The 288,358-nt window shown below is 36.6% G+C and overlaps 1 protein-coding gene across 3 annotated transcripts; it reads right to left on the reverse strand.

Moving 5' to 3' along the window:
• Positions 1–5,474: 5,474 nt before the first annotated feature.
• CDH8 (cadherin 8) lies at positions 5,475–159,388 on the reverse strand. 3 transcript variants are annotated; one of them, XM_057407419.1, is made up of 13 exons: positions 158,740–159,385; positions 143,751–143,841; positions 143,395–143,657; positions 101,943–102,237; positions 86,000–86,119; positions 70,400–70,567; positions 66,388–66,575; positions 63,300–63,553; positions 58,219–58,355; positions 39,032–39,153; positions 32,190–32,307; positions 8,589–8,840; positions 5,475–7,537 (listed from the first exon to the last, which is right to left on the reverse strand). In XM_057407419.1, exons 2-13 carry the CDS (start codon positions 143,830–143,832, stop codon positions 7,044–7,046), a joined length of 2,493 nt encoding a protein of 830 aa, XP_057263402.1. In that variant the 5' UTR covers positions 143,833–143,841; positions 158,740–159,385; the 3' UTR covers positions 5,475–7,043. The 3 variants fall into 3 exon arrangements, 2 of the variants coding, with proteins under 2 accessions (XP_057263402.1, XP_057263403.1); XR_008971958.1 differs by lacking the exon at positions 5,475–7,537 and adding an exon at positions 23,878–23,998 and having other exon boundaries at positions 8,716–8,840; positions 158,740–159,388; XM_057407420.1 differs by lacking the exons at positions 39,032–39,153; positions 58,219–58,355; positions 63,300–63,553; ... (5 more) ...; positions 143,751–143,841; positions 158,740–159,385 and adding an exon at positions 23,878–23,998.
• Between the last annotated feature and the right edge of the window lie 128,970 nt (positions 159,389–288,358).

Raw genomic sequence — 288,358 nt, forward strand, 5'->3', positions numbered from 1 at the left:
TATCTGAAATAGTGGGAAAAAGGGGGAATTTTGCAAGTTATTACATATCCTCTCTGAAGGAAAAGCTCAAATTTCATTTGTTCATTTTACTGGTTAAATTTTTGCAATGTGTGGGGTAGGAGGAGGACAAAGAAAAGGATTAGTTGTGTTGCAATGCTAATGAGCACATTTGCAAGGCTCTGCCAGAAACTCTGTGCTTCAGCTTGCTTTTATTAGTCATTTTGGAAGATGTCTTAGTTGCAATTGCACAAAAAGCATTGTCAGGGCTTTTATATTTTCTCATTTAGAATGCTATGACATTATTTGGAGAGGAACTAGTTCTGCAGCACATAAGACAGTATCAGTACTGTATAATACAGCAGCTAGACTCATTTTGCAGTGTGATTACAAAACCCATCACAGTGAATTATACAGCAAGTTAAATTGGTTTCCACCTTCTGCAAATCCAGAGTATTATCTTGCACAAATAGTGTACAAATGTAGAAATAATACAAGTCCAACTTATCTGAACGATAGACTACAGAAAGCTTCAGTTGCTCATTCCAGCAGTACTATCTGCTGCTAATGACACCTGATACATTCTGAAAGAAAAAATAATAGTGAATAGTTCCACTTTTCTTTTCCTTTTAGTAAGCTTTAATTTACTAGGACATCCTGCCACTGCAAAAAACTTTCCAAATTTGAAAAATAACTTTTTGGGTAATCTCATTTCCCTCCTCTTGGTCAGAAATACTTCTGAATGTGAGTTGCTACTGAACATTCTTTCTATTAACTAAAAAGCACCACAGAATCATACAATGGTTTGGGTTGGAAAGGACCTTAAGATCATCTAGTTCTAACCCTCTGCCATGGGAAGGGATGCCTCACACCAGACCATGTTGCCCAAGGCTCTGTGCAACCTGGCCTTGAATACCACCAGGGATGGAGCATTTATCACTTCTTTGGGCAACCTGTGCCAGGGCCTCATCACCCTTACAGTAAAGAACTTCTTCCTTATAACTAACCTGAACTTCCCCTGTTTAAGTTTAAACACATTACCTGTTTTCCTATCGCTACAGTCCCTGATGAAGAGTCCCTGCCCAGCATCCTTGTAGGCACCCTTCAGATTTAAAAGGCTGCTATGAGGTCTTCATGCAGCTTCTCTGCTCCAGTCCCCTGATCATCCTCGTGGACCTCCTCTGGACTTGCTCCAAAAGCTCCAAGTTCTTGTTACGTTGAGGACACCAGAGCTGCACACAGTACTCCAAGTGAGGTCTCACGAGAGTGGAGTAGAAGGGCAGGATCACCTCTTTGGACCTGCTGGTCATGCTTCTTTTGATGCAACTCAGGATACAGTTGGTTTCTGGGCTGCGAGTGCACACTGCCGGCTCATATTCATTTTCTCATTGACCAGCACACCCGAGTCCTTCTCTGCAGAGTTGCTCTGTATCATCTGTTGGATTACCCTGACCCACATGTAGGACCTTGCACTTTGCATGCAGTTGGTATTGGCCTACCTCTCAAATGTGTCCAGGTCCCTCTGGATGGCATTCCTTCCCTCCAGCGTATCAACCAAACCACACAGCTTGGTGTCATCGGCAAACTTGATGAGGGCACACTCAATCCTACTGTCCATGTCACTGCCGAAGATGTTGAACAGGATCAATCCCAAACCCGATCCCTGAGGGACACCACTCATTACTGGTCTCTAGCTGGACATCGAGCCATTGACAAGAACTTTTTGCATGCGGCCATCCAGCCAGTTCCTTATCCACCGAGTGGTCCATCCATCAAATTGATGTCTCTCCAATTTAGAGACAAGGATGTCGTGTGGGACAGTGTCGAACGCTTTGCAGAAGCCCAGGTAGACGACATCAACTCCTTTGCCCCTATCCATCAGTTCCGTAGCCCCCTCATAAAAGGCCACCAAATTGGTCAGGCAGGATTTCCCCTTAGTGAAGCCATGCTGGCTGTCACCAAACACCTTGTTGAGTTTCGTGTGCCTTAGCATGCCTTCCAGGAGAATCTGCTCCATGATTTTGCCAGGAACAAAGGCGAGACTGACTGGTCTGTAGCTCTTTGTACTGACTGGTCTTCCATTTTCCCCTTCTTGCAAATGGGGGTTATATTTCCCTTTTCCAGTCATTGGGAACTTCACCTGACTGCCATGATTTCTCAAATATGATGGCCAGTGGCTTAGCAACTTCATTTGCCAGCTACTTCAGGACCCGCGGATGGATTTCATCAGACCCCATGGACTTGTGTACGTTCAGGTTCTTAAGATGATCTCAAACCTGATCCTCTCCTACAGTGGGCCTAAGGTTTTCATTCTCACAGTCCCTGCACCTGCCTTCCAAGGCTTGAGTGGCATGGTCAGAGCACTTGCCGGTAAAGACTGAGGCAAAGAAGCCACTGAGAACCTCAGCCTTCTCCAAATCCAAGGTAGCCAGTTCTCCCATTTCCTTCCTGAGAGGGGCCATGTTATCCCTAGTCTGTCTTTTGTTAGCGACATATCTATAGAAGCCTTTTCTGTTATCTCTGATCTCCCTGGTAAAAATTAGCTTTAGATCATCATTAGCTTTAGATTTCTCAGCATAATTTAAAATATAAAACAGACCTTTGGTATAAGTAACTCAGACTATTCACTATAGATCTTCCTATGATAGGGTTTTGTATTGCTTCTAGTCATATATTTTACTTTTTTTATGCAACACCTAAACTCATTTAAGTAATAATACAATCTTCTGAAAACTAAGCCACATGTATACAGTAGTTTGTTGGGATTTTGGGTTTTTGTTGTGTGGCATTTTTGTTTTAAAAAACAAATAGGACAATAAGAGAGAAGGAATAGAACTTGGTGAATTTAACTATCCTGGCCTACCATCTTGTTTCCAGTCACTGAATGCATTAGCTGAAACAGAGCTGTCTTACGTATCAATGAACTTACTTCCTAACATTATGCTCACAATATTATGGCTCAGGGTAGCTGAACTTGTGTATAGAGGGGTAGGGAAAAAGAGAAAAATAGTCAAATAGTTCAATTAAGGCTGAAATTATACCCCAGGAAAATGAGATACGGAAACCGACTGCTGCCAATGTTTCCTCCAGCTGGACAGACCTTGAAGAAGCTTTTTAAGCCCATTTATCCATTTCTGAATTCTATGACCATGCAAGCTATTAAAAAAAAAAATTGTCACACACATATGTAAGTATATGCAACTGCATGGATATAGTACAGTTGATGTATTTTTCTCTGTATATTAAAATCAGCCGTTCCATCTCTATTAGAGCTGTACAAATAAAGTTGATTCTATCATACTGCAGACATTCTGTCTGCTCTCCAGACTGAGAATTGTTACTGCTGTGCTGCAAGATAGTTGATGGAATTTGGAGTTGCCATAGTGTCGAATGTTTCTCCTGTGATCAGCAGCTGCTGATATAAATGAAAATCTTCAGCCATTTTCTCTCCTGTATATTTCATAGTCATCTCAAATGCATCACAGACACATGATACCAAGTAAAAAATGGATTGAGTCTAAATGAGCTTTCTATTACTTGATTTCAAGGTCATAGCACACAAGTAACATATGCTTTCAGTTACTGTAAGGGAGAGAATGTGTTGAAGACCTCTAGTTGTCTAAGTTATATTTAGTAGCCATGTATACACACTCAGTTCACAGTACTTGCATACTTAAATGCCTGAGCTGAGTTTTGTGTCTGTACAATGTACAGGCCAAAAACTTCAACTTCCATCTTTTATGTGTGGGATGATTTACCTTAGCAATTCTGACAAATGAGTGTAAGACTTAGCTAGGTGAAGGCAAGCCAGAATCAATGGGACTCTAAAGTGCTTGGCACTTGTAAAAGATTTTGAGAATTTAATTCTAAAATTTATCAGTATTAATAATTCTAATTTAATGCATTTTCCTTGTCGCTTATGAGTCAATTGCTAATTAAATGTTGTTGAAAAAGATGAATTACCATTTTACATGTTTTAAAAGAATGTCGCTAATATGTCTAAGTCTGGATGTGTAATGTAGAACAATGTGGTTCTAATCCTCCTAAATACTGTTGTTATCCAAAACAATTTTATAATGAATTAATTTCCTTGTCAAAAAAGGAAAAGTACTGGGAAACTTAATGATCAACATTTAACCCTCTAATATGTATTAGTATGAAATTTATATTCAAATCACATGGAATTAGTTTGCAGAATGAATCATTTCCCTTTGGTGGAGCAGCAATGACTTCGAGAAATAGCTCGTCACCATTCATCACAAATTCATTATTTCTTTTCTCCCCTTTGCGTTGTATATATTCATGTTTAAAGCCTGTATAAATGCACGATTTACAGCTATGCTCAGCAGTAGTAGCTACCATCTCTTTTTGACTGACAATGATGAGATTTCTGTCATGCTTTGCCTCTCCTACGGTGCCACTGATGGGATTTTTTTTCCTGGAAATCTTATTACTGAATGTGCTGTCGTGGTCTCAGATGGAACTTTCAATCAAAAAGGCAATCAGAAGGTTATCCTTTTGTGAGTTTTCCTACAAAAGAGCTTTGCAAAACTTTACAGTATATACTGTAACTCATAGTCAGAGGTGCTTGCCCTAAACACTTTGTGACTATAGACAATAATGTGATCCATATCTCACAGTGCCTTTCTTTCTTTGCTCCCAGGACTGGGACATAGGCTAGAAATTGGCTTAGTCTAAGTTTTGAATCAGACTTTTCCATTTACACTACTATTAGATTTGGCACGGCAATTCAGAGCACCCCAGCACTTTGTGCAAGTGATGAGTAAGAATCTGTTTGGTTGTTATCACAATCTGTTACATAAACATGTTTGATTTCATTGAAATCTTCATGACTCTTCTTTTCTATCTTTAGATGACTTCACTGTGTCGTTTATAGTATTACCAAAATTGCTTGATAAAGTTATTCAGAGGCTTTTTTTTTTTTTAAATGCAAAGTAACTTAAATGAATTGGATACTTCATGAATTTCAATAAAATCTTTATAATACAAATAGAAATGCTGTCAGCATATTAGTTGTCCACAAACTACAGATGTTAAAGCCAGCCATGCCACAGCTAAAGCAGAGTAAATGTTTCTATTTTGAAATACAGGCAAAATTGGGAATAATGCATTAAGACAGTTTTGCTTGCAGAACAAATATTACTGAGGAGCTTAAGGAGAAGGGATTGTTTTTCCTAGCAATACTGTAACAAAAAAAGTGTGAGGTTATTTTTCAGCTTGGCACAGTGAATTAGACACACGTTAACTCCTGTGGTCACAGGCTGCTGCATATCTAATTCTGCAAACACTGTCAAAAATTGTTTCAAATATTATCCTTTTTTATTTTGACTGTATTAAATGAATAAATAAATGATGTTGAAGGAACTATGTTCCTCAAAAAAACTATGAGGTTATTCAGGCAGATTCCTTTCTGCAGTGTCCAGGTAAAACTGGAAGAAAAGCAATAACGAGAAAAGTATTTATAAAAATATATTTCACAAAGTAGGAAACAATACAGGAGTTTCTCTGGATACAGTACATGGAGTAAATAAACAAACAATAATATAGCTTCAAAACAAAGTAGAAAATTAAAATGATTTGCATGTAATATGTAGTTTTATTATACAATTGCTACTTCTAAATGGCAAGTTTGCATTACAAATTGAGTATGCTTGCAGCTTCTAGTGTTCTTTCGCTGTGTGTAAGAGCCCTGGTGCATCACTATGAATATTATAGAAAAGAAACGCTAATAACATAAGCAGTAAAATTATGTACACACTGGTTCCTGCTCTAATACAGTGGAGAACTATAAGCATGTTTTTTACTGTACTGTGTTATGTGTGGATTTCTAAAAGTCTATAGTTTAAATATTCACATGAACCAGTTTACTTCCAGCTGTTTGTGCTTGTATTAAAAACACCAGGAACTAGATTTACGATGAAGATATAAAACTGTCAAAAGTTTTCTGTGGGAAAGTTTTATTTCTGCTAGCATTCTCTTAAAATTCAGCTACTGCAAATGGATAGGTAACTGCTTTATCTGGCAACCATTTGTCATTTTTCTTTTCAAAATGTACATGTATTAAACATTCATTATATATAGAAAAAGATCTAACAGATATAATTTAGTTTTCTTCATAATCTTACTCTATAGATTACCAGGCTTAATAAATAAAAGCAGCAATGGACATCAATAAAATATTTATTTCAAAGATTAAACAAATAAATTCAATCTTTTGCAATAAAATCAGCAATTCTTTCATATAAGTACATCCCCTTTAACAGTTGTTTGTTTTTTGTTTTTTTTTACTTTCATAAGACGAAACACAGAACTGAACCTTCTTCTATAAAAAGATCCTTTTTTACAGCAAGGTTTTGTAGCCCTGCCTTTCAATCTCTGCACATTAGTAGGATTTATTACCCATCACTGGAATGGATTAAGAACATGTGAATATTTTAAGGCTTGACACAATATTTAAAGATGTATTTAGTCTGTGGTTACATGGCCAATGATACTGTATGTACAATGTATGGCCACTGCACAGTAGAAGCCAGTAGGAATTTACAATGCTGTTTCTATTCAGCATCGCTATGAAAACCAAGATATTGCTTGTAACATTTCTGTGGTGGGATCTTTGTTGGCAATGCAGAAACAAACCATTAGCTTTACACATACTGGCAGGACCTACTGTTCAACAGCAAAATCCCTGCAAGTCAATTTTCTAAGAAAGCACCGATTGCTTTTTGTTCTTTTCAATTCACTGAAGATAATCAAAGATCAAAATCCCCATATTTAGAGTGGTCAAGTGAATATCAAATATCCAAAGACTTATAGACACTCCACATACTTTACTTCACACTCCACAAGACTTAACCTCCTAACATATACTTTTTTTTGGTTCAACATTACAATGTAGTTGATTTTATAGATGATTGGCGCTAAACTTGCCTCTAAAACAAAAAGCCACATTAGTTTTAACTAACAGCAGTGGCTCTAGAATATTACATGATCATTAAGTCAACAGTGAAGAAGTTTGCTATCCCCTGTCAAGTTTCTTTGTCACTTTCTCCAACTGAGTAAAGTTCTCCAAGTCTTTTAAAGCGAGGACCCCATTCACTGAGGTAGTCAAAATTCTGATCTGAGTCTGATGTAGAGGACTCCAATGAGCTAAGGGAACCGGCCGCTGACCCTCTTCCTTCATAGCCATAAATCTGGATAGAGTCATATGGTGGAGCTGTGGGATCATTATCGGCTTCATGAAGCCTTACATTAATAAATTCATCCACATCAACACCATTAGGAACAGGTGCAAGACCCTGCCTGGGCATAAACTGAAGGTCAGGCTTAATATCCTTACGAGGCAAAAATCCATTAATTCCATCCGGATTTTGCAAAGTCGCAATGTCAAAAGCCTCTGTATCTTCTTCTCCACCTCCTTCATCATCATAGCGAATAATATTTTCCCTCACATCTTCATCATCTTTAATGATTAGAGGCTCATTCTTATGTCTTCTTAGTGTTACAAACAGCACTACAATGACTGCAAAAAGAGCATCACAGTCTGGTTAGGGAAAAAATCCAATCAAAGCACTACATGTTAAGCGCAGTTATGGAAGGTGATAGGTTGCTTTTTGTGAAAATAAGAGTCATAAAGGTATTAAAAAGCTGAAAAACCTATAACCTTACCCCTATTTGAGTGATGAAAATTTTATCAGAAGCTCTGGGTAGTTCTCTAGTTTTATCTTACAAGCTTATATCTGAAGCTCAATTTTATGTAAGAGGTAAGATTTCATATATTTCCATTTTTGAGCCTTGAATTTAGACAACAACTTTTCCCTTTGGAAAAGTTACAAACCTAGGTGAAGTAAAGCTATCATCATTCATTGAACATAGTCTATAATGATCTGCTTTATGGATGGAGTTTTCCAAAATCAGAGGGTGTTTTTCTGAAAACATAGCCCTGATGACAGCAGGAAATCAGTGTCTTTTTTTACATGTTGCAACAGACTCACGTTATTTAACTGAAAAAAAGAGTGAGACAGTAAGGGAGAAAGAAAGAGCTTAAATACATCAGTGTCAGAATCATGGACAGGTGCATAAAAATCTCTGAACTGGTTACACTGTTGTTTTTGCAGCTTTATGCTGAAATCTCAACTATAAAGTGAAGCTGCAAAGCACAGAAACAGGTCTCTTCCTTCATTGTTCTCTCCCCCACTTGATGATGTATACAAATTTTATATGTTTTATTAAGATATACAGTGTTTCTTCTATTGTAAAACTGTAATGTCTCTTATACCACTGCAATCCAGAATAAACTCATGCATCTCTTAGAATATAAAAGAAATCTATTTTCCATCAGGTATCCAATTGGATTTTCAGACTCATATTCCATACTTGTTTATTATATAACTTGTGTGTAATACTACTTGAGATTGGTACTTTGCTTTATAGGCTTTTGTTCCATTCTTAGCACAGTAGAGATGCAGTCCTGACATTAGACTGTATGTCCTTCTATGTGCCGTCTTTGCTTACTTCCAGCCACCCAGGAATCAAAAACATTTGCAACAACACACTGTGAAATGGATACATACCTAGCAGCAGAATGATGCATGCTAATATTGCAATTAGGGCTCCCATACTTAATCCTATGGGAAGTACATATGCTTCAACATTACAGGACTGGACAATACCATCGCTGCTGCAACCACAGACTCGAATGGTGAGAGTACTAGTGCTGCTCATGGGAGGATTCCCACTATCACTGATTATGATTGGCAGTAGATACACTTCTTGCTTCTGCCGGCTGAATCCACTATGCTTTGCCATTATGCTGAGAGTATTATCTGTAAAATGGAAAGTTTGCATCGTTTCAAAACATAGAATAATTGATAAACCCATGGCTTTTTCTTGATGAATTCAGAAAACACACACAAACACAAATGCACTTTGTTATACTCATTATACCAGCAGCATGTGACATACAAATCATTCCCCTTTCTGTCTGGCTGCCCGTGCCCCAGGTGAATGAGTGCACCATATGTGTTTTCTTGTGTCCTGTGGTAACCCCTCACTTTCTTCACTGTATGCATCCTTATAGATGTCCTCCCATCATGATTCATCACTGTTTCAAATCACAAAGTCATAAAAACTCAACCAGTACAAGAAAGACAAATTAAATGTTAACATAACCAAAATTTAATAAAGCATACTGATAATTTTAAACAAATGTTCCATCAATTATAAATACAAACTGCACAATATTTTGTCCTGCTATATTCTTTTTCATAATAAGCAATATAAAGACAAACAAATGAAAAGCTGAATGAGTTAGAAGTTGTAGGCCTAATTTTTGGTGATAAACATTTATCAGGCCTCGATGAAAATACAACAAACTAAACCAGACCAAATGTGTGTTCTCTGAAGGCAGTGAGCGAAAATGAGTACAAGACATTCTTACCTCTGCACCTGCATGCAGGTACTGAATTTTACAAACATATGGAGGCATCTGACTATATGGCCTCCTACCCAGACATAAAGTTACACGGCTGAACCTCTTACACTCAGATTGCAGTTCACCATCATAATGATTACAAGATGATTTTCCTTAAGCGCAATCATATAGATTCTATTGTGTACAATTGTAAGCATTACAGATTCCAGACATCTAACAACATACTACTGTCAACTCTTAATGATCCTGTGTGTGCCACGATGCTCAGATATAAATCATGATTAGTGAGCATGTCAAATATGCAAAACATTTTAATTTATTTACATACTTAAACATTCACTTTAGCTTTTACCTGCTTTATTCTGTGGAATAAAAAAAAAAGATTAATTCAGTTTTATGATTTATATGCTAAGGGAGTGCATGTTGACTTGAACTAGTTTGTTTTTTGTGTTCTTTCATCAAAAATAACACCACAAATTAATGCAAGGATTCTAACGCATGCAGAATAGGAACCTGTGTGTGTGCTACTGAGGGATCCGATGACAGTTTAAAAATCAAGCTGCACATCATATTTTAGAAAAGGAGATTGTTGCTCTTTTCATGAATATCTCTTCTCCTGTGCTACCAAAGTTAATTCTCCAAAGGTATCATGAACAAGAGTAAGCCTCTTGGTATTTTATGCAATAAAATGGGCACATGGAATCACTAAATGCCATTCCATGGAGGAAAAGAAATTACTGAGAATTATATAGTAGGCATAAGGGAGAGGAGACTTGGAAGGCAGGCATAGTTCATATGACAGATGCAACAAAGACCCTGTTCTGGAGCTTAAAGTCAAAAAAGTCTGAAGTGCCTGATAACATGTGTATGCAGACACACAGAGTGACTCGAAGCAAGCTTTGTATCTACTTTGATCTTGGTACTGGTCACTCACTTGAAAACATGAAACAGTTCAGAAACATTTCATTTTTACTAACTGTCATCACCAGGAACATCTCTGACAGCCCATGGTATTTGTGCAGCATTTATTACTGCCCCAACATAAAAGACACATGTATGCTCTAAATAGCTAGCATTCTATGAAGTACAAAAGCCAGGGAAAGATGCAGAGCAGGAAGAATGAGAAAACATTTATGAAGCAAATACTATAAAAGCTTTTTTCACACCCCAAAATAAATCAATTTTAAATGCAGTATTTTATAAGTCTTTCTTAGTAAAAAGGCAAATTAGTAAGGAATAAAGGTAGTTATAGAAATATATTGCTTACAGAATGAAGCATTACTGAACTTTATCATGTCCTGAGTCTATGTCAAGATATCAATCAGTAGATAACTTCTACAATTAATTCATTACTGCCATAAGAAAAAGGTGAAGAAAGACTATTTGGTGTTTAGGGACAATTGTAACTACAAGGGTAATTGTCTCACACAAGAGAAAGCAAGCAAGCTTGTTTTCCCATTCAGTGACTAAGAAACTGAACTTCAGGTAGGCTCCTTCTGAAGTTCGGGGTCTTTGATTTTGCAGTCCATGGTGGAATCACCTAGCTATCATTCTTACACAGCCTAGAGAGGTTCTTACTATAATTTATATTGCAGATTTTGTAATCATTTCAGCATTTTTTTCATAGCATTTAGAGTATGTAACACATGAAGATCAACCTAAAATTAACTACTTTATAAAGCAGTATAAATATGGTAACTTTGTAATACCTTTGCAGAACAAAAAGGATCCCTAATGATTTTTTTTCCAGGAGTTTTTATCTATTCAAGTTGGAAACAGTCACATCACAACTGATGGCACCTTGGAGCTAAATAAATAGCCTAGTCCTTCCCTGTGCCCTTTTTAAAATTAAAGGAAGCAGATGTGTTTACTGAAGATAAAGTTCAGGTATAAGTTCTTAAGAATTCTGACAACTCAAATAAGACCAAACTCCCCGACAACACCCAGTGTCATATGTGCTACTGTGATGCAGTGGAAAAAGTCAAGTATGTTTTAAGTTAACAACTAGCACATATTTAGAATTAAGCAAAAACTGCACTCATTCTTGGCTGAATGTGTCAGAGATTTAAGCACACATGTGTGCAAGTTAAACCACTTCCAGTGTCACACTTGATTTCTAGCTGAGCTGCAAGGAACAAAAGGAAAGGTTATGTTAGTAAAATTATATTGTAGCTAAGTTTTCCTGAATACTGGTGTAAACTCTGGTAAAGTAAGAGTGACCACCACACCTACCGGAATGTCCAAATGTACATTTTTTGTCTGATAGCATTTTTCTTCCTCTGCACCTCCGTCCCCCCTTATTTTCAAATAAAGAAAAATAAATTTATCTTTTTGTTATCGTTTGACTTTCTCCTGCAAAATTAAAAATATCTCAGCATAAGTTGCATTTTTAATCCTTTTGCTTCAACCTTTCAAAGGAGAAAAAAACCTATGTGGGGCTCAATTTCCATCTCTTTCTTTCTGATACAAATCCTACTCAGGAGTGTCACATCTGTAGTCATTTATTCAGAACTCCAGAGACTTTTACAATTATATTACGCAGTGACTTGTGCACTAGAAATTTGAATTGATACAGCCTGTTCCTTCCTGTAAACTTGGTACAGTCCTTCTCTGTCCCAGCTGGAGGAAAGGATTGATACATTGAGCCCCAGCATCCCTGCCCTTTATAGATATGCAAGAGATAAAGCACCTGCTTTAGGAAGAAATTATTAAAAAAAAAGAAGCTGCTTGTGTTGGGAACAGCTTCATATCCTCCCACCTTTCTAACACGCTCACTGCTGCTCTGCCTACTTCAAAAAATTCTAGTAAGCCAGAATCAGAGAGTAAAACAAAGTAGAAGAGTATTATAAAGAGACAAATAGAAGAGGGCAGAAAAAACAAAAGGAAGGAGGAGAGATGGAGGAAATAAGGTGCTCATTTTTGTCAATCAGTGAAGCTAGGCTGAGTATAAGTACCTTATACCAGTAATAGTTACTAATTCAAGTTCAAAAGAAATGAGGTAAAGTAAAAGATACATAAGATATTTGGGACATTTACCTGAACTATTTAAGTGTAAACAAAGTTGTAATGGCAGAACAGTCATTACTATGTAAGAAGAGATGCAAGACAAGGAGAGAAGAGAGTAACCTTTTTTTTTTAACAGATATTTTCTTCTTTTTTTCCCCTAAAAACTGTTGTGTTAGACTAAAGCTGAATTTGTTGTACCCAGAAAGAAACTGTCCATCAGAAGCAGTCATTAGCAAAAGCAAAATGAAATGACCAAATTGTTTTGCCAATGGATGGCAAGTATTCAATTTTGCCTTGGGAATTCTTTGCTATGTCCTAAAATAAATATACCTTGGTGGAGTTGTGACTCTTGAGTGAAGAACAATGACTCTCTCATTGCTATTTTAGTTGTTTCCTAGGAAAATAAATTCTAGCAGCTGATTAGCAATAAACTCAAGTTACCTGATTTTCTTTCTTCTCTCTGTGGACTTTCCCCATAGCTGACAAAACAGCAGGAATCTTCACCAGGAACAACCTACAGCACTGCTGCATGAATTAACTTGGCAGCAGGTGCTCAGCAGGAGAGGGGACAATCACTTTTCACTCATCTTTCCAATTAACCCACTGATCCTTCATTATAGCGCTGTCCAGGTTATTTATTTTTTCATGTTTCTTTTGGCAAAACAAGGAAAATTACACACAGAAAAAAAAAGAACTCCTCTCTGCTCATAAAGCTGTGAGGAAACCTGCCACAGGCAAGTTTATATATATATATATATATATATATATATATATATATATATATAGTCAGTGAGGTATATTCTATTCAGGAGGTCCTTTAACATTCTTGGTCAAAATGAGCCTCTTTGAATTCTGGCCCCTTCTAGGTGGGGAAGGGATTGAAGAAGTCCACTGAAATGCCATGGTCCTATTAAATGCCATTTAACTGATGATTAATTAAATGCCATTTAACTACTGATGGTAGTCCAGTACTAACTGGACTAGCAGCTATATTGTGTCCTGCAGGCTTAAGGAATACTGTCAGATAAGCGATCTTAATAATTGTTTAGATCACTGGATGACTCTCAGTTTCTGACGTTTGCAAGCAGATCTGCGAAACAACCATGAAAGACTGTTATAGGAGTATCTCCTTCACTTCTGGAACAAAGTAGGACAATGCAGAAAGTCTTTACAAGTTGTCCAACGTGATTTCTAGACAGAAGTAGTTTGAATAACCACAACCAAGGACATGCTTACCACAGGGCCAGCTGCTTCCTGCAGATTGCTAACAGTTCTCAAGACCCCCTAATCTCTTTTGAGGTTCTTGGATGGAAGAGTTGGGGGAAAAAAAAAAAAGAAAAAAGGAGTAAATTTAATACTAAGCAACTTTTGGATTTAGTGGACACGAATGACTTTAATGGCTTCAACATCAATCTGGATGTGAAATTATCAGGCAGGGGTCAACTTCATCTTCCCCTTTGTACAATAATGCATTTTTAAGTCAGACAATAAAATGAAAGGATAAAAGTAAAACCCAGAAGCAGTCAGTTTACATCCAAGTGTCGTTTTCTATGCACGCTTTATTGCATTTCTTTAATTCCATCATGGTCTTTAATATTTTGAGATCAGTGGACTTCCCTGCTGTGTAACCTTAAACCTACGTAGCTCTTTTGCTGTGTTTCTTTTTCTATCCTTTTTATAATGTTCTCAGAAAGATCAAATCATTAAGGACTTTGTGGTGGAAATTGTTATCTATGCTGGATGTACTTACTTATGTGAAGAAAGAATTTTAATTGGAAAATTTGCAGCTGGAAACATCAGAATGACAGAAATATATATTTCTTCATGTTTACTAAAGATACCTTTTCATGTACAGTTCTTAGTCTAAAACAGATTCTCTGTAATACTGAGTCGTCTGGCACAAATAGAAGACCACCAAGAATGTCCTTACTGGGATACTCCCTGCTTTTTTTTGATAACAAAAGACAAGGACAGCTTATTCATTTCCTTTCTCAGTTCATAAATGGTATCTATTCTTACATGAAAACTTGAAATAACTGAGTAATTAAGATATCCTCATCAAGATTTCAATCGAAACGACCAAAGTACAGGCAGGAAAAAAAAACATATGACATTCTGGGAAATGTCAGCTATATAATATTTAGCAGTCATCTGCAAATGCATTAGAAAAGAATATTCTGGAGAATGTTAAGATAGCATTTCAGCTCTTTGCATAACTAGGAATTCATGTACGTGCCTCCTGTAATACTTACTATTAAATACTGGAGGCCTTGCAATGCTGAACACAGATTTTCAAAAGATCTGTAGTATTTTTTGTTTTCTTCAAAATCCAAACCTAACAACAGAGAAATAGTGGACTATAGGGAAGTTTGCAATCCCTATTTTAGAGACTAATAGAATTATCCAAGATATGGACAACTCTACACTCCTGAGCTATAAACAATACCTTAATCATTATTCTTTGCATATTTTCTCAATAATACATACCTTTCTATGAAAGAATTTACAAATAACACATATTTAGATTGCTAGTGTCATACTGAAAACAGACCAATCAATGCAGCACAACAATTCACTATTCAGAGTTCCACATGGGATAGGTCTCTGTCAACTCAACTGTTTTGAAATCTTATTTTTATTCTCATAATCAGAAAAGCAGTGTAAAAGGATGTTCATAACCTCCTTTCTGCTTTCTGAGCTAGTACAAAAACCAGACGTGGTAACTTAAACCATAGTCCCACCAGCGTTCACCTTGTAAAAGAACACTATTCCTAGATAGGCCCTGAGCTGAAAAATGGATTTGTAGGGTTCAGACTGTGCTTAACTCCAAGTTAGAAGCCTCACTGTCTTGCTTCCATGACAATGGCATTAAATGCTTTAAGAGATACACCTGTGTTAATGTAACACAGGTTTGTTTTTTTTTTTTGTTTCTGCCACAGACTGTAAGACATTTTGAAGGAATACATGACTAAAAGGGAACAATTTTGAGTTCACAAGTTATAAATCTGCCAATCATTAGTAAATGAAAAACAATCTATTTTTTCATCAGTATTAGTGTAATAATTTTGTTTCATGAATAAATTTAGCATGTCATTTTTATTCCCATTTGCATGGGAACTCATAAATGTGTATATGCTAATATATACACAACTATGTCATGTGCAGTATTTTACACATATACTAGTTTGTCCTTCATAACTGTCTCAAACAAAATCCTGTTAAGAGTAGTTTACAAGAAAGATGGCCCTTTGCCTAATCTGTATGGTAAAGGCATAACAGTTCTATTCAAGTAGAAGGCTTATAAAATAATCTGAAAATAAAAGAGGCCACTTTTATAGTATATTTTGCCTGATTTATGATAGTCAAACCATATGGGCACTGAAGCATTCACAGGTATTCCAAACTGACCTGCTTTTCGTGAATGTCAAAAATTTGTGATGTCTTCAAAAAAGCAGATTGATGACTGCTATCAAATTTGATAGCACACATCAAGTTGAAAAGAAAAAAGTTTCTATGCTATAAAAATTCAGCTGACTGATCAAACTGTCTCTCCTGCACCATAATAAGTCACATGCCGTACTGACACATGTAATAGTGATTCACAAAACGTTCCTATGACACATTAGCCAACACTCAAATGAATTTTTGTCTTTCTAGAGACTAGGACTTTCTGGAATCCCTTAAAATACCAATAAGAACACAGGAAAACAAGTATTTCATAGGAGAAAATGTACTTATGAGGAGAAGAATTGCAAAATGTCACATATTTTTTACCATGATTATTTTTTTCTTTGCCAATATGCCTAAATAATGATAGCTTATGCCTGAAGTGAACTGCTGAATTAACTAATCAATATCAAACTAAACACATTTCCAGGTCATGTATTCCTTTGCAGAAATAAAATGTGCTGCTGGGAATTTTGAATCATGAGCAAAGTAATATTTAATCATGCATAAGAATACATCATTCTCATATGTTAAAATTTCTTGGAAAGTGAAATAATCATGTTAATACTACTCTGATGCAGAACTTGTAGTAAATAAATTCTTGATGGAATAAAAAACTCCAGACAAATTAACTGCCAAGTATGGAATAAGAATTTCCTCCTACCTTTTTCCTTTGAAAATTGTGAACTTTAGATAATAGTCTGTATAAATTCTAGTTCTATTCCTTTGGAAAAGTCTGAACTTTAGATAATTGTCTCTTAAGTATTCTAAAACTTTCCTTTGACCTTTAGTCCAGCAGAGCTGTAATCAAACATATCTATATGGTCACTTACAATCCAGCACCAACTCTTCCATTTTGTATCTGGGTTTTTTAACCCACTCAAGGAAGGGCAGAAAAGCCCTGCTGAAAAAATGACGATGTAAAGCATGCACTGACTCTGAAACAACACTAGTTTTATTGTTAACAGGATGGAGAAATAATTAGGATATTAATTACCTCTCTCTATTTTTGATTTACAGGTGCTTCAGGCAAGTCAAACCAGGAAACTGGTCTCTGGGTCTGCTACACATTTTCCACAGTTGTTTGAACTGTACCCAACAGACCTGATTTTAATCTTACCCACTCTGCTGTTGCGTCTATCTTTTCTGAGTCCCCTGATGCCATTACGATTGACACTCCCATAATCTGAAGCAAATTCAGGCCACTGAAGATGTAAGATATGCTAAAACAGCACTGGCTTTTGCCTCACATTTTTCTCTTCTGTATTCAATAAGCCATCCACAAACTTGTTTACTAATAATCACATTGCTTTGACATGCTTTACTTTATTCGGATCACATCACTACATGGCATGTGCATTGATTGTTACATCTGTAAAGTGTAAGAATTAATGCAGGTTGCCAAGCTCTAGTTTAGAAAGAGAGATGAAATGGCTGTCAAATGTGCTTAGCATTAAAAATACATTATTAACACAGCAATTTGAATAGACTGATGGATAATTTTTGAAATCTACATATTCTAGATAATTCTATTATCTTGTTACTTTAACCAAAAAGTTTCAGAAAGTAATATTATGCTTTATAATGCTTTGATAAAATAGTGGCTATATTTTGCTTTTGAACCAAGAACTTTCCATTGCTTTGTTACCAGATTCCCACAAAATGCTGCAAAGTTAAATAAATGCCCAGCCCAGAATATTCCAAAGCTTTGACATCTGTATTTCTCTTTAGGGATAATGGATTCTTACTCTTATTCTTTCTATGAATGTGTACTTACAAGTGCACTCTAGGAGAGGAAAAAAATGAAACATAGGTAACTAAGCACCTTAGGTCACTGTGAGGTGTACAGTTTTACACATTACATTGATTTGGGGTTCTCTTATGCTAAATCTCAAGCAGATTCAATTAAATTTATAGTATGCTTGGTAGATGATGGAAAAGTTCTAAGAATCCCATGCTATATTCTTCACCTTCACTTCAAACACATCCTTCGATTCTTATTTCAGGGACTTACTGCTAGGGTCTGGAAAGCTCAGAGTCTATGAAGTCAGTCATAGATGTTTGAATTGAAGCTTTCTTTCTATCATGTAAACTATGAATACTATAGTAAGAAAAATAAAACTTAAGCAGGAACTACTGTTTTTAAATGTGATGTGTTCTTGGCACTTAAGACAGTTTTGCACTAAGCAAATTCACATCCACTTTTCCATGCTACAATAATTGTCATTTCTGTTCCCATACTCTATGGAACATACGCATTCACATGGCAAGAATTTAAAACAATTTACCAGTAGAGTATATGACGGTTCTTCAAAACTGAATCTAGAATTGGACACATTAACCACTTTTAAGTTTTGTTGTAACAGTTACAGAACCAAATTCGAGCCATAACAATGTATTTCTATTATGCTATTACGTTTTTTTATAACGTTCACCTTGAAATACAGTGGCATAAAGCAGCCACCAGGCTATAAATACAACAGTCAGCATTTATTGGAATGCTGCCTATTTGTACTGGTGTTATAAAGGTCTTGTCAGCACTTCCACTACAAAATGCCAGTTTTCAGGGGTTTATAAATCTGACATAACAACTTACTATGAGAAGAAATTTAGCATATGTACTATCTGCCAAAGAGCATTGAAAATTAAAAACAATTCACACTGGCTGAAGTATTTTAAGTCATAAAATAAATTAAACAAACAAACAAACAAAAAATTATTCAACTTTTTTTTGAGCTGGTGCCACTTAAGAAGGAAACATGGCTTTGATTTTAAAAAGTACCAGATCCTGCAGTTCTAATATACACAGAATTCCCTTTAACTTCACTGAGAATAATTTCTGTGAGAGAACTGAAAGGAGTGTCATTATGCATTTTTGTAAATGTCATTGAGAGTTATATTAGCTTTTTGTAATTTGAAAGACTGAAATGCTACGGTATAAGATTGCCCCTGGGCACACAGGCAGCATCATAATGACTTTTTGAAGACATTCAGATATGCAGATTATGTATAACAATAACAATTTGTTATCATCAAGCCATTAATAGCAGTAATTTATACCTCTGCTTACACCCAAAATATACACATAATGTCTTGTTATATTCGCACCTCTCAATGAGGACATGTCTCCTATGGTGAAGACTAAAGCTCATTTGAAATGCATGGAACAGCAAAATTCATTCACAGAAGGAATTTCAGGAAGTGGAAATAGCCCAATTACCTGTCTATAGAGTGGAATAGATAGATAGTATAACGTTTTCAAATGAAACATTCCAGATACTCTTGGGAACATTTCTGCAAACCATGTGAACGTTATGTGGCCTACCCAGATTCCTGAGAATGAAATCAGAGCCACGGGAACACATGTGCACACATTTAAATTTCAAGACTAGGACATCAAGATGCTGACTTTGCTATATATGTTGCATGAAACAACACAGAGCTTGGAAAAAAGAAAAAGCCAGGGAAGGATCTCAGCATTTGAATTCTGCCTCACTGCTGAAGTAATATTACAAAGTCAGTGATTATATTGGTAAATATCTGCAAACTATAGCATCAGTTGATAAGGGGTTCTGGAGTTTTTATAGAATCACAGAATGGTTGAGATTGGAAAGGACCTTCGGAGGTCATCTGGTCTACTCCCCTGCTCAAGCACAGCTACCTAGAGCCCACAAATGTCTCCAGGCAGTTTTTGATTATCTCCAAAGAGGGCGATTCTGCAAATAGTAAAACATTTGTTAGTCACAAATGAAATATGCTTTTGACAAAGTGAAAGACATCTTATTCATCCTCTTTGTATCAAGTGGAAAAGTCATAAGGTACAAATATATAATGCATCTCCATGCTAATAGAAAACAACTTCCTTATCAAGGTAAAATTGTTTCCTGTTGTCTTCTAATTCATGATGAAGAGTCTGACAAAGTACAAATGATGCTCATAGGCAGAAGCTGCAATAAAAATATGAAGCAGGATCAGATAAAAGTATTACAAGACACCAGGCAATTCTACTGGCAAAGAAGAATGTATCTTAACATGCCAAAAGCATGATCATGAAAAAAATACTTCAGAAGAAAAAAAAAAAGATATAGTTTCTTTACTAAGAAAAAAAAAATTAAGAATATGAATTTTAGTCTAGAAAAACCTTAGCTCTTTATACAGAGTTTTGAAGCAAGTGGTTCTGACAGATAGACTGCATTGGAACTCTAAAGTTTTTAGCAAATATTTCTTTTTTTTTCTTGCATATTAGCAGAGGACAAGCACAAAGTAAGATTAAGTTGATTTGTTACAAAAAATTATTTTTCTCATTTAAGAACAGAAAAAGGCAGTACAGAGAGGGAAGTTTTAATGTTACAGGATAGATAAAGTTGATGGAGAAGGAGATGTACAGTGTAGAATCAAGTCTGAACTACCTTCACCTTTATTTACTCTTCTATCAAAGATACAACAATGCTTTAGCTACAGCTGTCATTAGACTGGGTTCCACCATTTCCTTCCCTGAGTGGCAGAATAACTTGAACATGTTTTCTAACTAGGAGTTTCAGAAAAATATGAAGAGACGCCATAAAGCACTCTTGAAAATCAGTCTTTACCAGCCCATAGAGAGCTGCTAATAGGTGCCGTTTATGTCATATGTGAGTGTCAGATAAATGTTTTAAAAGAATGTCTGCAGCGTACAGATGCACAATGACAGGCACAGTGATTAAATGATTTGTCCAAAATCATACAGGAAACCTGTAACCAAGCTATACAAAAGTATTCTGAACTATTCTGAACTCGAACAGTTTCTTAACCAAAACTTCTGTAGACTACTCTTAGATCACAAGTTCTTAATCTCTATTAGGGTGAACATTGTATAACTTACAGAAGGGTCATATAAGAGATGAAAATGTTATAGAAAGTGACATGACAGAGTTAAGCAAGGTTAGGGATCGATAGGTTCAAAAAGGTTACATGAAACATTTTTATCTTATTTTTTATTATTACCTATAACCTAGATTTTAGCTTTAAATTTAGGTTAGACTGAACGAAAGTTTCCTAGCAAAACACAAACCAACCCCAAAAGTTCTGTTTTTCTGAAAGCAATGTGAAACTACTATGTCATTTATTACATTCTAAAAAGTAAAGAGAATAAAAAAGTCAGTGATCAGGTTCAAGACAGTCCATCGTTTTGCAGAACACAGCAGAGTACTTTCATCAACATTCAGTGATTATGATTGAAGCTTCTTTTTAGGTTTGTGACTGCAATACCTAACTCCATTCAAACCTCCACTTGATAAGACTTTATTCCTGACTTATTATAGGATCAGATGCAGTAAACAAAAATTAGTACAGTGTTAAAGTTACTGCTCAAGAATGTACATAGCCCTTAGCCTACAGCAAAAATGAAGTTTGGTTACTTGAGCCCACAGTTTAGGCCAAACTGGGGCGATCTGACTTTGCTATCTTAATATGGGCAGACAGCTATCATTGCTTTGCTGATTCACTGTAACCTCACTATGTGTCCATCCATGTTACCTTTGAGAACCCTGCAAGCTCTCCCTCGTCAACACCATCAGGCAGACATCTGGTCCTTTTCTTGAAGTTCTTCTATTTATCTCTGCCTAACAAGCTGGGTTATTATCTCACTTCAAACAGGGGCCTATCTTCAGTCCCTCTATAATCAGCACTGATTACTAAGTATGCATATCCTATAATTTTAGGATATGCAAACTCTCTCTGGACTAGACAGGTCAACTTATGCATTTCATTTACTTTCTGCACTTGGCTCAGTATGCAAGATCTTTGTATTCAGTAAAATAATGTACTTTTTCTTTTCTGCCCTCTGAATGGACTGCCTTCTAGGCATATTTATTATACAAATACTAAATACTAATAATTACATAAATATACAAGTAATTACTGGATGCTTGCCAAATAGAATAGATCCTAATTAGATAGAATTAACTAAAGAATAACAAAGTGACTCATTTTACAACACCACCACCCATGCAAATTACAAAATCAGAAGTTGATTTTGTAGGGAAAATATCCTAAGAAGTGGTACAAAACACCCCATCCAACTGAATTCAAGCTTTGTCTCCCCTGTTCTTCAAAGCTTGCTGTGCGAAGCTCTGGTCAAAATGAATATAAAAATCATATTTCCTTCAGGGTATCACTGCTGTATCTGCTCTTGCCAGAGAAATGCAGCCCATTCTTGAACAGTCATGTCCTTAGAAGTAGTAAGGAGGAAATTAAAGTGTATGGAATAAATGTGACCACAGGACAATGTATAGACATAGAATTCATATAATCATCAATGTAATGGCCACCTCTTTAATTACTTTCTTTCCTGTACGCCACTTGGGTAGCTGGTTCAAAACAAGATGCAAATTGGAACATGATCTTTGTCTTTTTAATTCACATTATAATGTCAGTTGTGTAATAGTTTATCAGATAAGCCTTGAGGCTAAGTGTGAAAAATTAATACCTTCTGTTTTAATAGAGGAACCATGTGCAAATAGGCTGTATATTTTATGTCTGTTATAATGACAAAGGGAGATTTTTACTAACCAAAGGAAAAATTAACAGCTAATATGTGATGATTCCTGCTTATATAATTTTCATTTTTAGCCTGTTGAGTTTCTTCCACTAGCAGAAGACTGTTGATGTTCTAATCTTTGCTACAACTGAAACTTTAAAATGGGACTCCTATCTAGTTTCTCATTAATTGACAAAATAAAAGTACAATAATAGCATCTAATAAATTGGTATTCCTTCTCAAAAGCCTGTATTTAGAACATGATAAGACAAAGAAACAATACATAATGAAAGCAACCAATGAATTTACAGGGTGCAAAAAAAGGGAAGAAAACCAGTCTTGGGCTGTAATTACTGAAGAGGTAATTAGAGAGAAAATCCAAATATTCAAACCAAAATCTACAATGAGGTGAAAACAGAGGGGAACTTCCTAAGACGCAGTATGTCTTTATCAGGTAATAGACTGAGATGGTAAAAAGGTAGAGGCCCTGCCAGAACCTTCAGCTCTAGGACATCATTCCTCCTACTCAGTGAATTAGATCCATTGACAAGAAATCAGATATACTGAGGGCATTGTCTGTGAACACTTCCACTATGGGAATTGTGTCTTGCAGAAAACCTGGAGGGGTTAGATCCATCCATTCCACAATTTGCTAACCAAATTGTTTTCCTGTTTTTTTTCCAAAACTTTTATCCCTTACTTATTCTTTTAAAGTCTTGGCAGTGTTACTCTTTTTTCTTTAGTTTTATTATAAAAGTAAAGAATCTGGAAAAAGAGAAGTATGTTACACTGAGCATGATGAAGCTCCTACAGCAGGAAAATTCACAGCTGTCCAATCCATCTCCTCATCGTGAATAAGCAGTGTTGTACATATGGTGCACAACACTGACCTCAGATCTTTTTCACTCAGATTGCATCTGGTTCTTAATTAGTTTGATTTATAAAATTAAACATAATTGACGCCTTGGCAACATTATGTTGCTAGCAGCAAAAATAATAAATTAAGAATGAGTGAAATAAAAGTCTCTTTTGTCATGTATGCATAATGGCATGCTGCATATATACAGTATTATCCTGGATTTCATCACTGACATTTAAAGTCATTTTGGGCTTGGTCATATTTACTTGAGTGTCTTGAAACAGCAATGTATTTGTGATTGATTCATGTGACTGAAAATAAAAGGCACTCTATGCAAGGATGTGATGCTGTGGAAATTAGTCTAATTTTCCAATGTGCATATGCAACTCTCAGACAGAAAGTCTACTTTTGTGAGGCTTGGAAAGAAGCTGTCACAGAGCTAAGCTAAAACAGGACTGAAAGGTTAAAAGCATTTGGAACAGGAGTGCTCTCAGAGAAACATTTTGTCAGCTACAAAACTATAAAAAGTACAGACGTGCTGGGGAACACAGAAGAGTTGAAGAAGAGCCTAAAGATGCCTAAAGAGGACAATCAGCTTACCAGATAGCCCCCTCCTTGCTGGTTCACTCATCAGGTTGGCCTGTCCAGTCGAATGAAGACTTGATGGATCACATCTGGCTTAGGGCGAAGGAGAGAGAGAATCTGTCTGGAGCCCTGTATCCTGAATACAGGAGAGGAGTGAGTAAGGTTTCAGATTGATAGAATAGACAGAATGGTCAGTGTGGAGGAGCTTGGTAGAGGAGCTAGCCCTTGAAGTGCTGATTCTATTTTTCTGACATTCAGTTTCAGCTAGAGCAGCTATATGCACCAAGAAGTATTCATCTCTATAGCCCATCGAAGTGGTGAAAAGCACATAACCATTGTAAAGATGTAGAACATCCACATAGGGCTTAAAAGTATGCTTGTAGAGGAACTGCACTTAGTCTTCACCTACTTTGTAGTTCTAATTAGAAGGGAGTCCAGAAAGAACAGTGATCTGCATGCAAGAAGAAAGATGAGAGAGACAGCAGAAGCAGGTGTCAGTGAAGGAAGTGGCACACAACGAACTGGAGTGTAAAAATGCTGGTCTCCCATCTACATTAATATAACCTTCCCTTCAGAAAATAACATCGTGTCCTTCTATGCCAGGGAAGCTGTTTTAAATCGCACTTGATATTCAACATCAAGTTAAAACAGGACACTGGGGAATAACAGAATGTAGTCAATAGTGATGATAGTAAAGAAAGAAGGGGGAAAGAAAGCAAAAAGCTATCAGGCATGAAAGGTGTATACTGAGAATATTTTCACTGGCATTCTCAGGCTAGATGGCACTAACCCTACTGTAACCATGGAAAAGTGCAACCTTGCTAGGACAGCAAAATGGCATAGTAGAAAGGAGTTGAATATATTACTTCAACTGTAATGTGAAATCCCACAGTGGAAATGGAAATGCATTCAGTGCCTGGAAAGACAGAACTCTGGAGCACTACTGGAGTGTATTAGAGTCCCTTGGTAATGTTATCATTAACTTTAAATTCTACCAGTGTTCTAGAATTTGAGAATAGTCTAAAGATCTCTAGACTGATTTCCACCTCTGCCACTTATCACTTTATCGCTAGCAGAAAGGGCTCATGTTTCTGAGTCTTTAGACACAGTCTGTTACTTCACAGGATGACATTACATCTTTGAATTGTCAGATATGTAAATGAGAAAACTGATTACTTTTCCTGCTACAAAGAATGATCTAACATAGTTTCCGATCCAAAGCAGTTTCAATCAGGTCAATCTTCTAAGGAGTAAGGATGAAGGAACCTTAGTGTAATAAACAAGGAACTGCATTTCCCCTGTTATAAAATCAAATTATTTCAGGGACTTGACACCAGCTAATGCACAATGGCTCACTTCAGGAAAAGTATTTGCACTGGCTGAATACCACTTTTTGCATATTAATCAAGTAAGAGCTTGAATCTGTCCTTTCCCTTTTCAGGCCATGCTATCTCTGCCTGCCTGCTCCAATAGTGAGGGAGCTGAGGTAGCAGAGTGTACTTCTATCACCACACAGACAAATCATAATTCTTACAGGCTTTCCAGCACACAGACCAAGATACACTTGAGACATTACTTGTAGAAATGGGCTCTGACCCAGCAATGTAGTATAACTTGCAGATCATAAATAGAATGTGGTAGTTCAGGCCTGTAAATCACATTTTGGTTTTAAGTGAAAAAGGTAAGTATTCATCCAAAAAACAATTAAGAGTTTTCTGAAATATGATTTCATGTCAGAATAGGCTAAATTCACAAAACTAAAATGTTTATTAGAAGCTTAAATGCCTTAACTATCAGATGATTTGTCTTGATAAAACTTAGACCTTTCTACTCAGAAAGCATCCTTATATTTTCTTGCTTAAACTTCTATAACTTACAATTTATAACACTGCTTATATTGTAAAAAGAGAACTTCATGAACAAAATCTTTCAGCCACCAAAAAAGGAATATTTCAATGATTTTTATATTAACAATTTTATTATTAACTATATTATTCATTAAAAAATCAATAATCTGAGGCTGTTCTGATATCCTCAGTTTATAAAAATGTTGAACTTTAAAGAGCTCCAGTTTTAATGCCATGCTGAGAAAAAAAGACTGATAGTATGATATTTATAATACATTTGTTCACATTATGAACCCTCCTGGAGAAACATGACGTGTACCTGTGGATGGTAGATACAGGCACAGAAGTGCCAGATCATAGGTTAGTTTGTGTTTGCTGTTTTTTAATACATTGGAACCATTTATTTTTAACTCTCTACTGCTTTCACACTGAATGCACCTCACAATGCAAATATTACCTGTGATTTCTGGTGACAAAACTATGCCTTTTAAGAGAGAAGTTGAACAACGCTCTTTCCTAGATTATGCAGCATATTCTTTTACGATTTTAGATGCAGTCTTCTAGATGTTATTCCATATGACTAATATTCAAAGACATGGTAGAAAAATATTTACTTATAGGCTGAAAGACACATTTCTGACCAAACCACTTAATTTTAATTTTACTTTTCAAGAAAACCACTCAGAAGGAAGTGATTTGGTAGGTTTTAGAGTTGTATTTTGAAAGCCTAATTATTGATCTAGAAAAGGAATGAGGATGCTAATTAAACACATTAGAAATATATAAGCTTTCCCTCAAGAACTGCCATTGTGAAACACACTCTGGCACAGATGCCAGCCATGAAGTTTCCAATGCTCTTGAAAGATTGCATGAAACTGCAAAAATGAGGATTTACTGTTCAAATCTAAGGGACCATATTGGGTGCTGTTACTCTAGGTGTTCATTGTACATCCATCAAGAAATGGTGGGTTTAATGATGTCCTTGCTAAGGCAATTTGTACCTGAGGTCAGTGGGTTAACTTTGAAATTGGGCAAAGTGGAAGGAGGGCAATGAAATAGCAGTGCCACCTCTTAGCTCTCTGAGCTGTGTATGTGGAAAGAAAAGTCAATCAAAAACACAGAAGGAGGTTTAGATGGCAGCTGAGACAATGGCAGAGAGACTTACCGAGAAATGCCAAAAGATGCTGGTTCAGGGAAAGAAACTCATTTTAACGCGAGAGTTACTCTTGTGAGAAAAAAAGACTCACCCTCCAAGTAGGCATTTGACAGATGCTGCTAAAATATTTTCAGGAAAAAGATATGAAAAAAAATCTAGGTTTTATTACATTAAAAACACAGTGAAACAGAAGTACTTTTAAAAAAGTACTGATAATTTCTTTTTATTATTTGGGATATTGAAAAGAGATGTGCATGTAATTGTCTTCTTCAGCTATTTTTGAAGTAGTTTAGAAATAGTTATTAATGGTAAAGGGGTGATAAATAGGAAATATTTTAAAATAAGATGTGCAATAGTATACAAAGGCAAACGAGTCAGTTAGTGATTGAAGCGATTATACCAGACTATTTCCTTTTAAATGCATGACACATTGCCTACACCTTCAAGGCAGCACAATGAGGATATAAGTGATAGATTAAACTTGCTAGATGGGAAGAACAAAAGAAATGGACATTTAAACCTGAACACTCTTGGAGCTGTTATAGGTATCATAGGTATAGTAGACAATGCATGGCTGAGAATAAATATTAAGTTCATTATAAAGAACCAGCAGAACAGTCCATTACTAAAGTACATATCCATTTAAAAAGAAAACCCCAATCCCACTGTTTACTATGCATTCACTAAAATCAGTTTGGCTCAAATTCAGAGCTCAGCTCACCACGCAGACATTGAGTATTTTGGGGAAAGGGGAAGCTGATTATTTATAAGGCCATTGGACTTCTGCAGGAATACACACCACAAGATGGTTTCCTTAACCCAAAGATAAGGCCTGCCCATGTTCCAAGCAACCCTGTAATTGCTCCTACTACATAAGTCCTAGTGAGAGTAGTAATATCCCACTCATACAGTGGAGGTGCACCATTTCTTCTGCCAGAAGAGATACTGCATGCAAAGGCACTCTAGAATATTTGGGTTGGGTTTTGTTCCATTAGAAAGTAGAATTTGTCATACGAAAAATGGAATAGCAGATATCCTTTGGGAAAAACTTGAATTCTCTTTATGGCAAGATGTATTTGCTAGTTTTTGAAAGTAAAAATTGCATTGGCAGCATATAAAAATGTTTACATCTGTGAAAATGCTTTTATCACAAAATTCTGTTTGCACTTGAACAACCTAAGGAAACCATGAGAACATTAGGAATTCACTGCTGAAAACAGGTATTTCTGTAAGCATATTGTTTGGGATGCAGGAGATAATCCAGATACTGGCATTAGAATTTAGGTAACGCTTTGTGAAGACAACTCACCGGAAAAAAGATTGTCAACAAATGCTAATTCCATTTCCAAAGGTCCCATTTCATTTTGCTGATGCCACGACAGTACAAAATACTTATCAGTAGTCTAAATTCCTGTCAGTTTTTTTTTCATTTCTTGTAATCCTACAGCTTTTTGGGAGGGTTAATTTGATTCAGCTAAGGAATATACAAACATATTGCTAGAGTGTACTGACACTCATCCAAACATGAGATGTTTTCTTTGGAAGTTTTAAGGGCTTTTCGGTTTGAAGTTTTCAGGCACACTGCACATAACATCTACTTTCATTTTTTTCCCGTTTTTGCTCCCATGCAGGAACCCAGCATGAAGATATGTGAAAAATAAGTGACCAGAGAGTCAGTCTATATGAGTTTATGCAGTCAAGGATTTGTTATGTCACAGGTTTAGTCACCAGGACTAACACTGAGAACATGTTTTTTACTTTGCATTAATTTCTTATATTTTTATTACATAATTTTATTATTTCTGTTGTGAAGGTGTGAAGGTGTAAAGGTTCTAAATGAGCAGCACTCCTTGCATTAACAGCTTGAGAGAGTAGGATTGCTTTACTTCAGATTATCAGTAGCTGCCCATTCAGCTAAGGCACAAATCCTAAGGAAAACTACTCAGTAACTGACAGTTTTGCTCAGAAAAGGAGATATAAGAAGTAAAGAATGCTAAGAAATGATCTACTGACTTTCAGTGAGATGTATAATGACATTCAAATACACATTTTTGCATTATTTACATCAGAAAGGCACTACAGCCTCTGCAGTTTGGGGCATCTTGTGTACAGAAGGGGTTGTAAATATGCAAATTCAACAGACCAAACAAATAAAGGATACTGATGTATCATTTCAAGGAACAGATACTACTATGATCACAGAATATATCATATATATATAGTTATATAGAAATATATATATAATTAAACTATATATTTTATGTATATATAGTTATATAGAAATTAAGTAATTTCTGTAATACATACTACAGTCCTAGGAGAAGTGGAGGTTTTTTTTGTGATTTCTGACGAAGATACACTGCTGCGTCACTCAGTTAAACATATTGGGCAATAAAAACATAGCCCATCATAGCATTTGTAGTGTATTCGGGCAGCACAGCTAATTACTGAAGTATCATATGAACTTGCTTTAGGGCAATCTGGAAAGTTTGAACAATAGGATTAGCCTGCAGGCAACAAACAAAAATAATTAATGGTTATGCTTTTGTTCCATACAGAAAGAGAAAATTCAAGAATATGTGCATCATATACTTTTTAGCATGAGGGACAGAAACAGAGCACCATAGCTTTCTTCCGATGGCATATGCCAAACTGCACTGTTTGCACAGTACACACACACACACACACACAGACAGTATGCTAGAGATTGGAAGGGACCTCAAAAGATCATCTAGTCCAATCCCCCTGCTGGAGCAGGAGCACCTAGATAATGTGACACAGGAATGTGTCCAGACGATGCCAGATAAAGTCATTACTTCATGAAGGAGGAAGTGATTGCCAAATGCCACAGTGTTACCCGAAGCACAAAAGAAGACTCCAAAAGGCTAGTATCATTTTGCCGAAGCTCTTGAGGAGGGGTACTTTTATCTCTACACTTGAGAGAATTTTGGAGAAATGCAAGATGAAAATAAAAAATTACTAATTCTAACAACAAAAAACAAAATGGGTTTTTAGATTAGGTTTCCTGAGAAAAATGCAATCCATTTATAATATCCACAGTTGGTTAGGATAGCACTTCTTCACAAGCCATCAAGTCAGTCTCTCCCACCTTGAAGAATTTGACAAGGCCAAGAATATGGGAGAAAGTTGAGCCTGAGGTCACAGTCATGAAAGTGCCAAGGATTTTGCCCACCAATATGAGGAAATATTTTTCTGTTCCAAGCCTAAGTGGGCTGTGCACTGATCTGACCCTCAGCAACAGAGTTCTCCAGAAATGAGAGTAGGGTTTGTTACAGGAATTTTCTTATATTGCCTCTATTAATCATATCAAGCTAGCATTTGGACTGCCCAGACACTCACAGTACAACTAAGAAGAAATTTGACTTCTGAGTTTTGTTTTTTAGGCATATTGGAGATTTTTCAACAAGAATAATCACTCACGCTTACCTAGCAGACATATGCCAGACAAAGTCATAGTCAAGTTCATTGTTTAAGTGCCATAACTAAATAAAGACTTACTAAAGATTTATGATGTTTAAATGACATGAAACCTCACCTCAACCAAATTATACTCTGATTTTGGCTTTGACCACGAGTATTTGCTTCCTGTGGGAGATCATGTTCTAGCACCAACCATGGGCTGCATCCCTGGCTGAGCAATCCTGACAGAAAAAGATGGCACGCATAGCTGGAATTTCATTCTTGGATACTGAAAGATTAAATCAGGAAAGTCTCTTCAAGTAGATTCTTATTTCAAGAGATTTCCATTGGTTGTTTTAGGAGGATTTACACATTTAACTGATTCAAATGCATTAAAACCTGTAAAACCAAGTGGCAATGTTGTAACAAAACTGGACTAATTTTCCAAAACCATGCTTTTATAAAGTTTCTTCACTCCCACTCATAGCAGTAATTATGCCATTAGCTGTGACTAGGAGGACGAGTGGGTCTCAAATGGGTAGCAGACTGGAAGGAGAGGACTAACTAGTGATGTAAGATAAGCATTTAAATATGAAGGAAGAGAAGTGATAATACCTCTTTTACTTCATCATTCTGTGCAACCCAAACTACCTCACATTTAGGATGCTTAATTCAGTTTGTCTTACACTACTGATGATTATCAAATGCATTTTGGAGAGGTTTGTTATATCTTCTCCTGTAAGTGCAGAAAACATGCAGAGACTTATTTCCTATGTGTAAGTACAAATGCAAGTAGAGACACACTTTGTGAATGCTGTAAGAGAAAAACATATCTAATGAAAGGAAAACTTCATTATCTATTTAAGCTGATTTAAGAATTAAGGTTTTTATGGTATAATTAAATGAAATGCTGCCATCATTCTTCTTGGTTGGAACAGCTACAATAAAAAATGAAAACGGCATTTTCTTTTTATTTGACATTTCATGCATTACTTTTACACTCATGCACATACATCTCAGATACATCTTCCTATTAGTAATAGATTAAGTAGGGATTGCCTTCAACATAATTTTAAGTAAGAGAAATAAGAGACTGAATTTGACTAAAATGCCTGACAGGGTAGTGTTACATAAAAAAGAAAAAGAAGCCAAGATGAAAAAATTTTGCTGAATATTCAAGTACAAACACATAAATAACTATTTATAGCATTCTTGTGATCATTCTCACAGGTCATCTTTCTCACATGACCTTCAAATACTTGCGTGCCAAACAAAAGGATCACTGTAAATTTATTGCTCAACAATATTAAATGTGTCCTTTTTTTCCATCACACATGTAATTCCACTTCTAAGGTACTACAGAATGACATTTTGCCCTTCCAGAAGTGCTCTAAAGCACAGTGTCACAGTGTCCTTCTGGGCTTTTCTGGTCATATTTCTCTTTCCAGTAGAAGTGCCTAACTGAAATACTTTGGAATCTTTATACACACAACAAATAGGCTTAAATGGTGTTTCCTTTGGTGGATTTAGTAGATACTTAATTTTATATTCCCATCTATATCCAGTCAACATAGGATCAACATTTTTTTATCAACATAATTTCAGATTTTCACTTAATAGCATATCTCTGGAATTTCAAGTTAATAGAAATAAAACAGGCAATAAATCTATGCTTTCATTTTATTTAAGCCAGTGAGCTGTCTTCTGGATCTAAATGCAGTATTCATTTTACTTTCTTTTTATCTACTGTAAAGATATTCGAAATAGCTTAGGAGATATAATGAAGGTACCATTAAACACATTATCTACAATTGCCCAGGGACAAACTGGTAAAGTAAATGGAAGTCAAAAAGCAATTCAAAATGAAGTTGTTCAGATACACATTATGTATGTTTTGTATTTACCTTCATTTTTCTTGATGGTGAAATTTGGATTGTTGGCCATTTCAGGAAGAAGACTGTACAGGAAATAATGCCCATTTTTAGGATCGTCTTTGTCAACAGCACTGACAATCTGAATTACCTTCAACAGAAAATGCTCTCATTAAGTATTCACATAAATGTACAATATTGAAAAAAAACCACGTTCCATTCTTTCAGACACATTCTCATTTGTCCACATGCCATATTAACAATATTAATTTATAATCTTGCCAGGCTTTTACAGACCTTCAACTGAACGTCTGGGGAAGAGGGAATGTATCTGTCCCATTTAAACAGTTTCCAGAACAAGGAGGCAGAGGTTAAGGAAAGACAGGCACGTGACAGAGGTCAGTAAAAACTGACGCTGATTTGGCAAGTACTAAATTATTATTCAGCAGTAAAGAAGAAAGAAAATCATTTCAGAAACACTTACAATGCCTATGGTAGTGTTTCATTCATGTACCCATGCTTCTCACGGAACCAAAATGTACAATCTATCTTTAATCCTTTCTCCTTTCCCCTGCCACCATTTTTTAATTTACTGAATAAAAATATACATTTTTAAAATGAACTTTCAATGTGAAGTTTTATATGCTAAACAACCTAACCTGAAAAAGAAGGGAAATATCTAAGTGTATATTTCGGACTTTTTTCCTTAATTTTAATAAAACCTGATTTCTTCCTGTACTAAAGTATCTTTTGTTCTAAAATGCCGTTATTAACGAATGATTTCCAGAATAATGCAGGATACTAAGGTTAGAAGAGCACAGAGTACTTGAATAGTCTGGATAACTTTGAATAATCAAATAACTTTCACCCCATTTAATTTACCTGACCAACTACAGTATCTGTAGGTGTTTTTACCTCCATTTATCTCTTTTACCTCCAACATTACTCAAAGAGAAACTGCAATTCACCATCTTCAAATCATACAAAGCTTCACAGGAATATGAAAAGAAGAAACATGATTTTAAAATAATCAGCAAGTTTTTGTTTGGTTTTTTTTGTTTGGTTGTTTTTTTGTTGTTTTTTTCTTTTTTATATTTGGCTCAGTTACTTTTGATTCCAAGTATTTTCCATAGAAGTAGAAACAAAACCAACTATGGATCCAGATCCAGCACTGAGCTGAATTTCAGTGGTAGTTAGCTCATTCTAGATGAGGTTTATAAGCAATTTAATGAGAATTATTGACCTTTCCCATGTCCATTGAATTCAATACCATTTTTGTCTTATGTAGTTATTTTTGTAATGCCTAAAGCAACTGACCCATAATATTTTGGACAATTAAATTCAGATTATGAATCACTGCAAGTTTAATTTTTGAAGTATAGAGTAAAAAATGGAAACAGGGGCTGATGTTGCCCAAATACTTTAAATTTTCAGTGCTTCACTAGCAAAATGCTAATAACTAGTATTTTATACTGGTTTTACTGCAAGAGAAAGGACTATCAATCTGTATGTGTTACATATACAATAATAATCAACATCCCATTCTTTCTTCTATATTCTGCAAGCGTTAAAGGAAGAATAAAATTTGTCTAGGTAACCAGGAGTAGCAACATCAAAACATAAATATTTGAAATTATGCATGTATATATGCATATGTAAAGATATTTTAGCAGGTATTGATATACACACACATAATTTGTAAAACAACTTAGGAAGAAATTTCAAGCAATTAATTCCCTGCCCAGTCAGATTCTGGATAGGTCAGATTTATTATCAGTGATCTACGGAAAAAGTTTTATATTGTTTAAATACTACATAAATAGATGCTTCAGACACATGCATTAGAAAAGATGGACAGAAAAAGACCTAGGACAGCTTCTGCTTAAAGAAGTAGGTGCCTGATTTAATAGCTCCATAATGGATCTTAGAGAGATGTGGAGTGTGAAATAATAAAAACCGCGGAAAAATATATAAGCAGATATTGCTTGTCCCACTGCAGAGATGGGCCCATGTACAGATGTGGAGCATTTTCAGCTTTCTCCTGGCAGAGGTGTAAGGTACTACACTATCCACATATGTAAGGCACAGGGCTGGACTAGGTCCTAGTAATTCTGTGTAATGGGTAAGTGCAAATTAGAATGGAAAGCGTCTTTACAGAAAGATGTATTTTGTGGTTATTCCATTTTTTGAACACTGCTAGAATCAGAAAGCAATAGGGGAAAAGGAGAATGGCACAGTAGAGTCTGGAACATCAGTTACGTGTAATAGGTGCAGTTTATCAGATAGTTATGCAATTTTATCTCTACTGGCTACATAACTTAATTCTTTCTATCATTATGTAAGAGAGTTGACTTAAAAAGTTCACTGTCTTCAGGTTTTCAATTAAAATATGTGAAAGCCAGTAGCCAAAGCATTAGTAACAGGGGTTTTCAGCTCATGGAAATTTTATAAAATAAGCATAGAATTTTGCCTAGGTTGCAAACTTTCAAGAAATAAGAGCTGGCTGTATGTTTTGTCCTTTCCTGTACCCCCTCCAGGAACTATAGATACCTTTTAATGGACTACAGAATGCTTTCTTATACTTCAGTTCTTTTCATCCGTTCCCTTCATTGTTTACTAAATCTTTCTTTGCCTTAAAATGCACAGAAAATTATATGCAAAAGATAGGCTTAGCGGAACACTATATTTGTTGTGTTACATGCACACATCAAGGAATTAAGACTTAGTGTTCCCATAGCAACCTTATTTCTTTGTGCATTTGCATTAAAATAAGCTCTTAAAAAAATAAAAATGGCATAACATACATATAGTGATACAGAGCTCCTGTATGTTTTACTCCATAGCAGTAAGAAAAGTCCAGTAATTCTCATTACCACATTTTTATTAGTATGCTGATGAGCATACTTTATTGCTCAGTGTTGTGTGATCTTGTAATGGAACACTATTGAAGTTAATTCTCCAACTCTTGATTTGTGGTTCAGAACATGGTAAAAAATCTTCCAGGGCTGTCCTGCTGTACCTATCACTAAACAATTTTTTTCTTTCCCTGTAGTAACATGTGTAACAAAGGTGTTCCACAGAACAAAATCAGTCAATACTAATCATAAAGAAATCAAAACCTGATTTTTTTCACAATGTATCCATAAGCACTACAGTGATGGTTAATAACCCTTTGGCTCTTCAGTCTTGACATTGATGAAATTATTCCTTGTAAAATTTCAACTTTGATGTTGTATTAAAAATTCATGCATATATTTGATTCTGTACATACATTTAGTAGAAACATAGTAAATCAGCATATTTTGCTTAACAGGCAGCTGTGATTGAAATGGATAGTTAAATGATCCCTGAGGACAACTCAGCATTATAGTCTGCATGTTGCCTCACATTTCTACAAAGCAGCTATGCCTGAAATAGTATTTATAGGAGATTACCAGTATAATCATAATGAATGATGCAGAGGGATAAATATAAGCCTGAAGTTTTTATCAATGTAACATAACTATCTGTCTGTGATTTTAATACATGATACTGCAATGCAACTTGTTAAGCTAACTTGGAACAGTTCCCAACTTAAAACTTTTTTACCAAATCTGAAAAACTGTTGCAGTCACATTAGTCTTTATGGTTATTTCTGAATTACTTTTCAGACTCACAATACCATAAATACTCAAAGCAGTACAATTTTAACTTTGCCTTTCAGCCATAGCCAACCCTGTGCTGCTAGAACCTGCATTTTGCCATTTGAATCAGCTTTGGCTCTTTAGAGACAAAGATCTATCTGAAGATTTCTCCCATTAGAAAAAGCCAATTCTATTAAGAGAACTGAATAAAATAGAGACAAATTGCAAGAGACTGGAGGAACACTGTACTTAGTTTTATATTGCTCTAGTTTAAACACTGGCTTGAGCACCGATACATCACTGTCTGCACTACTTAAGTGTTTGAAAGTTTTGTAGCCTTGTTTCAAGCAAAAAGCACTTTGCTGGAAAAGTCTGGGTGAGGACTGAGGAACAATGAGTGAAGCACTTTTCTTAATAGTACAGATGTTCTGTTCTAGGAGTGTAGGAAAATAATTTAGCTGGGCTGGAGAGCAACGAACTGTAGAGCTATAGCCAACAAACCCATGATTGTTCTGGCTTTAGCAAGTGGAATTATGAAAAAAAAAGGGGGGAATAGGGAAGGGCATGAGCTAGTTTATGTTTACCTTAGAGATACTGTAACAGTACAGTACTTTTTTTATTTCCTAAAACTGACAAAACCCCCCATTTCTGGCAACTTTCTGTTGTGTGTAAAAATGTAAAAGTTGCACATAAATATCTGCATGGACAAATATTTTTGCTCATCCTCTCCCTTTCCTCTCCTACTAATTGTTGTACCTCTACTGTTGGAGGTAGAGTAAAGCAAAAAAAAATGCATCAACAGTTTTTAATACATTCTGTCACATCACCAGCAGCTGCAATTGCCACTTGCAATTATATCAGAACCCAAAATAGAACACTTAAAAAGTGAACTGAGATAGATGGCTCAATATATTTAGGGGCTACAAATAAGGTTTTCTGAAGGTTCAAATGTGATCTCCCTTACAGAAATACAAATTTGATTTAAACTTAAATCTAAGTTGAGCTGCAACTGTAAATAGATTGGAATACCCCAATACAGTAGTGCCTTTCCTGCACATGTAAAATTCAAGTTTAAACTTTGGAGAAAGAGGCTTTTGCTACTATGAAAAAGAGTAGCCTCTTTCTCATATTGGCTATTTCATAGCTGAGTCATATTTAATATTTTGAATTCTACATCTTGACTTATTAATATGATTTATTCCAAAATTTGAATATAGAATAATAAGCATAAGAAAAAAACAACTAATTTAGGGTAGATATCAAAATCTTTACAGAAGCATATAATTTTTGAATGATGACTTAAATTTAGAACGTAACCTTGGCGATTATTCTCGAGTGGTTACTCAAGAGTAACTTTTTTTTTACTTGAGTGGTTCCAATAATGCTGTTTGTTTAAAACACAGAATAAATTGCAGGATCAGTCGCACCTCATTCATGCTGACAGCCAAATATTTAATAACCATCTGTAAAGTTCACACAAGGATTCACGCTCAAGAATGACATCTGTCATCAGATAAAGAGTTTAAGAGGTGATGGTAAAATGAAGAACAGAATGGTTTAATATGAATTTTACAAAAGTGCTTAAACAAAAGCCTCTTTTATCAGCTGATTATTAATAATCTCATTTATTGTTTTTTTCCAAAATGAAATGTGAATAATTTTCAGCATCTCTTAAACCAGCTGAAGTTTGATATAGATATCTAGATAAACGTATTCAGAAAACACTGTGTAACAGCTTTCTGACTTTAGGGAAGCTTACTGAATCCCGGATAAAGGTACACTCATTAGAAATTAATATAACCTGGAAACTGTAACTACTCAGTGAAATGCTGAGTAGTTACATTTCCACCCTGAGCTAAACAGATATCCACGCTGAGCTAGAAAAACTTAAATACCAACAGTAGCATAACTGTCTGCCCATAAGGGCACATTTCAATAATCTGCTTTTCAGTGGTTGAAACGAATTCTCATTTCTTAAATGACAGATTTTTGACACCTTTTTTAATATACAAAAAAGGGGTGCTAGAAGTGAAATCATCTTCTTCAACAATCCAGTCTTGGCAGAGGTGGGTTGTCATATACTGCTGTATCAGTTGTCATTTAATACTACTAAAAGAAAATAACTTCTAACTCTATTGTCAGGTAACCTTCTTTGGAGAATAGTGAATTTAATGCCTACCACCCACATGAGACACAGGAATAGTCGAAGTAACAAGTCTAGTGTCATGCTGTCAACTGCTGTTTATTTAAATAAAATGTCACAATCTAGAAATAAATTAGAAAGTCTAATAACAGTGAGTTGTTGCAACACAAAATGTTTCTCAAGCTGGACAACAGTTAAATTTCATTTACACTTTCTAAAAGTCTGTACATTTTCTTGAATCTTTATCTTGTCAGTTATGTGGCATGTGAGATTTTTTTTCTTATTTCTGTACATTTGTCCTTCGAAATAGGTGCCCTTTACGAAATCTGTTTCATTTTCTTTGAAAAAGGCTACACAGGTTAAATCTTGCTTCTGATATCTTGCTATGTTTATTTCACCTTGTTAAGAGTGCTGTGTAAACTCTTTTGCCAACCCTTTTATTTCACCAAATCAAGAAGGAAATAACCTCTTCAGTATTTTTTTTTTTTTGTTAAATACAATGAAAACTTGAACTCCATTTCTCTAAGACCCCATCCCTCTTTAGATACTTCAAACTCAGTTACAATTTACTTGACTTTCCATCAAGTTCTGGGTTGCTTTCTTGTTTTTTTTTCCTAGTTGTCATTGAAAAGTAAGAACTAACTAGAGATTACAACTGACATATGGGTAAGGAGAAATGGTTTTATTGTTTTAAGTGTTTATTCTAAATCATACCTGGGACCAGCTGCAATATAGCTCAATAACTGAACTGGAATTTATGTTGGATTTTACTTTTACCTATTAAACCCCCTGAACCTATGAAGCAATGAGCTCTATCAAGCAGAGCAGAAACAATGGGAGCTTAAAGACACTCAAGTTTTTTCTGTATATTTTCCTAGCATATCCACCTTTAATTTACCCACCTATACTTTAAAAAATAAGTAAATCCATATAGAGAGATATGTACCACAGAATATGATCATAGGTTTATCTTAAATGAACGTTAAGACGTGTTAGCATGAACACTTAGGCATGCATTTTGGGAATAAAGATGAGATAAGGTGACAGGGAGAAACTGTACTCCCTTCTCATACATTGAAGTACCAACATAAAAACATGGGGATACTTACTTGTCCAGGCTTCCCATTCTCACATAAAAAAGCTTCGTGCTCTGATGCAAACTCAGGAGCATTGTCATTTACATCAAGAACTTTGATAGCAACAGGCACCCGGGACACTTGACTGTGGTTTCCTTAGAGAACAAATCAAAGTAAAAAAAGTAAGCATATATATGTTGGGACTGATACACAAATGCCTACAGAGTAACCATAATCTTCCTGTCTTCTTCCATGCTTAATTGGATTGTCTTATCTGTAATGGATCGTGGGGTTGGAGCATGAGATAAAGAAGGATGGCCAGTATTTTACAGTTGAAAAGAATAAACAGATCCCTACTGCAAACAGCATTTGTTGGAGATTAGCTCAATGATCTTTCTTGGACTAAATTGGTGAGATTTTTCTTTGATGAAGTTTGTATTGTTTTATTGATAAAGTCCATTATACATGGAAAAGGGAAGGCTGTAAACAACATAGATTTATTTCTTTGTTTATCTTTGGCAGAGCACAGAGCATTTTACTCTATTAATTGTCCTGACTGCACATCTATTATTTCTTCATTACAAATACAATTAATGTGGAGGCCCACACTGTGAGCAAGATAGACTGTAGATTGACATAGGCAAAACTAGATAGCACTTCAGACTATTAAAGCACTTTGATTCATCTACCAGTGACCAAAAATGTGACCTGTGAACTTCTTTCTTCATTGAAATAATATGTAATCATATTTTGCTTTTTTTTTTTGCATATCTTGCTATAGAAGTGTTTTGTATAGAAGTGTTTCTCACTGTGAAGATTAGAATAAACTGTTAATCAAGAAAAACTAAACCAACAGCTGCATTCTACTTTGCATAGATTTCACAGTCAGCCCCTTGTGTCTTTTCTTCAGTTCAGTATAGATAATTTAAGAGGCTATTTCTAAATATTTAGATTATTTTTCCCCAAAGAGAAGAACTGTGAATGCAGTTTAAACCGAGGTAACCAATTGATCTGAAGGGGTTAAAAACCTTCTATAGCACATGTATACTTCTACAAGTAATTCAATACTAGTTTCAAAATCCCTCTCTTAGTGAGTATTACTTTACAACCAGAGTATTTTATCTTGCTTATATTATCAACAATTTGAAGAACTGCACACCGTGTGAATCAAACCCTGGGTCTGACTTTTGATGGAACTGTGTGCTTTTGCCTAAATTATTACTGCAGGCAAGAAAGTTACTACCATAAGTAAGAATATCAACTTACTGGTTTTGTGACAGCTTAGCAGCTGTCCAAAGCTTCCATCAATCCATGGGGATTCTGTTCTCTGGCAATGCAGAACTGGCTTAGGGGAGGGTAGGACAGAAGCTCCTATCGCCTGGGATTCAATGTACCTTTCATAATAAATGTCTATAAAGTAGAAGTAGGTGAGGCTCCACCAGTGGGCGGGGAGCAACTGGTGGCAGCCCTACAACTGGTAGAGATAATTAAAGGAAGTATTACCATATACACAGTATTGTTTGTGGCTTCCATCAAGGTTAACTTTATTGTGACCTAATCAAATCCTACCTCTTGCATCCTTTTTTAAACTTGTACCCTAAAGACATAATTTTTGAGGCTCAACCTGCAAATCTAAATGTGCACATTTCAATTGCTCTACTAACATTAATTTGAAATAGCATAAAAATAATTATTTCTAAAGACACAAAACTAAGCTATCACCAAATCTACTAGTGCTATAAAAAAAGGCTTTATGTTTGCTGCATAACCTGAAATATTAAAATCACACCTGTATAGGACATGTAAGATTACAAGACATGTGACTCCAAATGCTTCCCATTCGAAGTCAAAAGTTCTAGTTCAGAAAGAAACATGTTCCAGAAGAATAAGAAACCCCCACAACAATATTGCAAGAGTAATGTTTACGTCCATTTTTTGTCTTCTGCTCTTACTTATTAACAGGTGAGTGAACACTAATGCCATTCAATAATAATGCATTTTAAATCTATAAATATATATAGATTTGTATATATTATATATATAAATCTATAAATATATAAAAATGAATGCATTTAAAAGCTAATATGCAATTGATGGATCCCAAACATTTTAAACTTTTTTTTATCTTAATTTGATAAAAATAAAGACGATTAATCTTCAGCTTATCAGAATTCTCAGCACTAGTGTCACATTTAAACACTAAAGATTTACTTTTATCTAAATTAATGAAATGATGGCAGTTCAAATTTTAAAGACATTACAGAGAAATGTAATTAATTAGATAAGGTTCTAAAGAAATTATTCATGTCCCTTCTGACTGCCCCCAAAATGTTTGTCTTTCATCAGAAATACAAACATTAAATTTAAAGATATTATAATTAGAAACTTGATGAAAATTCATTTTAAAAAATAATTTGCTAAACACAAAAGAGACCCAACTGGTTTGGAAAGCTCCAAACAAGGGGATATCCACCTCCTTTTAGGGTTCTTGTGACTATTATGAAATTTATTGAGAGAGGGAATTTTGTCTACTGTTTGTACTGCCCACCACGTGGAATGCATAACATTATTTTGTCTCTGCAATGAAATTTCTCTTTATGCTAAGTGTTCTCCCTGTAAATAAAAACCACCCTAAGCATACCTATTCAAGCAAATATTTATTTTCACTAAACAAATCTACATTTCACTTGTGGATGAAAACACTGTCAAGGTAAAATGGTTTTGCCTGTCCATACTTCTAATGTCTGCAAACTTCTCAATGGTAAAATATGTATGCAGACAACATCCCTCTCAAGTTTAAATGCATCTCAGTTAGCAATGCCCAATATTCTTGAATTAGAAGCAGGAAGCAATTGAAGTGGATCCACCCTGTTCCACAGAGTGCGCAAACTGTTGCGTTCAGATGACTAACTGTCCTGCATACACAGTTAGCCTTCACGGTGATTAGTATTCATGTTCAGAACTTTTCCTCATTTGTATGAATGGAGAGTCAGTTCTTTCTCAGCTACTGACAAAACTGAATTTTAATTACTATCTTGGTTTTAGGGTTGTTTGGTTTTTTTGTTTGTTTTTTTTTTTTTTTGAGGGTTCCTTATTTTTCCCGTTTGTTGTTTTTTTTTTCCCAATGAACCACCCTATCAGTATGATTAAGGAAGACTGAATCATCTTGCATGAACCAGGTAGATAGTAGGATTGATTGCTTAAGCTCAAAAATTCAATTAATTTTCCCAAAATAATGGAAAGTCCAGGTGAGTTTAGAAATGCATACAGAAAGGTTTACAAGAATTACAAGCACCTAAAATGCTCTGCTTTTCTCTGCAGTTCTTAAGATTCTATTGGAATATTACATGCTTGAAATGAAATACACAACTTGCTACTATTCATCTCTGAGTAATATACCCATTGAAATTTACTGAGGATTAAAAAAGGCTACAGAGTTTGATAAAAATATGATGAGGTAGATGAGATAATCAAAGTAAAAGTAAAAAAAGAAATAATAATCCCACTATCAAGCCATTTAGGGTCTCCAAACCTGAACTTTTAGAGGCTACAGACTTGTGCTAATTCTTCTTGGAACCGACACATTTCTTCCTTTCTGGAAAAACCTTATGTAACTGAGATATTTATTTATAATGCATAGCACTAAGCATTCTTAACATTGGTACGGCATGCAGCAGTAGTAGTACTAGGAGTAACTAAAGCTTGTAAATCAAACTGGTCTTGTGCTACAACTAACAGAACAAAACGCAGATATTCAACTCCCATAAACACTTAAACACTTCATAAACATGCTCAAAACACTTCTCTGTTGCAGAATGGCTCTAAGAGCAAGGCCATGGATCCTTAGAGGCCTTGTGTGAACAAGGCAAGGGGCAGGCCTCACAGGTAACCGGATACCGGATGTGGGAGGAGAATGTGAAGGAAGCTGTGTAGAACTAACCAGTACTGTTCTGACTAGTAGGAGTGGCTAAACACCATGCGGATTTAAGCGAAGTGCGCCACAAATAAAGTAGAAGTTTGCTTATCACCCACATTAGGTTGGCCTGTCTTGCTTCTCCTCGCCGCATACAAATGGCGCCCGAACAGGGACTATGGACTACAGGGCCCCGGCTACCGGGGACCCGGAATACAGGGCCCCGGTTAGCGGGGACCCGGAATACAGGGCCCTGAGTATCAGGGACCCGGAACGGCGAGTGAGCAGTGGCGGCGGCAGCGGCCAGGGAGCGCAGGCAATGCTGCTGCGGTGGCGTGACGGACCCGGCTGCTTGGACTAACCGAAAGGAGTCCACCGCTGGGGCGAACCAGACGCTGCTGCGTCGGGAGGCCGATCTGGAGACCGAGGTTACAGGATGACCCAGAAGAAGACGATCAGGAAAAGGCTGGCCATGAAAATGGACCGAGAGGTAGCCCTGGACTTATTACGGTGCTTCTTATAAAAGCGGGGAATTGAGTCTGAGACTCTAAAGCAGCTAGCAGGTCTAGTGGCTGTAGGGGAGGCTAAGGGATTTTTTGTAGATCCTAATACAGTTTTTGAGGAGAGTGAGTGGCAAAAGTTTGGTGATGAACTATTTGACTCAATGCTTAATGATGATAAAACGGCAAAGAAACTTGGTAAACCATGGAGAGAAGTAATGAACTGTATAAAAAGATACAAGGCGGAAAAGAAAACTGCTGCGGTAGCAACGGAGAAACTAGGAACAGACGTCCCTGGTCGGTTGAAGCCGGGGGAAGATTACAACTCGTTTCCCCCAACTCGCTGGAGCACAGGGTTTCCCGCACCCCCCCCCCCCCTTACTTTTCTCTCCCTCCTTCATCAGAAGGTGCCGCGGAGGAGGTGTAACCCCCTGCTCCCCCACCACCCCAGTTCCGAAAGTAGGAACTTTGAAAAGGACAGAGAGAGTGTGTTAGAAGGCATATGCATGATAAATGTCGAGGAATCCTAAAGAAAGAGGGCGGTGTCTCAGCGCCGGATCGATTGCGGCGCCATTTTGAAGCACGCAGTAGAAAATAGAGATTATGCGCTAGCGGGAGATTTGAAGGAACTGCGAGCCTTTCCAACCCACTATGCCCTAGAGTGGAAGTTTTTAACTCAGTTATGGAGGAGCCAGGTCTGCAGATGGCTACATACCGAACGAGAGACATCTGACAAGAAAGGCATAGCTGCGAGCAATGGAGACCCTGAGTTCGGCCCAGGATCAGCCCCCGAATCCGAGCCAGATTTATATCCTCTGCTTCCAGACTGTTACTCTTCGTCTCCCGGGTTGGTCTGCTCAGACTCACTGGCCCTGGAGACGCTCAGCTGTAACAATGCTAAGGCAAAAGCTGGAAAGATTTTAATACAATGGTAGTTATAAAGCAGGTAATGGAACAAATTAAGAGGGTGGCAGAATTCCACTGGTAAGAAATTTCTTTGGCTAGTCCCTCGCTACCATCAGCATCTTCAACATGCTGCTGCACCCTGTAATAGTTACTCTGCTAATGTAAATGTGTGTGTGCCTTGCTGTAGTAGCGACTTGTTACTGGATAAAACAAAAGGGGGGAGATGTGGAGACAGTGCTCTCACGGGAGAGTGCATAATTGGTACATAAACTTTGAATAGTCCTGAAAGATACAGCAAGGCCATGAGAGGCCCGAAGAAGCTTAAGCAAGCAAGATAAGAGACTGGAATTCACCAAGTTCATGAGAAATGTGAACTGTTGGCAAGCCTTCAAGGTTGAGTTCTCACACCTGTGTTTAACCAATTATATGTTAGTCACTAAGGGTCTTCAAGACATGTATCCAATCATAATATGCCAAATCACTGTAAGTGCTTCAGCTGGGGCCTTGGATCAGCTAAGCAGGCTGAGTTGCTGAGTTACTAAGCTGACAAATACTACATTGAAGGCAATTTCTGATTTGTTGTTTAATGTTGACTATGTAAGACATGCAACACTGCAGAACCTTTTGTTGTTGGAACAGGGACATGGATGTGAAGAGTTTGATGGAATATGTTGTATGAATCTTTCTGGTCATTTTAATTCAATACATGCACAGCTGAAAACCCTGGCTCAGCTTACCCAGCAACTGCAAGTGAGCAGTGACCTAGGGATAACTAAATGGTTGTCCTCATGGGGCATTACAGGTTGACTTAAAACACTGCTATCTGAAGGACTGTGCTTATGTATCATTGTTATTTCAATCATTGTAGTTGTTAGACTTGCTTATAGTTGCGTGATGAAACAGGAGAACAGAACGACCCACAATGTCTTGCTCGCACAAAGAAAAAGGGGGGAATTGTTGCAGAATGGCTCTAAGAGCAAGGCCATGGAGCCTTAGAGGCCTTGTGTGAGCAAGGCAAGGGGTAGGCCTCACAGGTAACCGGATACCGGATGTGGGAGGAGAATGTGAAGGAAGCTGTGTAGAACTAACCAATACTGTTCTGACTAGTAGGCGTGGCTAAACGCCACGCGGATTTAAGCGAAGTGCGCCACAAATAAAGTAGAAGTTTGCTTATCACCCATATGGGGTTGGCCTGTCTTGCTTCTCCTCGCTGCTTACACTTCTCCACTGACTTTCCTTGACAGATATACATACAGGAAGTCTTAACAAGCAGTGGTCTTTAAAAAAGACAATTATTGGCTGGGCAAAATGAAGTTAATCAACTGTTTAACCCAAAGAAATCCAGTTGAATCCAGTTTTCCTTTATTTAGTTAATCAAAAATAATTTCAAGGCTGTCTTTAAAAAGTCATAAGCTGTCTTGCATTTCAACAAAAAATAAGTACCTGAATGGAAAGTAGACTCCTACAAAATAAGACATCTCTTATTATTATTATTTTTTATTATTACTCTTATTATCATCACAACATGGCTTGGAAATGGGTATTTCATGATTCTTTGATTCAATGAAATTTCTACCATAGTAATATTTTAAATTAGAAGTAGAGGAAGTCCTAGTTCTAACAGAGAGATCAAAACAAAATCTGAATCACTGACTTCATAAAAACAATAGTGCTTGCTTTTCATCCCTGATATTTCAATCTTATTAAGTTGTATTTTAACAGATCTATTCTCATGACTTCATCAAGGTTTTATCTGATGCTATTACTACAAAAAAATCTACATGCAGGACAAGTTTATTTCTCCTCTTAGGGTTTATGCTATTATTTTCTTTGTGCAATCCTTTTCCTATATAGCTCCACAGCTTATATTTTTTTTTTCATAGAAAGTTGGCAAATCTAACTTCAAGAATCTTGAGAAATAAAGATACTATTGTGAAACTGAAATTTTATTTACGTTGAAGTTTAACTATAGAAATCACATACTGCAGCACACACTGTGTTCATTTATCTGAAGTGTTGTGTAATGATTCGATTCAAGACAGACCGAGTGCCTGAAACTGATTCTGAAATTGTCAGGAAAAGACATCAGCCATTGGCAGTATTTCTGCTAAAAATAACAGAATACAAGCTATTTTTGAATTAGGATAAAATTTGAAAAAGAAAAAAAAAAATCTCTACATAAAGATTTAGATCCTGCCTGAAATCCTTGTATTTTTAAAAGATGAGAAAGTATGAAGAGGTGTGGTATATCTATAAAGTAATATAAACAGATCAGTGCATAGCAGAAAGGCTGCTGTACAAGTTGCTAAGACAAGAAACAAACACTGCTTCAAAATTAACATTTCATTTCTCTATTTCAGCATACTGGAATGTATTAGAGGAGTACAGATTGTGGCGAGTCTGTGTGAAGATGTGTGTGGGAGGGAGGAAGAAAGAAAAAGATGTGAAACATATTTCTCAGGTTTGTTCCTTAAGTCATTCTTTGGAAGAAAAATAGTAATGCAGTTGAAAAGTTTTGCCTCCTTTCAGTTGATCACTCCATTTATTTTACCATGGTCTCCAGAAGAAAGATGAACAAGTCATGAGCACAGCTATGTTACATTCTATTTTCATTTCCTCACTGATAGACTGTCACAAGTTTCACCAAGGATTTCCACCTTCTTCATTTTTGTCCACTTTTGCACCTCTCATTGCCATGAAAAAGATGTCAGACTCTTAAAAAGGCAAGCTTTCACAGGTGTGGACAAACACAGAACCATACATACCCACTAATGAGGTAGAGTGCAAGGAGCACATTTCACCTATGTATCCTGAAAGGAGGACAAGGAGGAGGGGAGGCTGAGGACAGACTACATTTTCAAGACTTGACTTCAAAGCTAAATTTATAGCTAAGATTTCCAAAGGACTAAAGGAGAGATTGTACATTCAGATTGCTAATATTACTAAAAGAGTAAAATGTCTGCGGTAGATGTACAAGCCATGCCAGAAAATGTTAACCGAATAAAGCCATATTCTTCAGGCCCTGTTTAGACAAAGTTTTCACTCACTTTAATTTTTTAAAAAATCTTGAATCAATTACCTAAAAATTGCAGAGAAATGAAACATGCCAGCAAAGGACCAAAGAGACATTGTTCTTTTTTTTGCTTTAGCAGTGACATTCCACCTAACCCTGCACTGAGTCTTTGCCTGTCATTGTAGTAGCAAAGTGATGCAAGCAGACCATGTTGGCATGCACTTTGCCCTTTCACTTCAAGGCCTGATGTGGCTTCTACTGAAGTCAGTCAGCTCTTTTCTACTCTGGAAGCCTAACCTAGTCTCTGTTCTTAATATTACATTAGGTCTCTACTACATTCTAAATAAATTAAGAATTAAAATGTAAACATAATTTAAATTAAATCAGGGACTTCAGCTGGGCACTTTGACTTCAAAGTATCAACTTGGATTTATATAATCAAACTGTATTTTAAGAAAGTACATTCCTTTTGCACAGATACAATACATATTGATGGAATCAGTTAGTCTTTGTTTTCCTTAACTGAGGGCAGGCTATAATTTGACATTCAAATGCAACCTCCTTGTTAGTTTTCATATCATTAAGCTGTGCAGATATACAGCAGTCGAACAAACCAATACTTTGTGAATTGTAAGCTACATTTGCAAAACTAGGAAATATTTGCAATTTTTTTTACAGAAGCATCATATTTTATTTGGCGTGTATGAATGATATTGTCTTATCTGAATGAACAGACAGATCCGAAGGACTTGGAAAGGAAAAACTAAATTGGAAAAGCAAAACATCCCCTCAAATGCAGTTACAGCTGTGAAGAGGGTCTCTTGTACCATAACTCCAGTTATAAGGGAATATCAAAATACACCGTTCTGTTTAAATTTTGCCATGCATAGTAAGAGAGGAAAAGTTATCTACTGCTGCAATGTGACTGAGAATGAGGTGCCATGGTCAGCAAGCTGTAATTTTATCTTTGAGGAAGCCGAGGATGTTGAAACTAATTTATATCCGCCCTAGAGCTGGAAGGGAATGGGAAGCATAGGCACCCCTTGTGCCACTCTCTCAAAACCCCATCAGCCCAGAAACTCAAGGGTTTATGGTTATTATAAACCACCTTGAATGGCAAGTTCTTTTTAATCACAATGCATATGTTTTAAAAGCCACTGTAGTGTCACCACCTCCCACTTATTTTTCATGGACTCCAAAAAGAAGGTGCTAGAAGATATAGTAGATACTAGATGTACTCAATAACACAAGTACTTGTTACATGTAACCCACATGCTGCATAAGAGAGTGATTAGACTGCATGGGATATGCACTAGGAGAGATAAAGGGGGATACTCAAGCAGAGGAACAAACGGATGGGATGAGGCTTGAAAAGAGTTCGGAGGGGCATCCTGATCAGACTCTGTAGCAGCTTTTTGATATTTGAATAGCAATTTTAGGTACTTGTTTCTTGTCAGAAGCTCCAGATGCAAACAGCATGTCCCTAGATAGTGTTCTTCTGCATATCTAATTTTGACCACAGCGAGCTTTATATTCATCGTGACACATAATCAAGATATATGTGACACATCAATATGAGTAAACAAATACATAACTCTAAATAAATTATTAGCAAAGCTGCTTGAGCGGGTTGTATTGGAAGCTGCTGTAATCATGTCAGGTTGATGACAATGAAAATAATTCTGGTTTATTCTCAGATCCTACATAAATCCTTAAGGGAAGAAAAAATAAAAAATGTACAGTGCCAACATCCTTCCACCCACATCTATCCAGAGATAAAACTTAAACAAATGCTGGCAGTAAAGAACCTGCATTTCTGACACATTATAGTGTTATTGAGCCTTATTGGTCTCTAATGAGGATGCAAGTCAGGATGTAGTTTGAAGTTATGTCACCTTCAGTAAATGAACCATGTCACATACTCCACTGGTGAATTGTTACGATTACAAAAATTAAAAATATGGTTTAAGCTTTAGCAGCTATTACCACTGGCTTTAGAAACTATAGAGAAGGCAAGCTAGAAATGGTGGAATTTATACTGTTACATTTTTTGCAAACAACAATGAAATTTAAAAAAAAAATGAAAAGGAAAAGGAAGAAAATTACACCTAACTTCAAGAATATGCAATAGCAAAACAGCATTTGTAACCTGTGGAAGCATTATTTTACAGACCCATCATTTTAACAAAACTCACACTACTATAAGCTTTTGAAGAAAGTTTTTTCCACTTCCTTGGAGAAGCAACCAATTGGAGGAAAAATAGGTCTGGCAACGGGGCCTACAGAAAATCACTGTGAACCACATCTTTCTGTGATCTTTATTATAGACACTAGCAATAACAGCAGTGTGATGAAATGCTGCTGGCTCTTGCTTTTTGTAGAGGACAGCACCACAAACCTAATTCAGATTCCAGATTTTCTGAGGCAGTGTGATGCCTGTATTGTTGTGAGGAAATAACATGTTTTATTTCTAAATATAACAATAAGAAAAAAGATTCCAGAAAATAATATGATGCCATTAAGTGACAGAAAAGGATTTGTTTCAAAAATAAACCGGTGAACAGGAAGGAAGAAAAGTGATTGAAAAAAGGTTTTAAGTTACAACAAATGTACTTGGGCATGATTTGCTGCTGTGTTGCTCAATTCCAGCTTAATCAAGAGAGTTGTGCTAGCATGAATAAGTCAGGAATCTGGCCCACACTTTAAAGCAATTATTTTGTTAATATGCTAATATATCATGCATATTAAAATGTTATAAAATATTGACTTAGATATGCAAGGTCTTATTGTCAATTATAATTAGCTATGAAATTTTATAATGACTAGCAGCAATAATAATAACAATAAACAGACTGAGGACAAGATGTCTGGAATATTTTGTTTCTTTCAAAAGATATCATGATTAAAATAAAATAATAGCTCAAATGAAATCCCTCTCTTACTGATAGATAAAACATCAAAATATTTTAATAAAAAAAATTATTTAAAAAGGATTTATTATAGAAATATTTAAAAAGGATTTATTATAGAAGTATTTAAAAGTCATTCCCTTCCTGGGACTTATTTTTGTAACAGTACCATTTAATTACTCTTCTGTTTCCTTTGCAGATAAAATATTGCTGGATATGCCAGATTTGAATCAGGAGTCTAGGATTTTGCATCAAGCCATTCTTACTAGCACACCCTCAGCAATAAGCAAAAAAGATCTCCCCAGCATGTCAGTATGTACCTTTAAAAAAATCCTCTCCTCTTTTTTTTGGCCAGAAAATACTATCATTCTTTGCTATCCAGCAACTTTGCTGGAAGTTGCTCAAAGCTTCCTACCCTGAGTAGGGTCTTCATTCTAGAAAGAAATGTGCTTGATTGTCTAAAACAACATTGTTACAAACCTCTACTCTGACCAACTCCCTTGCTTCAGCCTTACAGAAAAAACAGTGCAGATTTTAGTCACATTCCACTTAAAGTTAAATGAATTCAGCACATCAAACTAGATGAATACTACACAGTATTTTTAAGATTAACCATATTTTATTCAGAAATTCTAATTCAAATATGCAAAATGCAGATGGCCAGTTGTTAGTTGTTCAGTTAACAATGCACTCATTTTGCTAATATGATACGTATATTGTCAGTTTAACCATGTTTCCAGTTTTCTCAAAGTAACTTCACATGAATTAGTCAAGCATGTTTTCACTAATGACCCTCATATTCCTTACATGAATCCCTATCTGTTTTGTGCCCCAGAAAGCTTTATTCCCTTCTAAAACACCACCTAGTATTCTAACCTTGTTTTTTTAACTCTGAACAGTGTTCGCAATTCCAGTATGTTTTGTGAAATCAACGTTTGTAAATCTAGAACTAAGATGTCTGGCCTGGTTTATAATCCCCTGAAACCAGAAATAAAGGAAGTTAATCTGTTCATGCAAATCTCTCTCCTTTTCCTTGCCATAATTATCTTTATTACCTCCTCTGACTTTTATTTTGCACTGAATTACTCAGATGCTTTATTCACAGCTGCCTGACATACTTTCCTCTGAAATCAGAGGTTGCTAACGTCTATTCAGCATCCCATACCTGAATTTCAATGCTTGCTCCTGAGCTACTGAGACTGTTTTATATAGAGATTGTTTCATAAGTACACTCCATTTCCATTTGTATTTTCTCATAACATGGCCACTCCCATGCTATTATCCATCAGGATCACCCCTCCTGCTATTCTTGATCTGTGGAAAATGCTAATGGGAAACTTTGTGAAATGTCTGCACTTTCACAGCTGAAAACGGCAGACTAGATTTATATGATACACCCACTCTCCACTGACCAGTAGCAAATGCTCCATGACCCATTAGAATCTGTGGATTTCTAAGTTACCCTGTATTTATGCACAAACAAATAAAACTTACCTTAGTGAATTCTGTGTTTCTGTGCAAAAATGATGGTTTAGCTATTTTGAGTTCCACTAAGCCAGAAAAAAAAGGGTCAAGTAAAAAAGGTTAATATTCCTGAGCTTTTCTGGTTTAAACCTCCATAAAGGCTTATTCCTTTTCTTCTAAAACTTCCTGAAATTTACTCAGCCCTAAATTAGAGGTAATTATATGATGTATGAAAGTAACTCCCTAAAGTGTTAGAATTATTGGTAATAATGCCTATAGTAATTTTTACAATAAAAGGCTAAACAAGATTAAATAAATGACAACATGAGTAAAGGTATTGATGGCATTAAAGAGTATATTGTAGCTGAAGGCTTATTCTGAAGAGTAATTATATGTCTCTTCCTTTTTAATTAGTGTCCTTGTAAATTTTAAAGGAGTATACAATACAGATAACTGTAGTAGAGCATGTGCTGGGTGATGATTCAATTATTGTATTTATATTCTTGGTAAACCATAAAGAGTCTTTCTGGCTTTATGCCCTTTCCCATTAGATGATAGAATTGCCTCATACTTCTTCATTTCTAAAGAATGCAGTCGGTATGGGTAATTACCTTTGTCAGATAAAGCTCACAGCTTTGTCCTTGAGATTCCTATGCTCTGTGCCTGGAAAATATTTATCGTGGTCAAGTCCCCATTTACATTTCAAGATCTTGTCTAAAGTTTCATCTATTGCTTTGACTAATAATTCACAAGATTTTCTACTAGTTGTGGCAGTTCTGGTACTTTGCCAAGTACTTAGGGAGGGAGATCAGCTAGCCACTAGTATGCTTTTTGTTTGGCAAGTGAAGCTGAATACTGAGAATCTTTTGATAAAGCAGTCAATCAACATGAAAATAATAGCTCCATGACTGCAGTGCCTGGAGAATAAGAAAAACAGAAATTCCATTAAAGCACTTCATTCAGGGATTTAAAACTTGGCTAACAGCATTGCCCTAAGCTAAGAGAAATACACTCTCCCAGGCAGTCCGGCACCAGCTTTGGAATTCCCCAGTGAACTGATCTGTTGCATGTGTACACGTATGACGCACAGAGTTTTCAGGAGGGGGAGAAGTTTTAGAAAAGCCTTCTAACCAGACACAACAGAACAAATGGATGCATGCTTCCTCTCTGTATTTCCCAGTATGTTGGGGAAGGCTTGAGTCTCTACTAATTATAAAAGAACTGGTCTATGCCTAAACACACGCACGGTAGCTGCTATTCAACCTGAATGCAGTCTAAGGAATCAGACCTGCACACAGTCATAAAAAAGGCTGTGAAGAAAAAATAAATCTTGAGTAGCCCACTCAGTGTCATGTCAGGTGAAAGAAAGCTTGGGGACTTTAAAGAGATCATCATTTAGCTGTCTTTAAAGTTTATGAGCTGTGGTTTCTGTTGGTGTGTTTTTCACAAATCTCAGAGTCTGACAACTAGAATATGTTTAGAAGTTTTTTCTTGTTGAAATCTACGGTATCATTCAATGAATTTCTGCTATGTAATATACATATTCTGGAGGAAAGGCTTACCTCATTTTTTAAAAAAAGAATTCCAGATAAGCATGGCTAATAGTGAATGCATTATAGGATACTTTTTGTTTTCAAAGAATTCACTAGAATTCTGTATCACAAGCATATCTCAGCTCCAGTTTAGGGGGGATAAGTATGCAAATATAAGGATATGCATATTTAAATGGGAGAAATATTGTGCAGTTAAATTATCTTACTAGTACACTTCTTTCTTGCCTAAGTTAAAACAGGTTCTCTGAGATAAGTCTTCGCTTTGGTTTCAAAACCACATTAGTTCTCCATTTATTACTGCTTTTGTTATACCAATTAACCAGCAATGACTGAAAACCAGGGCAGTTCCTTAGCATTAATGAGGCACACTGTGAGGATGCTGGGGAAGTATCTGCTATGTGGCTGTTACAGCCACTAGAAGATAAAAATGGAAATCTATGGAGCTGGAGGCAGAAGGAAGATAGAGCTCAATTATTACATGCCTTATACATTTAAGACAATCTGATAGCTTGAATGACCAGTGATTCTGATTTCCTGTGCAAACCGCAGCAAAAATGTTTGATAAATAAACCATGGCTATTTGATTTTTGTTTAGTAGCTGAGCAGCATTGAAAACACATAACTTAGGAAGTCCTGCAAAACCTGTACAAAAAACTGAGAGAATCCCAAGGAGGTTAGCCCAGCCTGAACTCTGCTCTGCTTCACTGCCCAGGAAAATTGCTAACCAGTTAATGCAACACAAGCATGTCAATGGGAACAGTAGTTATAGCTATAATTGTAACTTATACAAACTAAAAAATGGATTCGTGTGTTCAGATGAACGGGATTAGTGTCTTGACTTTACTGAATAGCAGAAAATTCCATTTCAAAAAAGGACTAAGGAGCCAAAGATGTGATGAGCCTTTGTACACACAAAAAAGACACACCAAAAGAAATGTCTGTAAGTTAATAATTCATTCTCACTGCACTGCAATTCAAGCTCTCAGAGAATATTTGCATATGTCCCCAGATTCCTTTCCTGTTCAGGGCATAGCTCCAGAGAGCCCAAACATACGAGCAGCAGCGTCAGCCCCAACTTACAAAGCAAGCCCCAATTTACAAAGCAAGGATCTATCCACCCCTGTTCTCTCAAGCATCTAACTAAAATAAACCTCCCAGCTATTTTAAGCTCATCTAAGTCTCAACTACACCACAAAACAATAAGCGATCTCGTTATTCCACTATTTAAAGTCCAGAGTCAGTGAGGAAAAACAAAGTTCACCCTTTATATCCACAGACCAAAAGGTATATTCTCATGGAAAGTGCATTTTTGCCAGGGAGCCTCCATTACAGCCTTTAGCCTGTAATCACCTAGATATTCCGGCTCCTGACTTACTCTGCAGAGTGAAATTGGATGTATAGTAATGTGGAAAGAAAATTTAAGAATCAATTCATGGGGGCAATATCTTTCAGTATTACTCTTGTTTTGAGTGTCAACACATGTATTTCTTCTGCACATCCTAAGCCTGTATTTCAGAGTGATCTTTCAAAGATGTCAAAGTTCTTTGTAAAATTCTCTTCTCCTAAGAATCCATGTGACAGAGTTCATCAACATTCTGCTCTGCTCTCCTGAGACCTCAGTTGGAGTATTGTGTATAGTTCTGGTGTCCTCAATATAAAAAGGACATGGAACTGTTGGAACAAGTCCAGAGGAGGGCCATGAGGAATGGGTTGCCCAGGCACACTGTGAATCCCTGGCAAAGTTCAAGGCAGGTTGGACAGAGCCTTGGGTGACATGGTTTAGTGTGAGGTGTTCCTGCCCATGGCAGGGAGGTTGGAACTAGATGATCCTAAGGTCCTTTTCAACCCTAACTATTCTATGACTCTGTGATTCTATGACTTGAACATAGAGGAGTGACCACATGACCTGAGAGGAAAAAAGTTAAACAACAAATAAGCAATAATTGATCTGACAGTATAAGAAATCATACAGTAGAAAGAAATGTGCAAAGCAAATGGAACATTTAAGAGTAAACAAATTGAAGGGTATCAGTGGAGAGGATTGAAGCTGCAGCAGGAACTTATCTACTGATTTTTGACTATACTACTGCAAAATGTATAACTGTATGTGAAATAATGAAACTGTATGTGAAATACTCAATATCACCTGTACCACATTAATCACATTCAGTCCAGTCTTTTTCACTCATCCCTCTTTGCATTGTTTCAACTTTAGTTACCAAAAAAAGATTCAGATGGATATTTGAAGAATTATCTCTAGGGGGCATGCAAACAGTATGTAGCCCACCTCAGTATTTCCACCAGCAGCTAAGGGATGATACAAAAGAATAACTTTGTCATGGTGACAGCAGAAAACTGCCAAAAACTGCTGGTGTTTGAAGCACAAATTTAGCTGCAGATAACTTACCAGCACCAAGTTCTGAAAAAGAGATTTGTATTTTGGCAAAACTTGGTGTTTACCTATGAAAGCATTGATACAGCAAGGTATATTTAGGATCTCCTATGGTGGGAATCAAGAAAAAACAAACACTATCAGGACTTGTGATTAGTAAGCACGTTTAATGGCTAAGAAATGGTCTGCTCATTGCCCCACAGGAACAGAGGTGAGCTTTGAACTGAGTCCGGGTAGCAGGTAGCCTAAGAAGAGAAAATGCTCTCATACGAATGATGCTGACATATTTATCTTTATGGGAGAAATCGTCAGTCCATTAATATTATTGTTGCTGAAAGTATAATGACACACTTTCTATTTTCTTTTGCTGCTTGTGTCTGCCTCCAACAGATTTCTATTACTTTATAACAGATTTTGCTTATTACCGTGTTGGAAAAAAAAAATCTAAAAATGCCCATTACACCCTGCTTGACAGTTCTATGAACAAATTTAGTTTCTGCTTGAGGAGTTTAAAAATAATTTCTCTTAAATAAGCAAAGATAGTAGTCTACAAAATTAAGCTCTTGTTTTATGTAAATGTCAAATAATTATATTAGGAATGTGAAAATAAGCCATCAGCAGGAATGCAAATGCTCAGAACAAGATTGGCATTATTATTTTCATAGCCTGTCTAATAAGAGGCAATTTTACAGCAATGAGAGACGCTGAGGCACCCATGAAGTCTAATGACAATTTCTTGCAAAATTCTTGAGCATAATTATGTTTTAAAATTCTGAAGATGCAACAGGCAGACTTTATTCTGATGTAGCTTAGTGAAGTGTCCTTCTGTTAACTTTGGTCTGACACACACGTATAAGGGAGATTAAAAGTTGAATTGGAGGAGTTTCTTGAAAAGTCATTCTTTTTATTTTGTTCTCATTTTGACTTTTTTTGAGGAAAAAAATGTAAAATCACTTTAGATCATACTATCCCAATGTCTGGAAACTTTGGATCAAAAATGAATAATTCTGCTTTCCATGCTGCTGGTAAGTTTCATGATCTGACTTTCCTCATGTGCTGAGAAATTGGCATGGAAATTTTATATCTTTCATCTTTAAAGTCATCAAAATTATTCACAGTTTTGATATTAATCTGGGAAAAATACGCCGTATGAAACTAGAGCTTGCTTACTTTCCTTATGCAGTTCTACTCCCTGTGTCGACTTGGTTTTCCTGCAAGCACAAGATATTAATGCTAATTTATAAAAGCAGTGTTTGCCTGCAAGATTTAACAGTAATTAACAGGTCACGGTTGGCACTACTGGCAATGAAATGCACACATTGTTACAGTAGGTCATAGGAATACCATTTATAGGGGTTGTAAGCTGAGAGCCCAATTTATGCTCAGACCTGTCTTTCTCACTTCTGTATGCCATTTCAGTTACCTGTCACAGGTTCCTAACATGTTTGTGTCTGAAAACAAGTACCACAGAAAAATATTGCACAACAAAAATGGGCCCTATAAACAAATTTTATCCTCCCATTCATTATTGTCACAGCTACAGTACTATGAGCATTAAGGGTTCTGCATCATAATACTATATCCTTTGAAAAAGATACTCTGGGGGGAAAGCCAGCATTAACATCACCCTATTTTCTACATGCAAGAATTAGCAGCACTGATCATAGGACTCAGAAGACAAATATTCTTTGAACAATGTGTCAAGTGTGTATGCACATATGGGAATTATGCATATACACGGATTGCAGAATAGATACATCAGCAGAAACATCTTCATAGTTTGTGTTTCAGTTATGATGATGACATGGGATGACAGACCTACATTCTGAATCTGTTCTTCTGCTTCAATATGTCAAATGTATAGCCTAAAATAGAGTGCTAATATTAATAAGAAATTGTATTGTCATATGCGATCCTGTCAGCAGCGCCTACAATTCCAAGTTAATCAAGAATTGTTCTTGATTACAATCTTCATGATTAAAATTGAGGATGAGGGTGACACTCCTAGCTCCCAAGGACTCAGCTGTGCAGGTCAGCCACAACAGTTTTGTGGATCTGAACAATCCATGTTCTTGTTTATAGCTGTATATGAGCAAGTGCATTCATATGTATAAAACAGGACTAGTTTAATGCAACATTACCCATACTCTTAATCATTTATGGTACTGAAACATAATATCACTCAGTGTTAAGAACTTCTGGGTTGAGTATACAATTTACTTCTACAGTAGCAAAGCTTTATTTTTTTTGCTGTTTTAATATAACTAAATGTAAGGCTTTGTTTGTGGGATTTTTAAAATGTTTTTTAACATTTTACCCTATATACCATGTACATATGTGCTCATGTATCTCTTCAAAATATATACTGCTATAGGCACTGAAAAAACCCAGCAGTTTTGAAAACTAAAAGATAGAACTTCAGCAAAAAGTAACTTTTCCTTCCAAAATCCTGTAATTTAAAAATCCAGTGGGTTTTACTTTTTACTGAATTATATAGTTTCCACTGCACATGCTGTTAAAATCCATTATAAACCAAACAGAACTGGAAGTCAGTATATACAAATACTCACTAGTTTCAGTAGCTACAATAGTTATGTTGTGCCACATATTCGTTTCTCTGTCCAGTGGTGTTGCCAGAGTTATTTTCCCATCTTCTGCATTAATGTTGAACTGTCTCTCAAGGTCGGTATGCCGATCAATGGAAAACCTACAAAATAGACATCTCTGTAATCTACTTAATGAACCTGGTGTAATACATACAACCACAAGACAATCTAGGGAGCCCTCCGAGAGCAGCAGTTTTATAGCCAAATGCATTGAGAAGCTCAATAGCATGATAATTTATAAGACAAAATGAAAAACTGAGACTAAAAAAAGTTATAATTATTGCCTAAGGAGTAATTAGCTGTATGCCCAGTGTGAAGGTCATAAAATGCCCTCGGGTTCACTGGATAACATCTTTGAAAAACGGTGCTGATCAAGAGTTAATTACATAATCCATCACATTTATTAGACAGTTTCTATTGTATTTCACAGCTACTGATGATAATTTCAACAGTAATGTATTAAGCACACAAAAATGGTGGGCTTCATGGTTATTTTAAAAAGGGCTGAATAATATTATTTTACCAATAAATTTCAGATTAATGAGGCATGAACTATTCACCAAGCATATTATCTGGTTATGGGTCAAGGAGCTCCATGGGCAGAACACAGTGAATCACCATTTTCCCATAAAACACTTCAAACCCTGAAGGACTCATTGTTTTACGGATTGACATCACTGACTTTTAACAAAACAAGTGTATCTGACAGGCAGTTGGAGTCTGCAAATGTTAGTGTCCGGGTAAGTTATGCAGTCTCAACAGAGTCAGCTTGTCAACAGGAAGGAGCTGCAGTAGGTTGCTCCAACGGTGCATTAAGCAGGATGATGATTTAATGCTTAGAACAGGATCTCCAGGAAAGCTTTTATGTTTGTCCATTTTCACAGAGTTATTTTATTAATGCATTATTTGCAAAAAGAAACTAAATCACAAAATTAAGCCTTCCAATTTTTTGACAGGAAAGTTACAAAATGAGAGTGTTTAGTGATAAACTATTGATACTGTTCAACAAAAATTGACTTCAAGGGGTTTTGCTGAATCCTAATTGTGGATTTATATAAAAGTCTTTTAAGCCTTTGTGTCTATGTATTACAGAACTTAACAGCATGCATTGACAATTTTTACATCTGTTCTGCATTATATCTTGGCATAATAGGGTGAGTTAGGATACAGTATAAGACTGGATCACATTATATAGTGGTCAGAAAAGGGACTCAGACTGTCATTTCCTCATTACATTTCTACTTTTTGCAAATATGCTGCTATATTCACTGATAAAAGACCAAGAGTATATTTTGTTACAGTGACAATGGCACAGTTATCTGAAAATCAGTTATTCCATTCTGGTTTATGCTTTATCAAAAGCAATTTCCAAAAAAAACCTGCTTTCAAAGCTCCTTTATATGCTACAATAAACATATTCTGATGAACTCAAACTCATTCCAGCACAACACAATTGATTTTGATAGACACAGCATTAATATCTGATTTCAAAGCTTAGATTATGATGTTCATTTTTTTTTTTATTTCAGGGTCAGATATTTTCATATTTAGAATGAAAGATACATTTCAATTAGGTTGCTTCTGTAGTGCATCCAGTAAGATACAATACACGTTCAAAAATTAGTTCTAAATTATAAAAATTTATCAAAATTTTAATGTTTAAATGTTTACAGACTCTATTACTAAAGATCAAAGCTAGCATAATCATGCTTGTAAGGTAATTAACAACTAACAGACTTAAGAGTGAAAACCCCTGTTTAATTAGGAATTGGGATTTGTTAGACTGAAGTTTTCTGTTTTTAAATTCTGTGAAGAACTAGTTTTACTCATTTAAAAATGAGAAGTTTGGTTAAGAAGAGTACAAGGAAAAATACAAAGTAAAACTCCAAATACATGTGCCTAGAGCTGGGCCCATTCATCTCTATTTGGACACTGAAGTAAACTGAATTTCTAGTGAGCTCCACACACTCAGTTCTCACTGGTTTAATGGGAATTGTCCTGTCCTCAGCATTTCTGAAAATCAGGTCACTTGTGTGGAAGAACGAAGCTGTAGGTACCTAACTTCAGGCAATTGCATTTGAAAATATATGTTCACCTTATTTTGGTATCTCCCTAGTTCCAATTAAGGTATTAGAAGTATTCTGATACTAGTGAAGTTAGTAAAAAAATATCTTACAGACTTTCACAGGTTGAAGATTTTACTTAAGAGAATACAAGAACAACAGAATCAACTTTTTTTTTTAAGATGTCATCACTTGAAACTCTTTTAATTCTTGATGCTTTTGTAATTATGAAGAAAGAACTGGTATCAGACATTTATGAATGCTTTTGCAGTTCAAAAATGAAATAAAATATGAAATTCTTATATGATATTTAATGTTTACTTGACCTGGGAGTGACATAAATTCCATTGAGATAACACACAATTTTTCCCTAAGGATCAATCCTTTTTGAAACTTCCAATCACAGTCTTCCTGCAGTACAACATTTCAATTATAAAACTGGGAGTGTAACATCTGTGAGTTTATTATATTGCATTTCACCTCACCTCACCCCAAGAGTATTTATTCACAGTGGAAAACCAGCATTCAAAATGAAATATTTTTAACATAAGACATGAGGTTTTACAAGACTAAATAAGAGGTAAAACCCTCTCCTGATTTTAATTTGATAAATATTGCGTACAAAAATAAAAAATTAAAACCTGCAGTGACATAAAACTGGGAAAACTAATAGTACATTTGCAGTTCTGCTTTCATGATAATGGTACTGTAACTCTCTTTAGTGGGAAAGCACCATCAGACCCATAAGCTAGACATAAAACAAAAGAAAATAATATCTTGGGAAACAGTATCTTTCGGAATTGCCCTAAGCCCAGCATAGGTTATTGGGAAGTTTTGGTGTGTATGGGTCTGCTATGGCCATTATAGGAACAACTCCACAGTGGTTTAGCAGATGACCTGCTCCTGCACTATTGCCATTGCTGTTACAACTTAATTTGATCTATTCTTTATTTGCACCGATGTAAATAAGAGCAGAAATCCTTTTTTTTTGCTGCACCTGCTGAGATTTGAATCACAGTATTGACATCTCATCAGTGGTAAATCACTACTGTTTATTAATGTCAGGCAGATTGGACATGCTACTTAGTGACAGATAAACAGCTGTACCATTAGGAATGCAGAAAATATTGTATCTAGGTTTTTAAGACCTGCTGTGAATTAAGAAAATGATCAACTGCTGCCAAAGATAAAATCTCTGTCAATATGAATGGGGAAAACCTGCCACAGTGAAGCTTATCTCTCTACAGAGAAAGACACTGAAGGACAGTGATTTATAGGAGGGCAGATGCAGTGTAAAGAGAAAGATTATTATTCATGCTTTTTTTTTCTGTGCACTTGGATCATGCTTTGTCCAAGATAATTTACTGCAAGTAAATAGATCACAGTTATGAAATTACAGAAACATGAAATAAGTACTACTGGCATCAATAGATTTGCATGCTAATAATGATCTTTCAAGCCTAATTATACTGTAAGCTAGAATGCACTACTCTTACTAAATAAATGATAGTAAAGCTTTAGAAACTTGCTTAGCCAAATTCCCTGGGTCCATTTCCCAAGAGAGATGCATGTGGCCTAGGTGTGTTAAGATGTGAGTCAGTGATGCATGCTTTTGAAATGGCTAGGCTAGAATGAGACAAACTACTGACCATGTTTACAATTTTCAGCCAAATTTATAAATCCCTTTCACCAGCAGACGTAAAAACTAGCAGGCCCTTATGTAACATCCACTGCAGAGCAGCAAGTAAAGATAAGAGAAATTTTGCTGCTTATTTTAAAAATGCTGGATTATGAAAGATATGATATAGTTAGACTAACCTAATAACTGATATGAAAAGATACTTCATATTCACTGGAGAAACAGACAAGCCTGATGTAAATGACAGTGATTAGAAAATGGTGTCAGGTTATAACAATTAGTATCATCTCCACAATGCTGACTGCTTGTGTAGCTTAAATTCCTTATGGCACTAATGTACAATGATGATTGTTAGAACCTAGACTTACTCCACACATATCTTTACTATGAATTTGATGTTGTGTTTGTTTTCATAACACTTTTAGCAGCTGCACATAGCAAAATGTGTTTTGGAAACACTTGCAGCGTACCATACACAGGAGAAGCGTGCTTATCAAAATCAGATAGAAAACACTGATCTGATGAAACTGGAATAACCAAGTTAGATCATCCAGTATCTGAAGGCAGGCTATAAGGATGCTGGGGAGAGATTCTTCATTAGGGACTGTAGTGACAGGACAAGGGGTAATGGGTTAAAACTTAAACAGGGGAAGTTTAGATTGGATATAAGGAGGAAATTCTTTACTGTGAGAGTGGTGAGGCACTGGAATGGGTTGCCCAGGGAAGTTGTGAATGCTCCACCCCTGGCAGTGTTCAAGGCCAGGTTGGACAGAGCCTTCAGTGACATGGTTTAATGTGAGGTGTCCCTGCCCATGCAGGGAGATTGGAACTTGATGATCTTAAGGTCCTTTCTAATCCTAACTATTTAATGATTCTATGAAAAAAGAGAAAATATTGCAAATCAAAGATGCAAAGTCATATGGGCATAATCATCTCTGACTTTCTGTCTTCAAACCAGGAATGGGTTTAGCCAAAGAAATACAAAACATGTTTTGACAATCTTACAGCTACATGGAACAGGCTCAGCACTGTTAGTGCAGACACTAGCAGATTATTTAAAATAACTGCAAAGATACACTGATGATTCAACCCCATCTGACCTCCTACACCCTATTTTTGATTTTCATTGCTTTCCTGCTGTTTCATAAGACTACTCGTGTGTCAAGGAGCACTTTTGTGATTTTGAAAATTATCTGAACTGATAAATCTAACACTATAAACTGAATTCTACACAAGAATTCTCATAGAAATAAAATGGAATGAGACATTGTCATGTAATGTACTGGAAAGCACACAGTATTCTACCTGTATTTTTGTCAAAGCGAACATTAAAGTAGCACTACCTTATAGGACTGGAGGATACATCAGGGTCATGGGCAGTCACCTGACCAATCACAGAGTTAATAGCAGCATTTTCATGCACTTCCAGTAGGTAAGTAGGTGATGAAAAGACTGGTGGCTCATCAGCATCCTCTACTACAATTTTTACCGTTGCTGTATCCTTGAATGGTCCTCCACTGATGAAGCGAGAATCAATATGAATGTTGGTTGCTTCTACCTTCAGAGTATAGGATTTTTTGGTCTCAAAGTCCAGTGGCTGTTAAGAATGACAAAGATAAATGTTTTTTACTAATGGCCACAGAGAAAGAACAAGTGAATATAATGCTGATGGATGAAAGTTATGTGCATTTAAGCACATTCAGTGAGTTTTAATGTAATCACTTCCCACTCCCAGAAATCCAACCTGTAAATTTTCTAGGCATATATTGATGTCTGTTTATTAACCAGCCTCAGAGAAAACGAGACTGGTTTCTTGCTTTTCACAAAAAATGTACCAAATATTCTCTCTTATGAATTATGCCATTACAATTACATATCAGATAAATACTACAAATTTGTTGGTGATGACGTAACTTGCATACTAATCACGCACTCAATCAGTGCTTTATTATTTGGAGATAAGAAAAAAAAATTACACTAGCTCCACAAAGAATAAATATTTTATTACTTCCAGAACAATGTGAGAAATGCAAAGAACTAGCACTTACTATTTGATGGACATGAGAGGCATTATGTGGAAAAATGTGAATTTGATCATAGAAGAAAATACTTCAACATTACTGCATATTAGGTTTGCACATATATTGCATGTTTCTGTTTATGGGATAAATTAGGTAGACATCTCTTGGGAATTTCTTAAGACTATACCAATTCCTATATCTTTTGTTTTAGTTTGTGGGTGTTTTGGTTTGTTTGCGGTTTGTTTGTGTTTTTTTCCCCAGAAAAAGAACCATGAATCCAATTACTTTATTCTAATGATATACCTGCCATGTCACCATTGTTTTTACTATTTTGCAGTTGTGTTAAAACATAAAAGGTGAAAATGCAATGGGTTTAATGGAAGGAAATACCAAATAAAAACCAAATCTGTGATACTTTTGAATGTAGGATTTCTCATTATAGGAGATTCAAGTTTGTGTCTTGAAGCACATCAGTATATTCACTATGTAATTCTCTTGTGTCTCACAATGATTCAAAATTCAAAGATGCAAATTGCCAAGCATTGGAAAGGTATTAAGATTTGCATTACAATGTCCCAGGGATAAAAAGAAAAGGACATAGAAACTCTGAATCTGCAATGCAAATACCAGCAAGAGCATAAATAGGAAACTTTAGGAAGTCTGTCAAAGCCTTCAATATGTGTACTTTCAAATTTTGTTGATTTTTTTTCAGGTATGAATCAAGTTCTAATGGGATTTGCTCTTTCTCACAAATGCTAGTAAACACAAGAAAACCTTGCTTCTTTAGCAGCTCTTAAATTAGTAAGCTTTTGCAATAATGAACGGTGATACATAAATCAGCATATTCACAATTTGCCAATCATAGCTCCTGCATCATTTTTTTAATTACCTTTCATATGTTTTACAGAAATGACAGCACCCCAATACAATTAGTCATGCTTAATCAGAACAATATATTGAGAATTTACTCTGCATTGTCTAAAACCCATGAATTTTTGCTGGAGAAAATCTATTGGTGAACAGTACCCTCCATACATCATCTACTGTAGTAGAACCAAAATTATTATTGCTGTCAAAATGAATATATGAAACAACATTATGCTAGAGCCTCAGTTATGAAACGAAGCTGAGGGAACTGGGGCAAAAGGCTAATTGCCTTAGTTTACAAAGAGGCCACAGAATCCAATAAATAACAGTAAAGAAGATCAGGAATGTATATCATCATTTTCTCTTTAGGAAAACAGAGCTAATTTTAGATAAATATACATCACTTTATTATGCATCTACAGCACTGGCTAACTCAGTGAGAAACATAAAATGCAAACTTTAGACAGACACTCCTCCTGACCTCTTTAATAACAGGTACAAGTTGAGTATTAATTATCTGTACTCATTAATTTTTTTTTCACTGAAATGTCATGTTTTGATGTTCTGGGGTTGTGTGGTGGTTTTTTTTCATTTTTGTTGTTTTCCTTGTTGGTTTTTTGTCTCTTTTTTTTTAAGAAACGAAGATTCATTTCAAATGGTCTGTGCTACATATTTGAAACCTTCTATGCCAGTGCTATAAGTTATATTCATATCCTTTCTTGGAACAGATGAGAATCTGTTCAATCATGAGAATCAGCTCTCTTCTTCCCCAGAAAATAATGAAAATTTAAATCTGCAAATGGTTCACTGACTTTACTAGCAAAGTTTTGTTCTAGATATGGTGTCTCCCCCCATATGTCTGTATATAATTGTGTGCTCCTTCTGTTCTGTACATGCAAACACCTATCACCATGCATACATCAAAACTGTACAAACATAGAATAGGTAACAGAATTGTAGCCTTCTCTAGAGTCCAAATTTGTCACTTTTCATGTGAAACAGTATTGATTTCCTTGATAAGGTTCACTGGAATCACTATTCATCGAGAAAAGAGAATTCAACAGAAGAAAAGGTGGAAGACTAAGCTTCTCACACATAAGGCAATTCAAATAAAATGCTGACTTATTTTTGTCTCTGAAAAGTATTTGACCAAACAATTCAGCAAATCAAATCATAGAGAAAAGATATTTGATTAATACTCAGCCAAGATTTTATGGAATTTTACATCACCAACAAAGCAGATATTATTCTACTCTTCCCTTTTGGAACTAAGGTAGCAAAACCTGCATAATTTGACCACCTGGAAGCCCAGGTAAGATTAATGAATTCTGAGCACTAAAAATACTTCTATGTATGTCCCCCCACTTGTCACCTAAATGGCAATTTTGAAGGACATGGCTAATGCATCCCTTTTTTATCACTTCACTGGCTTGACACTTGACTTATAGATAAAAGAATCCTTGAAAAGCCAGCATCTTATCACACAGTAAAGTCTGGCTATTTGTACAATAAACTTTTTTTTTTATACAAAGATACCATTTACCTTTCTCACTCTAATAATGCCATCCTGAGTTTGGGCATCTGTAGTAATTTCAAATACATCCATTCCATCTCCTTCAATAATATCATAGGATGATTTAGCATTGTCTCCAATATCCAGGTCATTTGCTTTCACTCTTCCTACTGGTTCACCAACAGCAACATCTTCCATTACTGAGAAGTGATACAGACCTTAGAAATAAGATAAAAAGAATAAATATTATGTCTGATTCCAGTATCTCTTCCATGCTCTTCATTTGTTTATACATTCCTGATGCATCTTGAGATGCGCAACTGATACAAACCACATATACACAAGTTATTTACTGAAAGCAGCAAAATGTGTTCCTTATATGGGAATATTCTGTTTACTGTATGTGAATGTTCTTTTTATGACAGTACTATCCTTCTTCTTTGCATGGATACATAGTGTTAGCAAACATAAATATTAAGCTACTTTCAACATTAAAGTATGCAATGCTCTCTACTAGAGACGCTTTTTCTGTAGAAGTTACGGTTTTATGTACATAGTTAGAATACAACTATGAAACCTTGGTTTTTGCTCTGTAGAAAATCATTCTTATATTTTAAAGATGTCTTATATAATCTCAGTTCTTCAAAATTTTTTTTTCCCTTTTAATTTGATTTGGTCTGGTCTGCTTAACTCATTCCACCTCCCTTTTGTGGTAAGAAACTAGCTAAAAAACATTCAAGGAAAATCCGAATATTTGCTTTAAAGGAAACAATAACTTTTCATAGCAACCATCATTGTGTTTACTATTTGGTTGTAGGGTTAGAATAAAATCCACTAGAAAGTGCTAATCAAATTGTCAGTATATTTCTTTATATTTAGACTTGCTACAAACTTTCTGACCTAAGAAGTGTCAAAAAACTATTTAGAACTTGTAATACATTATTTTAGGTAAGCATATTATTAAAAGAAAACCCTATTTTTTTTTCCTCTTGGTATTTCACACAGTTAATATCTGATTTAATCAACTGCAGCGCTATTTAGTAGTTAAAATAGTCAAGAGCAATTCAGGGGCAGCAGATGACACCATTAAAATAGGTTTTGACAACGGGTTCTGGACTTGTTCTTTACTGTCCTCACAGTTCTAAGACAATGTGCAGTTTTTACTGTTATGTGCAGCTTGCAGCTTTCTAAAAATAAAATGTTCTGGAGTTGTTGCTTCAACTGTTTGTAGCCTGACTGCAGTAGTAACAGTTGAAAATAAGAAGTAAACTGTGAGGAATTCACAAATACATATATTAGCTGTACATACAGTTCCTCCCCAAGTGATTTTATTTTTTCTTTAATGTCTCTAGGTTATACTATTAGAGATTATTTGGAGATCATCAAAATTCCTCAAGAGCATTCATAATGGCCCACAAACAATGACCAGCCAAAGCAATCAACTGCCTCAGGAGACTACATTCTGTGTTCGTAATTTCTATTGCTGTCCACATTTTGTGGGTTGAATTTTCAGAGACAGCTGATTGCACATTTAAGTTGATATTTTTCTCTCAGATTTATTGAGATAGTTTACAAAATATTGCAAAAAAAATCTATTGTGATGCAGCCCACTCCTTTACATAAATTGCTCTCAAGAATTACAAACTGTCCTGTCAAAAAGTCATAGTGCAGAGTTGATCAAAAATCCACATTAAACATCTTTGAAAACCCCTGGTTTTCACAGCAGTGCAGAGATCTTCTCAGTACATTCCTATGGTAAACTGCCAGGTTAAAACTTCCGTGACTTATAAAATGCCTCTAAATTTATTTCAAAGAGATCACAGAAGTAGTGAAAGTTCATCTTTTTCATTTCTAAAACCCAGGAGGCTAACACTCTTTGAAATCAAACCATAAATATACATTTCTGTCCTGCCTGGAAACAATCAAGCGATAAAACACACTGCTTTCTGAGTTCATTACAATTTATTGTGAAAGCAGCATGTACTACATCTTATGAATTTCTATTTTATTCTGGTTAGGCTCTATTGTAAGTTTGATCCTTTTTTATTTTCCTTTCCAGGCAAATGCAACCCATGCTTCAACAGTGTAAAAAAATGTTCAAGACTTGATCAGCTCTTGTATAAGGCCAGAGTCATGACTAATCTGTAATGCTAGTAGCATGCTATGAATACTTAGTTCTAAATAGCACAATTTGTAATAACATCCAGCTACAATATTTACTGTGGCTCATCCTCACTAAATGCAATATATACACAATAATACAAAGTTACAGTACATAAAGTTGTGTTGTTTTTTTTTTCTAACGAAGTCTCCTAATGGTCAGTTGTCAGTAACAGACAGGGTGGTTGTTCATTGATGGTAGTATGAATTCTTCACTGGAAGGTACCAGCTATAACAACTTCAAAGACAGCAACTCACTCTGTTGAAGGAAAACTGATCTACATTTTCCATAGGGAAAATATATTTCAGGGATCTGTGATGCAGTCTTCCTCCTGTTACCCAATGTGTCGCTGTATCCAGATTACAAGAGAACAGACACGAATAAACTGCACAGGGAAAGTACAGTTTCCTCTCTGTATGCATTCACTCCTGTGCTTCCTGCTGAGACCTCCAGCAAATGTACCAATTAGTACCAGTTACGTTCCTGATTTTTGGATCAGCTTTTTTCATACAGGCAGGCAAAGGCTTTTTTTGAGACAGAAAAGTGCTGATACAAATACAAAAGACAGGTAAGCTGGAAGAAGTAGATCTATAATCACTGAGTTAGAGCTACAGTACATTGCAGGTATAAAAGAAATGTCCCTCTGCATTCTGGTGAATGGTTCAGCCAGGAGTCTCACCTATAAGTGTTTACATTATTAGGGAAATTGTCATCATATGTTGGAAAACACTACGACACAAGTGCAAGTAATGCAATGTGATCTGAAGTAAAAATTTATGCACTTATTTTATGAGAGAAAACCTTTTATTGTGCAAACATGATTATCTGCTAAAAAAACTCTCAGATGAGGTAATAGAAATATCTTTGGCAAATAAGCTTTTTCCTCTGCCTGTTTATATTTTTCTTCTCTTTTTATCTGTACGTACATTTTCAAGACTATAGGAGAGTATTTATCCCATGCTGATTACGGGAACAAACCTATTTTATTCTTTGGGTCTTCAGAAAAGGGCAATAGTGGACTTCGGGTCATACATACGCAGGAAAGAATTAATTTTACTTTTTGTGCATTTGTCCCTTCTTAGAAAAACATACTTCTAATAAAGTAAAAATGGTAAAAAGTCTGGATATGAACATTGTCCAGCCCCAAACAGACTCTTAATACCTTACATCTTCAGTTTTTCAGAAGCTGGATAAGAAGGTAAGTTTCTAAAAGTGCATTATATGGCACCTATTCCAAATAAAATTGATCCAGCCATTATGCTCTTCCCTCTTCTTTTTCCTTTTTGCCTTCATCCTTGAAATAGGCTGTAGCCTATTTCTTGTAGAGAATCTCAGCAGCATGCCAAATCATTTTAACCTAACTCAGCAAGATATACATTGGAACCACAGTAGTAAATATGGATTTTGAATTAAAGATCATAAATTATCTGCACTCAGACTTATTTACTTTGTTTTCTTCACTATTACCTAATTAGTCAAACCTTTATTTCTTTTTTTATTGGTTTTATATGTCTTTTACTGATGGTTTCACTTGTTTGCATGAAATGGAAACATATATAACAGCAACCAAAACTAGCACTTAGAAATAACTGTACTGAAAGCAAATAAATAAATGAAAAAAGACCCCCAAGTCTTTTTTGTGTGGAAGTAAGAGGGGTAACAAGGAAGACAAAGAGCTCTGTGCACTGATCCCTCTTTCCTAAGCTCTTAATAAGGCAGAGGACTATTAATCTTTCTCTAGTAGCAGCTACATGTCTTAAAATTACATTACAAAGTCAGGCAATATGATGATAAAACTAAGAGCTTGATAAAAAAAAAACAAACAAACCCAGAAACACTATTATTTTCTTATGTAGAACACATACACATAATAGCACTTACTTTGTGCAAACTTTGGCGGATTGTCATTGACATCAGTGAGTTTAATTGTCACTGTTGTAGTTCCAGACAGTCCACCCATATGTCCTCCCATGTCCTTTGCTTGGATGACTACAAAGTATTCCTCTTTGGCTTCTCTGTCCATGTTGGGTAATGCTGTTTTAATGATAGCTACAATAATGAGGGGAAAAAAATATCAGGTAGAGAACTACATTCAGTTTTGCAGATATTTTTACGGATGTGTGTAAATGTTGGTATAAAAATTGAACTATGAAAGGTCCAGTTAAGTTACCCCTTAGTAGTACCAAGGATTAAGAAAAATTTGAGATTTTCAAAAATGTATATTAGAGGTCACCTACCTTGATTTAATTAAAGTGCAATGAAATTGCGGTCCAAACCCCGAGTTAATTATCTATGTGATACATATCAATATTTGCATTTTTTTTCTTGATAAACTTTTTGGTTTCTCTCCTACCTACCATAGAAATCCATCGCTTCCCCACAGAATTTACAAACAGAAGAAAACCACACAGCAAACATACTCTGTAAACATGGTTAACCATTTCTGTCAGATTGTTTCAAATATTTTAAACCCCAAACCATTGTTTAATCAGCTTTTCAATATAATGCAGGCTACAGCTGCTCCTTTAAGTCCTAAATCAAGCACCTGAACTTCTACTGGAGAATGACAGCATGTCTTCCAGTATGTCTTTCAGCACAGTCACCAGTATTGCAAAATCCTGTAGTCACTCTACTATCCTTGCACCGGGAGTGTCACATTTTTGGACAATAATCTCAGTAAGCTGCTACCACCTATTCTATTAGGTTAGGAGTTTTTAAAACTAGAGAAGTAAAAAGATCTGTAGTGTATCAAAATACAAGATGTCAGTAGGCTAGCAGGAAGGTATCTGCAAGGGACAGCCCAATTAAATAGGAAGCCAGATCCACTGCAAACTCCTATTAGGTTTCCAAAACTATAGGTTTCACAAACATCTAACAGAAGAAATAATAAGCTTTTCTTTTTTCTTTTCAAAACTTCTTCACCTGTAACATGGTATTAGAGTCTCAATATTTGATATAGGAAGTTCAGTATTAATTGCTTAATGGTAAATTTGAAAGTGTTCATCACAGTCTAGCAATGTCCACCATAATAAAAATATAATAAGCAACTGAAGAAGTCCCACTAAGCCTAGGAGAAACATCTCTAAATGCTAAATTGAAATACAACAGTTTTTTTTAATCCTGTTTCTGAATTATACTTTTTTAAAAAAAGAAAAAAGTCATTTGCCTGTGAAAAGAGAGCACACAGTTCAAGTTACTGAATTATCTTAGTGGTTAAGTGAAGTGTAAGAGTGCCCGAGAGGAATGAAATCCACCATTGCAGTGGTTCCTTTAGACCATAGTGCTTGAGGGTTCTTATGAGGCATAAAGAAGAGTGTTCTCTTTTCATGTGCCTGAACTCACAGAGCTGAAGGACATGGTTAATGGGCAGACATTGACAGTAACTTGCTGAGTCTTTGCAAGCCATTGAAAAAAGAAGTTAGGGATTCTATACCTTACTGTATATTTGTTAAGATTTTATGTTGAACAGAGTGGCCAAGTTCACACCCTGGATCATAGATTCTTGTTACTGGGCCCGATCATACATTTCATTACCTTTCACACTGCTGTTTTGGGATTTTTTTTTAACCTATTCTTTTTTGAAGTATTGTCAGGAATTTTTAGATGTCAATCAATACTTACTGTGAATCTGCTGGGTTTGGTTTCTCTGTTGCGACTGGCATATCAGTGGAGACTTCAGATAGCACTTTTTCTTTCACATGGCATAGTTTCTGTTAAATAAGCTTCCTGGAAATGGCACTCTGGCTGAAATGCTGAGATTATCTATTCATGTATATATGGTGAATAAATAAATGCTCCTGGTCTTTATCACTAAGTAGAGATGCATTTTAGTAAATTATAGAATCTGATGATCTTTAATATTGTAATACGAAGAATCTGATTAAATCTCTTCTTGGCTGAGTACAGGACCAAGCTAAGAGCAAGGGGGGTAAGTGTAAGGCATTCAAATAAATGCAATGTACGTAACACAGTAACACAGTAACAGTCTTGTAACCTACATTTTTGTAAATTATTTCCATGTAATATTTTGTTTTGCTTTCTTACTTTTTTAATAAATACAATTCTGGATAAAAATGAAACCTTTATCTTATGCTTGGGACTGCCAAGCCAGATTGATCTCTTGTTCCCAAGGAACTTGATGTATAATCTGTGATTTTGCATTCCAACATGGGTAAGTGGTATTAGGAAAAGCAAGGCTAACTGCAAGGCAGATACAGGTGAGCTGGAAGAGGAGTGTGGAAATGTGGAAGGCAGGAGCAGTGACCAAGGAGCCACACTGCAGAGTGGCAAGTCAGGGTTTCATTCAGATCTAGGGACAATGATGGGGCTGTGGCCAAGCTGATCCACGGTCTGACAATCACCCAGTCAGAAGGCAGTCATGAGGCCAGGGCAGGAAACCCAGCCGGAGGGTCTGGATCTGGGTCAGAATCCATATATGAGCCTGGGTGCAGATGTAGCACAGCCAGGGGCCGGCAGCAGAACCTCAGCCTAAAAGCAGCTCCCAAGCAAACGGAAGGGCAGCCCCTGCATGAAGCTTTCTTCACAGCAGTTTATGAAGCAACCTTGAAACACAGCATTCACGTAATTTGACTACTCTATACCGTCTATAGGAGAGGACATAAGTTATTTTGCAGAACACTGAAAAGCATGTTTCTGATCATTTTTTTTTAATGAAAATGGGGAACACTAAAACCCAGAAGGTAATAATAAATATTTATTAGATGTGACAGGTGCAAAATACGTTCAGTGAAAGTGTAGGGCCATTCCCTCTATAGCAGGTTTGGTAAGGAGAGAAAATAGTATTTATTTCTAAAAGCATTTGACAGTTGTGACTGGTTTGGACTGACTGGTTTACTATTTAGGAATAATAATAATGCATTCTGTGAATAATTCTGTGAATAATATAGATAAGATGACTCATAAAAAGGATGCCAATGCAAACTTAAGGTATCAGAATTTGGCCCACATTATTTTTTTTCACTAATAGAGCTGATCCAACTACCAATTAAAACTGTATTTCAATGAGGTTTGTATTAAGCTTACTATAACTTTTTTTCCCATTATTATTTTTAGGCAGAGTTTCCCTTGTTTGCTTTATTTATTTTTTTTAATCTAATTTACATAGTTAAGTCTAGCCTACAGATGACTTGAATAAGATGTCACATTTTGTATTCTGCATTTTTTTCTGAGACAAATTAATTATTTCAGTGAAGTAATGATTTTTCCTAGATATGTATTTTAATTTGTTTATTAGCCCTTGTCTATGGTTTGAAAGATATCAAGAAGATTAAATACCTTTAAAAGTGCCTAAATCAGAATTACAGTTTCTTGCTTTTTAAGACATACAGAAAAGCATCCCAATTCTTTATAAAAATACTAACACAACCTGTTCTCTCAATAATTTCATATATTCCTATCTACTTTCTCAGTTCATAAACCATTTGAGAGAAGCTAAAATTTTGAGCAGCCAAGTTTCAATTTCAAACACAATAAAAAGCTAAAAAGAAGTTTTTTGTTTTAATTAATGTAAGAGGAGATGAAGGCTTTTAAAGATCAAATATTTTCAAATTACACAGGCTGATTGTTACCACTAGTATTCCATATTCAGCATCTATAGAAGGGAGGTTAGCAAAAGAGAAGCATATCTCTAATAAAGCAAATTAATGAATGAAAAAAGGCTCCATCCTTACCTAAGTAATGTGATTGAGACAAAGACAGACTGATAGTGTTAAGAATAGAGAATTTAATGGATATTTATTTGTTCTTTTGCTTTATTCATGAGTTCTCAGTCCGAGCTCACAGGGCGTCCTGAAACTTTCAATCTGTTTTTAGAAAACAGTTCAGGCTCACCAAATACTGATATGCATCCAGTACACAGAGCATTAACACATTGAACATTCAACCTGCTCTACTTCAACCCAGAAACAAATTGAGAATAAAAACATAATCACTTTCAGCATGCTATGATGGATGAAAATGATATGTGCCAAACAGGAGAGTAGTTTAAAATTGAGGGATGAGAATTACTGCAAACTAATGTAAGGCAGGTAGACGCTTGTTGGAAGACTGTACTCAGAAAAGTTATCAATGGCTTACTGTCAAAGTGGATAGATGAATGAAGTGGTTCATAGGGTTTGTTCTGCTTCTAGCATCATTCGGTATTTCTTGAATGATGGAAGAGATGAAGAACTTATCAAGTCTTTCAGATGACACAACGCTGGGAGCCATTGAAAGTACTGGAAGAACAGGATTAGAGTTCAAAGCAATTTTTGCTAACTGGATGGTCTAAAAATCCAAGATGTGACTGAATGTGGCAAATAAAAGTATTTTGTGTGGGTGAAACAATTAACTGCACAATTACAACAGAGCAGATGACTCACAAGGCAGAAACAACTGTGGAATCAAAAATGAGCTGAATATGAGTCAACAGTTTTTTGCTGAATAAAAACACTCAAACATTTCCTGGTATATTAGCTAATATGTCATATGGAAGGACTGTAGAAAAATCCTTCCAGTTCACTTATATTGGTAAAGCTGCACCTGGAATGGTGTGTCCACTTTTGAAAAACAGTGGTTTGTATAGTTAGGGAAGCATGAGGAAAGACTTTACATCCAAATACATAAAAACTACTGGAAGCTACTCTCCTTTTCCACTGGGGATAAGAGAAGAAATGATGAGCTTAAAATATAAACCACAAAATGGGTTTAAATTGCAGCAAGAGAGATTTCAGTTAAACATTAAGGGAACACTTTCTAAAACAGAAGGTAAGTACAGACAGAAGGCTGTTTGAAGAATTTGTAGTATTTCCATTACTGAGAGTTTTTAAGAACCTATCAAACAAACATCTTATGAAAATGAGAAACGCTAAACCTGATCCTTTTCTGAAGCAAGGGCACTCAACTGTATTCTCACTTGAGGTCTCTTACATCCATGTTGTGTAACATAAGGCTTTCTCTCTATTCATGAAAATACTGTCTCTATTCTAAAATATTTCACAAACCTTAGTCCTATGAAAATATTTGATGGACATGTAGTTCAACCACTGAACAGATACCTGCATCATAATTTGGCTGTAGAACCTCTGTCTAAAGCTGGAAACATCAGGAACTGTGTTGAAACGTACAGAAATCAAGAAGTGATCTATTTCTTCAAAGAATGAAAACACACCCAATATAGTAGTACTGGAAGTAACTACTTTTTTGGGTTTTTTTTCTTCTTTTTTTTTTGGCTGAGTTGCTTTTCCTAAGCAGCTATTGGTGTCACACTGCTCAATAGCAAATAAAACAGCTGTAGAATGGGATTTACTTTTACAGTGGTCCTAAATGCACACACTGAGCAATTTGCACAATCTGCCTCACAACTTGAATCGGTTAAAATGTACCCCTGTGGACTACTTTCAAAAACCTATTTGGAAGAATATACACTGTCTCACACTGAAAAAGATCAGGGGAAAAGCAGCAATGTGTCAGAGGCTATAGCTGATGAAAAGAAGCAAAAGGAACAATAGAAATAAGGATCTGTTTTTCACTTTTTGCTTTCCACTCCATTTTATGAAGGAGCTTTTTATCATAACGCCATAAACCTACACATAATAATAATTGAGAATGTGGAACAAAACCAAAGAAGCACTATGCAAAATTAGAATCTGGCCTTGAAAAGCCTTTCTTAAGCATCTCATTCATCTCACACATTTTGATGAAGACTTCCTGCTATGTCAACTTTCCTTTCTTCATTTTAGAAGACCTAAGTAATTGCTTTGATCTTCTTTCTGTGCTAAAATCCTGGTGGAGATTTTTATTAAATATAACAGTCATTTAGGGCCCAAACTCCTGAAAAATCAATCTTATAATTTCTTCAGAGAGCCCTGAAACGCATTCTTTGTATTCCCATAAAGCACACTGACTTCAGTGACGTTTTAGCAGTCAATAAAAAAAGGTTCACTTGGAGATCTGTGGAAAACCATACCGTAATTAAAAAAAAAAAAAAAATTAATAGAGCATAACTAACTTTCTTGAAAATTAAAATAAAATTGATGATGGGATACAGAAATACTGATCCACTACTTTCAATTTACCTTTCATAAAAATAATGGTTTTGAAAATAAAAATGAAAATGATAATCAAATATTTGCATTTCTTATTTAGTTCTAATGCCTTAGGATTTTTAAGTTAGCAAGACAAGAAATATATTTTCAATCTCTAGCAAAATTGGCTGCAGTTTTTTAAAAAATGTCAATTCAAGGAGCTGTCTGAACTACACTCCAATGTAGATATATTTCAGATCAAAGACATCAACCAGAGTGAAATAATAATGAAGTGAGGAATTGAATACTAAGTTACAGCATTTTATGTTGAGTGATTCTGTGCCACATTTGTGTTTGCAAGAGGGAGGCTAAAGAGGTACATATTTTAGTAACATGAGCATTTTTAAAAATTGAATGGGGAAGATGGTACTGCGTGTCTTTCTGTTAAATTGCAACATGGTCAAATATAGTTTTATTAATTCTTGTTTCTTGTGTAACCAACAATCTGTTGTATTTTCTTTTTCAGCCATACTACGTCCATATTTATGTTTTCTGATTTTGCTTCTAAGTAGACCTTGTAAGTTTGCCTTAGTGCATAAATTAACACTACCTGCCTATCTCTACCGATATTCTTCTTGAAGAATATCATATAGGATTTGTCCAGATAACATCTATTATGATGCTGCCTTTTTAATTCAGATGAGCTTGTATAGGCAAATAGCTTTCACCTCTACTTACCAGCCATTCCCTGGGACCAAGCTTCACTGACATAAGCCAGAGGATCACCCTCTCCCCAACAGAGAATGAATGTGGTGAATATTCATTCTGCACTGCATTTATGACCTTATTCTTTTAGGATTTTATTTTTAATGATCCTTTAATGCTGTCCTGGGTTCAGCAGTAGCAGTCATGTTTCTCCTTCTTGGTAGCTGGTGTAGTGCAGTGTTTTGACTTTCGGCCTGGGAACAGAGCTGATAACAAGGATGTTTTGGTTTGGCCAAGGACTTTGTGAGCCTCATGCTCTGCCAGGGAGGAGGGGAAGCCGGGAGGAAGCAGAGACAGGACACCTGACCCAAACTGACCAAAGAGGTATTCCATACCACAGCACGTCATGCCCAGGATGTAACTGGGACTTAGCCGGAAGGGCTGGGAGACTGCAGGGTTGGAGGAGGTATCGGTCGGAGCCTGGTTGGGCTTGGGGGGTGAGTTATCGGTCAGCTGGTGCTGAGGTGTTGTATTCTGTTCCCTTGTTATTTCCTTTATCATTATGATTATTGGTGGTAGCAGTAGTGATCTGTGTTATACCTTAGTCACTAAACTGTTCTTATCTCAACCCGTGGGAGTTGCATTCTTTTTGACTCTACTTTCCGTCCCTCTGGGAGCAGGGGGAGGGCAAGAAGTGGGGGGAAGTGAGTGAACAAATTACCTGACTGGGTTTAAACCACGACAAATGCATATAGTTATAGTAGACACTTTACAGAAAGTAGCCTTGGATTCATTTTCAGATGCTTTCCAACTTGAAATGTGTAGTTCAAATTCCTCTAATTCCATCTCTTGAAGCGCAACATTATTTAGATATGTAGCCTGTTTTCTGACTCAGCATGAGGAAAACGATTAAGTCCTATTTCACTAGCTTTCTACAATGACAGAGGTATTGTTCTGAAATGCAAGAAATGTGTAGTATCAGCTTTTTTGTTACTGGTATTGATAGATAAATTTTAGAAGCAGAAATCACCTTTTTTCCAAATACCAGTCTGTCTTGATCTCAAGCCACTTGTTTTTACCAAGTACAGACCATCATAACTGTTTTCGAACATCTCTGCAGTGATTTTATACTTCCTTTATTAATCTGAAAAGACCACTCTTGTTGCTACTGAAGGACCCAATCCTACATACTTTATCCATAATAGTTGCCCTTTATACTTCTAAGTGAAAAGCAAGGACTGTAGGACTGACCCTCAGGTCTGCTGTACTAATGGTTTGTCAGTACAACTGTCTCTCCTAATGGGCTGTCATCAAGACAACTCTTAAAATAACCAAGAAATCTCCATACAGACACCTTAACAAAACTCCTAAGGTTGCATAGCACACTTAGTACACAATGACAAGAAGAGATTTATAGTACTTTGAAAATATACTCTATTTTCAGCATTGTGGCTAAGTGCATCAAGTACTGTCAAACAGAGCTGAAGGTGCTGTAATGGAAACAACCAGGTATAAACTCCAGAAATCCTTGCATGTGCTTGGAATTTCACTGTGTGGGCTGCATGGACCTTCCTTCTGTATGCTCTGCACACACCTCCCTTCTGCTCTAGGAAGGGGAATTCCTACACCTTACTTTCATAAATATCTATCCATGCCAGCTCAGGCCTCTTAAAATTATTTGCTGAAAATTTAGTAAATTTAAAATATGTAGTAACTGGCAAGGATACCAACCCTAACTCTTCTGATTCTACGATATCACAGCAGCACTACCTTGTAAAATGAACTAGAAAGCAGCAGTTCTATCCAGGCTCTGACCAATGGCATAGAATTAGGGTTGGAAAGGACCTTAAGATCACCTAGCTCCAATCCCCCGCCCATGGCAGGGGTGCCTTGCACTAGACCATGTCACCCAAGTCTCTGTCCAACCCAGCCTTGAACACTGCAAGGTATGGAGCATTCACCACTTCTTTGGGCAACCTGCTCCAGTGCCTCACCACCCTCACAGTAAAGAGGGTGGTGAGGCACTGGGTTATATCTAACCCAAATTTCCCCTGTTTAGTTTGAAGCCATTAGCCCTTGTCCTATCACTACAGTCCCCAATGAAGAGCCCCTCTCCAGCATCCCTGTAGGCCCCCTTCAGATACTGGAAGGCTGCTATGAGGTCTTCATGCAGCTTCTCCAGGCTGAACAGCCCCAACTTTCTTATCCTGTCTTCGTGTGGGAGGTGCTCTGCTCCAGCCCCCTTATCCTCATGGCCCTGCTCTCTGGACTTGCTCCAACAGCTCCATCAAACAAGTTCTTTACACTGATCCCATGAGGCTTTAAATCTAAACTATTTAGGAACTGAACTATTTAGGAAGGCTTTGTTGAACATGAGTTAGTTCTGTTCCTAGCAGCTTATTACTTTCCGCTTACACTTGCAGATTACTTCCTGTATTAAAACTGTTTTCCCATCTCCCTCACCTGAAAATGCTGCCTTGTCATTTTATCACAAGTTATTACAGAAACAGTCCCCGTGCCTCTCTTTTATTAACATCTCTCAAATATTTGTGCAGTGATTTCATATCCTCCTTTAATCACCTCTTATCCAGTTTACACAAATTAAGTTCAATCAATCTTTCATTATAAGTAATATTCTTCTCACCTTAGCTACCCTGCTTTGAACTTTCTTCAGCATTTCAGTAGTTTTTTTATGATGACGGGTCTCATCAGTACTACATGCAATATTCTGAGGGCAGCTTCCGCTGTCATTGATACGTACTAATACTAATGAACAGGACATTAACAACCAGATAGGAGAAGTAGTCTGTAACATCACAAACATGTCTGAAACTCAAAAGTTGCCGTCATTTATCTTCTTGCTACCCTACTTGTTTTTATCCTGCTGGATTGTATTTCAAGGCCTAGATGAAGAAGATAATAAAGACTACAAATTAAAATAAAAGATTAAAACCTGACTTCTGCTGAATGCTGTTTTCATTCCTCCCAGGCCTACCCATTTACGTTCTGATTTCAGAACCACAGGGTTCAAAACTGTGGTCCAGAGAGGGCCATATACTAAATCATTAAAAGCTCTGTTGATTAAAACATGTGCACATTCACCTGAAAGCTAAAGCTAGCTATAGAAAAAAAAATCAATTATTCACTTTCACAAAATATCCACAATCTATTAGGAGAGTCTTTAGTTTTCTATGTCTCCTGACTCTTCTATTCATCTCAGGTTTTCTAACTTGAATTTTGGCTTTGTACCAAATGACCATATCCAAGATGGCAGCATTTAAAATCTGTTTCTTCATATATAGTAAGTGCTTACGCTTGAGTAAGACAATGTATTTGCCATTGCGACTGGGCGTTGGGCGTAGTTTGCCATTGTCAGTAACCATATTTCAGGTATGTGTAGAAGTGATGTTATTTAAGTCCATGTGAAATGTAAATAAATCAGACACAGCTGAAAACTTATTTTCTCTGCCATTCCTATATAAGAGAACACAGTGTCACTTGATATTGCATTCCATTATGATAATCTTATTTTAAAGCTGACAGTCATGATTTAATATCCTGGGAAAAGCTTGAAAGGGAGAAGTATACTTCAGCTACTTTTACCAGTATTAAGGACACCCTTCCCCACCATTTTGACTGTCATGATTTGGATTATGAGAAAATACATACAGCCTGTTACCCATATAAATAAAACACACAAGTCAGGAAACCTGACATCAGTTAGCCACATGTAACAATAATGATCTATGGATGATATATTGGTTCACCATGAGTTCTGTTACTAATCTGATGTTATCACATTGTAAGTTCAGCCTCTAATAGAAAATATGAATATGTATCTTTGTAATGTATTATTTATATTTACTCTCTATCCACAAAATTCACCTATAAAAAGTGAAAAATATTCAGAGCAAGACATCAGAAAAGCATTTACCCTATGCCATATTCAGAGTACTGAATGAAAAATAACTTCTGAATTACCTTCTTTCATGTGGCTAATAACTCATACAGAAGAACTTGCATTCCAGAACTGCAGAAGTATATGCATTTTTCATCTAAGGTAATGGAAAATTATTGTTTTATGGGTCACTTACCAGTACTTCTTTCTGTGCACCCAGCATTATAGAATTGCTTCAGCAAGGCTGAAAGTAATGTCAGTGTTTCAAGCAAGAGTGTGATTCAGGTAAGGACTACACCTATTTAATATCAAGTTAGTAGGAACAAAAAAGCAGAAGAATAAGCAACTGTTTTCCTCACACTTACCCTCAAGTATAGCAACCCTTTCCACCATAGGCATGAAGCCATATCCTATATCTTTGCTCCTCTTTTTGTTCAGGGTACTACAGAAGGGAGAGGAATCAGGAGGCATGATTGGGATTATTTCTGATGATCAGCTCTCAGCATATCATTAAAAGAAAGCAGCAAGTTCAGATAATCTTTAGTCTCAGGAAGGAAATTAAAAGAAATTATGGGTATCTATTTCTGCCCTGGTGTTGGTAGCTGCACAGATTTAAATCTAATTTTAATTTCTAATAAACAAAGCTAGTAAGAAGCCAGTCATCTAGAAAAGCACTAAGTAGATCAGCTCTAAGTAGCTACAGTTTTGATAGCATTAGACACATTCCTATGAATGACAGAAAATATTTTCATTCTGAAGTGGATTACATTAACATAGTCCATTTCTTTAAATAGAGATTCCATTTGGGGAAAGACAAGATTCTAGACACAATACCTGTGTTCAGAAACAATTGTGTTTTAAATTATTTGGAAAGACTTTCAACTTAGCTGGGACACTATTTCAATGTAACCACAGAGAAAATGTAGCTATATACACATCCACATCCCTCCAACAATAAAGCTCAAACAAACCCCAAACCCTGAGGTATCTACCATGCTTGGAGGATCACTGTCGGGTTTGAATTGTTTTGGATAAGACACTACTATACCTGTCCTGTTTTAATTTGCACACTGTCACAACAGTATCGAAACATCTTCCCACGTGAGGTTCAAAGTACTACATACAAACGTGTAATATAATGTGTTTTCGTATCCAGCTTACTAAGAGTTGTGATGGTTCACACTGCTAAGGTTTGATAAATGTAAAAATAACCCAGTCAAACATCATACATACTTTCTATTTACTTTGGACATTTTTTGTTAAAATGCACCTTCCACTCTCTCTGTGCATGGTATCAGCACTATTGCGCAAATTATATAGCTGCTAAACAAGTGTGCCTGTTTTATGCACCACTGACTTTAAAAGGTGAAATACACAGTGTCACAAGCTACTGCAAAATTGTAGCTATCTTATCATAATACTATTGGCATTTTGAGACTGCCTGTAACAACCTATAAAGCTCTCTCTGGTATGTAATAAATCTTGCTCATACCTTTCCTCCAAAATTCTGGTGCTAGAAATTAAAAATAAAGAAAAAAATTAAATAAAGAAAATAAATTATTCTGCATAGTTCTTTACATTTTCTGAACACACATTTCTTCAAAAAAAAAACCCCACAACTATAAGGCTGCTGCTTTTTACAGCAATCTTTCCCATCCTGTGCAATATAAGGCTTCAGTTTCTACATAACTACCTCCATCTGGCTGGCTTAATGACTAGACTTTTATATATGTATTGTTTACATATCCTAAACAAAGACATGCTGGAGGGCTCTACACAATTTAACGTTTAGCATGGATGGCTAAGATTTCTTTAAGTGAGTGAAGACGAATGACAGACACAAAAGGAAATTCTGCAAATTTTAAAATATTGTAAGCACTGGATAGGTCCATCTAAAGTCACGGAACAATTGCATACTCTCCCAATTTAACAAACTCTTTGGTGGGTAGCTGTAAGATTAGTATGGTAGTTACTCTACAGATGAAAGCCATTACATAGGGATGGCAAAGAAACAAAGTGTGGCCTCAGTACATAAACTCATGTAGTTATAATGGTTTAGAGAAGAACATAAGCGATGTCTTCTATAGAAGAAAAATGAAAATCTATAAAAATAAGGAATCTAGAAACCACTTATTAATTCAGAAGCAGCTCTGTAATATGAAGCCACTTACCCAGGGACTGTGGCAAAGCCACAGCTGAATTCTTTGTGACTAAATTCCCTTTAGAAACTAACATGTCATTTTCACAGTAACTGAACTGTTACTCAAAGGAATATTTGTAACTGGAAAAGAAGGTTTGGGGGAAATTTGATTCTAGTGAAACAGGAGAAGAATCATGATTTTCAGATTCACCAAAAAGCTTTGGATTTTTCGCTGGCTTTCATGATAGTAGAAATCACTTTCCTAGGTGATGAATAGTTATTTCAGTGGATTAATCATAAGGTTTTCATGCAATAGAAATAATAGATCTGAGTAAAATGAAAGATATTTTTTATATTTGGAATATTTCTTTCAGGCTACTTTTGTGAAAAAGAAGTGGAAAATCTTTCGTGTAAGTGGAGAACACATTTCTGAGCTCCTCTGTGAAAGCCATGTGTGTTCCCATACTAAAGCAGTAACTTGCCCTAGTAGAAACTGAAAAAAAAGCTTACAGCTAAATCCCTCTAATTAAGACAGCTAACTCAAGTAATAATTGCATGCAAGAATTCGTAATATTAAAGAAAACCAAATCATATATTTTGATTCCTGATGGTCAGGGGTCTGTTCAGAGTTATATTTCCAAATCACATGTGACAAATTAGCTAGCATGAACTCACTAATAACAGCCTTTTGACATACTTATTTTCAAAACAAGCTACTGTTTTTCCGTTATGCAGCATAAGATAAAATAATGAATCACATTCCAGGGATTATGTTCACATTTAGGATAGCTGTACTTCAACCAGAAGAAAATACTTTAATGGATTCATCTATTAATATTTATCAACCTATACTATTTGCCTAAAGTCCCTGCAAGTTAGGACATTTCTAGGAATGGGAAATAATTTTTTCCATGCAATCTCACCAGAAAGACTTAAAAAACCTTCCAGACTTTTAAAAGTCTATGAATACTATGTTTAATGTTGGGGAGAAGACTTAGCATACTTGATCCATCAAAAGCATCATTTAATAATTTCTCCTAGCATTTATTTCATAGTTTTGCTAATCTGCACGAGGACAAGAATTTTTACTCTTATTTAATCCTTTGTGGTCATATAAATCCAGATTTTTTTTGTGAATGTTTAAAAATGAGCTACAGTTTTCTCCTCTTTAGGAGATCACAGCTGCTTGACTCACATTGACCAAAACCAGCTTCTAGTAACAGGTGAAAGAATATAAGAAATCATACCAAATCGCTTTAAAAACCACTTACCAAATATAACAAAATGAATTTTCTGTATATATGACATATGTATAGAAAACAAGGGAATGGATTTATTGGCAGTTCTTTCAGATTACTCTCAAGTCCTTAAAGCCACAGAGAAATAAAGTCATCCTAATTGCACGCTAATAAAAACTTCATACCAACACTCAGCACCATGGTTTATTTTCCCCCAATCCATCCAAACAAGAAAGAAAACTAATTTTTAATGGAAATACACAATATATTCACTAAAATTCCCAAGCTACACTCTGTTTTCTTTAACTGGAAATACTACAGTCTTATACTGAAAATTAAATTATGCTCATTAAATTCCTCAGACCAAGTCTTTCAATCCCCAATCAGTTGTAAGACAGACAGCATTTCACTACCTTCAGTTTTGCTTTAGTAACTTCTGTTATATTAGCACCACCAGTGCTTTCATTAGAGAATGCAGACTTTTTTTGTCTTTTCACATGATCACACTCTGATGGAATAGAAGTGAGAGACATGTTCCGACTTGTTATTACTAGCAGGTCAAAGGAGGCGATCCTGCCCCTCTACTCTGCTCTCGTGAGAACTCACTTGGAGCATTGTGTGCAGTTCTGGTGTCATCAGTATGAAAAGGACATGGAACTGTTGGAACAAGTCCAGAGGAGGGCCGCGAGGATGATCAGGGGACTGGAGCACCTCCTGTATGAAGACAGGCTGAGAAAGTTGGGGCTGTTCAGCCTGGAGAAGAGAAGGCTGTGTGGAGACCTCATAGCAGCCTTCCAGTATCTGAAGGGGGCCTATAGGGATGCTGGGGAGGGACTCTTCATTAGGGACTTTAGTGATAGGACAAGAGGTAATGGGTTAAAACTTGAAGGGGGGAATTTTAGATTGGATATAAGGAAGAAATTCTTTACTGTCAGGGTGGTGAGGCCCTGGAATGGGTTGCCCAAGGAAGCTGTGAATGCTCCATCCATGGCAGTGTTCAAGGCTGGGTTAGACAGAGTCTTGGATGTAATGGTTCAGTGGGAGGTGTCCCTGCCCATGGCATGGGGGTTGGAACTAGATGACCTTAAGGTCCTTTCCAGCCCTAACTATTCTATGATTCTATGTTTACTGACAGACATCCACTTACCCTCCCAGTTTATGTATATTATATGAAACACGTGAGAGGCTGTCACTTTTGTAAATAGGATCATAGAATTTTTAGATTGGAAAAGATCTTTAGGATCATCAGGTTCTTCGCACTGTGAAGTCCACTGCTAAAAAGCACCTCCAAGTGCCACATCTACACATTTTTCAATACCTCCAGGGACTGTGAATCCACTGCTTTCCTGGGCAGCCTGTTCCAGTGTTTGACAGCCCTTGCAGTGATGATTTTTTTTTTCTAATATCCAATATAAACAATCTGGCCTAACTTGAGGCCATTTCATAACCCGGGGATTCATATTCGGAGACACCTACCTGTATGTGGCTCAATAGAAAAGTAGGGCTGTCCTTCCAGAATGCTATAAACCAGCTTGGCACTATTTCCATAAACTGGATCATCTGCATCTGTAGCTGTTACTTTAGTAACGGAGGTGCCTAAATAAAAAAGAATACACACAATTAATGTTGACACTCTTACTAGAAAGTTGCGTAACATTCAAAAAATAAATTGAAACAAAAATTAATTTCTTTGTGAGTTTCATGACAATATAAAAAAACCCCACACAAATTATCACTAACAACTTATAACATTAATTCTGGAACACAAACAAAACATTTTCCTTCAAGATGGTATATGCCAGCAGACTGAATTTCTGGGTAAATGAAAAACCCTTTTAGTAGATGTATTATTTAAGGTTTCTTTGTAGAATGCATTTAAAGCTACCTGATAGATCTGTGTAGACTTCAAGCATTTGCAAGGAAATCATATCAAAGGGATACAAAATACAAGGTTAATAATACAATATAATATGTTGCATTTAAGACTTGTGAAATCACATTTGAAAGAACCCTGCCAAGTTACAGAGACCACATAGAAAAACAATAACAAAAAGGAGTCTTATTTCTTCACTTGGCTTGCAGCCACAATAATGGTTTGATGTGGCCACAGTGACAGAGTTAGGACAACAGCTATTGTCTCTGAAATGAGTCTCTGCCACTGAGGAGGCCATTGTCTAACCAGAGTTATAAATTCCATACTCTGACCAAAAAAAAACCAAAAAAAAAAAACAGGGGAGAAAAAAAAATTAAGGAAATTGCCCTTTTTTATTTCTTAGGCAACACAGCACTTGCCATTCCTGAAAGAAACAAAATTGAATGAAAGACTTTTTTTTTTTTTTCTGATGCCTTAAAAATATAATGATGACATTCATTAGAGTAACAATAACAACAGTATCTACCGAGGGAGAGAAAGCAACCATAGAAGAGAGATTAAGGGCTGAATTATGTTCTTATGTTCAGAAAGGAAAGGAATCATAGCACCCACCAAAATACTCCCATTCTCCCTTTCTGTATATGCCAATAAAAATAGTCTCCTCTTCCTTCTAGCACTGTGTGCTCCTTAATACGAATTACAGGTCACTTCAGGGTAGGAAGAGTAAACTAAAGGGGAAGGAGATGGCATGTCCTTGCACTGAGCTTTCTTCTTTCTTTGTATGGCACATTGCTGCCATGGCTTTGGGCAGTTCTGTGTGTTACAGTACATGCAAATTATTGAGAGGAATGTTTGCGTATTAATAGATAATTTGCATATGATCCAATAGGTTCCATTTCATGCTTTCTCACCTGGCCAAATCAAACATCAGGGCAAGATACAGTGCTAGCAGGATCTGTGATGTCTAGAGGAATGGATAACACCTCACTTAAGGGGTGTTAGTTCTATAAGTGTCTGAAGTTGTAGCAGGTTTGCTGCATAGTAATAATGGGGTAATTCCCTGGGAAGATAATGTGGGTTGCAGAAATGCATCTCACTAGAGAAAAAAAAAAAAATGTGACTTGTACTGGTCATTTATTTTGGCTATTGGCATAAATCTATCCATTCTCAAAGGGGAAGAACCTCAATGAAGGGAAGCAGATCAACTGGCTGTCACGCAAGCTCTACCGTGGTCCCATCAGGCAGTGAAGTGCCTCACCAACATCTCTCCTGCTGCTCAGCAGGGTCCAGAAGAATCCACACAACGTGCAACTGATGGTTACTGTGTTGAAGAGGACTGCAATTCTGAAGAATATTATGTTGCATCTATCTTTGACAGGTGCTTGCTGAGCCTGTTCTTATTGACACATAAATTGTATGGTTTGAAGTTTAACTCTTTTTTATGTTGAAAGGTGGTCTTATACCTAACCTTTCATATAATAATCTTTAGCCTGTCACAAGGCATGGGAAATGGACTTTATCCTCAACTTGATGGTTAGTTTACAAGAAACTAAGATCAGAAATTTGTTTTCTAACCAATTACAAATTTTGCTGTGTACCCAGACACTAACAGACAATGCTTGGTGGCTTTGAGTGAAAGTGATAAGGGGGGTAGATGACACAAATAAGGAGACCAGCCTTGTAGCAAGTACAACAGCCTCAGCCTATAGATGATATCATGAGTAAACTCCTGCACATAGAATAAAAACAGTAACAGGGAAGCAAGCATGGGGCACACTCGGAGGCCATGGCATAGGCTACAGAGAATAATTGAAATAGGGAACAATGACAAGGACATATGCAGGAAGCTTGAGTTTCATTGTTGCAGGAACAGAATTACAAAAGGACCCTTTGTAGCTTGCCCACAGTAACTACAAAGCATGAAGAGATGTAGCTACTAGACTTATCTCACATACTTAAGTTCTGTTGGCTCACCTTCTGTAACTCATACACCAGTTACAAGTCCTCTATTTTGTTGTCCCTAGACGCAACAATGTCCTAGCCAAGCCATACCTCCCCTCTGGCAGAATTCAGGCTCTGGCCCCACTATCCCAGTAGGACATTTCCCGCAGTTCACAACTGCTGTCCCATGTGTGATACCAAATATTGGTGTAGAGGTGAGTGGTTTCTTCAACTAGTACACCTCAAACAACAGGTGATGTACTAGGTTTCACTTTTGTTTTGCAATATTCTTAAGACAGAAGAGGCTTGCACAGAACATCATACAACTGGACAGGGCTGGAATAAGGTAAGGCTCATCACAGATCAGTGAAAGTTTTTGTAAGACTATTTCATCTAGGCTGTTCCATTTTGTTTCCATTATATAGTTTATACACAAAGGAAAATAAAGAAGTGAAACTGTTGACTTCTTTGAGATTTTGTTTGATTTGCCTAGCTGGATCTCATTTCAAAGGACTTCAGAAATAATTACATTGCTTGTTTAGAAAGATTTGATATATAATGTCTATTCTTATTTCACTTGAGAATTACTGAAGACTTTTCTAGATACTTATTTCAAGATTTCAAAACTCAAATGGGTATGCTGTTTCTCTGATTAATGCGTCATTTAGCCCACGTGTTTATTAGACACTGAAATTGAATACACCTTAATAAAAAGAGTCAATCAGTATTTAACATTGCTTCCAATCCTGATGCTCAGCTCTCAAGACTTTCTTCTGGTGATAAAAAAATATCACTTCTTGAGGACCCAAGTTTATCTGAAATTTATACATATATTAAAAATACATATTTAATAGTCAATATTCCAATTCCCTGTTTATATAAGGGGGGGGGGGGGAAATAGCATACCCTTCTTTTTCTTTCCCTTACAGATCACTTGAAGTGTGACTGTAATCTCACCTAATAAAAGTAATGAAGGGAACGGAAAAATAAAATACTCTCCCAGCTCACATAAATCAATTTCTTACACTTCATTTCCGACCATCATAACACAGTTCTGAGAAGGTCTATCAAATTCTGTAATTTGCTCCGAACTATCTTATTGAGGCAAATTGTTTATGAAAGATGCAAGCAATCACAAAACAGAAATTACATAAATTACTTCCACTATTGAAATTAGTTAAGCTTTTACATAGTTTAAATTTTATCACCTTTAATTTTTTTTTTTTTTTTCTGGCTTTATGCCTTGAATCAAATCTTCATGGTGAAATGTGCCACAATAATATGTTCACACTGGCAATAAGAAGTATATAAAGAAGCAAGCTCTGTGCCCTCTGCACCTGCAGATGATATTGCTGCACCAGTACTGCTCTGGTTCCACTGCAGGATGCTGTGTCCAGAAGAAGTAGCAACCTATCTCACCTATACAAGTGACAGAACCCTTTTCAACTAATTAGGAATGAAAGATTTGGAGAACTGAGATATTCCTGAGGGTGAAAAAGAATGCAGAAAAAAGAAACTCACAGCCACCATGGCTGTTACTTAGGCAATCTCCCAAACACAGGAGAATTCTCTGTGCTGCGGTCTAGAGCTTTGGATTATCAATATTTAAGCAGGATTTTACTCCACTACACACACTGCAGTTATAAACTACATGCATATAAATATTTTTACATACATAATGTGCTTAAAGTTTTAAAGTTAAATTTTTGCATTGAAAAAGCAGTAAGAATGCATGGAAGAGCATTTATTAAGTAAATGCTCTTTGAAAAACAATGTTCTGGGTTCTACCCAGCAAACAAACAACTACGGCTTCTGTTTGTGTTTAATTTTGACTACATTTGGCTTGTGTTTATTTCTTTGTCAATGCTACAACAAACTCATTTAGCTAGAGACTATAAATTTGAAATGGTGCCATTTTTACAAGAAAGCCACTATTATAGTCCAAGTCACTGTTGTCCTAATTACAATAATATAGCAGGTTTATATAATCTGGCCCAACAACATAATCACAGTTTTTTTACTTTATGCACCTAATATTGCCTTATATGAAACAAACCCATTTTTTTGAGAGATGAGGCAAATTTTAAGATGTTCAATTGAAAAATTTCCTGCATTTCTTTCTGAGGTTTACTTTTGCAATGCTAATAACCCTACCATTAAATACAGAGTGCAAAGAGATTCAACAGATTTTAATTAATGAACACTTCTAATGTGATTTAGCCATTAACCATTGCTGATTGTTTTACTGTTAGTGTCAGGTTTCATAGTTTCTCTTTGCAACAGGCTAGCAATCAGAAATGCAATTAACAATAGAAGTATTTTTATATGGTTAGGTAAGAAAGCCTCTGTTTGCTGGCAAACTAAGATTAAAAGCCATCATAAAAATAAGATGTGTGTGCTCAGCTAATGCTCTTCTGTTGTTTTGCCTGTAGTTTTACGTGCAAGTCAGGGTACAGATTCTGCACATTAGTCAGAAAGAAAAATATATATGCTGTCACAGGGAGTAGGAAAGCAAATTTTTTGGTGTAGCAGTGAAATGTTTGTACAGGAAAGAAAACCCCAAACCAACTTAAATGTTCTAGAAAAGGTAACACACAGAGAAGGTAATGCACAGAAATTTACATCAATCCATATTCAATGAAGCACCCATTTTGTTGAAAGATTGTAATGGCTGGTAAAAATAAAAAATGTGGCCATAATGCAACCTAGTGGGACTATGTGTTCTCATATTCCCGGGAACATCTGGGAAGCATTTTTTGCTTCTCTGATGCCCTTTTTGGTCTCCTTCACTCAGTCTTCTACTCTTCCCAGATCCTGACAGGCTGAAATCTCTGTTTCATTCAGAAGATCTGATTACCAACGTGACAGGGCATTAAGGGTACATTTGCATAAAAAAAAGACCTACTATTATTTACCCACTGTTTTGTTTTTCTAAGAGGATCACTGTGTTTCAAAATCTCTAGCTGGATTTTGAGTTTGGTTGATAGTAGCTGTGCAGTCAGCACTGGTCAAAGCAAAGCATTGTTTGTATTCAGCAGGTCAGATAAGCATTCTTTCCAAAATGAAGTCTTTTCTTCTCTGTCCTTCTTTGCTATAATCTCACAGGTAGCATGACAGTTGTCATGGTAACAATTTTTTATTGAATAAAACTGCAATAATCTCATAAAAACCTGTATGACTTCTTGACATGTAAATTATTACTGCCTCAAAGCTGAAGAAACTTATTCTTATTTGTTTTTCATTGTTCTTTTTTTTTAATACAAAACATAGTTTTAAGTCTTATCACCCTGTATTATTCTATATGAGACCATTTCTAAAAACAAGATCTATGAATTAGAGATTTCACTAACCAAATAACGAAAATGTATGTAGAATAGAAATCTGTGTAATGCACTTCAGAACTTGTTTTCATATGCAAAATACACACATAAAATATTATCACTGGTATTGCAAATTGCATAGCTTGGTGTCTATGCAGATATACACACATATATATGTGGATATGCAGCATGAGTGTTTGAGGGTTTTTTGCAGATCATACCTTATTTCACTCCTGCCTTCTACATCAGTACTTGAATGTATTTTTATTAATAGCTAATTTATTGCCCTAAAAGACCAACAGGTGGATCAGGTCTTACAATGCAAGTCTTCAAGGACTCCAAGAGCCAAGCACCAGGGATGGCAAATGCAGATGACAATATGGGCCAGAACGGTTCACTGAAGGAAAATGGGCAACTTATGCTTGACATGCTAGAGACACAGGAAGGCCAGCATGTATTCTGTATATATAGTAGAAACCTGAGTACAGCCACTCACAGAGGGAGAAATGAGAAAAAAATGTGTGTACTTTACAGATGTAACACTGATTTGTGGGTGATGAGAGCCATACAAATACATAGATACAAGACTTCATTTAATCTTCTGCAAAGGGAAAAACAACAAAATCTTCCCTACAATGAGAAATTGTACAAGGAGGAATAGGTCCCCAAGGGAAATAACAGAATCCTCCTCCCTGAAGAGCTAACTCTTGCACAGGATGATAGATAATGCATTCTAAGGGAAAACCCAAGAAAGACAGGAAGATTAACTAATAGGGTAATTTGTCTTTCCCAGCTGTAATTTATTTGACTCTAAGTAGTGAAATACTGTGATGCTGTCATGATCTTGTTTATGATGATTAAGGTAAGGAAGAATGAAAAGCGGGTTATTTATACAACTCAGTTTTAGGCTCAACTGGCTAAGTTCGGTACCTAGTTGCACTAGCTTTGTGCTCTGAGAGGGGAAGACAGATTTGTCCTTCTCATGAGATCCTTCCTTCTTGGTTGGCCAAAGATGGATACAAATTAAATTAGCCAGCTAGCGTGAATGCCTGAACTTCAATTGTATGACTACTTCCTTGTGTGTATGTACTGAAAAACAGGTCCCACCAGTCTACAATACTTACAGTCCAGGAACTTCAAGCATGTAAGCTGACACATCAACATGCAGGACAAGCACAAATCTTGCAAGACTTTTTTTTTCATTTACATGAATTTCCATATATACATCTGTATACATACATACAGCTATGTGCACTTATATAGATAATTTTACATATTTTCTGAAATAAACTACCATTGATATATTCATATTCAGTCTTATACAACTAAAAGCTTAGAGCAACAAAGCATTACGTGTTTGTTTTATGTAAGTAGTCACATATAATGTCACTGAAATGCACAGCAAAAATAATTTCAAAATCCAGTATTCTACAGACCTACAGGAAATGGCAGATGTTGCCCCAAAGACTTGATAGTCTAAACCAAAAGTTTTAACACCAGAATAGTCTGTCTTAATAAAGGGATCTGAAAGAATTCAACAGAAGCAGCTTGGTCAACAGTAGGAAATAACCACTACAATGTATTATTTAGTACCATGCAGGAAAATGCAAGAAACTTTCCTGTTTCCACCAGGAAAGTAATCTTTTCATATACATCTGATATACTGAGTCATTAGGTCCATCAGCAGAAGAGGTATCCAGGTTGTTTCTTTCAAGTGTTACATATTTCTTAATGCAATTTTTAGAGTAGATAGTTTAGAAAGCTAATAAAATCTTTAAAAAATCTTAATAGCATGCACTATTTGTGTTAGTCAAAATCTCCGAACAGCTGAACATCCTACCAAGTGTAACATACAATGTTTTTAGATTGCTCATGCATCATTTTAAGGACTTTTTATCATGTGAGAGAAATGGGAAAAAATATATTGTATGCAAATGTGTAACTGCAGAAGTATGAAAGGTGCTTGCTATGCATAGGAGAAGAATGCCTTCTGTACAGCCCACAGACAATGGAGCAAGCTGGCAGCCTTCAGCATTTTACAGCTGTATAATGAGGACTGTAGAAAGTGTGGCTGTGAAATCTAATACGCTGCATATTTTACAATTTTTTGTGCATACATTAATTGTTTTAGAACTCTGATGCTGCTGCCTTTTTAGCATGATATTTTGGAAAAGAAAATGTTTTACATCAGAAATATATATTCACAACTAGTGATACAGATAACTCTTTGGCAATTACCCATGCTGATGTTACCTACTGCTTGGATTTAGCTAGCATGAATCTAATAAGTAAGGACACTGACTTTTCAGTTTTAAGGTTGGCAGCTCTTTCTTGCTACAACTTATAAGATGGTGCCATTAGAAAGCCTGCAGATATTCCTTTATAAATTCCCCTGGGTAACTGTTTGTTAGGATTAGAATACAATCTGCAACATTACAGGCAATAGTAGAAGGGTAAAATATATTTTACGTTTGGCTTAAAGAATGATGTTTTCTTTCAATGCTTTTGTTTTGTTTTGCTTTGGGTTTTTTCTTTATTTTCCCTTCAAATATCACCCTCACTATAGAATATTAATTGATATTTGCGAGAGATGTGGGAAATAACTGTGCCTTTGTTCAGGATTTTTTGAAAGACTGCTTGTCTCTAATCAATTGACTATTTCATCAGCATTCACTTTGCGAGATCCCCAGGCAAAGACAGTAAAATTGGATGATCACTGTAGACTACATTTCCAAGCAGGAAAAAACTCCAGTACCGTAGGGCTTGTTGATTTCAATGGAAGTTTCAGGTTATGCTCAGGTATATTGCATTAAAATATACATAAATCATAAAGTAGCCCTAGCTGTTTATTGCAGAAACTCTTTCATTATAACTTTCTGTTGTGAAAGCAGAAAACGCCCAGTATAATCTTGCAGCTTTGATCTTCCGCTTGCTTTGTTTGGTAAAGTGAAGCCTACAATGCCAGCAACTGTAAAGGTTGCAAAAACAGACTCTGAAATATTGCCCCCTCAGGCCACTGTGGAGCAAGCATATGGCAGCAGAGACCATTTGAGCCCCAGGGAAAGGATACAGTTGAATCAGCTGCCCAGCAGTACTCTACTGGCTGATTCATGTCAATACGGCTTTCACATCAGCTCCACAGGCAACTGCTTATCTGTACTCATGAAGAAACATTAAGTGCTGCAGATTCAGCAACTAAACAAAGACAGACTTACCAATTCGGGGCAGGGTGCGGAATGACCAGTGACAGAAAAAAAAATGTATTCTGAGTAGGATCTGAATCTCATTTTCCCAAATGTCAAGTGTGTCCATCAAAGAGATGTCTTACACAGGCCATATGAATTAATAGAGTTTAAGGAGTATTGGTCCCCACTGTTTTAAAGCTAAACTTTTGTGTTAGCAGAGTGATATAGGTTCTATCACCAAAAATTTCCGTGAAAATATTAACACACTGAATGAAATTTTCTGATCTAGAACTTCCCACCTTGTGGTGAGAACTTGTCTACATTTCCCAAAACTGAAAAAAGAGAGAGTATGTTCCAGTCCTGTTGCGTTTTATAGAGACTCAGTCTGTCACTGTACTGGTCTACTTCCTCTCATCTGTCTGTTTTCCATTAGGCATCACTGACTGGCCAGCAAATGGGCTCATGTCACAAGACTAGCTGTTTGGAAAAAATAAAATAGCATGCTTTCAGATCCTGCAAAATAAACACCCTACCACTGTTCGAAACACCTTTTTAATTAGAAATTTGGGAAAATTGTGAAAAATCCTGCCAAGAATAAATTTAAACTTGCAATCAGAAAATAATGTTTTGCAAACCTGAGCCAAAGACTTATTTTCATGTAGTTACAGAACAGAAATAAGATGATCTGTTTGATATGTACAAAAGAAAGCAACCACAAAGAATTTCAGAAGCAGAATACCTGCAACAAGAACAAGATGTTTGTTACTATGAGACAAGAATCATCTGGAAAAATGACAGTAGCACAGATTCTTGTAGATTACATGAGACTAGAGAAGCATGCACCTAAGACTGCCAAAATTTTCTCTGCTTTGCCCTCGTATGATCAGCATACAGCTATGTCTGTCTGTCTGTCCTCCTCCCATCATAGGAAAATGCATTCCTCTAGATGAACTCCGTAAGGAACTATGACTTCAGTTCTGACCCCAACAGCTTTTTCCTGAGGAGTTTATCTTTGCTATGTGTCATTTGCATGATTTTCCTTTGTGTGAAGGGGATGCATGTATGCAAAAATTGGAAAATTTGTGACAAATTGGTGACAATTATTGGAGAGGAAAAATGGCAGTTTGTGTCTAAGAAACAACTACACTCTAATACCTTTACACTTTGCACAGGTGATTTAGGGTTTATTTCTAAGAATCAGGCAGTGTCTTCAGAACCTGAACATTCAACCACTTGCTGCCACTGGCAGAAAGTGTTTTAAGCAATCCCACCATTTTTAACAATTTTGTGCAAAGTCAATGCACTAGCTCAGTACACATGGGACAATAAAGGTCTGTGCAATCAAAAGGTCAGATTATATACCTCTGAAGAGTAATATCATAACTTTATCTGTTGTCTAAGAGCTCATAATGGTCACTTAAGAATGATACATAAAGACATTTTCAATCAGACCTCATGAGAAATGAAAGTACAAAAATAATAGCACACGGTCAGAAATACCTTGTTTTTCAAGGCTCAATAACAAGTCAAATTAAGGAGAAGACTGTCTTGGCTTTGAATATATCCTAAGGAATTACTTAAGGTTACTTACGACTTTGCTTTTGGAACTGTGTCTCTGTCAAGCAGAGTGTACAGGAGATTTTAAATGAATGCATACTCACTAAATAAATCTCTCACGTAAAACAGTGTTCAGTACCACAGTTAGCGAACTTGATTATGCACAAGATGAACAAGTAGAGGAACAAGACAACATGAAGATACACATTTTCTAACAGCTGCTACATTGTTGCCATATTTTACAACATCTGCTAGGTTTTTCTTTAGCTTTTGCACGCTCTTTACGTTTTTCATTTGGGCTAATTTGTAGTTGACCCCAGTAATATAGTCCTTTTACTCTACAGTTTTGTGACAAACTATCATTGATTTAACAGTCATGCTCAGTGTCTTAAAAATCAATGAATACATTGGAAAAAAGACCCAGCAAGACAGTGTGGTTGATTTTGATAACATTTCAGGTCAGGTTTTTATCGCAACTTTTTGATTTATCAAGTTAGTTTATCACTACTCATATAAGACATTGCATGTTCATTTCATATTCAGCAGATTTTGTCCTTTTGCAAACAATTTGTAACTGGAAAAGAACTAATACCTTTGAGAGAACTAGAAATAAAAGCTACACTGTGTGCAGTGTGCTTCTACTATACATGGTCATACTGCATAACTCTGTCCTGCTTCTGGGAGGAAAAAATAGAAAGATTGAATGATTTCTTATTTACTGTGGTGCAATCAAGGGCAAGCTTTGGAAAACACTGTGAAGTACATGTGCTTCTGCCAAAATTGGAAATTGATATTCTGACTCAACTGAAAACCCAAATCATTTCCAATAAAGACCTTTTTCCCCTGATAAATAATTTTCATGGAAGCATTTAAGGCCAAAAATATTATTCTAAACTTTTTCACATCATTAATATTTTCAAGTGCTAAAGCCAAAAGCATTTCTAGAGCAATGGCAGACTGAATTCCACTGTATGCATTCTAAGATGAATTTTTTTATGACTCTCAGGGGAATTCTTAATATTTCAAGATTATTAAAGTTTGTCTGTTTACCTTAATTCAAGCAAACTATAAAAGAATTCTCTTCCCTTATGGCTTTTGTTCTTTTTCCATCTGTGTCCTTTTTTATTTCACCAACACATTTGTCACTCTACTTCTGTCGTCTTCTGTCTTTCAGCATGTCACTAGCTGTCTAAACATTCTTGGCTTCACTAAGAAAGGAATCAAGAAATTTCACTCCTCGTTCTCTCCTGAAAAAAAGATCCTGAAACTTAAGGGGGACAATATTCACTTTTGCTCCCATTATCACCTCTGCAGCATGCTTCCAGGGTATTCACGGATCTGTGTGTAGCTGAGAAGGCAACACAGAAACTGAACATACTCGAGGGAGGTGGCGTGGTGGTTTTGGATTTCTTTTCTTTAAATAAGCTACAGAACCAGTTCCAATTACCCTTGTGGATCTTCTAAGATTGCTCATTCATTTACATAATACACTATCTTCACTGCAGGCATGTATACAGAGCTCACAGACAAATGGGAGGAAGAAAAAAAGAAGCTTCCTCCCAGAAGCTTAGCTGAATCTCTTTTTTGAAAGGTCTTAACTGGGTTTCATTCCCAGTGTGTCCCTTTAAATCAAAAAGTAATCAAGCAAGATTTACAGGCAAATTAAATTATTTCCTATTTGTGAAATGCAACACTGTTAAAATCAAGTGATTCCACAGATTTCACTTTTCGGTCTTTAATTCCTTAAGAAAACTAGTATCAGAATTAAACGATTAGAGTGCTCAGTTTCAGCAAAGAATATATTCTCCATACACACTATTAGCTCTCACAAGCAAATTCATAATTTTGGAGTTAAGGAACAGGGCTTACTATGGTAGATTATATAGGAATTATGTAAAAAATAATAAGGGAACACAAGGATGAAATAAAGGAAAATTCAATTTGGTTCTCAAAACTTTTTCTTGAATGTGCTCCCTTCTTTCCTCAAAGAGAGAAATAAATGATTTCAAAATAACTCTGCACACAGTGACGATACACAGCACTCAGTACACGTGTGGGTGTGTGTGCTGTAAAGGCAGCTGAAAAGTGAGCATCATTCCTACAGGAGATAACACAGTGCAATACTAGTCGTCTTTGCACCAAGCGATGGGAGGAAAGTCACGCTAATCCCTTTCTTTTGTTTTATTAGGGAAGCAGGATTTTCCAGATATCACTGATATATAACATAAAACTCAAACAGGCTCAACTGTGGCCTTATATGTGTGATGATTTCATATATTGGCACACACACCCCCTCATTCATACATACCACATACAGAGGCTTGAATGTACATTCAGTTTTCACATTCCCCATAGTGTAGCATTCATGTTATAGATACGCAAAAATACCACTGATTTTCATATAATATATCTCTTCTACCAAGGAACAGAAGACCAGTATTTATTTCACCTAGTAGAAAAACTGCATTGTGTTAGAACCTCAACATTACGTTACAGAGCAATGAAAGGCTAATGTGTTCATCTGTATTTTATGCACTGCTTTCCACAGAGGTCCAAAAATAAAATGCCTTGTACTGCATCCTCATTACATAAGTACTATATATAGAACATGTGAGTTCCTCTTCTGTTTCAGGAGTCAGAATTGCATTTTGAGGAAAGGGGTTTAACAGAATTTTGCTTTATCCTGAATAAGAACTTCAAGGCTGAAATTAGCAGTGGGTAGAGCTCTCTTTAAGGGGAATTAATAGGTGGATAATAGAAGTGAAATAATTAGTGTGGCAGAAAAGCAAACAAAAAAAAAATCCTTGAACTCTGAAAGGAAACAGTTTTCTCATAAACACTGTAGAGAAGTTGAAAGTCATTTTAACAAAATTTCAAGAAAGTTAAAATAGTTAAAATGCTCTATGGACAGCCATTTAATACAGCTCTCGATGGTGCCACCTGTGGATTAAGAAAGGAAGGGCGAAGGAAATAGCAACAGCAACATTAATGAAGGAGTTACATTCTCATCTTCAACCTTCCAGCCTTGAAATCTGGTTCCATCAGGGACTAAGCTACAGATTGGAGTGTGTATGCCACTCATTCATGACCTGTGTTATGCAATGGCAAACATACTCTAAATTTTGAAGCAGTAGATGAGAATTAAGTTCTGTTTTCCACAAAAGGAGTGTATGTTTGTGCTTCTTTAGAGAAACAGCTTGAACGCATGAACCCCTAAGAATGTCACATAAAAAACCCAAACATGCAATGGTCAGGGATCATAAAGGATAAATGTGCAAAACTTGCATAGTTTCAGAAATAAAGGCAATAAATGGTAGACCTCCGTGGTAATCCGTAATAAATTTTTACCTGTATTTGTGTTGTCAGAATAAACTCATTTTGGACCAAACTCTTCCCTGCAGTTTAGGAATACACAAAAATGTGGAAATACATTATTTCAGAGGCAGTTCAGTGAACAACTATTTCACTTCACCCCTCTCCCTCACGCTAGGGAAAGCAGGTGAAACAGTATCCTCTGAAAGCCAGCCCCTTTCACTATTCCCTAAACTGACATCTATGTCCAGATGTTGGTCACTTCTTCTACAATCTTCTACTATAAAGTTTTCCCAGATAAAGTTTTACATTTTAATTAATCTCTCATGATTTTCCTTTATATTTTTACCCCTCCTCTTTCATCCTAACACTTTTCTCAATTGTTTCACTTTCCCTCTTTCATTAATGTTTTACCTTTTATTCTCCTCCTCTCATTAAAAGATCTTATGAGATCTTTTAAACCTCACCCATTCAGTAGATGTTTATTTATCTAGTCTAGTTTCCTGTCAAAGTTTTTGGTTTGGTTTTTTTTCCTCATCTTCTTTATAGTGAATCCTCCTTGGATAGGGGCCATGTTTCTACTAGGCATTATAAATGTTGTTCACATGTACAGATATAAATTATTTTTGTAATAGCATCTGTGATCAGAAACCATCTTTTCTTGTCTGCAAGTATCTTAATTTTCTTTTTTCCTAGAATACCAAACAAGTCCCATTCATAGAAGGATTAACTGCCTTCAATTTTTCTTCGTCCTTCTATTCCCATTTTTTTAAATTTATTTATTTCATTTAATTAAGCCATTTTCTTGCCTAGAGCTTGGCAGAAATATCTTCTGAAAGCAGGTCCATATTATGCTTTTGCTGCTGCATAATTAGAAGTAACTTCACAAATCAAGCCTATGTTTTGGTAAAAGAACTGACATGCAGGCTTGAAAATTCATGTATCAGTTTCGACACAAGCAATTCAATGCAACCAAGATATGAAAATTTCTTGGAGAAGTGATGATAAAAATTGTAGCCTTGATTATCACTGTGTAGCCAGCACACTGTGCCTACATTTGAAAATGACTTGGTACAACTCATTCTACTGAATGTGAGAGGACAATGGTTCTAGATCCTCCCATTCCTCCTGTTTTTAACTAAAAAGACAGAATGGTGGTTTTGAAACTTTTTAATAGGCTGCTGCTTTATTTTACAAAGTGCCCTGGCACTCCTTCAATTATCTTGCTTTGACCGACGCAGACAACTTGCTGAAAAGCACATTATCCTCAACCTAGTAGTAGAAAACATTAGAATTTACTCTGCATTTCATGGCCAGATTTTGTTGTCTTTGATTATATTGAATTCTTATATTACCCTGAAATTGAGTCTTTCAGTTTGATGGGTTTACTTCCCCTTTGCTTTAGGGACAGCTAAAGAACACCTGCACTTGATGTGTATGTGTCAGTAGGGACATAAATGTGTACCTCTCTAAGTACAAATTTATACATCTGCAATTTCAGAACAAGGGACAAACTATGTAGGAAAAAAAAATCTACTATATTAATCCATGAGGAAATAGATTCACACTAATCCAGCAAAATCAGTAAGTATAAGTAAAATGTATTAAGAAGATTATTTCCTACTCCTTTCTTTTTCTCTGCTTTCACCCACTTAATTTCCCTTTTCACCATCTTTTCCCACAGCTTTCTCTGCTTTCCCCTTCCATCCTCTATGCAGATCTTACTGCTAATTGGTTAAGTCCACTCTGGAGTCTAACCATCAATTCCCAGACACAGAATCTTTCATGTCAATGATTTTGGCTGATTACAGTTGCACTTTGAGGAAAAAAATGTCAACATACAGCAAGTGCTACAACAGTGTATGAAAATACACAAACACATAATTAAACATCAACAAAATATCAGTAGGATTAGAGTGTCATGTTGGAGCAAATCTTGATAAATCCTTCTCAATAACAATACAGCATCATAAAAGGAATATAAATTTAGTCCATTAAAGTGTTGTTGGACAAAGAAAGACACATTAATACATCTGTTAGTCATTTCTTACTACTAAGGGACTCTACTATTATGCTGGAGATGAAAGCTTTGGCCATGAAGAGATTTGAAAATATGCAAATTAATGCTAACAGCATAATAAATATCATACTATTCATCAACAACTCAATGGCATTCTGGCATAGTTTAAACTGTGAGTAAACAAAGTTAGTCAACGTTTTGACATACATACCTACAACAGACATTTCTGGAACTGTGGCATGATATGGACCATCAACAAACTCTGGGGCATTGTCATTGATGTCTTGAACCTTAATAATGAATTCTGAGGGAGGCTCGAGAGGTTGGTTTGTATCCCTGTCGACTGCTTGAGCTGTTAGAGTGTATTCAGCTTTTTCCTCACGGTCAAGCCTTTTCATTGCATGAATGTCTCCAGTTTTGTCATTGATCACAAAGATTGTTCCAGCTCCATCTCCTGACAGAATATATTTGATTTTGCTGCTGCCGGGATCCAGGTCTGTGTGTAACTAAAAGGGAAAATAAAGCATTTTAGAGACAAAAATTATACCCTGAAATATTTTTGTACTTGTCTAACCATACATTTTCTGAAGCTATTCTTTTGTACTTTTATCTTAGCATAAGTGATCCAGATCGCAGCTTGAATACACAAGGAGAGTGGGAATTTGTATGCATACTAATCAAAAGTGAATGTAATCATAGGCATAATTAGACTTTCTATTTAAAAAGCAGCTGTTATATATATTTTAAATCCCTGTTCTAAAATGTAAATGTCTCCAAAACTATTATCAGCCAAAATGAACAAGCACAAAATGTCCTTAACCTGTTAGATCAAAGGGTGAAGGATTAACAATAATATATATTTTAATCTAGTTTCTTATTTTTAGTTATTGCTTTCATCTTATTTTCAGGTGATTGAAAATGGCTGAACACTGGCAGCTATGCAAATGCTGTAACAGACAGCATTCACAGAATTTTAGAACTCAGCTGTTAGCAGAAGTTAAAAGGTTCTAAGATCATTACTATGAAAGCATTTCCCCTGAAAGAAAGTATTGCTAAAGCAAGTTTCCAGAAATCTAAGAAGAATCCTTAGACATATCTTCCTTTTCTTCTCAATGCCTCAAAAAAAAAAAAAAAAAATTTAGATTGAACTTGACTTTTCAAAAAACCAAGATAGGATTATAATGATCTGAAACAGGACAGGAAGAGTAGGTATTTCTTTTCTGATTTTTTTTTTATTTGTTACTTAAGAGCCCGAACTGAAGAACACTGGAAACAATGGACTACTACTGATTTTTTTATAGGGTCAGAGCCAAGTACTAAATACCAGATTATATCAAAAAACTTCTCATTTGCAACAACAAGCACGCCAATTGCTGGACCATATGTATTAGTGTCAACACTTTCAAAACCACTGGACAATAAATATACTGTAATAATGCTTTAAATTCTATTTACTGTTACATCAAACACATTCAATGTGAACAGTAAGAAGTGAATAATATGTCATTAAAAATATAATTTGCATTTATTACTATTTATTTCTGCCTCACAAAAGATAGGCTGAAGGAAATACGATCAACCTGCTTAAGTAAGCTGCAACATGACTTTCAGCAACTACTATTACTACTTATTCCTGTTTGCTCATTTTAGTGCAGACAACTCAACAAAAATTGTTGCTGGTTATGCATTTTGCTCTTCAATTGATAGCAGTGGTTGCTAGGGCTGGACAACATTGTCATTTGATATAAGAACTTCCATTAAGATATTAAAATAGGTGTGGAAAAAAAGTCTTGTAACACTGGCTACAGCAGAGCCACAAGTCATGCCACAAGTAGGCTTTGCCACAAGATTTTCATGTCATGCCACAAGTAGGCTTTGCAGGTTCTTCAGAAGATAATTGGTCACATACAGTTATATCTTCAAATTATCTGTTAGGAATAAAAACTTAGAAAACTCAGTAACAGCACCTTACAAAAAAGGAATCCTGAATTGTTGCAATGAGCGCAGCAGACAATTTCATTCAGGTCTGATTTTCCATTTCATCTGGTTTCTTATACATACAAAACTTGGGCCACCATTGTATTCTCTCCTCTGCAGTAACAGCAGAACTCCCACTGAGTACAAGAGGTGTAACTTCACCCCCTGTGTTTTGCTGGGCAACACATTATTACCACACCAGCTACTGCCACACCACTGTTTTAACAATTTTTTAAAAGCACTTCAACTGTCTGTGAATATGAATGACTCAATGAAGTTCACTCTCCCTACGCAACCTACACGAACGTACACATAAACTTAAAGTGACTGCAGAGCCCTTTTTCAAAACCTCTGGTTTTCTTTTTGTAGTTTCCATCAGCTTTTACTTGAGAATAATCAGTGCAATTTATGTTATGTTATTTAAAGTTAACAGCACTCTCCAGTTGGTTGGTACTGCAGTTTTGTCCAATTGATAAGACACATTAATACGTTACCACAGATTTTTTTTACCTTAAAGATTATTGTCCTTATGAACAGGATTATACCCAATGTAGGTATTAGGAACACAAAAAAATATTTTCAGGGTCCCAGAGCCTGTCAAGATCAATCTAGAACCTGTTTGTATTTTAAACAGGTTGTTTATACTTTGTCTATTTGATCCCTAAATAAAATCTATACATTATTAACATTGGCTATGAAGATTTTGTCAGTATCCACAGCTGAATTAGAGTGGTATAATATCATAACACTGTCTAGGCACACACAACTCAGCAAAGGAATTTGGAACATCTTAGTTTGCCTGAAAAAACTCTATATTATATAATAATACGTAATAATGAAAAACCCTCTATAATTACAATTAATTGTTTCCTCTAATAAATTAAAGTCCTTTGCATCAAAAGAAATAGACATTGCTATTTGAAACTCCGTAAAATGAAAAAAACATTCAACAAAAGTAGAAGAGTTAGAAGCATTTTATAATCTGGAAGTTGAAACTGAGTATGATTAGCAGATCAGTTTTTTAACCTAAAAATTAGTAGTGGGAAAAAAAAAAAAGGAAAAAAGAGTAAATTTTTTTTCATTTTTAATTAAAAATAAAAATCAAAAAAATAATAAAAAAACCTCCCAACAAAACACCCAAACCAGAATATAGCATTTACTAGAATCACATGTGCTTTCTATGGTGAGCATTCAGGCTGACCAATTATAATATCTTTCTAGGTTTTGAAATTCTTGCACTGTACTATCAAAATATTGTAATAAATGACCTATGAAAGAGCCATTTTTTCAAAATAATTTCATTGTTTGGATTTAGGATTAAATCATCATCTGCTTACAAAGTTAAATTACTGACCTGAATGGAAATTCTAAGCCAGAAAGCACAGTATTTTTTTCCAAGTAGTATTTCCTCTCTTCTAGCAAATGTGAATGATAATTTACAGCAATTGTCAAGCTTCAGCAAGCTGTGGTCATGTGAAGGTTAAAGATCATTAACCACATAATTATATAGGGTCTAGGTGAATGATAGAGAGGCATAATGAATATGATAAATGAATATCAGTTTCTGCTGAAAAATCCTCACAAATGTTGTAAATGTGAAACTGCTTTCCACACCTGTAGCTTTATTTGTTGAGCCTGTGCTTGAAGGCCAAGCTGTTATTTTTCAGAGCAGTACTGAGAAATGTAGCAAGAATTGCTATTTAAAAATGGAGACATCTATAGGTCGTTCCTATGCCCCACTACCAGACAGCATCCCCAAACAAACAGAAAAGCATGTTTACCGGAAAACCTGATCAGGTTCAGAGAGAGTCAAACTCACTTCCTTTATGTGAGATTCAGTTAATCAGACTTCAAAGGAAGTGAAATCTTCTTCCATCACTTTGCTGCCTGTGCAACTATGAATTCACACATCTCTCTCCCTTAAAGTAGCAGATGCAACACAATTTGTGCCTGAATTTATGGCAACCGGAGAGGTTTTGGATCCTCTCCTGGCTTTAATGGTGATGCAGATGCCTTATATTAATACCCAACTAAAGTCTCCCATATAGCCTCACCACAGGTCTGTTCCTAAAAATGACCTTCATTCAAAATGAACCCTCAGAAAACTGCAGTTTCTAATCATTATTAATTCTTTTGCTATTCTATGTTACAATACAGATGATAATCAATGAAGCAAGTATTAATGGTAACAGCATACACAGTACACAGTGTACTTTCACAAAACTACCATTATTTTCACTAATAATGCATGCATATCTGAAACTATTGCCAACACGCTATTCAAATAAATAACATATATTTATAGTCTCCCATGTACATACATTACAAATATGCATATTTACAATCAATGCAAGAGAAACTGCGGAGATGAAACTTATTCAAAGAGCCTCTATATTCTGTGTATGTAAAAGTGTGTCCTGGGTTCAGCAGTAGCAGTCATTTTTCTCCTTCTTGGTAGCTGGTGCAGTGCTGTGTTTTGACTTTCGGCTTGGGAACAGAGCTGATAACAATGGTGTTTTGGTTTGGCCAAGGACTTTGTGAGCCTCATGCTCTGCCAGGGAGGAGGGGAAGCCAGGAGGAAGCAGAGACAGGACACCTGACCCAAACGGACCAAAGAGGTATTCTGTACCACAGCACGTCATGCCCAGGATGTAACTGCGCATGCCCAGAAGGGCTGGGATGGCGGGGTTGGAGGAGGTATCGGTCAGTGCTTGGTTGGGCTGGGGGACGAGTTATTGGTCGGCTGGTGGTGAGGTGTTGTATTCTCTTCCCTCGCTATTTTCTCTTATCGTTGTCGGTGGTGGTAGCGGTGGTGATTTGTGTTGTGCATTAGTTACTGAACTGTTCTTATCTCAAACCCTGGGAGTTGCATTCTTTTCAATTCTCCTCTCCGTCCCTCTGGGAGCAGGGGGAGGGAAAGAAGGGGGAGAGTGAGTGAACGAGTTGCCTGACTGGGTTTAAACCACGAGAAAGTGCTACTTTGCAGTAAAAGAACAAATACATAAGCATGTTACTGATACTTAATTCTCCTGTTCCATAGATGCTTATAATATATTTAACCACATTTTCTTAAGAAGTATATGGTTCATAAGTACATGGCAGCAAAGGACTTAATTTATGGACAAAGGCCGGAAGCTCCAAGCTAGGTTGGAGATTTATGAGTCTCTTTGTGGAAACTGTCTCACCTGCCCTCAGTCAGCTACCTGGATAATCCACGTAGTAAAAACAAGTTTGCTCAGCACAATCGATTTCATGTTGAAGCCATATTTTCACCATCAGGAAAATACATAATGCACTTATTCCCTACCCCAAATTAGCAGAAAGCTTTTGACTGGCCTTTGTAGTAAGATGGGGCACTTCGAATTCTCTCCAGGTGTGGTGTTGATGCACAACTTCATACAGGGTAGGCCATATGTGATGCATCACCGAACAGAGGTTTTGTAACCCCGATTTCCTCGTATTAGTAAAAAATCACAAATATACCAATAATTCACAAGAGGGGGAAATCTGCATATTATGAAAATAATCCCGGACATTTTTAATTAAGAAAAGAGAAGGTGGTATTATGTAGTCAAGTTTTTATTTGAGTTTATTAGAAAGTAATTAATTCATCCTCATATAATTACAAGGGAATTACCCCTTACTTGTTTCGAGGGAAAAGACATAATCTGCCCTTAAACCTTCATTTTAAAATTTACATAATTCTTCTCCCTCATAACTCTGCAATCTTTTCTAAGGGATTAACTTGCGCATCACTGATTTTCACTTGATGTTACACTGATACACACAGAACACATCAACACTATTCTGATGCTTCAGGTTCTTCTATTTTTTCCCTACCTATGCCTCGCAATAAAATTCCTCATTTATGAGGCAGACCCCATTTAATGAATTTAAGAGACATAATTTTCATCTTTTATGACTCTTTTCCAAAACTGCTGGATTCTAAGAAGCTCTAGATCATTTTGTGAAAGTATGGAAGGATTCTGGTGACTTTCACAATGATTTATATATACCAGCGCTTTCAAAACTGTAATGTACCTTACTCATCATGTGCTCCTTTCTGTATGTGATATTGCAGAGATTTTTTTTCTAAAAATATCAACATCATTAGATGTTACAGAAGGTTTTTGTGTGTATTGTTGATGTGCTCTGACACATAGTAGACAATGAGGACTTTTATTGACAACCCACAGTTTTAAAATAATTCATAATTAAACTATTATAGATTCATTTGAACACAATGCAGAATTAATAAAGTGAAGGTAATTTAAATTTAATGGAATCTTTCATTTTCTCCATGGATAGGCTGATCCCATCTTTAGTAATGGAAATTATAGCTGCACAATGGGGAAGAGGAAAAACAAATATTCTGCATTATTATTCAGAATAATAATTGGGGCACAGACTTGATTTACCTGACATTATGTCAGTACTTGGAACACTTTTAGAAAGGAAACAGACATGTCCATGGATGACAAAGGTTTCATTTAAATTATGAGAATCATGTAACTTGAAGCCTTTGGAGTAACTGTCAGAAGACATTACTACTCACACTTCTCAGCTGCAGTTTCATAACCATATTCAAAGAGAATTAAAGCAATGATACCCCAAACACTTTCATTTAAGACTGTAATCTCTGCTTTTGTCTGCCTCAGTTTCCTACCATGTTATTTGAGTATCTTTGATTCCAGATGGCTTCTTTTATGTTTCTGTTTATTCTTTGCTACTGCTTTTTTATTCTATTTGATTTGCTAATTTTGTCTCTGTTTATATTCATACTGCAACTGTGCACAAACTGCTTTTCATTGCCTACCTTTTGGTATCATCTTATAATACACTACAGGGAACTGTTGTTTAAAATCCAGAGACAAGGTTTGGATCTAACAATCTGCTCTAACTCACTGATTATGACCAAGTGATGCAAAAGGAAAGCTATGGAATGTGACTAAATCTGCTCTAAGACCTTTTTGGTTAGAGCAACACTGATCCTTTGTTTAAGTGTCACGTATCACCTCCCTCACCAGGCTGAATTAATGTTTTTTAATATTTATTTTCACTCAATGCCTTGTGAGGAAAAAAACATAACTATACTTGTTTTTACAGATGGGAGGAACAGAGGGAGAGAGAAACCCACATTAAGTCTCACAAAGAGCCACATTAAGAAAAATCATCCAGAGCATAGGACTACCCATACCCTTCCAAAACAGCTGTACGCATTTATCTCCAGTTAACCATAATATTAATTTTTAATTAGAATTGTCATCTATTGCCAGTTTCCAGGAAGCTGTTCCCCCTGCCAGCAGAACTCCCTAAGAGGGAGGAAACCGTGCCCCCCAACACAAAGTTTCCCTCAGATGCAGGTCTTCCTCAAACCCACAATCCCACGTTCACCTTCAGTGATTGTGATGGCAACAAAGACAAGGTATAATGTTTCTACTGTCTGCTATCTTCATTCCAAAGCATGGTCTTAGGTTGCTTTTTCTTTATATATTTCTTATATACCTTGCTTCTTCTGAATCCTTATGTTAAGCCAGATGACAGCTAAACCTTTCTGTTTTCCTAGTTCTGGCCTTGGCCTTTTCCATTTGGGAATACCATCTGTCTTCCCTTCTGTCCTGAGAACAACCCCACCACATACAACCTGTATCCCACCGCAGCTTGGATTGCCGCCTTCAGTCACCGCTTTCTGTAGCTATTTAATGCCCAAGTGTCCTATGTCAAGTGGCCTCAGATGGCTGGCACCTTTTTGTAGTTGGCTTTGTGCCTAGCTTGGAGTTCATGTAACTATTTCTGAACCCAGACTGCTGCTCCTTTCTTGTGTTCCAGCAGACACTGCTCCTGTGAAAAGGTCTTGAAATTTTAACCTAAATGTTTCTGATACTTAGAAACATGCAATGAAATTGTGTCATACTGACAAAGAGGAATTCTTTCCCATCTCATTTGCTTCTCCATTATTTCCTTTGTACTGTACTGTGGTTCACCACAGGACATCTGAAAGCTGGGTATAGAGAGACTCAAAAATTGCATGCAGTTTTAGTCCTGCAAAACATATTCCCTCTTCTGTATCCTTTTAGGGAGAAAAAGTATCTGTCTGTCATTGCTTACTCTTTGGGGTCAAGCACTTATATTAACAATTCCAGTGCTTCATGCAGAATAATTAACAGTGCCTCCTGCACTTGTCACTGTTTCCCAACTCAGTGAAATAATTGTAAAGCCGTTTGCTCACTCCTCCATCTTGTCAGTCTTGGACACAAACTACACTGTAGTTTCTACTACCTGCAAGATTGTGTGAAGTCTCCAAACATGACTTCAGAAGAGTGTTCCCTTTTGGCTGTCAGTTTCGACTGCCAGGAGAGTCTGTCTTGCTGCTCCTTCCTCTATATAAACAGAAGATGGGTAAGTCTGTATAAAAACATAAACCATGGGAATTTCCTACTGAAAGAGCTAGACAGCAGTTCAGCAGTTTGTATGTATCAAATCCTTCTCTTCTGTTCCTTTAATCATCATCATCACCTTATTTAGAGTGTTCTGAGCTTTTTCTTCCATGTTGGTTGAGCTGGATTTTTTCTTTCCTCTTTAAAAGCTTATTATAACTTGCCAGGCTTCATTCTCAGGCACAGAGTACATTGCACTTGAGCACTAAGACCTCTTTGTGTTTTTCAAATTATTTTCTCCAGTGAATGTCAGAGTAATACCTTACAATACATACACTTAGGATTGCAGAATAGGAATAAAAAAGTTAATCACTACATACTCTCAGCAGTAATTTGATGGTTGCTTACAAAATCTATCAAAATTAAACAAGCTATAGCCTAGATCAGTGAAGGCAGAAAAAAGTACAATAGGCCAGTGTGGTCAAAGATGACAGGATATTTCTATTTATTTATTTAAGTTGTCATGATTTTACAACCCTTCAAGGCTCTGCTTTCACCACCCTGGCTTCTGATCATGCTTTGCTCATAAGGATTAGGAGGATCCTAGTGATTATAAATTTAAGCTGTCTTATTTCTTAACAAAAGAATTTCAAATCCATGCAGAATTCATTCTGTTATTGAATAATATTTCATAAAACAAACCTTAAAGCATTAAAATACCTTTTTCTTAAGGTAATTTTTCAAACTTAAGATGACTGCTTAGCATACTTCAGTGTCTGAACATAAGGAAGTAAGTACTATCTGAAACCGCATAATGTGTAAAGCTGGCAGTGCAAATAGAAAGCTCTTTTCTAGCAATTGGCTGTCAAACACATCTACAGTGCAGAAATATAAACATCAGCTATGCAGCCAGCTTTGGGCTAAAATTGAAAACTGTTAAGAAGGTAACTGAGTGAAATAGAGAACTGCAAAATTAAATTCTGAGTTACGTACATATTGATTATCTTATAAACTATGTGCTTACATGTGATAATATAATTTACTTTTAGTGTACTTACACTAACCTGTGAACTGTGCACATGGGTACAGTATAAATTTTTTCTTGCTAAAAAGTATTTTTCATGTTACTTGGAATGTGAAAACAAACGTAGCTAGGAAATGATACAAAGTAATTCCTCATGAGATGTCAAATAAAACATTAGTTCTTCAGAGTCACTATATTTGCAGTTACATAGAAACATCAGAATGTCATACATCAGAATAAACAGATATACCATGAGAATAATTTGATTATTTCCCCCCATTTTCTTGCAGTTAGATATTTATTAGGGATAACTCGTGCAGAATTGTGAGTTATTCAGAAAAACCTGGTTGAAACTAGTTATTATGATTTCATGCAGTTTCACAAGAAATTATTTGCCACATCACTTTTGTGGTTTTCAAAGCTTCCTAATGTAATTTCCCATGCATTTCCACTAAGTCATGCATTCCTGTGAATTTCTTACAAACCTACTTGCAATGGTTATGTCTCTCATAATGCGATCAATTTGCAATACCACTAGATTTGAGATATTTTTTAAACCACTAGAGATAGAACATAGCTTCTGCCTTTGATAATGCTTTTCTGGAAGAATTGACAAAGGAGAGGAGAACACAAACCATTACAGAGAGACAATATTAAATATGCAGAAATAAGCAACTGTGCTCACTTCAGCAGGGTCTGATACTTAGTAATGTATTACCTCTGATTCTCCAGCTTCTTAATGAGTCCTGCAGCCCCCCTCTCAGTACATATGGAGACTAGAATTTCAGTGAAAATCATTACCATTTTTGGCACATCAGGTAACCTGTTTCCAAAGAGGGAAAAACAGCAGTACTATGATTATAAGTGTGGGCACTGTTTGGAGTCATTTGCTGTGAACACCTAACCTACCTGTGATTTCAAACATCCAAAATATGGGGTCAATGTTTCATCAAAAGAGAAACTCTGTCTTAGCATGAATACAGACAAATTGTATACAAATGAGTATCACAAAAGCTGCAAGTGTGTAACATATGTCAATCTCCAAACAGCCAGAATCCATACAGACTTCATAATGACTTAGTCTAGACCTTTATCCAAATCATCTGAGCTCATGGTGAAGACTACTGTGGGAGGCTGCAGGAGACATCTGCACTAATTTAATGATGGTTGAATCATTGTCATTTTTTTCTACCCACACAAGCTTGGTAGTGCTCCTATCACTCTGTGAGCATGGAACAGCCAAAACCCCATATGGTCCTCTCCCCATTCAGCTGTTCTTTGCATTTCTCTAATGGGACATTCTTCTGTGACCAGCTATCCTGAATTTTATCTTTTAGGACTGTGAGTAGCAGAGAAGATGCACAATACATACTAGACTGAAGTTAAGAGGCAAAGAAACATTATGATTTGTCAGGACCTCTTTTCAAATTATATGAGTATTCTTCCTCCTTCAAAGAACTGTTTCTTAGGTTGCCCACTAGGGAACATAATGGCCATGAAAGGAAGGAGGGAGCAAAGGAGGGAAATATGCATGAGGGAGATCTTTGAAGACCCCCAAGGACTCTGATGAGGTTTCTTTAATAAAACAAGTTCAGGTACATATTTGGAAAGGCTCAGAAAAAAACAAGCAAGCAAACAAACAAACAAAACTCAACTTTAAAAATATGAGAAAGAGGTACCACATTGAGAACTGCAGTTTCTAAATGATCCAAATGTTAGCCTAGATACAAGAACAACACAAAATCGAGGTATTTATGTACATTCCTACTTTTTATCTGAAAGAAGTCTACTGAGATAGATAACTAAATAACAGCTGGTTACCTGGTCAGCTGACAACCGCAGAGCCAGTACTCATCTATAAATAATGATTACTAATTACTTGTATTACAATAACACATAGAGGTACTTGTAGACACAAGGGCTTTGTTACACTGTAGGGTGTAATGCATTGAGCTTACTTCATTGTCTTCTGCTTATGGTGAAATATCAAGTGGCTCTTTTTCCTCTTGCCTTTTTCTGAAAAAGGGACAAGGAAGAATGAACCCAGAAAACATAATTTTATAAATTAGTTTCTAAGACATTGGCTAATTTCTACAATTACCACCTATGGATTCAGTACATCTCAAACTCATGGAAAAAAATGAGGTTGAATTCTCAAAAAAATTCTAGTCCTAAAATGATTATTTTTTACATTTTTTTTAATGCAAATAGTTTTAGGATCTGATGTAAAACCCAGGAGTGTCTGTCTCAAATTTCAAGGGACACTGGATAAAACTCCTTTTTGTAACATACACAGAGCCGCAAAGAAAGCCACAGAACCAAAGACACACCCCCAAAAAGAAAAACAAAAAATCACAACTGACATCTAGTTGTTAATTTATATTATGACTCCATAATTTATAGTCCAGTTAAACTCAGAATTTACCATTAGCTTACACTTTTTTACACTTTTCTGATAACCAACAGATCAGGTGTAGCAGACTTTCATGCAAACTAAATAATGAGATTAACAATTGTCTGACTGTGAGATAATAAAGTGTTGAAAATAGCAAGACCCTGGAGTAAAATATTTGAGATTATTTATCAAGTCAGTAAAGCTGCCTTTTCACATTTACTCAGGATATAGGAGATGGAATATTTTGTTTGCCTATGGAGATGGGATCACTGGGTATGTAAATGGACATTGATGGCAAAGTTAACTGAAAAGATAATCTGCTGTATGATGTTCTTCAACAAAATATTAGCAGGATAAAAGCTGTTGCTCAGTTCTGTTATAGATATTGTGACACAAAACCTGATATGTATCTTGGCTTATCAGATGTTAACTCTTTTTGACAAATTTGGCTGTTAAAAAAACACAATCACAGCATGACTAAGCCCAGTCTTTTTTTTCCACCATACTGGAAATCAAAGCCATATTAAATATCTCAGCACTGACCACCTTCATTTTCTGAGCTTCTGGACCATAGCTCCCTATATCAGCTCTGCCAACCCCACCAATAGGCAGCTTTTCTCAAAAGCCCACAGGACAAGAATGCCTAGTTTTCTCCACTCTGGTGTATAACTGCTTCTGATCAGCATCAGTGTTAGCAAGGTGGCTAAATGGGGAAAACTCCATGGGTTCTCCAGTCTCCTCTTTTGCTGAATGTTACATGAATTCCAACCATTCTCTAGACCAGAAGATAATGTATATTTGTAAAAAAGGATAGAAGATAGTAGGAAAATTGTATAATATATAGCATACCAAGTCTTGATAGCTTACAAAAGAACTTCAGTATAAGAGTTAAATAGTTAGAAGTCTGACATCTGTCCTTTGTCAATAAAAAGGAATGAGGTTATGCAGATTAGGTGATGAATAATAGAGAAGATGCAAAAGGACTGTAAAAAGCCTTCATCTAAAGTATGATATATTGTCACACAAAAAAATAAATCCTCATATTTCAGCTTTCTTCTATCTGCTGAGATACAGTTCCAATCTGATAGTGGTAGTGAAAGTCAAAAACCAAACATCAGCCAGTTTGGAGGATGAAAACAACCAAGAAATAGAAATACCTAAAGTAAACAAATGGGAAAGTGGGAAGAAACAAAAGGAAGTAACTACCAAGCATATGGCTCCTAAAAAAACATGCAGGAAAAAAGTTACATGAATGTTAGGCAATTTAAATGTTGCCATAGAAAATGAAGCTGAGAAAATTTAACTTCCAGATGCCAGTTTATTGGTTACAAGATGGCTGGGTTTTTTTTTTTGTTGTTGTTTATTTGTTTATTTGTTTTAAAAGACAAACCAACCACAGCCTTCCAAGTACCTAAAGCAAAGAGGAACCCCCCCCCCCAATAATCTATGTACACTTCGATAATATTCATTTCAAGGGTTACCTGGAGAGTTTTACATTTGGTAAATGCTTTTTCTTTCCTTTTCATGTTCTTGTCTGCAAGAGATTTGACAATAAGTGAATTTTTAAGTCTGTGTGGAGAAACACCGGAGAAGCAGTCCCTCACCATCAAAGAGATGGGGGTTTGCTCGATGGGAAGAAGTTCTTCCAAGAAATATGCACAAGGAAAAATTAGAACAGCAGCTAGTTAAAATCCAGGAGAATAAGAGAAATTACATTCCTAGAAGGTGGTCCACAAGCTGTTCGCAAAGATAACATAAATTTCAATGGCTCCCTTGACTGCAGACCATAGCTAAATGAATGGATATAAAAGACAAGATCAATAGAAAGCCCCTGAGTTTGTTTAGTTGGTTGTTTGTTGGGTTTGTTTTTTTTCCACCCAGAAGTAATACCTGATTTGGATCTCATTATATTCAATACTGAGTGTATTTCTTTGTTAATAATACTACCAAACCTTATTTATTCTCTATAGAATCTTACTGCCAAGCTCATTTCTTCTCCCTCCCTGTGGCTAAATCTCTCTTCTGGCCTGATTTTCTTCTGGAAGTGACAGTTTATATTGATAGCCCAAGCAAAGAGAGTCATCATCAAACTGGCCACATCATTCAGCCCTAGGGTGCAATGCTGAGAGTGATCACACACCCTCAGTACCAGCAATTCACTCAGAGCTTTGCACAAACTCGAGATAACCTTTTAATTGTCTTCCTGCAATCAAGGTAATGTTATCTTCATCTAAACATTAATACATGGACATCATGCACATTGCTCCACAATCATATCATCACAGTAACTGAATGAGCAACACCACTGCCAAGCAAAAATTATTTTTTTTCCATTTCTGCTGGTGGGGAAGCAGTCACAGAAACAGAGAGGCCCAATAATCAGAACAGAGTAGTTGAAGGTCCTAGAGACAGCTTCTTGACATCACTAAGCAGTACACACGGCGGCATATATTTTTTTATCAACGATTTTTTGTAAATGAATAATGTTTTAGTGACACTCACTTCAACCATTCACCTGCATATTACTGAAAAATTATTTAGGAAACAAATACAGGTTTGAGAAAAGGCCAGTGCAGTATTTTTTTTTCTGAAAGTTTCTGGACCAGAGTGCTTCAATGTCATCTTACATTCAAAAGCTTTTTGTGTTTATATATGCATTAACTTCATTCTTTTAAAGGAATTAACTTTTTAATATGTTTGAAATGTAAATCAAATGTTTTTTTTTAAACTAATTTCATTTGTTATCACATGAGGGGTTCTTTTTTCATACAATAAAAATACCATGCCTATCCCAAAACATTTCTTGATATTCCAAAAATTTATATTTGGAGTGACATAAAAGTATCTTTTCCCCCCAACGTTTCCAAACTGCGCCAGAAATGAAAATCTGTTACTCATCACAGAAAGAGCACTCAAGTTCTAGGAGAATTAAACTTTTATTTGCTTTAAAAGCAAAACCATTCCTGCTGCCTACACAAATCCTGCAATTAAACCTCTACTTCCAACAAAAATAAAGCAATTTCATTCCCTTTGTTTACCGTAATTTATTTTTTTTCCTTATTAGAACCAGCTTTATTTTAATGTTTTAGTGGTTTTTATGCTATGACTCATACACATTCTGTAGATATTAGAACAGCTTTCTGCCTTGCCTTTACTTCTGCAGCAACACAAACATAATTAAAACATATTTGCTGTGATTATATTTCAGCATATATAGATCAACATGTATTTTGCTCTTAGGTATAGAATCCCTATTGTTCACGTAATTGCTATGAAGAAATAATGCAAATGAGCCTGCTGGAGACAATTATTGGACTTTCTTCTTAACTTTATAATCTTCTAAACAAGAATTGGCATTCCACTCAGGGGCGGACAGCAAACACTCATTTTATTGAATGCTTTAAAGACTTCAAATTAACAGAAGCTAAGCAACCATTGTAATCACTCATCCAGTACATATTAATACATGTCTAAAATCAGATCTTAGATTGTGCTCTAGAATTACACAGATCAAGATATCTCTGATTAGTATCTGTTAACAAACAAATTTAAGTATTCTGCTTCTGTGATAAAGGACATCACATCTATGACTTGGCAGCTGCCTGCACGATTTGAATAAGCAATCACAGCAGGATGAGTTAAGACTGGAGTAAAATCCACATTTACAGAACCTGCTGAGAGTACTTCTTAACTTGTTTAGGATGTAGAAAGACCTTTAAATTATTCAAACTTTTTTTGCAGTTTGTAATGAAAGTCACTGAACTATATTACATCCACATACTATGTTTTCCTAAATAAGCTCCCTCTTATTCCCAGTGACAGAATTCCCCAGCATTAAATAGTTTTACCCCAGTAAACATGCTTTATTACTTACATACACGTTGTCATGGTTCAAAAGAACATGGAGACACAAGGCACTGCAGAAATTTACCTCTGAAACGGACAGTCACAATCAACCCCTGCCACTAGCACAACTGGCAGTATTCAGAGACAGGCAAGTGGCAAGTTCATCCCACAGTGTCAAAATCTCAGATGTTCAAACTAATTTCCCAGGTTTTGCTTTCTACCCTTTTCCTAGCATGCCTTTTCTTCACATTATTTGGGGTACTGTGCATAAGGGAATATCCTGCTGCATTACCCAGTAATAATAGGAGTCTTTTCCTAATGATTTCTTCCTGCTCGCATTTCACAGATCCTAACTTGGCCAAAATATTTTGGAACCCAAGTTTCACCATCCAAACCCAATCATTCCTGTGCATAGCCTTTTGTGTTACTGCTTTGAGTATATTTAACTAGCAAATGAATTAGGCTGAGTTTGTTGTGTCTTTTGGTTATCTCCAGCTCTAATTTTTGAGGCTACTTTCAAATGATGTATTTGTGATGCAGTTCGTATTTTTGCCCTTTCAGAAACTGCAGTCAAAAGAAAGAATACCAACTCTCTTCTAAATGCACCATGATGTCTAGATTATGTACAAACTATCAAAAATGGAGATATAGAAATAAAATAAAAACCAATGTAAAAAACCTGCTGGTTTTATCTATGCTGCACTAGTAGATGCTCCCATAATTTCAAATGCAAAAGTGTACTTAGATATCTCACTATGCTATGTAGAAGCAAATTTTTGTCTATCCCTATGCTGAAGAGAAATCCAATGTTACAATTACTCCAGCATTCTAAGAATCTCCTCAAATGCCTGTATCGATAAAGTTGCTCTGCGATGCTAAAATCTGCTTGATATTTTAGTGACTTATTTCAAGGAAGGGAACGGGGGAAGAACTCAAATTATATTTGTTCATATAAAAAAAAAACATTTTTGAGGAAACTAAAATAAAACTTCAAGAGCCTTAATATACTTTTCTTTTTTTGGTGCCTCCTTTTATTATAAAAAATGGAAAGGAATTTTTATTTGATACATATCTGAACTCCTTCAGGTTCAGTAGTGCAGGAGTTTGAATTAAGCTGGCATTATTTTTGAAAGGCTAAGAAGTGCAACCATAGTTTAGCTCTGTTCAACTAAGCAGTGCCTGTGCTTTGAAATGACAGGAGCCTTTAAGTGCAAAGCATTAAATAAGCTGCTGATGATGAAACTAGCCACATCTGCAGTTACTTAGATCCAATTCAATTCAGTCCTATTATGCCACAAATCTCATATATTCTTGTACGCTTTAAAACAGTATTACTGTGAGGTAGTAAATAATGAACTTGCACAGATAATGAGACTTAATGCAAAAAGGAGAAGAAAACCCACAACCCTGTAATATTATTTCTCGGTTCCTGCTCCATGAGAATGTAAGTTGTTACCACCATAATAAATTATTTATTATGAACTTAAAAATCCCAAAGAATTTTACTGAGTTATTAATTAGAAATTTCCCCTTTTACATGGAAAGAGGTTTTAATTTCCAACATAAATTCAACCAGAAAAGAAGGCTATTGTGTGTTAAACATTACCTTGTTTTACATTTGGCTAAGATCAGGCCCTGTACATAGAGGAAAAACAGCAACAGTAGGATTACCCTGCATTCAGTCTCCCCTATGTTAGGAACTCGGATGAAATATGGAATGTGGGCTACTACCAATTATAGTTAACTTTCCAGGGAAAAAAACCAGATTGTTGGGACCAATTCCCCCACCCCTGAAGCTGAAGGTCATTGGAATTAAATACATTGATTGGATATCTTCTTTGTAGGGAGCTAAAAAGCTCTCTGTGCATAATACCAGAAAATAAATGGAATAGGAAGTGCTACAAGTTTGTCACCTAAGGATTCCCAAATACCAGAGCAATCAGGACAGAAATGAACCCACACTACCATACCGGTTGAATCAGCTGAGTAAATGTCTTTTAGCAATCTGTCTGTCATAGTATAGCCCAGCTGCATTTTACCCTCCTTGCGGATGCAAATTGACAATATGAACTCCAAACACAATTGGCCCTGCCGTGCCCTTATCAAAGTCAATTCTGCAGTGCCAACAAGGTTTTTAATTAAAACAAATAAACAGTAAGATTAAAATGTAAGTTACAAAAAAACCAAAACAAAACCATTCAGGTAATTCCATGTTGGTTAAACTTTTTTTTTATGCAGCATACAGGTAATTTAGTATTTCAAACCGATTTTGCAAATAGATTAGATGTTAAAATTGTTAAGCAAATAATTTCAGGAGAAAACCACTCTGGGGTACAGTCATTGGAAGAGGTCATATACACAAAACTAAGCTTTGCCCAATTGATTTCTAATTATAAAATCCAAGGCTCTAGAGTTTGTGGTTAATAGTCCTTCCCTTTAGGCTGAAAAATAAACTTCCAGCGCGTGCCCACACACAAATACGCATAAACTGCTCCTCATTGTTTAACTAAGCAAGTGTGTGTCCTGGAACTGTTCAGCTAAGAATGAATTCGATGATGCCTCACTGAAGGCCGTCTATGGAATTAAGTCTACAATGCCTCACTGATGGCCAGCTGTGATACAGCAAACTGTTCCTTATAATAAAGCTACAATAATATCTGTTTGGGAAAAAAAAAAAGCCACAGGCAGATTCTACAAGGGCTGAATGAATTTAAATGCCCATATTGTATAGTTACATAGTTTTATATTTTCCTGTATAAAAAGATAGAAAGATAGTAGCTAGGAATTTCATATATTTAATTAATTCCTTCTTCAGCACCAAGTGTAGACTGCCAGGACATAGGAATCTCTTGTCTCATTTCATCTTCGTATGAAATTGCACAATTCTTTGGATAAAAGAAAGACAAAGAGTTTAGTTCTAATTATTAAGTGGGCTCAACATCTGACTACATTTGGGACCTTCACCATAAACTAAAGTGGCTTGAAAGTGAGTATATTTTATCTATAATAGAAACAAATTTAGAAAATTCTTAGTTAATCTATATTTAAAGTTATATGTAATCTATAATTAAGACCTGTCTGTCTGTTTCACGCAACAGCTGTGTTCAGCATACACACACTGTACTTTGGAAATTGATGATTTCTCCTGAGTTCATAATCTTATAATAAAATGCTAGGACATTCATAAACACTGTGCATCTTTTTCTTGGGGAATCTAAATTCTGTGCTGTGCTGTGTGATTACTGAAATAATAATAAATTACTACTCCTTATGACAAGAAGAGAAGAACTGTGATCTATGTAACTTGTCATCTCCATCACTGATATTTACAAATGAATGCATCTAATGATTTGGCTGCTAGAAATTTCACCCTGTAATATTTGCTAAAACGTATTAGTCATCTTCATTATTTTTCTCTCTAAAGCATTAAAAAAAAATCACAAGAAAATTGCTTTTAAAAAGAAAAATACTGTCTTAATAAATTATTACTTTCAATTCTCGGGTTGATTTTCTGCTGCATTATTCCACTTGCACATCTGAGAGTCAGCAGAGCAGAGATTACATTTCTTGAAGAAACAGGTTTTTCTTTGCTCTGCTCCAGTCCCCTTATCACCCATTCAAAGTTACACAAAGTAATCTGGAAAAAAGTGCCATGAATTTGGTTGCATATATCTGAGTAACAGGTTTTTAATCATGTATTGCTAGTAGACCAGCTTGCAAGCCAGCAGTCAAATTTTGTGGTGGCATCGCCCACAGATGTTTCACAGAAAGTGAGACACAGGGAGTTGTCAACCCACTGTGAATCAATTTATTCATTCTCACCAACTCTCCAGTCAATTTCATCCTTCAAGGTGCAAATTAGAAATACAGATGTATTCTCTGAAACGCTTTCCAGAGTCAGGTTTTTAAAGCAAGTTTAGAGCCCGCTGGCTCTCATCCACTGTAGTACCAGTTTAACACTGGAGGAATACTTCTGCAGGGAGCCACATCCCCACCTTTGAAAAGTGAACTTCATAAACACGTATTTATATCAGTTATTATGTCCTGCAGATCCAAAGTCCTAAGACTTCATAGCCACAGTCAGGAATTGGCAAAACGCCTTTTGACTTTCTGCCACTTCTACCACAAGCAGCAAGCGTAAAGCTCTAAGACTATGCCATTGCCTTAAACTTTGTGTTTGACATTGTTAGTACTGGGGACCAGAGTCTGGAGGACAGCAACTACCTGAGACTGCCTCACAAATGAGAAGGAACTTTAGTACTTGGAGTTTTATCTGTATAGAATAGTCATCTGCATTAGATCTTGCACTAATTCAACATATATTCTATCTGCAACAACCTGGAATTTAAAATAAAAGGAAACTGGAAGCTGAATCAATAAACTATGTAATAAAGTCATTAGAGATCTGTGAAGTGATGAAAGAAAGAATGAACAATGGTACGTTATGCCTCTTGCATATACTCTGAGCACTGCTCAGTGGAGCCTTGTTTTCGTAATTTGTTAGTATTTGTTGTGAGAACTTGCACCAGTCAACAGATAAATAAAACGATAAAAGTCTGTTGGGTTTTCTACTATCCTAATATATATTTTTCTTTCTAACACTGCAAAGTGATACAAGTGATGGTACTGTATTAGTTTGACTGATAGAACGCAGATGAAATTTACTTGCCTGATTATGCCTCACTTTGGCCTAGCCGTAAGCACAGCGAAGAACTGGAAAGTAACCCCAGTAGGCTGCTCTGTTATTCTGGGCTATCGGTTGCAACACTGATTTCTCTTGATAATGTATTGCAGAGGATGAGAACAGAAGACTATGTGAGTAAGAAGCAGCGGTGAATATGTTTCATTCACAATAAACTCACTACCTTTTTTATTTAGACTGTTTGGAGCAAAGTATGCCATTGTAGCTCAGAGATAGATACTGCTAAAATTTGTATTAATCATAGAGTAGTTAGGGTTGGAAAGGACCTTAAGATCATCTAGTTCCAACCCCCTAGCCATGGGCAGGGACACCTCACACTAAACCATGCCACCCAAGGCTTCGTCCAACCTGAATCTAAATAATACTATTCTGGATTTTGAAATATGACTATAGCTGACAAAATATGATTTCCTACCAGTCACAATGACAGCCCTATCTCCTTATTTTCTTATTCAGCCTTTGTTTTAATAGGCAGATACTAATGATTCATAGTTACATAAATGTAAATACCAAAGATTCCATTTTAATCAGGATACATGAAAAGAGAAAAAATGTTTAGAAGTGTAGTGACAAAGCAGTACTTCATGGAAGTAAAAAGTCATACACATATACACAGTTTACATGTTTCTTATTATCAGTGAATTCTTCACTTGCTTTTGCAAATAGCTGTAGGATAGTGACTCAACCAGGGTGAGCATCAGCCAAATCCAACCAAAGGAGGAAAAACAATGCATACATATTTTATATTGCTTATCGCAGAAGAATGAACACTACTCTGACCAAGACTTTTTGAAGAGTATGAAAAAGCTGCTTTGGGGTGCTCTATGAATGACTGTTTCCTATTAAGTTACAGAAAAACTTGCAATGGACTCTTCTGTCTCCTGGGAAACTTTAAAAGCTTAAATAGAATTTCAATAATATTTTGCCAATAGTATAAAATTGTTGCTATAAACCTAACTGCAGATGCATAGATTATATTTAAGCCACATTTTTTAAAACAAAAGTAAAACAAAATCAGTTATGAAGGGTTAGCTTTTATCCAAATTAATAGGGCAGTGCATGCAGCTGGTTGACTTATGGTTAATGTGGTACTTTTCAGAGCTTTTAACACACTTTGCTGATTGTTTGCTCAAGGCATATGGTTTGAATGATCTGGGCAGTCCACAGTACAGCTGGCAGACTAGATATCAAAACCTGGCAATAAGCCTCAGAGTTATGTGTGAGTAGGTATCAAATTTGCCTGAATTTTATGTTATCATTTCTACACTATTAGTGTAAATTTGAAGTCACTTCCGATTCTACTACAACAGATGCCACTACTTCCAATCCTGCAGCAATTAGTTGTAGCTGACCCATGTTATGGAAGAAGGGTCTTAAAAGGGTAGAAGCATTTTTCTAGGGCAAAATAATTATGAAAAGCTTTCATTAAACAAACCCAGTATTTTCAAAATGGGCAAGCATAATTTTCTCTAGTGCACAGATTGGAAAACCGTGACAGGTGCTATTCTAAATACACATTCATTTCAATCAAGCAAAGAACAGGAAGGTTTGGCAGCTTGTCTTGTTTTCACTATTACCTCCCATAACCTAAGTCAATGGTTTCAGCCTTAGCTCTGAAATTCAGGAAGGTCTAACAAAAATCTCCAGCAGTATCTGACTACAATTTTTATATTAATTTAATAAATGAAACATCATTTTTAGACTCTCAGCATAATAAACTCTCATTTGCACTGACTAGATTCATAAATTCATGCTGTTAAAAACTGTTTTCAACAGAAATGGAACAGCCTCCCATGGTGTCCATTCATATTCCAGATCTGAACTGCAGGAGGTGTTTGCTAGTCACAAGTGTTCAGTTATTATTACAGAGTTTCCTCTATTGCTGCTTGAAAAGCCAATATAGATACTAAGAGTGACTCTCTCATCTCAGGGTACATACAACTGAGTATTTCTGAGTATATATTCACAGTTTTTCAGTGAAGTGCATCACATTTTTATGCCACATGATCTCGATGCAATGAATTAATATGAATTCTAAGTGAAATGGAGAAGATGCAAATTCCTTGCTATGGACAAGCATGGCTATGTAAGAGTACTTTGTAATAAAATGTGTGTGTTAATGATCTGCTGACCTCAGAGTATTTCAAGAACAACAGACCTTTTCAATCAAAATAAATAGAACACTAAAAAGCCTCTATTTATCTGAAACACTATTCTTTTAACTTTAAAAAGAAACTAATTTTCAGAAATTCCTATTTCCAACAGTAGAAGTTTCATAAATTTGTGAGTTTGACTAATACCTTAAGTAACAGCAAACAGCTGGAAAAACTTGTGAAAATATATTTTAGTAAAAATAAAAATTAATTCCTTTGAAATCTTCCATTTTGCTATTCTCCCAATCCCTTCCTTCCCACTTCCTAATTGGTCCTTACGACAACACTGAACACGAGATCAGCACAGATATGCTATATTTGGCACAAACTGGAAGTAAATAGTAAAGGATTTTTTTTTTTTTTTTCATCTCTCAAACCTGAGTTTCCTTATCAACGTGAAGGAATATAGAGAGGGAGAAAAATAAGTATGAGGAAGAAAGGTTGAATATTCTTAGAGTAGAAGTACTGCCACTAGATTCTTGAACCTTTTGAAGATGACCCCGTGAATAATGAATATAATGTGTAAAGGACACTTTCACAAGACAAAAAGATTCAAACACAATAAAAATGTCAAATATATTGAAGTGAAGTTTGTGGAAGCATAATACAACTGGAAAGATGTATAGTACGATTTCTTTATCAGCAAATAATACGATAAGCTTGTACTAGTTCATGAAGCAGCTCTTCAGAAAGATGGCATGGCATATGTTCTGACACAAGTAAGTGAGCATGGCACACCTCTGACTTTCCTGCTGTGGCTTTTACTGTGCCTGTACTACTAAGGTAGTATATTTCATTTTTTTTAAATCGTATTTTTAAAACTGAACACATTATTCAGTCCTAAGACTTTACAAAATACACAAATATGCACACCTTTACCTTCATGGCCTGATTTACAGATATGTTCAGAGTACATGTTCTTCATAAGAACAACTAAAACACTGAATATTGAAAACAACTATTCAGAAAATAGGCTGAAGTTTAGTTCAAAGAACACTGAGAGGAAATAACAAGCATTAGAGATCATCTCCCCTACAAAGAAGCAACTCTTGCGTCAATTAGCTACCAGGCCCATTTCAGTTCCAATTTCTAGCATTAATATGGACATTAGCAGATGGCTGCTTACATTCACAAGCAGACTTAGAAATCTACCACCTTTAGGCAACCATAGCTAAATTCTCTCTCTAGCCCTGAAACAACTAAATTCCTTTTTCCAGGTTTGTGGAAAAGCTGACAGCTGTCGGTTTGCATATTTCAGCCTTCCACGTCACTTGGATGCAAAAATAGTCACACCCTCTCACAGAGGGCCTGATTTATAGAATTATGCAGCTAACTTTCAGAAAACAAAGGAAACACATTGACAATTTCCTCATCTCACATTTTACTTATATAATTAGGCAGGTATTTGAAAACCCTCCCCTCCAAGACCAGAACACTGAACAGTAGCTTTCACCTCTCATAATTCCCTTCCTCGAGGTTATACCATTTCTCTTTAAGACTGCTCTTCATTTTGCTCACTACTGTTTATTTTTCTTGTGTAACAAACAGGAGGAAATTTAAGAACAGACCCACCTCAGACTATCAGGACCCCCCTGAATTAAGGCCCTCTCTCTTCTGGGGGAGGAATACTGGCCTGAGCTGTTAGGCTTGAGCCTAACACAGGAAAGGATCCATACTGAGAGATACTTTCTCTAAGCAGAGAAAGAATCCCAGAAGGGTTAAGGCTGGAAGGGGCTATGAGAGGTCATCTAGTCCAAACTCCCTGCTAAAGGAGGGTCACCTACAGCACGCTGCTCAGGACTATGTCCTATGCTCTTGAATATCACAAGGGAAGAAGACTCCACAACCTCTCTGGGCAACCTACTCCAATGCTCAGTTACCCTCACAATAAAGTTCTTCCTCGTGTTCAGGTGATCCGAGTTTCTCATGACAGGTGACTCGAGGAGTTCTGTCAGCAAATAAAGAAAATATATTATCTAAAATATCAGCCAAGACACCTCATCTTCACTGACGTTTTAACTCAGGTTAAAAATGTAACTTTTGTACTTCTGTACTGAGGGATTGTTCTTTTTATATTTCTATTTTTCTATTTTTAACAATGTTTTCACAGCAAATTAAGACAACAACCAACATACAACTCACTAAGCAAATTATCTTAGAACTCAAATGTTAGAATTGGAAGAACTCAGTGTATATTTTCATAGCAATGCAAAATAGAAAAATCTTGGCCCCAGAATACAAAAACACAAAATTCAGACCTCAATTACGAGTCTTTACATATGATAGTACGTATTCGGAATCATCTGGTTAACTGAAAATGGAATTCAAAATTTGGTCTTGGAGAATACGCATATTCCCAACATAAAATTTTTGATTACCAATATAAGCCTACCATTGCACTTCAATATGCAACTAATGTCAAGCCAAACTTTTAAATTAGAACAGGAAAACACAAAAAGTATATTCACTGAGAGAAACAGTGTCTCCTTTAAAATAAGCATTGTCAAAATGGCAGCTATCTTCTTGGGTTACACACTACCAGGGTTCTGGTAAATTGTTTTCAGCTGGAGAGTCATATCTTTCACTATCTTTCCCTGGGTTCTGTATTCACAAGAGCCCTTGATACCAAAATGAATGAAAATAGAAATGAGAATGTTCAGTTCCACAACAAAAATAGAGACAGAAAGGTTTCATTGTAGGCCTACCATACCCTAGCCTCGAAAGTGTCTTCTCTGCCTGAAACCAGTCCTTAGTTTTATGTCTGAGATTCTGTATGGCTTTTGTTGTCTCCCACTTTGGCACATTGTATGTCAGAAGGTTTGGAATAAATTAAGTACTCTACAGTGTATTGCAACCAAGTTAATTCTAAAGACATGTTGATTTCTTTCTGTTTCTTCCTATCCTCTACATTTATTTTGCTCAACGTAATAAAACCTGTATCAAGATGTGGGTTTCAGTCCCAAAGTGGAATAATTATTTAGAAAGGCAATGAACTCCTGATATAAACCCACATTTAAACACTAGAAGTACCTGTATATACACAAATCAAGATACATATCCGTATGCTTAGCCTAATATATATATATATTCCCCTGCAGTTCTGTATTAATCAAATGGAATGCCCTGCAGTAGGAATACGTACTAACAACTGAGAACAGCACTTCGGTTCAAGTTGCCTTGCACAAGCTTATTTGAGTTCTAATTGTGTGCTAAAATTCTCTCTTTTAATGCCTAGGTCTATTTGAAGGTTAGCTTTTGGTCCCACGGAGATAAAGGAAAATATGCCAACATCTGAGAGATTTGATTACCTGTACAAAATTATGCTTGCTCATTTTTTCCTAGGCAAGATACTCTGGGGTAAAGTTATATTAAAGAGGGAATAGAAATAGTGTACATCCAAAGAAAATATTTTCCAATTATGCTTCACAAGATGCAGAAAATATTACTTGTTACAGAGGATTATGAATGAGATAATTACTGAGAGCCTAATGTACCTAAAGCTACAATAAAGGAGGGAGAAAAACATTAATAAGTGGTTATTGACTGTTCTTCCTGCTCTTTGTAATAAGGCCAGAACAGTACCAAGGACAAACCTTTCCACAATTTTGCTGTGATACATTAAATACAAAAATAAGTTTTCTATTTACATGGCCCATGATTAATTCCTATAAATGAAACCATATCAGCTTTTATTTAATATCCAAACCACTTCACGCCTCTCAAAAAACGCTTAACAAGATTTTTTTCGTATCGCCAATTGAAAATAATAGAGATTTAGAAACACATAGAATGAATGTTTCCTCTTTTAAATTATTTCACATATTCCTAATGATCAAGCTGCACTTTTGAAAGAATCCAGACTAATGCCAGTTTGGCAACGTACAGAGTAACAAAAGACTCTGACTTTTAGAGATTAAAGTATGTCCTATTATCACTCTTTGATTCTCCATAAAATAAATGGTAACTCAATTACTTCTGAGGAGCCCTACCAAAGAATATTTGAGCTTTGACATACAGCATTTCAATAAAGGTGTGATCAATAGGGAACATTATTAAAAAAAAAAAAAAAAGGATTTTTGAGCAGCTGCAGCAATTTTCCTGATGCAAAGCACAACTTCATATGTCATGCAAAATCACCTTTGGCACGTTCTTCCCTCCCCAGTTTCAGCTCACAGTACTGCAGCATCAAGTGTGAAGGTACAGTCACTACAGAGAAGGTTAAGAGTATTTCTAATAGAATGATACAGAACATGAACATTACAAGGGTCAATGCAGATGGAGAGCAAGCTGAGTGCTGTGGCTTTCTTATGCTCCTACACTTAATCCCAGAAACAGTAACAGCTTCACTAATGAAACACACACCCTAGTGATTATGGTGCTCCCCTCTTCTTCACAGGAATCCGTTTAATATTGTCTTAGGTACATGTACCAACCTGTATATACACACAACACACACATAACAGTTTTCACCTCAGTATAGTCATTATTTTTCTTTCATCTCCCTGTTTCCACCAGACACTGCATAAACTGTATATAAGGCTTTACATTAAGACAGACTTAATGCCTAGTGACCTTACTTACCAAATTTGGAATGAAGTTGATCTATTCAATCTGAAGCTACCCAAAGTATCTGGAAGGCTGGACCTCTCAAAATTATTTTAATCAACTAATTGCAGTATTGCAAAGCATACAGCTTCACAAAGCAGAGATTCAGGCTCTGTAACAGCATATATCACAGGACATGATAAGGACAAGTGATTTATCGATTAGGTGGCTGAGAAAAGAATAAATTAAGGATTAACTAATATGGGATTATTGGTCTCCCTGAGAATTCTCAAACAAATGGTCCTGAGAGACTTGTTTTGATTGTGTCTCATGGGGACAGTGAAAGACATGAGTGCCTGAAGGCTGTATCATGGTTACTACAGAAGAAAGGTCATCAAGAAAAGAGACTCCTGAAGTCAGTTACTTTGTCAAAGAACTACAGTGAACCTTATTGTCTCAGAGGGGGCCTCCAGCCTGACTAGTAGAGCAAAATTTTGCTTTATTATCCAAAAGACTTTGTCCTATTGAGAATTTTCTATTACTGTATTTGTGCAGAGTGCATTTTTTTTAGATAGAAAGATTTACTCACAAAAAAAATCCCTAAAAATCCAAATATTTATTTATGCATATATAGAGCTGAATTCCTAGAATTCCTTTGCTTATGGGTAGTTTGCAGTAACTAGCAGGTGGTCTTCTAAAGTGACTGAATTTAGAACTACAAAATGATTACTTAATAAGATGATCGTGCAATTGCCTTCTACACAGCACAAGAAGCCTAATTCTGCCTAACAATTTAGAGTGTTTGTCATTTTCTTTATTTTTGAGGTATGCTACTTCGAGGTATGACTCCACCGTGTCAATAAACCTTATTTTCAACAGATTTAAGTGTACATATATACTATTACATCAAATTTAGGATATTAATAAATTGCAGAGGACAACTCTAAGAGAATGTCCCATGTGCTTGACAAGTAATGACATCATTTCTTAGCCTTCATGATAATATTTGGTCTTTTTGCTTTGCAATACCATTGCTGGCTAGTGGGAGACAACACTGCCTACCGATATTAACAGAGAATCAGACAGGTTTTCCCCTGGAAATGCCACGGACTGGAGACATAACTGTACAATTGAAAATTACTTCTCTGCCCACACCATCTTTCTACATCTGTATTTTCTTTCTCAGTTGCAGTCTGCATATCCCATTTAGACAGAAAGAGCTTTGAGGCAGGAATTGTCTCCTACTCAAGAAAAAAGATACAAAAATTTTAGCTAAGGCATTAACATCTTTCACACTTACTGTTACTTGCTGTACCGTTCCCCATTTGCCACAGTCCAGTTTATAAAAATGCCCTTCATGTATGCTTTAAGTGTATGCGCAATGTTTTAAAAATTCACGTAAGAGTACACACTGAGATTCCCTTAAGAAAACCCCATGGCTTAAATCTCAATTTGGTCTGTGAATCTTTTCATGCCAAGGAAAATCCTGGTATATTCTTTAAATTACTTAAGTAAATTCTGTTTATTCATATGAAAAATCAATAAAAAGTCCTTGTGTATTTAGAGGAGCACGTGTCCTCATGTAACCAAATATTTAAACGAGTATGTGGGATATCCAAGAAAATAAACAAGACCCATTAATTATCAGAAATAAACACTCAAATTTTAAATACTGCTTTGACATTAAGTCTTGTTTCAGATGATTTTGCATGAAGAAAGAAATAAAAATATTTTGCTCCTGGACATTGTATCTTCTTGTCTGTATGACAAGACAACAATAGGAATCGCAAAGTGTGACAATGGTATATATTAAATGGTTTAGATAGCATAATAATTAGAGAACAGGTTGCCTGCAAAACAGACGTTTAAAGAAAGAATGAAAAGGGAATAATAAGTATGTCAGTTTTCTAAACTGTATTTAGAAAACTTGTTCTGTAAAAATACGATAGATTAGCATTAAGCTATTTGAGTTCAGTAATACCAGATTCTGAGTCTTTTGCATGGTGCTTTAATATAAATGACATTGCATCAGTTATGCTGCAGATCATCCACAATTAATTAAAAACGAAGATGGGTTTTTTTTTTTCCATTCACTTTAATAGCCTGTTTCTTAGGTAGGGTATGCAACATGCCATAGATCTTAATGATCTTTGAAACACACACTTTGCCACATGAACAACTGGCTGATGCACCAGTAAAGAGGATCACTACTGGTGATCACTACTGCCAGGAAAAATCAGACCACAGATCCCTGGGAGAGGTGGTTAGGGGATCTGGAGCTCAGGTTGTCTTTTCGTCAATTCTCCAGGATACAGGGGAGGAGCCTAAAAAGGCTAGGAGATTGGCCAAGTTAATAAATGTTTAGAAGGGTGGTGCCATAGGCAGGGGTTTGGGTATCTTGAACACGGGACCCAAGATAGTAGGCCAGGTCTACTGGAGGCTGGTGGAGCTGGTTTTGTGGTTTTGGTAGGAGGCTTGCCAGACATGCTTTAAACTAGATGTGTTGGGGGAGAGGGGCATCATTCCATCCCAACACTCCCAGTCAGTTGCCAACACCTGTAATAAATGCTTGGAGCAATGTAGAGATATTTCAGCTACTCCAGCCAATGAGATGGCTTCATTTGGAGCTCAGCTCAGATGCCTCTATACAAACGGCTGCAGCATGGGGAACAAACAAGAGGAATTAGAGATGTGTGCACGTGTGTGGGGGATATAATATAACCAGTATCACAGAAACATGGTGGGATGGCTCCTGTGACTGGAGTGCTGGAACAGAAGGTTACAGGCTCTTTAGAAAAGACAGGACCATAAGACAGGGAGGACGAGTTGCTATTTATGTCACAGATAGGCTGGAGAGTATGGAACTCTGTCTGGGGACAGGTGAGCAGTCAACAGAGTTTGTGGGTGTCCTGGGTTCAGCAGTAGCAGTCATGTTTTTTCCTTTGTGTTAACTGGTGCAGTGCTGTGTTTTGACTTCTAGTTTGAGAACAGCGTTGGTGAAGCCGATGTTTTCGGTTGTTGCTAAGTGATGTTTACCCTGACCAAGGACTCTGTGAGGCTCATGCTCTGCCAGGGAGGAGGGGAAGCTGTGAGGAAGCAGAGACGGGGCGCCTGACCCGGGCTAGCCGGGGAGGTATTCCATACCACAGCACGTCATGCCCGGGGTGGGGGGTAACTGGGAGTTACCCGGAAGGACAGGAGCTTCCGGGTGGAACTCGTTTTCTTGGCCGGTGGTATCGTATTCTCTTCCCTTGTTATTTTCCCTTATCATTGTTTTAGCTGATAGTAGCGGTGGTGATTTGTTGCTGGACTGTTCTTGTCTCAACCCGTAGGAGTTACACTCTCTCGATCCTCCTCCCCGTTCCTCCGGGAGCGGGGAAGGGGAGAGCCCCGGTGCAGGGGGGGGGGGGAGACGGACACGGACCTTGATTGTTGTCAGCTCGGCACCACTCACTGGGAGTGAGTGAACAAGTTACCTGACTGGGTTTAAACCACGACAGTGGGTCAGGGTTAAAGGGAGAACAGCTACAGGGGGACATTACTGCGGGGATCTGTTACAGAGCACCTGATCAAGAGGAATCTGTGGATGAAGCACTCCACAGACAGATAGGAACAGCCTCACGCTCGCAGGCACTTGTTCTCATGGGGGACTTCAACCACCCTGACATCTGTTGGAAGGACGGTACGGCCCAGCACAAGCAATCCAGCAGGTTCCTCAATTGTGCGGAAGACAACTTCCTTCTGCAAGTAATAGAGGAGCCGACAAGGAGAGGTGCCATGCTTGACCTCGTGCTCACCAACAGGGAAGGGCTGGTTGGAAATGTGACGCTCCAGGGCCGCCTTGGCTATAGCGATCATGAGATGGTCAAGTTCGAGATCCTCAGGACAGTGAGAAGGACACACAGCAAGATCACTGCCCTGGACTTCAAGGGAGCAGACTTTGGCCTCTTTAGGAACTTGCTCGGTAAAGTTCTGTGGGATACAGCCCTATAGCACAGGGGGACCCAAGGCTGTTGGTTGATCTTCAAGGATCACCTGCTACAAGCTCAGGAGTGTGGCATCCCAACTGTAAGGAAGTGCAGCAGGAGGGCCAGGAGACCTCCTTGGATAGATAAGTTGCTGCTGAGGAAACTTTGAGGGGAAAATAGAGGCTTATGACGGGTGGAAGCAAGGACAGCCGGCCTGGGAAGAATACATGGATGGTGTCCGGGAAGCTAGGGACCAGGTTAGGAAAGCTAAGGCTCAGTTAGAATTAAACTTGGCTAGGGATGTTAAGGATTACAGGAAGGGATTCTGTAGGTACACTGCAAATAAAAGACAGACTAGGGACAACGTGGTCCCTCTCTGGAAGCTATCAGGAGAACTGGCTACCCTGGATTTGGAGAAGGCTGAGGTTCTGAATGACTTCTTTGCCTCAGTCTTCACTCGTGAACGCTCTGACCACACCACCCAAGTCTTGGAAGGCAGACGCAGGGACTGTGAGAATGAAGACCTTGGGCCCACTGTAGGAGAGGAACTGGTTCGAGACAATCTTAAGAACCTGAATGTGCACAAGTCTATGGGACCTGATGAAATCCATCTGTGGGTCCGGAAGGAGCTGGCAAATGAAGTTGCTAAGCCACTGGCCATCATATTTGAAAAATCATGGCAGTCAGGTGAAGTTCCCGATGACTGGAAAAAGGGAAATATAACCCCCATTTTCAAGATGGGGAGAAGGGATGACCCAGGGAATTACAGACCAGTCAGTCTCACCTCTGTGCCTGGCAAAATCTTGGAGTAGATTCTCCTGGAAGGCATGCTAAGGCACATGAAAAACAACAAGGTGCTTGGTGACAGCCAGCATGGCTTCACTAAGGGGAATCGTGCCTGACCACTTTGGTGGCCTTTTATGATGGGGCTATGGAACTGATGGACAGGGGTAGAGCAGCTGACGTCATCTACCGGGACTTGTGCAAAACATTTGACACTGTCCCACACGACATCCTTGTCTCTAAATTGGAGAGACATCAATTTGATGGATGGACCACTCGGTGGATAAAGAGCTGGCTGGATGGCCGCACACGGAGAGTTGTGGTCAATGGCTGAATGTCCAGCTGGAGATCAGTAACGAGTGGTGTCCCTCAGGGATCGGTGTTGGGACCGGTCTTGTTCAACATCTTTGTCGCTGACATGGACAGTGGGATTGAGTGCGCCCTCAGCAAGTTTGCCGATGACACCAAGCTTGTTGTTTGGTTGATATGCTGGAGGGAAGAAATGCCATCCAGAGGGACCTTGACATGCTTGTGAGGTGGGCTGATGCCAACCTCAGGAAGTTTAACCATGCCAAGTGCAAGGTCCTACACCTGGGTCAGAGCAATCCCAGGCATAGCTACAGGTCGGGCAGAGAACAGATTCGGAGCAGCCCTGCGGAGAAGGGCTTGGGGGTATTGGTCAATGAGAAAATGAACATGAGCCGGCTTCAGTGTGTGCTCGCAGCCCAGAAAGCCAACCGTATCCTGGGCTGCATCAAAAGGAGCGTGACCAGCAGGTCGAAGGAGGGGATCCTGCCCCTCTACTCTGCTCTCATGAGACCTCACTTGGAGCACTGTGTGCAGTTCTGGTGTCCTCAGCATAAAGAGGACGTGGAACTGTTGGAATAAGTCCAGAGGAGGCCACGAGGGTGATCAGGGGACTGGAGCGCCTCCCATATGAAGACAGGCTGAGGAAGTTGGGGCTGTTCAGCCTGGAGAAGAGAAGGCTGCATGGAGACCTCATAGCAGCCTTCCAGTATCTGAATGAGGCCTATAAGGATGCTGGGGAGGGACTCTTCATTAGGGACTACGTAGTCATAGGACAAGGGGTAACGGGTTAAAACTTAAACAGGGAAGTTTAGACTGAATATAAGAAGGAAGTTCTTTCCTGTAAGGGTGGTGAGGCACTAGAATGGGTTGCCCAGGGCATCTGTGAATGCTCCACCCCTGGTGGTGTTCAAGGCCAGGTTGGACAGAGCCTTGGGTGACATGGTTTAGTGTGAGGTGCATCTGCCCATGGCAGGGGGTTTGGAATTAGATGATCTTGAGGTCCTTTCCGACCCTAACTGTTCTATGATTCTATGACGCTTGCAGATTTTTACCTCAGCAAATAATGTGATAGAAGAGCTAATGTTTGTTTCAATCCCTCTATCCTCTGTGTACTTCTTGTGTGGATGCCTACCACCAGCTTTGCATGTACTAAAATCCACCTTTTCTCACTTGCTAACAATACCCCTATTCAATGTAAGCAGTTCTTTCAGCAAGGTAAAAGAAAATTAGAGAATATGGTGTCTGGTTTAAACCAGCGGGTGAATAGAGCACTCTGAACTACTAAGAAATATCTTTTGCTGGTTCTACCTACAACTGGGCTCCTTGCCTCCAGTGATCCTCTCCAAATCAGTCTTTTCTTTAGCTACATTCCCTCTCATTGAGGTGCAACCTAGTAGCAACATGCAGCATATTAAGCTGAAACACAAACCCTCAGCTTTGCTCCTATTTACCAGGGGCTGGGTGCACAGCAGTTACTGTGCTCAGACTCTGGAATAATAAAAAGGATTTCTTAGGTTTCTCCTAATGATTCCTCCGGTTAATTCAGAAGTAGCACTGGTGATAGTCTCTGGGGAGAACTACACTTACTTTTTCTCAGCTGCTTGCATTACTGCTGTAAAATAAAGGCTTTGAAAGAAATTATGGGACAGGAATCTTTACACTAATGAAGAGTCCTCAGGAAAAAGAAAAGTTATGTATTACTCTATATCACCACAGGTGTTCCTCAGGGATCACCAAAAGGCTACTCAAATACATAAGTATTCGCTTAAATACCTTTAGGAAAATTATCTACATTTATTTTCAATGGCATGTGCCCCACACATTGCTTTCAAATCATAGTTACCTTTAAACACTAAAATACTTATTGCAGCAACAATAACAATAAACAACTTTTAAACCAGAACTTTCAAGAAACAAAATTTATGCAAACTCTTTCCTGTTCTTTCCACATGTCAAGTAATTTTCCTTGTGATTACTGCGGATGTGCATTTATTACATCCTAAAAGTACAGAGCCGTCCACCAGCTAAAAAGCCAAACCTTCTCAGATGTAATTCACTTCATGAAGTATCTATCACCTACTTCAGCTCCAGAGCTCTTACTGGCAGCTTGCAGACACCAAAAGAATTACTCCCAAAGCACCTCTGATCTTAACACCAAATTATTTTTAAGGTTTTAATTTCATAAATCTTTGGCAAACTGAGGAATATTGTATCAGGACCTGAAAACAATAAATACAGCCTTACACATTACTGGTTGAAAGGCATCATGCTCGGTCACTTTTGGGAAGTTACTACTGTACGAGAGCTTTTCAGTGGCCTATGGGAAATATGTTTGTCAAGTGCAGAAAGGACAAACTTTTAGCAAAAACCACCATCACAATTGGCACTAATTGGTAGTTAAATTGACAACTGGAACGGAAGCATCCTGACAGCATCAGAGGTGGGCCCTACAGGTAGAAATTGAAAATCATTTACTGGAGCAATATTGGAAAGATGAAACAATCATAGGACATCTGCAGAACATCATGTGGAAGGCTCCACTTAATTGTTCATGCTGTCACTTCAGCATTTTGCATGCATACTTGGAAAACATTTCTATTTATTGTGGGAAAGATAGAGTGTTTAGATCAGTATATTGAACAAAAGCACACAAGCTTCTAATTCTTTACAAACAAAAATATCTCAGTGTAAGCACTTTTTTTTTTTTTTTTTCCCCAGAAGATTAGAAATCTTTGTGGCTTTGGAAGAATATGACAAGGAAATTTAAGCGTGTAATGCTCAAGTAACAGTGGTGGCCCATACTGGTACATGCCCCTTTTTTACTCTCTTGCTTTAGTAGTGTGAGGCAGAAATAAGAGAAGGCATCTGACAAAATGCCTCTTTGAGGTTATTACCAGCCCAGTTGTATTAGCTGACATAAAAGTGTTTCAAGTTGTGACTCTGCTTACACTGTGTTCAAGTCATGCCCCAAGACTGGAGATGAAGGAGCATGAAAATGTTAAACCTCACCCCATGATACTCCCAGAAAGATACAGAAATAAGATTTGAGAGTCTAAAGATACATCTCATTTGTTAATACTTAGAGAAATCAACAAAATTATTTATACAGGATATTAGAAAATGTAAGCACTGTTGGTTCATTTCAGTCAAACTGTCCTTGCTTAAATTTGTGCATTCACGAAGAAATTTACTGGAACTTGTACTTAGTTAAAAAGAAACACATGAAATCTGTGCAGACTCACGATTATTTGTTTAAAACCCACTACATTTATCAGGCTTCTATAAAATACTGTATACTATGTTTATTGTCTTTGCAGCAACTTTTAATTAAGAGTTTTTGTCAGAGCTACTTATATTCCTCCCTACAAAGCCAATTTAGACCACATAAACTGGAGCATACTATGAAATATGCAGTCATTTCTTCTCACTTAGTAGCACACAAAAGGCAGAGGGAATTAATATTTTCCAGAAAGAATACAGTAACAAAATAAATGATACATTTCAGTTTCTGGGAGTTTATTAAACATAAGTAGGCAAATTAGTGTATAATTACGGTTGCAAAACAACAACAAAAATCTAGGGCTCAGAAAGTAATGTTGACTTTGCAACATTTTAGATATTGAATATTTTATGGCATGCATTTAAATCACAGATATCGGAACATACAAGTGTATATTAGAAGGAAAAGAGAAGAATCTATATAATACGGTGGTCTGATTTCTCTTGTTCTAGATGTGAAAACTTTGTCAATTCATTAACATAGCCTTAGGAAACTTATGCTACTGCTGTACTACACCTATATTTAACGATGATTTCTTCCATTCAGGGAAACAGTGTGTAATTCATCCCCAAAGCAATGAAAGACTGAGTTATAACTCAGTGTGATACATTTCTGCTATCACTTGAGAATAACAGTATTTTCAGGCAACCAGGATAATCACAAACTTAATGCAGGAATAAAAAGGAAAACATATGGAAAGAACTTGTTTAATTAAAACTTTGTTTACTTTGCATATATGTATCACTTGCACTTCAACAGAACTATTTATAATTTTTAAACAAGTAAGATTTTACCATTTCCTTGTTAAGAGATAAAATGTATGTTGGCAAGGAAATCAAAGATTGCATAAAGCATGTATAACGTAGAACATACAGCTTGAAGCTATTTATAAGTGCTCTCTGCATTTCCAGGTTTGGTTTTTACAGTAGCGCAGCCTGAAGCATTTAACTGTGAAAACATGATGCCTCTCTACTGCTCCTCCTACAGGAAAACTATTTCTCCTCTAAAGGCTTGAACCTAAGCTGTATACATCAAGGGAAAAAAAATCTCCATTGCTCTAAAAAAGCGAAAGTTGCCTAACCCCTCATCCTACAAGCCATATAAAAAAACCCACTGCATTTAACAGAGTGGAAAGACACATACCACGTAAGTCAGAAGCAAGGGAGAAAAACTCCCCAGTCACAGATAAAAAATGTCTATCCAAGACTCCCTTATACTAAAGAGGTGAGCCAGCCATGCTCTTTCTGAGTCTCAGTAACTCAGTCTGGTTTGTTTCCTCCCCTGTCCTGGCTACCGACCACATGCCACAGATGTGACACAGCAGCTCTGCGTCTGACACAGTTGCTGGTTTTCCCTGGCATGCCCATTTTCAAACCTCTCATCACAGAGACTGTGTGCAAAATATGCAACATATTTTAGGGCTGGAAGCAGGTAAATTCAAAAAAAGCCTGGGAAAAGTTCTGGGAGAAACTGGGGAATACTGCCAGAGGAGTGTTATCACAGAAAGAGCACCAATCTGACTGACCATTAGTAGTGTTCTGTGCCTGGACCTAGATGGTGATTTATGTATTAGTAAGTAAGGGAATATAAAAACCACCAAGCCCACTGCCTCTCCCCCTCATCCCCCCCCCCCCCCCCCAAAAAAAAACAAACGAACAACCCCAACCCAAAAAAAACTTTTGGGTTTTTTTTCACCTTCACCTGCCAATGATGGCCATGGGGACCCACTGATGATGGTCGTGGCATGGCAAGGTGGCTGATGGAGCTCAATGAGGACGTTCTGCATGGTTGGCGAGATCTTCATCTACTGTTCCAAGTCCCACGTGAGCAGGGATCAGTGGAAAAGTAGGGGGGGGGGGACATGGGGGAATGGTGGTTGATGGAGAAGCTGGATGTCAGCCCCACATGTGTGTCATCCAGCATTCCTGGCAGAACTTCAAGTGTGAAGGAGCAGAACTTCATGGTCTCCAGGGAGAACACAGAGCAACTTTCAGTACCTAAAAGGGTCAACAAGAAAGCTGGAGACAGGTTTTTGACAAGGCCTTGTAGTGACAGGACAAGGAAGAATTGCTTTAAATCAACTGAGGGGAGATTTAGATTAGATATGAGGAAGTTCTTCCCTGTGAGGGTGGTGAGGCACTGGCAAAGGTTGTCCAGAGAAGCTGCGGCTGCCCCATCCCTGGCAGTGTTCAAGGCCAGGTTGGATAGGGCTTGGAGTAACCTGGTCTAGTGGAATGTGTTGGAACTACACGATCTTTAAGGGTCCTTCCAACCCAAACCATTCTGTGATTCTGTGATTTTGTTCTCTCCATGCATTGTGCTTACAAACAACTGTTAACACGTTAACTATCCCAGATTTTTGCTTCAAAACATCCATTAAACCAGGTCCTATCCCATCTAAAAATCACAGATATTCCATAAACCAGGAGCTATAATTGTCTACCTAAACCCTGCTTTCTTAATGCTTTTTAACTCTATTATCTATTTCATTGTGAATTCGGTGGCTGTCTCCTGTGAAAGAACAGTGGCATTTGCTACACCACAGATTTCACAGCACATCTGCCATGGTGCTGTAAATGCATACAGGAGAGTCTGAGGAAATGCAGCAGTGTATATCAAGTAAAAGTTCTATCTAACTAATCAAGTCCACAGGGACAGCATGCAGTGTCACAAGACATATCACTCTACAGTTGAATGAGGTTGTTAGCCACTGAGAGATCTGGAAACTGCTGGCAGCAATATGCAATATATGTAGTCTTCTAAAGTCACAGTAGCTCTGCAAAGTATGTCTTCCTATGGATGAAGAAAAAGAAAAAACAAAACAATAAAAGAAACGACATATGAAAGTGTATTTGTTAATCTGTCTTTCCATATTGTGTTGCTGTGAACAAAATCAAACTCGTTTGAAGTATGTCACATGGACATGAAAAAGGTTACTTTGTAGGTTTCTCAAATTGCATATACACATGTACAGACCAAAACAATGTGGAATTTATTACAATACCATGTGTCAAAATACACACAAAAAAAAATAATAGAAAAGCTAGAATGTTTCTAGCATTTTATAGCTAAATCTTATAAATTCAGAAATCACCCTAAGAGCATTCATACACTTTTTTACAGATGTGTGAACTCCAGTAGAGCTGCTCACAAATTCAGTATAATTTGACATTAAAAGTGCTCATTGTTGGAACTTGCTGTAAGACGTTCAAGAATGAAAGCAAAAGATTCTCTCCTGCCCTTTACTCAAGTCATTGAAGAAAACTGCCATGCTTTAAGAAAGCAGTCACATTAAATCCTCCTATTAGTCTTACCCCGGATTCTTTCATTTATTAGAGCAAATACACTGGGAATGCATTTATTAACACATATTCATGAAGAACAGCAATGAGTAAGTACCTCTGTAGAGTGTGCAGGTGTATCACAAAACTTAAAATTCAGAAGAAAGGTCTTTACACCTAGAAGCTGTTTCTCCTGGAAAAACTTAGCAGCCTGATAAAAGATGCTATGTATCCCTGTAAATCCTGTCTTGCTAAACTCTCTCTGTACTTCAGTAGCTTTGGTATGAGTTCCTAACAGAATGAATGCATAGACTCTATATTCAGGCTCTAATTAAAAAATTATTTGCATTCTGTTTGTATTTATTACAATTAATCTCAAATTTTAGCTTTATTTTGCTGGTACACATTTCAATTCCATTAGAATCAAGTGTTTCAAGCCCATGCCTTTCCACCCACTGACATGAAAAACATTTCAGCTGTTAAGAGCTGAAATTTCAGTAGGCTTTAAATGTAAGGTTGAGCACATACATCAAATTCTGCTTATGTGTATATTACATCTTTGTGGAAAAAACTTATTTTTCATTTACTACTACAGCACCTGATTACATATTTGTGCAAATCATGCATGACTATGAAAAATACCATGTACACTCTACAATACTGTAGAAAGAGACAAAAAGGCAAACAAACCCAACATAATTAGATTTGCTTCAAGAATGTTCCTACGTTAATTCACTATAACATATTTCACAAAGTGCTCTTCATTCAAAGTCTGACAAAAAAAGGAAAAAAAAAAACAAACAAATTAAAAAAAAACAAAACCACAATCAAGGTAAATCATAGGGCAGAAAAACATTTCATAAAGTAAATCATAGAATGAAGAAGATAGCCCAAGTGTGCAAATCCTTTGGGGAGGTCAAAACTGAAAGGTTGGAGGAAGAGTATAAGTAAAAAAGAATTGAGGAGAAACTAGGCAAGAGCAAATCTACTGTGAGTTCTGAGAAAGAAATTATTTTTAAATTGTAGTGACTAAGAATCCAATGATGGTGACAGAAGACAAACCACAGTCCAACTTCATGGAGGAGAACATTTTACTTGTGACATTTGGTACACCTTTAATTTTTTGGGAGAAGGACTGCCAAGAACTAAAATTGAGAGAGTTGCTGCTTTACAGTCAGGAATCATTAAAAGCAGCTCTGAAAAATGTGGGATACTTCTGTTACCACTGACTACAGCAGAGTTTGAAAGCACTCACAGTACTCGTAAACCTTAGGAAAGAAAAGTAAGTCAGAAATAAGGGTTATTTTTCTGTAGAGAGTGAAAAAGTACAGCCAAGAATTACAAGAATACTTTAAGCCATTTTAATGAATAAACCAAGGATTTCTCCCTATGGGAGCAAATTTCACTTTTTGCTCATTTCCACCTATATCATGCAGTGTTTTAATTATGCAGCAGTCTCAACAAATAGATTGTCACAGCATTTTAGAATAGCTAATTCTATTCAAAATGCCAGAAGAAGATGGGATAATGTCTTTATTGGTTTGGCTTAGTTTAACCCACCTGCTTCTATTCATAAGGACTTGAACAATTCAGGATATTATATTCACCAAAAAAAGCTAATATTGCAGAAATATTAAGACCTGGATATACCCTGACAATCAAAGTACAAAGAACAAACTCAGGATTCTCCCAGCTACTCAAAAGCAACTCAAAATAATTTTAAAAGCTTGACCAAAATATTCTAATAAGAATGGGTTGGATAAAATATTTTAAGGTCTGAGATAAGCACATTGCCGCTGTCTCTCTGCAATGGAAGTGTGTTACTAACAACAGAAAAACAAGTAAGATCAGATATATAATTCCTGATATAAATTAAGACAGCACTCAAAAGTGACTGGAGATAAGTTCATTACCTCTTCTGAGCCTAAGTTTCCACTGGAAAGTGGTTACACAAAGGAAAATTTAGGCATGCACTTTATCAGCATTCTCTTCAATAACAGATTGACATATATTGACAGTCCCTATATTATACCATTCATTTACTCTCAACATTTCCAAAATTATCATGAAGTTAACCAGTACTCATAATTTCTGTTCTCTAGCTTTATTTTTTTCTTTTACTCTATTTCAGTAGCTGGGTAATATGACAGTAATGTACCTGGTTATTCAAAGGGAACTGAACATTAAACAGTAAAGGTATTTATAACTGCTCACTATAGGCCAAAGATGCATTTAGAGACAGATAATTCTTTTCTAAGAACAATTTTAAAGATAAAGTCATTTCTGATGACTGCACATGGCCCATAATCTCTCTTTAGTTAAAGTGCAAGTCTGATTCACTCAAGGGGGGTAATACACTGAGCTGCAGAATAACCTAAGATACAGAATCGGTCACGGGTTTAAGGCAACAGTCAAGGAAACACAGAAAACATGATAATTTTCCTTATCTTCCTACCTTCAAAAAATATTACAAAATCTGTGGCAACAATGTTATTTCATGAGTGTGCATATCAGTACCTCCCTAAAAACTAGTACCTTGCAATTTGCTGTATATACCACACTTCCCTTTTTGTTTGGTTGGTTTTGGTTTTGCTTTGTTTTAAATTTTCAGAGCATAAATAACCTCTGTGTGATCAGGCTGATGAAAGAAAATGACCTATAGGTGTAACAAACTTTTTGAATGAATGAATAAGACAACAAGCTGCTTTGGTGAAAATCTTCAGCTGACAGAGAAGAGTGGTGACTAATGATATTAAAGTAAGATGTGTACATTGCTTATGCATATTTTACAAATGGAATATGCATTTTTTTCTTTTTGTAAATAGGAGGTTTGCAACCAGGAAACCATATCCTTAAACTGAGGGAAATTTAAAGCACGTAAGTGCAGATATGTGCAGACAAAAAATTCAGTGACAGAGCACCTCAGATTTTAATTTCTAGAGGAGTGCAAATGGATGAAGACCTTCACATGCTATACATTTACATACTCAGAGAAAAAAAAACCAAACCAAATCTTGCCTTACCCGGCCAACTAGTATTGGTTCAGGTCCAGAAAATTCTTCTAATACAAACATTTGATTCCAAACCCAGCCTCTCTTGGAACGGTTCAAAACTCTTTGTTCTTCATTTAGCCTTTTTAGTCCTGTACTGGATCCACTTGGTATTACTTGAGACTGATTCATTGGAGCCATATAAATGGAAGGAAGGACAGTAATCCATAATATTATTAATGGAGTCCATGTATCCATAAGCATCTCCATTAGTCTTTCTGGCATTGTACCACAAGCTACGCAAATCACCACAGAAATGAAATTATTATTTTGCTCTCTTCCAGACTGTAGCAATCCAATTCATCATGCAGTACAGAACATTTACTTACAGCTCCTCCATGTGTTTACAGCACAGTCAACGTAAAAATAGCTTAGATTATAAAAACATGACCCATTGAGTTTTTCAGTCATTAAAGAATTCTGGAAGAGAAAAACAAAAAAAAGAAAAAAGTCAAATCAATGACTACAGAGCTTAGAAAAGCATTACTTTTACATCACAAAAAAAAAAAAAATTAGGTTTTAAATTTGTAGTACATAATGTTAGTGCATATTAAATTAGTTAAAAAATAATCTAAGTGATCCTGTGAACTCTTTCATTGCCTGAAATACTGAGAGGAGACCCAGACAAATGATTACATACACTCAGGAAAACATTTTACTTGCAGTTCATCTTAGATTCTGAAGAGGCTCCTGGCCTTCTTGCCTGTATTTTTTTTTTTTTTTTTTATGTAGTCAACTATAAACACTTAGTGTGTCAAATAATAGAAGTTGAACACAATAATGGTTTTGCATTCAGACTTATTGTCCTTTCCCCCACAACAAAAATAAATTCCTGTAAGCAGACACAGCTTCAGCAGTACATTCTCATACTAGTAATCACCTTGCTGCAGCAGCATGCAGCTCAGCAAAACCTTCACAGCCCAGTAGACGAGCAGGAGTGGGAAGTCCACTGTGAAATCTGTGATTCCCAGAACAGACCACTACCAGAAGCTAAGTAAGCTTATTTATGCACATTTGCCGTACAGGACTCTGAGCACCCCTTTCTCACTTTCAGAGAAAACACAGTCAGATTCTGCTTCCAAGACATTTTCCCTGATGGGCACTTGGAGGCATTTTGTATTTCTTTCCCCACTCATTCTTTCATATATTAGAAAGGCATATCAGGTTTCATCTTAAAGTAAATATTCCTTTAAATGGACAAGCAAGTTAACGTAGTAGGGCTTGCTAATATCACGGCAATTGGCAAAACTGAAATGCAGCCATGGATCACTTAGAAAGACAGACAGGACACAGCTCAGGGAGAAGGGCTGCATTACAGATACTCTAATGAGGCTGGGGTTATGTAAAAAGATTCCTGATGCATTTTCTTTGACTGATTCATATCCAATCTCATGAGAAACCACTATATACAAGATAGGTAGAAATGTCTAATCTTAAGCTTACTACTGAGTCTTAGGCTGTTCTTTTTCCACTGTAAAATGAGTTTGTTGCGATGCGTGTCCATGAAAATCTTGGGTAGGTTAGGGTTTTTTTTTTGGAGGGGTGGCTGTTTTTTTTTTGTTGTTTCATCTACACTCATGGCAGAAAATATCTGAAAACATGAATGACACCAGTAAAAGTCAGCTGTAATTTTAAAAGCAAACAATGTGAAAAGTTCTTTCTTTTTTTTTTTTAAACTTCAGTAATTGCCAAAGCAACTGTGAAATCTGTTGTATGAAATTCTTAAACTGTGAGGAACTTGTCTTGTTAAAAGAAGAGACGAGCTGTTATCAAACTAAAACTCAATATCTCAAGTAGCATGGACGAATGGCAAGCTAATAGTGCGGTGCTTTGACAATGCATCAAGAATGAGGTGAATATCCACTGCAGAAGTAACTGTGGCTTACAGGCCTCACTGCCAACTGAGATGGGAAGAATACAGGATGGTCTTGCGATGAAATCTGAGGGAAAATGCGAAGGAAGCAAAAGAGGCCTTCAATCTCCTGGCTTTCTCTCAATCCCAGAAAAGAGAAAAGGAGGAGCAAATAGTCTAGTTTTTGATGGGAAGGGTCTGTCAAGTCACCCTGTGAAAACTCTCTGGTTTAGGGAACTAAAGAGAGGCTGCTACTGCTTTCTAGCACATATCAAAAAGATTTTGTGTAGCACATTTGGTGGTAGAAGGTATCAAAACAAAGTAGCAGCCAAACTTTCAGTGTAATCAGTTGTGTTTGCATGGCACCCTTGTGCACATGCTGAGTGGGCTTGTGGGTGCAGATACTTCTGGACACAGAGGACAGATACTTCTAATTTTTTTCGTTGAAGCAAGAATTGAAACACAGGAAAAATAGAACCACTGTAAAATAGAGTAATAGACATCATCTTCAAACAATATCCAGGATTAAATTCAAAACTGGGGGCATAAACTGAAAATCCAACTTGAAAGTCCTTTTCTGCAGCTGAGTTTTCAGTTTTTATATACAAAGAGATTTTTGACCCAGAAATAGAAGCCGACCAGAAACAGAATATTACATTACACCTTTGTGCAAGAAAGCCTTAAAAAGAACCCAAGTGGGCTATTACTGACTTTCTTACTCTTCCAGTGCAATTGGTATACTACTTTTTATTCTCAGAACCAAATAATAATAAAGCACTTCTTTTCATAATCAAGAAGCTTTCTGAAAACAATTCTTAATTAATCTACACAGGCTGCCTTCTGAAGGAGACTAAATAAATGAGATATAACAATACGATGCTCACAGAAACATTTTTTGTTTGAAGAAAGAACAGGATATTTGTTTTTCCGACTGCCATTCTGAAGACTTGGCAAGCATTAAGTTCATTTCAGGGCATCCCTCCTCAGTTCCACCCCCAGACTTCCTGCCTGTTACTCTTCACTTACTCCAATCAAATTTAGGTCCTATCTAATAGCACTAATGCATAATATTCACTGAGACTGGACCATCCTCACAGTAGCTCCCTATTCAGAAACACCTTAAGTAGTCAAAAGCCCACTGAAAACATTAGTAATGCACACACCATGTCATTAAACCTAAATCTACGAAATAGCCCAGTGAAGAGTACAGTTACACAAGCTCAATACACACAAAACTGCGAGATTCTTAAGTACCAAGAGGAAGTTAGAAAGGTGTTAAGCAGCACAGGGTAAAGAAAAAATTTGATGGAGCTTTTGCATGTAATAGTGTACTGCAGGGGAATATGATCAGTGTGTAAGAGTAGAGCTGGATAATTTTACCCACATTTCAATCTAGCCTGCTGGAGTCTTGAGACTCATTTGAGAAAGAATCTCATTTGGGATTCACTACTTTAGCAGTGAATTGTGGCATTTATTCTATGTAATATATGGAGTGGTAGCATTCCCAAATTTTTTTACCAGATTCAGAAATGAGTTTTCTTCTCTATTTGTGGGAGCAGAACACCACCCATGTGGTTGGGAGCTGATGGAAGGCATTATTAAATACTAGGCCCTGCAATTTTCCTGTTGGCTACTGTGAAAATCAAGAAATGCCTGGCAGTTAAATTATAATCTTCTGGATTAGCTGCGTAGGAGAAACTGATATGTCTACTGAATACTGAAGGCTATTGTAACAATATTAAAAAGCCATAAGGAAAGGGAGATCTGGCAATAACAGAACACTAGCAGGTGAGGCACAGAAACACCTTCCCTTCTTAAATTATGTTAGGATCTACAAAATGGTGAGTATGGAATGACAGCAAAATTACACCAGTGATGACAGAAATTCCTTTTACTAAGCAACCAAAGCTGACAAGCACATGGCCCTTAGAGAGTGTATTTTCACCCTGATAAAGATGCTGTTAGTGTTTATAAAAGCATCATGTTTTGTTTTAAATTTCCATGTGTTCAAATGGCTCTGGGCTGTTTTCTTTAAGAAAACTTCCTTGTCCTTCTAAGTGGTTTCCCCGGATAGTGTATGATATATGCAACTATAGATATAACTCTAATGCACCAAAACTGCTTACAAAACAGCTTTAGTTCTTCATTCATCCCTGAAAAGGGAAAGTGATAGTTAAAATACAAAGAATTTCTTTAACTTCACAAATAGATGAAAGAAAATGTGACACTAAGCTAGGTAGCAGAGATTTAAATAACTCTCTCATATTCATAAATCTGGTTCTCCATGCACAACCATACAGAAATACAAATAAAGCTGAATCGTTTGTTTTCCATTTGGTGTATGTGCTGATATAGTTTTAGGAAAATATTATTCTATTAACAGAAACAGGCATCTTAGATCACTACTTGTACTCTAGGGCATAGAGTGCATAAGTTTCATACAAGTACAACATAGAAAGTGATTACAATGAAGTAGAAATTTATAACCTAACACTAGTTTATAACTAGCATACCAACACCAGAAATTTATGTAAGACACACTGCAACCTCTTTTGGAAGTAAAATCTATCTAGGTTACTTGTACGAGTTAATTGTCTGCATAAAATTAGAACCAGGTATGTCAGTAGATAGGTATAGTAGATATACTTAACTATGACAGTTCTTGTTTTGAATATAAGTAGTACAAAGCTTTATGATGGCTAGCATCTCCCATGTAACTAATTTCACTATAATTATTCTAGAATTATCTTGTAGCTTTAAAATGTCAACACTGGAATAAGAAGATTTGTTAAAAAGATTAATAAAGTTAATAAAGCCAGTTTAATATGTAAACGTCTAATTGAAAAAGAAGCAGAAGAAGATCATAAAAAGCTTTTAAAAAAAATATTTTTAGATTTCAAACCACAGTATCTGGTCAAGCAAACCACTTTATTACAATGCTAGTGCATTAATTTGCACCATGATCTTAGTTTAAAAGATTTTAAAGCCACTCTAGTGTTTCGTCACACAAGTGACATGGAGGTTTGTCTTAAGAATTAGAACAAAGTTTTTTCTTTACTTCATTCTGCATAACCTTGTCATTTTCAGGGATGCTATGCAACACCTAAGCCCTTTGACCTCGTTATTTCACAAGGGTGGATTTTATCAGTTCCTAAACAGCTGTCATTATGGTAAAAGAACCCTTAAAGTACTAGTTTATTTAAATAAGTTACATTAAAGATGCCAGTCAAAAGTTGGTGACCTTTGCCTAAAGCAGGGGTTATTCATAGAACTCTTCGGATCTATTTTGTCCATTAAATGACCCCTTCAGCACACATTCAGAAGACTGATAGCAGAGTGCCCCACTCTGAGGAGGTAAACAACACATAAAAGCAATGGAGTTCTAGTAAAAGTGTTTTAGATACCTTACGCATAATTTCTACCTTTGACGCTAATTCAAGGTATGCAAATCAGCATTGCAATACAAGCACCCTCAAATAATTGATGAGAGGTGTTCATTAGCTCATCACCTAGAGAGGTCCAACTAGAGCTGTGAGATAGCAGGCAGACAGACTGTGCATTTTGCATGCTTCCTTTGGAGCCCCACAATTCCAACTGACCCAGGCTGGCTTTCATGTCCAGATGAATGAATTTAATTTAATTTCTGCCAGAAATAGGGATCCTTATTTCTGAAAAATAGTTTTAACACAGGTTAGGAGAATAAAATAGGAAGGTTAATCAGATGTCCTTGACAAAACTTTGCTTCTCCTTTATCTGAATTTCATTAAGTAACAATGAGTTTCTCCTTATACTATCACAGGTTTCCCACAGCTCACGATCAGGTATTGTATTTCCCCTGTCAATAGCTCTGCAAATTTGGGATCCATTTGACAGCCTGTGCACAGGTATAGGCATTTGGTATTTTTTAGTATTTCCTTTCTGAACATCCAAGAAAATTCTTTGGATTTTGTTTTGTTTGTTGGTTTTGGTTTTTTGTGGGTTTTTTTTGGTTTTTTTTTTCTTAACCTGTGGTCATTTCCATCCCTTTTCTTTTTTTTCTTGTTTGGGGTTCTGTTTTTTGTTTTGGTTTGTTTTTTTTGTTTTGGTTTTTGTTTTGTTTGGTTTTGTTTGGTTGGTTTTGTTTTTTTTTGTTGTTGTTTTGGTTTGTTTTTTTGGTTTTTTTTTCTGGTTTTTTGTTTGTTTGGGTTTTTTTGGCTTTCTGTTCTTCCTGTTCCATAACCTCTTTTACTGCTACAGGTATTGCCTATACTCCCACTTATGCTTCCTAGTCCCATTTCTCAAGGATTCAGACAGGGTCCTTTTCCATCAATAGCAGCAATATGATACAAAGCCTTCCCACTGTGGGAAGCACAATTATCTCTCCTTCATTGATCCTCTTTTGGCAGCAGAATAGAGCCTTAAGCTTTCAACAGTAAAAATATACAGCCTTAGCACTCCAGTCTCACTTGTAGGAATAATTCTTACTCATGAGAGAACTGTGGCGAGGATTTTAATTTGCCATTAAAGCAGAACAAAACCAAAGTCCATCAGAACAGAACTATCAAGACAACACAACCAAAAAAATAAAACACATCATCCTTGCCCTCATAACTTTGCTACATACTCATCCTGTTTCCAGTACATGTTCATATTGCACATGAAATTCATTTTGAATCACTTTGGATAGGGCAGCATTGTCATGTTTCTGCTGCAAAGGAATGAGTACTTCTTGCCATAAATAACTATTATTCTTCAATGGATTATTCATTTGTGTAAAGATTACAGACTCTCCAAAAATTAAAATTAAAAAGCAATTCTCCACCTTACTGCAAGCTGAAGAGGGCCAGACATGCTGCTCTGGCAGTAGTTAAGATCATCCTTACAATGCCCACTGCAAAGCGCCACTTGCATGCCCTGGCTAGACTTTACTGCTTCTTTTATGTGCCAGCATAACAATGTGTAGACACTCCCTAACCCAGTTCTGTCAAAATGATCTTGTTAACTTAAACGCTTTTAATAGTAAGGTGTTTTAAAACCAAATCATTTTGACAGAGCTGGGTTATGCCATTGCTCATGTTATTTTCCACCAACAGCAATTTTAACGTAAGAGGTTCTTGCCCCCCCTGCCGCCCCCAGAACATGCCAGCTGCATTTTCAATAATTCTTCTCCATTTCCATTCCTTTCTTCACTGCATTTTACTGCCCCTGCAGTTGTGCTATTTGCAAGGCAACACTGCAAGCCAAGATTGCAACAAAATCCCATTTCAAGTCTTTCCTTACAGTTTATAACCCAGATCATTGTACAACTAAAGAGCCTATAAACTTCAGGACAACAACAGAAAATTTTGAGAACAGCTGTGCCTGCAAAGAGCATATGAAGTTTGACTATGTGCTTTAGAAAGCAATCAGACAAAGAGTTGAATCAACAAAACTGGAGAATAACTTCTGGAAAAGAGGAGCGAACAAGCAATTAAGGACAGCAAAACTACTTAAATAAAACTTATGGACCCCTAGTATATAACCACGGCAATGTGATGCAGCTCTGCTCATTGATGCTGTTAGGTTTTCAGGAGGCAAACCTCGCCCACTGTCTCAGCTGCAGCCTGCCAGCAGCCAGATGTGCTGTTCTGAGAACAGTCTGTGTCAGGAACTCCTGGTGATCCTGACTACGATCAAGCAGCACACACCACTGCATAGTGGAGAAGGGCTAAAAAAAGCAGTGAGCCAGCAACCAGATTCTGGGCCACACATGGTCTGGGCATTGCCCCAAATCATAATTGCGTGTTATAGCTGCTCTAAACTTCACCAACTAACAGTGATTATAACGGACTGTTATGTCACCTGGAGTTAACTGTAACATAGGAGAGCATTACCCACACATCCTTTCCTTTGGCCAAGCACCTGAAATTTCAAAGGAAGGAAAATGAGATGGGAAATATTATGCTAACTCTGCCTCAGGAGCAGCGTGAGGTATACCTGAAGAATTGCCGTCTGAGATCTGTAGGAGAGGATCCTGCCAATATTTAGTGAAAATCAATTGAAAATCAATTGTCCAAGTTTATTTTGATATGTGGCAATTTGCTCATGGCTGCTTGGAGGATCAAAGGCAGTTACCTAAAGAATTACTTCTTTCAGCAACAATGGTATCAAACAGACAGCATCTCTCTTTTCTTTTGGTCTTAAATGTCCTATCCTATACAAACACACACAGAGCAATTCAGTGTGCAAAGATGCTACTTTACTTTTTTAAGTTTAGTCATGCATCGCTGCTCATTATAGTTGAAGATATCTCAACACTTCTTTAGGTTAAATGAGCTCTTAAGCCAGTATCAAATGATAAGAGACTGTTATAAGCAGTGTTGTCAGTCTTTGCATGAGGGTTACACCTGATTGAATTCTTACTCTTACATTAAGGAAACACACATGCAGAAATACACATACAGTACATAAATGCAACAGTTTCTTCAGTATTTAGACCTTTAAATTTATCGGGGGATTTGTTTATCTATTATAAGATAATTATTAGAAAAAGCAGGCTACTTCATTTTTCAAGGTCTGTTTCAGAGGCAGAGCAAAGGAAGGGATAGAAAGGCTTTTCTAAGATAAATTCCTCTTCATTTCCTTACTCTTTGCTTTAACTAGGAAATACCATGACTGGTGCTCTTTAGTAGAGATGAGGCTGCTGCAGGATATAGGTCATTACACAACTTGACTAAAGCTTTGGGATAAAGAGAAAATGACAGGTACCTCACATTGAAATATATCTTCTTTAACCAAAGTATCAGATTATAACAAATTGTCCATTATTCTGTGATGATACTTATCCTTTCTACAAAGTCTATTTTATGTTAGTGATTACCTAAATCTTTTTTATACTTTTTGGCAAATATTTAATTTCAGTAAATCCTTTTTCCTAAAAAAATGAAGAGTATCCTGGCCACACCATGTCAATTTATTGTTTAACTTCTACTGGAATCAACAGACTTTCTGATAGCAGATATTTTTATTACTCTTCTATAGTAAAATTAACATGGGCCAACTTTAAAGCTGCCAAGGCTCTGATGCTCATATAAAAAGCTGTCAGACTTTCCAGAAGTGTTCAACACTTTATAGAAGCAGAATACATTTTAAAACCCCCACCATGTGTGTTGTTAACACTTCCAAACTATTTTTTCTACTTTATTATTACTTGCATTATCTAGTAATGCTCAGGAATTCCAGTCATGAATCCAACTGTTTGCTACACATGTACAGATACAGGACAGTCAGTATGTGCTCCACAGTTCACAGCTGAAGGAATAGGACTTGTTTGATTGCATTTCCTCTCCAGTGAAATCAGTATCTACAACATTTTAGGGTTGGATTTGGGGTTGTTTTTGTGGATTGCTTTTGTTTGTTTGTTTGGGGGGTGGTTTTTTTTTTTGTTTGCTTTTTCACAACAGCTGATACCAAAAGAATAGGCATTAAAACAACAATACAGCTATTAAAATCTACCATAAACCAAAAGGTATTTACAAACTTCTCAACCTCTTATACTTAGGAAAGAAAAAAAGATTTAGTTTGGGGTTTGTGGGAGTCAGATACTCCACTGATGTGTGTCAAAACATCGCTTCACCTCACACCATTGTGCTGTGAAACTCATGATGCAGGCTCAAAAGAGAGAAAGAACAAAGTCAAATTCTCTTTGAATCACGAAGGTGGTCCAGAAATTTAAACATGACAAAACTAGTTGCATCTGCACTGTTTTCATTCTATAGTAAGAAATGGACTGAGTAATTTTTATTCTTTAGAGTCCACTGATTAAAGCGATTTTCTGTTGACTAATACAGAACGACATTACATATATATTTAACAGCTTCAGCTTATGCCAATGTCATCTCCAAAACCAATGCTCATTTTTATGAGGGTGTATAACATAATTTGAAGACATAATACTCTTAAGGAGAGCAGAAGGGGGAGTGGCAGGGGAAAATGAAGGCAAGTTGTGCAGAACAGGAAGAGAGCTCATAAAAAGGCAAACAGATTGGCCTGTGACTGAGAATTAGGTGTTAACCATGCTCTGACTTGGGCATCCTTTATCATAAGAGTTTCAGCAGCTGGGATGTGCTTACCCTGTACTAGATGAAAAATGTTTAAATATTAATGGAGAATACAAATATCTTGTTTTCAGGACTTCTTTTACAGTCTTTTTGTATATATATACAGATATACACAACAGAGCTTTCATTTTAATTGTTTTTCTTTAGAGAATATTGGTTATTCTCTACATAATTAAACAAAACTTAATAATTAAGGAAAAACTCCAAAGTGACATGTATTCTTTTTAAACTAAGAATATAAAATTACGACTGGTTATCATGATTTAGCAAAATACACATATATAAGCATACAATAGACATACAATATGTAAATTTTCCAGGCATACGCACAAATGTGTGTGTACAGAGAAAATCTTTAAAAAGCAAAACCATGAACATAGCTAGACTTTTCTAACTATGTACAGTACTGATGCAGTAAACCTACTCAAATAGTTTTTGCTGAAATATATGAAATTAATAGCGAAGGTCTCTAATTTTGCATCACTGAATTGGATGACAGTTTTCCTATTAACTTAAATTAGTTGTTTGGAAAGAATGAGGATCCTCAACAACTTATTTCTTTTGCAGTTGTCAGGTTGGAGTTGTTGTTTTGGTGGGTGTTTTCACTAATTTGTTTTAGTCTAACTTTTTTAAATGCACAAACAATAAAGTCAAAGAATAGAATACAAAATTCAATCTAAGAACATTAAGTTCTGATGAACTCTTACTTGAAAAGCAATCATAGCTGTTCCGTTTAATCCATGAGAGGTTCACATCTAAAGTGTTGCTCAGTTGCAAAGCTCAACTAATTAACTGCACTGCCTCTGAATGCATACAGTCCATTTCCTTAGCATTCAGGGGCTTTAAGAAGTGATTTTTATATATAGATTAAAACCCCATAAAAATATAAAATACATACATGCATATGATTATGATGATCAGCGACTACAAAGGAAATGGGTTTAAATGGTTATCTGAGTTCCTCAAACTAGACTGAGCATCACTTCCCAGGAGTAAGTTACTTTGACCACATGAACACTGAATCATAAAGTTGAAACCGTGAAGTAATGACTGCCAAGACTGACTGCTTTCAACATGTTTTGAATTCCCATATGCAGCTGCAAAAACCTGAGTCAGAGACACTGAAAAACACCTTTCTGAGCTTGCCCATGACTTCGGTATTGAAGGGTATATATATATATATATATATATAGGGTACAGAAGACGCTTTCCACGGAGGGTTTCAATTATTCAGATCTAGGACTGGCTGACATTACTAATTTCAAATCCAAGACGAGGCGCTGATCATTCTCAATTTCAAATGATTTTCACTGGACACATCATGATCAACACCATGGAAAATCAATTCTATCAGCATTATCACTGCAACTCACAGACAAAGGCTACTTTTATGACTCAGACAGGTAGAAGTCAGCCTGGAGTCAGACGCTTTCAACTCTACCTGTTAGTAACTGAACTGTTGGTTCTTTTCATCTTGCACTTACCATTTCAAGATACCACCAGTAACCAATGCTTCTGGGGAACAAAATTTTATTAAGAGATTTGAAATACCACTGTGTTGACATTATTTACTTGGTTGACAAAATGAGAAACGTGCTGAACAGGCTCTAGAACAAAGAGGTCTTTCTGATGTGGGGGAAAAAGAAAATATATATACATACATACATACACACACACACATTTGAAATTTCAAACTGGACTTTATTTTGTTGTATGTCTATCTACTGCTCAAATAGTTAAGTTCAGAAAGCTATGAAGTGAGCCATCTTTTCTATGGCAACAACACTAAGAAAAATATTGTTTCCATCACCTAATTTATTTCTTTTGAGATCTTATGGTGATGCTTAAAATGTGCTCTAAATGCCTAGCGTTTCCCTCCCACTGAAGGAATTTAGTTTGTATTAATTTAAGCTCATAGTTGAAAGACTGTCAAGATACCACTATAGCATATACTTCAAGCGTACAATTGTCAGTACTAATAGTCTATCCAGAAGGTTAGGCTCTAATAATATTGAAATGGAAAACATAAAGAAAAAGGAAAACTGCTAAAGGGATACAGTACCTTATGGTTGTTGGATGTGCTATGAAAATACCTGTTTATGGGTTGTAGCATGAGCAGTTGCTTTCTTTTACAGAGTATGCATAATCATCTCTTAGAGATACGCAGCACCAAGACCTGAAAGTATGCGTTCATGTTTCCTTCTTGTTCATAAACTCTAAGGTCAGTATTTTCTCCCCTTTAAAGTCTCTCGAGTTTTGAAAATGAAATAATCTGTATGTATCAAGGGTCAAGGGGGTGGGTTCCAGGCACCTACGTCCAATAAGTGGCTGAAAAAGTTCCAGCTAAAGTCTGTAGGGCACTTAAGACTTTAAAAATGGAGATTTTAAAAGACAAAATCTGCAACTGAGAGAAGAAATAAAAAGAAAAATCTGGAAGTAATTCCAGGGTAATAGACGTAAATTTATATCCATGGCTGATGGTACGTTCTTACTCGTAGCAGTTATATATTCTGAAGAAAGAAATACAGGTGCATTTTTTTTCTAAAGAAGATGATGTAGCATACACTAATGGTGATGAAAGTTAGTGTCCAGGGACAAATTAGTTTATTTGGTAAAGGTACAACATTATTGGAAAAATTCTGAAGATTAAAAATGACAAAGAAAGTGAATTTAAATCTGATTGTGAGACCACTTTCAACTTTACAACACAGTTTCACAGCAGGACCTGAGGAGAATGAGTGAAGCATACGGAAAAAGCACTGAGCCACACTGTCTAAGGAAGATTCTGTCCCATCTCAAAGATGAAAACTTATTTTAATAAAAGGTGTAAAAGGAGTAGATGTCCAATACAGCAATATTTATTAAAACCAGCTGTATTCGTTAAGCAGGCATACATACTTCTAATTGATTTTTTAATATTGAAGAAAATGTCCAAAGTTAGTTTCTTGGCTAGCAGCCTGCTAACTTAACAAATTGCTCACCTGCATAACTTACATGAAATATTTCAGTCTCTGAGGACACTCAAGGTTTCAGGTTCTCAACTTAGAAGCAGGCATGGAAATCAAAACTCTTTATAGTCAGGATGCAAGTTTTCCAAAAAGTAGGAAGAGTTAATAAATAACAAGCCTAGGAGGAAGCTAGCAGAAAGCCCTGCTCATTCTGAATGCAGCAAGGTAGAACAATAAGCCTGAATGGATGAAAAACTGAGACCAGAAGATCACAGAATCATCACTTTCCTTCCCAGGGTTTTCTGTCGCCAGCATTGATACAATTAGGCTGGGAGGTGACACTACAGAGAGCTTTTGAGTTTTGATGCTATCACATTTTATGGGCGTGAAATTTGATAATTTCACAGGTATGCAAAAGAATTCCTCTAGATGCAATACCATTTTATGACAGGTAACATGTACACTAGGGTAATTCTTCAGTCTTCTGAATGTATTTATTATTTACTAATATTTACTTAGAAGCCTATTGTGAAATCTCTCCTTGTCCGTAACAGTCTGGTATTGAACACAGAGGAGGAATATCATTCATACAAAAGTACTGCATATCTCTCTTTATCCTCATTGCACAGAAACTCTTGGAAGAATTTCCAGAAGAGGATGAGTGAAGTTAAGAGGATTCTTTATCTCTAGCTTTGGTAGTTATCAGCTCCATTCATTAATTGAAACTGAAGTGAGCAGCTGTTAGCTTCCCTTCTATTTAGCAGTAACGTGATAGATTTGAAACAATAAACAGCTAATGTTATTTGATTTCTTACAACCAGCACCCTCAAAAAAACACCTGCCTGTGATACACAGAGACAAGTAGTGAGCCGTTCATGTGATCAAGTTGGCTGTTTAGAGCTGCCCGCCTGTATGAAAGTTGGGCGAGCATTTATTCTTACTTTCAGAGGAAGGAAAGATAGATTCATTTGCATGAAACAGAGTGTGTTTGTGCCTGTCTGAAAGAGAGGAAGAGGGAGGGAGAAGCAAGGGTATAGAGTTTGATACCTGTTGGCAACATGAGCAGGTTTGTGTAACACCGTTATGTGCCAGGTTGGATTGACTCCACTCTATTTAGTCTGGTACTAAACGCAAACTGTTGGAAATGAGACAGATTCAAGACATGACTGAACAGCAATGAACCCCAAAGGAATTTCTGCCTATGTTAAGTAGTGTCACCTTCATGGTGGTAGGCAGGGTCTGAATCAGGATTTGAATTAATCTCTTCTATAATATCCACATAGAAACTGCCACAGGCTTTCTGTGCCGAAGCTTTGCACTGCCTCCCAGGCTCCACAGCCAAGCACCATGCACAGGTCTGATACTGTCTAGCAGGGATGCTGTCTGACAGCTCAGGGCTCCCGATTGGGATGCTGCTACCCAGCAGATACTGTAGACAAGCAGAATGTAAGGATGCATTACTCCTCTGCCTTCCTCAAACAGAAGATGAAGCGTTTAGTGGAACAGCCAGCTTTAGGGGTCGACACTCTTGCATGTCTTCCCTGGGAGCCTTGGCAGAGATGCACCTAATGAGTGACTGGAGCTAAGGGGCTTTCTCCCTCTCTGAAGTTTCAGCTGGGTGCATTATCTGTTTAGTCAACCAAAGAAAGGGAAGGGAAAAAACTTGTGAGACAGAGATGACTCCTGTCTAGTTACGGCTAAAGATTCATTCCCATCTCAGCTTTTAAGAGGAAAAGCAGTATTTCTGGGATGCTTTCCTCTATGAAAGTAGGAAAGGAAGCTATCACACCATTCGTATTTATTTATTTACCTCTGGGGTGTAAGGCTTTAGGGGGAGGGAAAGTGGTGATAAATGAGGGGCATTTTCCCCCCCTCATGGTTCTTCCAGCCTCCTCCTCCTTCATTTACATATCTGGCTGGTGGGTGATTTTTATTCTCAGCACGAAAACTGCAATCTATTTCAATGCATGAATGCAGCCCTGCATCTATTCAACACAGTGAAACAGCCCTGAGACTTATTGTACTAAATAAGAAAACAAGGAGAAAAATGGGTTCTCCAGCCTTGGAAGCAATCCTCTGTGGTCCAAAGTCCCTCTGATCCTTTAAGAAGAGGTTAGAGGGAGCCGGGAAAAAAAATACAAACATGACACCCCAAAAAACAAAACAGGAGAAACAGCCACACCACCACCACTCCTCCTTCCCAAGGGAATAAATAAATAAGAAAACCTAACTATCATCCCATGACATTTCCATTATCAGGAATTTCAAACGTCTGACTTAATAAGCCACTACAGTTCAGCTTAATGTCATACCTATTAACAAGAAAGGCACTCGCACAGTGCACCTTGCGAGAACACAGACACTAAGTCAAAAAGAAATCTACAGAGAGACAGCCCTCTGCCAGCGAGACATAAATAATATCCATAAAACGAATACTCACTCTCTTAAGGACAGAGGGAACCGCTCGCTGACAGCCACTTCACGCATGGATTGGAAGGGCGAGGTAAAAACACATTAGCCAGTCCCTGTGAACACGCAGGATTCTCCAGGTTTTCTTTGCAAGCTCTCCGAGGCTGCTGACGCTGGAGGAGATGCTGCTCACGGAGCTTCTCCGCTTTCTGTGCCTGCACGCTGAAGTGCAGTTGTTAATTTCTCCCCTTGCACACGCCAGCGGCAGCAGCACGACTCCAGGAGAGCGGGGATATTCCAAATAGATCCACTAATTCCGGGGTCTGAGCGCTCCGGCGCGCCTGCCTGCCAAATGTAACTGTGAAGCGATGTGGAAAAGTGAGCGGGGAGCCTCCCCTGACAGCTCTTATTGGGCTGATCTCGGAGGCAGGTCTAGCGCTCGCAAATTCATGCAAGCAGTTTTGGGTGGCGGTTCTTCCCCCCTCCCTCTCCTCCCTCTCCTCCTCGCCCCGACACCCCGCCTTCCCCCCGCCGAGCACACAACTTTTCCGCAGGCCGCGGCGCCGCTCCGCGCCGGGGCGTCCCCTCAGGACGGGAGGGAAAGGAGCGCGGAGGGGATGGGCTCCGTGCGCGGGGGCCACCGGGGAGGTGCCCCCGGGGCCGGGAAGTGCCCAGAGCAGTTGGGGGCCTGAGGGAGGGAGAAAGGAGGACCCCCCCCACCACCACTCCCCCGCCTTCTGAGGCGATGCCCGCCACGAAGGGGAGGCCGAGGCCGCAGGGAGACGGGCACCGCGGGTCGGGATCAGGGGACGCGGCTCCGGGAGGAGGCAGGATCCTGGGGAGCGCTGCTAAGGGCCAGGAGGCGGCTGCTCGTGTCCGCGACAGCCGCTGCGGGAGCACCGGGCGGGAGCTCCGCGGACATCCCTTAGAAACCCTTTTCCAAACCAATCCCACAGAACCGCAGGCATCTAAATTTTCGCCCGTACTGGCTTAAAGCCACGGGTGGCAATGAGATTTTAACCAGGAGCCTGAACCAGCCTAAACGCAGAGCAGAGCCAAGACCTCCACGCATCAAGAGATGGCTGAAGGGCACCCGCGGTACTGTAAGTTGTTGACCAGCGCCCCGTTTCCAGATATTTTTTTGTGACTGACATCCTGCACAAACCCAGCTTGGAAAGTACTGGGAAGGGGCTAAGGGATCCGGAGCGTTGAATATCCTCCACTACCTTGGACTTTAAAGAGCCGAGGAGTGCTCATCCCTTGCGCAGTCATGGCACAGGCAGGGCTGACAGCAGTGCCCGCAGCCGGCACCATGCTAGAGGTCAAACCACCCCCTGGCCCGTCTTCCTTAGCAGCTGGGTCTGTAAGTTCTTTTGTTTGTGCTGCACGTATTATCTATTAGCATATTAAATGTATTGTATTTAATGATTACATACAATTAGCTCTAAATGTTGCTGCCACCTATATTATTTCCCCCAAGTTTAATGTTTACCAACAGAGAAGGGGTTCGTATTGTGCCAGGAGCACAAGGTATAGACATGGGCAGGTGCAGACTGACTGTTAAAATGGAGGGCTGATTCAGCACTGAACTAGTACAGCTGGAAGGTTAAGTGCACTCAGACCCATCCTCGTTCTCCTGCTTCCCTTGACCAGTATTACACTATGTTTAAGATGAGCAGTCAGTGTGGTTCTGTATTATTAAATCCGGTTTGTTTCTTAACTTTATTTTTAAATGACTGGCCATCTGAAACTCATTTATATAATCTGAAAATCTTTTAACCTTAAGCAAAAAATACGATGACTAGATTGCTGAAGATCTGTGTAGGATTACAGAAAGTGGAGCCTAATATTCTTCCATGTAGTAGCAATACTATCTAATTTAGTTTTGTGATTGTTATTTTGCAGCTATTATCTGTATGTGCATGCACGTAAGACAGTGAATGAGACACCTGCATTTTGAGCTTTTATATGCTTCTCTTTAAACTAAATGCAATTTCTTGCACAAATAGTTATTCTGAAAAGTCTCAAACTCATCAGGATGTATCAAAATACACCCAGAATTCAACATATGGCAGTGAAGAAATACCTATTTCTTTTGCTTCTGACAGCCCAAACGTTTACTTTCCAAGCTGTGAGCATGGCATGATTCCTTGGAGAAGGATGGATATAAAATACACAATACTTACCTGAAGCAGGCAGAGAGCCTTGAGGGAAATACAAAACACTTTGCAGTGCAATAGATAACATCAGAAATGTGGCTTCCCTTCACCTGGGGTTCCATTCAGGCAAAGGGTATTTTTCTCCCCCATTCTTCCATCAGCTGAACAACACACTGAGAACATAGATGCTGTCAGAAGGAAACATGAGGATGTTCATCCTGACTTTACTCCTGGTAATTAATGACGGTTTTCGAATATTTCTTTAAGGTTCCAGAAAGAGTAGTTCAAGTCTTCTTTTCATTTCTATTAAAAATATTTGATAGAAACAACCAAGAACAAAATTTCTCACTAATAAGAATGGGTTAGATCCCTTGTGTTTATGCTTAAAATGGTCAGTGCAGTTGTGTGCAGGAAGAGAGCTAACAATGGAAGTTGTACCTTCTAGTACAGCTTAGAAGTTTAGGTTTTGTTTTGATTACAACCTTTGACTTTCTAAGTGACCTTTCTTGCAGTTGGAAATTACTGGGGCAAATGCTAGGCTGTTTCATCCTTAAGTTATTGTAGGAAAGGGTGGCAGGTGTCTTGTTAAAGTGGATTATATCATCCATGGATTCCCCTGCTGGAAAACCTTTCAGATGATGGTGTAAATCTTGGCAGGAAGAAGTGTATGGATATTTAATTTTAAAATAATCTTGGAATAGCAAAGGAACATTTACAACTTCCTGCATCCTATCCAAATTAAATGATTTAGTGTTATCATTGTGATACATATATATGCTCACACACATGGCCCTGATCAGTGTATGCTGGCCAAAAAATTATTTCCTCTTAATACATATTATGAGAAAGATACTTCCTCTACTCTCCTAAATGGTAATTTCTTTTTTTTTAAGCAAAAAGCAGCTCTGACTCCAGTTGAAATGGGTTACAGATTTTTAGTAACGTAACTGTAAAGAAGGAAAAAAAAAAATCATCTGCAAAATGTGGGTGACAGAATGCATCCTGAATCAGATTAGAATTAAATTTTTAATAATTAAATCCTCGTATCAGGAAAAAAAAAAGAAGTTTTCACAAAATGCCTTGGTTTGTGGTGAGTGAGGGTTGTTTTTTGTCTGTGTGTTTTTTGGGGGGGTTTGCTTGGGGTTTGTTTTGGGGTTTTTTCTTCATCTTTTTGTTGTAGGGACTTTTAGTTTCTGATTTGGTTTTGTTGGGGTTTCTTTTGTTTTGTAGGGTTTTGTTTGCTGTTTTTTTGGGTGTTGACTGATTATGAGTGATAAAGGTGGAAAAACTGACCTCTGCTTGGAAGAGAACTTGAGGTAATTTTTTCCATATTACATTGCTTTTATGAGTGAGAAGAATTAAAACCCCAATGTGACTTCTCATTCATATATACGGGAAATACCTGTCTATCATCTACAAATGTGGCATAATAGAATTCAAACATCTTTTCACCCTTTTATATTTTTGTGAAAACAGTTGTTGATTATCATGTAATTTCTTTCTTCCTCAGCATCGCAAAACAGTGCAGTAAACTGTTTTCTAAAGACAGGATTTAGACCTTACTGCTCAAAAATATTCAATATAGGTGACTTGAAATGAGTTCTTTTTGGGCAACTCAATCACAACACTGCTTCACATGGGCTCCTGGTAATGTAAATGTTCATCATAATCTCATTTTAATAACAATGCACAAGTCGAGAATTTGAAAGGGGTGGGGAGGAGAGTGAAAGGATGCAAACCTGGAAAGGAAACCACTGTGTCAATTCCTCATATTCAAGTTTTATTCCATCAGATCTCTTAGTAATGAGATATTTCCCTGAAAGTATCAGTATCAGTTTTTAATAAACAATACCGAGCCTGATCCAAAATTACCTGAGGTTAATGAGCCCAATCTGAATTACTTGATCAAGATAAATGACTTTACTGCAAACTACTTCTGCTTACAGAGACTACCACTAGCATGCCACTTCAAAGTAATAATAATATAAAATAACTCATCCAAAAGTTACTAGCTTTAAAAAAATTCAGTGCTGTTTTCTCAGGCAATATCCAAATGGTCTCCCTAGTCTGTACTTTTTTTCTGAAGTTGTGTGAGGAATTATTCCAGAATTCAATTTAATTTGAAAGGCTAGAATTCACATTCCATAAAGAAAGAAACAAAAGACTTAAGATAAGTCCTGAACATTTCTGAATAAAAATGTGCTTCTATCAATCCGTTCACTATGCCAGTGGAGAGACATAATTACCTTTAGAACATAGGCTCTTATCACCATCTTGCAACCTTTAAAACCTGCTTGTGTACAGTTATCACAAGTTGGTTATCATGAAAAGTAATGATCCCCTGTGTTTGGGAAGTCAGTAAAGACATCTGTAACTTGAAAAAATTCCATTATATAGTGCTTACAACTGATACTGCAGATTGAAACAGAGGAAGTGATACGAATGTGCCATAAGATAAAGGCATCTGTTATGGGGTACGTTGTCTTTTTTTTCCTTGTTTGTTTTTTTTTTTTGTGGGTGTTTTTTTTTTTTTGTGTATGTGTATGTGGGGTTTTGGGTTTTGTTTTGTTTTGTTTTTTGGTTGGTTGGTTGGGGTTTCTTCAGTTGTTTTTTTGGTTGGTTGGTTGGTTGGTTTTTTGCTACATATTCAAAATCAGTTAAAATTCAGTCTCCAACACTGGAACAGAAAGCTTGGAAACTCCATTGAAGAACGAACAGGCCATAAAGCAATAGCATCCATAAGTGACAAAAAAGATTCTCAGTCATCTAAAAATACTTGCTTTCCAGTCTGGCCTTCTATGAGAGACATCTGATCAAAGTCCTTCCCCTTGTTATTGAGTACATGAGAAGAAATAAGTGCATTGATTTTGACTACGTTACTTATACTTTGAACACATTCTTATAATCATGCAAATTCCCTTTCCAGCCCATGCACTGTCGCACAGAAACAAAGGTTTAACTGAACAGCAGCACTGGGCTTTTAGGCCCTTAGCAAATCCTTTCCCTGTCCCAGAATTACTCTATTTAGTAAAATAAAGCATAACTAGTTTTAAGCCCACTTTCCTCTCCAGAGATTTTAAAATATAAAATCCCCAACTGCTACTTTGTGTACTATATGCACCAGTGCCATTACCGAATGCATAAAAATAATGACATATTATCAGATTTTATTATTCCTTGGGTACTGTTTGCAGTTTTGATCAGTTGCTGTTAGGTTGACTGTTAGAAAAAAAAAACCAAATATTTCTTTTGTACATCAAACACTAAGATATAGACAAAAGAACATTATATCGAGCAAGGCAATCAACCTTTATTTTGTATATTAATGTTCTGAATACAATTTGGAAAGTTAATTTTTTGCCTCCAGTTTTCAGTATGCCTTGTGAATATAGGTAACTAGATCCGTTTCAGTAGCTGTGCAAATACTGTTTGCTCTACCTCAAGTGCCCTCTAGTGTGCAGTAATTAAGCAGGTTAAAATATTTTTTTTCGTTTTTCCTAGCAGCCACACTTCTAAATCCCAAAGTAATGTGTAACATTGCTTTTCTGAGAGGAAAGAGAAATTCAACGTTCACTGCATGAATTGTGTGGATAAAAGTAATCTTCTCAATGTAAAATCAAATCACCCCATTTGTTGTCAAGTTTTTATTCTCAGAAATATCAGTTGAATAAAGTCCAGTAATTTTTCCGAACATTCTGCAAATGTTGTTGAGATACAGTCTGTAATGTTATCAGAATCAAAACAACAGTTTTCTCTATCTGCAAGAGGAAATTAACATATTCATCAGCAAAACATGACCCTAGACCAAGATCTAACAACAAAACCTCTTACTACGCTTCCAGAGTTTTGTTTAGGCTGTTTTGTTTTTTTTTTTTTTAATTGTTTTTCAAAGTGCTGGACACCACTGATAATTCTAGCCCTGAAAGTTATTTTTAGCTATTCAAGGCAAATATAAACACCCTCTAAAAATACACACCAGTTGCTGAAAAATGGAAGTACTCTGATACAGGCATCCGTATGCCATCTTTGTCAGCAAGTGATTGAAGAAGGCCACAATAAAAGTGCTTTTTATCACCATTTTAGAAAGTAAGTAATACCACATTAACAAAAGTAAAAAATTTACTGAGGCTTAGATGTAACAAATTCTGTGTGTTCTCATCTGTCTTTAACAGGAGAATTAATCTGTCCTTCCGTTACGCTGATGTCCTTGGTCACAATTCTGACATTACTTGGCTGGACAAGTTGTGTCATGTCTGTCAGTGATAGGAAGTTCTGTACAATGCTGCTTTTTGGCTGCAGGAGGCAATGTGTGCAGCCAAGCAGTCATAGCTGTTTAACTACCACATCAGCAGGGCAGAAGAAGGCTGCCTGACAACAGATAAAGAAGAAAGCAAGGACAGGAAGAGAGAATATATATTGGAGAATAATAGTCTGGAGAGGTAAAATTACCAAGTGCAGCTCTGAGAGCAAAAAATTAGAAACATCAGTAAAGGCTTCCTTGTATTTAAAAAGCAGAGTTAACACTTGAGTTAACCATTACCAAATGAGTTAATTTTTGGGGGAGCCACTGAAGAGTTTTTCCCGACCTCATTTCACTGTTGTCTGACTTCAGAGCCAAGTATTCACTTTTAAACAAGATTTACCATTAAATTCCATAATAATAGGAAGCTTAAGCATACCCTAAATAAAAAGAGATTATTATGAACTTTTACCAGAGCTAAGAGGGATGGGTGGATCTCAGGAGAGATGAAATGCTTACATATAGTAGGGATATGCTACAGGGTGAGAGACTTTAATCTTTTATGAGTTGTAAAAATAGTAGAACTTCCTCTAAGTGGGAAGAGTCATCATCACTATATCTGAGCTAGGGCTGTGGTTGTGGGGTTGTGGTTTCCAAGCGAAGTGGTTGGAAAAAACGGTTGTTTCCCGTTTGCTATCTTAGACTTTTCCCTGCTTAGTGTGTTGGCTTTTTTGAACATTATTTTTTGTAACTTAATTCCTCACACGTTCCATAGAAAAAAGTTTTCTAACACAGTTTTGGCATTCATGTAAAGCTTACAGAACAGAAAGCCAAACATCACAGTACACCAATACACAGTTTTCTGACACTTCATGGCCTATTTTAATCTGCCTAAATAGCCACACTGAACCCAGGCAATGTGATGGCGGCAACTAGATTTACTCCAAAAACAATACCAGAAAAAACTCTCTCATATACTGAAGTACAGGCCTAATGTACATGTTAGCATGGGCTAGAATGGTCTTGGCGCTGATTTGGGAAAATAAACTCTGTTCATCTCCATCAGATTTGAGTAAACTTACCTGTATCTGTCATCATTACAGTGCAGTGCAATGATATGGGTGAAATACTATTACAGCAGTAGCAAAATATACCTGCTATGAGCACTCGTATAAAATGAAAGGAAAAAGCCATTCAGTGGGAAGGATATTTCCTTGCCATAAAAGGGATAACATAAAAATTGACAGCATTCTGTTACTTCTGTTCTGAACAAGAAATCTCATAAGCTTATACCAAGTCTTCATGAAGGTGTCTTCCTTAACTAGGATAGAAATAGCAAATGAAGGTGACAGTGATAGCAGGTAAATAAACTAAAGGGTGCTGAAGGGAGCTGTGGTTACTAATAGAAGCAGAAGGAAAAGTAGCACAAAGACTAAGGTTTCAGCATATACCACCTGAAGAACCCCCCAAAATATAGTTTTGCATACCCCATAACCCAGATCTAATAGCAAGAAAAACTGAAATCTGGGCTGCTAGTCCAAATCGTATTTGCTTTTCCACTTTGAATGCAGTGATAGATTAGGAGTTTATGCTTATTTCAAAGTACTTTTCTCCAGAGATTTCTGGTTTGCTTCTTTATTTAATTAAGAAGGTAAGTCAAGATATTGCCCATAAAGTGATTTTTTCAGCAATTGCTGACATCGTAGTTTGGCAGACTGATCTTTAATAAAAATAATAAATAATAATAATTAAAAAAGAGGTAATGCTGAGGTGAAATAAAACATCCATTTCCCTTGAAAAGTATTTCTGGTGCATTTGTAACAAACATTGCTAATGAAGGAGAACATAAATCATTTAAATCCCCAGGACTTAATGCTGGAGTACTTTTTCAATAAGTAGCTTAAAAAAAACAGAGTATGTAGAGAAGAATAATTTTCTGAAAAAAACCTAGTTTTAATGCCAGTAATTTAGTGAATCCAGTAAATACTTCCTGAAATACGTATTCTGTATTCAAGAACTTTGATAGGTGGCATTTATTTTCAAATAGTAGTAAAATCAAGTAAGTAACTGAGGCTGAGATACTGGATGTAATGATCGCCACAGGAAACGGCATGAAAATGATGTGGCTAATAGTTCTGTTACTTGTTGATCCTCAGCTTCTCTGAAAGCCCTGTGAAGTAAAGAGACAATAGTAAAAGGCAGACCTCTCCCTAAGTTACTCATGCCATATAAGCCAATTATGGCATAACTAAAGGAATAGTAGGGAGTGATTCACTACTGTGCTAATTTTACAAATTCCATCTTAACACTGGAGTAATGCTGTGGTAAAAAATGACCCATTTTTTTCTTTAAAATATCTAATATTCATCAAATATTTATATGAATATATAACAAATAATTGTGGCAAACATTACATAATAAAGATGAAAGGGGAATTAACCTTGTGAATTTTTAAGCTGAAAAATAAAGACCGTTACATTAATAAGACTTAATTATATCATTAAATATTTTAAATTATGTCCTCTAATAAATGTTTTTATTTAATATATTTCTTTTTAATCTATTACTTTAGTAAAATGCCTTTAAGATATGAACAAAAACCCAGCAGAGCTTTTTTTATTTTTTTTGTTGGCCATGCAATTGCAGAAGAAGTGAGAAGGGAGCCATATGTTACCTCTTCAACTCAAGGTCAGCTTTCTGGACAGAACAGTCTGCATTTCCACAAGCCTCAGCTCCCTGCCTGGGTGGACTGGTGAGGGGCTGGATCTTTGCTAAACATTTTTCTTCCCTTATTCTTTCCCTTTCTAGGACTACCTAGGCTCTGTCTGTGCTAATGAACTAAGTTAAGCTAGCACAAATAAAGCATATCACCGCGTTTCTAGCATTCTGTTTAACATCTAACCCTATCAAAAAGGTATAGAGCACAGTGTGTTCAAAGATCAGCCTCTAGCCTGCACTGATTAGTCCCCCCTTGCCATCAGTGACAGAACAGAGTTGCAAAATCAACAGCTGGAAACTATCATGTAATCCTCAGGGAAGTCAACACCTTGCAAACAAGAGAACAGGTCAGTTTGCCTGTAAAGGATTGGATGGTGTAAGCCTTCCAAGGAATAAAATTCACACCATCATCCCTGTGTCATTGTCACAAATTCTTTTCCTTACATTGATCTGTCTAGGCTTATTCTCTCTAGACTTTTACTATTATTCGACGAAGTGAAATTCAAGTAAGAGTTACATCAACAAGACTGTGAATCACACCAAATGCCACAACCCACAACAAGGTTATAGTTCTGCCAGGAAAAAAAAAAATCTGTTTCTCCAGCACACCTCCAAAGCTTTTAATGTCTCCCTATTGTTGTGGCACCTAAAAGTATCACTCGTATCTCTCCAGTATACTCCAGTTGTTCTTTCTGCCTTGGCTGTACGTATAAACCACAAACCCAGGTAGCATGCACGTCTCAGCTTTCCACTGAAAAACTGCATTATATGCACTCACAGAAACGCTGATTAAAATCAAGTGGTAAACACTAACAAATCAAATCTAACTCATCAGCATTTCAGATTTATCAGAGGCTACAATTTAATGATGCTGTAGTAGAAATTCTCTTCATTTACAAGCACACAAGTGTGAGACCCGATCTGTATAGCTCTTCTGCTTTTTCCCGTTAAGCTGTTCCTTCTGTTTACCACAGTAATACTTATTATGATTTAATCCCTGGAAGTTCTTGTTTGTATTTGTAATATTCTTTTGACTTGTCTTCTATAGATTGTGTGGTTTGTTACTATGATTGTCTTCCCACTATCCTTCATCATTTCACACTCATCTATCCGTCATCACCCATACTGTAATTACAGAAATGTTATTTGCTGGTAGATAGATGCATAGGGTTCCTGGCAGTAGTACTACCATTATGCAGTGCAAATACTGTGCAGAATATTAAAAAATCATATGAATAAAATCTTAGGGAAAGAGTATTCTTCAGAGTTATCAAAAAAGATTGAACTAAGTCTGGTTTGCTTGTTCACATTGGACAACTCATCTAAAATCGGGTAACATTTATTTACATTTGGCAGGTAAGAGTGCGCTGGAGGTACAGTCTACTAATTAACACGTGTGATGCTGCAAGTATAAACGGGGGTAAACACATGTTCCATTATGTATAGCTGCCAGTCCCATTGTTACAGTATTCTTTTCAGTCACAAGTAAAACAATGCTACAGAGCAAACAAGTACTGAGCTTTCACTTCAGCACCTGACTAATAAACAATCTCCTGGAAATAAGGTATGACATTATTTGAAATAGTTATATATAAAAAAAAAAAAAAAAGAGCAGGTTTCCCAGCAGTGTCATATCATGCCACTTCATTTAACTGAAGCTTGGGAGGCAGCAGGAATAACGTGAGCTTCCACTAGTGTTATGTTTTACTTTGCCTTACAGTTTCCACAAATAAGGCATCTATTTAGAACTGACAATGTTCAGGAAAGTGAAAAGTCATGCTTTTGCTTACAAATGAAAAGCTTAATCTGTGGAACAAATAAGGAATAAAATGTATACTACGGTCCATTTGGACCACTCTTACAGCATAAGCTAAAGCAGTCTTCCTAGGAACATGTACAAACCAGCATAGGTAACTGAATGATGAAAATTCCCTGGCAACTCCTTATCAGTTGGCTCACCACTATAATGTCACCTGGGTGTGGGTTTCAGTGATATACAGTGGCAGGTATGGTCTAAAAGGCTTCACTGCCATTATCTTGACAAAAGACGTGAAGATACTGTCAGCAGAAGCAGAAATGCTGGAATCATCAAACTAAAGATACCATCCCACTGTAGTTTTGTCTTCTGTTTTCAGCAGATAGTTCTCAGCAGCATGCTGCAAGTGCTACTTCTTCCAAGTGCTAACCTTGTAAGTGATGTACCTACCATGTGTGCACATGTAGGGATCAATGTGCACATGTACTGACACGGACTGCTTAGGCCATAAAGGTTTATGAATGCTCAATACATTGTAAGATCTCTTCTGAAAAGACTGTTGTCATTGAGAACAAGGCAGGATTTATCATCTGCTTTATAATTCAGCCCAGTTATGTTTGGACAGGTGTATGGTCATCACACAAAGCTCTCTTTAAAGTGCCTTCAGACAGACTTCTAGTCTCCACAGCACAGTTCACGGCACACCCTTACCCTTAGCTGTCTCATATATAATTTAAATGTTTAATGCAAAGCAAAGCTAACGTTAACAATACGTATTTTTGAAGACTGACAGAATAATGTTTTATTTCCTAAAGGAATAACTGGAGTGATCCATAAGCAAATATAACTCAAGTAACACTATCAGAACAGATGTAAATTGTGCTCATCCTTGAGAAATCTTAGGAGTGCCTGCATCCCTTCTTCTTTCTTAGCTGGGCAAAATGCAATTTGCTGCATGGATTTCTTTCAGCTGAGGTATTAAAATCTGCAGTGCACTCTATTCTCTATTGGTAGTAGTGATACTTTTAGAACTGTGATGTCTTTGATATGTATTATGCACCACTGACTGACGGCTCTTTCTAGCCTAGAAAGGTACTGTCTTAGCAAGTTTGTGTAGGCTGAGAGCAAAGGCCACAAGCATATTTTGAAGTTGAGGATTTAAATTAATATAAAATATCATTAAAGTTGAGATAGTAATACCCTGGATTTGGAGAAGGCTGAGGTTCTCAATGGCTTCTTTGCCTCAGTCTTTAACAGCGTGAACTCTGACCATGCTGCTCAAATCTTGGAAGGCAGATGCAGGGACTGTGAGAATGAAGACCTTAGCCCACGATGGGAGAGGATCTGGTTTAAGACCATCTTGAGAACCTGGATGTACACAAGTCCATGGGACCTGATGAAATCCATCTGCGGATCCTGAAGGAGCTGGCAAATGAAGTTGTTAAGCCACTGTCCATCATATTTGAAAAATCATGGCAGTCAGATGAAGTTCCTGACGACTGGAAAAGGGGTAATATAAGCCCCATTTTCAAAAAAGGGAAAATGGATGACCCAGAGAATTACAGACCAGTCTCACCTCCGTGCCTGGCAACATCTTGGAGCAGATTCTCCTGGAAAGCATGCTAAGATACGTGAAAACAATAAGATGGTTGATGACAGCTACTAAATGGAAATCCTGCCTGACCAATTAGGTCTGTGATGGGGCTACAGAACTGATGGATAGGGGCAAAGCAATAGATGTCGTCTACCTGGACTTGCATAAAGCGTTCAGCACTGTCTCGCATGACATCCTTGTCTTTAAACTAGAGACACAGTGGATGGACTACTCGGTGGATAATTGTCTGGATGGCCACATGCAGAGAGTTGTGGTCAACAGCTCAATGTGCAGTTGGAGACCAGTAACACGTGGTGTCCCTCAGGGATCGGTGTTGGGACTGGTCGTCAGCATCTTTGTCGGTGACATAGACACTGGTATTGAGTGTGCCCTCAGCAAGTTTGCCGATGACACCAAGCTGTGTGGTTCTGTTGATACACTGGAGGGAAGGAATACCATCCAGAGGGACCTTGACACACTTATGAGGTGGGCCAGTGCTAACCTCATGAAGTTCAACCAAGCCAAGTGCAAGGTCCTGCACCTGGGCCAGGGCAATTCCAGAAGAGCTGCAGGTTGGGTGGAGAAGAGACTCAGAGCAGCCCTGAGGAGAAGGAGTGGGGGGCTGTTAGTGAGTGAGGAAATGAACTGTTTGTTACTGTGAAGGCAGTGAGGCACTGGAATGGGTTGCCCAAAGAAGTGGTAAATGTTCCATCCGTGGAAGTGTTCAAGGCCAGGTTGGACAGAGCCTTGGGCGACATGGTCTGGTGTGACCTGTCCCTGCCCATGGCAGGGGGTTTAGAACTAGATGATCTTAAGGTCCTTCCCACCCAAACCATTGTATGATTCTATGATTCTTCATTACCAGAAAGCATTATCTTTCATATATAACCAGTGGAGAAGATACTAACATCAACATTGAAAAAAAAGATTTGAGGAAATTATTTGAAAAAGGTAAAAAGGAAAATTTAAAAGATTAATTTTTGGCACATCTTTTTGTTAACCTGTGTTATAATCTGCTGTCTGTAGCAAACATACATTAAAGAACTTGCAAACCAGTTCCACATTTTCTTGTCTGTTTTACCATAATACTAATACTTAAAATAATTTTGCTTAAGAGAAGACTTATACTCTGCTCTAAGATTTTAATTATGCCATCTGAAGTGTAAGCTGTGATTAAGAGCACAAAAGGTTTGAGGCAGAAGAAGAAAAATGGCTGGAGTAGGATGGCTGTTCAGAACAGAAAGTGACAACTCAGCTGGTTAGTGATCAATGCAGTTTATAGTAGAGAACTGTTTACAATGCAAAACCATTTTTGCACTAGCATTGAGCACCACTCAGAGAGAAGAAGGACTGGACTGCTCGCTGGACTCCTCAGTCTCAGGAGCAGCCTCTTGAGGTCAGGTTTGAGAAACACCAGCAGGACAACATAGGAATCAATCAGTGCTGTTGCCCACACTGAACCTGTTCTATGAATAGACAACTTCAGTCTCTAGGCTTATCAATTTGTCATGAAGAAAAAAATAGAAAGGAAAATTAGAAAGTTATGATGTTATCTCCTCCAAAAATAGGATTTCAGTCATTCCAGAGAAGTGCTGTGCTTGGATATTCCCACTCAGGTTCTGCAATCTGCTGACATCTCCCTACCGCACCAGTACTGAGCTTCCTGCTGGTGGTGTTAAAGGTCACAGAGCATCAGGGAGGTGGAGGATACTTCTGCTTAATTGACCATTAAGAAACTGTGTTCAGGAGGAATGTGAAGTAGAAAGAATTTAAACAGTATTCCAATGTTTCTCTTTGCTATTGTTGACAACACTAAATGAGATAGTGCCTTCTATTATTCAGGTCTATCAAAGACCAAAGGTTAGCTCCTAAAAAAGGATGCTCTGAGCCAGTCATTCAGGTAGCCTGGTTTCTTGTATTTCTGAGCTCACATGGAAAACAAAGGATCACAGATTGCAAGAGCAGAAAATGCTAGTGAAAAAATCTAAGGAAGAAAGAAAAACAATCAGTAAGTCTCAAATATTACTTTCGACAATGAAGAGAATTTGATGAATTCCACTATCCACTTTAATTGGAAAGCTAGAGTTCAATGACATCTATATAAATTGGAAGAAAATCCTCTGTTAAGAAGGAAAAGTAAGAGACTAATTCAGTTCTCAGCGCGAAGTAAAAGATAGAAATGGTACATCTGACCCTGTAAGGTGCAGAATGCCACATGGTAGCCTGCAAGCATAAAGTGCTCAGCACTTCTGAGGGTCAAGCCTCTGGCACTCTGGCATTTGAGATTCAGTCTCTCTATAGATTAGGATTGATCTCCCCTGTCTCTGGATAAAAAAAAAAAAAAAAAAAAAAAAAAAGAAATAAACAAACTGTAACCTTGAAAGTGTCATCTGAACCTGGAGTCCAGCCAAAATAGCAGAGACAAAATCCCCTTGAGAAGCAGAACAGCAGCCCCAGAGGTCACTATTGATGCATCAAATAGAAACAGTGGATTCTGATACAGCAAAGACTTACATAATTTCATTTTTATTCAAAACCTAAAAGTGTAATCATTTACATCCCCCTGAAACGCAGAATTGCATCCATCTCCATTTAAACACAGATACTCAGAGGGTATCTTAATAGCCTTTGGAATTGAAAATGTACAAAGGCAGGTTTGAAAGCAGTACAGTTACAGAAGGCAACATTCATATTCCATGGTGATAAGATAGTGTTTTGCTACCCCCTTTGTTGTTTTAGGAGCTGAAGGAGTTGCCAGCAGCTTCAAAATTGTGCAGAGGAAGCAAGCCATATTCAAGCTAAGAATAGCATCAGTCAACTTTCCAGAAGGAAGGATAACAAGAGGTCAGGATTTTACGATCCATTGCAAAACAAACAAATGAATTTCAATTCTATTTGGTTTTGGTTAGTATTTCCTCCTTTCTTCTCCCCTCCACCCCTTTTCAATATTCTGAGTTCAAACGAATGAAGAACTCAAGCATACCATGGGTTGTTTCCTCAAAACTCTAAAACTCCAGATTCACTGAAAGTGAGGAATGCAAAGACCACATAATGCTATTTCAAATGTTTATGCTTAAACATAGCTCATAGCAACGTGTTCATTGCATGCAATTTCCTTACTTTTAATGAGGCAACACCCAGCAGACCCTAAGCACATGTGCAATTGTACAGAAGGATGCATCCTTAATTCCCCGTGATTAACCAAATTTAAAGTTCCAGATATTAAATTTTCAGACCTGAAGAATATCAGTCTAAAAATAAGAAAAACAGGAAAGTAAATGTTAAACCATGCAATAGTGTACATTATATATGAAAACAGGTGCAAAAAGAAAAAAAAGTAAATGAAGAGGCCCTCAAAGATTCAGCCAAGGGAGAAATACTGTATAGATAGGCATAAAGAGAAGCAAGTGCTTTGAAGGAAGGTGCAAGGAATTTGATTGCTCTATCAGTGGATATGTTGGGTACATAGTACACCTACCAGGAATGCATTTTATTATCTAATATTTATCACTTTTGACGGTCACAGGTGTTCCTACTTCAGAAAGATTTTAGCAAATGCCCCTAACTGTGTGACATCTGGATGCTGTCATCACACTAACAAGAGGTAGCTTTTGCCACTAGGCTCTGCTCTGGCAGATGTGTTTTTACTGCCACTGTTCATTTCCTTCCCTGTTAAAATGCAAAACATTAGCTTTTACTTACAAATAGGCATAACCTCTTCTTTCCTACACCATCAAGTTAGTCAGTTCCTTGTATACTGTTAATCCAACCAAAAATAAATATTAAATAGAAAAACGTTCTACTTAGTAGAATACTTGGTCTGATTCGAGTAATATAAAGGCACTATTATGATGACACTTTTTGTTAATTATGCTTAGAATGTTTTCTATGTTTAGAGTGTTAAAAAAAAACCCAAACAAACAACTCAGGAAGGAAATGAAAAAATTTCTGTAAACCAGCAGAAAGCAGAAGCTGCTTTGAGATAAGGCAGAGTCAAGGTTAAAATGTTTTTCCAGAGATACTTTTCACAATAAGATAATAATATAAAAAAATAGCTTTGGAAATTTATTGTTTCTGGAAACGTATGTGCACCTGAGTAAAATTAACATATTGTGAAGTCCCAAAGAATATAAATTTCATTCAGCTGCTCAGGCACCCCTAAGGGCCTGTAGAGGCATGCCCTGGGGACCTCACCTCTTTCTTTGGCCAGGAAGGATGCTTTGCCAGTTGTCTTTATATGATGTCTAATTGGTCCTTTGCCAGTGACTTAATGATTTCATTAGGATTTCATCTCCACAATAATCTAACACCGAGCAAGATCCCTGACCTCGGATCCAAGCCGGCTCATGGGTAGCTGTCAGCAGAACACAACAGATCAAAGGGCAGTTACTCAGCCAACAGCTGGGAAGTAGGATACTTGCTGTGGTTCAGTGAGTCCTGTTGAATACCGTATGGTTTTGCAAGATTGCCTGGTTGCTGGAAAGCTTTTTCCTGATGAAATCAAACTTTGTTGGGATGAGAATACAATGGAAGACACCTTAAAGTTTTTTTGCAGAAGAGTTTTTATCAACTGGTACTTTATTATTACTCCTTGCAAAAGAAAACAAGGGTACACAAACGTAAAAAGTTATACCAAGAATATGCACAGCTAAACAGTTATCTGTATTAGATGACAGTCACATTGATTCTATGTACTGTGTTTTACAGCATACTGGCAGAAAAGATAGCATCAAGAAGTCTGATTTCTGTACAACCCACCAGAGAGTTTTCAACAATCCAGAGTGAATAAAGAGCATTAGTATGATGAAGTCAGAAGAAAATTATACAGACTAGTATCATTTTTAAACAATGTGTATTACTTAAAGATGGACATGAAATTGCATATAGACTTTTTGAAAATATGAACAGCAAGGATTCAACAAAATACCACAGGTCTAAGAAGATTTCAGTTTTACGTAATGTATTAATGTCAATCTATATCAGATTAGCCAATTTATGCTGACAGGAATGTAAATTCTATTCTCTGATCTGAGGGGTTGGAGGGGTTGGATATTATATAAAACATTCTACAATTATGTCCAATTCTGTGGGAAATTAAAGCCTAGGATTATCGGTTGCTTTACAGCATCAATGTTATAAATTAAAGGCTTTGCATAATGGTCAGCATATACCTCAGGTGTATTTTAAACTTTAAGAAAATAATCCATTTTTGGCAAACCATGTGACAAGTTCACAACTTTTGATCAAGGCTTATACTATGTGTCATCAGTATTCTTTTGTTCATCTCATACCAATCTATTTTGCTCATCACAACCTAGGGCTGTTTAAAATGTAGAAGTTTGGCATGTTATTTGGGTCATTTATGGAAATCAAGAACATGATTTAACATTAATATACATAAAAATTACTAGAAATTATTCACCACAAATCCATATCAGTTTGTGGCTTTTTGAACTCCATTGTATAATACAAAGCATTTTCTCAGTAAGGGACAGAAAAATTCAGGTGGAAAAAATATAATTACAAAATGGAAATCTAGCTTAGTTGAAGCTATGTAGTGTATTAATGTGATTCTCATCACAGTAGGATATTGGTAAATAAGACTTACATCTATGAATGTTAATTTGTAAAGGCAAAACCTAGCACCTGTACTTTAAATGCAAGCTAACTTCTGTATGTTTCTGAGTTCCAGTAAGAGTTACTATGGAACTATAGCACCACCATATATGGGATGATCATCACTTTTTATAAAGAGTGAAGCAAAGAATAGTCACTACAGTAACTGAAAATAAATGTAGTGATGTAGTGATGGTGAACATGTAAAGTTGTTTACATGATTTGGGAAGAGCTGAAACAAAAGAGACATTTTGAAAGTAAACGTCTCACTGAAATTAGGCTTATCACTATCAGAAGGTGGATCTCAGCAGGAAACTGCTCTGAGACACTGAACAACAGTGGCATGGGAGAACCAAAAATTGTTCTTTTTTGTTATTTTGAGTCTTGAAGGAAGATCACCCATTGAGCATTCAGTATTAAGGATGACAATTTATCTCTGTTGGAACAAATCCATACTTTGAGGCAGGGGAAGGGTTATGTGTTTGCTTTTTATAGCACATATATTTTCACAATCAAACTCATATACATCCATGTAATTGCATAGCTCAAAAGTAAGTCTATCCTAACCTTTAACGCAGTATTTGCTGTTGCTGATACCAGTTTCCACATTTTGTGATCCAGTTGGCTGTAGATTGGAGCCAGAACAAAAGCCGACCTGCAAAAAGAATGCACAGTCTTGACTGCATAACATAATGATTTAGACTAGCCAAGATATTTTTAATTATTAGGGTTTAGTGCTGTGCTGTCTTCTGCCACCACTGATTTATCTCAACTATTTTTACAAAACGTTTTGCAGAGATTGTCTAAATGCAGGCTTATGTACAACAGTGAACTAGCACAAAATGATCACAAATTACAGGCTCCTCCCACCCCACAATTAGGTGAGAATTCTGCGTTCATGAAGATTTTCTAAGGCTAAGAGAGTGAGACTTTGACTCAAGACAGCACAGCAGAAATCAGGTATAACAGGTTAGCATTCATTCTGTTGTCTCATTTTATCCTTTCAAAAACACAGTAATGTTGTCCCCTGTATTTTTTTCCCATTTCTGCCTTTGTATTTAGCTGTCTGTATAATTAAAAAGCTTGGAATAGGATCAGGAGGGTGACAAGAAAAAAAACATCCATTAATACATTTAGGAAGGTTTTTTGGTCCTGCATTGTTGCTCCTTTGAGGCTTCCAGAGTGCATCAGTCTCCTCAAGTTATTTATTCATTGTGCGTATGCTGCACCATCTTTGCCATGTTTTTCTTTCGCATCATCATCGCAAAGGTGACCTCCATAGCAATAAAAAGAATGTTTTATACAGGCACCATCAAATAGGTTAAAACTCTTCACATTGTGAAGCACAGCTGGGAAGCTGTGGACCACATTCCAGTGCAGGACATCTGTAGCAGGACCAGCAGGAAAATCAGACTAGTCACCGGTGCTCAGGCACCAAAGACAGTCAGCTACTGATTGCTCACTGAATAGCAAAGCACAACTGAACATAAATTCCCTAGCTTCCATCCAGTGGAATTCAAACTTCAGATATGGCTCTTCCCCATAGAGACCTATTGCTCAAATACTGCACCAGCAATATGTAACTGGGGTTTTTACACCCCCCATACCATCTGCACTGCTTGGCCCTGATCCCCTCCCTCCGGAGTATGATCAACATGCAGTGCCATATTCCCAGGTGCATGGACATCTGACTGTAATTCACTCTCTCAAATTGGAGGCTGACAGCCAGTACCATGGTGGAAAACGAATAGCTGAGGTACTGCACTTGGAATGGTGCTACAGCCCAGCCTACTGGTGCTTCTTCCCTGGCTGCATAAATGAAATGCCTCTCACTTTCCCGGTTTGCATTGGAAATGCAGCTCAAACATTATCCTTACCCAGAAAGAGTCTCTGCTGCAGCAAAGCTTCGGGCTGTAATGAGATTGCCAGGGAATTGCAAACAGTCTTTTGAAATTCTGCTGTTACCTGAGTGCTGCCAAAGTGACTCCAGGCCTTGTCAGAGGCTCACACACACACTTGTGACTAGAGTGACGCACAGCATTTTAGCAGCACTTGAAGGCGGTACCAACCTCACAATTGCTAGCATGTTTCTGTCATTAATTTAACATAATTTTGTGCTGAAACAGGATGATAAACAGATTTTGGAATGCAACGATGCTGCTTCCCTTTCACCAGTTATTCTGACCATGAAGGAAACTGAGATCATCCTGCCCTCTCCTGGGGGGGAGTTAAAAAAAACCTGCAAGCTTATTTGGATATATTTGCTGTGAGCATTTAAAAAAAAATAAAAAATCTCCAGTTCTAATAATATACTAAATTACATGAAAAAAAAAAAAAAAAACAAGCAACTTCCCTCAAAGGACAAATATTGCTGGAATTTTCTTTAAACGGTTTGTGAGATAGAGAGAAAACAAGAATAAAAACCAACGCAAATGCTCACTATCTCCTCCCACTTTGATCTATCAAAGTTTACGGATTCATGAACATAATGTGGAGTTTCATACTGAATTCACTACTGCTAAAAACCCCTGATTTGGACTATGTGATATATAAAAATCTACCTCTTTCAACACATACTGTATAGAAGGCAGGGGAAAAGCATAAATAATAAAACTATAGCTCTGTTTTTCTTCTTGCTTTTTAGCAAAATGCATTAGCAAGAAATAATCCTGCAGTCTGCTATCCTGGCTCTCTTTTATCTATTTTTGTTTAGATTTTGTTGAAATCAACACCTTCTATCAGGGTAAGAATTTCTGTTTCATTTGTTTGCTCATTAAGAACAAGAAAGTGTGTAATCCAGAAAGGCTTGATGTACAGATGAAGCTGTCAAGAGCAATATGAATTCTAACAGAGTAGTTTCTCAAATGTGATAATTACTGTTTATTTTATAGGCTTACACATGACATCCTATTAAAGTAACTCCCACTTCAGCTTTTATTATTAACCACACTTTTCAATCTCTTATCGACCCCAAGCAAAACTGTGTTTTTCTGCACAGCAACAACAAAAAGCTAACACTCAATGTTTATTTTACCAGGAATTATTCTCAAAGCTATTCCCACATTTTAAAAGGTGCCTCATTTGAAAATACCGATGGCATCCATTAGAGATTGGAATTGCCCTTTAGAATAGACTGGATAAATCAAAGTGTAGGGAAAACCAGTAGGACTTTCAAAAGCAGTTGGACCTAATCCAGCTGAGTTCCCATATATATAGATCAATGGGGTTTTAACACCACTTTCAAGGTGTAGCTGTTCATGCTGAATTCTGTGCCAGTATACTGGACACTTAAAGAGACTCTGCAGATCTCCTAAAAATCTGTACCTGGCACAGTTGGGTCAACCTACAATTTCATTCAGAAACATGGTATATAATCATTTTCAATGCTTCATTCAAGGAGTCTGTGGTCTGTCATATGTCCCTACTCAGTATGTTTTGGCTACAGATCCTGTTTCCAGCCACGGATCGTTACTACCTCCTTTATTCTTCCACATGATGATCTGTCACAATCCTGTTTTAAACCAGTGTCCTCTTGAATGGAATTTACTATTGCTTGTGGAGTCAATACAAATATAACTACTATCTGGAAACTCACAGACACCAAACTGCTTCAAACCATGTGTAAATTTCACTTTTCTATGCCTTTGCAAAGAGGTCTGTCACACAGTATTATTGTAAGAGAGCAGGGAGGAAACAAAAATTCAAAAGACCAAGTTGGCAAATTCAGAATAAGTTAAAAAAAGAAAACAACCCAACAATATCTGCAACACTAGGAAGAATCTCTTGCTGGAAAGAAAGAAGGAGAAGAAATGGAAGTCCGTGGATAGGGTGATAGAGGAAAAGTAATTATTACAAGGACGAACATCAGTTAATAACAGGAGCAGAGCAGAAAAAGACATGCTGGCTTTTGTCCAGTGGAAAGTGAGCAGAAAAAGAGGCTAATTTCTCCTGACAAACACTTGGCTTTCTCATTAATAGGAATAATCATAATAATCAGTCTTAAGGATCCCATTGCTTTTTTCTCCACACACACATCAAATGACATGGACAAACACAGTTACACACTGTTGCCATGCTCCTCCTTGCCTAGAATTTTGACAAACACTACTTGTACCTCTCGATGTTCAGATTTTCCCCTAAAGGAACAGTAATGCGCATAAACATCTAAAACACCTACACACGAAGTTAACAAAAAAAAAACAAAAAAACCCAAACCAAAGCAAACAAAACAAAATTTAAAAAAAAATATCCTGCAAAATTTTATTACAAAAATATGGACACTAGTTTGTTCAGTCACTGCTGGTAATAGGGAAGATAACATTCAGCCCCTGATATTTATATGACTTCTTTGTTAGTTTCCTCCTTTTTATGGATTTCTCTACTGTACTTGTTTTGATATACTTTTAGTCTGCTGCTTTTTTTTTGGTAATTGAAAGTCATACTAGAATTTTTAACAACATTAATTTTTGGTGAAATAACACTTTTTTTTTGTCTGAATTACTATAATTATATTCAGTGCACTCCTTATTGCAGCCTATCGTCCAGATGGCTCTGCTGAAGAAATGGAAAAGCTAAAATACAAAGATGAAAATTACCAGTAGATCTGATACTGTTTAAGTGACTGAAGACTCTCCCCCTCACTCCACTCCCAGAGATAAAATGCAGTATCCTCAAAACTAGCACCCATATTCTGTGATGTGGAAGAAAGCAAAGATTTGTAAACCCTTAAGAAGCACCTTTGATGTTTAGGTTTTTATATTCCTTTGATCAGAGATTAGTTACTAAAATACAGAAAAAGGATCACTTACTGATACACAAAGAACTTTAAGAACTAAAGTGGAGAAAAACCCCTAAAATATCAGATTTGCTGGCCACCACAACTGAAATAGAACTGCATTTTAAGGATAAATAGAACACTAACCTATAATTTCACCTAAAACGCTTCCTAAATAATCTTTTTTATTTAAATGAAGGGAATATGATAAACAGGTCTCAAATGAGCATTGGCATGTTCTACAATGAATTTCACTATGCCACTGAATTCTGATGTTTTAGGGGAGGTGTCACATTATTGGAATTATATATATATATATAATTAATATTCACAAAAAATGGCAACTGTGACAAAATTCAGAATAGGATGTAACACCCACCTACTGCATTTGTCAGATTGTACTGTCAGATATGTTTTGAGTCCGAAAAGTAACACAGTAATGGTAAGAAGGCATGACACGCAGTCTTAATTCTCCATTTCCTACTTGATTTAAAAAGTTTTTGGAGGGTTTTTTTTATTTTTTATTTTTTTAGGCAAGACATCCTAACATAAAAATCACTGCAATGAGTGATAAATGGTAGCTATTATGGGACACAGAAATAGGATTTCTTCAGTTTAAAGAGAATATTAAATTGACAATTGATTAGTTTTTTCCTGTTCAAGGGTAAAATTATCTCTACATGTAGAAGTCATTATACAACATTTAAACATTTATACTGTATAGTTCACTTCTAAAGATATAACATGTCAAGGAATTGTAAAGTACACTGATTGAAGGCTGGGTTATATTGATTTCTCCAAATATTTCTACCCTATTTTATATGGTTATTCTATGCATTCAGTAAGGATATATATATGCATCTCACAGAAAGGTATTCTGTATAATCATTTAGAGCTACACAATAAGGTACATGAATACAGAGAAAGAATTGAAAATATATGTAGTGGAAGAAAATTGGTTTGTCTTTCCTCAGAAGGTTTGATTTTGCAATTTTTGCTACGTCATTTTTCTCACAGCAAGAAGGGAATTAGTTATATTTCTTTCTTACTTCACAACTGTGTTAAGTGGCTTGCTTTATTACGGCTGGTAAAGCACTTTAATTTCTTGGATGAAAGCTGCTAAAGAAGTACAAATATTTTCTATTCTTAAAATAATTTCAACCTCAGAGTTATACTTTAAAAATCTCAAAGCTCTTATAATAACCTTCTGGAATGTGAGAGATGAAGAACTGGGATTTACATATGCTATGTGAAAGGAAATTTGGGGTTCTGTCTTAATTAGTGCTGAGGGTGTCAAAACCAACCACAGATATTATTCAGTTCAGTAATCACCTAAATACAGAATCTTTAAACACATTGACGAAAACATTAAGGACAGTGCTTAAACCCAGTGACCTCTATCCAAGATCTCCTGCAACAAACCGTATCACTTCCAATTTTCTCCTCATTTTTTTACTGGCATAAAAATAAGTCAGACTAGTTTGAGGTAGACCAGAAAGGAAAAAAAAAACTGACAGCTCTAAACTCTAGCCTCTGTCTTCCATTCAGGTATGAAGTGATGCAAGCTGAAATGTAAACCTTTAGCTGTCCAGATCCATCTCTGGTGTGAGGAATGACATAAATTGAGAGAAGTAAGGAGTCTGATACTAATTTTTTTTTTTCTCTTATCTTTCCAGATTTGCTGTGAACTATGTAAACACACCAGCAGCTTCAGCTGTGTTCCCAGTACGGATGGACAACAGTTATTAACAATTATTCAGTTTCACAAGTCTAGCAGTAAAATAGCTGAGAAGCAAGTGGACTCTAAAACCAAATTCACTTTTCTGTTGAACTAATACTTCTCCTTCTCTAAGTTAATAAAATAGAGGATGCAGGCAGTGATGGGTGGCCATGGAGTAGTGCAGAACCAGCATGCAAGAGTCCAAACTGATACTCAGAGAAATGTTAAGAAAATCCCAAATATTTGATCTTTGCTATGGGCCTGTAAAGCAGGCTAGCTGCAGCATTCACAATTCCCTAATTAGGCAATTTTGTCAAGTGGATCTCATCCAGTCTGAACTGAGCAATGTTGCCCACCACATCATCATCTTGCTAGCTTTATATCCAACTTCATATAGCATGCTAAGGCAAGAATTTTATGAAGAAGCATAGTATCTGTGATTTGCCTTCATATTCTTCCAAAATGCCTGTTATTCCAGTTGTTAAATTACTTTAAGTCACAGTCCAAGGCATGTATAGTATACTACAATCAAACAGGAACAACACTTTGCATATCATTAAGTGCCAAATTCTTTCTGCCACTCTTGGAAGCAGAACTGCAGCTAGAAATGTGTGCTGTGCTTTCTGTGCTTCTTTGCAATTCCAATTGCCAAGTGAACATAGGCTGGCAAAACAGTTCTGCCAAGTGTCAGTGCTGCATTAATATTGTTATTATTCTCTGGGAGTGAAGTATATAATGCATAATAATCCAAAGGCATTACTGATATCAAGAATGAGCATTACAGCTTATATAATTAGTGCCATGTCCACAGGACTGCATGTCATCAAATATTTATACAACAGAATAGTTGAGTGCAAATGATTTTAGATGCCTTGCTGGACTTTTGGAAGAAATAAACTGATCAGGTCAGATAGCTAATAAAAAAAAAGATCATAACATGATATTGTCACAGAGTGGTTCTGTGATATTTAGGCTCAGGATAACACTGAAATCTCCTCACACTACTTTTCCTAATCAAGTGCCCTCAGCTTCTGTTTTGTTGCTTTACTGTTTGTTTTGTCTCTCCTAAGAACCTACCTAATTTTAAGCATCCAGTGTCCCCGTGTCACTTCACATGACCTGTCCCTCCAGATCCAGTGTTTGCTTTTCTGCGTTAGGACTTTATCCCACAAATACTGCTGCAGAACACAGCACAATGCTGTGCTATCCAGCTGATGCTCATAGACTTCAGTGACAATATTTGCTTTTTTTTTTTTTTTTTTTATTGCAACAGCAGGAGCGTTTATGAAGGAAAAAAAAGCCCAAACACTGATTCATTCTAAAACGTACTCTGTAAAATATTCCTAAGTTATGAAAATACTCTGGCAGTTTCTTCAGAACCCTATATAATTGGGAGTCAAGGCAAATATCCCTTTTTTTAATTATTTTTAAAAAGATACGAGGCAATGCCTTTACCTTTGCCAAGGCTCCAAGACAGATACTAGAACAAAGAAGTATCAGTTACACACTTTCTCAGGATAGCTTTTCAATGAACAGGCCCTGTGAACTCCTTGTTCCAGTAGAGACTGCGCCGCATTCAGAGTAGCACAGGATCCAGCATCTGGCACCTGTGCAGCTCTGTGGTAAAGGTATGTTCAATAGTAAAGGTATGTTGAAAGAAGAGTCTCATACAAGCTATTTAAATATGTACTTAAGAATACTCTGAGAACTAGGCTTGGTTCACCTTCTTGCTTTTCTCTATGTTAGTTTTGAACAACTGTACAGAACCTTGACAGAAAGTATCAGGTTTCAAATCACAATGTTTGCTACTGATTATTGAGCATCAAACTCCTCCAAAGTGAAAGTCTTGGTTAGTTAACTGAATAATCATCAATATAAGCTGCCCTAACATCTAACAACATTTAATGAAGAACACCAAATTACATGGTATTCATTTAATAATGCTCTTAAAAAACAGTTCTTTTGAATTCTCAGACTGCAAGTAAAAAGAAGGATTATTATGATGCTTCTTGTGAGCAGCTGGTATTACTATTTTTTTTTTTTCTTTAAATAAGTATTTCTAAAAATTGAGTTACTGTTGAACTACAAAGTACTTAACATGTCCCAAGTCCTTATACATGAAAGTATAGCAGTTCAGTCCTGGAAGAGCGTGGTGAATGATGAAGACTCATTTTGATCTTTCCTTTGCTACGTTGCTGCCTTTTTTTGGAGACTTCATCTCCTCCTCCCCAGCTCAGGAAGACCAGCTATCTATCAGCAATAAGAGTACAGCAAAGCCAAAGCTGACAACACACTTTTGCACTCCTTCATGGCTTAACTTGGCTCATAAAATTGGCCCTTACATATTTGAAGCAACTAATGACTCTTCAGCTATGTCAGTCTGATGTAAGAACTTCTGCTACATGATTGATATTTGGAAAGCCAAAACCTCTGGAAATACTAAAAGTAAGATGACTATCACAGAACAGTCTTATCAGGAACAGACAAAAAACTTACAGTTGCTTAAAATGACATGAGTTCTTTCACTTTTTATACAAATATCACTGACTTATGTGCTAATTGTTTAAATAGATAATACTGAAAATCAAGAGCAGGACCTAATACATAACATTTCATTAGAGAGAGATCAACTAGCAAGTTATCAGAATAACTAACTACAATTTAATGTCAGCATTGTCAGACAAACAGTATAATCACAAGCAGGGATGTTAACAACACCTTACATTAAGACTGACAAAACCTCTATTTTTTTTCTTCAGCGACTTCTATGTGGTGTCCTGTGACAGTATGTACAGGCAATGTTACTTCTTCAAGTACCTACAGGGTTCTGAAAACCTGTCCTTTAATTTTGCAGCTTGAAACAGGTTTGCACATTAAAAAAAAATAAAAATATAGTATATGATGCCTTGTATTTTCAGCTTTTTTTCCCCTCAAAGTATAGTCTATTAATAACAAAAATTCTGGAATTAGAAACATCGTAATGGAAACAGTATTACACTCTTGCAAAAACAAAGTTAAAAAACTCACCAGGGAGTTGTTGGTACATGACCTCTCTTCTACTGAGTTCCTATTCAAAACAGATCAGGACTTTGATGAGTATTTGCTTGGAAAATATTGGGACCTGAAAGTTGCTTTGGAAGCAGCAGAAGTAATAAATTTTCCAACTCCAGTAAGGAGAAATCAAGTTAACTGAAGCAGAGAACCCAGCACACAATTTCACTACACTGAAATATTGTCTGTGTCAGAAAATCCAGGTGAGTGATTTAATTTTAGGTAAACATCTGAACTACTATGCCAAAGCATCACATAGATACCCTTCAACTAAATCACATTAATAAAAGCAACTACTAAATAACGAGAGACTGACTAGTTGTGAGTTCAATTCAATTCTCCTTTTAGCCTGTCTTAACCAGAGTTGTATCACAGTAATTGCAAATTACTTTATCATTAACATTACTAAACTTCATGGAGAAAGCAGTCTGCAGGGACATGAAAATAAAATGAACTTTGCAAAATTAAAAGACTCAACAACTCTTCTTTAAGGCACTACAATACTAATTAACAACAACTGCTTACTGGCTGAGGATTTCTCTTCATTGCATAAATCAGGGAAGTTGTTATGTTCTGACTTAGAGCAGAGAAATGAGCCAGCTCTGTCTTTTGGGGAAAATAAGGGAGAGAAAAATCCAATGAAAAGAACTCTCCAACAAAACCTGTTAAACAATTCAGTTACATGAAAAGACAGTAAAATATGCTCCCTTCTCATCCAGGAGACAAGATTTAGACAAAACACTTCATGTCACATGATAACAATAAGGGAAGGGGAAAAAAAAAGGAGAATAGTCTTCTGAGTAAACACCAGCAGTTGTCATTTGAGCTTTGTATGAAGTCTTTCCTTACTGATCATAGTTTTGGCTGCTTCTTACATGTGTTGAGATCTCTGCGCTTTCACTAACTGATGCTGTGCTGCACACAGAATGAATGAGAGTTTGGGAACAATCAACACTAAGGAAAATAATATATGCTGTAGTTGCCCTACCTTAACTTTTTCAGTTGTTTTCTTGGGACAGAATTAATAACACTTGTGTTTTTAAGTGAGAAAATGTATTGTCATTATTTGAAAGGAAAGTTCTTTATATTTATGTTTGGAATCATGCTTTAAACTTGTTTTTCCTAATTGCAAACCAAACTTTCATCTTGTTTTAGAAACAGTTGCAACATCCAGGCTCCCCTGAATTCCTTATTTTATCTTCTGACTACTAAGATAGAATAATGATCATGGAAAAAGAAAAAGAAGACCTCTGCAAAAAGACAATACCAAACAGCAGACCTAGCAGGCAGAATGAGCAAGTAGTAACCAACCCATAACTCAGATTGCAAAAGAGATTCTTACTCTAGATTAATAAAAGCTATGGAATGAGGCTTATTTTCTGAAGAATTATGGTCATTTTAATGATCAAATCTTTATTTAAATTACTTCCTTAAATGCAGAAGCAAATATGGGATTTCTCTAAAAGTAAAGAGTTATGTTTATTTGTAGGGTTTGCATTTGTTAGGTTAACATTGCAATAATTGCAACAGTTACAAAAGACTGGCTTTTTCCTAAGTTATCTGTGGTAAAGAAACAGCTGCAGCTTTAAGGAGTTTCAAGAGCAGGACAAGATCTGAGCTGAAAGTTCAGCTGGAGTTGGAAGCAGTCAGCTCCAGCCTCTTGAGACATCAAATTGATGTATCCTCCCATCCTAGATTACAATTTACTTTGCTTAAGCCTTCAGCCTTTTCTGCATAACTGCTAGCTTCACTTGTTCTGTACCAAGCAATGTCATTTCTTGAGACTCTACTAGTTCCTAATGATGTGGAATATAATGTGTCACCACTGAATGCAGTTAAGAAATATGCAAAAGAGAAAATGCTAAACTTTGAAAGAAAATCCTGTCTTAGCATACTATTAGACTAATCATGTGAAAATGTTTATTTGCTGTGAAGTCACAGTTATTAAACAAATTGGTCCATTCTGCAGTGCCATGGTACTCGGTACTCTTACATGGTGTTGCAAGATTTCTTCAAAATTATGTGGAAAAAGATAGATTCAGCTAATGAAATTAATGAGCTTTAATGCTCCCTTGAAGTAGAGGTTTTCAGCACAAATTCGCTTCATTATCACAGCTCTCTAAGCCTTGTAATGCATAATGGTCACTGATCCTACCCAGAACATAGTGAAACATGCCAAAAGTTTAATTGTACATGCACCTACATTTTAAAGCAAATAAGACAGTCTCCAAGGCTATTAATATAACAGACACCTTTTATAGTTAAAGGGATAATGTCCAAAGATTAGCTGGGACGTATTTTAATTAAACTTAGTAAATTACTGTTGAAGTCATCATTACGTGGAGACTCCATTAAAATTATGTGCTTAATTTTGCAACAATACCGGCACAACAGTAAGTTTCCAAAATTTATGTCACATACAGAACCATACCTCACATGCTAAAACGCCTAATTTGACACAAGTTTTCTTCGTTCGCTTAATGCATACTGTACTGTAAGGAAAAAAATCAAGTCTGGTGCATTGGAACTTTTTTTTTTCACACTGCTGTTCTCAAGTAGAAGACTTTTTAAATTCAAAAAAAGACTAACATTCACATAAGAAATCATTTTAATAACTTTATAAAAATATATTCAGGTAAAATGCAGAATTAGCACAGAAAACAACTTTCTATGGATTTAATGTATGGATAAAGAGGCACAGAAGGACTCAATAACTTCCCTTGAATGCATTGGTAGTACAAATGCAAATCAATTACAGGAAGTCTGTCCAAGTATATTTAAATATTTCCGTTTAGTAGAAGTTTACAAGGTCTTTGGGTGGTTCAAAGTGACTCTGGCAAGTAGCTAACATTACTAGTTATAAGAATTTATTTTTCATCTAGATAAAGGATTAAGCTAATCTGTTCTTTTTTATATTGAACGAAGTAAGAGCATACACTTCATGTCTGCGTTGCCAGTTCTGTATGACATCAGTTTGCATTTCTACAGTTTGCTTTCTGTGTTGATAACATACTTAGTCTATACCCTCCAGGCCATTCACAGGCTAAAAATGTCAGTCAAAACCAAAGTTTAAGAAAACAGTTACATGGATACAGCCTTTAGAGCAATATGGTTAACTCTGACTGAACAAGCACTCTTTGTGCCCATTGTTCACCAGAAGCCTGAAATTTTATTGGTAGGTGGTACCCTTCAGGAAGCAGTAAATATCCATGGGTTTGTGCTATTAGTCAGCATAAGTGACAAGAAAGTGTTTACAGCAGTAATCACATGAATGTGCAGTTGCGGCAGAGGAGCTGTGGAACTGAGAGATGAAGATATTTTTCTGTGCTGACTAGAGACCCCCAATATAAAAAGGTAAATTTAAAAGCAGGTGTCGTGGTTTAAACCCAGTCAGGTAACTTGTTCACTCACTCCCAGTGAGTGGTGCCGAGCTGACAACAATCGAGGGCCGTGTCCCGTCCCCCCCCCAGGGTTCTCCGCCACTCCCGGAGGAACGGGGAGGAGGATCGAAAGAGTGCAACTCCCACGGGTTGAGACAAGAACAGTCCAGCAACCAATGTACACAAATCACCACCGCAACTATCAACTACAACAATGATAAGGGAAAATAACAAGGGAAGAGAATACGATACCACCGGCCAAGAAGACGAGTTCCACCCGGAAGCCCGTGTCCTTGCGGGTAACTCCCAGTCACCCCCCACCCCGGCCATGACGTGCTGTGGTATGGAATACCTCCCTGGCTAGCCCGGGTCAGGCGCCCCCGGTCTTTGCTTCCTCCCGGCTTCCCCTCCTCCCTGGCAGAGCATGAGCCTCACAAAGTCCTTGGTCAGGGTAAACATCACTTAACAACAACTGAAAACATTGACTTCACCAACACTGTTCTCAGGCTGGAAGTCAAAACACAGCACTGCATCAGCTAACACAAAGGAAAAAAAAAACATGACTGCTACTGCTGAACCCAGGTCAGCAGGCAAAGACACCAGCTGCACAGAAGACACCTGGTGCCAAGGCTGAGTTTGGTTGAGAAAATTGCCAACCAGTTGAGTATCTCCTATCAATTAAATGCTGCTGCTGAAAGCAAGTCCAAAAAGTTCATCCTCCACCCCTGAATTTTATAAGCTATACTCTACCTAAGTTCTACCATGTCCAGCTTATACACTGTTTGTCCCCTCTCCCTCTGGCAAAGGGTGGTCTGTTATTACAAGTGTGAATGTGTCAAGTGATATACAGCCTGTTGCAAATAACTACTGTAATCCTACATTGATGCAAAAAACAATACCTTTGTAGGTAGCTTTCAAAAATAGCACAGGCTATTTGTGGGAACTATTTTATATATTATTACTGCAGCAACATTCAGCACACTGTGCCACATGCTGAAGGTTTGTCCTGCGTGGTCTGGTACTACTGAGTCTTATGAGTACTCAGGTTTTATGCAGTCTGGACAAGTGAGAGACTACTTTTGTCAATATTTCCCTTTCACTAACAGTCAACATTGCAACTAGATGTACTGCACTGAATTACCCAAAAGAGAGCCCAAACCATAGTTATCCTTGATCTGCTGGAAAGATCGTCTATGATGGCTTTCATGACGTGTGGGTGCTGCACAGTTCCTGGATGTCTTCCTTTTACAGTTTCATTTAGAAGGTATCCCTTACCAGGCTGAATGGATTTGAACAATTGCGACATGATTTTCATGTAGCAGACATTCTCTGAACTCCAGAACAGCAAGGAGTATTCTTATCACTAGCTCTGTTAATTCACCATGAGTTAGCAGACAAAGTTTAATTCTGTTAACTCAGCAGGAAAAACCTCCTGGTGAGTGTGCTACTGGTCAGGCCAATGGCATTATCCATATCATATCATAATTGCTAGAACATAAAACACACATTTCAAATTGCTAAGAATAAATTGATGCACTAATTATCACTTTACCTTTCTAAATCAAATTTACTGTTCCTGCAATGATGGGCAGAGCAAAGGATAGACTGTCAAAACTGGTTGAAAAGTACAATTCATTTCAAGACACCAAAGTTTACTGCATGGAATTGCACCTCCACGGCACAAACATCTCCTATTGAATCATAACCTGAGATAGACTACAGAGATGAGGACATTGAAATGCAGTGTCTGAAGTGTTATTGATTTTTATATCAAATCAGAAAATGTTCAAAATTGCTGTTTTTTACTGGTTTTGACCAGCTCAGTTGACTCCCTTTACAAGAGAGCTTTGCATTTAAGAAAGAATCCATCAACATAGATTAAAATGGCTGCAATCAAGAAAACAGTGTTAATAACACTGACAATGCTGAAACTGCCTTTTCAGTTTGCTAGCTCCAGTCTTAAAGAAATAGATTGAGAACTTAGAACTGCCCCTCTCCACTGACTCAGCGCTCTGTGTGTTTTCTTTTTGTAACTCTACTTGCCTGGAAAGTTCTTGCAAGCACTTTTAACCTTTTTGCTACTGAAACTTCTGCCCTGCATTGGTCATACCATTCCTGATTAGCCGTTAATTTAATAATTTCTCCCAGATTGAACAAATCTCATGTGCTATATTCCTTGCTTTTTCAGTAACAGGTTACTAATTAGCAGTTAATATTTACTTAATACATTCTATTATAGCAAAATGAATTAAGATCTTTATTAATCTGAACTGAAAATTTATGATATTGCCAATTCAATCACTGAGACTATTCATTGCATTTGTGTTGTGTTGGCTTTTAGGATTCTACTGTATTTTTCTCATGCTGAGATAACGAGTCTCCTAAATTGATATCTGAAATAAATTTCTTGAGAAATAATTCAGTTTCCTTTTTCCACTCCTTAATTTTCTGTTCTGAACAGAGAACCCTATAGAGAGATACAGATTACAAAGAAAAACAATTCAGAGAACACAAATCACTAGGAGAGTTTGGAAGAGGATAAAACCAACAGCTTCAGGGGTTGCAAATGCACCGACTGGTCTTTTCAGGTGTATTCACGCCAAGTCTTATTGCCAAATACAATTGACAAATTTGTCAAGAATGCCATTAGCTTTCATATATTTTTTTCTTCTCTCCAGGTCCAAGTCTGACAGCCATGTCCTATTGATGCTTCTGTCAGAAGCACATCACCCATTCTACAACAACAACCCAACTCCCCTCCATGAAGGCTCTTCTCTTTACTCCCCTCTGCCATTTTTAAGAGGAAACCACTACACCTCCTGCGTGCTTTCATTCTTGTCCTTCAAAGTAGGAAAATTTTCTTGAATCTTCAGCAGTTAACTCCTGATCAAAGCCACAAAGCAAATGAATGTGGTTTTTACTTTACATTATGTTGGTTTTTCTTTATTACCCTGTAAAAGTTGACAAATGTATTGGGTTTGCAGGGCAAGGGTTTGGTAGCAGGGAGCTACAGGGCTGGCTTCTGTGAGAAGCTGTCAGAAGCTTCCCTTATGTTCAATAGGGCTGATGTCATCCAACTCCAAGAAGGACCCACTGCTGGCCAAGGCCAGCCCATCCACAGTGGTGGTAGTGCCTCTGGGACACCACATTTGAGAGAGGTGTAAGGGATGGGGGAACCTGAGCTGGAGAGAGGAGTGAGAATACATCGTAGGAACAGCTAGGCAGACACTAAGGCCAGTGCAGAAGGAAGGGAAAAGCTGCTTTTCAGGCACTGGCGCAGAGATTCCTCTGCAGTCCATGGAGACCCATGGTGGTGCAGATATTCACCTGCAGCCCAAAGAGGACCCACACCAGAGCAGAAGGATGCCCAAAGGAGGCTGTGACCATGTGGGAATCCATCGCTGGAACAGGCTGCTTTCTGAAGGACTGCATCCTGTGGAAGGGACCCATACTAGAGCCGTTAGTCAAGAGTGGTAACTCGTGGGAAGGTCTCATGTTGGAGGAGTTCACGGAGGACTGCCTCCAATCGGAAAACTTCAAGTTTATTTAAAAACTGGATATTAAATTATGTTCTGACAAAAAATGAAAAGAAAAATGAAACATAGAAACTCCAGGAATTTTACATTGTTGTCCTTTTCACCCACCAGAATCAGTTTTTACAATATTTTAACAAATGCCCCAGGACCTATGGATTTATAGTAACCTGTTTCCTTTATTTTTTTTTTTTTTATTTTTAAAATTAAGCTCTGTTCAAGTCAGTCTCACTTTGAAGTCTAATATTTGACTTCTAGAACCAAAAAGATCCAGGTATTATCACAACTTTAACAGACAAGTTTTTTCAAAGGTTAACAGCAGAGCTGCATTAATACCAGAATACTTTTTTCATCTTTGAGGGTGTTTGTTTAAATAACACATAGAAGGTTCATGCTCTAGTTGACTCATGAAAGCAATCATCTATATTAGCTAACTGCAACCAATTTTGACTGCAACTAATTTTTGCCACTCTTACCTCAGATGGCTCAGTTACACACCCTTTTCTGTTTTTCATGTATTACTTTACTTTTTAACTCAAGCCTGAACCTATAGTGGTTTTGTGGCAGATGCATGGCATACTAATAATTGCAGCAGCTGCACAATGGAACAAGAACTCAAGACTCCAACAGAGATGCATTTCCTTAGTATGATTCACATTATGTGGGAAAGTTAAAATATTCAGTTTGTGCAGCGTTTTCTTTCAAATTGTTTCTCACTTTTCTAATAGCAAGAAGTTTAAGAAATTTAGCAAGTATATATCAGTTATTTATAAAATTAGTCATAAATCCTGGAATCACTGGAGTCTCAATAGTACTCTGAAGTCTTCTGATCTTTTGCTTGCTTTAGAGTGCCATGTCACTGTATTGTTTTCCCTTAAAATACTGTCCTCTTCACCATGAAGGAAGAAGAAACTACCTTCTTCAGCAATAGGTGAGTTAGTTCTTTAAGTATGCTTAATCTTTACTTGTAGGCCTAGTTAACTATTTTTCCCCTCTAGTTAATGACAACTCTTTAGATGACATTAGATATGTGCACAAAGAATTGCTGCTATAGAGAATAAGCTATCCTAGCAGGATAAATATAACTGTAAGCTGTTTATTCTCAGAAAGCTCAGCTAATAAAAGATGTTCCTCTATGTTCATGTAATCAAATAGATTTAAAAACAAAATAGTTTGTGATAAAAGGCAAAAATGCTTTCTCTCTTATCACCTTTCTCAGCTGATTATAATTTTTTAAAGACATCAGTAAAAACTTGTTGGGTGATCTTTGTTTTAGCAATATAGCCAACTCTCTCAACCAATACAGATATTGCTTACTAAAATTTCATTTTTCTTTTGTAAGTTTTATAGTATTATATTTTCCCACAGTTATACTAATAAAATAGAGTGCACAAAATACAGTGGAATATCATGATTATCAGTATAATTTTTTTGCCAGTAGCATTTTTGATGCAGAAGATGCATGTAATGAAATTCCACTTTTTCTTCAGAAAGAGACTGAATTGAACATGAGAAAAATCTCTGGAGATATGGAGATTCAGGTGCTTTGTTTGCAAATGTACAAAAGAGAATCAACTTAATGAAGCTTCTTTGAATTTTCCCAATACTAATCACTCACCATCCTTCACTACTTTTGGAGGATAAAATCCAATAGTTAAAACAAAAGAAAACCCCACAAGCCCCCTCCAAAAAAAAAACAAACCCAAAACATAACAAGTAGATAAAATCCATATAAGAGCAATTTCGAGAAATCTGAGGTCTCAACCATGGAAGCACTGCAGTACAATTTTGGAGCAAGATACCTAAGCTACATCATTTTAAGCTTTTAGTCCTTTCCTTTGCCCCTTTATGATTTATAATGAACAAGAAATTTTAAACTTTAAAACTCAAACTATGACTGCTCCTCCTTCTTGAGCCATAGAATGTAGAGGCCAACTGAATTTCCTGAGGACCCAATTCCCTCCATCATACAAACCCTTTATATAGTCCTTTTACTGTAATGAAGTTACAACAAAGTTAGGAGGCCTATAGGGATGCAGGGGAGGGACCCTTCATTAGGGACTGTAGTGATAGGACAAGGGGTAACAGGTTAAAACTTAAACAGGGGAAGTTTAGATTGGATATAAGGAGGAAATTCTTTCCTTTTAGAGTGGTGAGCACTGGAATGGGTTGCCCAGGGAGGTTGCCTGGCAGAGTTCAAGACCAGGTTGGACGAGGCCTTGGGAGATATGGTTTAATGTGAGGTGTCCCTCCCCATGGCAGGGGGGTTAGAACTTGATGATCTTAAGGTCCTTTCCAACCCTAACTATTCTGTGATTCTATGATTCTAAGTTAAGCAGTATCAGGGTAGGGAGGTCTCTAAATTGCAGACATCAATTTGATAGATGGACCACTTGGTGGATAAAGAACTGGCTGGATGGCCGCACACAAAGAGTTGTGGTCAATGGCTCAATGCTCAGCTGGAGACCAGTAACGAGTGGTGTCCCTCAGGGATCGGTGTTGGGACCGGTCTTGTTCAACATCTTTGTCGCTGACATGGACAGTGGGATTGAGTGCGCCCTCAGCAAGTTTGCCGATGACACCAAGCTGTGTGGTTCGGTTGATACGCTGGAGGGAAGGAATGCCATCCAGAGGGAGCTTGACATGCTTGTGAGGTGGGCTGATGCCAACCTCATGAAGTTTAACCATGCCAAGTGCAAGGTCCTACACCTGGGTTGGAGTAATCACAGGCACAGCTACAGATTGGGCAAAGAAGAGATTCAGAGCAGCCCTGTTGAGAAGGACTTGGGTGTGTTGGTCAATGAGAAAATGAACATGAGCCGGCTTCAGTGTGCTCTCACAGCCCAAAAAGCCAACCATATCCTGGTCTGTATCAAAAGGAGTGTGACCAGCAGGTCGAAGGAGGTGATCCTGCCCCACTCCTCTGCTCTCGTGAGACCTCACTTGAAGTATGTGTGCAGTTCTTGTGTCCTCAACATAAAAACGGCATGGAACTGCTGGAACAAGTCCAGAGGAGGGCCACAAGGGTGATCAGGGGACTGGAGCACCTCCTGTATGAAGATAGGCTGAGAAAGTTGGGGCTGTTCAGCCTGGAGAACAGAAGGCTGCGTGGAGACCTCATAGCAGCCTTCCAGTATCTGAAGGGGGCCTATAGGGATGCTGGAGAGGGACTCTTCATTAGAGACTGTAGTGATAGGACAAGGGGTAATGGGTTAAAACTTAAACAGGGTAAGTTTAGATGATAGGATATAAGGAAGAAGTTCTTTACTATGAGTGTGGTGAGGCACTGGAATGGTCTGCCCAGGGAGGTTGTGAGTGCTCCATCCCTGGCAGTGTTCAAGGCCAGGTTGGACAGAGCCTTGGGTGAGATGGTTTAGTGTGAGGTGTCCCTGCCCATGGCAGGGGGGGTGGAACTTGATGATCTTAAGGTCCTTTCCAACCCTAACTATTCTATGATTCTATTACTTAGGACAGTATCAATGTATATTTGATGTAGATACATTCAGGTGTCTCTTCCTTTCCTACCCTCTCCATTTGGCTCCAGGGTTAAAAAGACATTGTTAAAGGACCACAGTTCTGAGAATACACTTAGAAATACTCTTCATAACTATTAATTCAGAGATTGTTTTCTGCTTTAATAATTAAATGATTTTCTTCATTAATAAGGTTACTTAAAATACTAAATTTAAATAAAATTTATTTATAAAGTAAAATGACTAAAATTAATCTCATCTTACTTTCTTAGAGGATGAGCAGAATTGCATGGAATATTTTATTATGTTTTTTAATAATTGGGTGATTTCCTTCTCCCTCCAAAAAAAAGGGAATTAAGAAGCCTGTATAGTCTGAGTCAGCATTCCAGATCATTAAAAGAATTCAACACATCAGGCCATGCTTCTTATGCCACATTGTTTTTTACTTGTTTGATATAAAGTGCTCTGCTGGAATTATTATTTTTTTCCCAAGTTTCATCATCATTTGGCTCTTTGCCCTGGTTTTGCTTGTGTTTTCTGCCAAGCTAAAGAATCAATATCTGTATAAGCCAATTTTTAATTAAAGAAGCTGATCCCTTACAGACTTTTTCCTGGGTTTAGTATTTATATACATACACAAAAAAAAATAGATGTCTAATTATCCACTGCAAGCCATATTCAAAGCTTTCTGAAATAAACTGACTTTTGATTTCCTTGAACTTTTTAATTAGGTGCTAGAAGCAAACATCACCAGACCTCTTACTCAGCCAAGTGGAAGAAAGGAGATCAATGCTCTTTCCTCCTTCAGCTGGTCCTGCCCTGACTGCAACAGAAAGAAAATCAAATGCTAAGGAGACAGATGCTTTGATTTATTTTTCAGAGAGTGCTGTGGAAAATTATCCATCTAAAATTTTAGTTTATGAGTTAGTTAAGACTAAAGATGAAGAAAGAATGTAGTTTTACAGCAGATTTTAGAAAAGTCTTAAAGAGCTAAAATATTAGAATTTAAGATGTGGTCTCTGATGGAGGGAAGAAGAGAGAGTGCAGAGGAAATGAAACAAGATGGCCAAATCCAGTTTTAGAATATACCATTTTTCCCCTCAAGTTTCCTTTGCGCTCATCTTTTAATATCACACTGAATTATTTGGTACAGAATGTGGGGTGCAATAAGACTGAATTCTGTATGAATATGCAAGACTGTTGCTGAATTGGTGCATTTTATTTCTAGGGGCGTCTCTGCAAGAGCACTGCTTGAAGAATAATTGCATTTTCAAAGTGTATACTACCAAGTCCTTTTATGGTATGAAATACAGGCATAGAGTTACAAATATTCATGTAGAATATTAACTACAAGCTGAGTAATCAGACTGAGGAAGACCCAGCAGAAAAACAAAAAGTGCAAGTGTTAACAGTTACCTTCAAGATTAATATGTGCTCTAAGCACTGCAATCATATCACTTCCAAAAATAAGTATGGAAAGAGCAATAACAGCCAAATGAACTGTAGTATCACTGAAAGATATTGGTCTAGGTAATATGATCACCAATTCATACTGTAGAAGCCCTCAAAAAAGACCTTCATCAGCACATTCATCTCAGACTGTCCTACAGCCTCAAAGGCAGAAAGATATTTCCAAAGGATCAGTCAAGGAAATGAGCAGTGCCATAGAAAAAAAGAAGCTGTTATAATCACCTTATAGTCTTACTCTCTTCTTGCAGTGTCACTGGAATCCGTAGCTAAATCCTTACCTCAGGTCTGCTCTCTACCACAGGAGATTTAAACCCATCTGCTTCCATCTTACTCTCAGGCTACCAGCTGATCTCTCAGGTTGTGGAAATTGCAACACTGAGAACAAACATCTAAAATTCCACCTGTGTACAAAAGGCTGAAAGTCAGAATTTGAGCTACCTGAGCAGCTCCGCTGTCTGTAAGGATTAAGCAACAAGTGATTCTTCATCATTATAAGTTTTGAATTGGTCAAAACCACAGTTTTGTTTTAGGATGCAGCATCGTGCTCTGTAGAGAAACCCAGTGGCAGGGTGCAGCTCTGAGCGGCATTCTGCAAAGGTACTTAAATCAGGGTTTACTATGCAGAAGTTAAAGCTGTCTGTCAGATTTTCTCCTTAACACATACTGTGCAATGAAAGGGAAATAGTTTTATGTCAATTTATACAGGATTCAATAAAAGCAAATTGAAAAAGTTGTTTCTTATTAAAATCTACACATTTTTTATTATCATGAGTATTATTAACTGGAGATATATATGCCAGATCTTCTTTTAATTACAGACATATAACTTACACAAAAGGAAGTCATATCTTCCAAGTAATTACAGGGAGCTCTAACATATATTATTGTATTATTAAATTAAAAAATCAGCTAGTGGAAAGATCAGAAATTAAATACGGAATCATCCAGTATTCAAAGAAAAAGTAGGGATAGACAGAAGTGAAATAAGCTAAATCATACAGATTTAAAATACAGTCTTCACACAGAAAAGAATTCTATGCAGCAGTAGTGTTTTGCTGCAGTTTTCTAAATCAGATGTAGCTACCAGCTATTCAGCTCTCATTGAAATGAAAGAAGGAGTAAGCTCAGTTTATTCTAAAAAGCAGTCAAAGAACATTTTCTTTTCCCAGTGAAGTAATTTTCAGGATTGTCCATGCCTGATAAGATGAGGAACATGAACAGCAGCTTCATACAGTCAGAGCACAGTGCATTAACCAATATTGTATAATCTTAGTTCTTCGTAACTTGTACATATGTATTGGATTTATGCTCTCTTTTTCCAGCTAAGAGCTCAGAATCCCTTAAACTGTCCAATGGTAGCAAGACAAAGTCTTGAATAAAGAGGCACAGGCCCTACTCCAGACGGATTAAACAGTCCTGCAAAGTCCTCATTAAGATACCAACAATCCACGTCTGAATATTTTATCCACTTCTTTGTTCATCCCTCAGGAGACAATGTGACTGTGTAATGACCACAGAGGACTTATGACTTCCTGAAGTCATGCTTCTTGATTCATCTTAGCCTAAACTACCCCATAAATTGTACCACCCAATCATAAACCAGTTCAGCTTTCATTTTACTGTAAGTGAGCAGGGTTCACTCTGAATTAATGATGAGCCTTAAATACGATGTAAAATAGTACAGATTAAAAAGGATCATAATACATAAAAATATATTTTGAGCTTGAGCTGGTTATAGACTTTAACCTAGTTGCTATATATTTTACAATAGATTTAGAGTAGGATATTCAGGAAGCATTTTCAAAGCTGGTTCTAACAGCCTTTACTCTATAACCATGGAGAAGCAAACAAGTTTGGTATAGTGCATGTACTACACATAGCCAAAGCATACATCTATTCTGGTGCCTAAACCAAATGTTGCCTTTTTTTGTTGTTGATTTTCCCATCATCTTTACACACTGGAGTGAAAACTCAAAAAAAAAAAATAAATGCCCAAGAGGTTATTCAGTCTTAAACTATTGGAGAACCTTTGCAATGTTAAACAAGTATCAACTACCTTCATAACAAGATCAAAAATGTTTTATTAGTAACCTGAGCAAGTATCTGCAACTATAAAGGCTGTTAAATTTTATAAGGTAGTAACACCCTAGGAAGTGCTTGAGATGTCCATCCACCTTCACGATGGTTAGCTGCCCTTGGTCACACATCAACAGGGAAATATACAACATGTATTAGACTACATAAGACAAAGAATGTGCTGGTTTCAAACTCTTACTGCACAAGTGGTTTTATTCTGGCTAATTTAAAGCATCACCAGAGTGGATTAGAGAGTGAAGGAAGGAGAAAGAGCAAGGAAGAGAAAGTAAATTAATTCCTCCATACCAGAAAGCCAAGTCTCAGTCAGCTTTTCCCTGGATGTTTGTATCTGCAAGCCTACTGAGGATTCCAGCAGAAGAAAGTCTATTAATTTTCCATGTACTTGTTGACGAAAAAGCTATCAGGATTATGGGTTGAATATTTCTAGAGTAGGGAAAGTAAGGGATGCAATTAATCTGTGAACTAAAATATACCTCTTTTCATTAATCTTTTATTGTAAATGAGCAAAGTAATTGAACCAGTACCACACTGTCAGAATAAATGCAATGCCAGTGGGATATGCATGAGAGATCACATACTGATTGAGTATTAAATATCTAACGGCAATAATTTATGGTTCATTACCTCTTTTTGGAGTTCCTTAGTTGCAGAGTGCTTGAATTTTAAGTAGACAGACTTTCAGCAGAAACTGCTTTCAAATGCTGAACATAGTAAATGCACCGAGCCCTCCATCTACTTTATTTAAGGAGTTTTGTACTTAGTTGAGCTAACTTCTGTACCACCAGAAACATACAAACTACTTACAACTTGGATTAACACAATTAAAGGTTAAGGATCACATAAAAAATTAAAATTAGAGATTATACACAGAACATTGTATGTAAGCAGACCTCATATAAAAATTGTCAGATACATGTCTGTTACATGTTTCTATATTAGGAGACTTCAAAAAGGCTGAATTCTAGAAATGGAAGCAAAACAGGGCCACTTATATGTCTATATTACATGGTATAATTTAATTCTCAAATAGAGTAACTACTCCACCTGGTAAAGGGGTAGAAATTCAAACATCCACTTGTATAGTCTTATGTATCAATAACATTATCTTATTACGACTTGAGTATTTCTGACAGCATCAGTTTTACAGAGATTTGCATCAGTGGCAAAAGCTAGTAAGAACTTAGCCTCCTGCCTCCCCACCCCTTTCTAGCAAAGTCACTTGCAGAAAAAGATGTGACTTTTCCTAAATGGACACGCCACAACCTTCTTTACCAACAGGCCTCCTGACAGATTCAAACTATCCTGTTTTGATGGAACCTTTCAAGGATCAAAAAAAAGATCAAACTGAAAGTGGAAATAAGTGACTCTGGTTTTATATCCTCTTCATATTGACTTCATACAAGTGTAACTGACTAAATTTGAGGCAAATCAGAGAGGAGTTAGTCCAAACACAGGTTTTAATCCTCTTTTTGAATTTTATTCTTTCTGTCGCTTACTGGAATCAGCCCTGGAACACATGCAGGTTTTGTGGACTCCTGTGCCTATCTGTTCCTGGTGAATTCTGCTCATCTGTTGAAAATTAAACTGTCCTATTCAGACATTGCTCACTTGGCAACAGACTGCTCTGTGTTTACTGTTTATTGATTTTTGTTAACTGGGACTATAGAGAAGCAGTATTTCAGTTTCAAAGTCGTCCCAGAGGACACTGGCAGGTTACAATCACTTCTACTGTAAAAAAAAAATTAATGTTAATTGACTCTATATTTACATATTATGAATGCATATTTTAATCTGTTTTACATGAATAAGTCCTCCACAATGAAGATTTCATTTCCTTTTTTAAAACAACATAACTACTTGCTTTATTTGAAGAGACAAATCTCTTCTAAATTGTTTTGACCTTTCCCTCGTGTCCTTTCTTAAAGTGGAAGTTGTATCTGCCTTCTCAGTTCAGGAATTTCTTATCTTAAAAGCAAAGTGAACTCAACTTCAAACTGAAACCATTACATTGTTCTCTTTCTAGTTTGGCAAGTCAGCCCATCTGTCTATATTTGAAACAGCCAAATTCTTGACTAGCTCAACTGAATTATTTTTACTCACAATAGACAAAAGACTGAGAATAGACCAACTTCTGCAACACACTAAAAAAGGTCTCTGGTCAAAACCAGAAAGACATGGAGAAATCCTAGACTAATAAAATAAGAAGGTCAGGACATTAATCTTTTATAGAGCAGAAGTGACTGAACAGGGTACTCCCACGTATTGGATGAGGTCCCCTGGCTTCTGAGTGCCCTGCTATTGCTGTTTAATATTTGTCCTCAACCTTGGCAAAGTTTTGCTCTCCTCCTGTACAAATCTTTTGTTTGAAACTTTCCAAGACAATCTGCATTAAGGTGAAACACCTTCAGACCCACCTCTAACTTCATCATCATCAGATGAGGTCTCAGGCAAAACTGAGATTCAGCAGAGATTCTGGCCTCAATGTTACATTTTTAGGCACAAAGTTTTAAGTAGCAGTCATCTCTGCCCCATCCACCGAATATTTATCTGTGCTATGCTCTTTTCCAACACCACAGTAAATAATAAAATCCAGGTGTGCTAGGTTCTGAAAACAGAGCAAGAGAAAGCTTTCCTCAAAGTACCTGACATCCTTTGCATAGCATCCATGCGTTTTTATAAATTATTAGCTCACACAGAACATTACTGCTAGTGAAAATAAATGCCTCCATCTTAAGGCTTCTGGTGAAACCCTAATAAGAAAGCATCTTACAGATTTTTATTTGTCACGCTCCACATTTAAGCATTGCAATAAAGCAATTAAGTGTATTCACAGATGTGAACACTGAAGCCCTTAGAGTTATTATTCCATTTCTTCATTCTCAAATCACTCCAATATTCCTCTCATAAATATGTGTACTCTAGGGGCTTATCTGTTACTGTTCTGTATCTTTACAGCACGTTTGTAGCAATGTTCTTTTGTGTGCTGAATTACACCCTGCAGAAAAAATTTCCTGCCACTGAGAGAGACCAATTCATTTCATGACTACAAATCTATATTAATGTCTTTTCTATAGTATTTAACAATGTGGGTCCTTCCACTTGTTACTCTTAAGCATATCAAGGCCTGTATTTCTGGAGATAGTAGTATATGCAAAGTTCATAGCAGTTTTTATTGCAATTAGAAGCCACCTGATATCCCTATGTTCAATACAGTGAAAACTTATCTGCATTAAATTAAAAATTAAATATAGGCAAACAAAAAAAAAGACAGTGACAAGCAAATGCAATTGAACAGTTAGAAGGAAATAGTTTATATTTTTGTCTAAAAGCTGTTCTAACATCATAGCAGCATCAGAATGTAAGATAGTAGCAAAGTGCCTATAGAATTTAATTTTGAATGGTATTGAGAGGTCAGTACAGAATTGCTCAGCTCACATTTTGTGAAGATAACATGTGTGAACTAGTTATTTCCTCCTTTTAACATATAATGACCTTGTCCATTGATTTAATGAGAAAATTATACATGCTGCACTCAGATTTAACAAACTCTTCAGAATTAAAGATACACCAAAGGAACCAAAAAAAAGGAATCTGAGACCTCACACTTGCAACCTAACCATCTGGTAGAAGAAAGCTCAGAGAAACCAACACAGTGACCTGTGGAGCCTTTGTTATGACACATGCCGGAGCAGAGAGGGGAAAAAGCTGTGAAATAGCTCATGCTACCTCAGGTGCACTGACCTTATTAATGTGATAATGTGAACAATGCATACAGTTCAAATGACAAGTCACATATGTGCTGCTGGTAGTGAGGAATGGAAAAGACAACATTGAACTGTAATTATAACTTGAGAAGATTTCTATAATCTTAGTTACACTCAAGTTGTTTAACCTGTCTTTGGGCCATATATCACAATTCTGAAGATTCCAGTAGTATTCCATGTCACAAGGGAAAATTCCTCTGTTTGTTTAAAAAAAAATATTTAAATTTCCAATGAGTTTTAGCATTTAAATTGATGTCCTAACTTCCTATAAAAATGTTGGGACCTGACATCATTAAAGGCTCTATTCCAATGCTTTAAAGTAGAGGAGTGAATAAGAACTAATTCTCTTTCTAGCTCTGTTATAACCACTGTATAACCCTGATTACATTTCTTTTATTCTCTATGCCTTTAGGCATCTGCAAATTGTCAGCATTCAAAATATTTGAAATTTGTGTGAGTAGCATTGCTAAACCCTGTAAGACAGAACTAAATAATACAACAACGTAATGATCTGCACTTGCTTTCCATGGCTTCTGAGTCACAACTTAAGAAACCAGGTTTGAGGTTCAGAATAGATTGAGTGTTACTTTTCTTGCTGATGGGATAAACCAACAGTTTGGACATGTGAGAGAACTGCTCCCAGATTGAAAAAGGCAAAAAAAATAGTTACAGTACCCTCACTAAAGGGTATGTTTTGAAAGTCTGCTCCTTTTTTTTTTATTTTGGATCACATCTGATCTTCCTTATCTACTAGCCATGGACTGAAAAATGTCCTCATAAGGCGAAACCACAGCCCTGGGTCAAAGGACATCACACTCAAGTAAAATAAAGGTCCTGGTCCCCATGGCTGATCCCACCACACTAAGCTAGAAAGGGGCTGACCACATCATGGAGCTTTGTCAGAGACAGGGTGATGCTCAAGGAACCATGCTGGAGCATTCCCTTGAGACAGACTGTCGTTTATGTTCTGTTTAACAGGCACAGGCCGAATAACCTCTGGCTTGGGCCACAAATACTTAAAGCAGCAGCTTTAAAACAGTGGTTTGTCTTCCCCCTGGCTTATTTCTTTGGTTATGTTGAGGTTTTTAGTTTCACAAGCACATTGAGTGGAAAGCCGAAAGAGATCAGAAAGGGACTTCTGAAGAGGAGCAGTTCCACAGGTATCCTCACAGGGAATCCATCAGAGGCTCCACTGGAAAATATTTTTATAAGAATGAACTTTTAAATTAATATTAAAAAATGAGCAATGTTTCTAATGAATATTAGATAATCTTAAATATAGAGGTTACACCTGAAGTCTGACTGCAACAACTGGATATGGAAATTCAGTTTACTTTGGAAAAAAACTGAAAACAACAAACTGAAGACTACTGAATTTATGTTGGTTCTTATAATACTTCCCTCTGCTTGCCTTAGAGCAAGTTCCAAGAATATGAAATTTTCATGAAGTGCTGCATTCAGTGAAGCATAAAAGAAAAAGAGAGGAGACATGCTGATACTCTGCATAGGTATCACATATAAGCACAGGACAAACCTGTCTCATCTGAGTAAGAGATTAACAAGGACCAAAGATCTGTACTATGGTTTTAGAGGGTCCACAGATAAGTTTCTTGCATATGATCTATATTCCAAACAACCACAGTGTGGCAGTGTGGCATTCCAACTGGAAATGTATATTTATTTCCCTAGAGCCAGATGACAGCTAATGAGGAAAACATAAAAACACATATGGTAGATGACAGGTCCTCTAAAAACAACTATTTTGTTCTACAGCTCTGCTTCCATCATTCTACATCACTTGCAATCATAGACATGGCCAGACTCCCGCTCTAGAGTCTCCTGGGGTGCCATTTCACATGAACACTTTTGAAAGCAATACTTAGTACCGGGTTACTGACAAGAGCTACAGAGGTCTGTGGTGTGGGATTGCGGAAAGAGTTGAAGGGGAATAAAGAAGTCTTCAGTTCTGAAAGAATCCATCCTAGGATCCTGTTTGGGGTTGGTTTATTTCTTTCTTTGGTTGGTGATTTGGTTTTGTTGTTGCTTTTTTTGTTTTGTTTGCCTTTTTATTTTATGATAAAAGTTCATGAAAGGGCGCAACAGTTCAGTCCCTCACTCTAATGGTAGCATGAATACTTATTAAGTTGTCTTGGGGCCTGTCGCCAGTGTTACTTCATGCATCTTATGGCTTTAAATCGAAATACTGATCAAGTCTGGCCCTACTGAATTTTTACAATGAAAGTTTCAAGGTGACATGCTATGGCATAACATTAAGTGTAGATTTTATTCGTCCTTCATTAATAATCAACCTTACAGTCAAATATCCATTAACATGAACTGCATAATAAAAATCAACAACAATTTCAAATTAATTCCCATATGAACAAAACATTTCAAATGCTTAATATTTCATGCTCTTCTTTCACCAAATACAGTCCAGTAGCACTCTAGGTCTTTGAAATCTTCATAATGCTTTTTATCTTTTGAAATGAAACATTTTCCTTAGACTTTCATATCATCCTTATTACTTTACATCAGTGCCAAGTCAATTCCCTTTTTGGATTACATCTGTCCTTTCATATCTACTTTACTATTTAGCAAACAAGATCCTTCCTCTGGATCTTCTCTGGTTATTTACTCACAGAAAAACTTGACATTGTTTTAAACTAAATTAACAGAGTTGGATACTAAGGCAGCCCTCCTGTTTCATAGGCTGGCATGTACAGTAGGTAAAAATTCAGAAGTACAATTCATTGAAGAAGCAAAATTAACAGTCGACTTGCTATGTATAGTTTTATTTGGGAACGTAGGGCCTGCAGTATCATCTACTAGTGTATTGAGTTATTATGGAAGTTAAACAATGAAAATTCAAGTCTTTCACCACCTTTTAGGATTAATTTTTTTTTTTTTTAAGCAAAAATAATTTAGTCTGGTATGCACATGTAACTTGGTGATACTGTGCTCAGAAACATTCATGTTAAGCCCCAAAGAACAAAACTCCCAGCCATGATCATGATTAATAAAGAAAATACTACCAATTGTGTCTAGAACCTCTCAAAATTTCAGATTACACTACTTTTTGTGGATGTGAACACTGTGATTGCTTATATTCTGCAGAGTAGAGGTGACTTTGTCATGCTCAAAATCTGTGCTTTTTGATGTTAACTAAGTTTCTATAAAATCCTGTGAATGCAAGATAAGGAGGCTTTTACCTGAGAGCAGCTAAGTCTGATAAGTGAGGTGTTTGATTAAGCTCAACTAAGATTATGAGAAAGTTATTGATGCTTTATCTCCAAAGGACTATACAGTTAAGACAGCTATCTCAATAAGAAGCTGTCCTTTTTCTCAACTTCAGACAAAGCCATAATCTAACCATTTTTGAATCCAATCTATTTACAGAATTCAGACAATACTATTCGTTTACTACAGTTCAAGTTGCAACATTTCTATGACAGATTAGACACAATATTTATTACAAGATCCAGAAGAGTACCTATGGAATTCTCAAGCATTAAATATTTTAGACAACAAAGATTTCCTAACATTTCTCCATCTTGAGATGAAAGCACATGATGTCTAAAGTACTGCTTCAATTACATAGTACTCCTCTGAATATAATGCAGAGCAATTTCACAGTACTTTATGAAATCGATTCTTTTAGGCTACCATTTGCATCTTAGGAATTACAGTACCATATCCAGCATTTGCATAGAGATCATTAATATTTAAAGTCCTACATAGAACTTAAGCAACTGAAAACATCTGCAATCATACACCCACCCCCTCTTCTTATACACTGTCTTGCAATGGAAGTAGCTACGCATCTCCTCTCCCCACAGTTGTTTTTTGGGAGGATGGTAAAGATTGGGTGTTTTGCATATTAAGATGGAAAGCCTCCTGTTGCCTAGACAGCACAAACAATAACTGGGGATTAGTCTGGGATCCTAGGACTGTTTTCTCAAAAACTGACACTGTTATGAATGGCGAGCAGAAGACACTTAACCACTATGTTGTATGACCAAGATGCCTTCTTTCTTCCCTGCAGCTCATGGTGCTCTCACAATGAATCTGAGAAGCAGTCTCCACTCCTCCATGCTCAGCACTCCTTCCCTATCACATCCCTGCCCCTTCAGCTGCCTGTTCATGATACCTGCTTGCTGCAGATCTCATACCAAGGTACCCAGTTCTAAAAATATTATTCATCTAATGATCAGTTCTTGTTTACAGACTTCAGTATGTGTTTCAGTGGCCCCAAATAATGACTTGTAGCAAACTTGATTTATTGTCATTAGACTGATGTAAGACCACTCCTGGATTTCTACGGAACTTGACCTTCTCTCTCCTTCTGTAAATTGCTTTACACTGCTGTAATTATGCAGACTCTAGTCAAGAAATTGTAATTATCAAAACACATGAAACTGGAGATACAATTTGCACTTGTTCATCACACTATTTCTTTTCCACACTGTTGTATTTTTTCTCATTTTAATTAAATTACTATGCTGCAAATAGTTACATAGCATTCCTGCTTTGTTGTTCTTGCTTAAAGCCATAGTCTTTGAGGTATCCCACAGAAATAGCTAAATTCTTGATGTAAGGAATGTCTAATTTTTCCTATTAATCCTGACTGCATTAGCTAATTTAACAGAAGATTGGCATTATTTTATTTGCAGAACATGCCTAATTTCAACATACAAAAGTGAATATTAAAAATTTAAACCTAATATTGCAGCTACCTCTTCTGAACAGACTTCTGAGATCATGATGACAAAAGCATGGGTATGATCTCTCTAAGCTGGGCAGGTATACAAAAAAGCTGGGTAGGGATGTATTTATCTAGCACATAGATGTATGTTCCTAAAGTATAAAAAGAAAATATTAATTTGCTACTGATAGAAGATCTTTTTCCTCCGAGCACTACTGGCTTAAAGCCCTTTCTGAAGTGTACTATTGTTGATCATCAAATACAGCACATTCCTATATAGCAGCGTAGGATGTAAAATTTTTCCTGAGAATTACTGTATTCAAGAAGTAAGTGATAAAATCATCACTAAACAGACAAGTTACACTTAAATAAAATAACTCACCAGAGGCTTCTACACCTACTAATATTTTTTTTTTTATTTCTCTAACTTGTCTCTGACTGAATCAGGGAGAACAATGTTTTAGTTCCATGTATTTTTAAATTTTACTTCATAAAAACTGTGGCGAATACTTTCTACCTCTTTGCCATGCAGACATAAAAAGAGTTTACTGAAATTGTACAGTTGAACTGACTACTGGAGGCTCAAAACTCCAGATGAGAGTGTTTCTTTTAATGGTCAGTAAATAAGCACACATTGCTTGGAACTCATGTTTTGGCAAGTCAGGAAATTCACTTGTTTACAAATTTAATTCACTTGTTACGTTCATTTCATAAGAGACTGTAGGGCTCACATTCCAGCAACTGTATGCCTCGAAATAATAATATTTAAAAAAAAAAAAATATCACTCACAAACCACTTTATCATTACTAAAAAAGACCCCACTACATCCAGGTCATCAACTTCATGTTTAGTATTAGAGTTGTATATCTAGGTATTCTCCAAGAAATAGTGATACTAAGTAGGGTGTTATTCATACTTGAGCTGACTGTTTCTTCATACAAAACTTATATAAAGCAACCATTCTTTTGGCAGAACCATTAGGGTGACAGTTTACCCTGTTCCTCTGATTTTCTACATACTGCAGGGTGGTACTAAAGTACAGTAAATTATGCAAGAAATTTCTGTACTATTTATCAGATGAATACAGTTCAGGCTTAATTTTTCCATTAGTTCTTTTCCACACACAGGAGAGAAAAGTTAATTTATTTTTCATGCAAGCAGTAACCATTTTGGCTGGTATGAAGAAACTAAATCAGACTGTCAACGTGCATCTAAGGAAGCCTTGAGATAGAGTGGAAGACAAATTGTCCAAACATTGATTTATAACAACAGTCAGCCAAAGAAGGCAGAAATGTAAAAACAGTGCCAGCAGAGTGTGAAACAAAAACCTGAACTGTCAGGGAACTGAAAGAACAACCAGATGCTTTCTGCAGTGACATAAATTGAAGTAGAAGTCACCAGGCAGAGATAATAAGCAGTGCTACCACAAGAACACGTAAATAATCTGACTTCCTCTAAAAGAGTTGTTCTGTGGAGCAGAAACCAACTGCTGGTTGCATAGATCACATCCAGTCTCAGACGTTAACAGGCTAGAACATACATTCTTCAAAAAACGGAAGCTATGTAGCACACCCGGAGTACTCTCTCCTGCTAGAAATGCTGTCTAGAATGAAGACCTCATATTTAGGGGTGAGCCTATGGATTAGAAAGTAGCTGTTGCTGACATTACTCTTTTGATTTATCCCCAGGTATCACATGAGCATTACTGTTAGTACTTTGTCTCTGCATTAAGAGCTGAAAAAATGGGTTATGTACCAACTAGAGATCAAACAAATGAGCAGGCTAAAGACTACAGAAGCAATAACTAATGTACTTACCAAAGCATTACATGATGCATGAATTTACATTGAATTCTATGGCTGAATAATCTTATTCTTCCTGTTATTCAACAGGTAATCATTAATAATCACTTAAAATAACTGTTGTCTTGTTTCAAAGCACAGTTTGAAACTGTGTGTGTACTACACACACACACACACTGTGTGTGATGTGTGTGTACTACACACACATCACAATGCCATTTAATCTTTTTAATTGAAGTTTATATACAAGCACCTTATGAAGTTTATTCTAAAATAATATTCTAATGAATACTCAAAATCAAAGCTTTCAAGTGTGTGAACACTGATTTTGAAAAGAGTATCTCCAAAAGCTAAGATATACATGGAACACTTCCAGGGGTCACCATGCACTAATTAAGTCTACTTAACATCACCTACAGTATTTTTTTAAACAATTTATCTTTAATATTATGCAAGTTTTAACATCTCAAAGGCACCTAAAATGAGTATATCAAAGCTCCTTACAAAGCACATCAGGCATTGATTAACCAAACCAGTTATTATCTGTGTGTTTGTGAACAAGGCAAAGGCAAAAAACCCACTCATTTTTCCTCAAACAATTCAAACTTGGAGAAGTGCATTGGACTCTGCAGGGAAACATCTTCTCTCAAAGCAAATACCAATTCAGTCAACAAGAGAATGGAGTAACATAATACTTGGATATATCTCAGTTTCTTTTCCACTTGTTTACTTTGTCCATACTCTAATGCAAGAAATAAAATACTTTATCTGTATGCCTTTTTTTACCATATAAAAATACAAATATATACAGAGCATTATTAGAAAAGTGTATTTTTTCACTATAGAGCATTTTCCACCTTGCCAAAAACTATGCGCTCCATGGAGACATGAAGCAAGATAAGGGAAAAGGGTACCATATTGAGGTGTGAGATAAAGGTCAGTAAATCACATGAGCATTCTTATGTCAAGACTGAGCCACAAGGTAAATTAGAGTCCCACATAGTATCTACAGAAAGTTGTTTAGAAATTCAAAACCTGTACATGCTGTTCTGCTGGAAAAGGCTGGAAATCAAAATTGTGAGCTCAGTCACCTCCAAGCAGATAACAATAAGAGAAAAATCCCACCATAAAGCTTGAATGTATTCAAACACAGAAAAGAAAAAAGCTCATGCTCATTTTGTCCCATTCTGTACGGAGCCGTTTAATATGCTCAAAACTGAGTGGAATGTTCTTCACTGAATGCAAACTTTTCAGAGTAATTGTATCAGAAACCAAAGGCTTTCTACCACCCCAAACTAAAAACAACTCCACCTACAAAGACAGTTTTATAGTTTCTTGTACTGTTGTTGACTTTTTTGAATGTTCCCATTTTGTCATCAGGTTTGTTTTGGCAGGTAGATTCATTTACAACTTAGGCAATATTTTGCACTGTTTTGCTCTCTTCGCCTTTCTCAAATATGTTGAAAGATTTGCTTTTGAAAAGGGCTTTATGACAGCATAAAATGGTGATCTTACTCTAACACTCAGACGGAATGAGTACAACATTCGCAACATGCTTTAACCTGTGAGACAAGTGGGAGCACAAAATTACAAAATGGAATATATAAACCTTTAGAACCAGTTTTAAGTAATGTTAAGTTTGATGGCTTAGCAATGGAAAGCTACTGAGATGCATGACACACAGAAAAAAAAAAGTAGAGTACAGCTAGAGAACATACTGAGAATTCTTGTACAAGATAAACCATTATAGTTGATGTAGTTTTAGGCCCTATGAGCTTAGTGCAAAATTAATGTAAGGAAAACAGGCTAGAAGAATAGGATGCAAGGATAAGAAGTATCTGGGAATGGCAGATGTCCAGGATGGGCTGCAGTTAAACTAACTGATAAGTAGAAGGATAGGAGGATTGTTATGTCTGTGGTGTTAACAAACCAATTAAGCTGGTATAAGCATTGACCGAGTGTACTCCAAAGGCAGCCAGAAGTGATGAAGATTGTTGGAAGAAGTAAACAACCCTCAGAGACCACCACCACAATTTTGGGTGGGAACTTTCTGGAAAATAATGTAATCCATACATAGCCTCATGAATATGTATGCATGCCCAGGGAGCATGTAAGGACGGCTTGTGTAGCAATATGGGGACACGTGTTAGGAGGAGCTACCCCCCATGTCTCCTGGCACCACAATGAAGAATACCTGCTTGTCAACTTGAAAACTTTGTTGGCAAGTTTGTTGCTGGAGTTTTCTCCGAATCCCCTGAAACTCAGCACAGAAAACCAAAACAAATATAAAAAAGCAGCAGAAAATCAGGCTTTTTGTCACTTGCCAGTCACCATTTTGCTTTTCATGTTTTATCTGCATTTGTTACAGGGGAACACAACATTAAACCAACTAGACTTAACACACATTTCAAGAAAAGCCTAGGTAAAGAAAGCGGTGTTGATAAATCATAGTTTCAATGCCCACACATATATACAATCTGAATAATTAATAATCTTTTATTTTATTTGACAGACCAACTGGGAAACTTTGCAACATTATTACATTTTCTAGGAATATCTGAACATCTGGAGTTTCAAAGGACAGCAGAACACATGGAAGCTAGAAAGACATTTCAATATCACTATAAACATTTCCTTTTTCTTTTTAAGGAGCAAGGATAATTTGAAACAATGCAAAACACAGATTTTCAGCTCCTAATACTTTTAGAAGCACAGGATGGAGTGTTTGTAGTGTTAACCTGAGAGCAGTAGAACTCCCAATAGATACTTGTGACTTTGACACTGAACAAAAAAAAAAAATCAGGATTTAGAATTCATGGCACTGTGAAAAACACATATAATATAAAGGTATAATTTGGAAAGTGGTTAAATATAAAAGAATGGTTGCAAAGCAAGAATTTATTTCCTAAGAAAGTGTGTGAGAACTTTAAGCATTACTCCAAATGTATAACTACACAAAATGAAAGGGTCAGCAATGCTCTCTACTTGATTTTGTTTGTTTTCTTACCACCTTTTTGATCATTACAACACACAAACTACTACTCAAAAATTTACCACAATAAATACAATGTCTCATCAATATCCATCTTTCACTACTTCTTCCTGTTTGGCCATCAAAAATGTTACTTTAATAAGCAAAGATTGGTGGACTATGCAATTAACGACATGCCAGTTCATACTGCACTGAGAAGTGCTTCAGGAACACAGATGAACTACTTCACCTCAGGTACGATAGCTGTCTCTGTTCTTCGCCTGTATCAAGTATAGAGTAAATCAGCTCAGTGTAGTCTAAAGTGAAGAACTTCATCTACATCAAGGTTTACTTGCATTTGATACTGGCAGGCAAGTATCAAGCATGGCAGGGACAATTACCTTGGGTCATCATTGTAGCTGTCTGTATTAGCTGTAACTCTCATTTCACAGAAAGAAATCAGGATCTAGAAGCCAAAGGTCTTTTGGGAAAAAAAAAAAAAAAGTAACAGAAAACAGACTTTCCTGAATACTTTTCTTCACATCTTTAGCACCTTTCAAGGATACATATAACTCTGCTAATGGAAATCTAAAACTATCTGCCCACTTACTGAGGAAACTCTATTACTTGCACAGTTTCATTCTTTCTTTGCCTCCATATCAAAATGATTTTAATGTCACTGAAAAAATATATGAAGATGTTTTAGGCTTTTACATCAATACTGATAGCTATTACCTAGCCCACACTTCAGCAGAACCTTCAGGAAACTCCTGGCTCTGTTCCATATTCTTTATGGAGCATGGTTCCATAACACGGTATCTATTACACATGGTAAGAATCTGTTGCATTACATGCTTATTAAACACACACATAATTTAGATAAAGAGTAATATGCTCAATTATGTAGGTAAATCATAATTTTGCCCTGAAAATACAATTCCTTATTCCTTCATATGAAGTAAATTGACTACATTAAAAGAGGTGGAATTTTTCTGTGGGGTTTGGTTTGTTTTAAGAACATGTACAGACTAAGTGATCGCAGGAGAAGTAATTCCAGAGCCTCAATTTTTATTCCCAAGACTACAAGGTCTGCCACTTAACTGGGAGTTGGAATGTTGTTTGTGAACTTACACGAAGTATGAACTTTGCGTAAGGATAAACAATGAGCACTGCAACAAACAAACCCCTTACAGGGGAAAGAAGTGGATTTAAACAATCTCACAAATTTCACTTAAGAATGACTTCACAACAGAACCTTATTGTTGCTGGTTACAGCATTCATTATCAAATAAATTACTTATTCTATGGTTTTAATTAGTTTTAACCAATGATCCAGATTAAAAGGCTGATGTTAACTGCATTCTTCTGTTTAACAGAAAATTACAAATTTTTTATTCATCAGTTAATATATTAGTTATACCAAAACATTATATTTACAAAAAACAGGGTGAAAAACACACAGAGGGTTTATTTTTAGAGCAGATAGAACATTGCTCTGCTTTCTTAAAGACTAGTCTCTTGCAATAGTTTTTTATTTCAGTGGTCACAACAATATTCTATCTGCCCCTATAAGGGCAAATTAATCCTTGCATTCTAATTAAAAATATCTCAAGTTTATACTTTTATCTGGTTTTACAGTTGTCTGCACCAATTTGTCTTCTCATTGGACATCCCTAATTTTTCTTCATTTCCTTCACTGGAATCCAGGTTGTCCATGTGGAACACCTAGGACAAGATTACAGAGACTTCACTTACAATACTTAGTATCTTAAGCCACAGCCATCCTTTCAGAAAGGAACTCAAAGTACCTTCACAAAGTACTTCACAATTTCTTTCTTTTAGTCCCCAAACATGAGAATCTTCAAATATAACACATTTCAACAAGTAACATTAAGTGTTATGCTTTCTATTGTTCCTTCAGAAATTTCTTCGCTATTTAAAAAAAAAAAAAAAGTAGTTTTTTATAAAAACCCATGATTTACATCAAGCAAATTCAGCTCATTTAAATTACATTTCTTCACTCTGAAAAGTTACCAGGAAAATTTGCACAAATGTTTATTAGATGTCTACTACTGAAATAATTAAAAGTTGTGCCTGAAGTGCTTTCGCTACTGTTGCTTTCTCATTTACACTTTTGTTTGATATTCCCTGTTTTTCTTCAGCACTTAAAAATAATTAACAACTTTGTGAATCTTAAAAATTGTAAATTTGGAAGTTTTATCCTATTCTCTATATTATGCCTAGGAACAGATTCAAACCCAATGCGGTTACTGTTGCTCCCATTTGCTTAAAAACAGGAAATCAGAAAAGGAGCAACATATACACGTGGGTTGTGTAGGGTATTTTTAAATTATTTTTCAGCACTTCATTATTTTAAATGAAACCAAGAACCTGGATGAGCACAATGGAAGAATAATGTTGATTTCAGTTACTCAAACACTAAAAGTAAACATTTTGACTGAAGTCAACGAGGTAGGATTACAAATAGACACATTCAGAACCTTCTAACTGTAGCTAATCAAGGAAATTGGAAATGTATGATGCTTCTCGACTAGTGAAATCAAAACCCAGAAGAACAGATGGAAGCGCAAGATCTTGTAATACAACAGTTTTCATCATATCCTGAGTTCATGCAGACAACAGTTTCCGACAACAAGAGCAAGTCTGGCGGTGGAGCTTGACCAACTTTGAGAAAAAAAAAAACACTTTAGTTAAATTTTTCAGATATTTTGTCGTATTATATATATTTTTTCAGTGATTACATGAAATGATGTTTCCTCCTATAACTTTTTGGTTTTCAGCCTAAAAGGATGCTTTCAGTCTGTCTCTGCCTTAGAGCAATCCCTCCTGTTGGTCTTCAAAAAACCAGCCTGCCTTAGAAACAAGCATTCTAATTTGAATTAGATCACACTAGCAGAATCACCTTCGGAGAGATGAATTAAATCAGGATAAAAAAAAAAAAAAAGAAAGAAAGACACTTTTTCTGTTCATATGCATGCCACTGATTTGTGAACCCAGAAACCTTTTGAAAATCCAGGCAGATAGAAACACATCTGAAGATTTTTGCCTAGGTCACCTGTCTCAAAGCACCAAGAATCTATTCCATGGACAAATGTCTATAAAAAGAACTAATTATAAGGATGCTAGGATACTCAAGATAGTTAATTAGTCACACATCAGCAAAATCAAAAAAAAAATCACATATGCACCATCATAACTTCTTTGCTGCTCTGTAAACAGACAAATCTTCTTGCCCTAGCTTATACTGCAATTAAAGAAATTTTCTCTTTTTTGGAACCAGGTTATCAGACAAACAGCTTACATTTAGAAATTTAACTTTGGGATTGAAGTCTAATTTTAAGATGAATCCTATTTAACAATGTAAAAAAAGACTTTTAAGTACTATGTGTCCATAGAAGCTGCAGTCATCACTACTTATCCTGCCTGATGCCCTGGCAAGGGTATCCTATACCTCTGCATCATTAATCCCTTCAACAGTGCAGTCATGGCTAACACACAGTCCCTGTAGCTTGCTTCTTCCATGAACTTGTAATTGCTACACAGTCACACACCTTCAGAAACAGCTGTTCAGGGTACCAGCTAGTTGCATCAAGGGTGTAGAGTTTATAGAACATTCACTTGGAGATCTTCAGTGTAAGGAATTAAAATTCAGTGGCAACAATGTTGCTTCAGCAGCAAGCAGCCTAAACAACGCATTACTGCACACAGTTTGGCATTACATAAAAGATGAAATCACTGTAACTTAAAAATAGAAACTTGATGCTTATTTTTTTCAGATATTTATTTCAAGATAAAGCTACAGTTGAGGCTCCAGAAGTGATGGAGTCTAGATTTACTACTATCTTTAGTTAGCTGTCAGGTTGCTAAGAGTGCAGTTTGCAGATGGTGCCCTAGAAACAATCACCTTACCCTTCAAATGGTGAAGGAAGCAAGACTCCTAACACGACACTGTTACTTTCAGTTCAGTCAGCAGCTGTCATGAAAGTATTGGTATTCCCCTTTCCCCCAAGCTGAGCTCAGATGTCTACATGGGATTGATGATTTTCTGAACTACAGTCTCCATAGTTAACTACTAAAGCCAGCTAAAAGTTGTGTAAAGATTTTGATTCTCTTGACATGCACAGAGCAGACACAGCTTTCCCCTTGGCATGCATTCACCTTTTATTTACTGCTTCAAGTAAGAACTATGAAAACTTGGAACAACTGTTCATTGCAAAACTGTAGCTGTTTCAGAAATCTAAATTCAATATTTGAAACAACACATTATTTTAATTTGAGCAAGAGAAAGAAAAGAGGTTGTTACATATTTTTTCTGTAACAGCACATACTTAATTCTAACAAAAATAAAATTTAACTCAGGCTTAAAATCTTTTAGCAATCATAATGATAATAATAGAACAATAAACTCAACACTTCCAACTCTAGTGTCAGATAGAGGAACATAAATAAACCAAGTAATTTCACTAAAGACAACTGGATAAAAATAAAAATAGAAACACATTCAAAGTCATTGCAACCAGTCTCTGTTGCAAACAGTAGCATGCTGGTATTACAGATATGTCACCTTTTCTTCATGTGACTTTTTAAAAAAAATCATCCTATTCTTGCAGACATTTTTATTTGATACTGTAAACATATTAAATTATGATAAAAGTATTATCAGGAGACATTAAGCATTTAGATTTTTTAGACATGCTTTTAGATTTTTAGCGCACAGTTATTTAGCCAAATTCTCCATTTATTCTTCCTGTAGAGCCCAAAGGTGTATTCTGATGAAATAGGACTCAACTTAGGGAAATGAAACATGCTTTAGACATAGGTCTACGGGAAGAAAAGCTACTTTAGTGAACTGTCCTCTTATCTGTTACTTGCTGTAAGTGAAGAACTATTTCTGAGTTTACTGATATCAACAGCATATTTTAAATGCAATACTTTAATTCTAATGAAGATTAATCCAATTTTCACTTTTATGAGCTTTCTGGATACAAGTCTTGCTTCCAGTGGAAGCCAATTGCCAAGGCTGTCAGAAATTAGACAACTGAAAAGTAAACAGTAAGTTTGCTAATTATGAAGATTAATTTAATGAACTTACTCTCATTAAGCTTTATGAGCCATGCTGTCTATAAGTGAGTGTGAAAGTCCACAACAGTAACACAGTGATGTCATGAGGCTATCAAGGAAAGCGATGAACAGTTTTGCAGGGGGGAAATGCCATTTTGTGGAAAACCCACACAAATTTAAAACCAGCTAATTGAAAGAATCAAAGGTAATTTTAGTACCAAAAAAATTAACAACAAAATATATTCCCTTCTGAAAACAAACAAGCGTACACTTCAAACCATAGTTCTACATGCCAGTCCTTGGGTGAGAAATTGCATAACAGTTTTCCCACACCTTCGTCTACTTACTGCTGAAACCTCGCTACTAATTTTTCCTTTGTATACCAAAGTGAAATCAGCATTCATATAAAAACATTTGTAAGGGAACATAATCTAATAAAACAAAACAACATTACTTCCAAACACTTGTTAATTTAAAAAGAGAGTTTATACAACAAACCTACACCTCCCAATTAACCACATTATTACTAGTAAACACCAGCAATAACACAGATTGGAATTGTTACAGTTACACAGGACTGAAAAAACAAATTATTTTTTCCTGTTCTTAAACCCACAAATTACAACCTTCAAAACCCTCCAAGCTCCAGAAAATGGGGTTTGAAGTACCAGCTGAATTTTCAGCTTCCCAAAAGTGTTTCAAAAAAACCTAATGCTTCCAGGAGAAATAACACCCTCAAGAGAGATCGCCTTGAGCATTCCCTTAGGAGCAAACAAAAATTACTTTGAATGTGCCTGCAGTGCTGAAGGCAATAGCAAGGCCAGTCAACAGACTGCCACCACTCTGCTGTTGCTTTCACCTCTGACCACGCTAAAATCTCTTCAAGCCCTTCCAAGCACAGCCTTATAGACTTGAGTGCAGTCACACGCATCTACTCCCTCTGTGAGCCTGACTTCCGCTGAAATACATAACGGACCAACACAGGTATGCATTGGGTTTGCCATGCAAGTCTTTGGTGGTGGGAGTTGTAGGGTGGTCTCTGTGAGGAGAGCTCAAGGCTGCCCTGAGGTGGGCACAGTTGGCTTCAGCTGGTTCAGCAATGGACCTGTCACAGCTGAGCCAATTAGAAAGCCAGTGGTGCCTCTGCGAAAATGTATTTAAGGAAGGGTGAAATAATGCCAGAACAAGTAGGTGTCTATTGGAGGAGCTGCAATCTCTGGAGAGTCTGTGCTGGAGCAGGCTTATTGTAAAGGACTACAGTACAGAGAAGCATGTGTGTTGGAGCAGGGGAAAAGTGAGGAGGAAGGAGCAGCTGAGAGTACCTCTTATGGAGTGACTGCAGACCCTACTTGTCATTCTCCAGTGGCACTTGGTGTGGCTTTGAGGTCTTGGGAGTGAAGGACTGAAACTGTGTATTGGCAAAGGAGCTGGGGGAAGGAAATATTTCTAGTTTTGTCTCTCTTTCTCTCCATCCAAATCTAGTTTAATTAGTAATAAGTCCTTTATCCCCAAGTCTCTTTTGTCTGTAAAGGTAACTGTAAGTGCTCTCCTTGTCTTTACCTTTTATCTGCAAGGCTTTTTGTTTTATGTTTTTCTTGCATCTTCTTGAGGCTGGGGAGTTAAGAGCAGCTGGGTGGGTACCTAGCAGCCTACCAAGGTCAATGCATCACAGTGTCTAATGAATTACATACTAAGGTGCAAGTGCAATATTGTTCCCTTAATTGTATGTGATATGCCAAATGCATTGTGGCTTATGTTTGCTGCTAATGGGCACACTCATCATAAGCTTATAAGGAAAACAGGCAAGTGTTCTAATAGTGTGACTAATTAGCATTTGCAGTAGAAATTACTATGCAGAAAAGGTGCAAAACCCCTATTTATTTCATTTCTTTGAAAGGCTGCTTATTATTATATATAAACTTTCAAAATCCTTTTTTGATTCCAGCAAGAGTATTTAAAATAGAATAAGAAAAAAAGGTACTTTTTCTAACTTCTTCCTCTAAATAATTAAAGTGTGATATGAATGTCTGCTATTATCTTAAAGTAACAGATATCCTATCTATCTTATACTGCTTTTTGAGAGCTTATGGTGCAAATGTATTGATACTGATAAGGCTGAACACAGTAGGAAGAAGTAAGAAGTGTTTTTTAGTACAAATGAGTGGGTGGTGGAGAATAAATCTTTAAAATGGCTACCCTTGGGGAAGAAATAGAAATACAGCAGCATTTTTCTATTTGTCTAACATATGGTATAGATAAATGCCTGATGTTGTTAGTGGCTCTGCACTAATTCCCTACAGAAGAGCTATTTGTACCTTTGATCAGTATACACATATTCTGATATTAAATGCTGACAAGAAAAGGATGGGTATGACAAGTGCTACTTTTGGTGTTACTTAAATACATAACTTTGTGAAGTTAAATGATTTCAAATAATTCTTTTTCTATTTTACAGATAACTAATAATTAGTTACTCAAATACATTTGCAAAGCATGGTATCCTTTCCCTTCTTTATACATTATTCTATAGCTGTGTTGTATTCCAGTATGGTTTTTGAATTTTCTTTTTTGAGATGTGAATATAATTCATTTGCTTTTTTGAGCTTCTGCTGGATGTGTAGGTGGAATTGAGGTAGATGCATCCAAAAAAAGCATTCCTTTTTTTTTAATATTGAAGTAACTATGGGAGAAAAGCCCCAGAATGTAAAGGTCTATCCCAGAGTGTTTACATGGTAAGATTTGATTCTGCTGTAAGTCAAAGAAAACACCTTTTTTTTTGACAATGATACAATAATACGTTGAAATAATACGTTCATTTTAAATTTTAGTAATTAGTATGATAATCACATTTTATCTGGTAAAAATACAAAAATAGCTGGGTACAGCACTTGAGGATTACACTAACAGCATATATTGCAAATAAGTAGGTAATGGAGTCTGTTTCCAGTTAAGATTCTTCATGCTGTGTATTTTACCATGGCCAGCTGAGCTTGAAAATATAGACAGGCTCACAGGCATTTTGTAAGCTCCTTCAAGAACTGTCTCCAAGAACTGGAAGGAGATTCAATTTGCATTGCTGTTTGTTACATATTCAAACAAAACATCTGGGTGTCTAAAGTCAGAGCAAAAGGTGCTTTCTGGTATTACATCTTTGGTGTTATGGTATACTATTGATTGGGCAAAGAGTGCAAGTAAAAATAAAACCCAGGCTAGGATGCCTGCTTTTCTGGGGAGAAATCCTGTACTCCCTCAAAGCTGATGTAATTTATGTGTGTGGGTCAGTGAAGCCATGAGCCCTGTGATTTTCACTCCACATCTGTTAATGTGTGTGTCCATATATATGTGTGTATATGTATAGATAGAGAGAGATGTAAAATGGAGAAATGCTGTGGACCATTTTCTTCCATCTGTGCTCCTGAGAAGGATACTAGGTATTTGTACTTTTACAACCAATATGAACAAGATAGAGGGGCGTGGAGTCAAAGCCCTGATAGTAATATTTCAAAATAATCTTTAGCACAGTAGCAATATGAACATGACAGCATCTTACTTCCCTACTGATGTTGGAATGTTAACACTAGAGGAGGTCTGTGAATTTTGTATTCATAACATCCTGCAAGAAACAAATAATGGCATAAAAATGCCATCTCCAATTTGAGATGAAATAGAAAATGCCATTTTCTGAACCTGTAGTGAAAGGAGGGAGCTGAAAAATAAAAGGCCAGCGGTAGATGTATGTATGATTTTCCTTATATACCTACTTAAAAAAGTTTAAAAATCATTGCATATGCTAGATTTTCTGTACCTGTCAAAGGTATGTTCCTTAGTCCATCTCTTCAGTTGCAACATTATTCTTGCTTATAAAAATCCCCTGCCTGTAATACGAAATAGTTATCACCCATTGTTTAATGAGTCATGCCAATTCTGCTAATTGTCTCAGCAAAAGGTTAGCATGGTGATTTATTTCTACTCCTTAGATACTACTCTGAAACTTAGGTGTATTGCAAATTTTTGACAGAAATGCTTCTTTCTGAAAACAATTTGTGTGTGTGTGTACTTATGTGTATAGGTACATTCTGAAATTTTCCGAATTGTAACAAAAGACTTAATTTCTAAAGGCTTGATGGGTTTCTGCACATGCTGCACTTATTACTTGCATATATCTTACCGCTTTTTAGGAATTTCTACATAATGATAAATGCAATGATTTTTTCAGGGAAAAATCCTGTCATTTGCTGTTGCTCCAAAATAATTACAACATAAAATAAAATGGTGAGAGATACTGCTTTTTTGTTTGCATATGTTAAGTAGTACTCATCTTCACGAAAAGCACTTTAAATCCAATATAAAAGTGTCTGATCAAACAGGAGTTACTTTCAGGGCTTCTAATATAATTATGGTTTTAAAAGTTCTGAGACTTGCATCCTCACCAAGAACCACAAGTCCTTAGAAGTACAGAATTATTATTTGCAAGAAAAGTACCTACACTTTTGTTAATTAAAAATTTTTTTTTTTCTTTTTGATTGAAGGTTTGCACAACTTCCAATACAAGTATGAACTAAAGCTTCACAGTACTACAACCATAGTCTTTGATATCTGTACCAGGAATGGTGAAAAAAAAGTGATGACCATGGAGAGAAAATGAAGTTCGAATGACAGAAAACGGCACTGCAGAAATATTAGTAATTAAATTTGCATAAGTAGCTTCAGTAAATGACTGGTTACAAAGACAAGTCCAAGATTTTAAAACAGGTTATGTGGAAGTGGGTGAAAAAGCTCTTAACTTACCTGTGTACTGACATCTTGCTTGAACATGTTATTTATTTGCTTATTCTTTTATGAAACTTTTAGTAACACAAATGTTTAACATGGTAAAAGCAGTAGGCAAAAGTTGCCTACTTAACTGATATGTTAACTACCTGTTTGCTAATGAAGGTATGAAGAAGAATATATGGAATTTCAAGCCTGGGTTTTGGAGAAACTGAACTAATGTTTAAATAGGTTGTTTTCCACTCTTCCTGTTCTTTCAGGTTGGCCTCTTAGGAATACTAATTGGCTCTTGCAATATATAATCGTTTCTCAGACTTTTGAAAACCCTGAAGTCATTAGAATAAGTAAATAAAATTGACAGAGATAATGTTTTAAAAAAAAAAACAAATGCTTTTTTGTTAGAGGAAAACCACCAATATTTTATCAAACATTTTGCAGTAATTTCCATAAACATAGGCATAAAAAAATAAATTAAACTGCAAGAGAATTAGTGGGGAAGAAAAGTAACAGCTACAGAAAAAAAATATAATAGCTCATATATTTGAGGGAGGGAAAAACACCAAGAAAAGCATTCTGGGGTGTTCCTGCTCAAATGTTTAATGGAAAAGATATGGAAACTTGGATTATTACGCAAAGGTGATCAACCATGGTTTGTAAGGGCAATTTTGTTTTTTGTTTTTTGTTTTTTTGGTTTTTTTTTTTTTGTTGTTTGGTTGTTTTTTTTTAATTATTGGTCTATCTAGGCATTAAATTTTTCTGAAAAATGGTCCAAGAATGGTAAAAAACTAGTTGTTCAGAGGTGTATTTTGTTCCACCACACAGGGGACGGAACTGCCACAAATTAAATCTCTTTTTGATCCCTTACATGTCTGTAAGTACATTATGGGCATAAAAGCTTCCAATAGGATAAAAAAAGAAAAGTAAACTGCATCAGAAGGGGGACCATCCAAGCAAACATAACAAAAGTTAATCTGAGAACAATGAGTGACAAATCTATAGTAACTTTCCATAGTACTTTTTATGTTTGGATTTACTAAGAAAACATCACTGAATGCTTCTGTAAATGATTGGCTTTAAATAGGTGCTTGAGCTATATTTCTGCCTTCTGTTATGTGTGTGCAATGATTAGTGACTCAAAATCATTAGAAGTATTTAAGAATAAATAAGGTTTGCAGTACTACATTTTCTCTTCATTTTGAGAAGTGCTTTTCGGTTTTTACTTATATTTTTTATCTATTTATTAGTTTCAGCTCCCTTCCCACAACAACATAAGTAGTACATGTTACATAAGAGCAACGTTTGTTTCTGTAAAAAAAAGTTAACAAACTAATTAAAGATTAGCGATAGGCAAAAAAATATACACAGATGAGATCTGGTTTTCTTTTCTGAAATTGTTTTGCTATTTATACTGTAATGCAATAAACATAAATCAAAGAATGGGGTTTTTGAGTGTAGAGAATATAGTCATTTGTTTTGAATCACACTTTTCAAATCTTTCACTGTGGGAAAGATGGATATAATAGTTCTAGGCTAAAATGCACTTTCTGGTTATGAGCTAATTTAGGCATTGGGGCAGAGAATCAAAAATGCCCATTAAATTCACAAGAAGGATTGTCTTTTCATATTGAAGAGCTCTTTTGCAGATTTCATGTTTAGGTTACTCTTTCCACTGTCACCTTAACTTTTCCACACTTCTCCCAAATAAAACATCAAAACTTTCAACATTAATTCATTAATAACTAGCATTTCTGTGACTTAACCTCCTTTCTAGTGTGTGGCTGTTACTATCCTGCCCTTGGTATTGACAATCCTGCTTTAAAGTTGTTTCCTCAGTATATTTGTTTACCTTACTACACATTGCTTCCCCCAGAATATTTGTAATGTAGCCAATACATTTGAAAACAGGTTAGGAAACTGATCTTTAGTGCATCTGCATTTACAGCTCTAATTCCCCATGTCTTGTCATTCATATTTGCCCTCTGTCAGTGAGATCCAATCAAGTTCTGCATCTTTGAGCTGCTGGTAATTTGTAATTTACTGATCTTGCTGATTAGGCATTTGTATTTTTAGATTGATTTAGCTAGATTAGCCTTTTAAATATTTTCACTGTGTATCTAAAGCAATTTCTTGAATGCACTAGTAAATTTCAGGTAGGGATTTCCCACTCGAGGTTATTCAAAAGAATTTATAAAATGCATCGCAGTGATTTCTCTTTGATAAATTTATCAGATGATCCACAATCAAATAATAAACCTCCACAGGTTTTCTCTACCATAATGTCTGATAAACCGTTGTAATCTTTATTGTATGCAAACTCAAACTTTCCCATCTGTTTCTAGGATATAAAACCAGAAATATTGTCCTTCTTCTTCTCATAAATCCTGAAGTGTTATTTTATAGCTCTTCTTACTCATATCTGGACCTAGGATCACATTTTGCATCATGGATTTCTATAGCAATACAAACTTTCACTGATTCTTGACAGGGCAAAGTGACTGGGCTAGAGCTAGATTGAAAAGACAAGGTAATTCTGACACCTTATTTTCCTTATAATAGGATACACATTTTCTTCAGGTAATGAAAAGCCTGTACCTTGTTCTGAGACAGTGCTATTAGAAATGACATCTACTTCCCATTCAAACTAACATCTATAAGAGTAACATGGTCTTTTATTAAGGCTGTTCCTAGTCACTTGGAGCCTTGTTACTGTCAGCTTTCTCTAGTTCTTTTAAGAGTGACCTACTAATATGAAGCATCTTTCAGGTGATTGCATTTTTTAGCTCTTTGCTGCTTGATCATCATCCTCATCCAAAATGCCTGACCTCATACAAGAAAATCTCCTGGCACCTACTAAACTACAAGAGTAAGGTAGCTTTCAATGATGATTTTGCTCAGGGCACTACCAACTTTGTGCCATCAACTATAAATATCAAGCCTGGCTTTATAACGAAAAATTTATGACAGGTAGTACAGCAAGCATACTTCTGGTTTCACTTAGCATAAGCCATACATGTACTCTATCAGTTCTTCTCCAATATTTCTACCAAATTTCCATTTTTTTTTTCCCAAAGAGAACGACCATTATTTTTTTAAAAAATCTGATTATAATCAGTACCACTGTATGTTTACACTTTCTAATCACTACTGCTCTCATGGTGCTAAACTTTAATTTGACCATAACTGCTGCTGTTGGGTCACTAGCACAACTGAAGTCATCTATTCAGTTTGGGCATCAGGAAATTAACACAGGATAAATCAGAATAGAAATTGCTATATGCTATCTTTTCCATGTAATTCCCTGGATGAGTATCTGGGTTCAACTGTGAATATAATTATCTTATTTTTTTCCAAAATGACTTTGTGTTGCCAAAAACATTAATTGCATCCTTAAAAAAGTAACCATGCAGCACCTCAAAGATTCTCATTAAAAGTCTGTATGACAATTATAGGAAAAATTTTTCTTACTCTCTTTAGCTGACCATTTTTGCAGTTGAATAGTACCATTGCAAAAGTCATTCCAGTTTGCTAGATTAGGAACAACAGAGAATGTTTAATCCTTTAGTAGACAGATACCTCACTCTTCTCAATGATTCCTATGTCCTTTTGTCCTTATGAAATGCCTGCAAATATATATATAACCATTATTTTTCTCATGCCCACTTTTTTTTCCAGTACATGTATTTTCACTGAGCTAGCACCAATGTCCATTTCAATTCCACACACTGTTATCTGTCTGTTTTCAATATCAAACATTCAAATTCACATTAGTTTTCAATAAAACTATGCAGTCCTTTTCCTCCTGGGCTCCTTTACGTACAATTATTTTTTTCTTCCTTTCTGGGATAGTATGTCAATGCTTAATTCATGTCCACTAATTCAGGTTCAAAACAATAAACTTGAGTTAAATTACTTTCTTCAAACTTGAAGACTTTAAGCCAAATTCCCCTGAGAAGCAGCTCACTCTGCTTTTGAAGTCTATTTCTGTTCTACCTTAGAGAAAGGATAAGCTTATTTGTAAACTCTGGTAAGTTCTGACATATTTTACTCATCACTGCTCAAGCACTTCATCTGATGAGCTCTCTAATGAACTACTCAATTGCAAACCTACAGGTAAGCTAATTTTTTTCCTAAGCTTCTCAATATCGAACCTTTTAAAAATATATCACGCAAGTAATAAAATTATTTTTTCTTTTATTTTTTTCCTTTTTTTCTTTTTTTTTTCCTTTTTACTATTCATATGGATGGGAGGCTACCAATGTGTAGTACTCCAGATTTAGCTGACCCTCTCTTCTCTTACACACCCCCCCTTGTATTTGCAGTAGCTGTTCTCAAATATCTGTTATGTCTCAACAGCCTTAGCTTACAAAAAAAAGTGGTGGATTTTGAATAGAAGTTACAAATTAGATTAAAGTATGTAAGATAAACAGCAGTATTTTCCACTTGCTGTTGAATGAGGGCAATGAAATGCTATGTGTGATCATTCAAAGTTGGCATTTTATGTGCTTTGTGTATAGCTCTGCAAAGGACTTGATTTCTCAGCTTCTTCAGTAATCACTTTTTTGTTGTGACTTTATACCAATGCATTAGACCAGGGAAAATAAAGACTGGAAATAAAATGTCTAAACTCCACACATCAATGGAAGCCCATTAAACTGTAGGACCATAGTAGATTTTACCATTTCTTGCAAATTATGTGTTACAAAATACATCTGGGTAGCACAATCATCAGCTTTCTCAGTGAGTTCTGATGGGCTGGTAGCTGACCTGCAAGGAGCAGCTAAGCTGTCCTCTAAATATCTGAGTTGATGTGTCTGCCAAGCTACATTATCTATCTGGCTGTGCAAACTTCCCTGTGTATACTGTTTGACACGCAAAGGCAATAGGTCTTCTATTAGGTGTAGGAACAGCTACAAACAACTTTTCTAATATAAAAAAATAAAATTGTGAGCATCACCAGTTGATATGAAAGTGGAAGAGTACTCAGAATTCCTGAGGAGCAGGCTATTATTTAAAATTCTAAACATGAATTTCAGACTCTGACTTCCAACTCCTTTTTAAATGCTTTGTATTTTTTTTTTTTTTTGTATGTACTAATAGAAAAAGCTGGCCAAAACATCAGAATGCAGGAATATTATTTAGGTGACTAATACCATGGAACAGTGCAAAAAGCCAGTCAAAGGCGGCTGTAAAGCACACAACATGCTTAACAAGAAGCCACAGGCAAGCTTTGAGCACAAATCCTCTAATCCTATTGATCCTGCTTCTGAAAAAGAAGTGAAGCTCTTCTGTGACTCAGAAGGGTGACAATATACAGTAAGTGCACACGGCAGGCAATGTGTGCTTCAGGAAACTTAATCACGTAACCTGCTTCATTACTTGAAAAATCACTTCTGTCAATACTCAAGCCATATACTCACTGACTGCTGCTGTTTAAGATGCTGTCAATCTTCCCATATGATTTTGTGAACCAAATAAATTCCAAGCCATTTAAAGGTGTTATTATCTCTGCTGATAACATTACCCCATTCAGGAGTTGCAGAAATAGGAAAAATAAAACTTATTTCAATCCCTTTGTTCTGGCAGTTTCTCAAGTCTCCCAGCATAAAACCACGAGGTTTCAACCTACAATTGGAGACTGAGGAACTATTTAAACATATTTGCATAGACATAAATCTGCTCATAGCATGCATCCAGGAATGTATTTCTATTATAATTCAAAGAAAAAGTTATGTTTCATTTTTTTTTTCTTTATACTTGCAATTATCTTTGAAAACAGGCATTATCTGACATGCTAGAACAACCTGTTTGGTTAATTTTTCTGTAGCTTTTACCAATTGGGTTTACATGCATTTCCCAGAAGAATGTAGATTCTTCTCCCTAAAGTGATTGTTATTACTCATGTCAGATATTACTATTGATTTACTTGGTTTGATATATCACTCAAACCACAAAGTCATAAAAAAAATTATTGTTGATTATCATTTAGAATCATAGAATCATAGAATAGTTAGGGCAGGGACACTTCACATTAAGGCAAACCACCCAAGGCTTCATCCCACCTGGCCTTGAACACTGCCAGGGATGGAGCATTCACAACTTCCCTGGGCAACCCATTCCACTGCCTCCTTCCAGTCTAAACTTCCCCTGTTTAAGTTTTAGCCCGTAACCCCTTGTCCTGTCACTACTATGAAGAATCCGTCCCCAGCATCCCTATAGCCCCCCTTCAGATACTGGAAGGCTGCTATGAGGTCTCCATACAGCCTTCTCTTCTCTAGGCTGAACAGCCCCAACTTTCTCAGCCTATCTTCATACAGGAGGTGCTCCAGTCCCCTGATCATCCTCGTGGCCTCCCCTGGACTTGTTCCAACAGTTCCATGTCCTTTTTATGTTGAGGACACCAGAACTGCACACAATGCTCCAAGTGAGGTCTGACGAGAGCAGAGTAGAGGGGCAGGATCACCTCCTTCGACCTGCTGGTCACGCTCCTTTCGATGCAGCCCAGGAGACGGTTGGCTTTCTGGGCTACAAGTGCACATTGAAGCCGGCTCATGTTCAGTTTTTCATCGATCAGCACCCCCAAGTCCTTCTCCGCAGGGCTGCTCTGAATCTCTTCTCTGCCCAACCTGTAGCTGTGCCTGGGATTGCTCTGACCCAGGTGTAGGACCTTGCACTTGGCATGGTTAAACTTCATAAGGTTGGCATCAGCCCACCTCACAAGCATATCAGGGTCCCTCTGGATGGCATTCCTTCCCTCCAGCGTATCAACTGAACCACACAGCTTGGTGTCATCAGCAAACTTGCTGAGGGCGCACTCAATCCCACTGTCCATGTCAGCGACAAAGATGTTGAACAGGACCGGTCTCAACACTGATCCCTGAGGGACACCACTTGTTACTGGTCTCCAGACGGACACTGAGCCATTGAGCACAACTCTTTTTGATTAAAAGTGTGCTCAAAACCATCTCCATTTGTGAGAAGAGTTTTATCAAAAGCTGTTTTCCACTGGCACAATGCTGACTTTATTTTTCAGAACTTGAGCTATGAAAAATACTTACTAAAATGTGGGCTGTCAATTTCGATTTTTGTTCTGCTTCAACTGGTAAGATATCAGCAATAATCTAGATATGTAAGTGGCTGATTCAGAACATAAGATGATATTTCGTTTATGCAAGAAAATCTAGGGAAGAGACTGTAGATACATTCTGGCCCTTGAATAACAAGCAACAATTATCTTGTGTTGTCATAACAGCATGTCTTTTTGATAATCATAAAATGTCCTTAGCTCCCCAACTCTCTGAGAAAACAATCTCCCTGTGTTTCACATTCTTAATTCTTTGTGTCAATGTCAAGATGATTGTAAAGAGCAAAAAAAAAAATGTCTGCCCTTTCATGCTTTTCTACCTGCAATAAACACACACACTCAAAAGTTAAAAAAATGTAGTAATTATGAGATTCTTGTTCTGCCAGGTATATTGTGACTAACTATTTAAATATCCAGCAAAGAAATGGGGCAATTTATTATTCCCACTTACTGTCCTGGAAAGAACATAGAATCATTAAGAATAAGTAGAGGAAAAATTTCAGATGATGATTCATCTCTTTCCTGACGTAAGTCATAATCAATGAGTGGCAAGTAACAATATAAAATATGCATAAAAAGACACAACTAAAATTATTGTTAATCTTGTTGATGCATGTTCTTTTTTACCCTGCATTAATTTTAACTATAATTTAAATAAAGATGCAGAAAAACTGTCCGCCTGAGACAGTAGAAAGATACAAGCTCAAATGCCAGAATGGCAGGGAAACCAGGCCCTGGAATGGAAGAGTATCAAAGAAAACACCAAGTGACAATCATAGAATCATAGAATAGTTTGGGCTGGAAGAGACCTTAGAGGTAATTTGGTTCCAACTGCCTGCCATGGGCAGGGACACCTTCCACTAGACCAGGTTGCTCAAAGCCCCATCCAACCTGGTCTTGAAAACTTCCAGGGATGGGGCAGCCACAGCTTCCCTGGGCAACCAGTTCTTGTGTATCATCACCTTCATACTGAAGAATTTTTTCCTAATAATCAATCTAAATCTACCCTCTTTCAGTTTAAAGCCATTCCCTCCTTGTCCTATCCCTACATGCCCTTGTAAAAAGTCCCTCTTCAGCTTTATTGTAGGCCCCCTTTAGGTACTGGAAGGTTCTCTGAGGTAGTGTCCTGGGTTCAGCAGTAGCAGTCATGTTTTTCCTTTGTGGTAGCTGATGCAGTGCTGTGTTTTGACTTCCAGACTGGGAACAGTGCTGGTGATACCGACGTTTTCAGTTGTTGCTAAGTGATGTTTACCCTGACCAAGGACTCTGTGAGGCTCATGCTCTGCCAGGGAGGAGGGGAAGCCGGGAGGAAGCAGAGATGGGGAGCCTGACCCGGGCTAGCCCGGGAGGTATTCCATACCACAGCATGTTGTGCCCGGGGTGGGGGGTAACTGGGAGTTACCCAGAAGGACACAGGCTTCCGGGTGGAACTCGTTTCTTGGCCGGTGGTATCGTATTCTCTTCCCTTGTTATTTTCCCTTATCATTGTTGTAGTTGGTGGTAGCGGTGGTGATTTGTGCTGTACATTGGTTACTAAACTGTTCTTATCTCAACCTGTAGGAGTTGCATTCTTTTCGATTCTCCTCTCCATCCCTCTGGGAGTAGGGGGAGGGAAAGAAGGGGGGAAGTGAGCGAATGAGCCCTCTGCCTGGTTTTAAACCACGACAGGTACCCATGGAGCCTTCTTTTCTCCAGACTGAACAAGCCCAGCTCTTTCAGCGTGTCTTCACAGCAGAAGTCCTCCAGCCCTCTGATCATCTTTGTGGCCTCCGCTGGACTTGCTCAAACAGGTCCACATCCTTCTTATGTTGGGATCGCAACATAAGAATTTTCCATGTACCTTGGCATGGGTTTTAGGAGGATCTGCTCCATGATCTTGCTGGGCACCTTACTATACTCTGGCATAGGCATTATATCACAGCATCACAGAATCATAGAATTATTTAGGTTGGAAGAGACTCTTAAGATCACCAGGTCCAACCATTAACCCAGCACTGCCAAACCCACCACTAAACTGTTTCCCCAATTGCTACACTTTTCAAGCACCATCAGAGATGGTAACTCAACCACTTCCCTGGGTAGCCTGTTCCAGTGCTTGACAGCCCTTTTGATGAAGAAATTTTTCCTCATATCCAGTCTAAACCTTCCCTGGCACAACTTGAAGCCATTTCCTCTTGTCCTATCTCTTGTTACTTGAGAGAAGAGACCAACACCCACCTCATTACAATCTCCTTTTTATTATTCGTATCATCCTTCACTGAAAGATCTGATTTGCATTAGTCAGGTGTATAGACACAAAATTTAATTAGTAATTACAGCCTACTCAGAAAAGACACAGCAGCTTGCTTCTGTGAATCTTGTATAGTTCCAGTCTCCACCTATACTTCTGGGAAAACCAAAGTGTTAATACTTGAAAGACAGAAATCCAAAATGCAAAGGCAAGGGAACAAGAACATTCAACAGCTTTAAGAAAGCTGAGTATCTTGGAGATATCTTTCCTATCCTTTCCATTTTTCATGTGAATAAAAGATGTAGACATTTTTTCTATGTCTCCTCATTTTTTGTATTTCTCACATAATCATAGTGAAATTGAATTACAATGCCCTTGAGCAACTGAAGACCTTCATTCACCACTACTGTGCTGTCTCCTCCAGAGTGGAACAAAAGTTTGCATGACAGAAAACATCACCTCGAATAAATGCTAGAGAAATTCCAGGTAAGTAGGCAACTACTAAAGCTTATGGATAATTTGTAAGAAATAATTATGTAGCAAATTCAACCTATTGCAAGGCTAATATTTTTCACTGGTTTGCACCAATTGACCATTTTTGTAGCAAAGTTGCAAATTATACCAGAAGTCACACTGCAAATAGAGATTTTGTGATTAAAAAACATTAAAGTTTTACATTTAGCAGGTATTCTAATAAAATTTGAGTGTATAGATGCTTCCAGAGATTTATTCAAAAAGGTTGTCAAAAACAGTGATAAATTTGTTTGAAATTCACATGAAAACCCACAGCTTTATTTTCTCTTACATAGAGATTGCTAGTGCTAATAATCGCTTTGTGTGAAATTTGGCTAAGACACTAAGGCTAATAGTCATGGTCTTGGAAGAAGAGTTCAATGAAAACTCCAGTGCCTGTAAGTGGTTATTAGTTTAATGTCTTGTTGGAAAAACAGCACCTTCATTGCCCTCTGATGCCAGGATATGGCCATCTCTTTAGAGTCAAAAATGGCACTTATTGAATTACCATTACTATTTTCTACAACCTGTTTAATGACTGTTCTCTGCATAGATTTCACTTCTGTTTGGCAAGTATGGATTCAGTGTCTTAGAAATCCTCTGTGCTGCATTCTACAGAAACTTGGCGTGTATTGGAGCTCCATGTAAGGAAACATGTTAGAGCTGAGTTAGACCAGAAAAACCAAAGGAATAAACTCCATCATCTCCCTTTAGTCCTGTACTGTTTTAGTTTTTAGGATTTTTGTTTGTTTATTTGTTTTTCCTCTTTTTCTGTCTTTTTACTTTTGTTAACTGTCCCAGGGAAGTCAGGAATTTCTGTAACTGTTTAAGAGTGCTTGGTAAAGCTGTTTATTGATGCTAGGGCTGTATTATAACTATACAGTGATCACTTCAGAATCAGTTCTGAAATATTTTTCAAAACTTTATTTGCAAGTTCTTCATACTAAAACTAAAGCAAGCATACTAAGGTAAAGGAAACAAAATGGGCAAACAGCAGTTCACCAGAAAATGCATGGATTTCAGGTTTCTTGTACCTGCTCCTCTATTTCATTTTCAAAACATCACTCCCTTACTTAGTCCTTCTAAACTAAGCTTCTCAAGTGGAATTTCCAGAAGAGTCTTAAACCACTGAAAAATGGACTTTATAACAGAAATGTTGACAGCTGGCTCTTAACAGTAGCAGTTACCTGCCACTGCTATAATATAGTAGTCTCTAACTACTCTAATTCTGATGAAAAGTTACTGTAATGTGACTCCCTATCTATATTAGGCCACATCATTTTTCTTCTTTATGGGCCTCATTATGGTAAGGAAAATGCATGTCCCCCTAGAGAAAGCTGGTAAAAGAGGTTCTAAATACTTATATGTTTCTTTTACACCAGTGCCTGAATAGAAGACTAGGAGACCTAATGTGCTTACTGTAACGAGAAACATTATCAACACTCCTCAGAAAATGCAGACTTAGATGTGGCACAGAATTCTAACAAAATTTAATTTACCGTGCCTATTATCTTGAAGGATTCCCAGGTGTTTTAATGAATAATGTCTCTGGGCAACAGTCACTCATCCTAAAAACCACAGCCACCTGTAGGATGGACAAAGCATTCTTTCTCCATCTTCAATACTAGAAATCTCTTCATGCTCACAGAGGAGGCGGGAAACAGAAAACTGGTTCTCAACTGAACACACAGCTTTACATAGAATTTATTTCTAAAATGAACTACCAGTTGACAGGCAGAAAGGTTTTGCATCAGATGGTCTCCAGATACTTCCTATAGGTACGCCAAATAATTCTTTATAGTGAACCAGCTGCATATTTGTTTTGATTAGAAAACAGAATTCCTAGTGTTTACTCTATTATTCTTGTTTTGGAACAGCACTACAATTACATAATGCCTCTGTTCTAACTTGCACTTGCACTTGCTATTTTCTGTGCTAACGGGGAGGAAATAAAGTGAAAGACTGCAGATATTATTTTGCAAAATTTAAAATGAAAAAATGTATTTTACATGGACTTTTCCAATATGTTTAAATATTCTTTCTTCACCTTGTATTTTTCCAGTATTAAATGAGAGATTTTTGATTTAATGTTTGTGTTCACAAATACTATGTGTTTGTATGTGTGTTAGAGAGAGAATTTATGCACATAAACTGTCATTTCAAGGTCAGATTGTGAAATGCAATTGCTATTAATGACAGTAAACAACAGAGGTGGATAAATATGGGTAGCTTTTAGCAGATGAGCAGCTTAGGCCATTGCTTAATACTTTTTAGGACAGAAAAAAGTTTTTGATATGCAGTAGCAAAGACAGAGCAAAGTCAAAGCTATAATCAGAATGTACTGTGATTAAAAAATAATAAATCAGATGGATATAGGAGATTATGACCATCTGTATATTTTTGCCTCAGATGTCACTCCTACCCTTGCTTAAGGCCCCCAAAAATCTCATCCCCAACATATTTGCCTAGGAATGTATCTCATTTCATCATTTCAGCCTTGTGGGTTAACAAAGCATGAAGCTCCAAAAAAGGTTGATCAATATCAACAGGTAGCTAAAAAGTAATTACTACTAGAAGGAGGTGGAAGGTGTCATCACCTTGCAAAGTCTCCTTTCATATTAGGTGAAGCTTTCTTAAATGCGAATTATCTGAAAGCATATCTGTAACTCACTGATCTGGCCGGGTCAAATACATGTGGTAGTGTTTGGTCAGTATTCAGAAGTTCGTATCTAACACAGAACATAATTACCTGCTACTGCTAAAATTCAAACCGAGTGAGACGCAAGTATAACATTAGTTGTATTTGTACATAAAACTCATTAGTTAACTGTTCTGGACAAAAGAAAATCCTTGCTCACAGTGAAGCAAACACAACTGCGATTTTGTCTTGCTCGGAAAATGGAGCCAAGCGACCTAACCCCATCTTTCCATCCACTTGGTGATGCCATTTCAAAAATACGCATTACATAGTGAAAAAAATCCATAATTTATTTTACTCCCAGAAAAAATGGTGAATAACAAATCCATTTCCTTACAGTCTGCTTTAGATACAAAAGCTAAAATATTCTATTGATCCAGTGTTTCCTGCATTACTAATTAAACGCTGAAATTTTTTACCCTCTCCCACTGTAAGTCCAAGTCTTTTCTTAAATTGAATAGCCATGTGATGCTGTTGGTAAGGTCACTTGCATAAGTAGGATGACCCATCTAACAAAGTTTGGTAGATCAGATTTTGAATGGAAGCTTTGAGTTTTTGCAGAATAGAGACTACAAATGTAGAACCTGATCTTCAATGACTGAAATATTTGAGAACTTTCATACCCAGCAACTCATTACACAAAGGATCAAACCATGCGTATTTGTGTTCGGTCTACGTTTAGGGGAGTATCAGTGATCGGGTAAAAATATTAGGGATGGAAGACTGTAAATGGTACAGTTGAATGGATTATCTAAGTAGGATGTATTATGCAGTGGAATTAGGAGGCTTATATTAGAAATGCTGCTTTAAAAAACACATCAAATGAGTTAGAGTTGATACAATGTAATATACGCATGCATAATGTAATGGAATCTTGCAGAGATCAAAAAATATAAACTATTTGTTGTGATTCCTATCAATAGGATTACTTTCCATAGATTTTTCTATGGCAAGAGTAAAAAATTAGGTACTTGAATTACCAAAAACTTGGTTTGAAGGTCCACATAAAATATTGCTGCTTTTAAATAAAATAATGCAAAAATACTTTCAGATCTTGGGTACTTTACATTTATTAATAAATATTTTACGAAGTCCCACCACACATGCTATTTAAACATGTGAGAAACCTGAATAATTATTTTGCAGCACATATCACAAATAAAAGAGATTACTTGGAAAAAAAATGCATAAATGACAGGTTTACCTAAGACACAAAATGAGGATCTGAGATGAGGCACTGAAATGACATTAACCTTGATTAAGGTTACTGCCTAAAACTGATTGTCAACATAGGATCTTTCAATGCATTACTCTTCTTCCTGTTCTTATATTTCATCTTAATCTGAATGAAATTTTAATGCTCTTTTATAAAACACATCAATAATTACATGGAAAAGGAAAATGTCAGAATCAAATATAAATTCTTCACATTGTAATTTTCTCATCACATTACTCTCCCCTCTGCAGTGGCTTTATTCCATTAAAGCAGGGCTTGTCCATAACTGTCACGCTACATACAACAATCTCAGGAAGAGTTTTTTGGGTCACTCAGCTTTGACCATCTTGGATCTTGTTTTGTGTGAGAGCAGGGTTTCTGACAGGTTGACATGATTACTGCCTTGTTTTCTTCTGCCTTTTTTAAGCTTATCTGCAAGATACATTGTCTCTGAGACCCTGCCCTGCTAACATCAGCCTGACAAAATCCATCCTGTTAGTGATTGATTACCTTCCCTGCCAAGCTGAAATGATCAATGAGCAGATGGACTTGTCAGACAATTCTTTAGAGATCTCTGTGGCAGTGTCTGCACCAGTGGAAAAGAAACCAGGCCAGGGACCTGCTTCTTCTCTTCTCATATGCATGTGTGGTCTTTCACTACTCCAGAGCCAGTGGCTCTTCAACCTGGCTGGAGAACTGGCTTTAGACCTTTGTGTTTTAGAATGGAAAGTTTGTGCAGTAACTTTGTAGATTCACCAAAAATTTAAACTTAAAAGCATTAAAAATACGCCTATCAACCAGAAAGTACAATCCCGTACTTTCATTACTCTGTGCAACTGCATTAGTACTTTAGCTTTAGTCTCCCAGGAGCTTTCATTTACCATGGACCTTGGAATCACTCATGGAGAGGACAAATTTGATCCCTTCCAGTTGTACTCGTGGACTACATTAGATTCAACCACTGACAAATTAGACCATGGGACCAAATGAACACTAGTCTGAAATAAACCTGCTTGAAATTCCTGTAATGCGGATCAAGCTCTTAGCACTGTTTGGCTTCACAGACGTGGTCATGTGTGTCACACTACTAGCTAATGTAGCTATAGATAATGTGTGGCTATTGCTGTGCATTAAAAAGGGAAAGAAAAACTGAAAGCAAGAGTAAAAGGATAGAAAAAGTAAAAATGGTTGAAATAAAAGACATACTATTATGTTACTTCAAAGTAATTTTCAAACAACAAAAGGGAAAGAAAAAAGCAAAAAATATATTACTAAAATTTTTGTATGTAACAGCCAAGAACTTCAACACTTTTGTTGATGTTGATGGATAATACCTTACAGGAGTAGAATCATCTATGATGGTTCAACTATAGTAACTTTTAATAATATGAAAAGCATTTATTGTTAATTGTCTGAGCAACCATACAGCTGCTACACATATACTGCAAATAAGTTTCCTGGCAGCTAACAAATTGGCAAAGTTAAATTGCAGACTTAGAAAGGTAACTATTTTTTTAGTTGTATTTTGTTTAGTTGTATTTTAGTAATACCTGGAGACCATAAGCAAATGCAGGCCTTGAAATGTGAGTGGCAAAGAGACAAGACTACTTAGGAAACACTATATAATTCCAATTCCAGAGGGTACTTAAAGCACAGCCTGTTGGAAATAGTGAACAACTGCAGAGAGTTCCAGGTCACGTCACTGCAAATCACTCATCTAAATTCACACTGATACTGATGTGACATAGGCATGTCCTAAATGTAAAATAACAATACATCTGGCAGTACATATCTCAATCAGTGCATTGCCCTTCTCACAGATGAGGTGAAGCTGTGGTTTAACTCTGAACAAATTTCAGTGTTAAAGTTTTTTGAGAATACGCCATAAAAACCTGAATACAAAATCATTGGTAACCAGATGGTGAAAATGTTAACTTTCTATAAGACAATAAGGAAAGCTACTAGCTTTGTTATTCAACAAATATTACATTACACGATTGATATAATCCAGTTTTGTATTTACATTGAACACTTTACATACCACAAGAGTACCAAGTATAACTCTTGCACAGCACATCAGTTTTGCATTAGCAGATGGTAAAGCAGGAGTTCCAGTTGGTGATGTTAATGCCAAACAAGTGGTACAGATTTCTCAGTGGAAAGAACTGTGTTGAAGTCAAATAAGAACAAAGGGAAAGTGCTGCAATAAAGAGTAATTGCTCTATTTCTATACCCAGAGGTGTCACCTAGATATGCTTAAAATACTTCAATGTAAATGTTTGCAAAACTATAGTACCACAAAAGCTATAGGCTTGCCAGATATAAAAAGGAAGACACATAAGAACAGGACTAAGGACATGTTAATTGTAGTACTAGTGAAGAAATCAAGCAGTGAAAAAACTGAATTTGACTTTGTGATGGATAGTGAAGTCTTAAACACTGGCAGGACTGCAAAAATAGTACAGCAAATTGGGCATATTATTACAAAACATAAGGCTTTCTCAGCAAGGATAACTGACGGTATGTGATTTTCTTTTATGAACAAAATGGAAATGCCATTAGAAAAAACCCAAGCATTTTGAAAACAGAAAGGAAAAAAGGATATAACCTTGTGCCTACAAGTACCCTTTTAGAAATATCTTTAAACATTTATAGTACATAGATAGGAAAATGTTCTCTTTTTTTCTTGTGCTATTCTGCTGGAAAAAGACTTATACCTTTGCTAATGACTTTCGCAAAAACTTAGGAATCATTAAAATCCTTCTTTAGCCTTGGAAATAGAACATAAGTAGAATAGACAATTTGGTGGTCCTCCACACAGAAATCCATTTAATCCATTTTTTTTTTTCTTAGTATTAAATTAAAGGAACAGAATTAGTACTTAACTTGAACAAAGGCTGAAAAAATAATCAACAGATTTGGTTTTGTTTTTCTCTCAGAACTCCTACAATAGATCATAGGTTGACTTTTTCAAGCATCTTGATGACATATCTTAACACAGGCATTGGTTTATGGCTTGCTTGTCTTGCTTTGGTTTTAGAATTTTGAGTTTTATTGCTTAGATGCTATTATCCATTATTTCTGGCCTTAAGGAGAGCACAGTATCTGAGGCAGTGAAAATCAAATTGTATGCAGTAACATGAAACTGTAGATCCCAAAGTAAATTCTGTAGCTCTTTCAAGTATGTACAGAGTTCTCTCTACACCCACATTTTAAAATGGCATCTTACAGTAAACTGTAAAATGGAAGAAGTGCCCCTCATTGGTTCTTTTCTTCTGGGATAACTCTGGGTCCCCTGTCACCATGTGATGAGCAGGAACAGAACATCAACAGCCTGTACCAGAGCCTCACTGCTCTCACAGTAAATTTCTTCTTTATATCTAACCTGAATTTCTCCTGCTTAAGTTTGAGCCCATTACCCTTTGTCCTATCGTTATAGTTTCTGATGAAGAGTCCTTCTTCCATATCCTTGTAAGCCCCCTTCAGATTCTGGAATGCTGCTATGGACATCAGTGAACCTCTGTTCCTTTAACCACATAGCTGAGCACAGTCCAGGCTACTGGCAAAGGAAGACCTTCCAAAACAAACTGCTATTAAACATAGTCAGTAATCTGACAATATAGATAGCTCACCCATGGGAATTAGAAATGATGAAAGCATAACAGAATGATATACTATTGGATTATAAGGCTTTTTTTTAGGAGCACTGGGTAAAACTGTGTGTCCTGACAATGGCTGTGGCACAACTGAAGTGAATTATATTTAGAATACATTTATAATGTTGTTACAGATGAATGAAGAAGATGACCTATAACTCACAACCTACCTAAAGAGCAAGAGCTGCAATGGGCATGTCAATGCCAGACTGCTCGTGCTACAGATTTATGGGGGTCTGGCAAGCCCATTGGCTGCTGGATTAGGATGGGAGCCTGGAGACAAGAACCTAATATCTCCTGGTCCTGTGAGTGGAGACTCTGAGGTGAAATTCAACAGGATGGTACAGATCAATGTCTGGGTATTTTATTTCATGTGGTTTGAAATGAAACAGTGGTTCCATAGTTAATGCACTCATTCTGTCAAGACTAGTATAGATTCACTTTTTACTTCATGACTGTAAAAAGATCCAATTTCCACTATGAAGTCTGGAAACTTACATCAACTACCAGGGTAGAATTAGACCTGATAGAAGCTTGGTGATCTTAAAGAATACAAGATATATCCATCTTTTATTGTAAAAAGATTTTAGCTTTCTACCTGGCTTACTAATCTTTTGTACTGCTATTGTACTGTATTCTTTGTACTTTTAATAAATAATACCAATGAAATACCTTTATTGAAAATGCATGTGCACATATTCATTTCTTGATTCATTGTTGCATTTTTAGCTTCCTGATAAACTTAGCATTTTTATAAAATGTACAGGAAAATCCACAGTACCCTGTACAGAGGTGAAGCAAACAGTAAATACATTCATTGCTTTCCTCAAAAGAAATGTATTGTGCAGTTCCTGAGGAATGCGATATTGAGATGAAAATGAAGCTGCAATGGAAATGGAATGAGAAATACGTATTTGGTTCTGGGTGAACTCGACAAACCTCTCAGGTACATTGTTAAAAAGCAGCAACCCCATCACACCAATTTCCGATGACTAAATAAACTATAGGTAAAAGAACAGGGAGTAAGACAGAAGGAAAGAAGGAAAGAAGGGAAATGAAGCTGCCAAATGAAAAAGAAGTGTTTCTGCAAAGGTCAGTAAGGGATAAGATTAGTTTGGAGTAAGCCAGTACTATAGTGTAATTTTCAATATTTTCGAACATTTCAGAATAAACATTCCTTGCCATTTTTAATACAGGCTTTGAGCTATGACTATCTAAATAGACAGAGTAGGCATTAAAAGTTCATAGGTCTTGATATTGCCTGTAAAGAGGGAGCCCCTACAGAATTTTATTTTATTACTAACCTTTATTAGCCTTGTAGCCAATGCTGATTAAAGTATTGTGGCATATCTGTCAGCATGCATGAATGCATGGAGATTATTAGCAACTGCATTTAAAAGTCTAAAAGCCAAGAGGTAGAGTCACAAGCCTAGAATACTAATTCCTATTTTATTCAGTGTAAACAAAGGGATGGATAATAGCTTACTTGTCTCCTGTTATTGGCATGTTTACCCTTTTGCTCTTCTCTCTCAGCACATAACTAAGATAACAGAAAATAATACAAAATACGAAGTATCTACAAGTATGGGTCAAATTCATTTCCATGTAGAATATCCAAATGTGGCTAATCAAAAATAATCACTTCTAGCTCCTATAGGCTAACTACTTCATTGGAGTATCTCCACTCAGGCTGCTGACAGGCTGGTTTAGACTAAATCTTAATGGAAAATATGTATTCAGCAAAGGTAGCCTTTTAGTATTGTGCATGTAGACACATTCTATACCTTTGCTGAAGTAATTTGTTTATTGCCTGATGAATCTTTTGTAGATATGACTTCTAACCCAGTTGACTCAAATTTATTCACTGAGAATATTCCAAATTCACAACTTGAATTTAGCTACATGAGCAATTACTTGTGTCACACATGCTATTTTGTCTTGGGACTTAATAAGTTTCTTAAAAATTCAAGAAATTTAACCCCATATTATTTTTTGTGATGGCCAAAACAATTTTTTTTTCTGTGACTAACTGTGACAAATTACTGTGAAGGTAATTTTAAAAGCCAAGTGTTTTCTACCAAAGTATTTTTGTAAATGTCTCACTACTCTATTTCTGAAAATATTTCGTAGTTCAAGGCTGTCTGATGATCTTGTCCAGTTTAACATATCTATGAAGTAATGCATTTGCACCTAAGTATTTTTAAATAAGTCTTGGTAATTTAACATCCTTTGCTTCTTTATCACTTAATGATTTTATATGTCTGTCTATAATACTTGCAATTCCAATGCAAAGTTGTATTTCATTGTGTTTCTGTAGTTAAAGATTTTTTTGTTATCTGTAATCTAAAAGCCCTTAAAGACTCTAGCAAAGATGAAATGCTCCTATATCAGGGATACTACGAGGTCTGATCAATGCCTGTTACCATCTCAGTGATCTCTAGTGGTAGACTTGAATATGCTACCCAAACAATATTCACAGTACTATCTAGAGATATCAAACCTCACTTCCTAAACCTTAAACATCCTAATATGTCTAAGGAATTAATATAATGAATCACTATTATTTCTCTGATGAAGCAAAAAGTAGCTGAATTAAATTTCCCCAGTGTTTTCCAATCCTCTGTAGCATCCATATTATGCTAAGACGGATTACTGTGATTTTTCTTCTCTCTCTAAAATGAGTGGTCTGTATTACATTTTTTCATCTGCTCCTTCCCTTTATGTTGTACTATTTAGAGACTCCCCCATCAGCTCTTCATGAAACTTACTGTAAAGCACAGATTTCCAGTTACTGTGATTCTCATTTTCAATGCAGGAAGCCCTGAATACCTAAGTAAATTTTGTCCTGCTCTGAAAATGTAATACTTTTAGTGATATTGTTTATCACAAAGCATGCAGACTATGTTTTATGCTTTTGTTTATTTGTCTGCTGAGGTTTGCAATTCTACTCATCACCTATTTCTTTTATTCTTCAATTTTACTTCTGTTCGATTGTTTTCCTAATGCCCTTGCTATCTGGTCTGACCTGATAAACTGACAGTATATACTACGTAGTTTGGTAAAAGGTTAACTTTTCCTAAGGGAGATACATATTTTTGTTCAGTTGGTCAATATTGCTTTCTTAAATACTCTGGATTTAAGCTGTTGCAGAACTATGTTTGGCAAAAATGAAACAAGTGAATATACATGAAGATGAACACCAGAACATGAGTTTAAGTATACTTTGACTAGCACATGCTCATTTAGCAGTATGACTGCTATTTCACATGTCTATCTATCTATCTATCTATCTATCTATCTATCTATCTATCTATCTATCTATCCATCCATCCATCCATCCATCCATCCATCCATCCATCCATCCGTCCATCCATCAATCCAACCATAATGGCAACAAATTTGGGTGCAATTTACCTTTAGTAATACCTCAGAGTTGAATGTCTATTTATAAACTGGGAAAAAAAAAGATGAAAAAAGTATAACTATCATCACTAGCTGTATTAAGAAATACCTCAAATCTGAGATTTCTTTTTTTAAAATAGAGATCAGCAATTTGAAAGGTAGCAGAAAGCAGACCTGTTTAAAATCATGATCTAAGTTCATTTCCTGCAATAGGTCCACAGCTGAAAAAATCCCTACCAACTAAGGGTGCTTCTTTCTGGGATTCCAGCTCACTGCCAACATTTGGTCAATTTAATCACTTTTTCTATTTTTTGTTGACTGTTTTTTGATACTGAATCATGTTTTCAGCTTCAAACTGCAGTTTTCTCTGATAATTGTATAGAAATTATGTAGATTGTATCACTATCTCTCTTCTTCTAAATATAAGGAAAAATGTGTTTGCACTTGCTGAGGGTTTTACAGCGCATACAGATACAGAATCTGTCAGAATTCCATATAAAAATTTTAGAGATTCTTAGCTTTTAAATAGCTCATAAGAACAGAAGGCTCACTTCCACGTTTGGATTCTATAATGCATAAGGAAAAGTTCAGCTATAAAATTTAGGTTCATAGGGGCCTTCAGGGATGTTGGGGAGGGACTCTTCATTACAGACTGTAGTGATAGGACAAGGGGTAATGGGTTCTAGCTTAAACAGGAGAAGTTTAGGCTAGATATAAGGAAAAAGTTCTTTCCTATGGGGGTGGTGAGGCTCTGGAATGGGTTGCCCAAGGAAGTTGTGAATGCTCTGTCCCTGGCAGTGCTCAAGACCAGGTTGGATGGAGTCTTGTGTGACATGGTTTAGTGGAAGGTGTCCCTGCCCATGGCAGGGGGGGTGGAACTTGATGATCTTAAGGTCCTTTCCAACCCTAACTATTCTATGATTCTATGATTCTCTACATAGAGTCATAATTTGTTCAGCATTCATACAATACAATTCCTACAGCATTATAGTTAGCTGTAGTGATATTTGTGTAGAGAATGTAAATTCACATCTACAGACAAATGTAAACTGGATTGTGTATTAAAATGGATTAAAAATAGAAATATAATTATACTGACATCCTTGAGGATGATTGCTACTACTGACTTTAAAAAAAAATGACATAACAACATAATGCGCACTTTACTTGGCTGTCATTTAAGAAATCTAAGAAGAACATATATGATTTTATTTTTCCTTAGAGTAAATCAAACGTATATAAGAACATTTAAACAAATTGTTGCAGGTATTTGACTCAAATAATAAAACCTGAAGAGGATATTAAGATTAGATTTTATTGCTAATGTGGCATCAGATGTTCTGATGTAGTTGGAGCATTATCAGTAGCTTCAATATTTTCACCTTCTGTTTTTGTTAAATATTCCACTATCTTAGCTGCAAATTAACAAGTAACTAACTTTGTAATGAAGCATTTGTTAACATCAGAGTTAACTTGCCATACTGTTCCCTTTAGCATGGTTAAGGTATGTTTCCCTGGACAAGAACAACCTAAATAAATTTGTTTCCTGTTCAGCTGCTTCTCCACCTAATATGCGAAACACTGGTTTAAACTGGAACATAAACTTACTATTAAGCTGATTGTTCTATGAAACTCTGGTTAGTCTATGCTTTAAGGCATAGACTAAATGTATGTCATGTCTGGGTACCTGATGTTGTATCTGCTTTTACTGGGAGAGATAGATCTGATAGATTGTAGTTCTGGAACATTAATAGCTGAACAATTATTTTCTTCAATTAAAAAACAAAGATTATGTTAAACAGGCAGTTTAACCTTTTTTTATGGAAAACTGGAGTCAGAACACAAATAACTATTACTGTTTTATCCACAAAACCCAATGTGCCAGAAATGGAAAACTACTAGCACTGCTACAGAGGTATTTTACCAGGTAAGGCAGTTTAAATTCAGAGTCCTAATCTACTTTCAGGAGACAGAAGCTAAACAGAACATTCTGGGCAGGTGACTGCTTGAAAAAATATACCAAAAATGTACAGCGTGCTATAAAGAAAACTCTCTATACTGCGAATTCTTATTTGTGTATTTTATATAGACATACATGTGAGCGTATATATATATATATATAGTGTATCACAACCCTAGGTCAAAATATTCTAACCAGCTCTACTAACTAACTCACATTAGATTTTCTTATCATAGTTTCCTCTCCCTCCAAGAGCTTCTTGTCCTTAAACAGACAAGTTTCCTGCTGTAGTTTGGTAAGAATTTGTCTTGATATAAGTCAGCATTTGAACATGTTGTACTGAATGCATTTTAAGAATTGAGAGATTCCTCACACTTCACATAAGCTATAGAACAAATGACATTTTCCAGCCAGAATGCTTCTATTTGAATGTCTAATTATTTGAATTAGGGAAAATATACTTTCTGGGTACCTTCGTGACTTCTACAAAGATTTGTTTGTTCCCTAAGTCTTCAAGTTTATGTCTTGCCAGTTAATCTATATGCGTAAGAAGATTTTCAAATCCAAAAGTAGATTTTTAGAAACTGGGACTTAGAAGTTAATTTTATATGCTCTGTAACTACTAAACATGTACATCTAATGACTCCTTGTAATTTCAAATTCCACCAAGGATGCCATAGGGCTCTCTCGTCAGTCAGCAAATAGCTGAAAAATCCATTCATGCACAGTACTTCAACATTGTCAAGTGGCTGGCCTGCATTTGATTACAGCCTACCATTATTCACAGGCTCTTTATGATTACTCCCACTGCTCCAGAAGCAAATGTTGCACTGAGTGATACAAAGGCTCACAAGGTTGCATAGTAGAGAATGTCTGCTTTAAAAGTAGACAAAAAAATTAGCCCTAACATTCAGCTTTTTAATTAATGGAATTACATTAAAAGAGCTTTTAAAGTAAGTTTAATTACACCATTTCTGAACTCTCTGCCTCTGTAACCTTTTCTTCTGACATAGTGGACAGGGCTGTGCTTTCTACATGAAAACTGGTACATCTAGAACACGTCATCTTTCTGGTTTCTCCGATTGACAGGTGCACAACTCAGACCATTGTTTTCAATCTGCACAGGCCAGAATTTAAATTACCACAGCGTTACATAGAAAGGGGCAGACCATTTATTTGTTAATTTAGGAGGACCAAAACAGCTGTGAACTGTACAAGCTTTGGGACATATCTTGGGGTGAAGAGGGAGGGAGCAGGGTTAAAAAATACTTACCTGAAAGTTAGCCTTTGGGAGGCAAAACTGCAGAAAAGCTAAGCCGGTCAAGACTTTATACTTTCTTTTCATCAAATACAGATTTTTTTAGATCAAAAAGGATTAAGTCGAAAACTGAAAGTGGACTACAAAAATATTAATTCCCACATCTCTTGTGTCAACCATTAATTATGTTTCAGGAAAATTCTACTTTGTGAAAAAATAGATTAATATGCATAATGGCATGTTCCTGTACTTTAATATGGAAAGTGCTATGCTAAGCCATAGTCTACTTAAAAATAGACATTATAATGAAAGAGCTTTGGTTGTAGATGTAGATTTTTTCAAAAAATCTGTTTAATGCACTTGTTGCAGGGCTTCACAGTAAAGAGCTGGGGATTTTATATCCCATAAGCACACTTGCCCTATTTTAAAGAACAGTGTACAGATGAACTACTGTACTATGTAAATAAATACCATAACATGCATTTGCACTAAAAAAGTAACACCAGTATCATGATTTCAAACAACCCTCATATTTATCCCTACAGCCTTGTACTGATAACTTACATGGAAAACAAATAAATATTTAGTTTTATACAAACTGATTGAGAGAATGAAAAGACATTTTCTGGCAGAGTAATTGTTTATTTTCCACCTTCAAATGTAGAAGATTTGGATTATTTCATTTTATTTTTAAATTATGTAGCTGAAAACACACAGTGAGAAATTGCCCTACAATTTGATTAGAATAAATAGATGAAAACAGAGGACACAGTATCAGTATTGCTACAGTACGTATATTTTTCCAAGGTTATGCAGAGTTCTAGAGAATAATAGTGTTTAAAGAATATTCTGATGGGTTTGACATATAAATATGCCTAAGTCTTGAAACAATAAATAAAAAAATACAACTATAAATTAGAAAGTAATAACATACCCATGGATAATGTAAGAAGTCCAGGAACAGATTCTAACATACATCGGTTATTTCTGAATAATTTGTTGTTCCATCAATAGCTATAAAAGAGGGTGAAAATTGATCAAATGCTCTACAATATGAGAATGTCTTGGGAATATATATATATACAGATCCATTTTTAATTCTAGAGATACTGTAATCTATTTTTATGTCAGTATACAATATGTTGATGGTAGGTCGCAAGAAAAAATGCTATTAGGATTACGTGTTCATACCATTTTCCTCAGTTAAATGAACTAATGTTTCTATTTATTTGACTTGTGACTTTAGAGTTCTCGGTGGTGTGTTCAAGAATGTAATCTTCAAATTTCACAGAAAATTTGGCACTTGGAATGACAGCAAAAATAACGAAAAGCAACAAAACTTTTCCCAGCATAGCTTTGATGGATAACATAAATACTTTTTCTCATCATATTCCTACTCATCTAAAGTGTTCTTAAACAAATCATCAAATACAGGACTAGGATTCCAATGCAAGTGATCTCCAGGTTTACCAAGGTATTGGGTGATTACAACCATTATACCTGAGAGTTATAGTGACAGGCATAAAATCAGAATTTACGATTTATTATCATTGATCTTTGGCATCAGTTCCAAATTTTTCTCTTTAAGAATGACCAAAATATGTTTCACAATACAGCATTTCACAATACAGTATTTAACAATATCTGTGGGTGCACCTGAGTGTCTTTTTGGATAAACTCAATTTCCTGTTATGTTTTTTAGATTATGTGAATTTGGGAGAATATAAAGGGCAGAAAAAGAAGGATTATTCCATGAAAAAGATTGTCTTAGGGCACAAGAGATACAGGATCAAGTATTGGTCAAAGTTAAGGAAGGAAAAAAGTAAACCAGTACAAGCAGTATGGATGCTATACAGTGAGGATGGGAGAAATCGTACAGTCTACATCTAGTCTGATACACAGATAGACTATACCAGTTTACGGCAGGGACCGAATGGAAACAGCAGGGATAAAATTCATGAAGATTCAAAAATGGAAATACATCAGGCAAGGAAGCAAATTTTAAAAATCATGACACTCAAATCAGAATAACCAAAGAATCTCAGCTTTCATGAGAGAACTGATTCATGATGTCAAAGTCCATTTGCACATTTAACTACATTTACATAATAAACAAATATATTTGGTATGGTAAAAGTTGAGAATAGCAACACAACCAGTAAAATGTGGTTAAATACTTTTCTACTGGTCTGATCTGAGTGGAATACAAAGCTTGCTATAAAAAGAAGACAAAGTCATATAGGTAAGGAGAGAACAGGAAACAAAACATACTGTCCCCACCTTAACTCTTGTTGGAGAGCATAATGAGTTTGATCAGTCCAGGAGCCCAGTAGAAACTGATATTCTTTTATCATTTTTAGCAAATTTCATTTCTCTAGAAAAATCTGAATTCACATTACTATAACAACTTGATTGCAAAATTTTCCATAGCAATCCAAAAGTCTTAAGAAAGCAAATTGCATTTATTACTGAGTAATAAGCACTAGCTTTGAGTCTTCACAAGATTCCTAGCAATCATTATTCCAAAATGGGAATTTGAAATTGGACATTAAAATACCTGCTTTCAGGGAAAGGACATTTTTATCTCTGAAGAATAATAAACTGAAACTACCTTCTGTCAGATAAGGTGCTAGCCTTTTTTATGAAAGCTTGAAAATTACTAAAGCTGAAGCCAATAGTGTCAATTACATATAAATGTTCTGATCAGAGTATATTAAGTAGAACTGAATCCTCATTACTGTCCACAGTTATTGCTACCAGGGCACTGAACAAGGTGTAGAGATTCTGCAATGCCTTCTTCCCTGAGTGGCTTTTAGCTGTCTGTCTTCAAGGCCAGATTTGCTATATTGTTGCTGCATAATCTTTGATCAGACTTCTGTGACAAAGTGAAATCATGTGAGAAAAAGCTGTAGGAAGTCTTGCTGGGGGCCCACAATTAATCTCAAGCCTTCTGCTCCCTTGTCTGAGCTGCAGTGTCAGTGTGTCTGTACTTGGCTAGGAATGCTGCTGATCCTGATGCTGACCTGCTGACTTGACTTCAAACCTACCTCATCGTGACAGAGACATTTGGCAGTGCCTGGACTGTTGGTCAGCCTTGCTGTGATTTCCTGGGCACTGAGCCTGCTTGTGTCTCTGTGTGGCTGAGCCCCTTTGTGGTTATCACTGCCCCTGCCTGCTTTTGGTGTACCTCTCAGCTCCTGGCTCACCTTCACTTGCAGAGCAGAATTCTCTTTTGCTGCTTTGCTGACACTGAAGTGGTATCTTGGTGAAAAGCTCTTTTGGTAGAGCTACATTCTGGGTGGAACAGGTCACTAGTTCACAGATAGTAGTACCACGTTATGCTGGTTTGTAGTTTCCAAAACAGCAAGAACTGGAGAAAATGACTATTCACTGTTGTTTGGGGGACAGAGAGGTGTCTGTTTTTCTTGGGGGTTTTTAAGGCCTTGATGCCACACGTTACACTTACAGCTGGGAGGTCAATTTGTTTTGTAGTGAGTGGCAGGAAACTCCAAAGCAAGTTCCTACCCTAATTGCAGTTCATAGGGAAAATTGTCTTGCACAAAACCTCTGAATGTTGTATAAATACTGAAACTGTTGAACACAGCCAGCAAATACTCAGCTGTTCTGGAAAGCATGGGAACTCTTTGACTTGTTCTAAAAGAACAACATTTAGGCAACAAAGAAACAGCACAGCCAATTAATACATCAACTCTGACAGTACATAGAAGTATTTATGTGTGCATGTTCATGTTGGGAGGGGATGTGGGGAAGAGGGGGGAGAATAAGTGCGACCTCATTATCTACAGTTGAAGCAGTAAAGCGTCTACTGTGAGCCACTTCTTACAGAATTTGGGAAGAGAAATGGTAAATAAAAACCCCCAAAATATCACCACAAGACAAAAAACCACCAGCTGTGCATAAAGATATTACCAAGGTGAAGTGAAACTGCAGACTTTCCTCACATACCTAGTTTCAGTTAATGATTTTGTTATGTTTGGAACAGTCCTTACGACCTTCTATAGGTTGCTGCATGATGCTGAAGGTATCAGATTTCTTTGGGAAAACAAACAATCCCTCCCTCAAACCAGAATCTTTTGCTCTGAATGCCAGTAGTGATCTTATTTACACAATACACACCACAATTTATCTGCAGATTCCAAACACTGACTAACCAACTATAATAGCACTCCTCTTCGTTAATATCTTATATTTTAAAAACCTAGTAGTTATACAGTGTGTAAGCTACATGCTGTAGAATAAAAAAGTCTTTGATCTGAAAATAGTTCTTACAAAATAGGAACAAAGGAGGCTTCCTTGCTAAGGGGAAAAAGTTAAAGTCATTTTGTTACTTTATAGTTTCACCATTTCTAATGTCTGAGTTTAAATTACAAAGAAAGACTGTATATGTCTCTGTCTCTTTTTAACGGATACGTATAGCTCCTGCAAACTGTATTGTCAACTTTAACAATTTTTTCTATTCTTGGAAATACATATTTTAACACATAGGAATAGAAATGCAAAGGATTGTATTGATTCAAGAATTGCATTTAAGTATAGAACTGAGTCTATCCCTTAATCCAAATTTGTCAGTGTTGGATATAAAACAATGCTGGTGAGTGTTTTGAGGTGAATATAGGAATGGCAGGATGAAAGCTTGGATTTGTGCTAACTTTTGGTGTGAGGTCAAATATGAACCCAGGGGGAATGTGAGCCATTACCACATATCCACATCATATGTTTGATATCTGGGGACAGACAGTTCCCAAAAATGACTAAGAGACATTTCTTGTAAAGGTTACCAATATATCTCACTTGTACTTAAGGCATACAACACTCTTACTCAAGTTCAGGTTATCCTCACAAACTGGAGATAACATGAACTGCATTTTCTCTCCAGGCGCAGAGTGACACAAAACTAGACTGCTGATAGCTGAAGCTAACCCTACTAAAATACTATGCAGTTGTATCTGGAAACCAAATGCAGAATCCTATGTGTTGTAAAGCTTATATATCTGGCAGGAATTCAATTTGGACCACTATCCAGCTATTCTTGTCCTTAAATAAAATAATACACATGTCGTGGTTTAAACCCAGTCAGGCAACTCGTTCACTCACTTCCCCCGCTTCTTGCCCTCCCCTACTCCCGGGGGGACGGAGAGAAGAATCAAAAAGAATGCACAACCTCCCACGGGTTGAGATAAGAACAGTTTAGTAACTAAGGTATAACACAGATCACTACTGCTACCACCAATGATAATAACGATAAAGGAAATAACAAGGGAAGAGAATACAACACCTCAGCACCAGCCAACTGATAACTCACCCCCCCAGCCCGACCAAGCACTGACCGATACCTCCTCCAACCCTGCATACTCCCAGCCCTTCCGGCTAACTCCCAGTTACATCCTGGGCATGATGTGCTGTAGTATGGAATACCTCTTTGGCTAGCTTCAGTCAGGTGTCCTGTCTCTGCTTCCTTCCGGCTTCCCCTCCTCCCTGGCAGAGCATGAGGCTCACAAAGTCCTTGGCCAGACCAAAACATCATTGTTATCAGCTCTGTTCCCAGGCCGAAAGTCAAAACACTGCACTGCACCTGCTACCAAGAAGGAGAAAAATGACTGCTACTGCTGAACCCGGGACAACACATTAACACAATAGGCAAGAAATGGACATTGTCACTTCAGCAACCTCTTCTAGGTCATGTTTGTAGTTCATTACTCTAGGACTTCTGTAATTTATTAAGTGACATCTGTAATTTATTAACTGATGTCCAGAGACAGCTAGTGAGTTTTCATGTAGCCAACACAATTAACTATTAAAGCAAAATATTATCTCAGTCACCTGGAACAGAAACCTTTATGTAAGTTAACTTACTGATACCCAAAACACAGCTTAACATTCTAGTTGCTATTTTTCAGTGAATAAAAATTGAGTTACTTCTACATTAACAGACAAATTCATAAACTGGCGCCACCTTGCAATAATGGCAGATATGAATTTGGAAAACAGTTTGTTCATTAGTAAAATGTTATCATTAGCTGTAGAGATAGACTGTACATCTCTTTGCAGAAAGATTAATGGGAGAAGGAGAAAACTTGCTACCGACCTTTGGAGTTGAAAATGTTCATGAGGCAATGTAAAATGCTGTTCTGAGATACCTTTCCATATACAACATGAACAGGGAATTTAATTTAGATGTTCAATATAAATGTCAAGCTCTGAGAAGCATTTTGGATCACAACAGCAGCAATTAACAAATATACTGTTGGCAGTCAAATTCATTCAGGGCATAAGTTCAGAAAAAGCACAAATCTCCCAGTTGGGTTAGATTTCATTTTTAGTGACCTAATTTTTAAAAAATGGTTTAATTTCATTTGTAGCTGGGTTTTTATTTTCACCTAAGAAAGCCTCTGTACTAAGTTTGGAAAGCGCAGGTCTGCAAGATCTGTAAATTTCAACAATTCCATTTCCCCAACACTGCAGTTTTGGCATGTCTTAATAGGTACCTTCTCTTAGATCCCATTAAGATGAACAACTACATATTGAGCTTAACTACCCTGGAACTGCTTCTATCTACATTAACTAATGGGAGCTTTTATTGTCTAAATGCTACAACGAAGGTATAAATGCTGACATATCTAGCATAGTGAACACACCGCAACTTCAAAAAGAACTGGTATCACTCCAGTTGAGGTGCCTGGGATACATTAAGTTTCACAAGTAGCCAGTTGAGCTCTTACAATTGTCCATTCTATATTGTTTGATACATCAATCTTCACTAATTAATTGTAATTATTGTAATTTTTTAAATTCATTACACAAAACGTGTTTTATTTGTAAGCCAATTATACAAAAAAACCCCAATACTAAGAAAATCAAAAGTAACAAATTAAAAAAATTTGTAAAGGAAAAGTTCTGAGCTTTTTTTTTTGTTTGCTGTTTAAATTATAATCAACAAAAACTTGAGTTTCAAAAGTTTCTTTCATTCTTTCAGCTCCTTCCCCCCCCCCCCCCCAAAATAAAGAGAAAATTATAAACTCTTACAATTTATAGTCTCATGTTGCTGGGAAAAAAAGGATGAACACTCCTAAAAAATTTATTTTTTTTTTAATATTTTTAAATATTAAAAAAAAACCCTGCACACTGGGAAAGAGCACTGGCAAAACCAGTAAGTTTATTGTTTTAAAAGTTTATTTTTCCTTGGATTTTGGTTTAGTTCCCTTTAGGACTCATAGGAATGTTGTGTCTTTTAAGGAAGTTTATGTTGTGATTCAGGCTTTGACTGCAATTGATATGGAAAAGTCATATCTTAACCCCTCCCTGTTCCTCTCTTGAGCAGTGACTGCCTATTGTGCCAAATTCAGCAGTTTTGGTTTTGAAAAAAACAATCAAAAGGCTTTGCATTCCATGGAAAAACAAACACTGGCAAAATCTCAAAAGCTGCTGCTGAATTGAAATATCCTCTGAAGTTCCCTGCTGTATAGAGGAGAGGAGGTGTAATGGATGGGAACCTAGCTGACAGCTGATTCCCTCCCATGACTGAGAGACATAACAAAGTATATTTTCTGTCAAAGTGTATTCGGTAAAGTATATATGCTTATGTTTCTTGTGACTATTTGTCTGATAGAAGCAAGAAAACATAGGTTTGCAGCTGCTCTATGACATTCGTACTTGGCCGCACCAGGGTGCCTGGGCAACATTCAGTGCTCATCATCAACAATGAGATCATGCGAAACATGTGAGTCTTCACCTGGAGTATTGTGTGCAGTTCTGGTGTCCTCAACATAAAAAGGACATGGAACTGTTGGAACAAGCCCAGAGAAGGGCCACGAGGATGATCAGGGGACTGGAGCACCTCCCGTATGAAGGCAGGCTGAGGAAGTTGGGGCTGTTCAGCCTGGAGAAGAGAAGGCTGCCTGGAGACCTCATAGCAGCCTTCCAGTATCTGAAGGGGGCCTATAGGGATGCTGGGGAGGGACTCTTCATTAGGGACTGTAGTGATAGGACAAGGGGTAACAGGTTAAAACTTGAAGAGGGGAAGTTTAGATTGGATATAAGGAGGAAATTCTTTCCTGTTAGGGTGGTGAGGCACTGGAATGGGTTGCCCAGGGAGGTTGTGAATGCTCCATCCCTGGTAGTGTTCAAGACCAGGTTGGGCGTAGCCTTGGGTGATATGGTTTAGTGTGAGGTGTCCCTGCCCATGGCAGGGGGGTTGGAACTAGATGATCTTAAGGTCCTTTCCAACCCTAACTATTCTATGACCTTTTCTATGAGTGAACCATCACAGATCTGGCATAAAGCTGGTTGTTTTTCTAAGGGTATAAAGAAAGGACTCTCATGTAGCTGAATCCAGAGCCTCACGTGTGGGTGGGTGCACTGTGTGTGCACCCAATTTTCCTAGTTACCTGAGACTCCTGGAATTGGCTGTAATGGAGCTTCCCAGCATGGAGTGTGGTCCTGGATGATGACTGGTTGCTGTGGTTTAAGCCCATGTCTTCTTAATCTCAGTTCTCTCTATGCGGTAATGATTTGATGCATTGTTAGTTTTCCTCTGTACTTTACTTATATATATCTATCTGATTTGCTTTATTGTACTTATTTACTATATATAGAGAGAGATGTACGCAATTTCCATCAGTGTGCTTGTTTGCTTTATTGTGCTTATTTGCTTTAGTGTGCTTGTTTAATGAACAGTGCATGTTATACAGCTAGTGTATGATCATTTTGTTGCATACCCTGCCTATCAGCAGAAGAAGAGGCTATTTTGACCTAAACAAGATCACAATGAGATATTCTGGAAGAGAAAACACATTAATGGTAGTAAGAAGAATTTGCTCATTTCTAAGGTTTTGAAGCTTCATGTTAGTAAAAAAAACCTGGTTCTGCCTCCTGGCATTACATTTTGCTTGGGCACTTTTTTAAACCTTATGTAACATGGCAGGTCAAGAACTGGAAAGAAAAGCTACTTGAATTACATTAGTACAGCCAATTATCTCCCTTCTTAGAGTATAAAGAATGAAATTGATGGAAAAAATGCCATATTCTGCTAATGCTTTATTAGCAGGCTCAGGTCCTCTCTAAATTACTAGAATCACTCACCTAAATATGTATGTTTATTTCTCCACAAGTCTGAGAAGAAAATGGAGGAAATAATAATATATCCTGGATCTGTCAATGGTACTTCTGCCCAGCAGTGGAACAATAATTCACTGCAAAGCTTCATCTTTTCTTTAAACACATGATTCCTGCTCTTTTTGTCAGAACTGATGTTTACTCTGTCAGGCTTAACATTTCAGTGATAAAGGCCCTAATTATTGCTTTCCATTGTGTTCCTAAGATCAGGACTTTATGCACACCACTTCAAAAGACAATACTGAACTCTGTTGGGTATTCATATGTATTTTTTGCACTCTTCTACTGTGGCAGCAATTGTACCTGCTGTTTCTTTGTGGCTATGACCTTTCAGCTATCCAAAATTAGTCTAGATAAGGCTGTGCCTCTGGCACAAACGGTAATTTAGCTAAACCCTCTGAAAGGGCAGTGCTAAGTTAAAACAACCATGACAAACTTGAAAGAAACTGCAAACAGAATAGGCTTTCTAAGTTAGGTGAGGGCTGACTAATATGCATATTGACTTGGGGGAACAGCAGGAGAAACAGTTTTGCTGAGTACTGATTTATGAACTGAGAATTATAGGAATTATTTTAACAATAGAAAAATAATATGCAAAGTTACAAAAAATTTACATATTACTGGCTTTAATCCACAATATCTCACAAAATCAGTAATTACTAAATAATAATTAAGTTAAAGCTCATGTGCCCCGATAGGTTTGTTTTTTTTTTTTTAAATGTCAGGACTCTTAATGTTGTAGTTTTCTACAGTAGAAGGGGTCTATGCTTACCACTATGAGTTGTCACATTTTATTAGTTTTCCTCTCAGGGATTTAGGAGAGCTTGTACCTCTTGTGCTTTACCTTAACAGGTCAGATTGTAACCTATTTAGATAGCCTATTTTGCTTTCACAATTTGTTGTCATGACAGAGAAAAATCATCACATCAAAAATAAAATCTTTTCTTTCTCCAAACCAATATTCTCCAAGCCCTTTTTGCATTTGTTTGGTATACCAGAGGAAAAAATAATGTAGTAAGACTTCTAGGTGAAATACCATTAAGGTACTCTTGATACCTGGATGAGCTGCTGGAGTCCATGGAAAAGAACTCTGCAACACAATAATACCTACATGAGTGTGTGTCTTTGCATGTCTCAGCACCTCAGGCACATACACATCCATGGCGTGAGTTCTCCTTAAAATAGGCTTTATGCAGTTTAATGCTTTTAAATTTAGTTCGTTAGTTCTAATTTAAACTGATACATGGGAATTGTCCTATGCTAACTCAAGGTACACTTGTGGAACTTACACATTCTCATCTTGAGAAGGTGAATTGCAAAAACAACAGAGAATTTATATTGATGAATACTCCAGGCATCAGAAAAACAAATTGTCAGGAATGAAGTGCAGTACATAGGTAAAATATTTACAGAACTAAGGGGAAATAGTTTTTAAAAAAATAGATTTTTCTGGTTTTGATACTAAGCTTATACTAAGAATAGCAAACCTCAGTATTGATAGAACAGTCAACTCCCAAACCACTTCATGCAAAAACAAAAATGATCATTGAAGAAATATATACGCTGTATATCTGTTTATCTGAAATACTGCAATGAGATATCCTTTCTCTTAGCATTCTCTTCCTTAAGCTAAATCACAGCTCCCTCCTCCTCCTTTTATACATCACATACTTCAGCCCCTAAACATCTTAGTGGTCTTCTGCTGTAGCCTCTCTTACTCACAGGGGCCCGAAACTACATACAGAATCCAAGATGGTTCCCCAAACCTGCTAAGAACAGGGCAATAATCTTTTCTCTAGAACTCCTAGCTATGAACTTGCCAGTAAGTGAGTGCTGACTCATGTTCACCTTGCTGTCCATCTGCCCCAACCACATTCTCTGTGGATGGCTACCCACCTTATCAGGCACTAGCCATATCGTTCTACAGGCTTGCTCTGTCACAGCAGCAAGGCTTTGCATTCTTCTCTAAACTATCTTTCTAGAGAGTTTGATGAGACTGCAAAACCTTTATTTCCCTACATTCCCATTCTTGCCTGGCAGAGTGTTTGCAATTTTCCAGTCATCAGGCATCTTTGACCAAATGCTAAAATGTTTCAAAAATGATAGACTCTTGTAAGCTAAGAAAAATAAATAAATTCTTGCCTTAGAATTCTTCCCTTAGAAGGACAAAAAGTTTTACTATTACTAATGCTGATCCTGAAGAAGTGCCTTCCGCTGCCTATTTTGCTCAATACATATTAAATTGGACAGTCACATCTGTAGCTTCAAACCACTTTTTGACAAATCCTGTCGAGCTCATACAGAATACATTAATTTACAGAGCCCCAAGCAGACAAACTAGCCTTGGAATTTAAGTTCTAGCTCTTCATCACTGAATCATCCAGTGGTGAACATGTAATTAGATGCAACTGTTGTGCAGATTAATTAATATCTGTCAAGATGATGAGGGTTTATTGTGCATGAAAATTTTCATGCCTAAAGTAACTGTTATCAAAATCTGAAATCTTTTGTTCTGGATAGGAATACAAAAGCAGTACTGCTGGCTAGTAGGCTGAGTACTCTTCAGTGAATAATTCATTTAATGACAGAACTGTCATAGCTCATTTTCAGTATATTGGTATTGAATCCTTATGCGTGTTCTTCTGGATTATATTTCGTCTTCTTCTTATGGCAAGACCCTCTGAAGTATATTTTTCAGTTGTAGAGATGAGAATTTCCAAGACTGTGATTGAAGAAATAGATCAAAACCCAAAGAAGAGGGAGGGAGGAAGGTGAAAGTCAGATAAAAAAAAAAAAGTCTTCAGCTTTTCTTTTGAGTACTTTCAAGTCTTTCAGTTCTCCTATTTTTCTCCCCTCTTATGTATATTTACATTTTGAAATTTGGTGAAGTAAGAGAAAAAGTAAGAATCTTTTTAGCAAAAATGCCTCTTCCCTTTAAGCAAAAAATCTTTAGCACTAGCTCTGAAATACTAGTTACATAAAGCTGCTGGTACTGCTTCAAGAAAACCTTGAAGAGTAGTCCAAAATAGTAAGGGTTGAAAAAGGTAGAAAGTACTATGCCATCTAACTTCCTTTTATGAAGTCTTTTTCATAAATGACTGCAAAACTGAAAAATATGATTTAATTACACTTCTATACAGCTGACATACAAGGCAATGTTTTCACCTTGAAAAAGCAGTGTTGAAGTGTGTGAGTGTATATATAGTCACCGTGCCCACATACACATACATAATTATTGATTACAAAAATTCTCAAGTGACTACTTGAGACCATTCCAATGCTAACTTTGGGCATTTTATTAATCATTAAAATATGCATGAATGCACTTGCTAGGTATTCAGCATGTATATGTGTCCAAAATGGTACCCATACATTATATCAACAAACAGAAAGGTAGGACGTGGGCTGTATTTTTAGAATAATGAACATGATAAAAGGTTAGGTATTTTGTTCTATTTCTTCTGAAATATGCAATTTGTTACAAGTTATATTGTCTGTGAAAAGAATCCCTACTGCAACTCTAATGTGGATTTTTAGTATCAAAAACATAAAAGCACATCAGAACACATCATGTGCAAACCATGGCATTAAACAGATTAGAAAACTAAATGTCATACTGTAACATGACCAGGGTTTTTGCAGTTAATTTACAAGAAAGGCAGAAGAGCTCTGCAGGAAGCACTTTCTCCAAATATGCACCCTGCAGCTAAAATACCTCATATACCTTATTGTTCTTACAGGGGCAAAAAAAAAAAAAAAAAAAAAAAGGAAGGAAAAAACCCTTGACTAAAGTAATAAATTTTAAGCTTATGTGGATTTTTAAGATGACTAAATGAATTCCATGTGAGATTGTGCATTGCAAGCAAATACAAAGAAAAAAAAAACACAGCAATCTTACCTATAAAGTACTTTTGTAATCTACCATTTGTCTGTTTGCACTGCAGTGGTACTGAAATATTTGTCAGTTTATGAATGCTTCAATTACCAGTAAACTTTTTATTGAATTCCTATTTAATTGTATTTTCTTCTATGTCCCTCTGTGTCACTGTATTTCTGTTAGTGCACTTGAGAAAATAGGCTGCTGTACAGTCCCCTGTAGCCATAAAGATGCTATTTTGTTTTATTTAGTAAGAAAAATGTTGGAATTTCAAATCAAACATGGTTTGCAGCTAGTTCTGAAGGAGTTAAACAGGACTCTGTATACTGTTGAAGAAACTGAAGTAGAAAGCCCTCAGTCTACTTAATTAAGGCTTTTCATATAAGCACTGCCTGAAATCACCTTAGCTGCCTTTTCGAGCTCTCACCTGGTTCTAATTAAGCTCCTTGGAACATTAACCTGGCTTTTTCCTCATGATTCATCTCATTAGGAAAAAAAAAGGTAAATGACTTGCTTTTATATGCTACTTTATATAGTGGCCTTCTGCTGGAGTTGGTGAAATCCTTGAACATTGTCTTTAATAGAAGCAGGATTATTTCTTTGCAAATAAAGTGATTAACATGTTTAAAAAATTCCTTAATGAAAAAGAATAATCCCCAACAGAGATTCATTATATAATGACAGTGCCTACTCCATTTTACCTCTGGACAATTAACCATGTCAACAATTGAGATCACCCAATAGGCTAAGGGCCTGGTAAAGCAGTTATCAAAAAGTATACGGTAGTTCTAACTTAAGTGCTTAAGGCTTAGGTGCTTAGGACACCTATGTTCCCAATACAAAATGAAGTAGTTGGATCATATAGTAATCCAACCTGGAATACCTGCTGCCCTGGTACGCTAATATACAGCATACGTTTGCATTCTGAGGGATAGTGTGGAAAAGCCTTTTCAAAGCTCAAAGGAATGGGAGTGTCAAACTGCCTTAGATCCTGGAAATGAGATATACTAATTTTTTCCTACTTGTGTAAAAGCGCAAACACTTGGAACAAGTTAAACCCTATATATATTCATATGATTTACTTTATTTTTTTAGTATGTATATTCCATTTTTTACCTCCTTTAGCAATTTGTTCAACAATAACAATTTATCCAGCTAAATGATAAAAGATAATTACTTCCAGCTGTTGAAAAAAAAGAAACTGTAGTCAACCTGAAATAAAAAAACAATAAGGAAAACTTTTGGACCTTGTCAAAATACAATAATTTTCAGACCTGAGTGAGCACTACTCTTTAGTTTAATAGCTGAACAAAAGGAATAAAAAGCATATTAGCTGGGTCAAGCTGAAACTTGCTATTTCCATCGATAAATTTGTTTCAGGTCTAATGAACATGGTATTGGACTCAAAAGGGTTTGCTTTGTTTTCATACAAGAAAAAACTGCTACATAAAAAAGATAATGTAGTACTTCTCTTTCCCCATCAACTGTATAGAATATTTACCCTAACACAGGATGTGTGACTATACAACAGCCATCTGAAAGTGAACCAGAAAAAAAGTATATTAGAAACAAAACTCTTCCACCTTGTTCCCAGTTCTAAGTTGCCCTAACTACCAGGTGAGGAAGTCATTCTCTCACTTCGACAAGTGAAAACGGTCTAGGAACAATCTACCCAAAGGTATGTGATAGCAGAATTAGCAGATGGTGTGAACATTCTGCACAGTAAAAAAAAGATACATTCAAAAAACACAAGCGAAATTTCTTGCATCCGTCTATAAGTTGGCAGACAAACCAATTACCAAGCCACTTGGTGTGACACATTTACAAAAAACCTGAGTAGTCTCAGATGTCCTAAAATTCTATTTGTTGAGGATTAAATGGTTTGCCCCCCAGTCTTTGACTGTTTTACTAGCAAGAGAAAAAAACTGCTTAGTTTCGCCATTGAAAAAGATGCAATGGATAAATTACCATTCTCAAACTAATTTATTAATCCCAGGGATAGCTATGATATAGCTGACAGAATTTTTTATAAGCACACTAATTAACAACTTGGTTATGAATATCTTGGGTTATACCAGCTATTTAACAACCTGCCAGGAGCTCCTGATTACAAAGAAACCAGCAATATTTTTACTTCTTATGCTCAAATATCTTTGTCTAATTAGCTCAGGAAATGTACTAAAGCAGATATTTGCCAGAGAAGAAACACACCTCATAAGAGGTGCAGGGTTTTTCCTACTACCTCTCAGAACAAAACAAGAGTCTCTCTGAGACCCAAGGGTAGTGCAAAGCTGACAGTAGTGAAGATGATTGTTCAACATGGAGTAACAAATTTCAAAGACTGTTTCTCAAATGAATACCAGCAGTATTGCAGACTAGATCTCTGTCTGTTTTGTGTTTCTTTCTATGGCCTGGTATGGTCCAACCACCATTTCTCTTTCTTTGTTTTCCCTGGTCTACTTTGTACTTACTTCTTTTTCAATTAACATCTTTCAGTGTAAAGTGCTTAATAAGCTCAGAACAGATTAGGACATAAGTGAAAATTATTATCTTTTCTTGTTATGAAATATTTCCTCCTAAGGAGAAAGTATGATAAACATTATTGTATCAAAAAGCTAGCTAAGAGATGCTGCTTCAATTTAAACCTTTTTGCTCTAATTCTGAGACAGTAAAATGAAAATGAGAAAATGATGATGGTAGTTCTCACAAAACAGCATTCCTGGTTTTTCTTAAGTAGAATAAATTCTACTGGGTAGTGTAATATACTACCTAATAGCTGCTATACCTGAATGTGAATAATCACAAGTTAACAAACATATGTGTTCACAGTTAGACTCATCACTATGCAGCCTTGAATATAAATAGCCATAGGTCAAATTTCTGTATGAAACCTTCCTGAAATTAAAATCAGATGGGATCAGATGTGATACAAGCTAAACCAAAGTTCAAGTAACACTTGCTTTTGTTTTTACTTTACCTCAAAAATCAAGTTTTAAAAATTGTGAGAGAACTATAGCTTGTTACTTTTCACTCCCTTTTCACTTTGGTTTGGTGAAAAAATAGACTGACCTGTTCAATGACATAGGATAAACAGACCTGTAACATAGTATCTTGTATGTAAGTAGAATTCAGGTAACAAAGTAGTAGGAAAAAAAATGATAAAACAAACATCTAAATATTTGATGCTTGTGGAATTTTGGGAAAATTTGGGGAATTTTTAGGAACAGGCTGATATCTAGCTGCTGAGCTTTTCATGAATAGGACTTCTGCATATCATTTTGGTGAAACTGGATTCTGAGTTTTTTGGACAGCAATAGTCTGAATGTTGCATTAAATATCAGCAAAATAGTAAAGTCAGATAGGCAGGCCACAAACAAGAGTGTCGCATATTTTTAACTTTATCTTTCATCTTATTTTCCTCACAAGGTTAAGATTAATTAGGAAAATGAGTTATTGCAAATCCTGATATTTTGTAAGCATTAGCTTGGCTGAAAACTGGGATAACAACTGAAAATCATATTCAAGTGCTACTCCAGTGCCAGAAGAAGCAGAATAAAACAGTGCAATTCACTTATTATAACAGTAGTGGGTACCTTTATGAATGGTTGGAACATACAAGGCAGAGCTAAGCTACTTGCAAACCACTTGCTCCTATACCCTTCAGACTATGAGGCTGGGGCTTAGGGTGCAGCAACTTTCACAGTATCTGGATATACACCATTCCTATATTTTGAACACTTTCACTAGTTCCTCATGCTGTTAAAGTAATTATTGTACTAAATTTTATTGCAGGTATGAATGCTGAGGTAGGATATTCATAAGGACCCATCATGTATGTACCATGAGTAATTTAGAATTTTCAGTATATCAGTGTATATTCTTTTAAGTAGCTCTCACTTAAGTACATACTAATTTAACTATCCAATCTAGATGTACAATGATTCCGACCCTCAGCTATAGTTATTAGCACATTCTAGGAGCCATCTTCCCCAAATTTAGCAAACCTTCGTATTTTTTTCCTGAAAATCTCAGCTTGAAAGAGCCATTAATACCTGCACTTCTTGCTTGTCTAAGGATGAAAGCAATAGCAATAACAATTTCTAAAAGTAGTTCTGATTCTTATTAATTCCTTACTGTATCTGAAATATTCAAATGAACTTTAAAGTGTTTCAAACTATTCTCACATATTTTTTGGATTTTCTCAACTGATAAGAGGCATTACTTTCTGAAAGGGCAACAGCAAAGTAATTCAGAGATGCCAGATGAGCAAGTGAAGATTTAGTTCATAATGGAATATGAAACAGAACTTCCAGCTGATTACATGAGACCTCTTCACTTAGATACAGTTCTCAATGTTGAACTAATTTGAAAAAAAAACCCAAAACTAGATGATTTGCTACCCAGGCATACTTAAGGTCTGCATTAAATCTTGATCCTTCAGGTTTCTCCACTGTAATTTCAGGAACATATATGCATAAAAACTTATAAGATGAAAATGTTATTTTGGATGCTTTTAATGGAATAGGTTTGGAGGGGGAAGTTCTAAAATAAATACAAATTATTTAGATCTCCAAGTTGAGAGCGGGCAAAGAAAAGTGTTTTTACAACCCATTAAGCATGTCAATACCACTAGCAGCTATGTTGTGAAGGAATAAATATTTAAGCCGTTCCCCACGCCAAACTGAGTTTTCAGTTTTTTTTCATTTTATGTGTTGTTGTAGCTGACAACCAAGAAATGCAAAACAAGGATTTAAGGTGCCATACTTAACAGAGCTCCTAAAACACTTGCGTATAATTCCTCCATTATTTCCAAATAAACCCTCCCCAGGGACACTATGAGGTAGACTTTTAACTTGATTCTTGAGATTCATGATTTCCTTTATGTTCACAAATAGGGACCTCAGAATTTTAGAGATGGAACCTGTAATTCCAAAAGCAGTTTAAAAAATAGTAAGCATTTTGTACTTTCTACAGCTAGTTTACACTAGTGAATAATATACAGAGTAAAATACATGAATACATATAGGTACATGCATATTTATACAAAGTTATGCTTTATATATTTATTAAAATATAATATTTTATTGCGTAAAATATATTGCTTGTATGTGTATATGAATATATACGTAAATAAAAGTCCTACGGCAGAAGTCTGACAACAAAAATGCAGCAACCCCTTGGTAGAAGCAACTGCTTATTCATTTGTTCTATGAAAACTACATATTTAATACAGGGATCTCTGCAAACCATAGTACTTACAGTGCTTCTGGAATAGAGGATTCTCTTACAGGAATAAATATACAGGGACATGTGTAATTGTTGAAACATTTTCGATGCAAGATGTGACATTCCTCTCAGGCTTACAGCTGGAGTAGTCTATTCTGCTCCAACACAGTAGGCAAGGCAGTCTCTTCCAACTAGGACTAGGCAGGACACCAACAGGGAAAAGAAAAATGCAATGAATATTTTGCTGGTCTGAAAAATCTTACCATTGTTCATCACATTGAGTTTTGGTTTTGTTTTATATTTTTTTTCAGTCTGCTGTATTTAAAAACTACACACATGAAACTTGGAGTAGTGGGGGAATCCTCAAAGTGTCTAAACGAAACCAGAGAGTCACTTCTTCATAGATCGATGCCTGCAAATTGCAGGATTTGCATTGTTATTTCCTACACCAAATGACTGATTTGTAAGGCCTCATTGTTTAGTATACATTTATATCATCTGTACATGATCTAAACCAGGGTTCAAATGACAATTTAATTAAAACAAATGAGCAGAAGTAAGGGAGAAATCTGATGAACTCGCTAAGGTTCTAGTCTGAGTGATTATCACCCAACAGCATAACATTGCCATATTGCAGCTAGCATTTTGGAATCTCTAATTTAAGGGAATCCCTGCAGCTGTATCTAAAACATTTGTTTCAGATTTAAAATATTCATTAGTTAATGCTTGTAAAAAAAGATAGAAGGAGGACCGTGTAAATACTAAGCTCTGCTATTATTTTAATATAAGTGGGTTTTAAGAATGTTAATGATAAACACTATGAAAACTAAGGGCAATATAAGCACAGTATCTTTTCTTCTAGGAAGTGCGTATTGTGCGTCCGAAATCAAAGTACTTTGGGCAATACCAGTTTGAATACGTTCATGTTGAACACATTAGTAGAGATTATTTTAATTTTTGTCATGTGGAAATCCATGGATTCTTTTGCTGACTTTCATATGAATCAAACCATCCTTCTTGTGGAAGAAATTTCCAAATCTCTCTCCTTAACACAAGTAAAATGTAGGTAAAAAATCAATACAAATAATCTGATCCTGATCACTTAGGCATGCCTCATATTCCCACTCCATTTCTTCCATTTGTCTCTATCACAGGAAGATTAATCCCTGATTTTGAACGCATGTCAGCAGCAGTAAACAATCTTTATTTCCATAGCTTACAATGCACCTGTGGAATATTCTGAAGATAAACAAAAGTTAAACTAATATAATCAATTTCTTGTGGCAATAACAGCTAATTTCTTCTTGGCAGTTTTACAGACAGTTGAGATGCCTGGGGTTTTGGTGGGGAGGAGGAGTTTGTTTTTTTTAATTTTAATTACGAAGTCCTTCCCTTGTTAAGCTTTGATCTGTCTTCTCTTTCTCTCTACATTGTCCTTTGCATGCAGCTTTGTCTGTTTTGTGAATCATTCTTCACCCGCAGTCTTCTTGTTCAGTACACCTTTAAAATCACTGCAAGTCGTTCAAAACCAAAAGGAATATATGTCTCAAGTCTGGCTTTAAGAAGCTATCTAAACCTGCAGTGCTATTGTATGTATAACGTACAGTCCTACTTTGGTAACCACAGTCCCCTAGTGTTTCTTTATATCCTCAGTGGCAAGCCTGTGTTGCCAAAAGTTGATCAAACCTGTGCAACTGTTTATAAAACAGTATTTTTTCTCATAATGCTACATAGTCTTTTATGATAAAAGAAATGTGTTCAGCAATGTCTACAGTTGAAGCCTGAAATTTCAATGGTTTAATTCTGATCTAAAGCCAAACCTTAAAAAGTAGGTTCAGGGGAAAGGAAGAGACATGCCTGAAGGGCTGCAGAAGTTATGAATAATTTTGTCCAAAAATTGTTTCTTTCTTTCACCACTGCTTTCAACTCATCTTCCCTGTAATCTGGATTATGCAAGACTCGGAAACCACTGCTAGAGGAACTGAATTACTGTGTCGTAGACAGAGATTCTGAACAACTTTACAATGCTTTCTCAAAAACATGATAAATCAATGATGTCAAAACAATAGAAAGAAGACAGAAAGAGGTGACGTAAAACCAGCTAGTCATTCTTTCCTTTCCCATTAACTTCCAATTTTTTCCTCTTATCTTTTCAATCTTATATTAGTATGGATTCCTGTTTCCAAGTTCTAGGTTTGTTTTGCATTTCTTTCAGTTACCACCACCATCAAATCATCCTCTTTTGCCATGCTGACTACTCAACTTTTAAGTTTCCTGTAATTTCCATGATAATGCATGAGTTCTGAAGGCTAGAGCTCTCCCAGGTAACACCAAGAAGCAAGGATTTTGTCCTGATCTTGAATTCAACATTTTCCTGAAAATGCCCATTTTTATATATATACATTAGAAAAAATCTTGAAACAAATCAAAAATAGTTCATGTTCATGGCATCTAACATTTTGCTTGCTTATTAAAGGTTTTGCTGTTTCCAGCTGCTGATAAATTTGCTCATAAAGTTGGATACAATTTCTTTTCTGCATTCGCCTCTGGAGTCTGGATAAAATGAGAACTTATTTATCCATTACAGTAGATTAAAGATGGCTGCTGCTTTCTGTCAGGTCTGAAACCAAAAGCCAGCTGGCAATGGAGTTTCAGCTCACTAGCCAAAAGAAATTCCATGCAATCTCTACCAACTCAAATCCAGGACTACCTGCAAGAGAGAGGGAGGTTTATCATACATTTCTCCCCTGAATCCAAACTCATCCCTTTAAGAAGTTGCTCATAATCTTCTCAGTGCTTTTGCTGTTTCTCAGAAGAAGAGTTTTTTGCACTTATTTTATTTCTACTGTAATGTCAAGCTTACCTACTTCACTTATTTTTCCCAGATTTTACCCATAAAAGTACATGTATTAAAGCACTATTTTAAGTTAGTTGAGAATAATAGCTGATAATTTCAGGGAGGAAAAAAAAAAATAAGTGTAGGAAGCACTGAACACAATCATTATGGTGGGAAAATGGAATGTCTGCAAATGTAGCACTAAAAATTTCTCTGAAGAATAAAGGACACACAACACTGCATTGTTGGTGCAATGTTAGTTTTATACTTGGTGTGCTGATCTGAGTTACAGCTGAAAATTTTCAGGATCAGAGAAAACAGTATCTGTTTAAAATATATATAGCAACTTAAGAATCAAGTCAGCAACGATACATCTCTAATACATCACAAGTGAAATGATTCAAATATTCACATGAATGTAGCTCTTGTACCTCCTTTTCCTGCTTTCCCCTTCAGATACAAGAACATAAAGTCTGACATATAGTTATATATATTTAGAACACTAAAGTGTTACATTTCTTAAAAAGTTTAGAGAAGATTTTACAAGCTCCATGTACTTCCGTGAAAATTTCACTTAGAAAACTTTGGATTACATAAATAATTTCTGTACATTATTACAGTGCACATCCAATGATAAATAATGGTGAAAAGAATTACTTTCTTTTTAATAGGTATTCATGAAAATCTGAGATAAAACATTGGAATAAACACTTTATACTCATGCATGAGCTAAGAATCATAGAATCATAGAATAGTTAGGTTTGGAAAGGACTTTAAGATCATCTAGTTCCATGAAAAGCTCAACAGGAAATACCACTGTGTTATTAAAGCAGGCAGTTGGGCAAGTAATTTTTTTTTTTTTGTTATTATTTAACCATCATGTTAAAGCACAGTAATCCCTTATTTTGATGGCATTTTAGTGTTTAGTCAGGTTGAAAACTTTTTTCTGAGAAAATAGTGGGGTAATTGCTAAATACTATTTTATAATTTCAAACTTATTTTAAATTTCAGCATCAGGTAGATGTGTTAGAAATTGCAAGAATATCCACTGCCTTTAACTGCTTACAGTCAAAAGTGGACTGTACAAAGTAGGAAAGATGAAACAGTACTAAATTTTGAAAGGATAAAATGGAAAATCCCTAAATCAAAATGCACTGAGATAAAATTTTGAAAGCATTCATTTTGGAAACTATTCTTTCTGCTTTCAAATAAAAATAATTTTACAAACATCACCATTAGGTCAAAGAGAAATTTCAAGTCTCCATAGCCATCAGATATATCAACAATGAAGAATCATGTACAAAGCAGCACAAATTTAGTCTGCTAAATTAAAAAAAAAATACATATATATATACACACACCACTAATAAAGTTGAATGATACATTTTCATTAATATAGAAGGACAGATTACATGGTAAAAGCCAATTTGATATCCAGAGGCTTCACACTGCCTGGAAATAAATTCACAAAGAGAGAAAAGCTGTATGGAAAAGAATGAACTAAAAGAGTAATGAAAACTGAAAAAGATGCATATGTCAGCTATAGCACATCACCTGGAAGGAGGAACACAGAACAAATCTGCACGTTTGAAAAATGATTACAGCACAGGTAGCAATGAAATGCAGATTGCACTACAGGGTCAGATTAAAAAGGAAATTTTTAAACCACAACACATTAAAAAAAAGAGATCAGGGAAGATGGAGAGGTTTTTGACTGGTGCTAAGGCAAACTCTGACAAAGGTAATCTTCTTGAAAAATAAGCTCCTCAAATAAGAAAAACCACAGAGAAACGAATACAACTATTATAAAGATCAAATATGAGAGGACAAGCATAGCCATCTGAATGAAGGATAATCCTATTTGAATGTGAAAAGAAATACAGCATCTTTTTAATACTATTTTTTATAGAAATCAACATAGCATCATACAATCATAGAACAGTTAGGGCTAGAAAGGACCTTAAGATCATCTTGTTCCAATCCCCCTTACATGGGCAGGGATGCCTCACACTAGACCATGTCACCCAAGGCTATGTCCAACCTGGCCTTGAACACCGCCAGGGATGGAGCATTCACAATTTCCTTGGGCAACCCATTCCAGTGCCTCACCACTCTCCCAGTAAAGACCTTCCTTATATCTAACCTAAACTTCCCCTGTTTTAGTTTAAACCCATTACCCTTTGTCCTGTTACTACAGTCCTTAATGAAGATTCCCTTTCTGGCATCCAAACATTCTAATAGCATCCTCTGACTTTCCCACCATGGTAACTTATGATCTGACTTTGTCCAATGAGAAATACAGATGTGCATAACTTTCTTAGATAAATCCAAGAAATAGCTTGAGTATGACAAGAATTGTAACAGGTTCCTGGAGTGGTTGGAGCAGAATGCTGAAGGGAAAATTGCTAGAGTTCTTACTAATCTCTTCAGTAAACTTCGTTTAGGGGCAGGGATAAAAGGTCATCTGGAACTGCCTGCTACTGAGCGAGAATGTGAGTATTTCAGGTGCAGCAGAGCTTGCCATATACTGTAGCTTTTCTCTTTACCCATTAGGATGAGAGAGAGCAAGAGAGAATACTGAAAATGGACAGAAATTAAAAGTAATCCTGAGGTTACTCTAAATTATTCTAGAGGCCCTGGAGAAGGTAATGTTAGCTGTCACCTTAAATTCCACATAGCAAATACTCAGAATAATTCTGGAAGGAAAACAGTGTCTGTTACCAGAAAAATATTGCCTGTGTTAAGTTCATCTAACTTTACTTTTAAAATATGAAGATTAATGCATACTGAACAGAAACAGCAAATTAAAATGGGCAAAATGATTGTTACATGGCATCAGTTGAAGGCTGAAAAAAAAAAAGCAAGCTATGATTGTAGCTAAAATTAATTTTTATTTTAACTATTTTTCATTGCTGGTTATGGCTTAGGAGGAGTCAATCTTCTTTCCCCAGCTATATGTAACTGTTAAATATCAAGGAGATGCTCTTTAGTCACATTGTTTGATGTGTATGTCACGCTGATAAGGAATATGAATCAAATGCATGTTATAAATATTCAAGAGAAGTTACAGTCCTAAGTAGCTCTGAGAATGTAAAGTTTTCAAAGCCTATTTATTATTAAGCAAATGTGTTTCTTGCTCATTCAACATTTTGGTCTTTGAATTTCCCTAAGAAGGAACCAAGACTCATAAAGAAACTCTTCTCAAGAACTCTGAAAAGAAAAAAAAAAAAAAAGCATATTTTCATCTTTATGTGCGCATGTACACATATAAAACTACAGTTGTGTTTTATAAAACTGGTATTTTCTGGGTAAGCCACTGAATACAAACATTCTTTCAGTTGAAAATGCAAACTTTCTTGAAAAATATCATCTTTTAAAGCTAAAATAGAGCACATAATCAAATTAATGGGATGTGACACTGAAAATCAGATCCTGACTGCATGGGGTTTTCTTTTTTATACAATAAAATCATGAATAGGTTCACTGGATGTTAAGAGGTATACAAGTAAATGCAATATTACTCCACCTACTCTGATGATCTTTTTCATTCATTGGTTGGTTTCCATAACATCTGGTGATCAGAGCCCAAAGTAAAAAAGATAGAAGGGATGTTCAGGGGCCAATGAATTTAACAAGGCTTTGATGATTACAGTAGAATTCACCATAATTTTGAAAGGAAAGCTGTCTTTTCTGACAATTGTCATGGTAGTGTTGCTGATTTCAAAGCAGGAAAAATACAGAAGAAAGTTCTTATGATCAGAATAATCAATGATCATATAATTCTTACAACAATATTTTCATAAGAAGGAAAAAATATTTTTACAGAAGATAAAGATTAAAAAATAGTAATACACAATTATGAAACATATATTAAAAAGAGTAAGATGTGTAATTACTAGCATATTCATCAAATTCAGCAGGTGTGTCTGACACATCGTAGGCAACCTTCATCTATGCACGTTGTTGTGTTAATTTGTAAGTATATCACGTTGTTGTGTTAATTTGTAAGTGTATCACCCAAGGAAACAAAATTATTTCATTATGTATTCTCCAACATCCAGAAGACCAGTAAGACTAACTTAACAGACATTTGCATGTATCCAATTAAACTGCACCTATTTTTCAATCATACCAATAAGTACTTTCCAGCCACCTTTCCATCCTTTAGCTGATCATGGGAACAGCTTGGAACCGAGTGTCTAGTCTGCTCTAATTTTCATTAGCACTGCCACACCAGACAGTATCATCCCAAGTAAGCCCTTGTTAATTAAAATCATACTTTGACCATGCTTCCCCAGTTGCAGATCTGTGCTTAGGGATGTGAAAACTTCAGAACAGGAGTAAAAGAACTGAGTGACCCTCCTGGTCTTTTCCACATAGGAGGCTGATTTCACTTTTCTGTATTGTAATGTAAAGTTAGGCCTTTAATATACTTATTTTGGCTACCCTACCAAAAGCTACAAAAGATACACTGCTGCATCCAGTGACAGTATGATTTCCTTAAAAAAAAAAAAAGAAAAAAAAAGAGAGAAATTCTATTTTTGAAAATTTTTATTTTCTTTTTAAAAGGGTAAAAAGATTATGCACACATAGACTGCATTAAACTACTGTGCTCCCTTGTCTTTCTATATTTTCAAAACGGAGCATAATTTGTCACTGAAATAACATGTAAAAGGTTTATGGATTTTCTTCTCATTTCTTGTGATTAGTGTCCTACTCTTAAATAGAAGATTAAAACCATTTTATTTTGCGCCTGTTCTATCATAAAACGTTAGTATTTCATCACATTAGTATGCTTCCACCACAGCAATGTATTAAAAAAGGTGCCCAAAATAAGGTATTTAATTAAATCTTTTAAATGGAATCCCAGCTTATGACCAAAAAATTAAGCTGTTTATTGAATTACTGCTGAACGCATGAATGTGACAGGAAGATGATACAAATCTGACCAGAATATTCTAGATGTGTAAATTTTAACTTTTTAACTATGGAATAACTAAGAGATGACATTTTCTTTGAAGGCTGGTAATAAGGAACTTGTAGTAGGCAGCAGAGTTGACACTCTGAAATGTTGTGATAGATTTTTTTTTTATTATTTCATTAACATATTGAAATTAAATCCCTAAATTAAATTAAATTGAAGCTTCATTCTATGAAATTTCTGTGTTTCATATTTACTATATGGTGATTTATTGACTTTTGTTCCATAGTAGATGGAAGTTCCCACCAAGAAAATTATGCAAGACTTCACATATTCTGACTACTGATCACACAAGAAACTGTATCATCACAGAATGCAGAATAATGTAGTACCTTAAAAATGCAGGATATCTATAAAACCGTTTCAAAAATATTTGGGGGTGCTTGTATAGTTTTTGAAGGAAAGGAATTGCCATAGATTCCTTGGTTCTACTGTTCTGAAAGAAGATTACAGGCTTCAGCCAGGTTATGTGATACAAAAAAGTCGCATAGAATTTAGTGCTTTTTATTGTTCTCCACACTTCTCAATTGCAGTAGAACACTTATTCCCAGGCCTTGAAGAACAGAAGGCAGAAAAAGCCCTCTTGTGTTTCTAAACCTTTATAAACGGAAGACAGCTTTTGCTTAAAGACCGTGTACTAAGAGGCATGACTATACACCAGAAAGGAAAATTAGGGACCCTTTTTTCCTACAAATCTATTGCCAAGTGCTTGACTAATAGGAGGCAGTTCTACAGTGGTGTTTCCTTTGTCAATAGGAAACAATAAAGCAGAAGGCAGTCACAATCATGTAGTTTATAAGCAATCTTCATACAAATATGCTGACACGCAACAGGCATCTATTCTGCTGATGGTTGGAGCAGACTATGCACCCCCCCAAAAACATCATTTAATCTAAGGAAATTTCACACTGTTGAATCTCACTTTTTCCAATCCTAGAACAATGTTCTTTATCCATCGTTTGGGAATGGGGTATAAATGTCACAGTCTAGTCCCATGGCCTAGAGAAACAAGCACAAAAATATGCCTATCCCTTTGTGGTTTTCATCTTTGCTTCCAAGATTGCTCTCTCTGGAATCAATAGTCTCTCTTGATCACTTCTGTTTCACAGTTTTCTAAGAAAGAAAGATAAGCACATTTGAAAGGAGGACAAAAGGTTTTCTATATACCATAGGAAAGATTATTGGAAGCCATTAAATACTGGGATAAAGAGCATGTTACACTGAGACAAGCCACAGGGATTCATCCTCATGTGCACTTTTCAAAGTACTTATACAGAAAGGTATTGCCTGCTTTGAGTATAACAATTGATAAAAAAAAAAGGCTTTTCACTCACAAATTTCAAAATACATTTACGGCAGAAAAGTTTGCAGATTAGAAATATTTTATCTGACATCATAACTATAAATGGTTAGTTTTTACTTCTACAGAAAGAAAAAATGAAAGTATAAATGAAATTATTGCAGTAAGAATTCAGAAATCATTGGTATCTTCTGGTTCTTTGACTTGATGTGAATTCTCAATGAGAACAAAGAAGAGTAAAACTTGTTGGAATTAATTTTACTCTATTAACAATTTACGCTCCCTGAGTAAAGAACAACTTTGTTCTGTGCTTGGTCTGTACTTGTCTAGCTTTGCTGTGATAGAATCATAGAATCACAGAATAGTTAGGTTTGGATAGGGCCTTAAGAACATCTACATCCAACCCCCCTGCCATGGGCAGGGACACCTCACACTAAACCATATCACCCAAGGCTATGTCCAACCTGGTCTTGAACACCGCCAGGGATGAACAGTCCCTCCCCACCATCCCTATAGCCCCCCTTCAGATACTGGAAGGCTGCTATGAGGTATCCACGCAGCCGCCTCTTCTCCAGGCTGAACGGCCCCAGCTTCCTCAGCCTAGCTTCATGCGGGAGGTGCTCCAGTCCTCTGATCATCCTCGTGGCCTCCTCTGGACTTATTCCAACAGTTGCATGCCCTTTTTATGTTGAGGACACCAGAACTGCACACAATACCCCAGGTGAGGTCTCACAAGAGCAGAGTAAAGGGGCAGGATCACCTCCTTCGACCTGCTGGTCACGCTCCTTTTGATGCAGCCCAGGATATGGTTGGCTTTCTGGGCTGCAAGCGCACACTAAAGCCGGATCATGTTCATTTTCTCATTGACCAACACCCCCAAGTCTTTCTCCGCAGGGCTGCTCTGAATCCCTTCTCTGCCCAGCCTGTAGCTGTGACCTTGCACTTGGCATGGTTAAACTTCGTAAGGTTGGCATCAGCCCACCTCACAAGTGTGTCAAGGTCCCTCTGGATGGCATTCCTTCCCTCCAGTGTATCAACCGCACCACACAGCTTGGTGTCATCGGCAAACTTGCTGAGGGCGCACTCAATCCCACTGTCCATGTCAGCGACAAAGATGTTGAACAAGACCAGTCCCAACACCGATCCCTGAGGGACACCACTTGTTACTGGTCTCCAGCTGGACATTGAGCCATTGACCACAACTCTTTGTATGCGGCCATCTAGCTACTTCTTTATCCACCAAATATGAGAACCAAAACTTGAAATGAAAAACCAGAGGTTCCCAATTTATTGACAGCTTTGGATAAGTTACCACCGCCAGCATTAAATCGTAGTGATTGATTTTCAAAGTCAGTGACTACATCTTCTGTGGCATAAAAGCTTGGATTATATTTTGAAAAATATAAATGCCTAAAAATGTAAATAATTTGAGATTTTGAATATAGTTTGGTGAGTATTCAGATTCCACTTACATGGTTTAAATTCTGACCATTGAAGAGATCAAGGAGATTCTGCGTTTTATATGACTTAATCCAAATACTCCTTTAAACAACCTACTCCTAATGCAAAGCCAAAACAAATCTTGGTAAAGACTTGCTCTAAAGTCTAAGCATTTTCTGCCCGAAATGTGTTGAGGGAATGTTTCTTCAGTGATATAGAAGAAGATTGGAAAAAAAAGAGTTGAAAATATATTTGCTGTCTTTAAACAAATTATGTGTTGTAGAGGCAGGTTAATCATCCATTTTAAAATTAATCTTGAGTATTTAACTATCTCCAATTCTTTAGTCTTGTGCTACTGCAGAGGCTGCAAGGAAAGTACCACAATTCCTCAACTAAGCTGATCTGTGCTCAAGGAAAGTTAAGAGGTAGAATATGCCATTTTAGCATATCATCTGAACTATACTGTTTTGATGATTATCTAAGCCAATAATTATTTCTCAACATACAAGTGCTATACAGGTGCCAAATGCTGACACTCATTTTCTTCATCTTGAGTACTGAAATCCCCTCCTGCATCAAGGAATTATCAATGTAAATATTCTCAATATACCAAAGAGCTCTAAATGTGGTTGAGGAAATGCAAAGTAGTTATCACGTACAGATGAATGCTGAACTTCCAGAAACTGAGAGTTCACTTAAATCTAACTGCAATAGTACCCCTAATCTATAGGACAAATTTGAAGCTCCTTGGGCACTAAGCCATAAGGAAACCTTTCAACAGTACACTCAGATACTACAGGAGAAGATTTTCCAAGCAGATCATAATATGTTGATAAATATCAAAATTCAGGAGCTTTTGAATATTGAAAAAATTGAAATTATATTTGAACATAAAGGAAGCCTAAACTGCAAGGAGTGTGGTGGTATTAATGAAGAAATTAAGCACTTGGGAAACAACTAGCTTAGCTGCTAGTTGCCTGAGTCTAGTAACTGGTTGGTTGCTGGTATTGATTTTGGCATTCATTTTTTAGCTTGACTCTTATTGACACTAATCCTTATTCTGTTTACTCCATGCTGTTCCCAAAGAGGACTGTGATAAACTTTCTCATACATGGAACTTAGTTTCTCTTCCAAGAGCAAAGTGGCTACAAGACTTCCAGCTGAGGAGGGAGAACAGTGGGGAAGGCAGATTTTGTAGATTTTTCTCCCCTGGAAACCCTATATATATATGTGTATGTATATATTTTTTAACAGCAAAACTAAATTTAGAAATGTTGTATTTATTTTTTTGAGGGCAAGTGTGAGAATGACAAAAAAACAAACAAACAAAAAAAACTTCAGAAAGTTAAGACTCACAAAAGAGAAACTTGAAATAGTTTCATGTATTCCTGCCTCAGCCCCCAAATGTGCCTGCTTATAAAAATAGGCATTTTCTATTGAGTTACATATTTCCAGTTCTGACAGTTTGCTCCTCCTCCACTAGATCAGGTTTAGACAGCAGAAGTGCTTTTCAATATTGATAGGGACAAGAGCCTGGCAATGCTATTTCCACCTACAAGTGATAGATGACTTACTTTCTACATTGAGTTCTTTCTTTTGAGTTGAGGAACTGAAACAGATAGAGGTGAAAAATGTGTGTACCTCTATACCACAATTTTATGTCTGGGTCTAGTATTAGGGATTAAAGACATTATTGTCACATAAAAACAAATATCCAAACCACAAATTTAAATAAATGTAGATGGAATTTAGTGAAAAATATCTTTAAGTACTGTTTTCTATAGAAGAAAACACCTTGCTAGCTACTTACTCTTGCAGGTTTATAATTCTAAACACCACAGTCCTTTTCATGAAGGCGATGACTTGCTAGATAACAAGCTGAGGCTGCACATTTCGGCTCCTATCTGTCAGTGGAGACTTATCCTTATAGAAATAACACACTTTGGTTTTGGGATGATTATGAGAGCTCAAGGAGCCTATGTTTCTACACTGTTCTAACATACTGAATGAACTTCTGAAAGGAAACAGAGTGGAGAAAGGTCTGAAATTTTTAAAATGGGGACTTACTGAACACATATGGGTGATCCAGCATTTCAGGAGACAATATCTACATCTGAACATTACTACATGAATGATGGAATAGAGCTGTCGTAAAGATTGTGAAAAGTGATTAGGAAATTTTGTAGTAGCCTAAACCAGCAATTTTTCATGACCGTTTCTCTGAACAAATGAACAGACAGTTCATCTCAATAGGGCACAATGCAAAAGGTGCATCCTTTTCTCACGGAAAGCTCAAATCCAAAGTTTAATACAAAATTGAAGAGGGACTGCATATGGGTAAAGCTATAATCACTCATAGATTTACAGATTTATGAATTTAGTCTTTCTTCAGAAAGACTTCATTCTTCTGAATTTAATGCTTCTTACTGTTACTCTCTAGGAGCAGATTTTCCAGCTTTTCTTTCTTCCCTTGTTTATGGGCATGCATACGTGGATTTGCACTTTGTCTTTGGCTTTCATTTCTTGGAAATTGGAGTCGGAACACAAATGGCCCTGGTTTGTATTCCAGAATGTGTGACACGCTTGCTTACAGAATAATGTTGCTAAGACTGGCCTTCTTACCTGAAAGAGCTCTGACAGTTGGAGATGGGTATCAGGAAGTGGCAAGCATAACATCTTATTCTGACATGCAGCATAGACTTGGGCATGGACCTTCCTGTGCATCACTTACAACTGTCAATAAATTCAAACTCTCAGCAGCTATTCATAATAGTAGACACACACTATTTTCTCTTAAATTTTACATTGCTTATATTAATAGAAAATGTTTTCTAATACAAGTGACACTTGAGTAGTTTCAGCTTGATTTTTTAAGTTTTGGTTTAAAATAAGGAAATGTATCAAAAGAGGTTTATTTTTTATTTAATTAGATGATATCCCAGTCTAGAGTAGAAGGGATACAGGGTGAAATTCCATCATCAGAATATCCATTTACAACTGGAAAACATCTGCTGCTACTTTATGTAAGAAGTGCAATGTGCTTTCTCTTCTCTCATACTTTATAGTGAATAAATAAACCTAGATTCCCTCAAGTGGTAGGACATCAGACTATGCTTGGATCTTTCAGTGAGTGAAGACAAGGTGTCCACGGTTCCTTCCAAAAATAAATAATCAAACTAAAATATGCCCCAGAAATCTAGTAGCAGTTCTTCAGTATGTGAGCCAATCATACAGGGGAGGTGGATGGGAAAACGCCAAATTCATTACCTACTCTTCAAAACTGCACAAAGCCCAGCTATTAGACATCTGATCTTCAGGAAACAATTATATTTACTGTGAGATTAACAGAGATGATAAAGCATATTTTGGCATTCATATACATTTGTCCTCGCTCTTGTCTAATAATTTCATTACTTACAGTAAAGGTCTCTAAATATGTTTCTAAATGGTACTCTATGGATGATATTGTGGTAAACTGTCGTTGATGCCATACTGAGTTTATGGAGATGCTGGTAAAAATGCAGAGCCATCTTCAATTATTCAGAAAGGTCATTTCAGAATATCTTGTGTGGGTTTCTGTAAAATTGTTTATAGCTAGTTTAGAGTTAGATGTGCATTCAAATGTAGAACAGACAAATTTCTTATTTCTGCTAGTATTACTGTCTTTTTATAATAATTAGAAAATGGAGAACTATTTTTCACTCATAACTTTTATTTACACACAGGAAATCATATATCATTATATTTAATGACTTTTAAAACCAGGATTGTTTTGTTTTGAAATATCTTTCTGAAGATATCAAATGGTTACTATTGCTCTGCCATAAGATTTCCAACACTGTTTTTGTCAACAGTGGCAACATGAACACTAGTATAGCTGTAAGCAAAGGCTGCTTTCATCATGTTGCTGACTAGTCCTCCTCAGAGTCAGCATAAAGTATGGATAACTATGATGAAGAACTGGTCTGTTTAAATCTTATGATTTTGATATAACTGATCGTGGCTAAATACCCAAAGTGAACAGAGCTTTACAAGAACCTTGCTGTGAAAAAGTAAATGGAGGTGAGTCAATTGAGGAACAGTATTTTAACCCAAACCTGCCTGTGTTTAACCCTCCAGGCCTGTGTTATATATATTGTTGCCAGTATGAGAAGTTGTTCCATGTGCATAAAGACTGACAAGAATTTCAAAATCAGCCCTATTACACGTTGAAAAGAATTGCTTAGTCAAACCTTACCCAAGGCCTTCCTGTTCTGATCAATTCACAAACTAGGAACTAGAGCCTTTAACTTTAATGTGACGGCTTATAGGATTAAACTGTGTTACATGTGAGGACTGAATTATCTACCTCCTTCCTTTCTTCTGAGCAGTATATCTGATGGCAATGAAATCACAACTCAGCTACAGTGGCGGCTCATTTATGTACCTAAAATTGAGGGAACAAAGCTTGCTCACAGGAAAGAGAACTGTAATATGGATCTTTTTTCCTTCTGAACTGTTTTTGAGTGGACTGTAACGTTAGGAAGCATTGAAGTTTGGATACTCAGTGTTTGTTTTACAGAACATGTACACATTTTTTAACTGCCTATGCACACTTCTCGTGACAACTTGGAAGCTGCAATTTACTGCTGCTCTGGGTAGAAAAAATATTTTGCCCAGAGCAAGCTTGAAAGAGCAAAACTAAAGGTACATGCTTAAATGTCTAATAATACATTGGGTAACTTCAGCACAAAAAATGGATATCCTTTGGGAGAATAATACATTTAACCTCTACACCATAGTTCTTGAAAGTGAACATCAGAATAATTTGGCTGCAGGTTAAAACACAAAAACCAGCTCACAGGAAGAAAAAGTTTCCATGAAAATTTGCTATTTCAGCTTTAGTTATGTTCATCAGACCTTATAAAACACTACAACTATTTTCTACCAGTTCAAAAGTAAACATTATGAATTTTTTTTTCACCTAGAAATGCAGTTACATTTTTTTGCTACCTGTCAAATTGACCTTGTGATAGAGACATAGGTGTAAGAAAGCCTAGAAATGACAAGAATTGCATGACTGTGTTCTGAGCATATAAAATATTTTTAAGACGTGTTCTACTCTTCTGTTAAGATGCTCCTAATTTTACAATGTGAATTCTGTGAAATTGTTTGTAAAAATTTAATTTAAAAAATTGCTATAAATTCGCAAAATTTGTTAAAACAAATTAAACACTTTGTTAAAAAGACTTCAGAGAAAATCTTTAAGAAAAAAATAATTCCTTCATTAAACAAAATAACTTGTCCACCAGCCCACCAGCTAAGGTGACTTAGTCATGGTGACTGCTAACATATTGATTCAGAGAAAAGCAACTCTACCTCATTTTCAGCAGAGCGCATTGGGGAGAAACAACGTTTCCTCTGAGTCCAGAAATGTATTATCCTGCTACATGGCATTTGTTTCATAATCTCAAAAATATATTTTAGTTTACTGAAGATCTCTTACAAATGGGGCCCATTTCTTCTTTCCATTACTTGTCTGTCCTCCTGTTTTATACAGAATAGGCAGGAAAGAACTTACAAAACTGCAACTTGCAAAGTTTACGGTGACTTTCTGGTTTTCCTGCATTTCTTTATCATACATGGAATATGCCTTTCAGCACTTGAAGCAATCCTCTACAGCGTAATTGTCTGAAGACTGTATGTATAAGTACTGTGATCCAGAAAGCGGTGCTGGATTTGAAAAATATTATTTCATCTAAATACTGCCTACTATCTAGCAAAGGTTGCTGTTCTAAATTTTACTGCAGCATTTCTCACAGTGCTGTATCACTTGGAGAGCAGATAGGTGATGAGGAAATTTTATCATGCTACAAATTTTAATTAACATTGAAAATACAGACTAAAGGGTGATTTAACTTTACATGAAATTAGATGCTTTCAGTACAAAGTTGTTTGGTTAGAATATAGTTAATAATTCAGAGATGAAGATTGACAGGAAAAACCCCAAACAATAACAGACTACATTTCTTTTCAGTAGAAAATGATACATTGTAATGTTTACTTTCCTCCTGCACTAGAACTGGAACTGAAATGCAGTATATGAAAATATATAAGTTTCCAGCTCACAAGTGGTTAAGCCTTTTTGGCATTCCAGTGCCTCACCATCTTTACAGTAAAGAACTTCTTCCTTATATCCAACCTAAACTTCTCCTCTTCAAGTTTTAACCCATTACCCCTTGTCCTATCACTACAGTCCCTAATAAAAAGTCCCTCCCCAGCATCCCTATAGCCCCCCTTCAGATACTGGAAGGCTGCTATGAGGTCTCCACGCAGCCTTCTCTTCTCCAGGCCAAACAGCCCCAACTTTCTCAGCCTGTCTTCATACAGGAGGTGCTCCAGTCCCCTGATCAATCTCGTGGCCCTCCTCTGGACGTGTTCCAACAGTTCCATGTCCTTCTGATGTTGAGGACACCAGAACTGCACACAATGCTCCAAGTGAGGTCTCAAACTCCACATGTCACAAAGTGTCACAAAGTCTCAAATGTCCACGTAACACATATACAAGGCCCACCAGGGAGGCAGCATCAGAGACAGGACTGAAAACAAGGACACTTGCAATGTAGCTCAAATGAGGACTAAAGGTTAAAGATTGAGCTTACAGGGAGCCCCAGGCCCATGAGAAGTGTCAGGGTCAGAGCCCCAGGTGAGGCTGGTTAGGGCCACTATTTATGCAGTCATGGTCCTGATATTAAATCTGCTTGTAAAGCAGCAGAGCTGTGATAAAATTGAACCATGTTTTCCATAAAATAGGCATGGATGCTGAAAGTGTTTGCTGCCTCTGAAGGCAAGTGTGTAAATCACATTGTGGGAGGCAAGTTGAAATGTGCATTTGGTTAGAGGTATTTATGTGAATTTATGTGGGTTAATAAACTTTCACGGGAAAAGCACTTAAAAGAATCAGATACAAGTTTATTCATTTTATCTGGAACACTAACTTACACAATTTTCCCATTTTTAGAGCATGTTTCTTTAATGTCTTCTATGATTGCAATTAGATCAGTATCTAGAGGAAATGTATGCAGTTAGAAATTGATTGAACCCACTATTAATAGCACTTTTTGGTTCTGTACTATATAACAAAGAGTCAGCTGAAACACAAAATGTTATTACAATTGAGCATTAATGCAAAGAGTAAAAAAAAGAGTATCATACAAGATTAACAAACCATGGATACATTATCTAACTTGGACTAATATAAGAAATAACCATGCAAAACAAGGAATTTTAGTATCAATTTTTCTTTATATTTCAGCAACAAATTATGTAACAGTTGATACTCTTAAAAAACATCATTTTTATACATTGTGCACATTTGAAAGTGTTGCTAGGTATTTTGAAAAATATACCTAAGAAAAAGTATGCTGACCATTACAAATGTTCATTAAAATGTAATGGGTTTATATTATAATGCTTTAAGATACTATTTCATACGTCCGAAGGGTTTCAATGTCTGCATGTCTGACATGAAAGCTGATTTTCCCAATGTTGTTTCATACGTCTCATAAGAGTTATGGGAAATCTCTGATTCATATACTTCATGATTGGTATGGAACGATTCTCCACATTGCTTGACTATTTCTTGACCGTTGAACTACTCAGTACTCTACATTTGGTGTTTCTATGCAGAGCTATGGACTGAAGATCTATTCAATTCATATAGTTTATAACATTATTTTTACCTTATCCAGCTATTACCTTATTCTGTGGAATCATTCAACCTCTCTTGATACTACTCCTTAAGATTTTTCACAGACTGGTTTGAGTTGGAAAAGAGCTTAAAGCTCATTCAGTTCCAACCCCCTGCCACTGGAGCACAACTCTCACCTTCCACTAGAGCAGGTTGCTTCAAGCCCCGTCAAACCGAGCCTTGAACATTTCCACAGATGTGGCAGCCACAGCTTCCCTGGGCAACCTGTGCCAGTGTCTCACCACCCTCATAGTGAAGAATTTCATCCTAGTATCTAATGCAAATCTACCACCTTCTAATTTAAACTAATTTTTGACTATTCAAAAGGCAGCAGGCCTGGCTAACAATTAGAGTGGGCCTCAAAAAAAAAATTATTTTATAGGTCAAACCTCCTTACTACAACCCTGCTCCTACAAATAGCAGGGCATGTGTATTTGATTCCTTCCTTTCCAACCTTAACTATGCTATGATTCTATAAGACGTGCTGACCAACAGGCAGCTGAGGCAGTTGTTTAAAGTGTGCCTAAGCACAGAATATGTACGTTCAGTACACAGAACAGTGCATTATTCTTGATGTTTCAGACTCACAAAGTAAAACACTAAAGTACACAAATGACTCACATTCTCCACCTCTTATGCTGTTTAGGGTAACTCACTTTGGTGGGTATCAAGTTTTCTGCAAGGGCTTTCTCACTTATATCTTGTTGTCTACAGCCTTGATTAAGGGACACATTCTCAGCAGAGGCATTGAACTGTCAGTGTTTTCAACTAGAACATTTTTATGGATTAAAAATAATACTTGTGCCAATCCTACAATGAAAGTCTACATTAGATAACAAGCATAAAATAAACTGCAAACTTATACAGTTCTAATGACTTTTTTCTTAATGTGAGCTGACCATGACCATTTCCACTTCTATTTCCTGCTCCTGACACTCAGTCTTACCTCCTAATTATTGTGAGATAACTTCTAGAAATAGCAGCCTCATTTTCAGTGCAGGAGTCCTGGCTTGCCCATCACCATCCTCTTGACAGTGACAGAATTAGTCAGTGAATTAGGCCTACAAAGGAGGCTATAAAACAGCTTGTATATGTATCTAATACAGCCTGAAGTGAAAACATTATGCTATCTGTATTGTGGTAGCTGCATATGCCACAGCAGTAACTGTTATGAAATGCATTTGTATGTAAGAACTGCCCTCCACCCATTGTGAAAATAGTCTGCAGAGCATATACAGACAATCTATTAGGTTTCTAAGCAAAAGATGAGAGTTCAGGGAAGGCCTGGAGAAGAAGAAATACCTGGAATATGTCTGAGATTTTTCAGTAATTCTCCAAGTTTAGAAAGAGAATTTTTAAGACAACAGTGTACCATATGACAGAAGAGAGATGTAAGAGTAAGGGGCTGGGTTCACAGTTCTTTATGCACTTTGTAGTGAAACAATGCTTCTTAATTGACTCTGGTAAACTGAGAGTCAGCCGTAAGATAATGCTGCTATACAATGGAAAGAAGAGAGGTTAGACTTAGCATTAACGGAGTTTGAATTTAGCCCAGGGACTAAGTAGAAAGACAGGAGATAGAAGACTGAAGGATTAGCTGCATCCATACAAAAAATAAGTCACTGCTCTTTGTCTGATTACTATCAATCTTTTCAGTACTTTATGATGAATAGTAGTAAGTTTTATACAAAGCATTCATGTTTTTCTCAGTATTCTTTCCATGTTCTTGGTACAAATGAACTTCAATTTTTGCAACTCTATTTTTAAGAGATGAAAACCGTATTTCTTTCCGGAAAGAATCATACAGACAAAAAGAGGTGCTTGATGCCATTTCATGTTCAAGTAATTTGCTGTTTCATGGCCTGTCTATTTCATTATCAGACATGTTTAAAAACAGTTTCATAAGTGCAAGTTGAGACAATATCAATGTATTCAGCACTAAACCTTTAACTTATAAATAGTACCAATTTATTAAAAATCTGTTATACTGCATCTAATAGTAAAAAAAACCCCGAAACAACACCCCCCAAAAAAACCCAACAACCCCAAACCCTAACCAACCAAAACCCAAACCAAAAAAAATTCTAAACTGCTGCCTTGGTAAGTCTGCAGTTTTCACAATAATCAATTAATAGAAACTGTCTAGGACTAAAATAGGGGATCTAGAATGCTTCACATTGAGCACAGGTTGGCTCCTTCATTGTATGCACACCCAGCATTTCCAAGAGTAATGGAGGCAACTGGAGGTAGAAAAAGATTGAGGCATCAAGGTCTGTCTAACCAGATACCTTTGCTCACTCATCCTGCATTCAGTAGCTGCTTCATACAGGGGCTGCTGATACACAAATTCCTCATTGGTGGGTGAGAATGAAAGGGAAAGTACCAACATCTCTCTCCCTAGATATTCTGACCACTGGAAAAAAGGAATGGCCCTGACATTGTCCATGCAGTAGGACTGGGGAGAGGGATGTTGGTACAATCCCTTTTGTTCCCAGAATACCTGCGCATATTATTTTTTGACATAATTTTTGTCCATATTGTGTAGAAAATCTCACTGTTTGCTGATTAATTATTAAAATCACCACTCATGACAGGATACTTGACTTCTAAAGCACTTCCATCTTTGCCAGAGAAAAGCACTATATCAGTGGATGCCACTTTATCAGTTTTTTCTCACCTCTGATTCCTGTAGCACTCTACACAAGAGTTTCTACACAGAAGCTTTTTCAACCAAAGTGGTGAACATGTCAGGGAGGCCAGGAAGGATTTTCTAAACAACTTTTACCTTAGTAAAATTAGTTAAGTGCTACAACTAGTGCAGCTGCATCAACTCCTGGGATAGAGACAAACTGAGACAAACAATAAGTGCAACACTGAATTTTTGCGTCTAAGAAACAGAAGCTTGAATTTGAATATACCCTGCAAGAAAGAGGTTGTGAGTGTGTAACTGCCAGAAAGAGAAAAACAAACAAACAAACAAAAGCATTTATTGTGCCTTTTTTCCTAATACAATAAGAACTTAGGAAACATTGGAGTAATTTTCCTTTTAACTGCTGTAATTTAAAGGTAGCAACAGTGATTCTGTTTTTTATGGGGGTGGATTGTTTGTTTTTTTTCTTCTTTTTTTTTTTTTTACTATATTCTTGCCCTCAGTTTTACCTCTGCAAAATCCGTGCCCATCTTTTGTTTTGTGCTATATGCAGGATAACCCCTAGATGGAGACCTTAGCGCAAACACTGCTGTCCTGGTTTCTGTTAGGATAATTTTCTTCCTAGTAGCTGGTGCAGTGTTTTGTTTTGGCTTTAGTCTGAGAACAATGTGATAACACACGGGTGTTTTAGTTGTTGCTGAGTAGCACTTATCCTAAGTCAAGGACTTAGTCTTTCATGCTCTACCAGTATGGAGTGACACAAAAAACTGGGAGGGAGCAGAGCCAGGACATCTAACCCCAACTAGCCAAAGAGGTGTTCCATAACACAGTACATCATGCCCAGTATATAAACTGGGAAGAGCTGGCCAGGGGCTGGAGCAATTGCTGCTCGGGAATGAACTGGACATTGATCAGCAAGTGGCGAGCAATTGTACTGTACATCACTTTTCTGTCAAGTTTTATTCCTCTCTCTCATTTTGTTATCTCCCTTTTAATTACAAATATTATTATTAGTAGTATTGTTATATTTTACTTTATTTCAATTAACAAATCACTCTTATGCCAACCCACAGGTTTTACCTTTTTCTGACTTTTCTCCCCATCCCACAGGGTAGGGAGAGTGAACTAGCAGCTGCATGGTATGTAGCTGCCAGCTGGGGTTAAACTATGACACACACACATAGTAGTTCCATAGGAATTATTGCCAGTAATACAGGTTAGTGTTCACAAACTTTGATAGGTATTTCGTTTAAGTGATAGACTAAACATATGTTGTCTATTATGATAATTATGTAAAGTGGTGATATATTTAAGCTTGAGGAAGATATTATATATAGTAACAATTACATATATATTTAAGAGAGAGTTAAACTTGTTAAACTCAGTTGAGCACTGTTAAGCTAAGTGAGAATACAGGAGATGCTTTCCCAGTTACCATTTATTCAGTATTCCATTTGAAATTATTATTGGCAAAAATAATCCAAGTAGTAAAAACGGAACCAGAAATTCCTACATGACTGAAGCAGTCAAACTCCTCCTTTCAAGCCAATGCAGAGGAATTGAGTATTGTTGCCTTGGAATAGTTATTAGAACCTGCTTTGTGGAAGGGGAACTGGGTATGATTTAATCTTAGGTGGAAAAAAGGAAGTAAACACTGCCAGTTTCCTGGGTCTGACTGTTTTTTTTTAATCATTCAACTGCATGATAAAAGCTCTCTTATCTTTTCCTTTTTTAAAAGGAAGCAGTGATCACTTACAAATATTGTGTTGAAAATTGCCACAAAGTGAAA

The sequence above is a fragment of the Pezoporus wallicus genome, unplaced genomic scaffold, assembly GCF_028554395.1.
Source record: "Pezoporus wallicus isolate ANWC-B61680 ecotype Strahan unplaced genomic scaffold, APGP_CSIRO_Pwel_v1 contig_7331, whole genome shotgun sequence".
NCBI classification, from domain to species: Eukaryota; Metazoa; Chordata; class Aves; order Psittaciformes; family Psittacidae; genus Pezoporus; species Pezoporus wallicus.

Bases quoted from the DNA above. Each gene is read 5' to 3' on its own strand.
- CDH8 (XM_057407419.1), bottom strand. From the start codon at position 143,832: ATGACTGAAAAACTCAATGGGTCATGTTTTTATAATCTAAGCTATTTT. The intron at 32,308-39,031 runs GTAAGTATCCCC...TTTCTGTTGAAG, and splicing joins AGAATGGGAAGCCTGGACAA to GTAATTCAGATTGTCAGTGC. The intron at 8,841-32,189 runs GTAAATACAAAA...TCCATTTTACAG, and splicing joins CACCATCAAGAAAAATGAAG to ATAATACTCTCAGCATAATG.